A 250,597-nucleotide genomic window follows, 5' to 3' on the forward strand; every position below is an offset into this window, starting at 1 on the left:
TTGTTTGTTTTGCTATGCATAAATATTCTGTTTACTAATAGTTCATAATCTCAGAAGCCAAATGGCAGAGAGAAAATTGCATCCAAAGCACCATCGTCCAAGCAAATAATTTCTCTGGTTTTGCTTAATTTTAGTAATGTGAGTGGGTAGCAGCACGTTTCCCATGCTGTAGCCGTGTCAGCTGTCCTGCATGAGTGTGAGACACTCAAGGCTTCACCCCAGCCTCTTGTCCTGAGGAGTCCCTGTAGCTCCTGCAGCTGTGACACAGTGCCCCAGTCTCCTTCCCTCATCACAGGTGAAGAAGATACAGAGAGCAAAGGAGACCAGGTCCTGTGGTATAGAAAAGGTTGAGCCTCTGCATGAGGAATCCCTCACAGAAGTCACAACAGAAGAATTGTTTAGTCCCCTGCAGCCTCATGCCATCATTCCTGTCACAAACTCAGCAAAGGGAATTGAGATGAGCTGTTGCAGAGGAGCAGGGATACATCCCCCACAGCACCCACCTTGCTGAGTCTCAAGGGCTAGGTTAGAGGAAAAGCAGAGGTCTGAATCAAACTATCCTTGTCTGGCTTATCTCCTAATTCTCTGTTTCATGGCAGATCTGGGTCAGGAGAGGTAAAATGAAAAAACCTCAACCCCTTAATGCATGAGGCTCCAGCCCTGACTGCATAGTGTAATTATGAAAGAAAAAAAGTCCACAGCTTACTTATAGGACTGCAAGTAGTCAATAAAAATGTAAAGTCAAAATATTTTTAACAGAACAACTCTTAGTAGAATTAAACTGTGCAAAGGGCAAGTTTTCTTTGCACAAGGAGTTTTACGGTGTTCCACATTCACCTTAGCAGCAACACTAAATGTTAACAAATGAAGAAATTAGGTACAAGTCTGATATTTTGGTGTTAAGTTCCTCAGCATGAGTAACTTCCTGAAATGGCAGCAGGCATGACACATGTTCATCCTAATGCAGCTGCTGACATGAAATGCTGCTTTGAAATGTTTTGGGGAGCCAGGATGGCAGCAGTGTTTCCATCAGAAGCACCCAGGTCCCATGACATGCCAAACCTAGAGCACTGCAGTTTAGCAGTTCATTAAGCATTTCAATCATGCCTTGCAGTTCTCTGAATTGTGCTCTTTCCAGTACATCAATTTTTTTCTCTAATTATATTGATTTTAGCAAATTGCAGTGTCCTTCTGTTGATTTTCAACTATGTATAGCAAAAACTTGCAATGTGGGAGAAAAAACAAACTCATTGTGCTCTAGCAAGTTATTCTATGTTATTAGACCTTTCATAGAACAAAACAGACATATCACAGCTATGAACATATGAAAATATTGCAGTTAATACAAAAATAAACAGAATCTAAGTTTTTAAATTAATATAGACCTTACATCCATCACCCAGAAAAAAAAAAAAAAGACCACTCAATTGTCTACAGCACCAGCTCTGTAATTACACACCCATTTAGCTTCAGTGTGTGGAGGATTTAATTGCCTGTGCCCAGCTCTATCTTTGGGTCATCACAATGGACCAACCATACCGTGTGCCAGCACCTGCCATTTGCAGGCTGTCCTCCCACACCAGAGACCTGAATTCTAGCCCACACTCCTGATGAAATCATGTTTTTATAAGGCAGAGAACTCCTAAAATCTGCTCAATTAATTAGGGGCTGCCATACAACTGCTAGAAAGCCATCAACACAACCCCTATCTGGTTGCTTCCCCACAAAGACAAGCTATGAATCCCCTCTACGCTTTCATTTTACTAAACAGTTCAGTAATTGTACTGCTGAATCATGCTAGAGGTAGGACTTTTGCACTGGTGGAAGTGCTCTGAAGTCAATGCAGGTAAACAGTATAGCTCCAGTCATTCAGGGGAGAAAGAAAAACTACTTAGGTGTTTAGGAAGTATGTTTCTCTTCCTGTTTCTTTGACCTTTTTACTCATTTTAATGAATGATTTGCTAATAAAAATACATAAGCTTGTTGGGGAGCCAATTACCAAGCCTGGAGTGAGTGTTTTAACAAGCCAGACAGTACCAAGAGTATTTTAAAGAACAGTGGGACCTGGGCCATTCATTCAAGAATTGATATGGTACATACAGCCACCTTCTGCATTTCTTGATGTAGGGCCCATGTGGCTGGCTCATCACAGCAGGTAAATGCCTTATCTTTAGAGGAGGGTGTAACACAAATACACATCTTTCTGCAGAGTTCCCTTCTGGTTAACTCTGCAATACTCCTTGTTCACTGCTTTTCATTTAGGCCTTATCAGAGTAAATCAGTCCTTTGTTGGATTTAGTTCATATATTTTACAGATAGTTTAGAATTTTTTGATGAGTCATGACAATATATATAAGACATATTTATTTTTCTGTTCTTTCTTTTGGGAAAATTATTATGTGTTCACATAACTGGGTTAGTCTAGCATCTAGCAGGCAATTTGTTCCTACATTTTCTGACATTTCTATTAAGTATAAAAAAACCCCAGAAAGATACAGTCTATAGTTAGTTATGTTTAGCTGTTATCCTATGTGTATTTAGTCCGTATCCCAAGAATTTTAGATGCATACCAAGGGCAAAATAATTTACACAACAGAAGCTAGAAATTACATGTTTAGGTTTTAGGGGCATTGCACATGACTTGCACTGCTTTGTGTTTAGAAGTCCTTCTTTCTCTGTAAATCAGGAGACACCTTGGTAGGATCCATTACAGGGACTTACCAGCTTAGTAAAAATGTGTAGCTTCAAAACTCAATTTAAAGTCTGTTCAGGTACTTGTTAACCTCACTAAAAATCAATGGACTAAATCTCATACATCTTATATATAGCACCAGAATGCCACTTAAATCAAATAGTTGCCTTAAGGAAGGAAGGCATTTGTCCAGTAGGGATGTTCATTCAAGTAATCCTGCAGGCTTACGTCTATTCTTGTTATCAGACGCTTAGCAATGTCAAGTTGATTAATTTATTTCCTTTCAAGTGTTTTTACCCCCATCAGTGAAAGAATTCCATGAAATGAGCAAGAAAAAACTACTGCAAATCATTAATACATAAAGATAAGTGTCTTACCTTCTGTTGTGGCCTGCAGTCTGCTGCCAAAGAGACTGAGAAAACAATACCAACTCACATTTGGGGCATACCATGTGGCAGCCTCCAACTACAGTCCTTATTGGAGCTTTAGCATGTCAGGCACAGCAGCATTCAGTGATGGTGTGACTTATATTAAGGCCAGGATAGCCCCTTGTTAATCTCCATTTTCCATTAGACCTTTTCACTGGCCATGTAGGATTGTAAAAGGTGAGCAGGTCTTGCTGGTGACTCCTTGGCTCTCCAGTCAACAAAACAGCTGATGGATGGGGGCCATATTTGGTGAAATATTGCCATCAGTGCACTGTTTTGGTAGCAACTGACGCCTGTTGTTCTTCAGTCTTCAGCAACTCCACAACACAAGAGTCCTCTGAGAGACTGGGCACCTGCCTAATTTCCTCCATCTGCAAGACAGCTATACAGAAAGCCCAACCTTTTGGGTCCTTGAAACACCCTCTTCTGAATGAATTCACAGACTCATTCCCAGTGAGAGTCACTTCAGCCTCCAAATACAATTAGCTGTTGCACACTCCGGTCATTCCAGAAATACAAATGGGTTCTGCTTCTCTGTAGCTTGGTGATATTAAGGTACAATCTGCACCAGTATCCACTAGACCCTTACACTCCTGTTGGCCTGATGTACCAGGCCATTGAAATCACACTGTCCAGTAAACCCAGTAAACTCTGTTGTCCCCTCTCTCCACCTTGCTGGATGGAAGACTGATCCAGTCCTGATCATCATATTGGTTACTCACTTTTTGTATGTACAAAACAGAATTCTCTTTATTAAGATCAGAATAAGATCAGCTCTTCTACTCTGGGAAACTGCCTGCTGGAAACTGGAGCAGGAGTTTTTCTGAAGAATCCCATTTTGTGGTTGTTTTTCCTGCAAATCAGACACCTGTGAGGGTGTCAAGGTAGATTTTCCACTCTACTTTCTCATGTCTTCCCTGTGGTCACTCAGGTGAAGCCGCAGGATGGTCTGTGGTGTGTAATTACTATATCCTCTCTCTTGAGCAGCGCAGCTCTAACTGAGATAATGGTCCATAGAGGTGTGGACTAGGACATATCTGTCTGAATTGCTGGAACTCTTGGAACACTTTCTCCACAGCTGAGACACAGCCCCATTGAGGGAAGAAATAATTTCTCCATGTTGCTGGAACTGAACAATTCATCCACTGTTTTTCTCTCTCCATCTTTCCAGGTCATTACAGTCAATGAGTTGGAATAGAACAGTGGTGAACTCCATACAAACTTCAACTTCCTGGGTGACATACACTTGATTTCATCTAGATCTTTAGCTAATTTCTCATTGCTCATCATAAATCACTTCCAGCATGGCTAATTCCCTCAGGTACTGGATACCTTTCTCAATGGGGATCCATTTGCCTGAATGACACAACACCTTCCTTGCAGGGAGACCTTCCCTTACTGCCTAGTAGAAGTCACATCCACAGTCTGAGGTCTTGTGCCCTTTTTCCAATTACTTTGTAAATTCCTTGTCTAGGAAGGGATCCTAGCTGCTTTTCTAGCTTTTTTCTACCCTCTAGTTGCAGATCACTGGTCCTGCTATCCTAGCATTGGAGCAATCAGGTGACAATGTACTGGTTTGGATGATGCTGAAATCCTTTCACACATCCCACAACTCTCTCAGGGATAGGGATCAGGTGGTGACTGCCTTGTTTATGAGTTTTTTCACTTCTTCCTCTTGTTCTCATGATGGCACTTGGAGAATCCTGCCTTATCTCCTTCCCTTTTTTGTAGGGGTTTCTTCCCTTAAAGCTCACTTTTGCATCCAGTAGTTCTTCTCATGTATGTTGGGGCAACTGTTACCAGTATGGGTTGGTACCCTGGCTCAGCTTTATACTTGCCAGGGTTGGAGCTGCAGTGCCTGTTGCAGGGGGTTGAGCAGCCCCTGTGCCTGTTGTGGTTGCTGCAGTGGATTTTCTGAATTCTGTGCATTTTTAGGGGTGAAGTCCCAAAATACTGGAGGTGTCCACTCACCTAGATTCCTGCCCATACTATCCCACACATCCTGTCACTCATAACTATCCAGCCTTGGATAGATCTCTGGGTGGAATCTTTAAATATTTGTTTAATCCTAAACGAGACCTGAAATTCATTCAAGAGACAGCAGTAGGAACACACTTGTTTGAACATCCCAAGGATTCAAAATTCTCAAGAGCTATCATAAGTAGCCTGGAGGAGAAGGGGAAGGTGAAGTAGCAGGCGAGTGTTCCCTCTTGTCTCCCCCACAGATCATCTCTCTGAGGAGAAAAGGTGGAGTGTAATTGTTAATGTTTTCTGAGAGATGGTTTCCAAAGTACAGAGATGAGTAATGCTCAGTACAAATACCAGATTAGTCTCACAACCACTAATTTTATGATATCATAAACCAGTGCTACACAGTAGCGCAAAATGATAACCTTAATCCAGCCCCCAGGGATGATAAAAAGCACAACAGGGAACACATACAGCAAGTAAGGTCTTACATAACAGAACCCTGAGAACAAGCATAAATTCTCTGAGAGCAGATAAATCAACAGTGTGATCAGCAACTATTAAACTAATATAATGAACTTGTAAAACAAAAATTTTTTAACAAATCTCTGGTCAGATCTGTCATCTCAACCCTTTGAACCTGATTCAGGGTACCAAAAAGAACTGTTGGGGTCTAACCTCAGCCAGCAACGAAACACTACACAGCCATTCTCTCACTCCCCTCCAGCAGGAAGAGGAAGAGAGGGAGAGAAGAGGGAAAGAGGTAAATCTTGTGGGTTGAGATAAGGACAGACACTCTAAAGGGAAAGAAAAATATTATTAATTATAAAGAGAAGATATAAAGCAAGTGGTGAACAATGCAGTTGCCCACCATGCACTGACTGATGCCCAGCACATCCCTGAGCAAGGGGCTGCCCCATCTTGTTAGACAATTGCCCTTAGTTTTATTGCTCAGTAGAGTGCTGATTATGGTATGGAATACACCTTGTGTCTGTTTGGATCAGCTGTCCTGGACATTTACCCTCCCAGCTCCTTGTGCACCCCCCACCCTCTCACTGGCAGGGCAGCATGAGAAGCTGAAAAATCTTTGAGTCAGAGTAAGCCCTGCTCAGTAACAGCTAAAGCATCAGTGTGTTGTCAACATTATTGTCATCCTAAATCCAAAACACACCACTGCATTAGCCACTAGGAACAAAAATACCTATCCCAGCCAAAACTAAGGTACTAGTTCTTTCTCTTCCTCTTTGTTTCCAAGCTGACTGAATCAGCAGGACTATCGAGTGTCTCCAAAGTTTTAGACTGACTTAAACTTGGTTCCCACAAAGGACTTCAGAGGCCAAAGAGTTGAGCACTTAGGGAGATACTGTGGTGAAAAGAAGTAAAGAAAGGCCAGCAGTGGAGGAGTGCAGGGAAGTAATCACAGAAATTAACTTCAGCCCTGGGGATACCTGACCTGCTTCTCCAAGCTTCTTTATAGAGAATGGAGGATAATTATGGAACAGACAAGTCAAAGCAGAAACCTAATTTTAGGCTGTCTGAAACTGCAACCCCAGGGGAACTTCACTCACCATCACAGAGCTCCAGTGTCCACATTTTAAAAAGGGATCTTCTAAAAGTAGTCTGTGAGCAGAGTTGAAACACAAAAATCATTTAAGAACTGGAGAAAATGTCATTCTTCTAGCTTGGTCTGTTTATCTTGTCAGGAAAGAAGACTGGGATGTGACTAGATTAAGGTGTATAAATGCTTTCATGAGTAAAACATACTCATGTACCAAAGGGGACTTTGAACAAGCAGAGGAATACACAACTAGAACCAATTGTCTGGAAGCAGAAGCCAGAAAATTTAAATTAGAAAATAAACATACAGGGAGATTGAGTAGGACCATACTACAGAGAGAAATGCTAGATTCTCACTATATTCTGATTTTCAAGTCAGGACTAGGCTGAAAGAAAAGTTTCACTGAAACTAAGGGTCTCATTGCAACGTCACTGTCTGATTCTTAATGGCCTGTGATATTCAGGAGATTAGATAGTCTCTCTCAACCTAAAACACCATGAAGCTTAATTCTATGAGTCTGTATCAGGCACCAGGGATATAGGTTTTGTATAACAAAATACTCCCCAAATTCAGCTCAAGTGTTTGATAACTTCTGGTATCTTTCAACACCAAACAATCTCTGAAAGATTTCTGGACATAACATCACTTCTGCTGAGAACTGAAGAGTTGAATGTATACTGAATAAAACCATTGCAATAACTGTTTATTAATAATGTTTTCTATTCTTTTATACATAGTTCTTGAAAACAATAAGATGGCTGTAAATTTATGGCATAAGTTACCATATTTATGGTAATACATATGATATTTAGCAGCTGTAATGAAGCTAGAAATGAAGCTACAGAATGGGAAGCAGAGTATGAGTATATTGTTGTGATTTGCAAATATTCATTAATTGCCAATCACTCTAATGCTGTGAAGTGAGTAAATATTATTAGTGAGATTTTAGAGAAATAGACGATAAAAATAATTTTTTTAAAAGACGGTGAGGAAAAGAGTATCAAAACCCATATAGGAAGTCCTGACCCTCTCGATGTAATTTTCAGAGTTGAGGGAAATACCAGCTTCATATCTCAGCTTAAAACTAATTCTATCCTAAACACAGTGAAATGTTTTTCATTCATTTGGTATCTGACCTGAAAATCTGTGCTTAAAGAAGTAAAATGATCACTTCAAATATATTTATTTTCTCCTTCTTCTGCACTATGTCTTATTTGACAATCATGTTGAATTACCAGATAAAAAATTCTTCACTCTCTGCTCACTTTATAGTATTTTCAATATATTTCCCATGAGGGAAAGTGATCCAAATTCTGCTAACAGAGACATTTGAAAATCCATAAGAAAAATGTCCAGGGAGAATGATAATGGGCCTTTATTCTTGGTAAAACAGTTTATTTCAGATGTTACCTTCAGCTAAGTAATCTAATGCTTAGGTTTTCCTTGCACTTAAAAAAAGAAGCCCAACATTAAGGCAAATCTTATGAATTAAAAAGGATTCCTGTTAAATAAGAAGTATGTAAATGACTTGGAGTGAAAAATATAAATTCTGTAACTTGTAACACTCTGATGGAAACTAATATGGGAGGGGCAAAAGGGATGGGCAAAAGGAAAAAGGAAAGAAAAGGGAAAGGAAACAAAATCTTGCACACAGAAAAGACTTACAAACACTCTGGAAAGGAGATATGATCAAAAGAAATGCAATTAAAAAAACAAGAAAGAAAAAAAATGAAAAATTTAGTGACTGAAAGGAAATGGACCTTGATTACATGAGTTGCAGTGCAAAGGACCAAAACATGCCAAAACTAACCTCACAGATGCTGCAAAAACAGGGGAAAAAATCAAGGAGGAAGACAGAACCTTGAGGGGAAGACATGAGTGATATGACAGTGATACTGGAAAAAAATCTTCGCCAAAGTGAAAGTCATCAAAAGGCATGGGATGCCATGAAGTGCAGGGACATGGACCAAACCTTGATCCTCATTGAAATTGCCAGGAATTCTCCAATAAACTGATATACTCTATTAGTTTTGGAGCTCTTTTAAGGGATTTCCAACATAGTAATTTTGACTGGGTTTGACTTGAGCTACTGGGGGAATACAAAAGCCGCTGAATGCAACACTGAGTTTTAATGTCAACTTTTTCTACCATGTGGCTGCACTGCACTCTCAGTGCCCACATGCACTCTTACACTGCCCAAACATAGCATGGCTTTTCCTCACCTTCCTATCCAAGAGGAGAAATGGGCAGAAAGCCATAACAAAACCATGATCTCAACCTCTTCCCTACTCTGGCCCTCAATTTCACACAATTCCTCCCCTTAGCCAGTATCCCACCTTCCCCTCAGACTAAAAACTGCAGTAGCTGAGAGGTTTCATTATTTGAGCAGACAGGCCACAAAGCTTTCCTCCCTCTATCCCTGGTGTCTCCAAGCAGGAATTATTGCCCATCATTTCTAACTGACTTCCTCTGTGCCTTTTCACTCAAGAGCTGTACAGATTTACCAGGGCTCAGCAGTCTGCAGCAGTTTTCCCTTCAGCCACTTGCCAGCCATTTGAAGTTTCTCTTTCCAAGGAAATAGCATTATGCAGAAAAGTGACAAATGTGACATGGGAAGCATTAACCTTGCCTTGATTTCCTGGCAAGGTCATTGCAGTACATATTTGTATTTTTGTAGCACTTTCCTTATGTATAACAGTACTTATTTTGCTAGGCCATCTACTCCCAGTGCTGAGTAATATATTTATTAATTATCTTGGTGAGAGGATCAAAGGCACCCTCAGTCACTTTGCAGATGACACTGAGTTGGGAAAGAGTGTTGATATGCTGAGGGGTAGGAAGGGATAAGGACAGGCTGGATCCTTGGGCCAAGGCCAATTGTCTGAGGCTCAGTAAGGCAAAGTGGTGTGAGCCTTGGGTCACAGCAACCCCATGCAGAGCTACAGGTTGAGGCAAAGTGGATGGAAAGCTGCCTGGTGGAAAAGGAGCTGGGGGTGCTGGTTGATAGCAGCCAAACTGTGTGTGCCTGTGGCAGGACATCTACCCCCTCTCCTCTCTACCACAGGTGCTTTATGCACAGATGGTGAATAGATAGCCCAGGCTGAAAGGGACAGAAAGGGGTCATCTCTGGTGCCAAAAGGGCTCACACCTCAGCTAAGAATCAATATCTTAGTCTGGAGAGCTGATGTTGGAAGAGATTAAAGAAAAATTCTTGACTAAAGACACTGGTTTACAAACTATAAAACACACACCAATTATGACAGAGGCAGAAGCTTTCTACACACACGCACACACCTTGAAAGTGTTCGAGACTTCTCCCCGGAGTCTGTGCACAGGTTCCATGGTTACTTCCCTGGGAATTGAGGGAAAGGATCTCAATGTATGCCACACCAACAAGTGAATGGTAAGGTACATTGAATCCTAAGTTACATTACTTCTTCACTAGCTGTAGCATTAATAGGCACCTTTAACCTTGTGCTGTATATATCTACTAGTAGTTTCCTTTTTGTCCTTATTCCTGTGTAGCATTTACTTTGTTTTTGGTCTTAAGTCTGTTTGTTTTCTGTCTGTTAAATAAATAAATCATTCTATAATAGACCAAATCAGCCATTACTAAAGAACCTGTGAATGAGATGGGGTTTTGGGATGCTGGCTGCTTCAATAAAGCCTGCTGCCAGAGGCCTGGGCAAAAGGCAAGGACTTACCTAAAGCCCCACATCCATTCATAACAGTGCCCAGGTGGCCAGGAAGGGCAGTGGCATCCTGGCCTGTGTCAGCAATAGTGTGGCCAGCAGGAGCAGGGCAGGGATTGTCCCCCTGCACTCAGCACTGCTGGGGCCTCACCTCCAGTGCTGGGTCCAGCTCTGGGCCCCTCACTGTGAGAGAGACACTGAGGGGCTGGAGTGAGTCCAGGGAAGGGCAATGTGCACTCTGCACACGACAGCTTCTGATCACCACACCACTCACCAGTCCTTCTCTGTTCACAAACAGCAGGTTCAGAGGGGCACCTTCCCTTGGCTCACTCACCAGGTGTGTCAGGAAGTTCTCATCCACATATTCCAGAAACCTCCTGGATTGTTTTCTCTCTGTTGTGTTGTATTTCCAGAATAGATCTGGTAAGTTCAAGTCCTCCATAAGAACAAGTGTCAGTGATTGTGAGACTTCTCCCAGCTACTGAAAGAATTTTATAGACTATTTTGTCTGCCAGTATTATAGAATATTTGGTCAGTTGCTTAAGCAAAAACAAAATACTTGAAAAATGTCTCTATTAATGCAAACACACATAGAGGAAATCACATATAATGGATACACATCCACAGTGTCAAACATCTTCACATTGCTCTATTATGAGTCATACTAAAGTGCTGTCCTCAAACCATGTTTTCCTAAATTAAACTTCAGTGTTGGCTTTGTAAGCTGGAGAGCAGACTTACTGATTTCTAGCAGCATGAAACATGTTAGGTTACAGGTCATTTAAACAAATTGCTTTTGACTTTTGAAATGTACAGACTGCCTTTGCTGAAGGACCTGTTGGCATGAGAAGGCATTTTTGGGATGCACTAAACATGCTAGTTATACAAAAGAGCGTGATGTAATTGTTACATTAGTACATGAAGGCACAGAGGTGAATACAAATATCATTCTCCAGATTGATCAGTTAGGATTTTGCATACAAAATTTGACCCAGAACATAAAGATCAACTTATTTTCCATTTCAAAATAGCAAGCTGTGTTCATCTATCAACAATCCAAATATATTATAACTAGCATCCTTAAAAAAACCTGAACTTTTCGTGCGAATCTTACAGGATGAGTTAGAAACGCTAATATTTTAAAATTCCTTTTTCTTTCCACTGTCAAATGGTCTTCTCAAATTACAATAATTAACACATTCAATTTCATCCTGGAGCAATCTGTTTTAGATCTGATGATATAATACCTTTCAATAACTTTCCATCAAACTCTTTTGCGGAGCATTGTTTTCCTGAAACCATCAAGGGAGCCTTGCTGCTTCAGGCCAGTCATGAGACATTAGTGTTGGAAACACAGCTTTGGACTATGTCATTTGATGGGACAGTGACCAAGCCACAATGCAGCTCAAGGAGATCCATGAAGCAGAAGAGGAAGGTCATTAAAACAGCATTTCTCCAGTTAACCATAACTGCATTTTCACTTACCATTCCAGTCAACCTGTGTTCATGCTATCAAAGACAGTGCCTGAAATACAATTTTCAATGCTATGACTTTGTAGACCGTAGTAGCAGAACTAATAACAAACTAGATGCCTCTTCATCACAGACCAGCTCCTTATGCTAAGAGCAATGGGATGTTTCTTCATTCATGCCCATGCTGCATTTCAAATCACTTTATCAAGTTATGTTGATCAGTGCATGGCTATGTTCCCGCAGAAACCGCTTCAATTTGAGCATATTTGCCCTTGTATCTGAATGTCATCAAGGATGTTCTCCAGGAATAAGTCAGCATGGCTATTGCTTCTTCATATTCTCCTTCTACGTTGACTTCTGGTTATTGCCTTAGAGAAGAAACCAGGCAATTACTTGTTGAGGAATACATCTGAAGTTTCCTTAACAAAAGGTTAGGTTATACAATATTACAGCGACCTGAGGAGGTCGCTGGGGTGAGAGAGAGACGGGAATCTTGTTCCTTGATCAGAAGGCTGGATTTATTGATATATGATATATAATACATTATAATACATTATAACTATACTAAATAGAATAAAGAGAGAAGTTGCAGAGGCTTGCTAAGCTAAGCTAAGAATAGAATAGAATCTATAACAAAATTCTGTGTCCAGGGACTCTGTCCCCAGCTTGCTCCTGTGATTGGCTCTTAATTATTATAAACATGGGAACATGAACCAATCACAGGTGCATCCTATTGCATTCCACAGCAGCTGATAATCATTGTTTACATTCTTCTTCTGGGGCCTTTCCTTCCCAGAAGATGAACAAATCTGAAAGAAAGATTTCTATGAAAAAATGTCTGCGACAATACAACAATGAAGAGAAGCAGATGTTATTTGTTTATGAAAACAAATTTCCAGATGCTTCAAGATCACCACATTGTGCAAAGCTTAAACAACTGCTTGCTTTTTTTGTAATTACCCTCCAGTTCCCTTCTGCCATCACCCTCCAGTGTGTGCTATACTTCCTTACTTCAGTTTGTGTTCCAGGGTTTTATGTTATTTGAGACATGAACTCTGTCTGCTAATCAAGTTTCTAGAAACATCTGCAGCAAAAATAGTAAAACAGAAGTTGTAATAATGGATCATAATAAAAACATCCCCATTTCCAGAAATAAACAAGCCCAACCAATCAGGTAGTATAACTAATAGCCTATTAGTTCTGAAATTGCTTAGGAATGAAGAAGCTATGCTTTTAACAAAAAATATGTACTTTCTCATAAATGTCTTACCCCAATGGCAGGAAAATGTCAAGTTAATGCATTGGTCACAGCCTGTTGTTCACACAGCATGCTTCCACACAGCAACAGCTTCTAAGTCCCCAGAAGGAATTTTCTGCCTCCATCTGATAATGAAACACTCTACACACAACACATCATTCTCCCTCACAGAACAGTACAAACCTTACCTATGACCTCAGCAAAATGACAAGTCCTCAGCCCTGAGATGTTTGCCAAGACCAGTTGTGCAGTTATACTCTAACACCTGTCACAGTACAAGTCCCTGACAGACACTGCAGTGTAAAGAAGACCTGCATGTAGTTAGTGTCCATGGAAGATATAAAGCCTCAGCACCTTGGTAAGTGCAGACCCAAAAGAAAACTCTGTGCAGCAGTTTCCCCATCAGATATAAAACACCCATAACTCTATCAGGTTCCCACTGTCCTGAGAAGAGCCTGAACTTGGACATCCCATGTACCTCTGTGACTCTTCTTACATGGAATGCTGGGAATCCCTTAGAAGGCTTGATTTCATCAACAGTGACTGCATAGTTTGATTAACTTAAGGACTGACTCGGCAGATGTTGCTACACTTGATTGCCCCAACCATCTCTGATAAGGTAGTCATTTTCCACAGGATATGCAAGACTTCATAATGCCTATACCTGCATATGACCATGCAACAAGAATTCAAGACTGAATGTGACATGAGTTCATGCTTAAAATGTTCTATTGATCCCCCTAATCCTATCTATTGTGCTATTACAGCTACAGACTGCTCTTCAGAGTAGTGCACTGAAGCATGTTGGATACTATTAACCATGTCTATTGAAAATTCACTCTGGCATTCCTATGCCTTGGTGAGGTATACACTGTAAAAGCACACAACAATGAGTATTGCCAACCCTGCTAACATTTTTACCTGGGTAAAAATTATTCTGAAGATGTTATTATCAGTGATGAAATTTTTAACTTATTATTCAATGTATGATACAGATACAGTTATTGTTTATGCTCCTACTACAGTTTTAAGTGGTGAAAGGAAAGGTTATCATTCAGATGAGCTACTTCTCTGAAACAGTGAGACAGCAACCAATTATAGATGCTTCAGACAGATGGGATTTTGCTCCTACCATGCAGGATCCCAATTATGTCACATACACACTGCCACAAGGAACAAATAAAGAACTGGAAAGAATAAGGACTTTGCTTAACAGATGCATTTGTGTAAGTCATTCTTGGCTTACACCTGAGTAATGGTGGCCTGGTTTTCTACAACAAGCATAAGTCTGCTCATTAGTGGCATTGGAGCACCCCTCAGTGGGAGCAAAATGTTAACTTATCCCCATGTAAGAGGATAGCCTAGAGATATGAAGTGTGTAAAACAGTGACTGTGCTTTCCAGGCAACACACGACCAATTCAGCATATTCATCATTCAGGTCATTGTGAACAGAAATGTGAGAGATTATTAGTAGTACATGCCATCTTTAGCTCTGGAGGATACTACTTCATACAAAGACTTTTAATTTCTTCTTTTCACCCATTATCATAGTTTTGCCTGAAGGTTTAAAAAGAAGCATCAATAAACATGAAGGGTTTCCTTCAGACCTTGTCAAACCAGAGACCAAAATGGGACTCACCTGTCATATGTCAGAGATTCTCAGAATTCCTTAATTTCCTTCCTCTGTGTCCCATTTAGGCCTTTTGGAAAATATACTTGTTAAGAAGTTATGCCCTCCTTTTTGATATATGGGCTTTGTATTTCTACAGAACATTTTGTGTATAAGTGTTTGAGGTAGCTGAATCACTCCCAGCCTACACTGTACATTTTCAAAGGGACCATAACCACGGAGAAAGGAAATTACAACTTTAGCTTTATTGGAAGTGCTGTACCTGGCTCAAGTTAGTTAGCCAAGTGAATAAATGAATGAGTGTACAAACAACTAGAAGAGACATTTCAGTTACTTTTCCTAGCCTGAAAACCATTAATCTTGTAATTAAAGGTTCTGAGATTTGAAATCTTATTAGAGCATTTCTGTCAATTAAATATTTCCAAGTAGCTCTTGGTCTGGAGCTCAGGTAAAAGCCATCTTCATCATTTTCTCTCCAGCCAAAGATTCAAGCTGGGACCAACATACCCCCAGGCACTCATCACAAGTAATTACCCTGCAGAGGGAACACAGCCGGAGAAATGTTACAGCATTACTATTATTACTTTTTTTGGATTAAGTAATAAATATTTTAGAGACTAAAGCTAGCCCACATGAAATGACAAATGAGCATATGCCAAATCCCCACCTACTCAACTGTGCACCTTTAGGCCTCTTCTACCTGAGATAAACAGGAAAAATTATTCCCTTCCCCACCACTGTGAGCTCTTATTTTCCTTAACAAACTAGAATCTCCTTCAGAGCTAAAATCTACTGTGATATTAGTTACTTTTATAAAAGTTTCTAGTCTGGTTGCACAGTAAGGTCAAAACAACTTCAGACAGCACACTAAAAGATGATTTCCTTTGTAGAGCTGAGGGTATTTCTCAATCTTTTTCAGTTCACAGATCCCCAGGCCTGTCTGAGAGAGGTGTAAGTCTTTGCACAACAAAGTTAGCCTTCCTGACCACAGGAGCACATTTTCTATGTGCTTTTCCACACCATTTCAATGTTATTCAGAATCCCAAATATTCATAGACCCTGGAGTAAAGATCAATAAAACTGTTCTTCTTCCATTGCCATGTCATGCTTTGTCTCTCATTTACTAATCACTCAACTGGTAATACTTTCTCATAACCAGTTTTCATTGCCAGAAAATTTGCAAAAATAGATAGTAACAAAATATAATGAACTGTGAGGAGTTTATAAAAATAAAATTTTATAAAAAAGAAATTAATTTTAAATTACCCCATTATTTGATCTTTCACTACATTTTTCCTAAATATAAATAAGCAACTTCAAGTTTAAATCAACAAGTATGGTACAGATTTTGGTAAATATTTAGACTTCTTACAAGTTATTTCTACTCATTTTAATATTTCTCAGTTTTTGATAAACCATCAAAATTCTACAAAAAAGTAAAGCTGATTTTGAAAATTAGCTGTATATAGAGTATATTCTCAATTCCATTTTTACAGACTTTTTTTTAAGTTTATTTGCATGTGGTAATAATAAAAAAGATCTTCAAAATTCCAAAAATTTTTCATAGGTTGATTTGGATCAATACACTATTTTATTAGGAGTTTTAAAAATATTGACAGAATGATTTATCACTTGAGAAAATAACCTAACAAACACAGAAATTCTACATATGTTAAAGGTCTTTTCTATTTGTCTATTTATTATGTAGCATCAGCAATCTACATATGTGGGGTATCTGAACTTCTTTAGGTCATGGACACAGGAATAAAAAAACTGTGTTGTATTGCCAATATTTCTAAAATGCAAAGACCTCAAACAATTCCCTGAAAGCACTTTAGCCCCACCTGAACTATGAAAAATTAGACCCTTTGTGAATCAGAGGTGCAATGCACCATTCCTCCAAATATCTGCTTTTGATTTTGATCTGCTTCTTTAAAAACTTGTCCCATATAATCTCCAACTTTAAACCACAGTCATTCCCTCTTTTTGTCATTCATCTACAACCAAAGAAAATGTTTTATAGACATAAAAAATGAAAACTGAAAATAAGCCACCGATTAAGTGTTTTCTCATCTGTTTACTACTAGCATTGCTTTGGTCTAGAAGATTCTGGAGAAGTTCTTATTTCAAATATGTATTTCTGTAAGGAAACAACACGGCTTTCACATAGACTGAGATCCCTAAATAAACATTATAAGGAAATTCAGGAGCAGCAAATGCAAGAATGCAATCATATAACTTATTTCTAACACAATTTAAAGTGTGACATAGCAAAGGTGCTGGTAAGGACAAGCAGTATAACTATAAATTTCTGTAAAACTAGAGATTTGCCTTACTTTCACTCTAGCCTAGAAATGCAAATGCAAATCTCTTGAGAGATCCGGGTGAAGTCCACAGAGAGAGCCTGAGTGCTTAGAGGCAGATTCTACTCACTTTTTCTAAAAAAGGATATCATAGAAACTCAGTCTCAGAGGCGTTGTTTGAAAGACACATTACACACAGAACTTGGCTACTCCTTGAAAAATACAACCTCACAATATCAGACTAAAAGAGTTTCAGTATAAGAAAATCTCACCTCTAATCTGTTAGAGATGGGCTGGATTCTTGGGGTGTGAGGTTAATACATCAGGTTGTAATGAAAACTAGTAGATTGTTTCTGTCCTTAGAAGAACACCGGGACAATTGATAAGATTCCTTTTTCTTGGAGCAAAACCACTATCTATTTGTGAAATAAAAAACAACATACCAGATGTCACTTATGATATTTCCCAGTTTTAAGCTTCTTACCCAGACACAAAGCTTTGGGATCAGCCTCTTCATCCCTGTGGTGTTATCTGTCTATGTAAGACCAGCAGGTGCTCAACAAGGCTTCCCTTCTCCCATAGCACCTGTTGGGGCCAGTGCTGTCTCCCTGAACCGTCCTCCAAGATGACCATGTTCTCTTCTTGATCTTGTGCTAGGGCTCTCTACAGCTACACGCAGGCAAAAAAAAAAAAAAACAAACCCAAAAAACAAACAAAAAACCCCACCAAAAATAACCAAACAAAAAAAGTAACAAACAGACTTACAGACTTTAGATTTAGAGAGTTTTCAGCTTCTTTTTGTATTTCTGGGTTTTTTGTTTTGGTTTTGGTTTTGGTTTTGATCTTGCTTTCTTCTGATTGTTCAACTTGGAAAATAGAAGACTTCAAGATGAAGTGCTCTATTTGTGGCCTTCCAGTACCTGGAAGGGAGCCTACAAGAAAGATGAGGACAGACTTTTCACACTAATAAGAGGGGATGGCTACAAACTGAAAAAGACTAAATTTAAATTAAATATTAGGAAGAGGTTCTTTACCAGGAGGGTGGTGAGGCACTGGAATGAATGTGTCGTCTGGAGAAGCTGTGGAGGATGCTCCATCCCTGGAGGTGTCCAAGGGCAGACTGGATGGGGCTCTGAGTAACCCGGTCTAGTGAAAGAGGGATTGGGACTAGAAGATCTAAGGGCTCCTTTGAACCGAGGCCACTCTGGGTGTAAAGAATTTAAAAAATGAGAGAATTAAAATTCTCTGATTTTTATTGTCAAGGACTAAGCTTTGTCATAAGAGTGATTAGGCTCAACACAGCTGAGTGCTACAGTGACATAAATATTAGACAATAGTTTGTATCTCCTTTTGCCCACTGCACTGGAACTGGGCCCACACATTTACCTTTTAGAAAAGTTATATAAAATGTATTGCAACTTCAGTTTATATTTATGTAATTCCACCTCTCACATATTATACGGTCTTTAGAACTAAATAAATCTTGAGGTTTTTTCTGTGTTCTTAAACCTAAATTTAGTGTTTGCTGGGAACAGTCTAATAAATTGTTTAGTGTGAATCTGAGAAATTCTGGGAAAAAAATGTATCATTTCAGTCTAGTTCTGTGAAACTTTCCATCAAAACTGACAAAAAACCACCAGAAATAACATTCAAAAGTACATCAAGGAGCTGACACAGTAATTTTCTCCCCAAGAAATCAACACAACTGCTGACATCCCGTGCAATTTTTTACCAAAAAAATAAAGTTTATTCTTATAAACAATAGTTATATCTCTTTAACTATAGCTAGTTAGACAACTAACTTATATCACCTGATGGAAACTTCTTGGTGAGTTATCTTGCAGTGGCTCAGATACTTGTAAATTTATAAATTCAACCAAATCAACAAAATTTTGCCTAATTTGAATGTGTACACTACAGAGCATTTGTACCAAGCCACTCAAAGCACTCACTCATTTCAGACATAAAAGGATATGGCTTTGTGGTGTCTAAGATGTTTAAAATGCATAGAATTTTAGTCAGTACATTGACCCACATCCTCCTAAGAATTAATTTTTGTGTGCTCCATATGCCAGAAGAATTTGCTGCATGATCTCTCTATAATAGAGAAGCCAGAAGGAAAGGCACCCTCCTGGTTTTGTTCTACTGCTCATGGCTTTTTCTTTTACCTCCTTCTCTAGAGAGGCCCTTGACAGTAAGTCTGAACCAGAGTTTAGCATAGTTCTCATCTACAGAACTCAGATCCAAAACTTTATTCAAGTCTTAAGGCATTTTTTCCTTATAACTTCAAATATTTAGGCAATATTAAAGACTTAATAATGAGACTAATAGAAGTTAATAAGACATAGCAAAGAGACTTCAATTCGAGCAGAGAAGAAAGCTTTTTGCTCTGATTGACAAAAGCTGGATGCAGCCTTATTATTGGTGGCATTAACTCTATTGACCAGAATCTAAATCCAGGAACATTAATACATGCAGAAATAAAAAGAACATGAGCTGAAATTCAAATTATTTCTGGCATTCATGAAAAGTCTAGTTGTAATACCTTGTCAGGAAAGGAAGGGTTTGAATTCTGTGGAGTGTCAAAGTAAAATGTATGCCCTTACAGAGGATTTACTTTAAACTATTCTCTTTTATTATTTCAAAATTTTGGGCTATTAGTTAACCTTTAAAGTGCTTTTCTCAATATACTTCTTTGAAATTATATGCTTATAGTTTCAAATTCAGTAAACAAACTGAAAAAACCCCAAAGCATATGTTTGGTTAACATATGTTAAAATATACCTCAGTACATGAAAACTATTTGACATACTTCTATTGCAAAACAAACAAACAAACAACAAAAAAAAAAAAAAAAAAAAAAAAAAAAAAAAAAAGCCAAAAAACACTAGGGGAAAAAATTAGTGTGCCATGGAAAAAAGTATTTTCCTAAATACAAGAACTTTCACTTTAATATGATACCTTGCAAACACTGAGACACTGATCAAATGTTCTGTTTCTCCACTGTTACCATTAATACATGCCCAAAGCATTCTCACTTGAATTCTATATGCATAAAACTAGTAGATATTTTTAGCAACACTTTGTTCAGAGTCCATCCCTGTTTCATCTGCAAAATTTCACAGTCTAATGTTTAATATTCCCACTAAATTTTAGGATAAATGAGATGGAAAGAAGACTGTGGAAACTCCAAATTTTTCGAAAGCACAATCTGTCAAGTCAACTCCCTGTAGCAATCTTGCATTTTTTCCCTTCCCTCTCAAAACACACAGTCCATGAATAGGCAGGACTTTTTCTCAAAAGTCTCTACTTTTCTCAAAGAAAGGTGATAAGGATAAAAAGACTTGGAGACAGGCAGATTTTCACTCTTTCATTTTAATTAATCCCTGAAGTTTCTGTCCAGTGTTACAGAAGCTGGGAGGTCTGACCTTTCTCAAGTGTTCCCAAAGGAGAGGTAGATAAGGGATAGGTTTCAAGAGCTGGAACTGTAGTACTCCTGGGCTTATTTCTCTCTGCTGAAAAGGCCAATTTGGAAGGGGAAGAGGGCAGGGGGTGGCACAAGGTGGGGAGAGAAAACAAAAAAAAAGAATAAAAAGAAAAAAAGAGAGAGAAGAGGAAAAAATCTAAACTAGATACACTTAAAAGCCTATTAAAGCCCAGCTCAGCTAGTCAGTTATGCTGCTCTTTAGTCACTGGAAGGACATGTGATGTCCACTTCCCATGATGATCCTTTCCATTGCAGGAAAATAAACAGAGAGGTGCTTAACACATACAGGATGAATAACCTGGGGACTCGACCATGATGGGCCATCATCTTCCCAAGGGAATCTAGAAAGAATATATATGACACTCAACCCTTTACCCAGCTAATAGAGGAAATGAAGCCTGCTCTTTATCTGATACTCAGTGAATAGCTACATCTTTCACACAGTGATTCCCCCAAGCAACACAAAAATTATTCTCAAATTCAGGAGGCCTCTAAGAAAGAGTCAGTCCTATCCTTCAAGTTTCCAAATGATCTCCCTTGTGCCTGCCCCACACACACAAAAGGACAGGCAGGCAGTGCTGAGGGGCAGTGTGGTGGCCCTGTCTACCAGATATATCCAAAGGGAGCAGATCATAATTCAGGGCACTACAGAAACTTATCTGACTCATGGATACTTTGCAGTTATGAGGCAGCAGGACAGGGTTTCCTTTCTTTTTCTATTTCAAGCTATGCAGCAGCACATAAGAGGCTTGGCATGGACATGAAGGAAATGAGCTTAGGTTGTTACCAGCAGCTCTTCTGCTCCTGTGCCATCTCTGTTTTCCTGCCACCTCTAGCTCTCTGCCCAAGGGCAAAGGCTCATAGTTTGGTTCAACTACTGCCTCTAAGATTCCCAGCTTGATCAGCTGTCATGATAATGAGTAGATGGTGGGAACAATTTACAGAAAGAAATCCAAGTTTCCACCTCTGAGCACTGCTGTTACTACGATCAATTAAAACAATGATTTGGAATCTACTATCTCTGTCCAGCTGAGAGCTCCTGCCTAAAATTTCTGCCAGTTGTGTCCAGCCTGACTTCCTCTGAGTCATATAAGAATTAACATGCTCAGATTAACCTCCATCACTGGATTAAAATTCTTGCATTAGAATATCAAGTGTCTATTCTACCTATTCTGGAATTATGTGGGAGCTTACTGTGCAATGCCCAGTGTGAACACTTACAGAAAGCTCTGAAAAATTTGTAAAAAAAGTCTAGCAGGGCTGAGGAAAGATGATGCAGGCAGAATAAGCACAGGGAAGCAATGAAATATAAGGGGATAGCAAGGCAATGCCATTACAAGAGGCACAGCACAAGCAGACACGGTTTAAAGGGAGGGAGTTTAAAGACCTGCAAATATCTAAGCAGCAGGGATCACCTAAGAAGAGGTGACTGCATTTGGGAAGGGCGTATTTTTATTTGCCTAGGTCTCAGGAAAAGAAAAAACAAAACAAAAGACACATCTCAATTTATAGAATTTTTTCACCTGAGAGAAATTTGCATTTATAATAAAGAAAAAGACGAAAACAGTGGCAAGGAGGGATTAAGTATCACAACAGAGTATAAGTAACACTACAATGAGTAAATGGCCACCCCACTTAGGGTATGGAAAGTCCTAATAGAGACAAATAGCACAGCTACCTGGCATGGTACATGAAAAAATAGCTTCAGCAGTTCACTGAATCATAACAGTTCACCTAATGTAATGACTGCAGAGAAAAGGTATCTGATTTAAAGGAGTGTTTTATCTATGTAGGACATTTTTGTCCTGAAAGCTGTCAGAATCACCATCCACCTGAATCCTGGAGCCTATTCATTTGAGTTGAAGAACAAAGAACCACATCTTGCCTATCCTTTGTGTTCAACATGAAAAAGTGTCTTGACCAAAAAACAAGCCCCAGTCTTGCAAGTCAACCCAAGCTTGACTTAATTTAAGGGCTTTCAGTAAATTTTGGATCAGATGTAAGCTTAACCCCAAACACCTTTCACAAGCACTTTTAGGACAGATGTAATGAATTAACTGCATCCCTTTCACACATATCTAGCTCAGTCCCTGCACTAGGAGGGAAAGAGTAAATCCTCTTCTGGTGTCCAAAGGGCAGAAACATTTCAGCAAAGCAAAAGGAGTCCCTCAGCACAGCTACCACATAGGTCTACCACATCAGTGGTGTGCAAGAACAACTAAGTTTCATGATGGCCCAGTTTTTTGTATCAAGGCAATTCTAGTCATTCACAGCACACAACATGGTGGAAAATAGATTCTTTAAAAAAATTCTTTAAGTGAAATATATAGGGTAATGGCAGATACACCATTTAAAGGGTACTCAGGAGTTTCTCTCGGGTTTTGTGTGTTGGAAAATTAGCCATTAGTCTTTCTCCAATGGATCCAAGCCACTGGTTTTCCTTTAACAGCAGTTCTACAGGTACAGTGAACTGAATCAGTACATAAAGTTACCACTATTCCCCTGAGAAGACAGCTGAAATCACATGCCAATTAAATTTTTTCAATGTGTTCACCTAATAGCTAAATATTACAGAGCACAGTAGTGTTCCATATATAAAAATAGCTTTCCAGAAATAGCAGCTCTGCTGTATTGGAATTTCCCAGAGGACCAGTTACTGTTGTTTTATATGTTAACACACTTGCTGCAGAGTGAAGGTACTGAAACCAAATACATTAAGCAGTAGTTTTCTTATTGCCTACAAATGGCATTTAAGCAACAGTAATACTGCTTTAGACTTAAAAAGCTTGTGTTTTCAAAATTTTGGCAAGTTGTTGGAATAATTCTGTGGTCCATTCCCAGTGCATAAATCTCAACACAGTAGTTATATTCTCAGTCAAATTACTGCAAGGGGAGGAAGCCTTGCAGTTGTCTGAGTGCAATGAGTTTGGCAAGATAGCTCTATTATTGTACTTTTTAATCTGACTTGTTTTTTCTCCACTGCTCAGCAAGAGCAAGTAATCAGAACAGAAAATGATTCCAAAATGTAAATTAGTGTGTCTGATGTAGGGAACCAGTGCATACAAAAAGTCTTGTATCAAAAACATTTCCTTTTCTAGTTCACTGCTGGCAATCCAACCCTTGAAATTAAAGAACTGTTTTTCTAATTCCAGTGTTACATTAGTGTTTCCTTTAACTATGCGGTACGTGGGCGCACACATATCATGTATTTTTGTTTAGAGGCTGCAGTTTCTATTAAATTTAATTACTTCTTTCTGTTTCTAGGGTAGCTTGAAAACAAGGGCAGTTTCTATCAAATACTATAACATTCCACAGAAACATACATGCTAAACGCATCTGGCAAGATGTGGCTATAAAATGAAGTCTTACCAAGGCCCTGCACTATTGCATGCACATACATGGAAGATGACAACAGCTGAGGCATCTCAATGCTAACAGCTTAGACCATTAGCCTAATGAAGCACATATTCAAAACAATTGTAACCACACTGCTTCAATCACTGCATCTTGGAAATGTCATTACAGTTTTTCTAATGACTGTCTTAAGAGTTCAGACCTAAGCTCAGACTTGACTTAGAGGTCAAACCTCTAAGTAATCTTGACAGGCATTGCTGAAATTTTGTTCAGTCATCTTCACTATTTTTTCTGGCATATGAATTTCAGGTTAAGGTATTTAAATAAAATGGAAATAAGAATAGGAGCTAAGCATATACTGTTAAAATTTCAGAATACATTACTTAGAAGATGCCTTCCACTGTTGCTTAATAATTAATTTTTTAGGAAAGAGAGTAGATAACATGTATGTAACATCACTGAGTTATAGAGATACAAAGACTACAAAGAATAAAAGTATTTAACTCAATAAATATGGAAGCGTGGATCAGCAAGTTCACAAAGAGTCACTAAACTCTGTAAAAATTCAAATATGGATCTGATTGCAGAAGTTGAGCTCTAGCTCCTGCTTTGACACAGTGCCATGTGATACAGGGAAAAGGTCTGACCCTGAACCAACATATCATTAAAATCTCTGTATATCAAGGAACATGAACTGCTTCACTGGCTTTGCTGTAGCTATGTCCAGACACTCTTATTATTTATTATTTGCATTATGGTAGCTGCCTTCAACAACCAGGGCTTGAGTGAGCTAGTCATTATAGAGACATTTACAGGGCTCACAGTTTTCATGAGAGGCAGTATATCAAAAGAGACAAGCATGATTGGGAAGGATGACATTACAAAAGAACAAATCGAGCAGGGAAGCCTGCTGAAGTCACACTGTTTCTGTATATAAAATTATAATCATCCTAAAACATATTTCAAAACAACATTCTATATTAGGCAGGAAGGAGACACATCTGCACAATAGAAGACTTTAAGTATTCTTGTTTGAGCAAAGTGCATAAAATTTCTAAGAATTTCTTTACCTTTTTGCACACCTGTCATTCTTCTATGGATGGTTTTTTCTAAACTCATTTCAGATTTTGATATGTGTTTGGGTCATGGACAGAATGAATAAATCACAGTCACCTAAATTAATTTTTCTATGTGGTACTGTCATTTTTTCTTGATTTATTGTTGTTATGCACATAACAATTTTAAAAGGTAAGTAACACTAGATTATTGTAGGAAAGAGATACCAAACACCCTTTATGAAACTGGCTTCTATTCCAGTGTTTGATTTTAATAAGAAAGTATTTGTTGAATAAAAAGGCTTTTAACCTTGAACCAAACAATGCTTCTTGGAAAAGCCAGTCATTATTTTGTTGGATGTGATCTTGAAAGTGAGGCATTTGCCCTGAATATAGGGCAAAGCAAAAAAGATACATTTCAAGTACATCAACAGCATGCTTCTGTAACAAAATTGGCAGCAATAATGATTAGGAGCATGAAAAGAGTGGAGCTCTGCATTTGGCATCATGACAGCATAAGGAAAAATAATTATTTCTGAGAAATTTTATTTGTTAGAACTAGCTATATTCTTTGACAATATTTTCAGCTATGCTTTAAGATCATTTAAGACTTCAGGCTAAATCCCCATATTTAAATTCTCTCAAGTATTAAGTGTATTTGAAAATAAAATTTCAATCGAGAATATAGTTTCTGAAGTTAGCACATTAAATCAATAGAGTAAGCCCATATCTTCAATCCAAGCATACCAGTGTAACTGAATTGAATAGAAGTTTGCAGGTTTTGCCCGAACAGACTCCTATAAAATGTTTCAAATATGATCCTTAGAACTTACTACCATCTTAGCTATGACAACTAAAAATCAAGCTTCAAAAATTATTTAAAATTTGCTGTGTTTACAGCAAGTGTTCATTGTAAAAATGTAGCTAAAGTTATCCAAATCACCAAAAATTCTTTGTTTAGATTATTTTACCTCTGCTTTCAGATGTCATGATTATGCTTCATACAACTTGAAAACTTCAACTATATATTTGCTTTAACTGTCTCCATAGTTAGAGAAATGTTTTCACCCTGCAAATTAATAAGCCCATCAAAGACTTCTGTAGTAGATAGGAAAATAAGCAAGATGAAGAGGGAAAGAAAATCAAACAGTAGTTGGTAATGTTTCTGATTTTACAGTGAAATTCAACTGACAACTGAGCTTTAACCATAATCCCTTGCTTAAGTGAAAATCCTATTTTCTTATTTTCCTTTTAATAAAAATTAGTGCTACCAACTTCCTATTTCTGTACAAATGATTGAAATTATATCCCAAAAAAGATTCAAATCTTGTACATCCTTCGAAATAACTGCAAGTGTTTTCTACAATTCCATTGCTTTAAAGCTATGGCCATTTTGGAGAGAAAAACAAGGCTGCTTTCAGTAGTTTGGTGATATCCCAGTACTTGGGTGTTTGAGTAGGAAGGTCCACTCTGTTCTCTGATAGAGCAAAGGTTCTGCTTTTAGCTTCATTGATATGTAACACTAAAGACAAAATCTACCAGAAATTTACTGATGCATTATGATAAAAAGTTCTAACAAATATCCCTGTTGCAGTATCTGCACCAGAGCTGAGATGTTTTCCAAAAATTACTTATATGTATGAAACTCAGAGCTTCAGCTTCAGCATTGCCTATGTAACTAAAACACCTGTCCTTTCTCCAGACATCATATTAATGATTGTAAGTACACCTGAGTTTTAAGGTCAAAGTCAGAAAGGAGATGCTGAAAGCAAATAACACTGCTTTTCTCACCTAATAACTCAGCAAGGCTCTATCTGTGTTTAGGAGGAAGTTTCTGAGAAAGAAACACACAATACATGAGGGCTCACACAATACACGAGGGAGAACTCCAAAACATCAGCCTTTCTGACACTGATAGTAGTGCTGTTTTTTAAAATAACATAAGCAGCTGCTAATTCAAATGCTGAAGATAAAGGACATCTGATTTGAAAACAATACTTCTTCCTGATTTGGATATTTTCCTTAGAATGGTCTCTGCAGGTAATTGAACCACAATCTGTCTAAGAATCTTCTGGTACAAGGCTAAGCAAATTTGAGGAGAAAGATCAGATTACATGTTTTGCACTCAATAAAACTGCAAATATTTCCATAGTGGACAGTTTTGAAATCTGAAATGCCGCTAAAGGTTGTCTAAGCACTACGCTAAATAAATGGTAAATTTATATTTCTAGAAATTGACACATATCCTGTTATACCAAATGCTCTTAGCACAGTTACATAGAGATTTCAACAGGGAAACATTTCAGTAGCAAATTAAATTAAAAAAAACCTTCCAACTGAGTTTTCAAAAAGAGATCTTGGGTGCTTTTTATTTTTGTAATGGGAACAGACAATCCTTTTGGATATTCTCTCTGAGGCTGAATATCCAATTCAATTACCAAAGAGCTGAATTGGAGAAGTTCTTATGAATAAACAAAAAGCCATTTCTTTTGACTCTTGAGCAAAACATACTAGAGAAGCATTCAGACTTCCTATGTAACCATAGTGACATTGGTTGCTAGCTCATTTCTAAATATTTCTAGGAACAAACACCTATCAGAATTAACCTAAAACTTGAGGGAAGTAGATTAGGATTTTTTGCAATTCTGTGATCACTGTTATACAGGATCTTAGGCAAAGGAAACAACTATTACTTTCTTGGGCATGCTTATGCAGACTTCCCCATGAATTTTTATGGAGAATATCTGACTATTTGCTGAAATGTAACAACCTTGGGATCTTTAACAATATCAAACCAATGCTATTTTTATTACCCTAAAAACTGATATCTAAATCCATTACATATTTGGACAGATTAGAGCAGAATAAGCATCTTCAGCATTGTCTAAATCTCTACTGAATTGTTTTCAGCTGCATTCATCTCTGCTATGATTCAATTGATAGGAATATTTCTACAATAGCACCTAAATTTAAATGCTCACAGTTTAACATTTTGTAGTGCTTTTAATCCAGTACTAGACAAAGAAGGAAATGCCAAGAAGACTTATTCTCAAGTTTGCCAGGTTTTAGCTGGCAAAATTACTGGCTCGTGAAACAAATCTTTTCAAATGTGATGAAGGGTAGAGAGAACTACTGGAAAGTCAGTTTCTAGATTTTAGCAATTGTGGAACTTTGCTGTAAATGGGCAGAACAAGTATTTTTTGACTTATTCCTATTATCATGCACTCCAAATCCCCCAAATACAAATTCTGATGTGAGATCTGAAAAAATAATCAAAAATCAAGTATGAAGTTCCAGTCTAGCTAGTAATTACCAGTTATTTTATCTTTGTGATGATGAGCCATATAGAATCTGTATAGCCTTGTACTGTATCTATGTACATCAGCTCAAAGTATCACAAGAGCATTTCAGCTGCATTTCTGCTTTCCTCTTTTGTGAATTCTTGTCTCCCAGGTCTCACAAGACTGTTAATTACTAAACAACTAACATATAAAAACTATTAATGATAACCTTGCATCGCCTCTGCCCTTGAGAATGTGTATGACCTACCCAGAAACTTTTCCATGGGTTTCATTACTTTTCCCAGCCCTTGTATTGGTTTTAAAAGAGCATTGGAGTCAGTTTAAAAACAAAAGTTTTTAAACAAATATTTTTCTCCAGTTCTTTTCCCCTCTGGGTCTGTTCCCAGACTATTGTATGAATTACTGGGTGTATCCTGCTGTTATTACCCTCCATGGGAGAACTGTCATTTACTTTCCTGCAAGCTGGATCTGACTACTGAAAGTTTCTGCAAGGGGGAGAATATTTTATTGTTAACAAATGAAACTTCCTCACATAGCTCAAAACAAAGCTAGAGAGTAGCAAATAGCAACAAAAATTTAGTTCTTATTATAACCTTTTTTCCTCATCACAAGGTCACCTCTAATAGCCATTTACAGCTGTCTTATAACAAAAAAAGTGTAAAAAATTATTCCCCAGAATTGTTAACTATTTTCCTCTAGGAAATGCCTAGAGGAATGGGTTCCCACTTTACAGGGAACTATATTGCTTTTTGTCTGTAAAATTAATAAATCCTAAATTCTGTCAAGAAAAGAACTAATAACATGACTTGTTTCCCAGTTCCTCTCCATGGCTGTGCTGTTGGGGGGGTTGGCCCAACATCACAGCACTTTGTTGCAGTTTTAAGCCAACCATTTACTCATCCCATGCAGAGTAGGAGCTTACCACCGCCTTCTCCAGTAAAATCTTTTTCTCAGTGGACTTCTGGCAGCAGCAAGGTGGAGATACACTAGTGCTGCAATGGAAAATATTTGGTTCATTTGATAGGAAAAAAAGAGGGAACTGAATTTAAATTAAAATCCTCTTGAAACTTTGAATTGCAATTCTGTTCAGAATTTAAGAAATTTCCTATTTATTAGCATTAATTTGAGATTTTTAAAACTCATGTGATAAATAAAGCATGTTTAAAAAATTACTCTTGATGTCATATTTCATTCACTTGAAATGCATAAAAGAGGATTATGAATTTTTTTCATTTCCCTTTTTTTTACAAATATGTTATAACTGGTGGAAGAACTATTTCAAAGGGAGTTGTGGAAGCAGGTTTTCTAAGGATGGAAGTGAGCTCCAAGAAAATATAAAGAGCAAAAAAACAAAGAGAACATTTAAGTAGTGCTGGATTAAGGCAACTGAGAATGTTTGAAACCAGGAAAAAGTCAAAGATCAGAGTATGAGAAAATTGGACCCTACTGGAATTGCAGAAGAATCTACTAAAGGGATTAAAAAATGAAGGTAATGAGGGACATATAAGACAATTTTTCTTTTAGCAGCATGTCAGGGACTGGATTCTAAAAGGCAATTGCTGTAATGTGGGACCTCAATAAGTCTGTGTAGTGAGGGTAATGAAGATTGCAGGGGTAGTTCAATAAATAATCAAGTACAACACTTCATTCAAAAGCTTTGGCAGAGTTCACTTATACAATCTTCATACATGTTAGGGAACCTTGAATGTTGTATTGCCTTCAGGCAGATATAAAAGCATAAATTTTATTTGTTTTGAATCATAAACACTAAGGTTTTGTTTAGTAATTAAGTTTACTCTTAACCTTTTCATTACTCAGAGAAAAAATACTACTTTTCAGTACTACTTTTTTCATGTTAAAAAATGCCACGACTGAAAGTGATGGGTCGGCAACTGATATATGTTTATGCATGAGAAACTTCCAAGGGCTGCCCTGAAAAGCACTTGAGAATCAAGTAACCATGTAACTGAAGGATTATGAAAGCCAAGCAGAGTGCAAGAAGATAGACTCTGAGTAAACAACCCATAAATAGTCCAAAAGCATTATTAAAAAATATCACAAAAAACATCAATTAATGAGCCAAATCAAAACTCATTGACACAGAAAAATTGGTTTACTGAGTAACTTACACCAGTCTGATGGGTTAGCTGTTTCTACATATTTACATTAATGAATGTATTATTATCTCTACCTTTTCTTCCTCCTTTATGAAAAACAAAATCTTTCTGTAATAGAATTTCTTGAGACTCCAGCAAAAAGAGCAAAAGTCCGAGAGAGAGAGGTGGGAGTCCACAGTGACTCATCACTACAAAGCAGAGAAATAATGAGGAGAATCAAGGGAATACAAAAAGAAGAAAGGTAACAGGACTTGTGGCTGTTAAATAGGCAGTTTCACAGGCAGTGGCAATGTGATATGGGGAGGAGATAAGTAAAGCAGAAGACCCCATAGCAGCATTCTGAGGTCTTGAATATCATCTTCTGTATTGTTTTGTTTTCAAAACAGAAAATATTGTGAAAGATCTACCAGTTTATAACAGAGAACTGCACAACATGCAGAAGGCTGAACACATGGATGAAAGGAATTCTAAATAAACAGCAAAAAATCTGTAGGCAGGAAATGCAGAGAGGATATGGCTTGAGATTTACACAAAGAAAGCAACATTAAATGAAAGCACATTATACATCATTAGGTGTAAGCTGAGGGAAATATAGATTAATTATTTTAAGAAGAAGAGTGAATAAATAATGAATAATACTAATGATGTCAAAAGATTTGCTGCCTTTTTGGTATGAGCCTTTGGACAAAAAGATTAATATCAACCATGCATGTAACACAAATTTAATAATAGAGCAGTTCAGGCGAGCATACAGGTTACAGAATACTTAGAAATATGGGATGTAATCAAGGCTGTAAATGGGATGGATTTCAATCAACAGTTTTCAAGAAAGCATCAAAAGTGATTTGTGAATAATTTGGAATTAGTTACCTAATTTGAAGGGAGAGAAACAGAGGTGTCAGTAAAAACTGGAGGGCTGGAGAACACTAAATAAAAATTTAGTCTTTTTTTCCCTTCAGAATGAGGAAAATGTAGGACTGGACATAATCAACCCAAAAAGATATTGTGGAAAAGTATTGAACAATCTTTCAACTAGCCCCTGAAGGAAATGTGATAGGAAACATCCCAAAAGGAAGCGCAAAAATGTACTCTGTCAAAATAATCTCATCTTACACAGTGTAGAGTCAATACAGAAAGCAAAGGCATTCCACATCTTTATTATGGAAATGCACTGCAGCTAGGATTATCTTACAACAGTGAAAGGACTGGACAATAAAGCCGATTAAAGTCGTGTTCAGCAGTTTCTAGCTGTACCTATCAAATTCTTTTATAGGTTTGTTCTGGGCTTTCACTAATAGTTTGAATGTTAGAGTAGAGAGCACCCACAAATAATTGCATGAAGAGCAAGCTGAGTGAGAGGAAGCACTTCAGGAAAAACAACTACGTTCAGAATTTTTTTTCTCAATTAACAAAACAATATAAAATTAGTAAGGCAAAATAAAGCTAAAGAAGAACAAAAAAAGGCAGAAAATGCTAATGATGGGTTGAAAGTATGATAGGAGGCTGAAAGTAAATCAATATATTTTATAATCTAACATGAACAATTCATGTCCTTGTAAGAGTCTTGTTTATCTCCTGCCACACCTCTTCCCTTTTTGAAGGGAAAACCATTAGTATATCCTAACTGCAAACAGTATCAAAGACACAATGTAGGTGAAAAATAACCTCTTTTGGCAGATTAGTTTTCAGTTCAAAGGTGAGAGATGAGGATGAAGAGAGGAAGGCTGCAAAGGACTGACTTATTACAAGTTTATTCACATTTAAATTGGATTCAAAATGTAACACTTATTCTAAAAAGTTCCAAGAGGAAGACCAGATGTAAACATCAGAGACAGCAAGTCACACGACACCTGCTCTCCAGCCCTCCACTGCAGCTCAGGAGAGCACATCTAAGAAAGGGGTAGGTGTTGTGAAAGGAATCCAGAGGAATGCAGTGCAGATAAGTCTTTGAAAGAACTGAGGAACTCCTACCATTGATGGGGATGGGTTGGAATCAACATTTTACAGTCTTGATATGCTGGAGTCTATTTCAAGTACCTCAGGTTCCTTGTAGGCATGTTTTAATATATTTTTAAATTTATTTTAAACATTTCATAATTCAAACTTTATAATTTTAAAACGCTTTGCATTTTTTGAAAAACACTCCATTTTCTGAATTTACAAAAACTTTATAGCTGTATATCTGCTTTATCATGTCCTGTTATCTCTATTTGATGTAACACATTCCATGTAACACAGCTGTCTATGTAGCTATGAGTTACATTCCAGTAATCTGAACCAAATCTTATATATGTTTCTTCATTTTCTGAGTGTTTTTGTGAATCATTCAAGTTTAGAAAACTTTTTCACTTTAAAATAGAAATTAATGCATTTTCAAATAAGGCTGTTTTCAGTTGTTTTCGACAACAGAGGTGCTGGCAAAATTTCCATAACTAAGACTTCAAAATTACTGCAGAATTACCAGAAATCTTCAGGGAAGATGGTGATATGAAATAGTGCTATAGGCAGATTCTTGTCATTTTGACTTTTACAGCTTCTAAGAGTATATTCAAAAGACTGTCGAAATAATGGTAGAAGAAATCCACTGAAAGGTAGTCTGCCACCAATAAATTTCTTGGGTAAAAAGTCGCAAGCAGATGTCTGAAAAGATATTTCTGTGAAACCTGTGTAATCAAATTTTAGCTTACTAGTCTTAGTCCATTTGTGAGACTCCTGGGAAAGACAAAAAGAAGATGTTCTTTTGACATGGTTGCCCCTCAACACACTTTTCTCTAAATTGAAAAAACAGAGATTTAAGAGACTAACTATTTACTGAAGGAGGAAAATTGGTTGGACAGTCACATGCAGTAGGTGGTGGTCAATAACTCAAAGGCCAGAAGAGCATCAGTGACAAATGGTGTCCATCACAGGTCCATATCAGGGTAAGAGCTGTTTAATATCTTTATCAGTGCCATGGATAGTGGGAAGCAATGCAGCCTCAGCAAGTTTACCAAGCTGAGTGGTGCACTTGACACGTGTGAGGGACCTGATGCCATGCAGAAGCTTCTGGACAAGCTCAAGAGGTGGGCCCATGGGAACCCTGTGAGGTCCAAGGTGCAAGGTTCTGCATTTGTGTCAGGGAAATGCCCAGTATCAGTACAATCTGGAGGATGAACACGTTGAGAACAGCCCTGTGAAGAAGGGCCTGGGGTACTGGTAGGTGAGGCAAGAGCGTGCATTCACAGGCCAGAAGTCAGCAACATCCTCGGCTGCATCAAAAGCAGTGTGACCAGCAGATCAAGGAAGATCATTCTACCCTGCACTTCCCTTGGGAGACTTCAGCTGGAGTATTGTGTGTCCAGCTCCAGAGTTCTCAGCACAACAAAGACATGGAACATGCTGGAATGGTTCCAAAGGAGAATCATGATGATGAGCAGAGGGCTGGAACACCTCCCCTGTGCAGGGAGTCTGAGAGAGATGGAGATGTTCAGTCTGGATACAAGAAGGCTCTGGGAAGACCATATTGTGTGGCAGAGCGTATGCGGCCACTAGGGCGACGTCCGGCTAGCAGAGGGTCAGTGGCCGACACCCAGCTGCATGAACTGCCAGCCCCGCTTGGCGTCTATAGGCCTCGGGCTGGGCTGGCTTGCGGACTGGGCGCGCTGCAGAAAGGACGAGACAAAGGAGTAGCACACTTGCTGGGGGTGAAGGTCGGTTTATTGATGCCACTGCAGCACCAACCACAGAATGGCACCAACCAGCAAATGGTCCCAAGGGGCAGGAGAAGCAGGGTTTTAAAGAAAGGGGGGGTGTACAAGGGAGGGATCCACAGTGAGCCAATGGGGAAAGGTGAAGGGAGGAACTTAACATCACTGACATACAGAGAAACCCAATAAATACAAAGTAGAGGAGGGGCCCCAGGACCACAGCCAACCACAACCCCCAGAGAGGAGAAGATAAAGGTAGGAGGAGTGGGGGGTGATTGACTGGGCCCAGGGAGGGGGAAAAGTTTACTTATAAGGAGATAAGGGGGAGGAGAAATTATATAACTTAGGTAACTGACACAACCAAGGGCAGGGGTAACCATGGTAACATAACTGACAGTAGGGCTATGGCGGGAAAACTGGGGAGGGCAGAACCATTTACATGGAACAGGGGGAAAGAATACATAAAATGGGGGAGTGAAACAAGAAACTTAACAGCACACTACAATATTGCAGCCTTAGAGGGGGATTATAAGAAAGGTGGAGACAGATGTTTTAGCAGAACCTGTTGTAAAAGAACAAACAGTTATAAGGATGGTGAAACACCAGAACAGGTTGTCCACTGGGAGGTGATGGATGTTCCATCCCTGGAAATATTCAAGGCCAGGTTGGATGGAGCTTCAAACAGTGTGATCTAGTTCTGTCCCTGCTCATTGCAGGGGATGTTGGACTAGCTGAACTGTAAATGTCCCTTCTAACCCAAATCATGCTATCATTCTATGATTTGATGAGACTGCTGAAGGGTCCCCAAGGGCTGAGGTGTGGGAGGGAAGCCTGGGAGGTGTAGTTTTCAGTGTTGGGAATAGTCAACCAGTTATCTCCTCATGCAGACTGTGAAAACTGGATTAAATCACATCATATTGTATTGGAATTATTTCTCCACTCATAATTTCAGCATCCCACTTCAGTGTAACATAGTTATGTTAATTTACTGACTCTGATGGCTGAAATTCTGGGAAAGCTGAGCTCTCTTTTGTGAGATGGTAAAAAGGAAAGGACAAAAAAAAAAGGAGAGAAGAAAATGAAGGCTTATGAGCTTCCCTAAGGAAAAGAGGAAAAATAGTTAATCCCATCTCCTGTTTTACTACAAAGTGAAGTCAATAAGTATATATTAAAGGTTCAGTCTCCAGTTTCCATTTCTTTCATTTGAACCACAAAGAACAGGAAAAATAACTTTTGCCAGGCCAAATATAAAGTGTGTGCTCATTCCCGAAAAGTTCAGTGTTTTCTTGGCTGTTGTTCACAACTCTGTGACAAGCTATTCTGTTGGCAATTGTTAGGGCTGGATCAATAATTTTCTTTGTCCTAATATTTTGCTTAGATGGAAGCAGAATGAAGATTTCTTGCATCTAAGGTGAAGAAAACAGTGAAAAAAAATGAAAGGAAAAACCAAAATTTTATTTAGCAGAAATATTTATTAAGCTGCTGATTGCCATAATACCACCAAGCATTATAATAGTATTAAATACTCTGGAGGGTCACTGGGGTTTTGGTGACCTGGATAGGGAGGAGGTTTTCTCTCTCTTCTCCATTTCAAAACCTCTTTCTGCATGGCTGGTCCCACTGGGGGTGCTTGTCACTGAAGGCAGTGGAAGCATGCAGACCCCAGAGATAGCTCCAGTCCCTGCCATGAACACCAACTCCACCATTCCCATGACAGTGTTCCTCATCATCAGGAAAGCTCTACTCTGACAATTTTTGCTGGTGCTTTCTGTCAGCAGGGAAAGTGAAGAGGGCTGGAAAAACAGAAAAGAAAGTGGTGGAAGCACCTAATAACTATTTTCTATGAGAAGAGGCATATCTTGAATCTGTGCAGGTAGCTCGCATGTCCATTCTCCCTTTAGTAAAGGCAGTGTGAGTGATTACTGAGTTAGTAATTCTTCATCTGTCTTTGTGACAGCTTTGGGCTGAGCTGCAAAAACCAAAATGTAGTTTAAATGCTCATAAGCTTGAGCAGTCCAGGATTCTAAATATCCCGGACTGCTTTCCAGAGATCCCCCCTCATCCTGCCCACAGCACATAATCCCTCGCCAGTCCGTCTGTGCCATCAGCCTCTGCCCCAAGATGCCACAGCAGGGTTGGTCTCCAGCTTCCCACAGCCCAGCCCAGCCCAGCCATGGGCTGTGGGCTTGCTAGGATGGGCCCAGCCTCTGCCCAGCCTCATCCCCTGGGAAGTGTTCAATATCTGGGGCCGGTGCTGTCTGCTGTCCCTGGCTGCTCTGCTCCAGCTGGGATGGTGAAACGGGCCTGGCTGCCCATCCCTGCCTCTGCTGATGAGATCTTCAGTGGCTCCCAAGGGAACTCACGCCATTTCCACACTGTATGCAGACACCTGCATTGCAGACAAATAAATGCAGATGTTTTAATCTGAAGCTAACTCTCATTCCTGGAGATCATTTCAAGAAAATGTCTGGTATAAGGTTTCCTGGACAAAAAAATCAGTTTGACTTTGACTAATGTGAAGCTTTTATTGGTGATAAGGAATTTGATATAGCTTAGTACTACTTCATAAAACCCTGCAGTTTTCCTCTGGGTAAAATACCTGGACTTCTGAATCATTCAGCAAGATGAGTAACATGACCCTGTCAATCAGCTCAGTATCTCCTAAAAATCCATAAAAGTTTATTAAACTTTTGAAAGGCAATAGTTGCTCTCTAAATCTATCAGAGGCTTTGTTTCTCTGAAGTGACCAGCAAGAATATTGGAGCAGAAGGACCTCAGAGGTGCAGCTGAAGTAATAAATGGATAATTATGATTTTTGTAAGATGACCCATGTTTTCTGAAAAGTTGTTCTTTAAGACTTAAGGAGCCCTGTATTTCAGGGTTCAATTGTATATTGCTACTGTCTGTATTTCATTGCTTGGAATTATTTTCTAAAATAAAAATCTTATCTGGAAACCACAGTCTGCTCTTAAATGCATTGACTCTTGGGCAGAAACAGACCTAACATGTATTTTAAAATCTGAATGACAAGAGCTTTGCTAGAATTTTATCAAGAATAGGTAAGAGACAGCATTGATAATTTTCAGTCTGACATGTCACCTTTTCCTTGTGTAGAAAAATAGCAAATTGTACCACTATAATCAGCTACTGAAGAGTCATATTCCCTAACAGACACAAACCACATTTTATGCCCATGAATACATGCTGCAGCACCATAATTAAGAGGAGCAAGAGAAATGCCTTTATGGTCTGGTGAGCAGTGACTTGAGCTGATGTATAGCTTTCTGATTTCTTCTGAAGACGGTGGTGCTGCTAGCACTTGAATTGTCTCTGCCTGTGTTTCTTCTTTTTTTCCTCAATTGCCCTCTGCAGAAGGTTAATAATAGGTTTAGAGTGCCAACGTTTTGTAGCCAGTGAATCATCATTTCAGATTTGTCAGTTAGTGATGTGAAACCAGCTGCTATTTTAAGTGGAACACTTACTGTTCCCCCCCACCTCACTCCACAGATGCTCCTCAGTTGTATGAAGAAATTGATCACTTTGTTTCTTCTGCAAGCCTTCAGAATGTCACTAATTTCTTATTTACCACAAATTTTTCATCTTGTGTAAGTAACACTGTAGAAGCATTACAGTTACCCTATATCCTCTGCACTCTTCTCACAGCTGGATAATGAAAGAATGAATGATATCCAGCACAGAATTAAAATTCATAAGTATGGAACTTAGTGTAGACATAAAACTGCATTCTGTCTATAAATATCCTGTAATGATGCTGTGAATTACTATACTTATTTCCAGGTTAAAAATTCATTACTCCTGCTACGAAGAACAATTACAAACAGATTAGTGAAACCAAGCTGATTTTACAATTATTATTTTCTTCTGACAGTCATGCTATTTGCATTTTGTATTTCCCTCGACCTAGACAACTTTTATTAGGAAATGTCAGCCTGAAGCAGCTGCAGAGAGTCAGCAGCTGAGATTTGCATTGATTTCTTTATGTCTTCTGGAGATTTTCTGCTCCCTATTGCACATTATAAATATTAACATGAAGGAGCAAGATGAAGTTTTAGACATTTTGATCAACCTCAGGAGGAGTCACTGTCAACAGGATTTGACCAAAACCCTCTATTTCCAGACCAAAGAGGGAAATGGCTGTCACTACAGAATGGTAGCATTTCTAAGCCTGCTTACTACTCTTTTTTTTCTACCCTATCATTACAATACTACATCATATCTCTCCTCTGATCTCCAGTTTCTCTTTGCTCACAGATCATTCTAATTTCAGCTTTTGATAGGTCATTGCAACAGTGAAGAATATGCACATAGTTCAACAGCTACAGTGTCATTTTTATAAGGAATGGAAACACAACTACTTTAAAATAGCATCTAACTCCACAAAAAATGTATAATTTAATTGATTAGTTAAGGAAAATATGAAAATATCTTCCCCAAATTATAATTTTAAAATTATGGCTTTTAGGTAGCTTCTTTGTTTTTCAGGAAGAACATTATAACAATTACTCAGCTTGAAATAACTCTACATGATATGTGAGGAAAAAAGATCTCATAAGTTGAGAGATTCATGTACTGTGTTGCTAGTGTTGCCAGCTCTTATCTTGTCCTTCAAATTGTATATCAGTTGCAAGTAATTGAAGCCCATCAACTGAGAGGTTTTAATGTATCTTTCAAAATTCAGTCCAGATTTCAAGAGTCCATTGTTGACATCCTTCATTCAATCAAGAGCTAGATAATATACATTACTGTCTTATATCCATCGTCATGGTACCTAAAATCGTGGATAAAATTTGTCATTCAACCTGAAGACATCCTTGCTAATTCTAAATGCTTAAGAATGCCAAATGACAGGAAAATGAACTTCTATCCATTCCACATAAAGCTGCCTCTGATAAAGACTAGTTAAAAAATAATCAGAGGAGTATTAACCACTTTCCACGGTGTAATTATATGCATTTTCAAATTATGACTGACACATCTTTGTGATCAGAATAAAAGTTATTTATACATAATAGCACAGGAATATACATTACCCCAGCAAAAGATCAGTATAGAAATAAATAATAAAGATTGGTATAGAAAGAGTTAAGCTAGTCATTTCATGAAGGTTGAGAATTTCCAAAAATATTCTAAATACTTTTTAAGAGTATTTATGTGACTTTCACATATTTAGAATCACCAGACATCCAAGTATTATTTGAACAAAACAAACAAGTATCTGATTTCTCTTTAAACCTGGCATAGATTAATTCAGTACTTGAATCTTTGTCAGAGGTATTGATGAAGAATAGATATCCAAAAGCCATTGGATTGATTCTCCATTTTAGAATTAGCATTTATACTGTTTTTTCATCATTTCTTAAGCTTTCCAAATGGAATTATTAAGGAAGTATTATTAAAAACATACCTTTGGAGAAATTCTTTACCTGCATGAACTTTTTTCTTTTGCTTTCCTTCCTCAAAGTACTGAGAAAGATTAAATAGCCAAGAATAAACTTTTCTGAACCTTAAGAATGTTTTCTCTGGATTTGATTCAAAGTTAGGATTGATTCTTATTTCATAAAAGTGAGTTAATTCCTCTCAATATACCATGTCTGGCAATGTAATACATATCCTAATGGAGACACATATCTTAAAAATATTGGAGTTCAAATTAGTAATTGCTTTACATAAATAGTTGCTGTGGGGAAGAGGAGGGAATATTACCTGTCAGCTTCCAGAAGCAGCTGAGATACAGTTTGAAGAATGTGTGGCTGATCTGCAATGATTTATTAATACTCTATATTGCCTAGTTGTGACTGTATTACCTTGCCAGAATGCTTCCTATATGCATATGTTGATTTTCTTTTATAAGAGAGTAGTTAGAAAACTGCCAAGAAGGGAAAATAAAGATTCTCAATAAGGATCCTGCTGGTAAACATTTCAAAGGCACTATGAAACAATATCTGAATTATTAAGCTATTCCAGGGAGCAGTCAGGTCATTTCTTTTGCTAACACTAAGAGCAGTAAGATCAGAGGAACAGTAACATAGTAAAGCAGTCATTTTAGAAAAATGATGCTTTATTAGGCAAGATTAAACTTTGAGCTTCTGACAGTGATAAAAAGAGGCAAAATCTATACACAAAAAATTTCTGCTAAGCATTTAACTCCAGTGAGGATGCAACTGACCATAATTAGCTTTTCATGGTTAAATTAACAATGTGAAAGGTGCAGAATCCTGACCTTATTTGGTAAAGACTCTGAAGAAAAAATATCAATTCTAAATTCCCCTTTACAAATCAAAATCTTTAAATGAAGGTCAAACCATCAGTACATTTAGAGAATGGTTTTTGCAAAGCATTTTTTTCCCTAACTTAAGTGATTACTAAGATTGATGACCAGTAAAGCCAAATTGCACTGCAATGTGAAAGGACACATATTTTTACTGGGTTTGCATTGTTGTTTTTTTTTCCCTTCCTGCTGTTTTTTTGTACTCTCCAAAGCTTATAATAGAAAACTGTTTTTTAAATGTTTTTCTGTATTTAAACTTCTCCCTTCATGAAGCAGATTGCCAAACAAAATTACTGCCTTAAACTTTTAATACAATTGGAATGCATTTTATTGAGTTAGCTTTCATAAATTTTCTCTCAAAAGACAGAAGTTCTAAAAAGTTTGTGCCACAGTTAAACTACAGGGATAGGAGCCTCTCAAAATCATGTAATTAGCAGCCACAGGATCTTTGTAAACAGGTAATGTCAAAGGAATCAGAGGCAAGCTAGCATGAAATAGTAAAAACAAGTGGCTTTAGCAGCAAGTAATCAGCATCACAATAGGGAATATTCAGGAAACAAAGAGAATTAATTTTTAAAGCCTTAGTCCTTCAGACTAAAAAAAACCCAATCCCCCCCACACTTCTGCATATCCTTCAATTTACATGTGTGAGTAGAAGCAAGTTGAGTAGAAAGTGCAGAAACTTAAAGAAAACTTGCAAACAATTCCAGTTGCTGCACTGATGTTCCAGTGGCAACAAGATCAAACAAGCATGCAAATTCTAGGAATAAAGCCATGCACAGTTAGCATAGATACAATTCAAATCAGAAAGAGTCTCTGCTAAGTGCATGGGGACAGAAAACCAGGATCAGAACATAGTACAGTCAAAACAAAGGAAATTAAAAGGCCTGATACTCTACAGTGACTTTCTGAAGTGCTGCATGGCAGTCTCAGGAGGTAGGCAAAGCCCTTTTTATAAAAGAAGAACAGAAAGACAAAAAAGTTCTAAACCCAAAGTATTGCTCAGTAAGGAGGCTGTCCTGGCCAGAGAACAGAAAGCAAAGCTCTGTGAAGGCAACCAACAAGAAATTAGCAGATGTGTCATGAGGTGTCAAGATATGTACATTAAATAAACACTTCCTAAGCTTGAGAGAAAACTCAGTACAGAAAATATATATCAAAAATCCTTTGGAATTGCAGAGGAGACTAAGGTATTTTGATCTCTTTCAAAATTAGGGATGCTGATTCCACAAGATTACAAATAGTAGGAAACTCACCCTGATGCTAACTTCATGAGAGTGGAGTCTCAGCCCTGAGAATGCGAAGGACTTTGCAGAAGCAGAACTATTTGAAAGCATATGAGTAAGGTAATTTAAAACTCAAAGGGATATGTGTGATTGAGCAAAGCATACCTAAAAGGTTTAGCTGAGTCTGTCATGCAGTATTTCAGCAGCTTTCTATGCTGCATATTGCACTGACCTGCATTAGCTTTGCTTTTCACTTTTTTCCTGAGTGAATTCTCCCAAGGAAACAAGACACACATACAGAACAAGCAGTTGTTTCTATAGGAAAAAATGAGCAAGGTCACCCCATACTGTGTAGAAAGAGGCATTAATGGCATCTCAGTATCTTCCAAGAACAAATCCATTTATGTATGCCATCACAGTAAATTCTCAGCAATCAGAGCACTACAGCAAAATTTATCAATATGCAATGTATTTCTCTTCAAGCAAAATTTTAGTACTGTTTTTGACAGTACCTTGAGGTATGCTTTGGTAAATGGTAGCTTACTAAAGGTAGCCTAAAACCATAAAAACTGGATAAGCACACTTGTTTAATTTTCTTTTCAAAAGGCTAAACTATGAAATGGAAAAACATATATTGGGTTTTACCTAAGCAACAATGTCCTTTTGTGGTTGACAAAATATATGGAAGAGGTTTCTTAACATCAAGTTGCCTGCAGTCAAATACACATAGAAAATGAATTGTCTGCAACTTTCTCACAAAGGGAATAACTTCCATTAGGTCAGACTAATGTGATGCCCTGTTGACTTACAGGTTATAATTTAAACATGGCTCCTGTTTCCTTAACTGACTTCAGGCTCTTGCACATAGTGAAGGCAAGTGTGAGGACATTGGCTAGAGCACACAGCCCAGGGATAACTCATTTTAATAATACTGAATAGAGTCCATAGAGAATATGTGTTCAGGGTAGATTGAGTACCTGATCCCAATTTTATGGTGCATATAAAAATATATATGGTATATATAAAAATATACATTATATTAACTTTAAACACGATACTAATACTTTTGAAACCAATGGACTTATCAGTGTACCTAATGACTTTACTGTTTGGGACACAGAGTAGCCCATTTTCCCCCAACAGTTGATGTTCCCTTGCTATTTCCTGAAGGCCAAAGGCAGCTTATATAGAGGTACATAAAGTGCTTCTGCCAGAGGATTTACTTCATATTTGGCTTTAGCCTACCTCTGGTATGGGTTGCTCATGCTACAAATTTCTTGAAGCAGGCAGAAGAAATGTTGCACAGTTCAACTTCCTCATGTCCCATCCTCTTTTGTCCTAATGCCCAGAGGAATCTTACTGGTTTTCAATAGGTGCAGATAAGGATGCCTCAGGATATTCTCTTTCTGCCAGGCAGGTCTGTGAAGATTTTTCACGAGCACTGATAAGCAAGAGAAGGAGACTAGATCTTTGCTTCAGTTCACGTCATCCAAGTACAATTTACTCATCTATTCACTGACAATTACTGATTCATGCACTAATAATTACTCTCATGAGTTGTCTGCAGCAATATGCTGTGTTCCCATCTTCGTCTTCCCTATTCCCTACTCCCAGAAGTTTACTTGGATTTTCTCACTGTCTATATGATATCTAGAATTCTTCTCCCAGAGCCCCAAGACACCTGTCTAGTTCTGAGGCACAGGAAATGCAGATGAGCAAGTATCTCTCCCAGTGTCAGGCTGGAGAGTCAGTTGAGAAGACAATGTCATCCACACAGAATGCAGTTTCAAGGATCTTCCCTAGGACTAGGTAAAGAGGCTGTTCTGATTAGGACTCTGCCTTCAGTAATTACTACAAATAATACATAAGGTGACACCACTATCAATTAAAAACAAAAAACCAAACACATAACATCCCACCCCCTGCAAATCTCTTTGTAAGACTAATGTCAGAGATCTATTGACAAGGTACTGTAGTTGAGACCTGAAACAGAGAAAACAACTTGTTTTTTCCTTGAATGCTGAGAAAGGACATGAGTGGGAGCTGTGCTTTAGGGAAGACACCAACGTGTTGGGGAAGGACTTCAGGGGGCTGCCACCAATGGCTCAGCACTCCCTGTGCCCTTACTTGGAGACAGACAGCCTCTGGAGGGCAGGTTCCTTTCAGCAAGCCACAATAGTCTCTGGTTGCCGATGCACTTAGGTCTTTTACTCGATCGATTCTCTAACCCATAGACACTATCATGAAAAATATCCAAAATAGACAAGCAAACAACCTTTCTTTTTTGCACATTAATGGGAAAAAGAGAATTTTTATCTTCCTTAATTGTAAATCTGAAGCAGTAGTTTTTACCCAAACACTTTATAAGTCATGGGCGCTGGACACAGCACATTTAAATACCTCCTGGGGTTTCTTTGCTGATAAGAAGAATTGCCAATACAATCATGACATCCTTCACAATTTGAATTCATTTAACTGTGGGAAAGAAAGGCAGGAAAAGAACATGAATGGAAACAATTACAACAGCAGGCAAACAGCAGACACTGCATGTGGGGATCTGTCAGGCTGCTTCCTCTCCGTTTCTGCACTTTTCTTCCTCCAAGCACTACTGAATTATTATTTAGTCAGCTTCTCTTATTTTGTCAACAAGCTCACTTAGCTCATCAGTGCGTTCGATTCCTTCTTCAGCAAAATAATAAAAGATTGTTACTTAATAAGTTTTCAAGGACTAATAACTTCAGTGCAGGTTTTCTTGTTTAAGCAACATAAACTGCTTAATCTGGTAGGGCAGAAACTAGGTCCCCAGCTAAATTTCAAAATCTGACTAATAAAGAGATAAAGGAATTCATCTCTTTCAAACAAAAGGTTTATTTGACCATGAGGGAATAGGGGGGAAAGTTAAGAATCTAAGCTAAAGGTACATGAAAGGAAAAGAGAAGATGGAATAAAAGAGGAGGGAGGTGAGAGACACAAAACCCTTGCAAAAGTACCAGGTTCTTTCTGAATCCAACACAGTATAAAGCACTGCATGCATTTAGGCCCCATCAATTTGAATAACCCAGCTGTGATCAAAGCAATGGTTCATCAGAATTAAATCAAAACCACACAGAAGTGTTTGGAGCATAAGAATTATTACTGCAACAAGAGCACAGAAAGTACAGAGTCAAGAAAAGCAGGGCTTCAGCATCAGATTGAATTTTTAAAAGGAAAAATGTACTGCAATAACTAGCAGAGAATCAATATTTTCCTAATTGGCTCTTCCTTTTGCAATTTTGAGTCTGTTTTGCTACAAGAATTTTCTTGTAACAGAATAAATGGGGAAAGGCTTCAACTTTAATTTTAATATCAGAGGGTCAAATATTAGTTCAACAAGTAATAATAAACTTGCAGCCAAAATCATCAAGACAAACATTGAGGACTGACAAATTCCATGAGGAAAAATTTGATATCCTTAACTCCTTTAGAGAAAAACTGCACTGGCAAGGTCACTAAAAGGGTCTCCGATTAGCTTAAAAATAAGTCAACATTAACTTTTAAATGTCAAATTAAATTTAAAAAGAAAACACTGAATAATCTAGAGAAAAGCAATTTTTTTAGCAATTTGGAATAACTTAATAAATTGTGAAGTATTTGGACTAAGTATGCTCCTAACATCAGCACAAGCACATTCTTTGAGTAATACAGGATTAACATTGTCAATGACTAAAACATCCTCACTCTGGCAATAGAATATAAATGGTTTCTCTCCAGCAGGATTGTTTAAGTGATAAACCCATCTCTTGTCAGAATATATACATTACTTGGTCTTTATTTTAAAAACATTGATCTAAAAACAAAATTGAAATCTTAAGTGCAGAAAGAACACTGGACTATTAAATTACATGGTAGCAGAGAGGCTGTTTCAATCTTTTGCCGTGAGATAATCAGTTTTACTTCCATCTTGTTCAAATTCACTTTAAAATTAAGGTGTTCAGTTCTGAATTTCTGCCAAACACTGCGACAAAACATAGGCTGCCGCTGAAGTATCAGGAAACAGAGAAAGGGAGCTGGGAGCCATCAGCAAAGCAAAAGAACATTATATTGTGATTGTGAAAAATTGAAGTAGGAGACAGCATATAAAAAGAAGAAAATATAATCGTTGTTCTGCAGAGCCCTGGGATGGAGCCATTCCGTGACAAGCCAAATGCAAAGGAAGAGGAGGGAAGAATTTGGTCAACAATTTAATGATTATCTCAAAGACTTTAACATAGCCTTGATATGTTTGGCACAAAGAGTTGCCAAAGAGGCAGCAAAATATGGTTCAGCAGCACAGAATAGTAATTATGGAACTGAATAGAAGGTGTGGTTTAAAGTAGAGATGCATATGCCATGACAAATAAGTAAATACAATGCGAAAGAAGACCTGCAGGAAAGTATAAACAATGTCTCAACAATTACCCAACAGTTAGGAGAACATTGGTTTTCTTCTTTTATTGGCATGGAAATGATCTCTTCAATTAACAGATATAGAACGAAACATGAAACAAGGAAGACAGACAGCAAATAACAATTCAGAAGCTGGACTAAGGTGGCAGTAGTTAAGGCTTGTTACTGCTCAGTGCCCATTGGTATAACAGCTATGTTGAGACAAAAAAATTCCTAATGGTCACAAGAAAATAGCCTGAACTCAACAGTGTGAATAGACAGGGTCAGAAAATAATAAAGACTAAACAGACAAGTAAAATGAAGAGCTGGATAGGGGCTCTTTACAAGGACATGTACTGCTAGGACAAAGAAAAATGAAACTGAAGGAGGTTTTAAACTGATTATATAATAGGAATAGTTAGATAATAGGAAAAAATTCTTTGCTGTGAGGGTGATAAGGCACTGGCACAGGTTTCCCAGAGAAGCTGTGAATGCCCCATCCCTGGAAGAGTTGAAGGCCAGGTTGGACAGCTTGATCTAGTGGAATATGTCCTTGCCAATGGTAGGGGAGTTGGAACAATGTCATCTTTAAGGTCCCTTCCAACCCGAAACACAAAATGATTCTGTGAACCTGTAACATGGAAAATTGAGCACCTTTTCACTCTTGCAGGCACTATGCCTCAATGGAAAATTCAGGACTTGAACAAAAGCAGTAGGAAGAATTTGTATTCCTGTTGACTGCAGAATTTTCACTTGTGCCTAATGCAGGATGGATGGTTGGACAAGCATCCTTCCAAATACTGCATTTTGCTTTATTTTGCAAATAAATTTTAAAACTCTTGCAAAGCACTTGATAGTAAAATACTAGCAGATACCTGCTACCAAGAAAAGAAATCATCTCATCAGCAAGCAGCCGAAGGATAAGTGCCTCCTCTTGACTAGGAGACGGAGAGCTACGAAGTCCTTGAAAGATATTATATTCAGATGCAACAAAGGACTTGTAGGAAGGCCAGTTAAATATCACACACATCTGTGCTGAGAACAGAACCCAGAGCTAGGGAATGACACACTGACTCAGCCATGCAGCCCACATGGAGCAGGATGCACTTACCAAAAGAGCACTTGGTGGCTCCACCCTTCACACAGTATAACTGCCCTAAGGCTGGAGTGCTCCTCTGGGGAAGGGAACCCTAAATTCAGTGTTTTCCTTATCTGGCTGTCCTACTCTCTTTCAAAATTATTTGTTGCATGTACGTGCTTCTCCAACCTGTGAGAGGAGTCCCATCAGAGGGAAGCCAAAGCAAAACGAGTGTGCACAGTATCACTGTAGGGAATGGTAGGAGGGAGAGAGAGATTCTGTTTCCTAGGGAATGAACTAGAAGATGCAAGCTTTTTCCTTTAACTTAGCAGGTTTTTTTCTGGGTTTTAGTTTGGGCTTTTTGGGGTTGGAGTATTCTGTCAGTGGTGGTTGAGTTTGTTTGGTTTTTTCCCAACAATTTTTTTTCCTAATAAAAATTAGAAAAAATCCTGTCATAAGCATCCGATGATGAAAATGCAATAAGAAAAAGTTCTGCCAGGATGTAAGACATGGATTTAGTGTTATCTGTAAAGCAAGAGAAAATTAATTTTCAAGTTAGTAGGATGGCACACTAACCATAAAGTCACTGCTACCCATGCACCAAGAGTGCATGGTACAAAGGCTTTGCAATTGCCTATCAAACCAGTCCGTCGAGCCTGGTTCTGCCATCTGTTTATCCTGACTCTGGATCCTAATCACTCTTAGTCCTGAGGTAGGTGCTGATCTGCTCACCACAGTGCATGCTGTGCTACACCTGCTCAGATGAGCAGTCAGTGCCTAAAGAATTAAATTACAGGTACAAGAAACAAATCATTAGGACAGAACACATGGAAAACTTAGTGGGGACTATATCTTACAACAAGAACAAACAAATTGAAAATGCTTAATAACACTCCTTGACTTAATCCAGCAAGAAACAAGTCATCAGCCATTCTTTGTTTTCCTATAAATCACCACAAAAACTTTAATATTAGCCCTTCACAAAAGCTAGGCATATACAGAAAATTTTGAGTATGGAGTGAAATTAATAAAATAATCAAGCAAATTATTGTCTTCTGTTAAAAAAACCCTAGAAATAAACATAAATTATATAAATATCTATAAAGAAAGCTGATTGCTGCACAAAGGACTGATACCAAAGAGTGAGACACGTGCTTTCATAAGTCATACATTGCAGGGCTCACAAACTAAGACAGAATTTAGAGGGAATATGTTCTCCAGTTCAGGTGAAGAAACACAACGAAAGCGATTTTCCCTGGGTCAAAAAATGTCTGCACTTTAACATCCAGAGCAACAAGCATCAGAACTCATATGGTGTCAGTTGTCTCTTGAAATAAATTACTTCCATGTTCCTACGGATACAGTTACTATTAGCAAATGGAAGTGTAGGATTTTACAAGCTGCCAAAAGTATATACATACATCTTGTCATCTTGAAGGTCATCTAACCAAACTTTATTCTGTTCTTTTCAGCACATAAAAGTGAGAACAGATTCCAGAAGCAGATCTTTTTCTATGGAATAAAATAAAACATTGAAGTTTTAGCCTAGTCAATGTTTATTTTAAAACACAAATGCTCATATCCCATTAGTATTAATAATAATAAATCAATATTGTTATATTTTTATTATTGTTATCATTTTCAGAAAAGGCACTGGAAAATCTTTTCTCAGAATATATATAATTCTGTCCTAAATAATTGCTTGGAGAAACAGGACTAATACATGCATATGATGGTACCATATGAAGCATGAGTAAAGCACATTCTGCAAGTAGAGTGCTCAATCGGACTCAAAACAGTAATCTTAAATAAAGGATGCTTCAGAGTTAGAGAAGGATTTTTTCAAATGTGAAAATTTCAGTTTATTATATGTAGAGGCATAAGTAAAAATGAAATAAAATTTTAATTGTATTTAAAACGTCTTTTGTATAAAAATGCTAACCATAAACTTTGCAGCTGATCTTTGGGTAGAATTTATCTTTCCTAAGTTCAAGTAGCTACAGTGTGGACATTTACCTCTGAGCTTCTCCCTCTGTCCTTCCCACATAATTGATGTAGAGAAACAGGCACGTCTGGGGAGTCATTCAATTGATCTGTTTCCACTGTGTAGGGTAGGATAACACACATCACACCCTGGGGATGTCTATTTCTTTGCAGTGACTATAAAGGGAGCTTCAGGTGACTAATTCACAAAGGTACTATAGGTATCTAGATTTGTTCAGATGAAACCCACCCTAAACGTGTTCTTGAAGAGAAATGTGATGTATCTTAAGGCAAAGAGAATTATGTAGGATAAAAAGAGCATATTGAAGAAGTAGGTCAGAAAAATAATTTAAATTTCCAGGATCAGTTGCTAAGAAATTACCATAATCAAATCTCCTGTAAGTTCTGAATTAAGTTTCATTATATTACCAAAAATCAACTTTAAAAGGGAGTTTATTAGCTTACACAGCCTCATAAAATGTATGGAGACAACATGGAATGGAAAGATACAATCCATGAGGAGCAGCTGGAATAAGCATTGCCCAACCACATATGAGAAATAAAGATCTATACCAGAGAGGGAAGGGACACTTGCCTCTTGATTTCTATTTGAAAACTGAAGAGAAAGGTTTTTAAGTTGTTAAAGCTATCAAATTCACTCTTTGAATTTCCCTCACTCTGCTAGGCCAGCATAACCAAACCCCAAAACATTCAATACTGTCTGAATTTCACTGAAGTACTCCAGGACAATGTAAATAAATGTTTGCCTTGGTTCAAATGGTGCACACATGCCTGGTAAAAGGCAGGCAGTGCCTGAACTGCTGGCCAGGACCTGTCCCTCTCCTGGGACTGGGACTCTCCATCAGCTGGGAAGGCAGGAGGAGCTTTGAGGACAGCCAAACTGTCAGGGAAATCAAACCAGATGTGCTGCCCTGCTTTTGGGGGTTTTCAAGACCTGATGGGACTAAATGAATTCCCCAGTCACTTCCAACCTACATGATTCTGTGTGCATGTGAGCCTTTCAAATATGCACATATATTAAAAATCAATTATCATTAATGATTGATTTCTATTAAATATTCATTCATATTAATTAGCATAAAATCTGTTTTTCAAGGAACAATGCATAGTACAAATCCTCTAAATGAAATAGGGGCAAATATGTAACACCTATGGATAATTGAATATTAGAACTCTGACATCTTTTTTTTTCCTTCTGCCTAGCACTGAAGGTGTTATTGCCTAAACAAAACTGCAAGAAAATGTATAAACATGCTTTTATTGAACTTCCACACACAAAGTCAAAATATAAGACTTGTTTCAACTACTTACAAGCTGTAAGTAATCAATTTCTGTTCTTTTTGCAGATAGCTAGATGGTCCTCATGAAAACATTTCATTTACAGGTACTTCTATCAGAACTACCAAAGTTTTGTAAAAATTTTCCTGATTAGTTTATTTCTTTTCTTTTCTAATTACTTCTTTTAGGTTATATTAATTTTCAATTTTTTGAGAGGACAGTTCAGAAATATGCAAAGAAAAATCTATATCCAGTTTATATTCTTCTATATAAATGCTACTTACTTTAAAAATAAAATCTTGAGTTTGGGCTAGTTAGTCATGTGAAGTATTTAAAAAAAAGATATAAGCCACAAATCTTAAATTTAATTAATTAATTATTAATTACACTAAAAATCTGCAGTAACTTCATTCTGGTAGAGCAACATCTTTCATAATGGCTATAAATTTTATACACAGACAATCTGTAACACTTGTCCATATTTAATTTAGCAGTTTATGCTTAACAAAACAAAAAATGCTTTTCATAGTTTGAAAACTTGATGCTGTAGCATAAATAATGATATGGATGGACAACAGTGAAATCAAAGTACTTCTTTAAATTCACTTCATGAATTAAGGGGTTTTAAGAGAGTAGTAGTAACAGTATTGAGTTTTGGGGTTTTTTTAAATGTACACAATTTCATGGGCTATTGCTCTGTACTCACAAATAGGAAGTCATAAACTTCTGTAAGCTCAAAGAAAGGAATTTGCATTTTATCATTGCAAGAATTTGCATTTTATCATTGAAGTTGGGAATATTCTCTGTGGGATCTGATTTTGCCTTAATTCTAGCCTCTATCACTGTAGTTGAACTTCAGTGGCATTGCACTTGATATTTTTCAGTGTGATAACAAATTCAGCCCCTAAACAGTTGCATTCATTATGTAATGGTGGCCCATTAATGACATCTGAGAAACAGAATCCACTGATCTTTTATTTCAAAGCTAAAAGTCTTTCTCCAGTTTAACCTCTAAAGATAATTCTGATATTGTGGGTATAATTCATCCCACATTCATTTTCATCTGAAAAGTAATCCAGGTACCTAAATATGGGTATCTGTACCTATTTGAGATTTTCCAGGATGTCTAAGCCACCTACATGGAGTTAGAAGGAATGGCACAGAGCCTATTTAGAAACATGTATTTTTCTTTACAAGAAAGATGGGGATGGGGATTTCTTGAACTCAAGAGGACATTCAACACATAAGTTAGGCAACAGAAGTCTATCTTGGAACATATTTATTAGTACAAATATTAGCGTTAGCTGAGTATTATTTAACTCTGAACTGTTTTATTAATGTCTTTTTATAGGCAACAGGAAGAAGTAAACAAGTAAACACTTCAGAATATATTGCTTATTAATTATTTTGCATCTCTATATCTAGGTCAAATGACATACCAGAGGCAGTCATTTCTTTGCACTGAATATAAAGGAAACCCAGTAATTGCCTGTCCCTCTGTGCTTTCAATCACTTTTATATCTACTGAGTATATAAGTGGACATTATGATATCATATGATTCAAGTAAATTCCTTTCTACTATCTAATCTAAATGGCCTTTCCATTAGTCACTACAGCACTGCATGATGAACACAGAGGAAAAGAGCAGAGAGAGAGCTAAGAAATGTCTGGTTTAGACTGATAGCACACTTGAAGGGAGGGAAGATTCATAACAAGGATGAAGGATGCATTTATTCTGCTTTGCCATGTGTTATGTTATACAGAAGCATAATCACCATGATATTACCAAAAAAAAAAAATGCACCAACAGCTGCACAGTATCTCCAGGTGTAAAGTAAATGTAACAGTGTGATACATGAGGCAACTGATAGTCTCAAGTGTACCTCTCAAAAGGAGTTATTTCAGATATTCTCCTCAGAGCTGAGCAGTTAGTGTTCACATGCTGGTTTGTAAATGGTTTACATTGAAAGATTTGTGTAGATAACCATTCTAAGACAAGACATTTTTTCCACCAAAGACTTTCATTCAAACCTTTGTTTAAATAAATTGTGTTTGATAGGTCACCCTAACCTTCTGTGGCTGCTGATTACAATACATATGCTAAAAAATTGCCACAACTAGCAATCCAACAAGGGAAGTCAAGCTCTGCTGATGAGTCAGGGATGAAGTTCAGTGAGATAAAACGAACAGTACAGACTCAGCTCAGGTTACTGATTTCATTCTGCCATCAGACATACAATTATTGATCTCAGCAGTTTAAAAGAAAAGCATGTATTTGAGGTAGCTGGCAGCAGCCTCCCAGTTAAATTGCTTGTCAGCTGGCAGACTATTCTGTGAGCTTTGTTACAGAGCAGTTCAGTAAATGGATACTGTTTTTGTATTTCTCACTGTACCTAAGACAGTCAGTAATCTGAACAACTATTTAAATATTTTCAGTCACAGCCCTAAAGGGGTGTAAATGCAGCCCATTTCCCTAAACAAGTATAAATGCAGCCTGTGTGCATGGAACCTGCTCCTTGGCAGCTGCTCAGGAAGAATGCACCACACCAATGTAGTGTGTTCAGTTCAAAGGATGTGTAAGAGAACAAATAGAGAAAATCAGTGAGTCCATCACAGGTTTGGGCCTACAGTGCTTGGGAAGAAAGTCTTTGGAAATAACATATTGTTGAGACTTGATAAACTTTGGCTTAGGTGGTTCGTAAATAGATTTACACTGTCAAAGGTGCAGTCTTCCTCCTTTCTTTTTCTCGTGTCTCAAAGAAATTCAGGCTAAGAAAAGGGAGAAGACAGGAACAGAAAAGCTTTTCCTAAAAATGTAGAAAAGTAAAATATTGCCAGAAAGGGATAATGAAAGAGGCAGATCTAAAACTTAAAGCTACATCTCTGCAGGTTTGTACCTGGTCTTTACAAAAGCACTCCTGTATCACGTGTTGTTAATATAGTATCTGTAAAGGAATTAAAACATGGACTTGTATTAATTATCTCATTCTCTAAAAGAAGTCCCAGCTGAGGTCAGAAGAATGAGAGCACAAACAGCTAGTATCTAAGGGATAGCTGAGAGAAGAGAAATACCAGGGCTATGTAGAATAGGTGTTGTCCAAAGAGAGATGGAGAGGGTGAGAAGAGTCAGAAGAAAAGTAGCAGTTAGGAGTAACCTCAGAGAAGGAAAAGCCCAAAAGACAGAAGTAGGTCTTAGAGTGGCAGCCCAGCCAAGTGGAGGGATAACACTTGTACAAACTCTCTAATGGGGTATATATCTGGTGTCAATAAGAGATTTTCTTGCAGGAAGAGCTTAATGAATAGAGAAGGAATACATTGGTGGAGACAAATACAGGTGGTGTCAAACAAATCAATCTCCAGGGCATACCACTACCACCCTTCCAGGAACTCCCCTTGAATTTGTAGGTATATTTATTAACACAGTCTACAGCACAGTGACCATGTTTTATTTTGTGCATCTATAACATCTCACACAGTGGCCTTCATTTCTTGAGAGCCCCTTGATATTAACATGATGCAAGTACTTCCGACAGGTATCAAATGCAGCAAACAACAGAATGGAAGGAGAGAAGGAGGAACTAGATGACCATGCATACTCCCTACCCAAGCATACCCTAAGTTATAAGGACTAAATGTGAGCTGTTTTACTGTCTCCCCTTCCAGCTCCTTCCTGATCCAGGAAAACCACACCTAGATAACAATGAATGTTATTGCTATAGCAGAAGGGTTTTCCCACCTGTTCCACCTATTAGGTAGGGATTAGCACAGTGATATATGTACTTCATGTTTGTAAATGCTCGTAATGTGACTATAAATATAAGTAACTAGCATGATCGTGTCATAAATCACTGTACTTTGCAGAAAGGGAAGCTGAACTTGGATAACTTAGGAGCCAATTTACAAGTATGCTTATCACTGTAAGTACATTGTGACATGTCTTTCAATTGCTCCTCTGCAGAAGACTGAAATCCTTACAAGCAAGGTCTAAAGTTTGGGTTATTCTGAATATAGAATGCCTAAATGTGTCCTGCAGCCACTGCTGTTAAGTGGCTGACAAGATGCATGACCCCACCAGGAAATAATAGCTCAGCATGTTGCAAGAAGCCCACTTGAACTCTTCTGGCAAGAACAAGTGAGTCATTCATTATTCCACAGCTGAATCTATTGAAGCCTTATTAACACTAATTCACAAGAAAGGGGCTTGTTTCATTCCCACTAGGAATGGAAAAGCTGGACTAGACTGTTATTAAAAGGCACCTGATATTAAGGTAGTACCTCACAAAGTAATACAATTTTAAAGTGATATTAGTAAGATTGTGTGAAATATATTTGACCTCTCTATGAATATTATTATTGTATTATTATATATAAATATTACTATTGTTCATTGCCAAAACAAACTATAATATTTAGAATAACCTCTAGAGCTCCAAAAATTATCTGAACTTACTCCAGTTATTCATGGCCAAATGCTAAGTCTGCCTGTTAAAATTTCTTTAGTGCTTATTTTAGGAATTCAGACTGATTTCCATATAAAAATCTATCATTAACTAATCCATAAGGAATTAAAGAGCATTGCAGTTTTTCAAGGTATAATCAAAAACATTAAAAATTACTAACACTTCCAATTTAAACATGGCTGTCGTAGGAAACCAGAAAGTAGAACAGGAAGTAATTATATTGATGAAAATTTTTCTGTCTATGGAAGTCAACAATAAACAAAAGCTCTAGACTGAAACTGGAAACAGAAGCTAGAAATACATTATGGATTCCCTAAGAACTTTAAAAACCCGATAAAACACTTAAGAGATAGGTTTACTTCTGTATTTGCATTTAAAAAGCAGTTTCCATTCTAGTTTCCTCTGTTTCCATCCCCATGAAGGCAATATTTTGGGATAAAGCCACCTTGAAATATTTTCTTAATCAATAAAGGTGAACTGACAAGAATGATAGAGCAATTTGGAAATCTATAGTGGGCTACATTTTCAATTTTTTAAAATTGTCTTTAGATCATTAGTTAAAAATACATTTTAAAATATTTGTTAATAAAACCATCTTAATTTTACTTTTTAAATTATTCATTGTCTAATCAAACTTTAACCTTCTCTGCCATGATTGTTTAGTACAGTCTGATGCCTGCTGGCATCTTTTGAAAAAAGCTGAAATGTCTAATATAGAGAGAAATTAAAGATGCACAATGTGGACAATGCACAATCATGAAACTGCAAACTTCTAAAAAAATTGTCAATGTACCTTGCATTTTAATTAACAGTTTCCCAAATTACTTTTCTGGACATCATCTTTGGATTGCATTCAGTCTTAGGAGCAGCCTGGTGCAACAGTCAAGACTGACAAGGAAGAACTTATTTGCTCATATTCATTAACAAAGAATTCTCAAGGTGTCTTTAAATGTAGTTTAGGCTCAGGGTACCTATCTATATGATGTGCAGGTTGGTTTTTTTCTTTCTCAGAATCTGAGGGAATAAATGGTCCCCAGAAGAGAATGGGACTCAGACTGTTAAACCCTTTTAGTTTCTCATACTTCTTGTGCTCCTTCAGAGCTAGGAGCACTAATCTTGTTGGCCCAGCACTCTGGAGCCCAGCTCTGCCATGCCCAGCCCCTGCCCTGCCCAGCTCAGGGAGCCTGACACGCAGCTCTGGCGCCCGCTTCGGGGAGCAGGCTAAAGGGCTCTTCAGAGCTCACTGACTGAGTTCTTCCCGCTTTCAAATGAGATCATTTGCCTGACATATAAAAAATTTTCCTCATAGGGTGAAAAAAATTTTTAATTTGAGTCACTGGTGTTTTTTATGTGCAGATACAAAAGACTTCCTAAGGATCTTTATCACAGCAAAATGTGACAAACACTGCAGTTGGCACCAGGTTGACATAGTGCTGTATTATGGTATGTGGAGTCAATACCCTGTAACACTCAAAGCACTATTTATGTTGTAGAAGGCCTTCGTTCTTTAAAAGACACTTTAAAAGAATGATCACTTTAAACGTGAATAAATGGTTAGAGAACAACAAAGCTTTTTCTGAGCTGTTAGGAGAGCCTCATAATAAAGCGATTATGTCTGGTTGTCTATTATAATATCTTCCTGTTAGTAAACCACTTTTAATATCTCATACTGAAATTGCACAGTCAGGACCTGCAAGCATTTCCAAAAGTGGCCATGAATTTTCAAACTGATTATAGCAACCTGGCAGAAATATTTTTAAAAGCTTGACCTGGAAAAGTGCTCAGCAGTTTTCTAAAGTTGGACAGCCACAAACCCAATTGTTTTTAGGGAAAGCTGTGGCTACTCACTGAATTTTAGGAATACTCAGCATTTTGCAGGATTTAACTCTGAAGATCCTTATTAAAAGTCAATGAAAGTTAGTTTCCTAAAACTCAGCGTCTCTAAAATATTTCAGTACTTGAAATCAATGTAGTCAGCTCCCTAAATGAATTTGAAACTCAGAGTTTTCTCTTTGCAAAGTGCAGTGCCATGATGCCTGACTCCAGAGTAAATGTTCAGAATAACTGAAGGATATACTGATGGATTTGCATGTCTGCCATCTTCTGCAACATATTTATAACTGCCAAGGAAGCAATAAGGAGAGGAAAAGGCCTTTAGTAATAAGCCCAGACAATTAATTTTTTAATGTGTGCCATTTGTAGCAGAGATATCTCAATTTTGCAGTGTTAAAGGAAAGCAGAATGGAGAAAAGGAAATAAAGTTAACACTAGAAGGTAATAATGTAAACTTTATTTATTAATCTAAGTGTGTTTGTGCTCCTTATAAAAGCAATACAGATGCATTCCAGTTATTTCACATGTAAATAATATGCTACTTCTAAAATTTCAGCATTACTTTGAAAAAATGCATCACTACAGCATTTCTTCATAGGTAATACCAGAACTGGATATTCAGCAGACTCAGAGCATTGCCCCAAAGGAAATAAGCGTGTGAACCTTGCATGCCATTTGGCAGAAGACAAAACTAACCAAAAATATTCTTCTGCTATTTGAAGAGCCTGACAAGGCCTTCACTGATGGTCTCCAATCTAAGGCCTCATCTTCCACGACTTCCCTCTTCAGCACTTTGCAAAGTCAACAGTGGAGAAAAGGAAGAGGCCACATCAGCACAGCAGCCAAGATATGGAGACATTCAAAGTCTCTCCAAAATACAGTCTCTAAGTGTCTGTTTGGCAGGTGGACCCAGCTTTGCTCAGAAGTTTCTCCTCCACCTGCCTCCTCCACACTCCCAGCAGTGTAGGCTCTTCCCCACATCTCTCAAGGAAGGAAAAGGAAAGATCACCATCCAAGTATTGGTAACTCCAGCAGAAGTGCCCTACAGCAAGGTCATTATTACTCAGAATATGTTACCAAATTTTTTGTTAGGATATTATAATAATCCATGTCACACCTGTGCCAAGCCTTAGAGGAGCAATTTGGGTGTTGGTCTGATTGTGTCTAATTAATTGATGTATTGATGCAGCAGCAGGAGCATTGGCCCTGCCCTGGCAGAGCCCTCCTCAGCCACATCCTTGTGCAGACCCTGTGCAAGAACAGGGAGCACAAAGAAAAGACAGCTGATGATATGAGTTTGCACTGTTTTCTCTATATAAAAACAGAGTTTAGCGTTATAGATTTTGATTAATTTGGGATAGGCATTTTGTCATGCAATTAAAATGCAATTAGACTACTGTCCTGCAATATTGACTTGATTTATAATCTGCTGCTTAAGTAAATTGTTTTAATATCTCTCTTGAGTCTTTCTCCAGATACTACTTTTTATTAATACATGCATTTTAGGAGACATTTAGTCTCATTTTAAAGAAAAGGAAAAGAGAAACTGAGTGCAATACATATAAAAGCAGATGTTAACAATTTATGCAGTAAACCCAATCAAGTTACAGCTGGGATGACCTCAGCAATCAAGGGTTTTCTAGATGGTTATGTGTGGTTTGCTTCTGTCCCCCAGATCCTAGCACCTGGACAAAAATGAGCATAGTCTATGCTCTCAGCAAATAAAACCCAGAGCACTCAAAGCCAGCAGAAATGCTTGGACACCCTGAGCAAGGAGTGCAGCTCTGGTTCCACCTGCCCTTCCTCATCAGCTCGTGGAGCATGCTGCTGCCTGTGAAGGGTTGTGGCAGCTGTCACTGCTCTGCTCTTTCCTTCAGGGACATTGCATTTGATTTTGGATAATTCTTCCATCAGCTGCCACAAGAGCTTCTCTTCACACAATGCATAGCAATCTGGAAAAGTTGTGAAGTTACAATTTATCGCTAAGTGAGCTATTTGTATTTGTGAGCTTAGGCTTATTCTGAAGATGATGAGTCAAAGAATGGGTCAGTATTATCCTTAGTAATTCCAGCCTATGATCAGTGATATTTAGGTCTGTTGTAAATGCTTGGGATTCACCACACAAACCTCACCTGCTAAAGCTACACCTCATCTTGCAGCCTCATGGGGTTAGAAAATGGGCAGGAAAGATTTCAAACCTTGAGTCTAATTGTCTGAAATGTAAGCTCAGCTAGGTCCAATTCCCTTTCACTTTTAAAAGCAGGACTAAATATTTTCTAATTTAGAAATACTATTGAGGATTTCCATTCTTTAGTATAAACAATTCATGGTGGAGCACAAAATTCTGTACTGTAGTAATATTTGTAGTATGTCATGTCCACTTCTATTTATCCTTTTCTTGTATGTATGGCTGAAGATATATATATAATTCAAAGACAATTTTAAAGCTCCAACTGCATTAATTTCCAGTTTAACACAGTATAATGTATCTGTTAAATAAGTGTATATGCTTGTGTATATTAGGCATAGCTAAATCTCAAAAGCTTACTGGTTCAGGAAAAAAAAAGTCAGTGTAATTCTTATTGCTTTTTTTTTTAATTATTGGAAGAAAACAGTTCTCTTGTTTGTATGTATTTACCAGCAGTGCACAAAAGTGTGCTTCAGTTTCTTTTCAATACTTTTATTTATTTTAAAATCAATCTTCTCACCATCACATTCATTGCAGAAGACAAATTCTGTACATGTAATAGTGTCATTTTAGAGCAGCTTATCTATATTTTAGAAAAACCCCAGCCATGCTGTATTGTTGCAACCATTTGTGTGTTGTCATGTACATAAAGTATTTTAAGGGTGATTTGAATCACATAGGACCAGCAGGCAGTTCATTGAAATGCCTGTGAAAAGACAGTTAACACACATTGATTTTAACTTCTGCAGTAATAAACACAGTGAGAAACTGGCTTGTTAAAAGCCAAGATACTACAGAAAAAAAGAATAAAATAAAGTTTAAAAACTAGTTATAGATTTTTTTAGGCTAGAGTTCCTTGCTTCTGGCATCAACTGTATTTCACCATCCAAAGAAGTTTCAATCCTCCTTTACCTGTTAGCAAAAATCACATCTAATGGAGTCCACAGTCCTGGGAAACAAATGAAAGCCTATGAATTTCTAAACAAGCACAGCACTTACAAAAAGCAGTAGAGAGTTTTGATATAGCAGTGACTGAGGCAGATGTAGCTGCAGAGAAACGGAAAGGTGAAAAAAGCAGAAATGCAGAAACAGGAGGAAAAATTCAAGGAAATAACAGGTTCATTCACCTGAGAGCGGAAGTTGATGTTAGATTGGAAGGAAAATACCTTCATAAATGCCCTTGATGAATGGATCCCCATGCTCTAAATAAAGCCATAATACATATTATGCTGGGAAATGTGTTGAGGGGGCAGCTGAAATAGCAGTATATTCCCAGGGTTGCTCTTGAGAAATATATTTTCAGAATTGAACACATAAGGCTCAAAATATTATATGTACCCTTTTGTATTGGCAAGTGATATCCAGATTTAGATTTACTGTAAAACTGTATCAAATAATTTCACAATTTTTAGAAAGATTACCTGATTGATAACAAATTTTGCAAGGAGCTAAAAGCACAACACTCCAAAACTAGATCCAATGGAATATATTTATCTCCAGAAAAATATGAGGAGTGTAAGCCAATAATCAGGCCATCAAATTAGATGCCAGGTTTAGAGCTGCTGATTCCTTACTGTCAAAGTTTGCAAATATTGGCCTTTGTCTGCAGTACCACCTAGTGTCAAAAACTTATCTCTGAGCTGAAAAGAACTGGATTGAACTCCATCTATGCTCCTTTATTTCCTCCATTCAAAACCACCAAACCATACAGGAAAGGTGCCCAGAAGGCATTTTTCATTATCTTGAGCCCAAGGAAGACTCTTCCATACATTTGTTTGCTTTATGGAAACAGTATTTTAAGCCAAAATAGAGCTTGGGTTTTTGTGACAGCAGACAAAAATTCCCCAAATATTATGCACAATTTTAAGTATGGGTAATTTTTTTCCACAGTGTGAAGTAGAAGAAATTCTATAGGGCTTCTCTGCACTGTAAGTGAGAAAAAAGCTATGGTGAGCAAGGCTATGATGGTGCACTCTGGGCACTGCTTTGCTTTTGTGGGCAAGCCCCAAAGTGGAATCAGAGAATTCACTGAGTGGCACTGCTTGTGCATCAGAGAGCCAGCAGCTCCAGCAGCAGCCTGAAAATTCATCTTCCTACTCTACACATGTTAATTGGCCCACGTACACTTTTTTTTAAAAACCAAAATATTCTCCCCAAGATCTCGGGTTCCCAGATTGCCTAGGGAGGCGGCCATGGATGGAGCCTGCCTTCTGTCTGTCCATCTGTCAGGGAAGCCTGCAGGGCAGAGGAGCAGGGGAGCGCGGAGCCCTGGAGCCGGCGCACCTGCGTGCCCGCGGGGCAGGGGAGCTGCCAAGGCAGGCACCTGGCAGCTCTCAGGAGCAGGGGCTCCAGGCAGCCTGGGGGAGCAGGGCAGCCCTGAGCTCCTGGAGCCCTAGACCTAAGGAGCACGAAGCAGCAAGAGGGAGAGACTTGATGGCCACCCACTCTGGGGCTTGCCATGGAGCTGGGCAGCTGGGAAGCAGCCAGGCTGGCACGGTGACAGCCTGCGCCTCACTCCGCCTTAACCAGACCTGGCGGGATTTCTCCCCTCCAAACCTTTCTAGTGGAAAGTGGCTTTGCCCCAGAATTTCTTACCCGCTCTGTGACTTTCCAAAAACACACTGTGTAGAAGAAAAGTTCCTGAAGTGTCTGTAAGTGCAGAAAACTCACACACAACATGAATTCAAATTAAGTTTGAACAGATCCAGCAAATGTGAAAGGATACACAGCAGGTACATTTACTAAACCAGAACAGAATGTGTTGACTGTGAATTCCCTGGAGATGCAGCCAGCCTTTGTACAAGGGCCTCATGTTACTAATGAGTAGATGCCATGGCAGCTCAATGTATAGCTTGTAGGTTTAATGATAAATCTAATACAGGAGCAGGCCAGAGAAACAACATAAAGATTAAATATACAACAAAAATTTGCAGCAACATCAGTTAATTGCAAAGCTTAGGCAGGAGGTGTTAATTACAATTATAGATGAGCCATTTAGTAATTCACATTAGTGAGCATAGAGCAATTATCAACCTGCTGGTTTTCTTGCTACTTATAATATCCATGTTTTCCTACTTTTTATGAAACATAATAGCTGTATTGAACAATGTAAAATAACAGTAATGGATATAATGCCTATTTAGGTAACCTACAGCTGTGATGCTCAATATTATCACAAAGACATTCCATTTGGAGTAAGACACTATCCAGAAAGCTTGGTGTTGCTAGAGTTAGGTAGAAAATACATAATGGGCATTTCACAGATGGACAGATACACTTTTTTGTTGCATTAAAATTTAAAAATACAAATTAACCTTGACTGGACCTGAGGCAAAAGTACAGTTTAAATTATACACCAGTAAAAACTGAAGTCCAAGAGTATCAACATCAGTGCATCTGCTCTGGGGAAAAAAAAAAGAACAAACATCAATTGATTGAAGAAAAGTAGTCTCCAAGCCTGACAAATATATAATTCCTACAAGATTCCAACTGACTTGGTTTAACATGGCTTACCCAGGAGAGACCATGCCATCATGGTGTTATCATCTTTATCATATAACATATCATCTATGGGGTGCTAGAACAAAGGAGGTTGAAGACAAGTGACCTTCTCAGGAAAGGTACTTAGTGCTTACAAGTCACAGCCATGTTCTTCACCATGGATTTATTTCAGAGTCAAGGCTCTTGTCACACTGATAGTGCACAGGCTCCCAGAGGAAGATGGAATGCTGGTATAGCCCAAAGGTCCTGGAGATAGAAGACTGGCAAAAGTAACCTTTCTCAGCGTACTGAAACACAAAGCTCTGTTTTACGCTACTAAGACCTTGTGCTTTGTCCTGTGTACACACTGCAATGAAAACCCTTTCCATTCAAAGGGGAGCTATGCATCTGTCACCAGGCTTCCTTGGAATGAACTCTGCACATTCAGACTTACAGGATGCTCATTGGTATATTCCTGACAGTGCCTTACCCTTGATCAATCAAGCCTTAAGAAATTTTATAAAACCACTGCTTGCTTCATACTGAAGCAGAACATGAGCCACATTTTGAAGATGTATCACTGTTGTTTCACATGCTTTTCATATATTTATGGCATTAGTTCAGTAACATTGGAATTCAATACAAGGATATCAAGCAACTACGCAATTTGTCTGAAAAACAGTACATTTTTTGGGCAGATGTTTATCAATTAACAGATATAACTAGGATATTATAACTAATCTACACATTTTCTGCTTATTTAGCAGTAATTGAAGCTGAATTCATTGAGCACAAATGACATCCCTCCTTGGTTAATGTACAAAGCAAAACTTTGCCCTATTAGCAGTATTATTATCTTCTTATTCATCTTTTGAAGCATTTGTAAGCTTCAATGGAAAGAATAATGGTTAGAACTAACAAAAAAATTTTAACTAATTCCATTACTGTTTACTCATACTTTGAAATAAATATGAGTTGCATCTGCACCATTTCTGTGTTTCATTTCTGGATTACATTTATCAAAATCTGCCCAGCTGATTTATGTATTGTATAATTCAACATGGCTGCTATTTTGGGAGCTTAGCAGAAATAGAAAGGAGCATACCCTTCACACCTTCTATGCAGCAGTATATATACCTAGAGATATGATGTATCTATATGTTCTTCTTCCTCCGTTACCAAATAGGCTCTCACTCTGTCTTAATTTGGGTTCTCTGATCAGCTTTTGATCAGATCAGATTTCCAGATGAGACATGACCATTTTCAAACCTTTGAGTCTGAATGTGCTTCAAAGAATGTTTCCATTCTCCCCAGCCAGAAATTCCGAGTATTTCTGTGATAGAGGTTGGACTCATGTGATGCCAGAGCAGAGAGCAACAAACAAATTATGATTTTCATCTTTATTTGCTCCTTCTCTAAAACTCAGTCATCAGAGAGAGAGACATGTGAAAGGCAAGAGTCATGTGTGACTTTTTAAAGAATTTCTGAATCATAGCACATTTTTCCCTTGTGAACATCACACAAAAACTCAGAACATTTTTGCAAGGTTTTTTGGGATTAAGAATACATACATTGTTAAGGATAGGTCAGTGTAATTCTCATGCTGTGATCTCATAGATTACACCAATTTGTGGGACATAGTCATAATTTCTATTTTGTTTGTACAGGCACAGTTGCGTTTGGCTTGGCATGACTAAATGCTATAAAAGGAAGTAATCCAGTTACAGGAATCTGTACCATACAAGATGACTGATGTGAGGTAGCTGAAACACTGAGCACAATCCACTTCCAAACAGGAATTGACTGTGTTGGGGACTAGATGAAGTTTAAGGTTCCTTCTGACCCAAACCATTCTATGAATCTATGATTTTATGATTCTATGTCCTAGTTACAAAAACCAGCAAAGACTTAGCAACCAGACTTTTGGAGTCCTTGGCGTTTGAGGCTGCAAGTGCATCCCTGAGGGGATCTTGCCCTGAACAGCATTGTAACTCAGAGAATTATTGATCCAAACAACATTTAACCTGAGTGGGGGCAGGTGTGTGCTCTGCTATCGTGCCTGCAGAGCCTGGCCTTTGGGCTGTAGTGCTGCACACATCCCGTGGCTGCAGGGTCACCTCATTGTCACAGCAGAGCCTGTGTGCAGCTCCCACACAGCACCAGCATTTATATCACCTCTGTGGCCTTCCCTTTAAAAAGTACAGCAAGATGGTCTCATGTGAACACCCTTTTTTTTTCTGACAATAGAAATTCATACAATTGTTTTCTTTTGAGAACAGTGTGTAAGATCTCAAATGTTCAAAAGGAATGTACTTCCCATGGATAGGATCCACACAGTACATGCTCTGGTTGGAGACCTGTTTGATGCAGTGCATCTAGGGTTTCCCAACATCCGAAGGTGCATAAGATTATCTACACCATCCTCTTTTCCTTTATAGTGTTAATACCCAAAAAAAAGGGATTTTAAATAACAGTTGACAGTCCCTGAGGGCCTTTCATTCTGGGATCATAAGATATCAGCACCTTCTGCTGCAAAACAATACCATGTTTTCTTTCTAAAGCCTGCAATAGGAAAGTATAATTGTTTTTCATTCCTCTAAGTTTATGAGGCTTTATTTTGCTTCATTTTCAAATATCTTAAAATGTATCAGAAGCTAGTTACTGAAATAAATCAGGTATTAAGGAAGGCTGATCATCCATGTTTTATGAACACCCAAACTTCAGTTTTAGCAGCACTAGGAAATAGAAATGTCACTTTGTTGCAGCTCCTTGGCACTTATGATCACAGCATGTCCAATTGCTGGCAGAAAGACAGGCAGCTGAGAAGCCCTGACACACCATAGTGCAGGCATCCATCATTATGTCACCTTTCGCTATTGCCTTTTATTAAAAACTAAATTAGAAGAGAGACTTAAATGTTATCAAACTCGGTCAAAAGCTAACCTCTGGCCACCAACCTTGCATGCAAATTTTGAAGCAGAAAGAGCAATTTCTATGGGTTTCTTAGGATAAAACATGGAAGGTAAGGTTATAATGACAAAGTACTACACCATTTCAGCGACAGTGGTGTGAAGCATTATTAGCAGCTCTATTTATACTATGGAGAAAAAATAGACCTGAAAAAAGAAGATGCAGGAAGTTTCAAATAGAAGATAATAAGAGTTTTGTACCTAGGATAACTCTCTATTTCACTCCATAATTTTTAAAGCTGAAGTTAAAAGTGGCTGCTAAAATAGGCATTCTTTTGATATAAGACAGGGTGAGAGAAAAGATCTAAAGTACAAAATTTTCAGCTTTTCTGGAGCTTACCATGGTATCATTTTTTGCTATTAATACCTATTCAAAGATGCACAGCTCAGACACTGAAACCCTAAGCACTTGACTGAATGTGCAGAAGAACATAAACACTGTGTCTCCAATTGCTTTCTTTCCTTCCCCCTTAGTTCATGGGGAAAAGAAAATTAGATCTGCTCCGGTAGCAGACTCTTAACTCTTGATATACTTGTTTCCCTGTTCTGCAGGACTCTGTGGGCAGAGATAACACTTTGACTTGTAAGACAGAGCCCCTGCCTCTACCACTGATTATAACAGTGACATAAAACTCCAGGACCATTACTGTAAGTCCAATAGTTTGGCCCAGGTAGTTTTATAAAGCAAGTCTGAAAGAAATATTATTTCATTTGTTTTATTTTATGTATTTCTTTATAGAAAACTGATTGTGACATAAGATACTCAGGTCCAGAAACAGTTTCCATCGATCACTGGTGTTTGATGGGGGTGTTTTTCTATTGCTATTTTTAAAAATAAATAGAAATTTTACTATTTAAAAATAATTAAGAGCATTGGAAACCAAAACACTTATGCTCCCAAATCTTTTCTGATGCTCTGTAAAACCAGTGAAAGAGACAGTGATAGAATGAATAGCACCACATCTTCCTTGGCTCTGCAGCATCTAACAAAGGGAAGAACAAAGGTTCTGCAGACTGGTTATTTTCCTTATTCAAGGTGTATTCATATGGTTACATGTGGGGCTAGCTATTACATTTCACTAACACACTGGTTAACCACACTTTTACGTGCAAAGTTATCTGTACTTCAAAGTGGACAACTGGACCACAGCCTAAGGTCCTGTGCCTTAAATTAAAGCAGAGTAGGGATCACATGTGCTCTGGAGATGACAGGTCCCAAGTCCCAAGGATTCACTTTAATGTACTAGCAATAAAAGTTAATAATAAAGAAAAAAAATTTATTTTCAATGATTTTCTCCTTCTGATAATCAATCCACTCTTTTTTTTGGGGGGGGGGAGGGAGGGGGGAAGGGCAGTGGGAGGGAAAAAGACAAAATTCTATCTACAAAAAATAATCAGAATTTAAAGTCACTTAATAGTTTTTCTCAGTCAGTGGAAGCACACAAAGTTTAATGATCAGTGAAACAGTCGAGAGAAAAAGTTGAAAGACGAAACCCATATTGGACTTTGTTATTCCCATCTCTTCAAATGTAATGCACACACTTTGCATAATATAATTAATAGTGATTTCTTTTCCAATGGTCTTAATGACAGCAAGAGAAATGGCATGCTATTGTCAGATCTTATGTTGCTTAAAATAAATGCTTAATCTATAAGTAACTCTAAAAATGGTCTGCTTAAAGGGACTGGTCCCAGAATACTATTTAGTAGCATGTCCTATGTGCAGTGCTATCTGAAGTGCTACAAATCTGATATGAGGCTATAAAATGTAGTTTTTCCTTTCTAAATGGAGCACACAAAGCAACCAAAGTCACAGAAAGCAATCTATATTGTCCTAGTGTTATCACAAAGAGCACTTTCAAAATGACCCACTCAGAAAGCTAATGTTCTCTATGATGCAGGTAAAATATAATTAACTGTAACCCTATAAAACATTCTGATAAATATCTTATTTGTAAGACTACTTCAGCAGGATTGATCTAATCAGAAATCAGGTTACTTTCAGAATTGGCTAAAACTGCCACTACCTGGCCACAAAGCAGTGAGAAACAGAATATGTTCATTTAAGCATGAAGTGTCCACTGGCTTCCCTGCATTTACTAGAAATATGACCTGAGCTTCTGGAAAGATCTTCAGCCATTGTTTCCCTAAAAGAGGGGCAAACTGAAGGACAGCTCTCATATGGCCGCTGATACCACTGAAGGGTCTGTTACATGGCTCGCTGCTTGTCTTGCAATGTGTAATATGAAGTTTCTTTATACAGCTGAAGGGCCTCCACATCACATTTAAGGATGATTGTAGTTTTTTCTTAATGAAGGCTGCTCCATTTCACAAATGCTGTACCGTTAGTTATTCTGGTGCAACAGCACTGGAAACTAATCCCCTTCCAAAGGAGAAAAAAAATTCTGTCCAAATTAGCAAGACTTTAAGACAAATAGAGGGTCAGTAGAATGAAACAGTCAGTGTTAGACAGCAAATATCCATGGCTTTTTTATATATTTAATTTGCTTTAATCTAGTCCCATTGCCCAGATGTTCATTTGCAGGTGGACATCAGCTTCCAGATTTTATTTAATCTAAAATCCAGTTTAGGTATACTAAGGCCAATCCAGAGTGTGAACAGAAGGAAGCAAGTGGGGCATGTCAGGAAATTAATTTCAAACATTCACTCCTGAACACTATGTCCAAATTGTCCATAAATAAAGGAGGAATTTTCCCTCTGGTCTAAATTTACTTCCTCTTTAAATGGCATAAAGTCCATTGCATTATTCTCTGCTCATTCAAGAGATGACATTTTTCATGCTCATGTTCAAAGCCCACTTGCTTGTACTGGAAAAATCTATTTCATAAACCTGGTATACAAATAACATCAAAGGCAAATCAGAACAAAGTATTTCTTCTTAAAACGAGACTGCATGTCCCAAACAAGATTCCTGAATTTGCATCACTCTTGTAAAGTGATAGATATATTCATCATGCCATAGACAAGAGCTGCTGGCACTTAATGCTATTTCTTCATGTTCTGAATTTATTAACATTATGAAAAATGCAGCATCAACCACTCTATGCATAAAATTTGTACTTGTTGGACATTATCAATAGAGAACACAAAGCCTCTATAGGTATATGTATGTACATGATCCTTTAAACTATGGTTCACACAGCAATTGTCATTAATTTTAGAAGTCATCCAGTCATATTCTTAGACAAAGCTTTGAGAGTCCAAGAGTAAACTCACATGTACACAAGAATGATAAATGTTTTCCTCACAATTTATATTCACCAGCACAATCCTCATCATTTTAATGTAATCCATTGTAAAGGCTTCTAAGTAAATAAATACTTTAAAATAAAATAAAGCAGGGAACTTCAGACTTGTAAGGCTTGTTGGAATTTTTCAGTGAAACTTCCATTGTTTGGGAGAGACTATTTATGAAAGGTTTTTGTGGGATTAGCATGAATGACACTTACTAGGAAATGTTTCTGATCTCTAATATGGACATGCTAGACATACAGAAAGCAATGCAGACAACACAAGCACTCACAATCACAGGAGATCTTTCAGTGTACCAGACTTTCAGGAATGCTTCCTTCTCATAATACTTTTCTTATATCTGAAACTATTTATTAATCCAGAGAGACACTAAAACTGTCACACAAGCGCTAGAGGAGTGGTCTCCAGACTGGTTTGGTTGTGCACTCCATCAACTAAGAATTTCTGAACACAGACCCAGTATTTTTTTATTTATATTGTACATTTACTCCAGTACTAATATATTACATGTATTATAAAGCACACATGAAAATAGAAAAAAAGGTGAAATAATCAACTATTTTAAAATTTATTTTATTAACAGTAAAAATCATAGAATCATACAATGATTTGGGTTGGAAAGGACATTAAAGACCATCTAGCCCCAACCTTTCTGCCTTGGGCAGGGATGCCATCCACTAGATCAGGTTGCTCAAGGCCCTGTCCAACCTGGCCTTGAATACTTCCAGAGATAGGGCACCCACAAAGTCTCTGGGCAGCATCAGAAGTGCTTCTCCACCCTTTGAATAAAGAACTTCTTCCTAAAATCTAGCTTAGACATGCCCTCTTTCAGTTTAAAATCTTTTCCTTTTGTTCTGTCACCATCTGCCTATTCTAACAACTCCTCTCTTTTTTAATCAGCCCTCTTTAGGTACTGGATGGCCACAATGAGGTGTCCCTGCTGTCTTCTCTCCTCCAGCCTGACCAAGCCCAGCTCTCTCAGCCTGTTTTTGTAGAAGAGGTGCTCCAGCCCTCTGATCAACTTTCTGGCCTCGTACTGACCTGCTCTAAGAGCTCCATGTGTGTCCTGTGCTGCGACCCCAGAGCTGGACACGGCACTGCAGGTGGGGTCTCACCAGAGCAGAGCAGAGCGGAGCAGAGGGACACAAACCCCTCTCTCACCCTCCTGGCCAGGCTGGTTTTGACACAGCCCAGTCAGCTGGATTTCTGGGTTGCAAGCACACATTGTTAGCTCATGTCTGGATTTTCATTTTTCCCCCAAGGCCTTTTCAGCAGAGTTGCTCTCAATGAATTCATCTCCCAGTCTGTGATCACATATGGGACTGCCCCAACCCAGGTGCAGCATCTTGCAGTTGAACATGTTGAACTGCATGAAGTTCTCAGGGGCCCACTTCTCGAGTTTTTCTTTTTTTCCTACACTCCAATGGATTGCTTTGAGCATCCTGACACATGCCCACATCCTACTTTGGAGGCCACAGAACAAGAGTACTCAACCCAAAGATATGAGCCTGAATCCTTTATCTGAATCTAAATGTGCAAGGACTTGGTTTTTCATAAAAAATTCTTCCAAGTAGTCTTGACATTGCTCTGATAGTTAAGATGGTGTTTTTCTTTCATTTGAACTCTTCTCTCTCACCACTAGCAGGAACATGCATTGTCATTTCAGTTATCATAAGTCTTGATCATGTGAAAGACAGCTCACTAGAATTTCAGTATGTAGTAATGACATCTATATTCAGCAAAACTGCTGTTATCCAATAGAATGCTCAAAAAGTTGTCTGCTAGCCCTTCTATAAGAGCTCTCAAGTTACTCTCAAATTATTCTTACTACCCAGCCACCTTTCATACATACTCAAATAACTCTCAGACACAAATAAACAGTCTTAAAGTTGCACACAAGACTGCTTATTCAGTCTTGTTTAAGCTCTTAACATAATTGCTTAATACCCATTTCTAAGACCCAAATACAAAGTCCCCAAAAGCATACTAGTCTTTCTTTACTGAATACCTGTCTCTGCTTCCCTGATTTCCCAGATGCTCCATTCAAGTCACTAATACATGTGCAGAGCGCCTTTTCCAGAAATATATGAACCCCTCTCTTCCCTAATGGACCGCTGCTAACCAGGTTTAGCATGTGGGAACCAAATCTCTGCCCATGCTGTGGTAAGCCTGAAAAATCTGTTGCAGTCAACAACACAACTAATTTAGTCTGCTGTGATGGTAGGTTGTACACCATTTGTATAATGGCAAGCTCTTAGAGAACTCACATAATGGCTGGAAAATAGAGCTCATCCCAGGAGATGTGGGATTAACCATATGGCTTTCAGTTATTGTGAGGGGCAAGGTATGCCACCTGCCTTCAAAACTGATCTGCTGAAACTAGCAAATAGTCACAAGGTGGGCCAGGCTAGGTCTGGACCCCTAATGAATAGACAAATCAGGGAACTGAGACATTTAAAGCTCTGCTTATGGTCTTGAGCCATGACTAAAAGGTTTCTTTTTTAATAAAAAGTATTCTCACTGACACAAACAGACTTGTCCCTGCTGGGTCTTCATCTGGTCCTGCGATACTTTTCACTGTGTAAGAGTTCAAGATGCAAGAAAAGGCACAAAAAGTTCATTTATTCATATGGGAAAAGAAAATAACATTCTTTTTAGTCAGTAAATTTAAAGTCACCTAATACATGAATATGAAAATCTACTGGTAAGGCCATAACTACAGCTACCTTTTTAATACATTTTTGTGAAATCCCAGACATGATGCACAGTCATAATTCAATCATGGCAATAATAACATTACCTTTAATAATCAATGAACACAATGTGTTTTACATTGCTGATATCAAATCATTAATATGCCTTGTCATTCTAGTGTATCAGCAAGTAGTTCATTTTGCAGCAGAGTCATCCTACTGTACCAGTTAAAAGGAAGCTCACTCCATCCAGGGCTGAATTATTCATACAGAGATCTTTTCTCCCAATGGAGAGACAGGTTCCAATCAGATCCTGAGTGCTCTTCCTCCCTTTTACGTAGGCAAAATTGTAGAATTTTAATTCAAAATGCAGAAAAAATATGCTGTTTAAAAATTAAATTCTGCTTCACAAGGTTCATGTTGTGTTTACAACTCCTTTTTCTGGTCATTTGAGTAATGTCCATACAAATGCTCACAAAAAGCCATTTCTGAATCTATAAAATGTATGTGTTTTAGTTTGGTTCCAAAACAATAATTGTCTTAAGTGGTAGTGGAGACTTGAAGCTTATATGCTTCGGAGTGAATTGAAAACAGTATGATAGGTTTTGCCTGACCAGCCACAACCTGCATATGAGATGGTGTTTATGAATACCTGAAGGAAGAAGGCACTATCCTAGATCTACACAAACTGATCTTAATGCTCTTTGACCATAGCAAAATATTAAGAATCATGTTTCAAACCATTGGCATGTACAATAGACAAGTCATGATTAGGGAAAGTGTGCCCTTCCAATAAGAAATAATCCAGAATTCATTCTCTGCCAGAGAATCTTGTTTAAAATATTATCATGCAGAAAAGACTTTTTCAAAATTCATTTACCTACATTCCTTTCTCAGGGCAGGAACTACATTCTCTTTACAGTCTGTGAAGCTCAAAGAAATCCTTATTGCTGAGAAAACAAAAGTAACTATTGATACAGTCATGTCTGGTTGATTTCTTGGAATTAGGATGATACTTGGTCTCACTGACTGCAGTAGAAGCCTTTACTGAAGAACTGTTACTGAAGAAATCTAAGTGTAACAGAAAAGCCTGGTTTGTCAAAAAGTGAACATGGAGGGAATGGGGAAAAACAATAAGAGCAGGACAGAAGTGTCAGATCATTGCTTTAGCATTCTCCTGAGCACTGAGAGACAGCTTCCCAGTACACCTGAAACCTAGACTTGAAACCATCCATGGGGTCTGTATAGGGTCAGTGCATATAATGCTCACTTTTTTTGAACCTGGTCAGGGATATGTGTCACAATATGGTCTCCTCAAATTTTCAAGGTTAAAAGTCAGAATTTGTTACATGTTCTTTCCGTTTACAATGTCACAGACACATAGCAAACTAAAATGGCATTTTTCTGATTAAAATATTTCTCCAGCAGCAGCTGCAGACCTGCAACAGTACCTAACACTGAGATATTTTTTTATATATCCATTTGCAGAAAATTAAATATGTGGTTTATGTCCACTTTTATGCTTAACATAACAGCAGCTATATCAAAAAGTTGGTATAGATCTGGTCCAAGCTTTCACATATTATTCTGCAGATGACATAATGAAGTCCCATAAAAAAATGTTTTCAAATAAACATAGACATTTATTTAAAGTAGTTACTCCCAGGACAGATACTTTTTCCCAGAAATACTACCTGCAGTCTGTTTCTGGAAACATCTTTGCTTTAAGTGCCTTCTGTAGTGTTTGCAAAGCCTCCAGACATACAAGCCGCTTAGAATACAGCTGAAACTGTGAGTTGTCACACCCTACAGCAGTTTGTAGTGTCTGCAAACAAAAGTAAAAGTCAGACCAACTAAGCCTTGAACACTGAACACTACCTGTGTTACAGTGATAACCAACTAGCCTTTTTCCTTCCTGTGTTTTTGTAATACCTCAAGCATAGGATATGCTTCCCTTTCCAGCACCACCCACTCCTGACCTGAGAGCCCTCATGGAGGTTAGGGAGACTTTCACCTCCATTCCATAACGTCAGACTGACTGTCTATTTACTTCATTTTCTGACAAAATTTTCACCTTGTCCAATGCAAACTCATAGAATACTCCCTAAGCGTTGCAGATGTTCTTTCTCTGCCTTCAAGTCTCTTACTGAAACTTTGACTCATAGCTGAGACCACTGGCAGCCATGCTAGCCATTATCTCAGTGTGCCCTCACGCTCACTCATTTTAAGAAACAATTCTCCTGTCCTGTGCATAGATTGTAAACTGCTTAGGAAGACACAGGCTAGGACCAGCACTCCTATGTGCAAATAGAAAGATAAAATAGGATAAAAACTAGTATTTTTTGTAATGAACATCAATATAAGAAGCATTGGTAAAAGAAGAGCAGTGCTTCACATTGCACCACTGAGGCTTTTGATCAGTATCAACCCAAAAAAAGGAGAATGACATGCACTAAGCTGGTAATAGAGATGAATTACTAAAAGCGTCCTAGAATTGTTTTATGGTAATCATTCAACTTAAGTCAGGTAAACCTATAAGATGCAAGGGAAAGGAAAGTTCAAGACATGACAGAAGAAACAGAGGGGTGGGGGGATTTTTAAGAAAGAATTCTTTTGTTTATCTAAAATACAATTTCCCCATAAGAAGTTCAATTTTTCCACAATGGGTACTCCACCTTTATACCAAATGACTTAGAACATGAAGAGCTCATTTAATACAGGCATTTTTGTTACAGTGTTTAAAAATTCATAAAATTACTGCATAAGCCCACTTGCTGAGATTCATGCTATTCTTCCCTGAAAACAGTGTCATACCTGAATAAAAGAAAGTTGGTCATAAAATGGGGGAAAAAAGGTGAAAAAATTATGTGCAGAACTACTTAGAATATTTGACTGCCTCAATTTACACTGAAGAAAATACAGTAATTAAATAATTATGGAGCTTATCAGAGCAATATATTTTTTAACATTAATTTCCATTAGACATATAGTAGTCCCTAACAAAAAGCAGGACGTGCCACAATGCCTACTTGCCATGAAACCCAGCTTGCATATATGTTATATAGATTTTTCTACAGAAATAAAAAATAGATTGCTTGTTTGGTTGTGGGGTTTTTTCCTAAATGGAACACTCAGAAAATCAAGCATCCTTTACAGAAAACAAAAAGAAACTAATATTTGAGGGCAGCATAAGAGAGGAATAATCCACAAAGAAAACTAAAAGTTTTTTTTTTTTCTTTTATTTATTATGGTAGCATTTTGGGGCCTTACATTTGGATCAGAAAACCAGTGTGTTTCGTACTGTGCAAGAATATTAAAAAAAAACAAAAACAGAGAAGGAAATATTCCTGTTCCTACCACCTGAACTTCATCCTAACTTGATTCTGATTTTATAACACTTAGGTACACTGAGCTTTGTACTCCACTTTGAATGAAAAGCACACACGCCCTTTGCAAACAAGTGCAATTTTTTTACTTTATTCAAGTTATAATAGGAAAGGTCTGTTTAGGTGTACAAGCACTTACAAAAGCTTTAGATAAAAGCATCTCTCTTAGGTAATTCAGAATATTTTTTACATAACAAGATAAAGATGAAAAAAATTTGCTTCCCAAAATTGGGACAGAGTATCATGAAAGCACTTAGATTTGGTTCTATAAGTTATCCAAACAACTTTTCATCATTAAAAGTCATAAAAATCTTGAAAATTTCTGATATGTTCAAAAAAATCAGGGTACATAACCACTTTTTTTGAACATGATAGTACAAGGGTTCCAGCTGTGGTCAACCCTTGGCTTTGTGATGATATAGAAAAACTGTTGAAAAAATAGTGGTGTGGCATCAGCCTCAATGTGTTATTATCTATGGACATCAAACTTGGTAAGCACAATTTACCAAGCCTGGGGTGTGCATGATGGCAGAAATTTTTAGGAAAAGAAGAATGCAAGCACAAGAAGTTAGTCATTGTGTTAGACTGAAAACATCCTCCAAAAGTGTCATCAGGAATTCTGTTTGCTAAGATATCTGCTAAAAGGAGATCTTCTTGGAGCTTGAAACTTTGCCCATTCTGTGCCTGAGTGATTCCAGGAAACCAAGATTCTCTGCTTAACAGTCTCGTAAAGCATGAAAAAAATATTTTAATTACTATTCAATAAATAAATATTCCATTTTGCTGAGCTTTGCTTGCAATACCCTGATGGCAAGTACTGCTCTATGTTAAGTACCAAGTGCCTTCTTTTCCTTGTCTGTATAAATATTATTTTCAGACTGGACACCAGGAGGAACTGACATTAACTTCTGTAAGTACCTTAGCATCAATAAAATAGTTTCTTTTTGGAATTTGGCACAGCAAAACATTGAAACCATACCTCTCTGTAGTGGCCATAACCTGAATCAGAAAATCAAGATATAGATATAAACATCTACCATAAATGTATGTATGATAGGTTTATAATTTTATTCATACACTCAGCATACTAATCCATGCACAGTTATGAAGTTCATCTCTTGTTTGTGATTAGATAAAATTTAAAAAACTGGATTTGTGATATTACACATTATTTTAATGATGATGCTAAAAGTGTTATGAGTAGGACAATATTTAACTCAACAAAATCTGTCCACTTGCCTACTAATTAAGGGAAGACACATAAGTAATTGTGGTGAAGAGTATTAACAATAAAAGGAGAATGCAAGGCTGCCTCAAAATCATAGGAGTTGCAACAGTCACATGTTGTTGCTTCTCAGATAATTTTCCAAAAGCAGCTTTTGCAGTGAATGATGCTGCAATACCTTCTCCTTATGAGCTAGGAGATTAGTAATTATTTTTCTGGTCAATTCAAACTAGCCAAGTTTGCAAAAGTAAGTCTTCCTTTCTTGCTGTTTGTCTCCCTTGTCACCTTATCTTGGCTCATTTCCCTTTCCCTTCCTAGCAAACAATTATTTGCATAACATTCTATTGCAAATGTCAATGAGGGTTGTTTTAAAATTTTTCAGAGGTATTTTTTATCTTTCTTTTGCTGGTCAGACAAATTAATTCGCATTTTGAGCAAGATGAGAGAATGAGTGAAAAAAGAAATCCAGTGTTAAAAGTGTGATTAGCTCTGATTTCAAGATAAGCCAATTTCTTGCTTCCCACTCAGTGGGACTGATTGGCCATACAAAAGATTTAAAAACTAATATAGTTGTTTTGATCAAGACTCTTCCTTGGGAGCTTTAATGATACTCACTGATACATTCCCAGTGACAGGGAATGAATCCAAAGGAATCAGAAAACAGATTGTGGCACATTCTTTACTGGCTACATTCCACTAAAAAATGGGAATCTCTGTCACACACCTTTGTCCCTAATATGAAACCCAAGTGAAGCTGGAGTAGCAGTGCTTCATAGCAGGGTACTTCCCTGGGATCCCAGAAATGGCAATTTTCACCTTACAAACCTGCTGTGGCACAGCCTGAGTTACATGCTGAGCTCTTCGGGTTTAGTTGAGAATGTTTAGTCTCCACTGTTAGTTTATTTTAGTTTAGTTTAGTCTCCACTGTGTATCCACCATTCTCCCATAGGTGCCATAGTCCAAGACAGGAGAAGGAGGTAGATGATGGCACAGCAGATGCCTGTTCACACCCAGAAAACCATCTCCAATGGCTTTCATGGATGAAGACAGGCAAAATGGCACATGGATAAAGAGAGGCAAAATTCTGGATCACTCATAGTTGCACACTTTGACAAAATTATTCAGTCAAAAGCTTTTAAGAAAGCCTTTAAGAACTATGTAGACAACAGTGCAAAAGTAAACCTTTTGGGTGAACCAAAGTTATGCTTTCTTCATATGCTTCTCAGTGAATTCAAGCTGAATGCAACCTGAATACTCTGTGAATACATCAGTTAGTGAACTGATGTTTCACTGCAAATGCATATTTCTCAACTGACCTATTGATATCAAATAATGTGAAAATACTGCTTCCTCTTTTGGATTACTCCTCATGTCTGATTTACATCTTTTGTTGCTTCTCCAAATTTTGTCCTGGTTTAGGGCAAATTTGGGAGAAAGCCTCCAAAGGGGGCCCCTCCAGAAAGCAAACCCACACAGACCCTCCCCCTGACTGGTTCGGGAAGGATTCCTTGGAGAGAAGTAAAAAGAACCTGATTCTCCTTAACTGTCCTTTTGTTGCCTTCAATAGCCCTCTATACTTTTCTAGGAATATGGTTATCCATCATGATTGTGCAAGAATACAGATTTTACAGGCTAGAACCAATCTATAGATAAATAATATACTGGATTCCATGCAGCAAAATTACACATGAAAGTGCATATAGGCCCCAAAGTGAGAAAAACTCATCATTCAACAAGGTATCACCTCATGTTGGTTCCAGGCAAGTTAATTCTTACACTGGGAACCACAGGTTCCTTAGCAACAGGAAAACACAAGATAGTCAAACTGATATATTATATCCAGTGCTTCAGAAAGGCTAACTTTACAAAGCCAGGAAAATCTGAACACAGATAGAGTTATTTAAGAGGATTCCAAGGGAAGGTCTCACCAGTGCAGTGCACAGTGGCTCGAATACTTTGCTTTCTCTACTGAAAATAGTTACCAGATACATCCTTGTGCTAAGTTTCCTTTCCACAGACCTGTCCTATTGCCATACCCTGCTGACCCAGATCATTGTCCTTTGCTGTCATTTCTAACTGATCAGTCCCTAGCTTCTGGAAGAAATTCTTATTATTAGTCCCTAAATGCATTAGCTGGCACTTTTCATTATTAAATATAACACTATTCTATTACTGCAGTCTTTTAGGTTATCCAATTTCTTCTTTGTATTGATAATACTTCCCAAATTTTGTCATATGTGAATTTCATTACCACATTCCTACTACTTCTGCCAAGATTCTTAATTAAACAATTATATGAGAACAACCTTCAAAACCAATCCTCGAGGAAATCTACAGACAATCTATTTTTCATCACACTTATTCTTTCAACAAATCTGCTGTCATATTGACTTTAGCCATTTCTCCTGTATTTTTTTCTCTATTTTGCTGCTCTTCATTTTAACAGGTATCTTCCCAAATAGTGATGTATTGAATGCTCAGATGAAGATCAAGTAGAATGAATGAATTTCCATTACTTTTCATATCATCTGAGACTGATAAAGAGGCTTACAATGACATGTCTCATAGTTAGGTGTCTTAAAATGATTAGTTGACAAAGCTTGTATGATTTACATACATATTAAAAACACTAGGAAGTAGGGAAATTTCAGAATAGATATGTGATCAGCTAAGGAAACATCTTTAAAGAAATAAAAGTTTTCAGCACATGAATAACTAGGTTGTGATCATAACCAAGAAAACTTGTGGAGAAACAAAAACTTAAGACAGGAATACAATTAATGTCAAGAATTTTGCTTTTATAGGAAACAGGCCTTTTCAAATAAAAGTGATTTCATTCTTTCATAAGACTGATGAATGGAATTATATACCCTTAATACATGGCCTTGAAAACTATTTGACGTGCACTGCATTGCACATTGTGATTAATAAATGAGCATCATGTGCTATCAATGAAGCATGTGATGTACAGTTTAAAAGTTACCAAGGACATTATATACTTGGAATCCTAGATTGACTCCTGGAGCCATCTAAAGGATGTGCACTATTCTCCCTCATCTCTATTATATATTGTGCCACCCAGCAAAGCACAGGTTATGGGCTAGCATTTATTGTTTTGGTTTTGTTTTTGTATTTCATGAAGTGGAATCAGAGAGATGAAGAGATATGAAGTCTTGTGAGAAAATTCCAGGAATCATTCTTGTTTGGAAATTTTAATACACAAAGCTTGCCTATGCAAGTGAGCTTGAAATGCCTTTTGAAAATGTATTAACTTATAAAGCAAGCAAAGTCAGATTCATCCTGAAAATTCAAGGCAGTCTCTGAAAAGAGGACAGACCATTCCTGTGATCATACTAAAAGACTGACAGACAAGGAAGGCTAAGAACTTGGATGCAATGTGGTTAAGAGTCAGTATTGGATTCTACCTTACTGGAATGTACCTTGAAGAACTCTTCTCACTGAAGAGTTTTCCATTGACTGGGTGTGTTTTTCAGGCTGCCCCAAAGTCACTGGTTCAAGGCTTGGTTCTGTTCAAAATTTTCATTAGTGAGCCAGTCAAAAATTATTACATGGCTATGCAGTAAGCAGAGTGATAAATAATGATGAGGAAATGGAATCATGCAGAACAGTTTCTCTCACTTGCTAAGTTTGGCTTCTATTTAAACAGCATAGAATATACTAATGCAAGATGCAAAGTTCTATTTGCAGAAACCAAGAGAAGAGGTAAAATCCACAAGCATGGCGGATTGTACCCTGAAAACTAGTGACTATAAAGCATGTAAGAATCATAGTAGAGTACCAAATAATCATAAACAGCTGGTGCACGCTACCACTACCCAAGGAGATTGCATCTAGGTCTAGTCTATTCAACAAATTCAGTAATTGGGGAAAATGTGTCGCTTCATTTGGCTTCTCATGTGCTAATCAATTCCTAATTATCTTCAAACATATTGACCAGCTCTCACTGTTTGTGCCATATAGATTAATGAATGACATTCTAAAGAACACAATATTACACTTGGAGAGCGAGGGATTCATGTATTATTCACTGTCCTGGGGTGACGTTATGACGCTTGTATCCCCATTCATCTGTTCTGTGCCTTTAAAGACCGGCTCTGAAGAGTGGAAGTTTTGTTTGGGTTTCTCTTATCAGGGACACAGAGACGGGCAGCACATAGGGCTGTTTTGGCTTCTTGCTTTTCAGCTTGCTGCTTTGCTTGCTTGCTTTGCTGCTCTTGCTTCTGCTCTCGCTTTTGCTTCTGCTTATTAGCTAGTTTAGCTAAACAGTCCAAATTCCTTCCTGGACTGTTTCTCCTCTCCTGTTCCTGTGGCCATCTCGAGCCTGCTCCGGACTGGGACTGGGAACATCGAGGGTTCGGCTGCAGCAGCTGCCCCAGCGCCGGAGGGACTGAGAGCAGAGCAACCACCCCCAAAAGAGACTTTCTGATTTTGTCATCTTTCTCAGAGCGGTGTCATCGGGTATTGTTCATTTTGTGTGCTGGAGGGTGCTGTGCCTGAAATAAACAGATTCTTTCCACCTCTCCCCAAGGAATTTTTTCCCGAACCGGTTGGGGGAAGGGGCCGTGTGGGTTTTGCTTTCTGGAGAGGCCCTCCTTTGCAGATTCTTTAACAAATTTGCCCTAAACCAGGACATTCACTCTGCATAAATATATACTGTTACCTCTTTTTTGATCTAAGCCAGACTTTGGAATTTGCAGGTTGTTTGTATGAAGAGATGCTGATAATGCAATCTTGTTTATTTACATCAACAATTAAAATTAGGAAACAGAAAACTAAATAAGTCTCTTGGTTTACAACTCTGCCCTGGAATTCTTAAATAAACACTGAATTTGAAGCACATTGGTATATTAAGAATGTATCCAAGTATTTTGTACAATTTAGAAGGTTAATCCTGAACTATACATATTTTCAGAATTTAACACTTTAAAAAGGAAAACGTCCCTTATCAACTATCATCTTACTCCAAACCTTGGACTTTGCCAAGGATAGATACTAGGCTTTATTTGCAGAGATATGAACAGTGATAGTACAGTTTACAAATCCCTCTCCTAAAAAGAGATTGTATTTCTTACTGTGGGTTTCCAGTATTTTATGTATTCCTAGGTACTCTGCATCATACAGTTAAACCCTTTACAAGAATATGTGTATAAAATATTATTTACAGGAAAATATATAACTTTTGCTGCATCAGGGCCCATATGCTTGCTTACTTCATAGGAGCACAAATGTGCTATTTTAATTCTCTCTTTACTGCTTTCATGCAAAGAACATTTTCCCCTTCTGGCCCATGACTAAACACATAACTAGAGTTATTACAATATGAAAAGAAGTAAAAGCTGGGGCAAGAAGAGAATGTGGCCAGAAGAAAACATGAAGGGAAGATCCTTGTACTCTACTGCTGTGGGTATCATGAATGGGGGCCTGTAACAAGTGCTTCTATACAATGAATACAAGTGTGAGAAACAAAAAGAGAAATTACCAGTTCTAGTGTATCAGTAGAGAAATTATATCAGATGGAGAAATGTGGTGGAACAGCTCCCATGATTAAGTGTTGCAATAGCTTTTTGTGCAAGGGTTTTACATCAGAGGACAGATCAACACAGGTGATGTCGTGGTATGTATCTGCTTCATATCACCTGATCAGAAACACCAAGACAAAAGCTTCTTCAACAACAGTTTCGTGTGCCCTGGTAGCATCGGGACTTCAGCCACTCTGCTATCTACTGGGAAAACATACAGCTTGGTGCAAACAATCTGTGAGATTTCTGGGGTTGTTGCTCCTAATGAAGGGGACCAGCGAACTAGGGATATGCTCTGCTGGACCTAGCACTCTCACAGAGCTAAGAACCAGCCAAGGATGTGAAGGTCAAGGGCAGCCTTGGCTGCAGTGACTTTAAGATTGTGCAGTTTAAAATTCAGATAAAAAGTGAGCAAGACAAATAGTAGACTCACAACCCTAGACCTAAGGAAAGTAAATTCCAGCTTGTCATGAATCTGCTTGGCAGGGTCCCATGAGAAACATTTTCAAATAAAAACTGAAAACTTGAGGAAGTACATACTTGTTTTTTGAAATACTTATAAGTTCATTACACTTCTACTGTTTAATGTTCATAGTTTCACTAAAGGAATAATAGTAGAGAGAAGAGTGAGGATCATTAATCACTATATACTCAGCTCTTCAAAAATGTGAGAAGTTAGAAGACTGGGCTAGAGTCTAAATATGAGGACTGAGCAGTGATTAACATTTGTGTAAGATATGCAAAATGGGCATATTATGCATATACTTCTTATAATGAATATCTAATATATGTATGATGAGTTTTATAAAACTGATGTTTCACAATTGGGCCCTAACTGTATATACAAGGTGTATTTCAAGGTGGGAAGTCTATCAAGAAAATATTGCACCTGCAAATGTTCATCAAAATTAATTTGGGGCTTTCAAAATTTTTGGAAGTCTATCCATTGTAAAGTACAGATTTTGAAACATAACCTCAAATTAACAAGTACAGACAGAGAGTATAGAGTAGAATATACAGGAGTACAGGATAGAATATACAGGAGCCAGAAGTCTTTAAACAAGGGAGAACATTTTCTCTAGAAGGCAAATTAAACTAGGCTCCTACTCTGAAGCATTTCATAAATGGATCTCTACTAAATTCTGATGAAGTCTAGTGAAATTAACCTCCTGTGCCTGAAGTTAGTCATTGTAAATACCCCCTAATGTCCTCCTTGATACTATGTCTTTATATAAAAGTAGATCAAATAATTGGATGATCATAAAAATATGGCAAAGGTACTTAGGCAGAAAAAGAAGGTTTCTTTGATGTAAATTTGAATTTTGAACTTCAAGAGATGCATGATGACATTATAATAAACCAGATGGAATCCTTGTGGTTGAGAAGACAAAGATAAAAGTAGAATATAAATTTATTCTACTTCCATTTCTTTCTCTTTGACCATTAGCTGGAATCCTAAACTAATGAATAAAGGAAAAAGCACTAATGCTAATATTAAAATATTAACAGATTTTTTACTTTAAAAGAAGTAGAGTCTTTTTTTCTGACCTTTATTTGCCATTTAATTATTCCATTCTGAAAGAAACATCTAGGATGAACCCATTCTAGGATACTTATGAAGGCAAGAAATGCACATTTAAAATTTCCTCAGGTACAAACCACAGGACCAGATTCTTTCTAAGTCAAAATTTAAAGCAGAAAAAAAATCTGCTGGATACAAGATAAGTTAGCCAAATATCTAATGAAGCTTGTTTACACAGCACTAAAATAAAAATATAGATGTTATGTATGAGCATCCTAAGCACGTCACATCACCAGTCTGAAACATTTTATATCACCTTGAAGGTCCTTTAGACAACAGTTTGAAGACAATTTTTTGCTTATTCTCTTGGGTTTTTTCCTATTTACATTCCTTGAATGTGTACAAGGTTAACTTTGAAAGAGCTGATGCATTCCCTCCGTGCTTTCCATATTGGGAAAAGTATTTTGGATATATATCTGTTTTATCTTTATTTGAAAGGGTTTCACAAACAGATTGTTTTATATTTCTCGTCATGATCAAAAGAGAAAAAGACCTGGATAAGGCATGATCAAAAGAAAGTTAAAAACAATCCCATAATATTTTATTTGAGCATAAATAAATAAATAAATAAATGCAAGTCAGATAAGACTGAAGAAACAGATGGCAAATAAAAATAACATACAAATAACAATTAACTTATGACTCTGCATAAGACCTTTCATGCAGTACAAAGAAGCTACAAAGTCAAAATCAGTAGCAAGTAGTGGGTTTATTCTTTCTACATTAAAAAAAATTCTGGTTAGATCTGAAATGATATTTTAGTAAAGATATCTTGTTTCTTCAATTTTGCATGGGCTTTTGCATATCTATTACAGTTTGATATGAAGAATGGTTTTTATAAAGGTAAAGCCACAGAATAATTAGCATCCATGTAACAGGAATATCCTTGTATTCAAAATAGAAAGGAAAAGAAAAATTTTGAAATGCCAGCCTCATTAGTGCAGTATTTGGTATATTGAAATTAAAATATTAACAATATTTAAGACTAGAAATTGATTCAATATTGAATACTCCTTCAAAAGCTGTACATTTGTCTTTAGGAAGATTTCAAACTTGTAAAGATTTGGGGATACATTTTTAGTGAGCAATGGTACTGATTTCCATGCAATTTACAGGACAGAGAAGTATATTTTGCTTATTACGGATTCTTTAAGGAAATTACAGTGCTTTAAACATTCAGTAATTTATCACTGGGATAAGAAGCAATTAATTAAATCCACAGGGCAAAAAATTCATTGATTACTATTTGAAATAATTCTGAATATTCTGTATTATGATAATCCCCATATGATGGCATGGAATTCACTCAGCATCAGATAGGGGATGACTTATTCATATAAGAGGTGAGTTTAAAAGCTTTGTGAGAAAAACCTCTATGGATTCTTTCTAAAATCAATGGAGAAAATAAAGTTCTTCCATGAAAAAATCAGAACAGTTTAATTAGGGTACAACTCTGAACCATCCATAAAAGAAGCCTTTCAATTAGCTATAACAAAAGCTGAGGGAAACCTGGGAAACATAAGCACTGTCAGTATAAAATTGGAACTGTGGCTGCTGAATGGTTATTACTCCTTAGGGTTCAAAACTTTAAATTAATTATCATTAGGTCTAAAGGAGAGAGGAGAAAAAAATCCCTAAGGTTATATCCAAATGGATTAAAGGAGAATGGAAAATAAATGGTTGCTCATACACCTTCTAGTCCTGAACTTCAAAATAAGGGAATGTATTTCCCATGATGCCCCAAGTTATTTACAGATTTATCATTAATTTCCTATATTCACATTACCACTGAACCCTGTGGCCACCACCAGACTGTCCAAGATAGTGTTTAGAATCTTCACAATTTAAAGACAAGACAGGTGACATTAGGGTGGGAGGTTGAACACTAAAGGATGTATGCTAAATTACTCTTCTACATCAGAAAATTTATTGCTTTTATATAGATAAGAATAGTGAGTCTGCTAATTATTCACTTTGGTTGACATTTTCCTAGTACTCTGCACTTAGCTGCATATAATCTTGCAAAATATTACCAGTCCCAACTGAAACTTTTAAATTCAGAGAATAAATTTGTTGGGAAAGCCTTCATCTAGTTTAATCAGCTTTTCCTGGGGGTAAATTATATTATAAACTCAAGGAAAATGTATTTTGAGGGATATTTGTCCTGTGAAGATCTGGTACTCAAATGCTTTGACTTAAAAAAGAGGCGTCTTATCCAACTTCACACAATATAGCTTCAGCCAGCACAGAGAAACACTTTCTGATCGTTTGGATGGCTGTGGACCATGAGGAGTCCAGGAGCAATTCCCATTCATCTGTACACAGAGCATGAGCACTCTCCTCTGCAATCGCTGAGAACTGAGGAACTGTAGACATTCAAAATGAGAGAAGAAACAAGATGAACGTAAATGGGCATGAGAGAGTGAATTAGGACTAAAAAAACATAGCCCACCTGAGGGAGAGCAGTTCAAAATTGGAACTATTACTGTAGATAATAACAATCACACGATGGTAGAAACTAGAAAGGGAAATCACGACTGGTTTAGAAAACATGGCAAGACAAGGGAAAAAACAAGAGTCAGGGAACAGGATGCAAGTAGAAAGAACTAAAGTGGTTAGTGACCAAAATTAGCTGTGAAGGCACTGGGGCATTGAGATTGGGAAGGGATCTGGAAAGGGCAAGTGGTGAGGCAAAAACTGGGACTAAGCAAAAATTGGTGAAAAGATAGGGTCTGACTGCACCAGAAGATCAGGTGTGGCAGAATTCTGGAGTGAGGCAAGTAGCTGGATAATGCCCTGGGGCATCCTGTCATTATGGAAAAGGCATAAGAAGTGTTTTGCATAAAGCCTGCCTCATCAGTTGGAAAGTCTCCTGATGATTCAATAAATTACTTAATAAAGAAGGAATCAGCAGGTAATACAGTCAAGTGTCCAGAGAATGAATGCCCATTGTTTATGTGCTATTTGCAAAGCTCTAAGCTTCTCAATTTTTAAAAAATTTCTGCATCCAAGTACCAAGAGAGGGGTCTACAAAACTGAAGTTCACCTTATTCTCTACATCTGGCAGTGACAAATGACCAGTATGGCTAGAAAAATTTAATGTACTATTTAATCACATACTACTATAAGCCATTACTCTGGGGTCACTAAGGAAAAGATTATATTAATTTGAGTTTGATTGGTTTATGAACATGATTACTTGACACGGTCATCAGTAAAAACAGGAAACTGCCTCAGTAGCAGCTTGAAAAATTCACCATCTTCTGCTTTTAGTAAAATTATACAGAGCTAACCTTTTCTGTTGGAAAATAACACACTTCTCAAGCACATGCAGTGATACAGTAGCATTTTGTCATTTTCCTTTTTTATATGGGGGATGTATTTATCTTTCAGCATGATAAATAACAAGTTCAACAGAACTGTGCACATTAAATGATGCCAAAGCATAAAAGTGGCTATGCTGCTTCGTATTGCAAGAATATAAGTAGGTAAAATGTACAATAGTTCAAAGTGTTTTCAGGACCTTTACATTTTATTATTGGTATGTAAATAAGTGCTAAAATATTAAGAAGATAAGGCAATTTTCAGTGCTATAAAATTTGTACCAACTAAAATAATTTTTTAGACACGAGGGAGAGATGAGGCAATGCCTCACACATCAAACACATTACCATGACTTTTACATGCCCTAAGATACCTACACTGACATAGTAATTTTCATTCACTTGTTCAAAATATTTCAGCTTTCTAAAAAACAAACCTGAAAACACCTTTGAAAATTTCTCTTTAATACTTCCTTCCAAAATACACTATCCTCTTCTATTATGCAAAAAAGAAATGGGCAGTTGCTCATTACTAAAAAATAACATGAATCTCTGTCCCTTTCTACTGCCTTTCATCAGTCTGTTTTAATATCCTGTCCCATCTGGTTTTCATCTTGACTGTTAATCTTGCCACCAAATATCAGCAAAATCTGAGAAAGTATTCACAACCTCCAAAGTCATAACATGGACTACACATAATACAAAATCAAGAGCACATACTAAATTATCAGAAAACAGAAAAAATCTCTTGTCTCATCTTAGACTGTCCTAGCACTTTAGGAAATACATAATTTTAAATTGCTGTTGTAATTGTGAAGTTAATGGCATCCCTTTGGATGTCATATTTCACTTAAAGATAGTTTAACTTTTGGGCTTCAGATACTCAGATATTGTCATTGTTCTAGGATTTTTTTTCCCTCTTTGTGGCTGTCATTGCAGCTAGGATTGCTTTTAAAAGGTAATAAAACTAATTTGCTAAAAACCCTTAAGAATGAATAATTTAAATTTTCTATTTTATTTTTTAAATGAATGCTATTGTATTATATTTAAAAGAAAGGCTATTGTATATATTCTATGCATTATACTTCTGTTACAAAACATGTATGTGGATAACTACACTTCAAAGCACTTGATTTACTATAAGAAAAGTCTGTAATGTTTTGCAAAGCAATTTTTCCGTCTTAGCTTAATCACAACCTTAATTGTAAGTTAACAAATATTTCTAGGCATCTGTAACAAACATTGTGAACAGGATTATTCTGATTACACAGTTTCTCCTAGAGACCATATCTTCCTGCTCTAAATCACCTGTGTTGCAGCCCTACAAATTCAAAAGCAGATGAGCACCATCTAGTTGTTTCTATATCAAAACTGCTGTCCTTTTATTTAAAAGTATGTACTGGTTTTGATAGTATTCTTTTCATAAACAGTAAGATGTTAAATAATCATAATTGGTTTAGGTGTATTTAAGCACAAACTTCCTTTGTACTGTTTAATATTTGTTGCTAAATGAATGCAAGAAGATATTCTAATAAACCAGAAACTTAGCATACTTGTCTTGCTTGGCTCTATTGTGTGTGTTTGCAGTAGGATTTGTGGCTAGACAGAGGATATTTCAGCATCATGCATCAGCAGGAATGATCTCAGGAATTCCTTTGCACTGTTCTCAGAGATGGGAGTGAGACCTGCTCGTACAGACAGGCTCTGTCAAAGTCCTTAGGAAAGGGGAAAGTAGCAGAACGATGAGATACAGCTTCCTAATGTGGGATACACAACCATGGCTCTTCAGTCTTTCCTAAAGAAAACACAAATCAGTCAGGTGGATTTCACTTTCTCTTTTTCAACTGTAAAATGTTTTAAAATGTTTGGGGAACACAATCAGGATTTTTAGTCCCAATTTCAGCAGCGTTCTCCTTGTTGAATACAGCAGAAATATTTCATGCAGACTGCAAGAAAGTGCAGAATCAGGATCTTTGCTGTTATCAGCTCACTTGCAGACTAATACGGCAGACTATCCACTAAAATTTAAAATGGATAATTTTATGTATGAATTCTTTAGTTTGTCAGCATGCTTTCCTGCAGTATATATACTAGCACCAGAAGAAAAAAGGTATTTGGCAAAAACTTAATACCTAATAAGACCTATATAAGCCTGCCTATAAAAAAGTCTGGCAGGAGATCTAAGAAGGTCATTGTTTCCTTTTTACGGTTTCCCAAATAAAAATTATTTTCATGCTCTAAAACCTCCTAAGGCTGCATATTCAAAGGCACCTGGAGACCTACACTATATTCTAGACATTAATTTAATAAATCTAGAAAGACAGTCACACGCACAGAAGACCCATCCTGAAATATGCCTATGTCTTTCATTTTGGCTGTTAAAAAATCTACAAGCTACAAAGTAAACAAGTTCAATCATTAGACTGGGATGAATAAAATTACCTATTCTTAGAGACAACAGAATAGAAGTAAACCAAAGTTGAATAATTGTGTATAGGTCTATAGACTTAATGAGGGCGTTCCTATGGGACAGCTAGAAAAAACAAAGCACTCTTATATATGTCTTCAGTATTATGGTAGAGTTTATAAAGAATTATTAATTGGTTGAAGAAAAAAGGGACTAAAAAGCTGGACAAACATGATTTAACTCCTTAAAGGTAGAAGTTTCTTTTAACCAGTTATATAATTCACTTTTATTAGTTGGTAGGCTAGGAAACATATAGCTGTTAGAAATTCAATTCTTCAATTGAAAGAAATGTTAGAAGCAGCTTTCCATTACTTTCCATGAGGTCAGATTTAACATGAAATGAGCAAGAGCATGCTAATATTGTAGAAGAACATTCAAAGTTAAAATAATCAAAATTTACTTTCATGAACTAGTGCTAATGGCAGTGCTTCTTTGTCTTTGTTTCTTCAGGAACCAGTAAGCGAGAGAAATTTCAGAGACAGAAATACTTTAAAATACTTTAAATACTTTAAAACTGGGGATAGTACCTCATTTTCTATTTGGATCCTGGAATATTGAACTTTCATAATCTGGATCCTAAAAATTATTCTGATCTGTCAGACAAATACAATTTAAAATAAGTAAACAACAAAATAAAGACAAATATAGAAGAGCTGGTAATTTCACATTTTAAAAAGTTAAAATACCCAACACATTCTATAGACCGATATTAGGACCACTTTGCCAACCAACACCTACTATGCTTTTTAAATCAAAGTGTGGTAATCCTGAATTAGTTTTAAAAAGATAGAAAAATAAAGAGAAGAAACAGTTCAATATCTCTATCAATCTGCTACCCCCACTGGAAGTTTAACAGCGTGTCAGAATACTAAAACAAAGTCACTGGCAAATTTTCAAGATAACAGCTGTAACATACCCAGCAAAGTCATAAATCATAACAAACAATGCCTGCAGGAACAGAGACCATCTAAATAAACCAAAAATGGCTATGTTTCTCAGGAAGATCTATAATCTTAGCCAATACTTAGCTAGGTTGTCAATTATCAACCCAGCCACGGTGCTCCAGATCATTATGTGCTTTCTGCACCCATGCAGCATTTCCTTTGAACATCCAATCTAAACCTACAGAGCTGGGTGTGCTTGTACAAGCAATCTCTTTCACAGATATCTGTAAGATGCCAAAGGCTTTCCTATTGCTTTTTCAACTCCTTTTTGTCTATACCTCACAAATTAGTTGGTTCACTTTACTGTCTCAGATGCTCTTGCCTTTCATCAACCCCACTGATCACATTGTGTCACTATGTGAAAAAAAAGAGGTAATTCGTGACACTGGAGAAAGTTGAGAAATAGTCTGAGCCCCACAAGAGCTCTATCTAGAGAGAAGCAAAATCCAGCCTGGTAATATTTGTTCCACTCCCAGTCTTTATTCACAGTGAAAAATTTGAATTGTCCCATGCATCTCCAATGGCAGGTTCAGTCCACATCTACTGCCAAGATAAGGAATGAATATCAACCTTCTTGCAGACAAGAAAAGACTACAGTATAGACATTTCAAGCACTCAGAAATGTCACAGATAATTAAAAACATTCAAGCCCACTCTGTGAGCAGCAGTTTCACACCATGGCATCAGGGCTATATTTGTTTTGAGGAGGAGAGCTGTCACTCCACATGAAATATGAGAGAACAGAAGGACTCTAGAGCTATGTCTAGAACTACACTTTTCTACCTGAGCTATGGGCACACTTATCACAAGTGTCTCACTTTTGGTTCACATGATGTGGACTCCTGCAAGCTGCAGTCTTCTTCTGGATCCAGAGAAGCAGCCTGGGTAAGAAGAATGAATACTGCAGAACGGACCTGCTCACTCACACACCTTCCTCTTTGAATGCCCCAGTCAGCTGCTGGCCAAGAACCAAGGGGCAAGTATCTGCAGACTGGCATTTCTGCAGCTGTTGTTCCTGGTCCCAAATTAGGCTGGTTTGGTTTTGTTTGGTTTGGGTTTTTTTCCATTTGTTTTAAAGAGAGAAAAGGCAGGACAATGGCAAGGTCAAAAGAGCAGCAAGGCAGGTGTTATGATAGTGTGTCAAAGGAAAGTACACTCAGCATTCTGGCAACAGGGATTAGTCTTCTCTGTTAGGAACTAACACTAAAATTTTTGGTTGATTTCTGAGCTTGGGTGGGGGATTTTTATAGTCTGTACAAATTCCTGTTTACTTATTTACATATGGCTTAGTGCTACAATATTTGTCTAAGGACAGATTCAGTTTAGACCTCAAGTATACATTGCAGTGAGCAGAGACTGACCTGTTTTGAGGTGGGTGAAAGAGGTGGCATTGCTGGCAGGCAGAAAGCATCAAGGATATCATTGTTGGTGCCAGACACCAACAATGCCTGTTGTTAAATAGCACACGCAATTTAACACTTTTCATTTCCAGTACTAATGAAAGTCCTATTTTCTCTTCCTTGTGTAATAGACATTTAGGCCAGGCTGCATGGAGCTCTGAACAACCTGGTCAAGTGAAAGATGACCCTGTGTACTGCAGGGGGTTTGGAACTGCATGATCTGTAAGTTCCCTTCCAATCCAAAACATCTTCTGATTCTATAAGAACTCACAGTCACTAAGCAGTGGTTTTGCTTTGTAAAAGCAGTTGACCAATGCAGTAAGCAAACCACATGGCTGATGATTCTCATAACATTTTTTTTTTTCTCCAAAGATTTTTGTTTCTTATGTTTATGAAGAAGTGTAGTGGCCAACAGTCATTGCCAAAGATCTGCTTCCTTCCTGACAATCTTACCTGGACCTCAGCCATGTTCCTCCCCTGTTAGTCTCTCATTTCTCTGAAACTGTTTTGTTCACTGTGCTTCCTTTTGGTTTCAAATACTGTTAATGAGAGAGAAAAGTTCTGTCTTAAAGAAAATGTAAAAATCTATTATGTTTATTTCATGCTCTGGTCAAAACACCAGAGCTGCATCATTTTATCACAATTAATTACAGCCTTTTGAAAAAATGAAACTTGAGTTGAAATGTTTCTGGTGAGTTTAACAGGACATAAGGGCACCCAGAAAAAAAGTAATGAACAATTGGTAACTAATTAATTCTGATAGCATTCCTTTGCTTCAGGGTAGTAGGAAGGATTAGATCAGACTAAGAAAACAGATGCCTCTCCTGACATGTTGAAAATATATCATTGCTGGTTTCTCACATTAAAAAGTAAAAATGTTTACATGAGGTCCCCTATGCTACTTTGTTGGTACCTGCTCATATTCAGAAACTAAACCCTTTTGTCCTTATCTGTGAATCACTTTGGTTAGCCTTGAGTTTAATAAATAATGTCTGTGTCTCTGTTGATCAGATAGCCTACTTTCAGGTCAGAACAAGAGCAATGTTCCTAGGAGATAAAATAAAACTATTGCAAAAATTGCTAGCTATTTTCCTTTTGGTTTCTAGGTGACTTCTGAAACTCAGGTAAAATTGAAAAGTGATACAAGAATTGTTTTTAAAAATTAAGGAACTGCTTTCCCCACTGCATTTTAAGTTTAATCATGGCTCTGATTTTTTCTTTGTAACCAGAAGCATTGATCAGCCTTGATTCAAGTAAAGATCATCTTCCAGCATGCTTCTTTCTTGTGATGTGATGAATACAGCCTACTTTCCTAAAATCTAATGTGCTTGTTTATTAGCAAAATTTCTTCATTCTTGCTCCACCCCCGCCCCTACCCCCCAAATATGTACATTTTCTAGGTTCAGCAGTCAAATATAACTTTTGCAGCAATACGTGTCAGAGCCTAGCTTCACAGTCAGGGTGTAGTGATCCTGATGTTATGATCACAGACAGGTCTGGGACTTTGACATGATTTTCCTTTTTCTCACTGAGGCCAGATATGAATAAAGTCCTGAATTCATTTCTCATACAAGACAGGGTCACAGTCTGGAAAAAACAAGGATCACCACTGAATAACGCAGAGAGGCCATGCATAACGCCACTGTCAAAAATGAGGCCATAGTTGACAATATGCTGCCTTTAATAATGAAGCACACTTAAGTTCCTCATCCTGAAGAGTTCTGCCCTCCCCCCCTTTCTCCCTTCCCCCTCCAATTTCTTCTCAAACAGCTTAGTGCCACTAAGAGGGGACAGCAAATAATAATGGTATTACCATTGTGTATATGAAAGGGATAATTTCTTAAGCCTATTTCACCTTCAAAGATATTTCATCATGGATATACTGTATGAAAATTGTGTGTCCAACTACTTCAAGTCTCTGCATTTAAAACAAGAGGAAAGAAATGTTATCCTTGGTGTAGTTGTAAAATTCAAAATGCCCTTGACATTTATTACACTAGAATTATGATGAGTCCAATTTGTAGTAGACTTGTCAAACCATTGGAAAGCATACAATATTCCAGTAATATTTTCTCTAGGCTTCTAATAAGACATCCACATTCTAGATCGAAAGTGCCTCCCTTATAGGAAATAGAAAGGATATAGACCTCCCTCAAACAGACACAGACCTCACTCATTCTATTGTTTCTCCCAAGATTTGCTGCTCCTGAAGTTTCTTTCTGTAAGAACACCTTGTCTCTTCCCAGCCCTAAGAAACATTAAAATACTTTTTATAACCCAATATATTGCCAGCAAGAACTCCTTGTTCCAACTGGAAGGCAAAGCAGATGAATTCCACATCACTGAGTATATTCCTAGAGCATGAATACTTTTACAATCCCATTTGAGACTCTATATAGTACTTTTTATTTGAGCAAGTCTAGTGATGCAACTTTTTTCCCAGTAATATATTCACTCCCTTATTGCCTGACACATTTTTGCTGTTATCTGCAAGTCCTACATGAGAGTGCCACAAGCTATTTCTTTGCCCTGATGTTCTGCCATTTTTGAGAATTTTGGTTTTAGGCCTCATTTTTACAAATCCTTTAACAGTTTGAGATGTTCAACCTAAACATGTCTTGTTTCAGAGGAAGGCAGATGATATTTTCTAAGACTATAAGCAACTTATCAAGACAAAAGAAGTTAACATAGGCCACGAACAGGCAACGAATTTGTCATTCAATTGTAACAATTCCTGTACATACATTGCCTTTTGTGAATTTCTTTTTTCAAGAGTCAGTGAGAAAGGGTCATTAATCATTCACTTGTTTCTAGGTAAGAGCAGAGTTTTTGGCAGCTATTGAGCAATCTGCTATGCTACAAATTAACAGATGAATTCCATAGTGACTTCCCTATAGCTCCATATCTCAGTAACAAAAATGCTCTGTATTTGCCACCCTGAAAGGTAGGCAAAATTATCACAAAAAGTCTAGTCATGGCTTCAGTCAAGCCTACTGCTCATACCCAGTGTTTTTATGGCTAGCCATATCTTCACGAGTCTCAGGCCTTAATTTCCGGGCAACAAAAAACAATACAAACATTTCAACTAGATGAACAGAAATTATGTTTGGAAATGTTATTCAGTGCTGCTGGTCTTCATGAAAGGATAGATTTTTAAGTTTTTCAATAGGCATATGAAATGCCTATTGAAAAAGTTAAAAATACATCTCATAGGAAATGTAACATACATGTGGCAAATTAACATAATGCAGCATGGTAATCTCTTCATTCACATGATGTCTTGCTTTGTGTTACACTGTATCAGAACCACATGCGGTGAAAGCATGCAGAAATTTCAGTAGTTAGATAACCACTTCAAAACGATCTCAGACTTTGTAAAACAATCTTTGATCTAAAATTTTGGGATGCCTTATAAAATAACAGTCCTGTTATCTGTCTCTGGGTTTCAGTATCTTTCAGTCTGAGAATCTCTTCAGCTTTTCCAATAGATCTTTTTGTCACCTTAAATTTTCATATCCACTGGGTATTGCGTAACAAATACTGTAATACTGTTCATATTCCAAATCCCTGCTAAGTGATCTATATATCTGTAGCTCATTCTTAACTGCAGAGCACCCTTTTATCTTGTTTTGCTATGTTTTGAACAGTCTGACAAAGTTGCTGACTCTTCTCATAGGGTTCATTGTATTCTGATGATACAAATATATTTTATCTCTGCCTTGACAAAAGAGAAATTAGAATCCAACTTCAAACAACTGAAAAGCAAATGGGTTAATCTTTAGCACTCCCAAGTCTCCCACCTGCCATTTACTTTCTTATAATCCTTTCCCGAATTTTTTTCCATTTAATATTAGTTGGCCCATAACCATTACTAGCTTAACTAGAATTACATAAAAGATTCATTTGGTTCCTCATGACCAAAAACATATGATGAGCAATAGAAACAATCAAAATGGGTTGGCTCTACTTGAACATAAATGGACATTTATCTAACATTTGTCATTTGTTCCTTCGCTTCTTGCCTAAAATCTACTTTCACTGTAGATTGTAGAATGTACTGAGAGTTACACTTTGTTCTGCTGCACTTCATCCACCCATTTACTGTGATAATAGGTTAGCTAAGCAGAGCTGGAAGCATGCAAAACGTTTTTGCAGTTCTTAACCTAGATGGTGTTTAAACATATTTGAAAAGGAGGAGGGAGATGGACAAACAGAATTAAAGCAAAGCAATTTTTAGGACCAATCATTTTATTAGAATGTACAACACAAAAAGGCATTAATTTAAGAGAATTTCAGTTGACTCTCGCAGTACCTTTTATAAATGTTGCACTAAAAACTAAGTGCAATGTACCATTCTGGAGGATAGCATTCCTAGTAATAAACTACTCACAGAATTCTAGAATACACCAAGTTGGAAGAGACCCATAAAAATCACTGTGTTCAACTCCCTGTCCCTCACAGGACTATATAAAATTAACCATATGACTTAGAGCATCAACCAGGCACTCCTTGAACTCTGTCAGGCTTAGTGCTGTGACCACTTCCCTCAGGAACTTGTTCCAATAACCAACCACCTGCTCAGTGAGGACCCTTTTCCTAATTTCAGCCTGAACTTCCTTTGACACAGCTTCATTCCATTTCCTTGTGACATATTGCTGGTCACCAGAGACACATAAGCATTTCCCTCTCTGCTGCCTGCCTTGAGAAAGGTTTAGATTGCCATGAGGTCAACCACTCAGTTTTCTCTTTTCCAGGCTGAATAAGTCAAATGATCTCAGCTGCTTCTCCTAAGTCTTGCCGTTGAGAACTTTCAGCATCGTGGCATCCCTCACCTAGAGACTCTCTAGTACTTGGATGTCCTTCTTACATAGTGATACCCAAAACTGCATACAATCATGGGGAGGCTACAGCAGGGAAGTGCTGAGGACAATCACCTCCCTTGACTGGCTGGCAGTGCTGCTCCTGATGCACCCCAGGACATGGCTGCCAGGACACTGCTGACTCATATTCAATTTGCCATATGTTGCCACAGCCCTCTTCATAGAGAGCAGGCAGGCACAATTTCCCAAGGATATGTCCTGGGAATTGCAGCAAGGAACTTCAGAGAAAGAGAAAACAATTATCTCTACTTGCTGCGCATATCGTTTTGCACATGTGGAATGTGTTAGGAAGATTGTTTACCTGAAGAGATTTGGTAATTGGATTCTGTTGAAGATTGTTTTGTTTCCTTGGCCAATAACTCAAAGCTGTGTCCTGGTTGTCTCAAGACAGTCATGAGTTTTCTTTAGTATGTAATTTAGTATAGTATAGTACAGTATAGCATCTTTTTAATATAGTATAGTATAATGTAATATAATATAGTTTAATAAAGCAATTGTTCAGCATTCTGAATCAATGAAGTCAGATGCCAATCATTTCCTGCAGTGGGGGCACCTTAAATTACAATAGCCATCATCAGTGTTGAAAACAAGCAAAAAAGGCATTAAGTGTCTCTGCTTTGTCTACATCTTTGCTTAGGAGGTGACTGACCCCAACAGCAACCAAATTAATTTACCAATATTACTTCTGATTCTCCTTTTGATATTAACATATTTTTAAAGCCCTTGTTGTTGTCCTTCCCAACTCGAATCAAGCTTTGGAAACAGGAATTTTATCCCTACAGTAATGACCAGCATCTCTGTACTCCTCCCATATTGCCTGTCCTTGTCTCTTATGTCCACATATTTTCCTTCTCTTCCTAAGATCTAGAAGATCCCTGCTCAGCCAGTCTTCTGTGCCACTTGACTTCTGACATTTTGGAATTGCTTGCCTATCTGTCCTGAAAAATCTATAACTGTCCATTGCACAACCCCATCACAGGACTCATCCCATCATTTTTGTCTTATTCCAATGATGTCATCGATATGGGACAGAGCCAAAGCTTCTAGTTCTTATTTTTTATTCCTCATGCTGTGCACATTTTTATAAGGACATTTCAAATGTACTGAGCACATGTAATGAGCACATTGTGGACCTCACTAGCACATGATCCTTCAAAACTTGGCATGCCACCCCCACGCTTATCTCTAGGGAACCTAGTTTTATCCCCTTCCCATTTTAAATCTAGTTTAAAGCTCATTCCATGAGCTCTGCTAACTGCTGTGCAAAGATCCTTTTCCCCTTTGAGACAGGTGTATTCCATCTGCTGCCAGCAGGCTCAGTGTCACGTAGACCAACCCATGATAAAAAAACCCAGAATTCTGCCAGTGACACCAGGCTCACAGCTAGGTACCAATTCTCTGGTTCTTCCAGTGTCTTCCCTCATCACTTCCTGCAACTGGAAGGATAGTGAACACTACTTCTGCTCCTGATCCCTTAACCTATTGTCCCAAGGCCCTGAAGTCTCTCCTGATCGCCCTCAGGCTCCTTGTTGCAACTTCACCATTGCCTACAGGAAAAATCAGTAGTAGATAATAATCTGAGAGCCATACCAGAGTATGAAGTTTTCTCATCATATCTTTAACCCAGGTCCCAGGAAGGCAGAAGGCCTGTTGTTCTCTACAAGATCAGGTTGCAGGTGGTTTTCTGCCAGGTGTTTTGTTTCACATTCAGAACACCGCATCTTTCATCACAGCACAGGGCGACGAAAGATGGCATGGACCAGTTCCACAACACCTTACACTGGTCGAAGTCAGATGAGCTTCCACTCCTCCTTCAATAATATGTTCCCATCCCTGCTTCTCACTGGCACTCTTGCTCAGAAGTCATGCACTGACTTAATTCAAGGAGGTGATCTAGCTGAAAATTCCTAAATTAAAGGATAAATCTGGTTGGAAGGGATTTTGGGAATTTGTCTAGTCAGGTACAAAACTAAACTCAGACAATATTTGCTTGGGTCTTTGTGCACTGTGTTCTTGAGCACTCCCAAGAACAGATATTCCACAACCCCGCTGGGAAACCTGCTCCATTTCTTGGCCCAGTTACCTCAATCTCTCCTCAAAGGACAAATGTTCCTGTCATCCTGATGGCCTTTCACTGAACTTACTGCAATTTCTCCATGTCCTCCTCCTGCGGAAAGAACCCAAATCACACTTCATTATTGCCATAAGTCCTTCCTGTCCAGGTGCAGGATTTTGGACATTTGTTGAATTTAACAATGTTCCAATCAGTCCATTCAGGTCCCTCTGAATGGCAGTCTTAAACTCAGCAGTACAGATATTACCCATCAGTTGGAGTCACAAACGTTCTTACAGCATCAAATCTCTCAAAACTTGAAACTTTAGAAACATAAAAATATGTATTTCAGTCAGAGCTTATCTAACCCAGTAACCTGTCTCAGAGTTTCAACCTATTTATGATTTCAGGATTTCCTGAGCTAGGCATAACTGTGAAATACTTAGTAACCTGTGGCATTCACATTTTCTGAAAAAATCCCTTCACCCAGGATTTTTCTCCTGGGAAGCTGAGAAGCCTCAGAGAAAAAGAAAAACAATAATTATCTGATTTGCTTCTGTGTTTTTGCATTTGTTTGGAATGTGTTTGCAGATTGTTTACCACTTTGGGATTGTTTACCACCTCGTTTACCAAGGTGGTTGTTTCACTGGTTTCTGCTGTGAGTTGTTTTGACTCAATGGCCAGTTGGGGCCAAGCTGTGTCAAGACTCTGGAAAGAGTCACGAGTTTTCATTATTATCTTTTTAGCCTTTCATAAGTATCCTTTCTGTATTCTTTAGCATAGGTTAGTATACCATTCTTTAATACAATACAGTATCATAAAATAACAAATTAGCCTTCTGAGAACATGGAGTCAGATTCATCATTCCTTCCATCATCTGGGGGCAATGCAAATACAATAGAAACCCACCTGAATTCTGTGATGACTTCTGCCAGCCGCAACGCTGAGCTGCTAGGAGTTCTACAGTTCAAGTTCCTCTTGTGTTGTAAAAAAAACCACTTTTTTTTTTTGTTTTGAATATGACTTCTACTGACTTCTTTGAATGCTTGTACTTTATTGGGAAGAGAGAGCAAACAGCCTGTCCCCAGTATCCCTCTGCAGGTCACTCATCAGTCTGTACCTCCCTTTTTACACATCTGCCCTCACTTAGCTGCTTTCCAGAAAATATTGAGGCCCACTAAACCATATGGAGTCTATCACGTACTTCTGCTCACACCAGTCACCCTCCTCTGAGCCTGAACCCTACCATATCCTACTTAATGTGGGAGACAAGCTCTGCTGAGACAATGTAGGCAAACTACAGTTAAAAGTAGAGTAATATTCCTTGTTTTGCTGCCTATTCCCAAAGAGACAGTAACAGAAAGCTCCTTTCCTGTGTACACCATGCCATCCTTTATACAAGCTGGAAATTCTAGTTGGCAAGTAAAGCACTTCAGATGATTTCAAATGAGCTTTGATTATTCATGCCAGGGAGATATAAGGTCACACCATTGGTCTCTTTGCTGTGTCCATTGCTTCTGGATGAGTCAGCTGCAGCAAATGTGAGTCCTGCTTCAGTTCACAGCCTTAACTCCAAATTTACCCTACCATCACTTTTTCTGAGACTCAGGTAAACTGCGGAGCTTACAGTAGGTGATGGAAACCTGAAATTGCTCTCACATGTTCAAGCAAGACCTGCCTGAACACACACAAGAGGACTCTGTTTTTAAACAGTATCTTTTGGGTAGATTTGCCAAGTGAGAGTAGAGTCATGAAGCACTGGAGATATCCATCATTAATGCTGTCTTCCATAGTCCAGAGCTGCATCTCCACAGAGGTGTATGAAAAGCAAGAAGGCTGTGTTCAGTAGTAGAGTTCTACATTGCTTGGAAAAATCACAAACCTTCACAAAGGAATGTTAGTACAGAGGTCAGATAAACTGGCTTTTCGACCCCTTCAGTCTCACCTTGAACTGCAGGCAGTGAAACCTGCTCAGAGGTGAAATGCATAAACCTTCCATGCCACCATGAACGACACAGACACCTGCTTATTAGCATGTTGTTGAGTCATAGTCTCACTTACATGAAAGGCTGTTATTTTTCAGCATGTTGCTAACTTTTTCTTCCACAATAGGTCTCTGGGGTCATGTGGATAACAGACATTGTCTTACTGGGTGAATTAAAATAAGGATAGATCTCTATCCTATTATCACTGTTTCACAAAAGCAAAATAAAGCTGTGCTGTGTCAGCACATTAGCTGTGGATATAAAAACAGTGATTTCTTAACCACAGGGTAGAAAAAGAAAATAAAACTGGTCATTGCCTCAGTGAAAGTAAAAAGTATTAGATGCTTTTTCATTTTTTCATTTCCTGAAAAAGGTCTCATACTTACTTCATGTCATTTTCTTAATCATGAAGTTCACATTAGAAATTAACAAAATCATCTCGTTGATGAGAACATTCAACAATTCAGTAAGACTACGCAATCCATAATTTTACACTTTCCTTATGGCAGGAAATAAATATCCCCCATAATTTTTTACACGTTCCATGAAACACAAATAAGGACTGAGAGTAGCAGTAACATTTTTTTGACAATGATGAATACACATACATCTCACAAGCATATGCAACTTTTTTCCCAGCATTGCTCACAATGGCTATTAAAAAGCTGCTTTTTCTGTTTGTTTTGGGGTTTTTTTTCTTACTAATATCTACTAATAGTCTAAATAATATAAACTAAAATAAACAGGAAAAATATGAGATAGGAATTTCCTCTTGTCTGTTTAGAATGAACTATTCTACAAAACAGAAGTGGAAAGTTAAAACATGCCTTTTTAAGCATCAGCCAAAGGAGGAAAACTGGAGAACAAACAAGCTACTGTTTGCAATCTCAGGAGGCATTCTGCTTGTAGAGAAACAAAGAGACTACAATGCCTCTGAGGCTACTGAGGTGTGACTCCTCTATCTTATCATCCTTGTTTAAAAGACAAGTGTCTGCCAAGGTAGGCATGAGCCTTACTGGAAAGGAAAATGTGACCCCCTTCCTTCCACATTCCTATAACTTTGAAATTACAGGGCTCTCAGGCAAAGATATTGGCAAAGGAATAACAGTTCTTTACTAGAATACATATATAACAAGACAAACACACAACAATAACAGCGGCAACACCAAACAGAACCAGGGACCCAGTCCCAGCCCCCTCTCGGCCGCAGCCTTTCCCCTTCAGTGCAGTTCCGGGCATGGCCAGCAGGGGCGCTGCTGGCTCCGGTGGGCGGGGCAGGTGCGGTGACTCCCCCGCGGCGGCAGGGGGCGCTGTGGCGCCAGCCCGGCGTGGTTAATGGCCGCGCAGCGAAAGGGTTTCCTTCATTAATTGGGAACTAATAACCAAACAGTTACAATCCCAACGCTCATGAGCTGGAAATATTAGTTCATCACAGAATAGTTATGTAGTCCTGAGAAAAGGATCCCATGGTGGAGTATGTAAAGTATATCTGTCAGTCCAGTATTAATGGCACAGAACGTGGCTGCCAAAACACTGCACAGTTTTGTATGCTACTTTAAAAATCAACATTCAAACTGAAACAGACACAGACAAGAACTGTTAGACTTACCTAACAGAGAAAACAAGAACTGTACCTTGTCAGAGTAGAGAACGACAGTTGATGTGGACAATCAGAGCTGATTTCTGGAGCTTCCTCCATGAAGGCAGAATGCAAGTTTGTACCTGCTCCAGTCTCTTCTTCCCACCTCTGCATCTCTGATGGTCAAGTAGCATTGTAGAGATGATAATTCCAGTTTTCATACAAGTGTTCAGGTCTTAAATACACAGATTGAATTACTGGGATTTACTACTTTAGGGAAAACAGCTGTTTATCTGGAACACAACTCACAGTTAGAAATTTAAGATTAAAAAAACAAATACAAAAAGTTAAAGCTGTTGTTTACACAGATTGGAAAGAGGTTCATAAATCTACCCAACCAAATAAACAAACAAACACTACCCAATAATCAATATAGAAAATCAGACATTAGTTAATAAGAGCAAATTTCTTATTTGTTCTAGGAATCTTTCATATGCTTAATGTCAACTCCCAGGGAGGAATACATAGCACACCATCTGAACTCTGTGTCTGAGAACTTGTCTCTGTGATATAGCCTTACAATTACCATCCCAAAGTTTACATCCAATTTACATCAATAAATTAAGGGCTGGCTGAGAAGGAATCTTTTGAATTACCAAAGCAACACTTGAGAATACAGCTCTTTTTTGGTTTTTACCTAAATCTAGAAAATTATTGCATTGATGGATTTTTTTTTTTAGGTTTTTTTTTTTTTTTTTAGTTTTTCAGTACTTTTTGGATAGCTTGGAAACATTTAGGTGTGTATAGGGTTTTTACTTTTTTGAACTATTACTTCTTTTTGATTAGGAGGTCAACTGAAATGTAACTTTCACAGTTCCTTCCTTTCTCAATATAATTAACCTGTACAACTCTTTCTTCCTAGTACAGCATTCTATCACCTGTATGTCCTAGTAAGTACTGACTGTAGAGAAATCATGTCAATATAACAGTTAATGCTATTTTCCTAGCTTTATAGACACCATGACATTACATATCATCAAGCCAAATAACAGGCTTATTTAGAAGGCATTTATGTTTACTTAATGTTAATAAGCCCCATTCATTGTCATTTTCAGAAGTTCATTGTGGCATGAAAGTTAAAACACCCTGATATATTCAAACTGGCAAAATAGCAGCTGTAAAAATACAGTGTTGCATCCTGTAAGTACTAGAGGATGATAAATTCTGAGTAACTGACAGCAAGACAATACTGGCACAAGAACAGACAACTATTAAATACCAGAGGAATTCTGAAGTTTGTCACCATCTGAGAATTAAGTTCCTAAATTAAATCCTAAGGTCAAAACTGCAATTGTTGAAGAAAAACCTGTAAATTTGTGGGACAGTTTCAGTATTCATTTCTGTGATAAAAAGGTGGGCATCCCAAACACAGTGTTCTCATGAGTAGTCCTCGTCTGCTGTGATAATGAATTACATTTTCTTGCAATTACTACTTTTCATTGTTTCTACCTGTCTAGAATCAGAACATGCAGGTGTAATTGCACATTTCAGCACATTTGCCTTTAGCATCTATAAAACCTGCTACTACCTTTCAGCTAAAGGCTCAAACATAGTCTGTGGGTTATTTTACTGAAGATTTTCAATGCATGTTTAAATCTCCCCTACCTCCCCTTCTGGACTTGCCTCCAGATCAATGTTTATAGATGCTGCATTAGACACAACTCTCTTTTCCTTGAGGCACAGTTGAGAACCTTGGTAAAAATATTTTATTATTGCCCAGCAAAGAACTGTGTAACATACTGACAGAAGTACCAAGGACAGGTAAATAAAAACAAGCATAGATTGACTGGTTACTTTATGCACATAGTGAATAAATAAGTGAAAGGAAGACATTCAGCAGAGGGAGTACCCAAGAACTTATATGCTCAACACTTGCCACAGATCTAGTTCATCACCAATGCCCTGGAAATGAAACAAACTGTATCAATGCCAAAATGTTACATACTAGATTAACAGATCTTAAAAAGCATTAGTAAAGCCATCTGCTCGGTAGACTCCTAGGAGTCAAGATCTGAGTCTGTCCACAAAAGTATGAATGTGCATAATGGACCACATCAAAACCGTTTCAGGTCAGCACTGTCTCTCCAGTGCAAAATGACTGAAAAAAAAGAAAAACATGAAGTGTTCTCTGTACCTTCTCAGAGTTCAGCAATATACAGTTCAAGGCTCTACTAAGGAAAAGGTGATTTTGTACATTTTTGATAGTCTTAAACTGGTTTTCATTAATTTGCTGGATTTGCTTCAGAAACCATGTGGTTTGCCAGCACTCTGAACACTTCCACAGCCTCATGAGGCACAATATGGAAATATGTCTTCTGAGAAGAGCCCATCTGGTAGTCTTTTTTGGTCCTAACTAGCTGTTGTTGGGAACATACCTCTCCATGTTCACCTTCTGGACACACTCGTGATTCTAAGGACCTCTAGTATACCCCTCTTCCACCATTTCTTTTCCAAGCGGACAAGTCCTTGTCTGAATAGCTATTTCTCATATGGAAATCACTTAGCATCTTTGTGTTGCATCTCTGTTGTTTTTCCATGTCAGCTATATTATTTTTCAGATTATGAAGTTACCATTAGATATTGAAGATTTCAGAACAGTGTCAATTTGCACAACTATATAGTAACTCCCGATCTCTGTGAGTTGCATAATAAAGCTATGCAGCATCATTTTCCTCTATGTGCTCCTTCTTTCTCACAGCGGATCTCCTTAAACTCACTAATTCCCTTGTTTTATTATACATTTTATCATTTTTCCCTGGGATAAACCATGACTTTTTCTCGAACTTCCCTCTGGTATCACATTTTCTACACTCCAGCCTTCGAGCACCACAGCCAGCTCCTATTAGGGTTCCCTAGCTATAGCTGATGGCACAGTTGCTTGCAAGCAGTTTTACATGCTTTGGTAAATACTGTCTCACAGTGCTCTTTACTAACCCCTATTTTGCTGCCTTTTTCTATTATTTGTTTTCTCACTTCACATGCTGCAGTTTGGGCCACCAGAGAGTTGAGAGACCAGCAGTTCTCTGATGCTGGACTTTCCTACAAACTAAAATTCTTCAGGAATGCCTCTTTAGGACTCCTTATGGCAAACGGTCACACAGAAAATGGATTCAGTGTTTGGCTTTGTCAAAACTTCGTGGCATCCTGGCCTCCGTCAGCAGTAGTGTGGCCAGCAGGACCAGGACCAGAGACTGTCCCCCTGTACTGAGCACAGTGAGGTCACCAAGCTCTGTGCCCAGCTCTGGGCCCCTCAATTCAGAAAGAACTTTGAGGAGCTGGAGCAAGTCCATAGAAGGGCAGCAAAGCTGGTGAAGGCTCTGGAGCACAAGGGCTGTGAGGAGCAGCTGAGGGAGCTGGGGGTGTTTAGCCTGGAGGAAGCACAGGGGGAACCTCATTGCTCTCTACAGCTGCAGAAAGGCAGCTGAAGCCACCTAAGGGTCATTCTTTCGTCCCAGGAACTAGTGACAGGATGAGAGGACATAGTTTTAAGCTGTAGCAGGGGCAGTTTAGGCTGGATATTAGGACGAGTTTTTTAACGGGAAAGGTGATTCGATATTGGAATGGGCTGCCCAGAGAAGTGGTGGAGTCACTGTCCCTGGAGATGTTTACAGAAAGACTGAATGTGGAACTCAGTGTACAGAGTAGTGTTGGGTCATAGGCTGGACTCGATGATCTCAGAAGTATTTTCCAACCTAATTACTTGTGTGACACTGTTTCCAGCAGCATGCGTTGTGCCAAGCCTTCCCCGGGGCCGGAAAGGGCCGGAGCTGGGCCGAGCACACTCCATTTCCGAGCAGGCCCGCGGGCCCGCGGCCGCTCCGCGCCCCGCAGCGGCACGGCCACGGCAGGGCCCTGGTGCGCAGGCGCGGCGGGGCCATGCGCGGGGGCGGGTTTGAACCGTGGCGGGCGCTGCGAGCTGCCGGCTGTGCTGCCAATGGAGCCCGCACTGAAAGGTACCGGCTCGGCCGCCCTGCGGTGGCTCCTCCCGGCGCGGGCTCCGCGCTGCCCCTGCCCCGTTTCTCCTTGCGGCCCTTGGCGCGGCGCTCCCCGGCAGGGCGGGTGGCGGGCGGCTGTGGAGGCCCCGCGGGCGGCTCTGACCCGCCGCTAACCCGCCCGATCCCGGCGGCGGGGCCTGGGGGTCGGCCCGGTGGGAGCGGGCTGTGCCCGGGCGCGGGCCCGGCCGCCTCCCTCCGCTCGGGTGACACTGCAGGGTGCTCCCCGTGGGGCACTGACCCCGACCCCTCTGTCCTTCCTAGTCCGGTCAGTCGTGGCTTTCTTCTGCATATCGAAATATTTGCCTCGCTAAGTTGCCCTCTCATGGCCATTTTCCTCTGCGATCACCTCCTTCTCTGAGAACTTCTAAGGCTGACGTTTACAAGAACCGATCTCTACTCAGAGATCTTTTAGTTCAAAAAAGCGCAAAGCACTTCCTGGTTTTCCTTTTCATCCACTGTACAAAACCTGCAAAAAGCTTTGCCGTTCGCTGGAATATATTCGATTAGCTAAAACTGACTAATTATTATGTATGTAAAATGCTCCTTTGATCCTATTGCAAGGGCATGGAGTTTTGAAGTAGCATCCCTTTAAGTTCCTAGTTAGTTCCAGACCTTTACTGAAATGTTCTGATGTGTTTTTCCAGGACAATTTTAGCTATGAAAGTTCTAAAATATTTGATATAAGAGGAAGTTACTATCTTTTCAAATTCAAGTGCTTTTTTTTCACAACTGAACTATCAAGGAAGAAAGCAACTCTGGCAGAATCTGCCCCAGTCTGGTAGCAGAATCAACACAGTTAAAAGCACATTGGAGTAGACTTGTCTTAAATTCCCATTTATATCTGAATTCATAGTACTGATAATAAGATTTTTCCCAGTGCTTTGCACGAGGAAGTGCTTTGTTTCACATTTCTCTTGTATTTCAAAAATATTTCTAGTAATTGTAAAAATACTTTACTCTTTATAAGAGTACACCTATTGTTAAGAATAATTGGAGCATTATTCTGGTTTTCGTTTAGAAAGAAGACAGATGAGACTACATAATAATTAATCAGAAGGATATGCTTAATTATCTTAGTAGCTAAGATAATTAAGCAATATTCACTAAGGATGACCCTTTCAAAATTAAACTCTTGATTTTATTCCTGAGTTCTTAGACTTGTCTGGCCTTTGTCTGAAGTTGTTTTTGGTGAACTGCCATTTCTCCAATTTTTGGAATTTTCCTTATTTGCCATTCAATATGGGAAAGTGGCATGGCCAGTGGAACTGCAGGTCACTTTGGTGCCTGTCCTATGTAAAATTAATGAAGGGATTGTTATGAGTTTTATTTGTTTATCCCTACTTTTCAGTGCTTCTGTCTTCGGTTGGTTGCTTGAAGATATTCTCAAGCAAGGATGACTTGATTCCTTGAAGAGTTTATTAATCTGCTTAATGAAGCAAGCTAATTAAATCTTAATATCTCAAGTTGCATATGGCAACTGATATGTGATTTTATTAGCCTCTGTTATATGTATGTAATTTTGGGTCTTTCAATATAAATAAAATGGAAATTGAAGTCAATTGGAAATTGTTAAGTAATATTTCTGCAAAATTTCCTGGGAGTTCGGGCAAGGAGTAATTCTATTATGGTTTTCTATTTGTTCTAGAAGTTGTGTTGTATCAACTGGTTTTCAAATTTTTAACTAATCTGAAGATTAAAAGTGATTAAGTAATGGTAAGAGTGAGCAGTCATGTAAAGATAATGTATTGCTTGTTAAGCTGGTAGTGTGTTTTAAATAGATGAAGTAGAAAGTTAGCTAATGTCAGACTTCTAAGTTATTTCCATTACAATTAATTTAGGGGACATAAATACACTAAAAAAAATTTTGCAGCTGAAGTCTGACGCTCAGTTTACTAAAAGCTGTATTTGCAACTGAATGCTGTATGTATAAAATAAACTTTTATTGGAAGGAGGCAATTTAACAAGATTTACCATGGTATATACTTCATTAGTTGTTGTTTTCTGTCTTCTGATCCAGGTGTTTCTGCCTTTGTAGAAGTTTGGTCGTCTAACAGAACAGAAAATTACTCAAAAACCTTCGAACAGCAGCTTCTTGATATGGGAGCAAAAGTAAGAGAACTATTTTAAAATAAATGGAATAGGAAAGATCTTAATTATAAATTAGCTTGCTTGTTCTACTTGTCACATATATTTCTTTTTAGTATGAGTGTTTAAAGGGCAAGAAGGCAGAAAATCAGAGACCTGAGAATAGACCAGTGTGCTGTAATATTCTTGCTGGTGACAGATGGGAAATGCATTTAAAGCCTTTCTACATCTACAGACCTCTTTGCATATTAATGTGATATCATGCTTCTTGTGGGAAGTATTTGGCTTGCCACAGACTGTGTGCAAAGTAAATCTAAGTCTTGAAAACCTGTGGTTTACAAGCATGTATCTTACTTTGTTTTGTTTTCATCAACATGTAATCAGCTGCTCTGTTGTTAGTACAATGTTTCCTAACCCAAGTACCATGACATTTTATTCTTCCATTCACTCTCCCCAAATTTGTATCAGTTCCAGAAAGTGCTGGTAAAAATACATCTTAAAAGTTTCAGTATATGTCTCAATGATTTTTTTCCATACCAGATATAGTTGACTTGTAGGTGCATAAGATGTTTAATTGCCAGCTGTAACATTTCAACCAGATACCAAAGTCAAACTGGCATCTTCCCTTCTAGCACATTGTCATTGGTTAATGGAGATTTTTATTGCCTAGATTTTTTTTATTCTAAAAAAATTCTTGTGTGGACTCCCAGTGCTCTTTAAAATGGGCATGTGTGGATGTATTTTACTGTAATTTAGGAAATCTTGCTGCTCTCCCCAAATCCTCTCTTTCTGTATGAAGTAAGCTGAGTGAGTGTGACAAAACAGAGTAACTGGTTTTGTTACTAAAGCAAACGCAACTCTAAGTAAATAACTCGAGTAAAACAAATATTTCTGTGCTGTACTGTCAGACCTGTGTAATTCTATTCTTATGATGTAAGACTTTTTTTTCCTCACAGAAAATATGGCAGAAGCATAAGGCTTCAAAATTCTTCAAATGTGTCAAAATAACCAAATATGGTGCAGGCAGATGATACAGATGAGCCTTTTTAGTATATCCTTATGACTGAATAGGGATGGTCATGCCCCTTCCTTATTCCAGGCACTTCCCTGTTCTTGGCTGAGCACGTGGTACTTAGCTGGCTTGGTTCACTGCGCCAGGAAATTAAATTCTAAATTAGTTTTTTGCTAGATTGTTGATTCTGACATCTCAAAGTTCAGCTGAGCAGCAGAAGATGCACAGGGTAAGGGGAGGAGGTGGGAAAGGTGAGAGGGAGGTGTAAGATGGTGCTTCTCCATAGTTTGGAGACAAAGCTACATCAAGCATCCTTAGGACATGTGAGCAGATACTGGCAGAAGTGAGTAAGCAATTGCATCTGGAGTAATAATTTATTCTGTAAGAGACTATTGGATCATTTTATACCTAGATACTGAAATATCCTGGGATTTTGTCTTCTAAGTCATAATCAGCTTGTCACCAGCCATGTTTGGAAAAGCTAAATAGTTTTCTTAAAGCTAAATACACACCCAGCATGTTGTAGGCAAAGTATAATGATGCAACTGAGGGCACAAGAGAAAGTTATGGAGCTATTTCTATTTGGCTGGGGAGATGCTGCAGTAAAAACAGAGTTCTATTGATGTAACCACATCAACAATCACAACTGATCAAGCAGTTCTGTGCGGGGTGCTTGGTCTCCACAATAAAAGCCTTGTTTGTGAAAAATGGAGTATCTAGAACTGAAAGCATCACTTGCTAATGGAGGCTGATAATTGAAAATTTGATCATCTGTGCTGACTTTTAATTTTCTGTATTTCCCATTTTTAAAGCATTTCCATATAAGTTTTGTTTGTAAACAGCCTTTCCCTCAAAACTAAAAGTGATTTTTATGGATGAAAATGTAGTTTAAAAAGTGAGGTTAGCTTTTAGTCTGAGTTCTTTTGCCTAAAAGATGTTTTGTTATTTCTTTGGGGACTGGCATCTGCTTTCTACCCTGGTGGTTGCATGAGAAATTATGTTGCACTATATAAGTTAAAATGTTGCAAAATTAGTGATACATCTAGAGTAGGGAGCTGAAAACGGTAACCTAGAGGAGACTGAAAACAAAGGGCTATTCCATCCCTGTAGCCTGCATTAGCTTGCCTAATGAGACTGGAGTTTTGATTGCTTGAGGCTTCTTGTGAAGTTGGGAAAGCTCAAAAGGGTCCTTAACATAATGTTTAGAATAAATTTTTATGATAGTGGTGTATACACTAAAAATGGGCTACACTAGCTGATTTCATTAGCATTTTCCAATTATCAGACTTTAATATCAGCTCTCTGTGTATTTCTGCAGGTTTCAAAAACTTTGAACAAGCACGTCACCCATGTAGTCTTCAAAGATGGACGTTTGACTACATGGAAGAAAGCACAGAACATCGGTGTAAAAATAGTTTCTGTACTCTGGGTGGAAAAGTGAGTACTTGTGGTTATAATGAATGTGGCCTACTTCAGAGATAATATTTTAATAATAATAATTTTCTAGTATTCTTAAATTGAAAAAATTAAATACAGTAACAGTTTTATTAATGTACTTGAAATAAATGTGATAAATCAGTGAGTAAATGAAAACTTTTCTGTGACATTATTCCTATTATAAAGCATGTGACTTACACAAAAAGGTAAAATATAAACTCTTAAAAAATAAATGTGGTGAACTAGTTTCATAGTACATTTGTTAAAAGTTCTATTCCTGTGCTCTCAGGTGGCATGTATAGACAGTGAAGGCCATACTTACATTGAATACAATTCTTCCATTTTCATATGTAAAAGTACATTTCATCAAGGGCATTGTACTGTTTCTGTAGTTAAATCTTGTAAACAGAATAAATCCTAGCAAGAAAGAAAAAGATCCATATGTATTCTGGTTTTTAAGATATTTGGCAAGTTCAGAGCAAAACTTCATGAAAAGTCTCTTCTACCATATGGAAAAAGTTCAATTTGTTTTTTAAAAAATTGAAGAAAAATTTCATCTGTGCAACCAGTCCTTTGGCATTTGCTAAGTGCAAATATTTTGGGCTTGGTGGTTTTTTTTTTTTTTTTTTTGTGGTTTTTTGGTTTTTTTTTTTTGTTTTTTTGTTTTTTTGTTTTTTGGTTTTTTTTTTTTTAAAGGGGAGCACAAATCTATGCCCTACAGACACCTAAATGTATGCCAGTACAGCCTGGAAACTTATGATGCAAGTCCCTAGCCAAAAAATAAATTCATGCAAATCTGCAGACAGAGGGGTTTTCTTTTTTTTTAAAGTATGTCAGATGTAGAAGTTACAGTCACACAATCCAGCCAGCTTTAACACCAAAGAAGAAATACCTCAAGTTCTTGAAAATGAGGGTGATGCAAAATTTTATCTATGTGAAAATGTCTTTCAGGGACCTGGTGCTATTTGAATGTGTGACAGTGATGATGATTTCAATACTGTTGTAAAATTGAATATACTCTTCATGTGGCTAAGTGTATAAATACAGAATTTGAAATCTTAGCCACATGAACTATAAATTATTGGTGATTTGGATGTGCTGTAGTAAAAAGGATCTCATAAAAGTCCAGATGAGTACCACCAGCAATGGAAGAATGAGAGTGCCTTACAGGGGAGAGTCTAGGACATGTCATACAGAAATATTCTCTCTGTGATCGCAGTTCCACCAAAAGATTCTCCTCTGCACTGCTGGAAGGCATTGAGTGGATGAACACTGTAGAAAGCTGAGGCATAGAAACAGCTGGATATGTGATACTGTAGGGGACATCATGGAGTTTTGAAATCCAGGTGTAAAAGCCTCAAGGAACTTTAAGTTTTGCTGGATGACAGCAACAAAGGAAGACAAGAGAAAGCATCTACAGGGAAAACTTAGATTGTTTGGTAGGAAAGTGAAGGCTAGTATCTTCCTGGTATCTTTTAAGTATTCCTGTTATAATTTTCTGACCAAAGCAAGGTCTTGGTACATGACTTAGAAGATGAAGTTTGTTGGAACTTGGGGAGTCATCTAAAATAGATGTATTTTATTTCAGAGGAGGACTCAAGCTGTGAATTATCGTTGAACTTCTCTATAATCTTTTTCTTCTGCTCCTTAGTTTAAAGTAAATGCCAAAGGGTACAGAAGAACATACAGCTTAGATTGGTGTATGCTCTAAGCAGAATTCATGAGAATATCATATCCTTGAGCAAAATGTAGGTCAAGAGCACTGTAACTTGTATAAGAGATAGTAATGAATATTCCTACTGTTCATGGGTTATTCAAATGAGGCACAGACAGTACAAAATTAAAATGAGTCTGTGGTAGTATACATACAAATTTTCAGGTTTTTATAATTAGAGAACCAGAGTGCCTGACTACATTACATGTCTAGTACATCCATGTCCCAGACACTGGTAGGCAGAAGATAGAAGATAGTTTATTGAATCCTGGAACAATGTAAATAGGAAGGACTGAATAATATGTACCCATAAAATTATGGTCCTGTGTGAATGGAAACTTAGTTTAAACCTGATAATTTATGTAGGCAAATCATGCAGAGTTCCTATGAATTGAAGTTCATTGCTAAAAAAGCTGGCTTGATTAACTAGCTGCTTCATTCAGTAACAAGTGGAACATTCTCAAAATGGTCAGAAAAGCTGTGAAATGTTATCTCAACAAGGTAATAGTATGTATCATCTTTCTGGTGTAGACTGGGGGTTGGTGACTCCTGTAGGAGTGCAGTGCAAAACCAAGTATGTTAGTTATTGCTTGGTCTTAATTGGTTTGTGGATTGCTGTTCAAACTGTATCAAAGAACCTTTTCATAAGTATGTCTACAGTATAAGTATTCATACTGGAACACCAAACCCAAGAAATTCTATGGCAATGCTTAAATTTAAAAAGGAGTCTACTTAAAATGGAAAAAAATCTGTTAAGAAGCTAAGACTGAAGGGAATAAAATTCTTGCTGGTGTCAAGAAGGCTGTTTAAAGCAGTCTTCTTAAGCATATCAAAAAGGTGATCATTGCATTTTGATACTTGCAGTAGACATTTTCATAGCATTGTTACCTGAGCAGTAGTCAAAAATCAAATTAAATAGAACATAAAACTTCATATAGTGGAATGACAGCATTTTATCATAGTTATATTTGGAATGTTGCCAGAGGATGGCAATGAGCTTGACTGAAGTTATAAAATAGTTGTCTCTTCAATCACATCTTGTAAGAAAAGAATGCTTCAGTATGGAAGAGGAGTGAGGATGGGAGACTACTGTGAACACAAAAGTTTGTGTAGAGAGGCTGAATGGGAAATGAATCTATTTCCTTTCCAGTAGAAAAGTTGGAAAGCATTACATCAATACATGTGGAGATAGAATCAGAAAAAACAGCAAATTATGAGTTTCAGTAACAGGGTTAGGCTGTAGAACTCCTTGTTGCAAAATCATAGTGAGCAAAGATTTAACGGGGTAAAACAATTACTGAAGCAATTAAACATTTCATTTTATCAAAACCCAAGTATAGTATTGCCTCTTACCATCTGACAACCAGAAATCTGTGGAACTCAGTAAACTGGGAATGTTTGGCTTCATTTTTATGTTCTTACATGGTCTTGGGAATCTTGATATTGGAGGACCCTGCAGGGTGCTGCAGTTTATGATATTTAATCTGGATGCTACTTTTTTGATGTTGGAGCTCTGAAAATACCAGACAAGGAATTTCCTGATTCTTCTTCTTTGTGGGAAATACTCTCACACTTAACAGCTGGCGAACCCCTACTTCCAGCCTGTTAAACCTATACCCACCCCAGTGTTACCTTCCCCTGAGCAGTGCTTGAGCCTCTCAGAGGAATATGCCCAATGAGCTGAAAAGTGCTGTAATACTTGGTTTTCTCCATAAAAGTCTGAAACATTTGAAGGGTTTGTGCAGTATTTAGTGATCATTGCCTTGTTGAATTCTTACTGGATTTCTAATGCTCTTTCCAATGTTTTGCCTCAAACTTTTATTGGAAGCTTCTGCTCTATAATATGAGCATCTATTTGAGCCTAAACTGTATGCAGTTCTACAGTTTAGGAAGTAATTTGAGAAGACAACTCTTTAAGATGAAAATTAAAAATCTGAAAAATTTATAACTGCTGAGTAAAGTTATTTTAAATTTAAAACTATTGTTTGCTTTTGCTTTTTTTTCTTCTAAGAATGATAGATGTGTCTAACTTTAAAAATAGCAAACAAAGGTCATGGACTTGTTGTCATGTAAAAGAATTTAAACTGTAATGCAAATTGGGTGACAGCTTTGGGATCACTGCGAAAAAGTTTTTTATTACTTCTTTAACACAAATACTTAAGTGAGCAGTCTAAAAATAAATCAAAACCCAGGAACAAAACCCCATATAAAATGGAATAGCTACAATCTGCCCAAATTAGGCACACTTAATACTTCCACATCAAATGCGTAATTGTGAAGCTCTACATGTGTTTTCTTAGTAGGATAACTCATCCCACAAATAAGTTATATAAAACATTTGCATTCAGATTTGTCTGCAAAGTAAAAGATTCATGGATTTAATACTAAAATTTTCTTCTGTTTTGTTTCTCTGAATCAATGAAATCTCTGAATTAATGTAATTTTTCATATAATCTACATCTCTGCTGATTATTATCCAGAATTTAATAACAGTCACTGAAGTCCAGCTGGTGAATCTCTCTCTTTGATGCTCCTGAGAACTGTAAATGCAGTGAGTTTGACAAATACCTGCAGTGGTTTGTCTCTCTCGTCCGTTCCAAGGCGAGCAAGGATGAGGCTGTAACTGTGCAGGCTCACACCGTGTAGCGCTTCCATCGCTAGGTGTCACCAGAGCCACGCGAGCGGCTGCTGCCAGCGCAGGCCTGCAGCTTGCAAAGGTGTGGAAAACAACATCCGTGGGCATCTTGCCCTTCCAGAACAGCACTTTGGGGGCGTCATTGGCCCAAAATTTGGATCGCATGTTTGTCAGGGGAAGGGGTAACATTACAGTACTTAACCTAATGTTATACACTTAGAAAGGATTGGTGTTTCATTATTGCATTATTACAGGGCTCAGACAACTCTTCTTGTAATAAAGGTTCTCATTCTTCAAACAAAACCAAGAGAATAAAAACCCACCAAACCTTCTCTAATTTACTGTACAGGTGTCGAGAAACTGGAGCCCATGTTGATGAATCCCTATTTCCTGCAGTAGACACTAATGAAGGATTTCTACTACCAATCAAAAAAGTATGTGTTTTTTTAAATGGGCCTAGAATAAAAAACTTTAAAGTTTGAACTTGACTTTTTGACCTCAAGCATTTGAAATATTTTCAGAACATTCTGTAAACTCTACCTGTCCATCTCAGTAAGAGTTTAAAGACAGTCTATTGCTGTGATCATGTGAAGAAAGTATAAATCAAGTTTTTGTATTGGTAATTAAAAATATTAAGATCTAAATTCAAATTATATCATGCTGACTAAGCAAAAAACCAGAAGTACTATGTGGCTTATGTTTTACAGAGTTGTAACAAATATTTTTTAAAACTACCTCTAAATCTTTAGTGCAAGCAAAAAACAAAGTCTATTACCTTCTTTCTTATTTAATATTAAAGTTTCCTTTGCAAAATGCTAATTTCTGTGATTATCTGTCACTCTCAGGTGATAAGCGGCATAAATACCAATAATAAATACTGTGACAAAGCAGTAGGCAAAATAGGGGGTGTCATTATTTTGGCAGTTTTGTACATATACTTAAGAGTTTTGTCTGTCTTGTAGCACAAATGTATGCAGCCAAAAGACTATGTTGAAAAAACTCCAGAAAATAATAAAAAGCTTCAAAAAAGACTGAACCAAATGGCTAAAGAGTTAGCTCTACAGAAGACTGCAGTTAATACTGGTAAGAATATTTTTTACTAAGATGTGAAATTTTTTTAAAGCACTTGTTGGGGTTTTGGTGTTTGTTGGTTGGGGTTTTTGTGAGCTTTTTGCATCTTACCATGAGAAATTAAGTTGATGTCATTTTTACTGAGTTCTTTGCAGTTCTGTTGTGTTAAGGTATCTGTAATGATCTTGATCTAAGAAAACTTTTTTTTGCCAAGTCTTTTTTTTTTTTTAAGAAAGAAACTTCATCTCAGGCTGTTACAGCATTCAAATATTAATATATAAATACAATTTCTTTGTGCAGATGCAGATGTACCAGTTTTATTATTTGAAGACAATGGTTCACTTATATACAGCCCTGTTAATAAGATAAAAGACCAATGCAATGAAATGGAAAGAAGAATAAAGGATATGAAGGAAAAAAGAGAGAATCTTTCTCCTACTGGTAAGAAGCTGAATTTTACTAAGTTATGAGTATGCACAAATGGCTGCTGGTTTTATTGCTGACTTTTTCATGCACCAGTGCTCTCACCTTTAGAATTTTTTTCTTGATTGCATGTTTGGAACACGTTGATTGCAAAATAATTTTTTAATCACTAGGCTGCTCAGGAGGACTAATGTTTATGCTAGACTTTCTAGCCATGTCAATTGATATTGTCACCTCTTACTTAAACTTGACAGTGAAACTCTAAATATTATTTCCTTATCTCCCATATCAACAGTTTAAAAAGGACTCCAGAACTGATGAGATATCTGTCCAGGTACTGAGGAACAGAGCTTAAAAAGTAAATAAATGTGAATAACCTAATTAAATAAATCTAGTCAATTTTAAAATGGATATTCTAATTAATTATATCTAGATTGTATTTTGCAGATTTTTTTAGTGTTTGCATTGCCTTACTGAGAAAATACTTAGATCTAAGTCAGTAGGTTTTGCCAATTACTATAAAAATGTTGAATGTAGAACATCTTTTGGTGGGGCAGCATCTGTAGTATTTGAAGTTTTAAGATGTGCTTGTCACCTATATTGTCAATTTCTAATTTCAAAAACAATTATGAAAGTAAAGAAGCAATAATTCAAATGGATGAAAAATTAAATCTCAGTTTATTTTAGTGAGGCTTGTATTTATTTTCTCTCCAAATTTTAAGGTAAACCTTCAAACATTAAAAACATTTCTGCTGTATTAAGACAGTGATTGCCAATTGCAAGACTTCACAGATTCTTTAGTAAAATCCCTCAACAGGCTTTAGAAATATCAGTAATAATTTCTAAATAGTTTTACATTATTCTTTAGATTCAGAAAAATGTGCTGCTGAGTTACCTAGAAAAAATGCTTACAAATATCTAATAGTTTTTTTTTACTCCTAGCTTCACAAATGACTCAAACACTTCCAAGTACTTCACCAGGAGACTGCCCACTTTCTACTTGCATCTTAACTAATTCAGAAGATGAGCTGCTACCTGGTAACTAACACTACTTAATATATTTACAGAAATTAAAAATAGTACATGGCCTTTATATCTTACTTTGGAAATATGGTATACTCAAATGAGAACTGCATCCATTTTCTCGATCTTTTATATTAAAAGCTGAATTATCTTAGTTTTTGCTTACTAAAGAAAGCATGTTGTACTAAGAAGTCAAGAAAAATAGAGCATGAGGATACCAATAGGTAAATGCTCTGCCTTACAGCTGTATTGCTTGCCTCACTTCCTTCTCTCTACTCATACCATTCCCTATTAATATCTTTCTGTCCTACATGGTATTAATCTTCTCTGCTCTTAACAGTGATCATATATAGAACACAGAGTGCTGACCAAAGAGTGTGATGTGGGAAGCTTAAAAGAGATCTGAATGAGGATAAGACCTCAAAGAACTGAAATGTCTTCCAACTTTTCAGTTGAAAAGCATGAATTTGAAAGTTAGCTTAATGTGTTTTTCAGATTAAGTGATCAAGTTTGAAGAAATAACACAAGTAAAAATACATCAGCTTTTTTAAGGTTTTATGGTTTAAGATGGATTAAGATAATTTGTTAGTAAGGTAAGAACCTCATAAAATTATTCTCATCAATTAGGAGTTTGTTCCTGTGTTTTGGTGTATTAGCAGGGAGGAGATTGTTATGTCTGTTGAGCTACATCAGTGAATATCTTAATAGTATTGATTAGGTATGCAGTAGGTTTGTGCTTCAGACCTCATGTCATCTCTCAGTCACAGGGGCAAAGAGCTCAAGTCAGATGCTGGCCTTGATCTCAGTAGAAAAGTGAGGAGAAGGGAGTCTTTAGAATTTGTAATAAGGCCCACTAGAGCAGTTTGCCTGCTCTCCATTCTCCCTCAACAGTAAGCTATACCACGTGCTATTTTGAGGTGTTTTATTTTATTGAATGAGCCAGGAGTTCTGTCATGTTGGCTGACCTAAGAACACTGTGGGTGTCTTGCAGCCTATGACAGCTTGTTATGTCTTCATAATTAGCAATATTAGTGAGAAGTGATAGTTGAATACTGGGAGTAGCATAGCTCTGCCAGCAAACTCATTTACTTTAGTAGATTAGTTGTGTGCTGATGAGGTAGAACATTGTGATTTGAGAGCTTTCCTTGCATATGTCCCTTCAGCTTTGCAACTGCACAATGCAATTTTACATTAGGACCACCAATTCCCATGACAGCATTCAGTGTAGCTTCCATCTCCAGTGCTCTGTGACAGTGTCCCCTATGTTTGTGTCTAAGAGATATATGAGATTGGTTAATAAAGGTTTAGAAAGTTCAAGAAGCTCGGTTAATTTGAGGATTGAAGCTGACTTTGTCAGTTATCAGTATGAGATACTGATCATACCATGTGAAATTTGTCTGTGTTTTATTTTTCTTAATACAGTTAGCTACACTATATGTTTAAAAATATTATCTATATCTAGTAAGCAAATAACATCAAGAACTTAAAGAATGAGTATTCTGTGAAGCTTTAGCAAAAGCTTCTATTGCAATCATCTTGTAGAACAACAGGATTTTAAAAAATGTATGTTGAGGTTAATTGTACATTAACTTGTTTTGGAGGAATTTATTGTGAAGAGTTATGAATAGATTCTGTGTAACACCTAACACAAATTAATTTCATAAGACTAGCTACAAGAAATAAGTCTATCCACGTTCTTATTATGTTTAATACATAGTTTTAATGTATGCGACACGATAGTATGGTGTTGTATTTAAATCCATCTTACCTGCAAAATCTTCAAGGTAGTACTAATGCTGTGGTAGAAAAATTATTATTAAGTTTCCACTGTTATTAAAGCTAACTTTGTCAGCATATAATCTTGCTTTCTCTACAAATGCAAGAGGAATAACGAGTTACTCTGTTGCCTTATTTCAAGAAAGCAGAATGGGACTTGTGGGTGCTTAGGACCAGGTTAGGGGATACAATAACTAGAACTGTAGGTTTTTGTCAGCATAGAATGTGCTTTGTTTCTAATCCATTTTCTGTTCAGTTTTTGTTGACTTGCCATATAATATCCAGAGAAGCGGCTGATTATTTTTTTCCAGTTCAGGAATTCCATATATATTTCACTAAGAAATTGATACTCTTTCTGTTTTGTTCAATACATTTATATTGCCACTTTTTTTGTTTTGCAGAAGAACAAATGGAAGACTGCTTGAACTCCAGTTGTGATTATCTTTGGAGAGCTGAGCCGCTAAAGAGACCGAGAACCAAGGCAGCAGAACATGCCTGTTCTTGGACTGATATTCATGTTTCCATGAGCACATCAGTGAACTCTCCATCACATGGCAATGAGGAGAAGAGATTAACACCAAAACAACGTACCAGAAGTTTAACAAAGAACCAGAATATACAGCCTACTTTGGATGACAGATTGGATTTAGGAGAAAAACATTTAAATTTTCCAAAGAAAAATCAAAAGAACAAGAGCAAGACTACTTCAACTGCAAATGAAAGTTCTCTTCTTGAGGGCTTTGGTCATATTACTCCTTCCAAAACAATAGTCCAATTAAGTACTGTTCCTGCTTTGATTGACAGTCTCTCTAATTTGCCTGTGAATAGTGGAGACTTAAATGAATATTCACTGAATAAAAGCTTCCCTGCTGACAGAAATGATTCTGTTCTTGAAGACAAGAAGAGAAAGAAACTACAAACATTACCAAGTTTGAAGCTGGCTACCTCAGAACTGGGTGCATCAGACTCTATGGGGTTCTTGCAAGAAATTACTACTTATAGCAAGTCTTATTGCCCTGAAGAGGCTTCATATGAAGACTACTTTTCATCATGTAATTCAAATGAAAATGAAGTACAGATACAAGTACCAAAGGAATCACAGAATCCTCCTGAAGTTTGTTGCAAAGACTCTTCTACAAGCATGGACCTACATGATGTGAGTTTCTGTGAGCCACATAACACTACTAAGATAAATAGGAAGATGTCTATTTCAGTAAATGATTTTCCAGTAAAGCAAAAAATCAAATCAGCTAAACATCCAGGAAGCATACCATTAAATATATCAGGTGGTGAAAAAGATGACTCTGGAGAAGCTCTAGATGCTGATGATGTGAGCAGGCTGCCACAGCATGAAAAATCCTACAACAGTATAAATGACTGTGCTCACACTGCTGGTAAGTTACTACATAGAGCTGGAAAATCAAAAGACATAATACTGCATTAGATATGCTAATGCAATTAAATTGCAAAATGAACTGCCATTCCAAAAGGAAAAATACTTCAGAAACACACCAAAAGAAGAAAATACTCTCAGTCTCCTAACCTTCTTTTGCTATTCAAAATCTGTTTAAGAAACCATGGTCTCATCATAGGTTCCCTTGTTCAAATTATTTTTATTTCACAAGTGAAAATTGTTACCAAAATTGCAGTTAGGATCATAAAATCTCTAGTGGAAAAAAATATTTGAGTTAGCAATGTGTAACTTGTGCGATAAAATAAGACCTGCAAGAGTTTCAATGTAAGCATCCTTTTCAACCATTACTTTTTTATATGGAACTGATCTTAATTTTTAATTATCATTTTAAGAGCATTTTTCATATTGAAGCATTTTCGAGTTGATTTAGCATAAAGTATTTTTATGTAAATCGTTCTAAAATATTAAATCTCAGGAATTTCTCTGAAAGGTGCTCCTAACTTACATTGGAATAATTTTCAGATTTTGATATTTTTAGCTTTGTCAAACTTTACATGGAGTTGAATATTTGTAACTATAATTGTGTATTTTAGTAATTTATCTTCCCTAAAAAATTCTGTAGTAGTGCATCAATTAGTTATATAAAACTAATTATTAACTTAAAGGGCTCAACAAAATTGCTATCAGACTTATGAAATCCAGTGGGAATGTTGAACCATGACTGTGCCTATACATGTGAGTAATAAGCAGCTGAACTGTGAGCTGCCATTTTGAGTTCATTACACCTGTATTTTAATATATGGAGTGCATAATTTCTGACACAGTTTAAAAAACCAGTGAATGCAGCTACATGTCATACAGGTATAAATGTACAGCCATAAAGGACAACCTTCTGCTCCAAGTGATAGATGAGCCATGAAGTAGAGGTCCCGTGTTGGTCTCCCCAAGAAGGAGGTGCTGGTGAGGAATGTGGAGCACAAGGACAGCCTAGACTGCAGTGACCATGAAATGTTGGAGTTCAAGATCTTGGGGCAGCAAGGAGGGCATACAGCAAGCTTACTACTGACATGCTGGACCTGATGAAATGGATTTCCCTAATTTCACCAAAGTATGTTATTTCCATAGATTTACACAAAGTGCAGGCAAGTAGGACCTCAAGTTTGACTGCTTGAATGAACTCACTTAAAAATGGAAGGAATCAATAATGTAAGAGAAGTTGTGTTTTCCCTAATAATGCAAGTTTCGTGGTACAAAATTAAAATCTTGTATTACACTTACTCCTGTGATTCTCTATGATGAAATAATTGATTTTTATTAATTATGGGTTAAGCATTTCATTTTTAATTAAATGTAAGTTGTTTCTTGTCCCTATTATTAAATAAATTTCAAATTGGGGTTTTTCCTCTGTATCCTGTACATTATTTGAAAGCTGGTAAATCCAGTATATTTTTAAAAACTAATGAATTGTCTTCATCATATATATATGGTTACAAGTAATCAAATAGCCATATAAAATGTTATATCTGTTTTAAATATCTAACATTTTTCTTACTCATTTTTTTGTTGTGATTTTATGTCAGTGGCACTTTTACCCAGTACTTTTAATGACAAGATGATTTGATAGGCTTTCTTTCCATAGGTTATATAGAACATTTCATTTTAAAGTAGAATATGTAGGCTAATCTGAAACCAAATTTTCAAGGGCTAATACTTATGTGGTAGCAAGCTTCGGTTTCCTTTGTAGGGCACGTTCAAGGCTGCCCTGTTCTGCTGAAATAAATTCTGCTACTTATGTTCATCTTACTCATCTACAGGTCATGTGACTCTTCATCTGAAAGCTACAACAATACATAACAATGCACAGGGAATGTGAAAGTATACTCTCTTAAGCTTTCATCATGCTAAAATCATTTAGAAATTTGAACTCAGACCTAGCATTACTTCCAGTCTTAAAAATAAACATAAGGCTTATCTGTGTGAGTTTTATATATTTATGCTAATGTGGAAGGCAAATATCTTAATTGGCAAAAAGACTTAAACTAAGACCCATTGTACTGTAGTTAATGTAGTTCAGTGTTAATTTGGAAAATCTAGAATGTTGTTCTGTTATTTGGTGCAAGAAATTGTGTTTAATTTAGTAGATTATTGAGTTTTACCTGAAGTTCTATGTGTTAAGGGTCGTAATGCTGCTAAAATAATGGTTATGTCTTTAAAAGCACACATGTGAAAACTTCCTTAGATTGGAGGTGCCTTTTGGTTTTTTTCAGCTTTGGAAGAAGATAGGCTCACTAAAAATATTTTGTAATGTCCTCTATTGAGATTCTGTTATGGCCTATTAAAAAACAAATGAGGCATGAAGAAGAAAACGGTTTCTTCCTTGATTCCTTGTTTTATTTATCATCCCAAAAAGTTGAATAATAACTAATTATTAAAACAAAAGAGGACAAGTATTTCTGAGTAGAGGAAGAGGTTGAGAATTATTTTGATGTAGTCAAATTTGCCAAAGCCAGATGGCACTTGTCCTGGAGCAGATAAAAAATTATATACAATTTTTATAAACCATTAACAGGCTCTCTGTGAGGATCTGGGGGGGCACATACGTTTTCAGAAAACTTGAAGAAATTATGTTCTGTAAAATAAAAATTTGTTTGGTAATGCTTCAGTAATATCTATATGCTATAATATAATAACACAAGGTATTAAATATTCTGTGCATGTGTACCTGAAGGATGACAAATTTGGATTTAATTCCTTCATGTTGGGATAAATGCTTCTTTGGATAAGTACAAAACAGTAGATACCACATACCCTCAATGACACTTTGGAACAATACTTTTGAAGTATTGTACAATAGGAAAAGATTTTATTAGATAGACATGGTTTATTTGATTGAGCAGAACTAGCTCATTTTGCCTAATCACTGCTTTTCAATTCAATGGAAATATCAAATGGAATTTTGAAGATAATATTCTGGTTCAAAACTTCTCTTAGGTGTTAAAATTATCATGAATGAGTAGAAGCTTAAATTGCAAAGCAAAATCTCTCTAATTTGTGATAATGCTTCAGAGGGCTCAGTTGTTCATTTTAGTGCCAATCACTGAGCAGTGTTTTGGAAGAGGATTTAGGGGATCTAATGGACTGCAATGGCAGGAGTTACTTGCATATTTGAACTTAGTTTAGGGAGAACTAACACTGGATGCAATTGCTTCAAAAACTTCTGTCAACTTTAAAGTCCTCTAGGAGAAGGTAGTAGAGATGAAAACTCATTTATTTTATGCCTGACTGCTTTAAAAAGTAATCAGGAAAAAACAGAAAATAGTGGAGCTTGAGACCTATAAGATGGAAAAGCTGGAAAGTGCTTGAGAAGTGCTGCTAGACAGGAATAAAATAGCAAAGAATAGGCCTTATTAATGTAATGCCTAAGATCCATGAGCTGATAATCAGAGATAAGGGACATTATCCTCTCTTCTTACTTTCCTGTAAATATGAAGAAGCCACAGGAGTCAACCCGAACTGCAAAGAAGTCCAACTGTACAGGTTTTAAGAATTTAGCCCAAGTGGGACAAGTGCCGTGGAGCATGAGCATTCAGGCTAAGAGTAGTAAAAAGATTATTAGAATATTACACCACTGTTCACTGTTAGCCCCCAACCCAAGCTACCCTTCAAAAAAACCCTGAAATAACCTAATCAAAATTAACAGAGACTACTTTGGTATAGCAGTGGAGTACATGATCTCCTTACATCCTATGTAGTCATGTAATTAGTTTGGATCTTTTTTCAAGATTTGAAATGCATGTTTAAAAGTTCTGGTTTTTATGGAAAAAGATTTTTTTTCTTTATTGTGTGGCAAGATGTTTTCTCCTCTTCTGCTTGCCATCAGTCTTCCTCAGATTGAAAACAGTTGTCTCAGTACAATACTAAACAAAATTAACGTAGCTATTAGTTATTTCTTTATTACATGACACTATATACCTAAATATTGATTTTAAATCAGCAATTGTACCTGAAAACCAGGTTTACATTTATTATACAAAAATTACCACAATAAATTTTGACTAGTTTAAAGATTATAATTTTAAAGAGAGTAATCATAATGAATTGTAATCTGATGTTTTGTCACCTCAAGGATTAAGTGTTTAAGTAGCTGTCAGAGAAAAACAAATGATTCGTAGTTATATATGCATACTAATAGGGATAGTACCCCTCAGTATTTTCCAAAACTAATCAAAAAACTTAGTTGGCAGGAGCTAAATTTAGGCCACTTTAATCACTAATTAAACTTTCTTTAACTGATCTCATCCATTTTTTTGAAATGAAAAGTGAACAAATATTCTAAATTAGACTTTATTGAGTGACATTTGGGAAAAATGCTCTCTAAATTTAGAGTAATTAAAGCTTAATTGTTTAAAAGATAGATCAATTTTTTTCATCTTAGGCAGGCAAGCTATTTTCTCAAATGATTGAGAAGTTTATTATTTAGTTCTTAGGAAAGTCATCCTAACAGAGTTGAAGAATTCATAAAATACATAATGAAAAATACTGGGTTTTGACGTATTCTTGCATTTTGCATTCTTATGGATTGTTCCTTTTCATATATAATAGGTTTGACGTGCCTTTATGTGCACAGAATCCTTGCTGCCAACAGTTTGCTAGATTTGCATGCAAAGTGTGAAAACAAGTTTCAGACCTTCATGTCGTTTTAGATGAACAAAATGTGTACCAAAAGTATTGCGTCAATAAGAAAAAGAAAATCTAGCCACTGAAGCTTCATACCCAAATATCTCTATGCAGGGAAATTGCATATTTTATAATAAATAGCAATTTAGCAGATTCTCTACTTGTAGTTAATATATTGTTTTCAAAATATAGGAAATTGGGAGCTTTACAACTGGTTTATTTATAAGAACAGGTACTCAAATATGAAATCAGATGCTTGAGTGTCATTCCTTTTCCCTAACTGAAATCCAGTGAAAAAAAACTGGCACAAATTAATAAGTGTCTTAAGGGTACATAGTGCTGTGCTATGATAAAATAATTGGTTGCCGTCTCATTTAATAAGATTGCATTTTTCATTTTAAGTTTCTAAATCTGGTTTCTAGGTGGTGAAGATGAAGTTTTGGAGTGTCACGTTACTGATACCTCTTGCAAAATGTTTAATGAGCAGAAGAATAAGCACACTGGGAGCTTAAAAAAAACTGGAAGACTGCAAAAGGTCAGTTTAACTGACATTTGCTTTGTTAGGCTCTTTCATGGAGCATCATTGAGTGTCTTTGTATGTACAAAAATTAAAATAAATTCTCTTTGCAGTATCAATTTTAAAACTTCCCTGAATCTCACTTTTCTTGAAATATTATGCTAATGCTTGTGGTCTATAATCATAAAACTGAGCTCTCTGATAACTTGTAGTGGCTGAGTTCGTGCTAAGCTGACATCATAAATGAGATTGGTAAGCCAGTTCAAACTGAAAAAAGCTGAAAAGCCACTAAAGTTATCTGAAAAGATGCCTGTCCCTTTTGGAGGAATTACTAAATGCAGGAGGTTTTTAAAATTTATTTTATACTGCATCATTACCAGTGGATGTTTCTGCAGAATGAAGATTTACGCAAGATTTTCTTTCAGGTTCTAGTAAAATTTCTTAATTTAGTATTTGAGCTCAGTTTGGCTATAAAAAAGGGAGAAAGGATTGAGTCAGTACTGATTTTTTTTTTTTTTAGTGTTTTTCCTTTGTAAAATCTTTTAAGTAAATATAAAACTGATCAGGAAAATAAATATTAGTTCTTTTAATCAGTTAGTAGCAAGTGACATTTGAAGTGAGTGCTGAGTTCTTTTGAAAATGGAAAGTCCTAAAGCACTTAGGATGTCTGCTGTTGTTAACTATACAAAATTAGTTGTTTCATTGCTAGATACTGGTGGAATTTCAAAGAGACTGATACAGATTTTGAAACATTTTTATGCAAAGGTTTTGTGCAGGTGCAATTGCTATGTTGTTCAATATGTTTAACATCCTGAAGATTGGATATTAATTTCCACGGACCAGTGATCTCTGGATTTAAAAATTATTTGACTTTTCTGCACCTTACTCCTTTTTACTTTTCTAATATTTATTCCATTTATTTTCCTAAATGTATGATGTGTAAAATTAATAACTAGAAGGTATAAATCACTCTAGATGCATGTCCTGTAGAAGCATTTAAGATAGTGTACTCTTTAGGCTAAAGTATCTCTCCAGAGTAGTTTAATTTCCTGGCACAGAAAACTGACTAAAGCTGCTATATGTAAATCCACAAACCACACTCAACGGCTCTTTCTAAGACTATTTGCAGAAAGTGTGCCTGGACATTTGTCAGGTTTGTTGGTATTGATTCCTTCTCTAGTGAAATTACTCAACCAGAGCATTGTACATCAGTGCTAGTTCTGACTCATTTGCCTTAAGATCCCAACATAACGATTATGTACTGAGGAGAAACAAAATGCTATTTGAAATTCTCTTTTATTCTTCCCCTTTTTCAGATCTTACATTTCAGTCAGAGGTATCTTTAAATGATTCTACATGGTGTCTGCTTGCAAAGCATGCTCTGTGAGGTGTTTAACAGTAGCAAAGCTAAGTGAATGCTAGAGAAAATTTCTATTCAGTGTTTTGGCTGAAAGTGCCAATGGTGCCAAAAGTTCTTTTATCCACCCATTTCAGCTTAGTGATAATACCATTTCACCCAAATGGTATTATCAATATTATCAAATATCAATTAAAATGATATAATTTGGTAATATTAAAAATATTATCAAATATCAATAAAATAGCAGTACACAGTTTCATTCATATCGTGAATGCTTTTTAAAACTTATTTTAAAGGTTTTCATTGTCATCTTGACTATGCAGGTTCATATGGAGACAATTTTGGGGAAGGACAGGGATTTGACTGGAAAGGGAAAAAAAAAAGAACTTCACAAAAAGGTGCTATGTGATTAACCAGGTGCTATGTCTGGAAATGAGACTGTTGCACTGAAAAGTTTAAATTTTAAGAGAATATTTTTCTAAGCAAAACCAGACTATGTACATTTTTGTAAATAATTATATTGCAAAGCCTCTCTCGTACCAATCAAAATATGTTCTTGGAGCTTCATGAAAGCAACCAAACTTTATACACCATTTTTATTTAATACTTTTTTCCAGTGGCTATGGCTTAAACATTGCAACTTTTTTGCTGACTTTTGGCAATGTAAAAGTTAAGTTAGAAAATCTAAGTTAATTTCCTTTGCCTAAAGAAAAAATGAGAGAGAAATGGTGCAAATATTTTTTAAAGTAATATTTTATTGAATCACACTATTATAAAGAATTTCCTAACACTTATTTAAATCTTAAAAGAAATTCTATGCTAAAAATACAACTGTAAAAGAAATGCCATTTCCTAGATAGTTACATGTACAAACATTCCCACCAATGTGGCTATGTGACTCTTCAGACAGACCATATTGCTGGGAATCTGTTATAAGTGTGATCTGTTAAATTCATTACTTTGCTTCCCAAAATAAGAGACAGCTATGTAAATTGCAGCTATCTTTTTTAATAGAAAAAGGGGTTGAAATCTAATGCCTCTAAAAATATTTGAGATGCTTGCTGAATGTAGTTCCCAGATAATTAGTGTACTTTAGTTACAACTCATTCCCTGTGGTGTATGCTTCAATGAACACTACCATTCTAATTCATTCAGTACAGTGAATGCACATCAGTGGGTCTTTGGAGTTCACTATGTAATGGTAAATATTAAAAAATATGTAATGGTAAATATTAAAAAAGCCAAGGAAAAATATCTTTTAGGAAACAAAAATATTTAGGTCTAGGTGTTAACATTATTTACTGCTATGGTTCTTTCAATTTTTTATTTGTAGTTTCTTAAATAGAAATCAAGCTATGAGTTTTTTGTTCTCTGCTGTGCTATTGTGGTAGGGTTTTGTTTTCTTTAAAACCTCATGCTGGTTGAGTTTCTTGTATTTTGTTTTAGCTGAAGTCAAAACTAAGAATCCCTTTGTTCAGATAATTGTATATCACAATTTTAGGTTAAAGTACTAATAGTTTCTTTATTTATACTCTTTATATAGGCATGCTTATTGTACTGTTAATGTGGGAGATGTCAAATCAAATATATGTAAAATTGTACTGTCAACAAACAAAAGCCATGGAGACAGAACAGTTTATAATGGCAGCTGCATGCATGTTTGGGGAAGATAAGATTTTCAGGAACCTTTAATAGCTTCAGGAAAAAGATTTTTGATTTGTAAACGCATCACCACTACCCCAAAACCAGGACTTTTGGTGTGTTCAAAGTCAGTGCATGCAGACGAATTTATAAAATTCACTCTTAGTTTTGAGACAGAGTTGGTAAGGATAAACACTGTCAATTAATGCTTGTGAATGTCAGCAGGTGGCTTCCCTGGTCTAGAAATCTAAATTGATGATAGTGGATTGCAGGGAGAAAATAAACCCTTTATGCATTGTGATGTGTTTCTCAATTATTCCATGAAATTGGATACATAGTTCTTTGTTGCTTTGCATAGGGAGGACAAAATGAAATAACTAAAATTCATCTTAAAGCCAAAGATGTATTCAAACACATTGTTTGCAGTAGTGGTGAACTGTTGAGGGCTCATTTCACAGATTATTGTCACAAAAAAGTTTATATTTATCACAACACCTGTTGCATGTCACAAATTAAATATTTTGTCTTTTAAAAAGATCAGAGACTAATATTAACCAATTAACTGCCATTTCATTCAAATAAAAATTTGTTTTATATTTTTAGAGGGATATGAGAGGTGCTGGATATCTTTTAAGGCATCTAAGAGTCTCACATCAAAAGTCTCAAATCACTAGAAATGCAATTGGAATAAATTGTAAAGTAAAAAACCTTCAAAGTACTGTTTTCTGAATGAAAAGAAGAAACTCTTTAACCATGTGAAAAAACCAGTTAAGCGTCATGAGGCATGATTAAAAACATATTTTTACAAAGAAGACAGTATGGACTTAACTGAAATTCCTTTGTTTTGTTTTTAAAGAGATTCATCTTGGCTCGTATTTCTGTAGCTCTTGGATTTGGGTGAAGGTACATCAACACTGAATTTTAAAAGATTTTTTGAGAGAAGATTTTTACAAGCAATCTAAGCTCATGCTGTGGAACAAATAGCATGAAGCAGGCCATTGTTAGATCCTGTTATCACAATCCTTTTAAAAATTACTTTATTCATGGTAAAACAAATGTTAATTTCTGGAAAAATCTGTAACTATAAAACATGAAGCATCTTGCCAGACATTCAGGAAAGTGACTTTATGACCATATTTTATATGGGCTTTCATAGACGTGTCTTAGATTGTATTGGTTTCAGGAACAACATTGTTTTATGTTTTCCTTCCAGTTTTGACTTGCAGTTGCTTTGAATAGGTACATATTTTAAATACTGATGCTTGAAATGTTACTGACTTGAGACACAAATGAATAGACAGTGAATTAGACCAGGTGGAAGCATGCAAGCTCCATTACAATTAACAAAGAAAAAACTGGAACTACCTACCTTTATCGTTTGGGGAAAATGCTTACTGTTATGGGGGTGGTCAGAGAATAGGACCATGAAGGATGCCTATGAATCCCATGGTTAGGGACAATCTTAAAAATCCTTCTATATGATTAATCCCATTTTCACTCAAACTCCACAATGCAATTCTGATTCTGGACTTTCTCTAGCTAGTGAATTTTTCCCCCACACTTCTCCCACATCAAGTGGAGGGCTTCCAGGACAGAAGCCATACCATACCCTTGACATCTGCTGCTGTACCTTACATTGCAAGCTTTGGGCCATATCCTAATGTCAACAGCTTTGTTAGCACCCCTTAGGGGTGCTACCTTTCCTGACAGGATTATCTCCTGTAGATGAACCTAATGGGTTGATTTATGACCTTGGGTCCCTAGAAATCATTCCCTTTATGACAGGTTTCATATTAGCTTTTTGGGACCACCTACTGAAGTACTGTGGTCTATTGCTTAATTTTGAAACTGTCTTTTAAAATCAGTTCCTTTCTAGGGCAAAAGTCACATGCTCCTTTCAGCTCAAGCTGTTTCCTGTTGTTCCAGGGACACTTGCAGCTGGTGTTCACACTCTTGTATGTGTTGTTGTTTGGAACACTGGAAATGTGCTGTGACAGTGAAACCTGAGGTGGTTGACTGTAGCTTGTCATCTTAGAAGGCAGGATAGGAAAGATCCAGGAACTGAATTTCCCCAATTTTTTATATAAAATTGTCACTAAATTGTGGTTTGCTCAACAAATTGACATATTGGTTATTTTTAGAACCTTCTTCTAAAAGTCATAGAGGCTTAAGTCAGTGGAGAGTTTTGAAATTTTTTGTCTTCATAAAATTAAGGAAAAAAGCCCATTTCACTGTTTCTGGTAGGCTTGGTGAGTTTTAATTAAGAGACTGTTTATGCAGCTTCACGTTAATTCAGAACATCTTTTTGTTACTAATTTTAGGCAAGTAGGAAATTGATCAAGATCTGTCTATAGTGAATGGTAGATAAGGATAAGCACCAAGAGTAACATCCTGGAATCTCAAGTTTGAAGTACATTTATGTCATCTCCATCCTTTTAAATAAAAGTCTGTGGCACTCTTGGATTTAATGGTGGATGGAAGGCTTAGGTGCAAAAAGCAAATGCGGCTTTCTGGCTCAGAGCATGAGGGGAAACACTACAGAAGTGTTGTGCGAGAAATCAGACCACAGAGTCCATGCTTGAAGCATTCCTTGTTGCTGAAGGTATGTATCTATGCTGTTCTTTTCTGATTTTGATATGTACTGTGTTCACAACCATCATGCCAGAAAACCACATAATCCACTGGACTGCAGCTGGTTTGGCAGAGAATAACTGTAAAACTGAAACTGTTTTCCCTCTTGGAATCAGCAACTATCACGAGGAAAAGCAACTGCTGCTTATATCCTTTTTTTTTTTTTTTTTTTTAATTTAACTTTTGGAAAAATGAGCAGCCTATATAAACCTATTGGTATCTGGCATAACTCTACTGGAAATCCTTTTGTTAATGGGTCTCCTTTCTAAATTATGGTCTTGCAGATCTTGAAAATTGTTGAAAATCAATCTGAACAAAAGACTTCCTAAACTCCTTTTTGTCAGCATTTGATGTTTCCTCATTAAGTTTTTTTTTAATAATTTGACAAATTTCCACCCTTTCTCTGGAAATTTCCATTTCCATTCTCCATCCTTTTCTTCATTGAAATTAAACTTTTGATAGATTATTGGTGTGATCTTTTTGGAATTGAATTATGACAAACAAATCTGTGTGGAACAGAAATATAAATATGCAATCAGTCAAACAGGAAAAAATCTTGCAACACATTACATATGCACTACAAAAATCTTTTGTGTTTCACATATTTCCTTCCTTCAAGATACTAAAAAAAGTCTCTGTGGGCTTCTAAAAAATTATTATTATACCCTTCCTGATATTGCTGTTGCACTTAAAAGCATGAAGTAAATTTTGTCCACTTGTTTACCATATGGTCTAGAAGGCTGTAAAGCTTTAAGTCAGGTTGTTGATTACCATCAAGTGGGTTACAGTCTTGTCAGCAAAGTATTTACTGAAGTTTAAAATCTTTTATCTTAACACAAAATTACCATCAATCCTGGATTGAGTCTTTTGGCCTGCAAACATCTTCACCTCGAATCCCACTCATTGTTGAATAGTTGGCAATCTCCAGAGGACTTCAACTATCCAAATTAACCTTACACTGCTAACAATTGTGCAAACGCACCGTGTAACAGTTGGGGTGATGCCAAATGGTTCCTTCCCTCTTAAAATGGTTCCATGCTTACACTCTGCACAAGGGAAATGTATCTTTATGCCTAAGTTCTTCTGCCCAATGACTCACAATGGTGAGTCAAAATATCAGTATCAAAGGACTGATAAGAGAAAGGCCAGCCAGAAACTAAATTACAGCTTTGAATAATTGCTGTTTGAAAATACTGAATAGTTATCATTCATTACAATTACCAGTTATTTTCAGCTATGAGCCACAATTACTTGAATAAATTAATGTAGTATTACTTATAAATTGATTCTATAAACAGCCTTTAAGTTTTGGGTCCTCATTGCAATCTTCTTAAATACAAGCAGAGTGAAATTGACCTGATTTTTAAATATTCCTATGCTACCTATACCTCTGTCTTTTGGTTCATATACTAATAAGACTGAAGATTAATACTTCTGAAATGCAGTTGTAGAGAACAAAATTGAGTATAAGGGTAGTAAAGCAATTTCAAAACCATCTGATAGACCTACAATAGGCAGAGAAAAAAAGTGATTTGAAGACTATAAAATAGTATAATATACTCTTCTTTAAACTGTCTTTGCTCACAAATGTACTGTTTTCTTCCTGCCTGCCTCCAAAAGTTCTTTATCCCTTGAATATTGGCCAAACCACTTAGGGTATCTTGTTGAGTCCTGAAGATCTTTTTTTTCACTCCACTAAAACATGTATCTGAGTTTGAGACTACTCCAATGCTTATTTCTTTCAGAACTTCAGTCAACCCTAAGGCACAAGAGAAGAACTTGGACTAAATAATAGACAATTTAAAAGTCCTGTAGTTGAAATAATTTATTGAAAAATATTTGAGACCTGGGTTCTTGATACAAAGATAAAATAAGATCTAATGTACATAGGCTGGAATTTAACCAGTAACAAATTAAACCTATTCTTGTCAAATCAATTCTTTGCATGAATACACTTTATTCTTGAGAGCTAGTCTGGGAAAACATTTTATGGTCTAATTTTTATTCATTTGTCACTTATGAAGAAGAACTCACGACATGCTTTACAAAGCAAAGTTTGAGTTCACCTTCTAGAAAAGCAGGTTGTACAAAACAGGACTTTTTCATCTTGTCCTTCAGCTCCAAGAAACACCAGCTCAAATTTAGAAGACAGAAGGAATACATTTTGATGTTGGATACCTCTTTTGTGGTGTAGGTCAGTTAACAAATAGGAATTATCACTTTTAAGTACTGGGGAAATTTACAAGTACTGTTTCCTTCTAGCTACTGAAATGAATGTTCTATATTTCAGATGACTTAGAAAAATCTTGTTGTTGGCAGACTCTAAAGAAGTACTTAATGCAACAGTGCTTCTAAAGAAATATGTAAAGGAAAGCTGAAGCTGTCATTTATAATGAAGTCTGAATTCCAGACCTCAAAAATAATTCAGAAAGAAGCGTGTGCTCTGATTCAGTGTATGGATATGCAACTCTTCAGGATTCAGAGATTAATGATAAATAAAAGGACCAGTTAACTTAATACCACCTTTTTCAGTGTTTTATTAATAATAATCCTGCTACAAACATGCATTAGAACTCATAATGATGCTCACCAGATGTCTTTTTGCTGGTCAGAAAAGTAAATGCTAACTCTTTTTTTCAAATAAAAGCAACATGTAAAATAAAACAGACACAAAAAGCACAGAAGAAAAATTGCATAGTAAGGGGTGGAGGAGAAAGCAATTAACTTGAAAAATGTAGAACTGAAAATTAGAACATAGTTTGGCTAAGTTTTCTACTTGGTAACTGTAATTAAAGAGTACTGCTTGTCTTATTGAAGCAATAAAACAAAATATTGTCTGCTTAGCAAATGACCTTTAACTTGCAAAAATATGCAATGAAATAGTAGTTTGGAAGAAATTAAATTTATTTCCAATTTCTACATTTTGTGTACACCCTTCTGCATTCTTGAGTCTTTGAACTACTTCGAAGTGCACTGACAAGACATTTGTTCAGAATTCTCACTGCATCATCTTTTACACAATGTGTTGTAACATAAAAGCTACAATTCAAAAGCTGACCTTGCAGGGTAAGGTCAGGACAGGCTGTAGATTTCCTGATTTGTGTGGATCCACTATTTTTACTTACCTATAGACATGGTATTAAGGAACTCCTAACAAACATTTCTGCTCTGAAGTTGAAGAAGCAGCTGTAGGATCTCAAGCTGCACTGGCCTTAGTTTATAGTATTGCTTCTTTTTAAGCCAAGTTTGGCAAAAATAGAGGTGTGATTAGTAATACTTTCATAGCATTTATAAAAAATTGCAAGGAAGGATATTTTTTTGCGCATTCTGAACTGACACATCAAGATCTACTTTAGAGCTAATACTAGACAAACACTCTCAAGAACCTAGTGCAACTGCTGTGCGTGGATTTAACTCCAGACTTTTAGGCAAGAAACTTGATTGTGATAGCAATGAGGCTGGCTTCAGGTAATAGAGGAGAATGTCATGACCATGCTGAAACATACACATTTGATGTAGATGAGTTTTTCCACCCAAAAACACTGGACAGAGCCAAGCAAAAGCTTGTTTTTAAGCCCTGTCTTTGCCTTCCCAGACTCTTACATCCCAGAGTCCTTTAATGCTCATGAGTGTATGGAAATCCTACAATGTGTATTAAGACAGTATGAGGCATATACTCATAATAATGTGACCTCACATCTGATTTTAATCATCTGACTTAACCTGTTCAGTAATGTGGGGCCCTTTTGCCACAAGAGCCCTCAATGTGTTATTAGATATCTTTTTTGAGTGTTTATTGTCAAATTTTGAGTGCATATAACTTAATACTAATATATTCATGTTATGATAGATATATTTGACATATATTGTTGCATTGTCATTACTTTTGCTCAGATTCTTTGCATATAAAAGTCCAGTGTAGAATTGAGTTGGAACTTTCAAGAGCAATTAAATCTGACTGCTTGTTTGGAGTTGGAAGTAATGCAGTAGAAATTCTTTTCGCTAAGAATAGAACCAAATTTGATCAAGATAAGGGCATATTCTTTTTAGCTATCTGACTAGCAGTAGACTGAGACATCATCAGTAAGTATTGCTGGCAACAAGTTAGAATTTGGACACGTGTATTTCCAAAAATACTGCATAGAATTTCTTTCCAATATTTCAATGCAAAAGTTTTTTCCTTTTTTCTTTTGAATTTTTCTTTTGTTCTATTGTTATTTGGATTTATATTTTCACATTGTATACATAGTCAGTTTGAAGTATTGTAGCACTCACATAGTGTGGTCTGAGTGCACGTTTATTATTAATCTTAAAAATTATTGAATATGCTGCATTATGTTACTTCTGAAGACTTAAATAGTGTCTGGATTTTGTGGTTTTTAAATGTACACAACCACAATGAAATTGCCACGTGTATGTTGAAATGACTACTACTTGTGTTATCTTTAACCTACATTCTCAAGGGTACATGTTCTATTTATGCAAAAGTGTTCATATAATGAATAGTCATGGTGCACATTATTAGTTAGTCTAATTGTCTACATGGGTATTTCCAGCTCTTTTCTTAAATGTGAGAGGTTACTTGGTTGTTCAATAGAGAACTCTTCTGTACTGATAACAGAGGTCAGATAGAATTGCAGCAGATTTCTCTCTTCTGTTCTTTGATTCATTACTAGGTAAAATGAGTTGCCCTGAATTTTTTTTTTTTTTTGCCTTTGCTCCCAATTAGAAATATTTTTATACTCTTACCTCAGTGCATTGCCCAAAAGAAACTGTATTTTAGTGGATACTTTGGGAGCTTGCCACTTGTGGTCATGGTAATATACTGGGGGACAGAACTGGGAGTTAGTATTTCATATGGAGCAGTAGCTATATGGAGAAGTAATTTAAATTCATATACTGATTTTGAAAATTAGAAGACATTTTTTGAAATCATTGTATAAAATTCAGTCTCCTTTTCCTACAAAATCAAAGTGATTGTATACATATATATATATAATATATATATATATTTGTGCATGTTTATGTAGCTATGAGTAATTCTTAGCTAAGATGATCAAAACCTCTTCTTACATATGTTTTTTAATGACCATGTTCTATGTAGTTATGTATTTCTCTGATGCTGCTAAAATTGATGTTCTGTCCTGCCTTTGTGCATACTGGAGGCTTTCATGGTCAGTGGTGATGAACTTCCTCCTCTTCTGACCTCTGTAATAATAATTCTTCCCAAGCTTATTTTAAGTCCGTATGGGGCAAGCATTCCTGCTTCTCACAAAAGCTATGGGGAGTATTGCAGGAGAAGGGAGGACTGCTGTTTAAGGTGTCTCAGAATTGCTGATTTGAAGATTGCTGTATTCTTTGAGTATGTCCTGTTTGTGATAATACTTGGACAACTTTTATTCACTAGAAAATACCGAAGAGTTGAAAGAATATTTATTTAACCTTGACATAAAATACTGAAGTTGTGCCAAAACCCCCCAAAAATACAGTATCAAAATAAAAACAAAACCATTAAAATTATATCTCTGGTTTCTGAAGCAGTTTCTACCTTTCTTTTGGAAGAAACTGGAATTATAAATTGCCAGTTTTCTTTGTTGTGGGTAAGCTTCCTTTTCCTTTCCATCTGATGAAAACTAAGGAGACCAATACTGTCCTTATTTCTGTGGCATCCTAGGCTGGAAATCCTTTGCATTTTCTTTTACATTCCTGTCTTTTGCTATACTGTATGCTTTGACATAAAACATGATTGAAGGGTTTTCCTTCCTTCCATATCCTCAAAGTTTAATATTTCTGGTATAAGTGTTAATTAAGTACAGACCTTTCCCCAGGTGATAGTATAGTTATAAAGTAGTTTGCACCTTTTGAACATAACATTTTCTAATTTAAGGGGGTTTTTTCAGAGATTTTTTTTTTCAGATTTTTTATGTTTTCTTGTTTCTTTCATGTCTCTAGCCAACAAGGACGCTAGTTATGACAAGTATGTCTTCTGAGTAAGTATGAGGCATTTTGATTCTTTATTCACCCTACCATTTAAATTTGAATATTGATAATTTTTTATGCTTATAGATAATGAAATTTATCTTTGGGCTATGCACTTTATTTCATTTTGAATTCTTGCTAGAAACTTGTTTGTGCATATGTATTTTGTTGTTATTTGCACTGTATATACAAGATTTTGTTTATCTGGTGGAGACTGAAGTAGTTCCATAGGTGAGATCAACAAAGGTTCAGAGCAATAACACTAAAATCTTAAGCAAGTTTTGAACTTATCTGAAGGAAATGTACATAGTAGTTGTATGTAGTAAATGGTTCAGCCCTACACAGCCTTTTCAGCATACATTTTAATTATTTCTAATTAAAAAGTCGTAATCTGAAACATCAGTTTAAAATATTTTATTTCATATGAATAGTTGCAGAATAAATATCAGTTGTAGGCTTTCTACTGACTTCGTTTCAGAACATTAGAAGCAGCTGCCACTGCATATTTTGGGAGAGAGTTAATAATTTTCTGGCATGCTCTTATCATTCTCTTAAAAGTCTTAAAGCATAAGGAACATCCAACAAAAACACGATTCCATATTTTATACTACACTTGCTTACAGTTTTTGAATTCTTTTTCAAAACTCAAGATATTTATACTACCCAAAAATCTGTTTCAGGTTTGCTGTAACTAAATGTTGACAGTTACATAGAAATAAATACTCAGAAACAGCACTTAGTGGCTATGCTTTCAGAAGTTTTTTGTAGAAGGTTATCAATAGCTATTAACAAGTGTACTTATATATGTCAGAAACATAAAAGAGAATTAATATTTTTCTTCTATTTAATGTGACTGGATGCTAGTAACACCAGGACTATAAAATGAACCTCACAAGTCATGCAATGCAGAGTCACTGTGGATCATCACTACAGTGCAAATAATAGTAGCTACAGCCTCAAAAGTGATTCATTAGAATTTGCATTTTAAGATGCATGAGTTCAGTAGTTTCATGGCATTGGGTTTTGAGATTATAATAAATGCTGCTCACTGATTCACAACCATACAGCTATCTAATTTTCTGATTTAAAAATTCACTGAAATTTTGCTGTAAATTTTCATCCACCAGTTTTTGCAGCTGTCTCAAGTATAAACTGGTGAGTTTTCTCTGCAGTTTGTAAGACATCTTCGATTCAAGACTTGTACAACAAAAAACTTTCTTCTCCTTGTGAGGAATTTTGCGTAGACACAGGAAGAATTTAGAAAAGGTTCAGGTAAAGCATGGAGCATGCAGTCTGGGCAGGGCCAGCCCCTATGACTTGCAATGTTGCAAAAACATTCACTTGTAGGCTGTATCAAGCTAAAGCTCACAAAATGAAAAGGGAGTGCTAAGAATTCTAGTAACAATCAAAGCTATAAAACCAAGGCCAGAATTCATACCAGGGAGAGGGTTAGCCATAGGTTTTTTTATAGTATGTCAACATACAATATCACCTTTTGATTTGTGACATTAATTTGCTGCAATGTTTTCACTATTCATTTTCTTGTTTTAAATTTCTTGAAAAATGATTGCTCCGATTTTTGTGAAGAATTTTTTTTCAGTTTTGTTGGGATTCTGTTAAGTAGTGTTTGATTTAGCTGGGGTATTTTGGGAGTTCTACCAGACTTCCTTTCTGTGGAGTTAAATGCAGTGAGAATGAAGCAACCCCAAAGGCTTCTGGAGGTGCTCTGAGTGCACTTGCATTGTGTTTGTGATTACCTCAGAAGTTTTGCCTTAAAGGATCACCACTGTGATAGTGTGGCTGTGTTCAAGGTTGTGACTAGCTGCTTTCTCTTGTGTTCCATGGACATTTCCAAGTTAGTTTGGGGAGTAGGGAGGCCACCAGAATTTTGCTTTATTTTACAGATCTTTAAGGATCATTCATAATTGTAAAAATAATCATTAATAAAAGCAGTAAATTGTTGTCATGCAACAGCTTTTCTCTTGTGATACCAAGGTCTTCCTGTTTTCATAATTATTTATTTATGTGCTCCTGCATAACTATGTGGATAGCTCAAATTAGAATTCCAGTTATAGATGGCCATTCTGGAATGTAGATCTAATTTTATGTATTTCATTATAATTGTATTTAAGGATAAGTGAATTTTTAATTGAAACATTGGCATAGATGTGTAGGTTGCAAGCCAGATAGAACTTTGGGACTTTTCTAAATTTAGACACAGCATTATTCAGATGCTGAATATCTGGGTCTTCTTAATGAAAACCTGTTAAATGTGCTGTGTCTGCATGTTTACATTCCTTGGTAATATTTTTTATAGTACTATAAAAGAAACAAAGAATTAGGCTCTGTTGTGTTGGGCATTGTACACAAACAACATAATGGATAATTCTGCACTCAAAAGCTTTTATTTAAACAGACAAGATAGATGAGGGGGGCAAAAGGGCTTTGATGTGCAAGTAGATGTGATTGTGTGATAGTGGAAAAGGGTCTGTTAGGACTCTGGAGAGGCTAATGAATTTAGGGCTAGTAAATAGGTAGAGGCTTAGTGAGAAAAGGATAAAAAATGTTTAGTGGGAAAAGAAATGAGGTGAATTTGAATTAATTTGTGGTGTATGTATATGCTTTTATAATTCTGCCTTCCTCCATTCAATGTTGCATGGGCTTTTTTATCTTTTCTTCTTTTTTAGGAAGCAAAATACAGTAATTCAGGTTGTGAAGAAACTTGGAGACTTTTTGTTCTCAAATGAAGTGTGTGAAACGACAAGTCATGTAGTTACTGGGAGTCCTCGTCGTACCTTGAATGTTATGCTGGGAATTGCTCGTGGGTGTTGGATTGTTTCTTATGAATGGGTAAGAAATGTTTCTGACTTTACTACACAAGAAATTAAATTTAGTTTGTATAGCTGAAATATCAACTATGTTTGTGTCCATGCAACCTGCAGTGATGCCAATGTTCAGTTATTCAGGCTTACTTAGAGTTAGTTCAATTAGATGAAATTTGTCTGTGTGAAAATCTGTTAGTTACTTACAGTTTTTCAGTGCTTAATTTAACCAAAATATTCCTGTGTTGTACCTCATTATCTAGCTTAGAAAGAGGACTTATCTCATGGATGAAAAACTCATGTCCCATGCATTATTTTTGGACAGATTAATTTCTGCTCAACAGTAGCCAACTCACATTATTGAACTTTCTATGTCCTGATATATTTCTGTTATGTTCTGGAACATATATTGTGTTCAGCATTAGAAAAAATAAAGGGAAATTCTTGGGTATTTCACTGCAAATGGGAAAAAAATCTATAATAGGAATAGTGGTAAGTGGGTGGGGAACTTATTTGTCAGCCCAGCTTAATCCATCTGAATTGCTCACTGTAATAATAGAGATTAACCACTCAGTCTGACATTGCAGATGACAGTTGCTCAGCTTTCCTCATTTTCCAGAGCTATAAAACATAGATGGTGAAATTTATACGGAAATAGCTCTTCATCTTATACAGAAAAGGGTTGTTGAATAACTAAATTTCGTGGTTTCCTTTTTCTTATAAATGCCTTAAAATTTACTTTTTGGGTGGAAAATAAACTGCTGCCTTTTTGTTTTCAATATGTCTGGCACTTTCCAGTATGAAGCTTGTCCTGTGTGATATATATGCAGTTCTCTGAAGTTCTTGTGGCATACTTCAGGTTTTTCAGGTCTTGGTGATTAATTTCCTTGGAATAGAGGGTTTGCATCTTTGGCCACCTTAAGGATCCAGTAATGTTCCTTTGTGGCAAAAGAAAACTAATAGCATCCTTGGCTGCATTAAGAGGAGCATATTTGAGCAGAGGTTTTGGAGAAGAACATCTCAACAGACTCATTCCAGTCTACTATATGATTCTTTGCATCTATTAATTAAATACACTGAATTATCTGTCCCACACTTGGCTTTGTATGGAGCATTAAACAAGTTACAAAGTAATTGTCACAAGTTACTTTTTCATACGGGGTGCCCAAACATGAAAGCCACCTTTTTCCTTGAGAAAAAGCTTCAAATAACTACAAAGATAGCTAGAGATAAGTACTACAAAATAGTTTCCTGTCTTTGTACATAAAGCAGTATGGATAATCAGTATTCCAAGTGCTGTCCTAGAATTTCATTGCCCATTTTATGCCCTGCATTTCTGTGAACAAATACATGGTGAAAATATGTACCTATGCTCTTCATAGAGCAGTTTTGGTTGGAAATGTTGCCCTCCTGTCTTATGGTCTACCTTGTAGACTCATCCTGGGAGCACCTATATCCCTCTTATAATGCCAATAAGTTGAATGAAATTGTTTCAAGGATTAGTTTGTCCCTGTAGATGTTATTGGATCAAATGCTGATGCTGTTTTCACTCATTTTATTGAGCTGCTATTTAGACAAAGATCTGAAGTTACTAGGAGAGATGCATGAGAAAGAACTAGAGATGAACTTCGGATCTCCAAATCAGGTTTGATCTTATAGTATCTGCTTATCTGGAAGATTGCTATTTTTAATATTTTTAGAACTGTGCTTACCTCTTTCACAGAGACTAGGTGCAACTTTGCCCATAAATGTATTTTCCCTCAATTTATTTATTTGTTTATTTATTTATTTGACTGAATTAAAACAGTGCTTTGAACCTTTTAAAAAAATATATCTTCATCTGTTTAAATCATTGAATCATATGATGTAAGTGCTTCATTTTCTTATTTCATATTGTGTCAATGGCCATTTGGCCAGATGACCGAGTACTTTTGCCATTTTTTACCCAAATTGGTTAACTAGAGATGAGAAAACTGAAGGCTTACCTAGCCAGAATTGAGGAATTCAGTAGAAAATTAGTCAGTAAATATATTTACCTCTGCCTTTTGACTTGTGGACATAATTTAAGGTAAAGTGGTTTTTTTCTCCTGAGAAAAACTTAAAATGTTTTTTTTAGAGATAGATATTGGAGAAATACCAAATTTACCATCAGACATTTAACCTTCATAGCACTCCATTTACATTTTCAAGATGAATTATTCAAATATAAATACCATAAGATCATGCATTGTACTAGCTAGATAGGTGAGAGACCTTAAATAATAACTAACCAAATAGTGTGTTTTCAGACCCTTTGAGCTAATTCTTTTATAACTGCACATTTAAAAACTTCGAGATAGCTCTTTTTTCTCAATAGAAACACACATTCTGAAGTATTCAGCTAAGAATAACATTGCAAATCATAGCTTCTTTTTGAATTACATGAATCTGAAGAATTTTTTGATGTTGCTAAGAAAATATAACTGGTTGAAAATTTGCCAAAGTCAGAAACAAACTTTCAGTGACTTGGAATGGAAAGCTCTTGTCTTTGTTTTCATGAAAACTGAATGTTTTAGTGAGTGGTGACCTAATTATTTACTGCAGGACCTGTTCATGAACTCAGTATCCAATTTTCTTTTTATCTAGGAGAGTAGATACGATGGCTTTGTACTCAATTCCAGAACCATGATAGACAAGCATTAATCCATCTTTTGTTAAGACAAACAAATTTCATTTCTAAACAAAATTCTGTAAATACTACAAGGGTTGATAAAGGTCATTGCTGTAGAATTGGCCTGGAAAATGAAATAGGATTACTTAATCATAACTAATCTTTTGGGTTTATATTTTAATCTATTTAGGTTGTTTTCCAGCTACTTTTGATACAAACATAGTTTTGGTACTATAAGGACGTGATGTATATGTCATACAGCACAGTACATCTGTTCCTGCTCAAGTTTATTTATGAAGAATTTTTTTAATGTAATATGCCTATTTATATCGTGATTAAAAGAGAAAATACATTTACAAGTTTCTTTTATATTCAATAAATATATACAGCTATAAATATAAAGCCAAGAGGCTTTGATATTCTTATTGTAAATTGTTAAAAGTAATTATAAAAAATATACACAGGTACCACCCTAAAATTCATAACTTAAAATCCTAAGTTGCAGTCTTAAATGTATTTTTTAAGAAGTTACAATACTTTTTTTAGCTGAACATTGCAATGCATTATTAGGTTTTGAATATTTTTAAAGGTCATTGATTTCTTAATGTGCTTAACTCTTATTTTTATGTTTGGTATGATATAATGGCTGTAGAAATTATTTTCTCTTTTTGCATAGCTGTTGCATTTTCAAATATTTGATTGTGCTTTTTCTAAAAGTAAATATAGTATTCTTTGAATGTTTTGTAATCAAGTTTATCAGTAAGTCTAAGGATATGCTGCTTTCTTTTGTCAGCAAAAAAAAATCTTTTCCAATAGCCTGCAAAATTGGACACCTCTCCTCACAAGTCAGGCATCACTTGTCACATCAAACAAGGAAACAGCTTTTGTAGAAGTTCACATTTGAGGTTGTTGGTTTCCCTGGAAGTCATCAGGCATAAGATACTTTGGACTAAAAACTGTAGAATTTATTTAGAAAATAATTTTGTAATGAAAACTGAATTTGCAATTTACTGCTTTGTAGCAATAGATTTGGGGCAAAAGAGCCCTTTACTACAGACACTTATTTTCTTACAAGCAGTTGGGCCATTTTATAAGGTTTATATTGCTAGTTTATGATCAATTTGTTCAGCGTAGAATTTTCCATTAGTGAGCTGTAACATTGTAAAGGATAACTTTACCATGCTCAATATATATAATGCCAGTTTTTATCTACAGGGAATATTTCATAGATTCGTTCACAAATTTTAATTGGGAACAATTTATAATTTAAATTTAAACTAATAATATATGCATTTGTATGGCAGAGTATTTCAGTCATTGTGAATCAAGCATGGGAATAATTTCAGACACTGATGAAATTGAGCTTGTTCTAAGATGAATAATGACAACTGTTTAATAGTGCATGGCTGTGCTAATGACTTAATCTATTTGAAATGGCCAGAGAGCTATTTAGGGAATATATGAGAGAGGCTTAATTATCCTAAAACAGGGATTTGCTTTCTGATAAATTCCATATATCCTGTTTAGGGGGTATATGTCTGCTTCTTGTTCAGCTAGCTTCACTTGCTCTAGGAGCAACAGAATGTCTCACTGGTAGGTAACAGGGCTTTTTTTGAACTTAAGGGGTGCCAGATGGCAACTACAGAAGAGACACTGTGAAGCTCAAACACCTGTAAATGGGAAAAGTTGTTTAATTGAGTGACAGTGGGCAAACTTGGCAAAGAAGATACCAGTGTTTTACCTCTGTGAGAAGCTTCATGGCTCAACACTTGTAAAATCAATGAAAAAAGAATTTTATCTTCCATTAGAATGGCCTTCAGAATTTAGGCTGCCTACAAATTAGGAGTAGAATGTCCTGTAATATGACTCAAGGGCACAGGAACTTTCTCTTTTTCCATCTGCCCATTAAGACAATGCTTTTACCAATTGAGGGATAGAATTTGAATACTCTTCATGGAGCTTTTAATATTATAGTCTACCAATTGCAAGTTATGATAAATTGTTCTGAAGAATGTTTAGAAAATCAATCCATAAAAAATGCTGCATGCAGTAGTTCAGGGAAAGTTTTACCAAAAAAAAAATTTAAAATATCAGAAATTGGAAATACAACCATTTAAAGTAGTTTTTTCCTTTTAAACATTTGATGCTGATCCTGATGGGAACAGAATTCTGTGCACAGTGGCACACAGTTTTAAGGATTACTAGTCTCCAAAGATCATACTGGTCCAGTGTTTCAGAGCTCACAAATGATGGACACAAATGATTATGTGTTTTCTGGAGTGTCAGTGTTCTGCAGTCTTCTTTGATGCAAGAAACTAAGTTTTTCTTCTTTGCAGGATGATTTATATATGTGATGTGGATTCTTTGCAATAGTTGCATAATCCTTGTAGTAGTAGGGGTCCAGTATTGTTTGACATCTTCATTTATGGTCTGGATGATGGGGAAGAATGCACCCTCAGCAAGTTTGCAGATGTTGGGAAACTGTGAGAAGTGTTTGATACACCAGATGGATGTTCCTGTTCAGATGGACTTTGACAAGCTGGAGAAATGAGCCAACAGGAACCTCATGAAATTCAATGATTACTGAACTGAGAGAACAGAACTGATATATTATGACTTCCCTTTTCAATTTTTTTGCTCTATGTATTGTGATTAAAAAATAGTTGACTTTTTGAATATCCTCACAATGTTTTAAAATGTAATGTAGCTGTGCATAGAAGTATGACTGATATTTCAATGGTTTGTTTTAGTTGTAAAAATTGTTTCTTTCTTATTTATTGATTTTTCACCCAATGATTTGGTTTGGGTAAATGAAATAGAAAACGAGGTATTGTAAGAGCACTGTCACCTCTAATTACACATTCAAAAAGGTGATTTTAGAAATTTTAAGATTCTACTTACCACTTATTTTATTTTAGGTTCTGTGGTCTTTGGAATTAGGCCATTGGATCTCAGAGGAACCATATGAGCTTTCATCCAGCTTCCCTGCAGCTCCTGTAAGTTTAATGGTCTTTTAAGCTTGTGAACCTTCTTTTGTTTATCTGGAAAATGATTTTCCCTCTAAATAGGTTTAGCGAATAAGGAAGCCTACTAGAAAAATATTTTTTTTAAAGCAGATACTGTAAGGAGTTATTTTCGTCTTCATCCAATACTTTTTGAAGTGTGTGCAAAAACTTTGGTACATGTGGAAAATGCAAAATGTTGATTCACCAATTAACACCTGAATAAACCAGCATCTTACTGAAATATAAATGTACTTTAATTTTATTTCTATTTGTACCTGTGTGCAAACTGGAGAGGCATCTTATTGCCAAATGGAAAGATTTGCAGGTCAGGGACTCAGGTTTTTTGGCCCAGAAATTACTTGGGCAATGGAAAATTACTGTGGTCTTCTAGAACTGCTAAGTAGGAAAAAATGAAGCATTTTTCCTGCCTCTAATAATCATTCTCAAGTACTGAATTGGGAACTAGTGCATAAATGGGTATGTGGGGGCATGATGTATCTGTGTAGACCTCAGTGGACTTCATGTGTTGTAATTGATGGAACAGGAATTTTATTTTGGTTTGAAAACAAGTAGAAGTCTAGCTGGTTACTAGTCAATCATTCCAATAATTATCCCTCCACTAAATTAGTGTCTGCAATTTGTTTCTCAAAGTTTCATACCAGCTTTGAAGAAAGTGCAGTTAATGGGGTATGAAAATTATTTTTACTGTAATTTTATTAACTGTTAATAACTTCTATTTAGCATTCTTTCTAAATCTATAACTTATGTAAATTTATATATCCAACATTAATATATATTATTTATTATATGTATTGTTTATTTCATGATTGTAAGGTGTATGTTCTCAAAGTTTAGGGAAACTGTAGCAGTTCATCTCAAATAACCCTTAAAGAAATTAATTATCCATTATAAGTTCATATTTTTTATAAAAAGGGGAAGTAGATTTTTTATATAGCAAATACAGTAAGAATGGTAAACCTTAATGTGAAAAATAAATAAGAAGCATGTTCTCTTTTTTCCCCTTTTCTGTATTTCAATGAAAAAATCTATACTGAATTTCATATTAGGTTGCTTTGAGTTTTCTGTTTCTTTTCAGACTACCTTGATTAACAACGAAGTATGCTATCAGTAACAATGTACATAGCATTCTTCAGAGGTGATTCCTCCTGAGGTTTTTTTTGAGATTCCCTTTAGAGATTTTATTCCTGAAGCTGAAGTAAGGAGAATTTGAGGGATGATGAGAATGTAAAATTAAGGGAGGTTAGGGTTGTGCTAAGAACCTGAATCACTTCTTTTTGCAATGTGCTGTTCTTGCAAAGGATCAAAGTTGAAGTCCAAGGCAATATTTCCACTACCATTCCTTGTTTAGTCACTCTAATTTCTTACGGTAACAGATACCTTAATTTTTTTGCAGCTGCAATTATTTTTTGAGCATAAATTTATTCATGTGGTTTTATTTGTCTTTTTTTTTTTCTTGTTTCTTTCCTGCTTCCTACAAAGTGCTTAGAGAAAATGGAAATACATTCTAGTTTTGCATACTGTTTATTTGATTACAGGAAGGAATTAAAAGTAGGGGTTACCTTGCTGTTATGTTTTTACTTGTTTGTACCAAGTCAAAAGTAGTTTTTGCAGCCTTCTGCTTCCTATTATTGCCTTCCTTCTGACATGTCCTCCTGTTGCTTCACTTTGGTCTTTGGTGCTCAAGCCATGCAGTCTTCTTTAGATGAAATGTCATTTGAAGACACATTCCCCTAACATTTTAGAACAGTCATCAGCCTCAAATTCTATAACTTTTTTTCAACAAATAAATAACCATGCAATATTAAATTATTTTAGTCATACAGGGTTTTCCTTACTAAAATAAAGAAAGTTATTGTCAACCAGAAGTTAGCACTGCTTTTCTTTGCTAGACTGAGCATTCAGATGCTATCATGGTTTTTAAGAACATTTTGGAGGATTTTTGTTTGTTTGTTTTGTTGGCTTTTTATCTCTTTCCTTGTATTATTGGTGTGGATATGCTTACTGTCTCAAATATTGGGAGTATTTTCTGTGGTTGTCTGATTAAATGTACCAACACAGGAAATGCAGTAAGTAGACTCAGCATTTCTATTAAATTTCATAGAATCATAAAGTATTTTAGATTAGCAGGGACTTCTGAAGGTTGTCTAATTCAACACTGTGCTCCAAGGGACTTGTCCAATCCACCCTTCTGCTAATAAATGAATAAATGAAAAGGAAAATTCACTTTCCCCAATTCCAAATTGTATTTACTGCCAGTTGTCCCTGTCTCTTGTCTCATAGCAGAAAACCTCCAAGGAGGGTCTGGCTTTGTCCTCCCTATACCCTCAGTCAGACACCATTAAGATCTCCCCTTCCTTTTCTCCGCTCCAGGCTGAAAAACAACAGCTCTTGAGGCTTCTCTTGGTATGCTAGGTGCTTGTTGGTGTGTGTGGCCCCTCTACTAGTGTAATCACTCTTCCAGACTTCTGTCTAAGACATTTCTTGAAAATTTGTAAAAGCAATTTTGGGAAGTTTTTTTTTTAGTCTGGGATGTGTATATCCTTACAAGTTTTTATTATGAAAAATAATAAAATACTAAACAGTAATTTCAAATACATAGAGATTATTTTATGGAACTCTTCAGACAGTGACTAATAATTTACATTCTTTAGGTTTATATAAAATCAGATCATGAAGTAATATTAGAAATGTTTTTTTTGTCTCTGCTACACTTAGCAATGATGACACATTTTCAGTGAAGAAGAATGGTGGTCGTGTGAGTGGTGGGGTACTCTGATAGCAGCTTTAATGATTGTCAGTCTAAAATGGAGAGATTTCTTCAATCTTTCTCAAAACCACTTACTATTTTCAAGATAGAAACATAGAATCATCAGGTTGGCAGAGACCTACAGGATCATCCAGTCCAACTGTCCACCCAGCACTTCCACTGTAACCTGTAAACAGCATCACCCAGATCCAGATGCCTCTTGAACACCTCTAGGGATAGTGACTCCACAACCTGTCCGGGCAACCTGTTCCAGTGCCTGACCACTGTAACACTGAAATTTTTTTTCTGATATCTAATCTGAATCTGCCCTGACTCATCTTAAGGCCGTTTCTTCTGGGCCTGCCACTGGCAGCGGAGTACAAGAGAGATCAGACCCCACCTCACTACAAGCTCCTTACAGTGATTGTAGGGAATGATGAGATCCCCCCTTAGCCTCCTCTTCTCCATCTAAACAACCCCAGATACCTCACCCCTCCTTGTACAATATTTTTTCTAGACCTTTCACAACCCTTGTTGCCATTACAACACCTTTTGTTAAGTTAGCTTCTGGAAATATGTCTGGAGGTTTTTTTGTTTTGGGTTAAGTTCTTGCAGTGTAACTAATTCAGTCTTCTGCTGAAATCAAAGTTTTACAAAAATATTAGGAAAAGAATAAGCATGAGAATTAAAAACTAAACTTAATTTGGAGAAAAACCTCCACTAAATTATTGTGATGTATGAAGAAATATCTTCTCAATCTGATTTGCAATTTTAAAGCATATAGTAATAACATGAAGGAGAGAAAAAAGAAAAAAAAGGAAAGATCACCCAGTAGAGTAATTTATTCACATTGTGGTGTACATTGAGGGCCTACCTACAGAGAATTTTTAGGGAGAAGTCCTAACCTTACTGAAAAAAACCTATAGTGTGACCTTAGATAATTTTCAGATTATTTTTCTTCCTGTTCTTAAAATGTAGTAATTTGTATCTTCAGTCATAAGCATAAATTTAATTGTATCAAAGAACATGCATATGTTTTTCAGTCAGGTTATTTTTACAAAACATATAGTTATATTACATCACCAGGTGATACATGATTGTCACAGACAACCGGACATCTGGTGTTAATGCCGTTGTCTCGGTTTACAAAATACTGGACAGTTATTTTACAGGTAAATGACAAGGGAAGGAAAAAAAGTGCAATCTTCATAAAAATGTATAGGAATACATGCTGTATTGTAATTCATAGGGCTTTTCTATAATTTAAAGACAGTGACTGAAACAGACTGAAAAAATTATGACTTTTGTAAATGGTATTTCCCAAGAATAAATGCACACTACTTAAATGCTATTTGTCCTCTGTTAAACATAGTCATACAGGCTACTGGAAAAAATCCTCAAATAAGAGTAAAAAGTTGTTTAGGAGACTATGGGGGAAAAGAATGTATTCCCTAACTATAGTATTGAGCTAATTACAGAAAAGATTTTTTTTTTTATGTACATATAGGGCACAGATGACACAGAAGGATAAATAGTTCTAGATCTAGCTAGAACTAAGCTAGAACTAGCTAAGTGTTTTATATTAATGTTTAAAGTTCAGTGGTGAGGCAAAATGCATATTCCTAAAACTATTTTAGGGTTTTTTTCACAGTTCCAGTTATTTACTAACACATACATAACATAAATGATCAGTAAAACAGAGTCCTTGAAGTTGTCTGACGGTTTCTTGGATGTTCTTTTTATTGAGTCATTTGGCCAAATCACTGTTATACCAGGTCGATGCTTTAGACATAGTGTCTGGTTGAATAATATGAGCTTTAGCTGATCAAGACAATTGCAATTCAGGAACTGTACTGTACTGACCCCTTCAGAACACTAGTGCATGTTTCTGGGCTTGAAAAAATGAGACAAGTTGCTTGGTAAAATAAGTCTTTGAAGACTATACAAAACATAATTCACACAATGACAAAGCATTTAGAAATCTGCTGGTCGAATCATCATCGTCGTAGCTTTGAGAGAGTATCCCGAGCCCTTCCAGTAGTACCACTTGATCCCATTAAACTTGTTGTTGTTCTGTCGTAATGGATAATACATTCCATTGAGGTTAGAAGGACCACATGCGTCAAACCACCATCCTGCAAGACAGAAGACAAACATCAGCAGAAGTAATTGTCAAAATAGTATTTAAAGTCACTTTTTGTCTGGAAATGAGAAAGGAATTGAAACCCAGTTTATTTGTTCTTATGATTTGGAAGTGTTGATGTAAAATACTTGCCCCAAACTTGAGGAAAGAAATGTATTTGTGTATCAACTCCATATTCTTGAATCTTAAGCAGTACATTGTATTTGAAAATTGAGAAGAGAAAGTGTTCAACCAATTTATTATTCACATAAACATTTCTGACAGTCTGAGGGCAAAACACATTGAATTATGATACTGAGTTGCCTTTGGTTTTATCTACTCTTTGGTAGACTCCTGTTTTTCACAGATTTAATGAGTGAAATTCTTAATTCTTTCTAGAGGAATTATTCAGTTCTCTGGGCTGTTTGGTTCAAAACCTCCTGAAACATCATAAGAAGGAAAAGGAGAAAAAACAGCCCAAATGTACTTTGTATCCGTATAGTCCTGACTTCTTAATGGGTCATAAGAAAAAAATTATTTGTACTAATAAAATAATATTTTTATATTTCTGTTATGGTGGCGATAGTGTGTGTGTTCTGTTTTGCAGGGCAGTATTCCAATTATCCTTTTCGATAAACTGAAGCTGTCTTTTTTTCTTGGAGCTTGTGCTATAGGGAAATGAACAATTGCTTAAGAGATAACATGAAGAGAAGCCAAATTTACAAAGCACTTGTTTACATTTCAGAATGTGGAATTCTAGATGAACACATTATATGGAATTACTTGTGTAGCTGAAGATAAAAATACCACCTAGAGCTCAAATATAACTAGTGAATAATCATTAGAAAAATGTAGCTATATCTGTGGTGTATCTTTACCACTTCATGACTACATTGAAATAAGGAATTGAATTCTTGTACCTTTCTGTGGCACTTGCAGCATGCAGCAGCTCTTGGGGGTTTTACATTTTGGGTAGTTAGGGAAAGGGCTTATGCCTAAAAAATCAGACCATTTCACTGACAGCTGAATCTCTGAAAGAGGTTTTTTGCAGAGAGTTGTATTTTGATCTCTGAATGTACCTCATTCCTTGGAAGAGGAATCTGCTGTGTCTCTGATTAGTTCCACAATTAAAGACTTTCTTGTACCCAAACTTCAGGGACTTATTTTCCCTCCAGTTAAAATGAAACTCTAACTTTCCTCAAATGGTAAAATACTTCATCTAGAGTCACCATACTAGTATTTCTATCTGTGAGTTTTTAACTTTTTTAATAATCAAAATTTACTAAGTCAAAATTATTTATCTGATAGACAATTTCAGTGCCAATAAAAATAGGAAGACTGAGAAACATAAAAACATTCGTACCTCCTGTTAGCATTTGTGAACATTTGCAAATACATTTGTCATTGTCTGCATCCTTTGTGCTAAAATCATTTCCTGGTTGGCTTATACTACTTATTTTGCCCGCTGTCCCAGTAAGTCCTTTAAGGTAAATCCTGTAGAAGTGAAAAATGGAAAAACAATTATTACGTGGAAGTTGATGGAAGATGTCTGCAAAATAATGATGGAATAATTTGCAATAAATATCCTGTTCAAATTGTTTCATTCTCTTCTGGCCAATGTGCTGCTGTAAGCTGTTTTTCAGTACAATGTTTTCAAATCAACAGAAACGGTCAGCACAATATTCTAATGAACATGTGTTTGTTCATGTCATATTAGAAGAAAAGGAGAGCAAGTAGGTAGTAACTTCAAGAATTTTTCATGCAGCTCATGTATTAATTAATACTGAAAGTGCTTCCATTTTTGTACTTCAATGCAACAGTACATACAATAATTTTTATTACAAAATTTTATTACAGTTTAAATCAAAACTTTTTTGATTCCTATTTTGCTGTTAGTAGAACACAGCAATTTAGCATTACAACCCCGTATATATGAGATGACAGCCTTACAAGGAGTATTAATTCTGAGCTAGTAAATGATATTTTAGAAGTTTCTCAATATTTCCCTTTCCATTGTCCTAGTTACTTATCCTTTTCACATCATTCATAATTTTTAGCATTAGTTCTTCACAGGTATTTCAGTTTGCTTCAATTCCCTGGCAAGGTAAGCTTTCTGTGAGGCTGCTGCTGTTGGGTTCTGCTTGCATGGGTGCCAATGCACTCTCAGTGAGGAGAGACCCAGGACACTGAACTGGGCAGGACAATTACACAGCTATTCCTGTGTTACCTTGAATTGGAAGACTTGAACCCTCTGCTCCCACAATATCTTTTGGGTGATTGCATTTCTGTATCAAATAGCTCATGCTTCTCAGAGGTATTCTGTTTGTTTAAAGAGGAAATCTTATTGTCTGAGGAGAATTAACTTGTCCCCCAATCAGTCTTCATCTTGCATATAATTCTCTGCTTATGACAGAAATTGTCTTTGGTAGTTGAACATAGTATTTTAACCAATTTTATATTCCCTATTTTAAAATATAATTAATTAATTTTTATTCATTTAGGTTTCAAAAGACCAGTTCATTACAGATTTTCTTTAAAATATCTTTTAAAAATTACTGTTTTTTCTTAAGATGAGTTCAAAATTATGTAAGCCAATTTCTAACATAAATTATATTAAAGGTTACAAGTATAAGGCGTGAGCCTAGTCTGGGTCTTCAAATATCGTCTGAAGTCTATTGTAAGCATAGTATTATTTATTTGTGATTAACAATAAATTGTTAAAGGTACAGTTTAGTATAACAGAATATGAGAGTCAATGGATGGAAATTGGAATGAGATGTTCTGACTGCATATCAGGAAATCTTTCTACCATGAGGAAAGACAAGTAGGTTGTAACCTTGGGAGGTTATCAAGACCAAATGAAAAATTCTGAGCAACCTGGTTTGACTTCATAGCTTTGAGATCAAGAAGTCTGATTCAAACAAAGTCCATTCTGATCTCAGTTTAATATGTCATAATCTTTCCAGCATTCAGAATGTATTAATCTTTTTATGTAATGGATCACAGAATCAAGAAATCATTTGAGTTGGAAAGGACTTTAAAGATTATCTAGATCCAACCCCTTTGCCATGGGCAGGGACACCTTCCACTGGATCAGGTTGCTCAAAGCCCCATTCAGCCTGGCCTTGAACATTGCCAGGAATGGGGCACGGAAGATGTTCTTAACTGAATACTTTCTTTGCATTTTTTTCTTTTTCATAATGTTAAATACATTCTTTGAAACACTCAATTTTATGATGAATTCCTTGATTTGTTGCATATTGTAATAAAATTGTTTTAACCATCTTGCTTTTCAGTAATTATCTTTTAATACTGTAAATGGACAAGGGTAATCACCCCTTTTGACAAAAGTTGCCTTTCTAAGTATTTTAAAGCATTACTTTAAAACAATCTCTGCTGTAGATTCTGACTGTTTCCAGATGAAAAAATATTTACTTTGGAGTTGAGACAACTAAATACTACCAAGGCATTAAGATCTAACATTTTGTGGGGGGCAGATGCTGATAGTTTTGAATTGCTTTGTTTACATATAAGACCTGTATTGAAATAACAACATCAGGTATCTCAGGTGTCAGGTTGACTTTATTTACAACAAATAGTTGCTAGAGATCTTGGAGGAAATCATCTAAATGTAGACAATTTTTATGTCCAGTCACCCAAAACTCCATGAATCTGCAAGATTCTTACAAAGAAACGTTTCAGGGACCATGTAGTAGGAAAGCATCTGTTATACTGTGAAGGGTTTAGTTTCTTCTATAATAAATCAAACTATTTATTGCATTTACAGAGAGCCTGGTGAATGAACTATGAAATGCCCATATATTTCTGCTGTGGCTAGTACTGTTTCAAAATGTGTGTTACTATGATACTATTTAAAGTACATAACACTATGATAATATTTATCTCAAATATTTATTTTTAATTTTTTTCTTTATGTGAACCTTTACATTTTACAGGATTAGAGCATAAATAAGAGGTCCATTAAAATTTGGTCTTTAAATTGACAAGTTGGTGATGAGTGAAATGTACATTTGCTCCATTTTCACAGGTAGGAGAGTTATTGAGAATTTTAGCCAGTGGCTCAAGGAAGGATAAGGCCACCTCACTTCAGTGCGCTCTTTATGACAACAGAACAGTTCCTAGAAGCCACTGACGAGGAAAATCCTTGCAGTATAATTCATCTTAGTGATCCACCTTCCAGAAATGTATTTAGTTCAGGGAATCAGGACTTGATAGCAACTGCAGACAGATTCCTAGTATCCTAATGACTGTGCACTGTCACCCACTATACTGGCACATGTATCCTGTATTGTTCCATACTATCTCCTCATCTTTGTCTTTTGTGTGTTATACTCACTCAGGATGCACTAGCAAAATACACATTTTCTCCTCTGGAAAAATAAATTATTTCTTTAGGCAAGAGATGAAAAATGAAGAAAACATTACTTTCTGAGTGAGCTGGAAAATAGTCATGATTTGTATGAAATAAGGCCATGCATCTACACAGTTTAGAAAGATTACTATCAGAACATTTTTTTAATTAGATCTGATTTTTCTGCTTACCTGTATTTTTGTTCTTCACTTGCTAGAGAGAAGTGGTCATACAATGAATATGCCTCATTTCCTTCCCAGTCTTTCAGTTGTATTTTAAGAACATAACGCTTCTGATTAGTCAGTTGAGAAACAAATTCATTTCCCAGCCAGTACTCCCCAGCAGGATCACCAAATCCCTGTAATTCAAGTTGTATATTTAAATAGTTTTGTTTGGATGGGTTTTTTTCATTTCAGTTTGAAAAGATCGCTTTATCAATTTTTAAGTTTAGAATTTTTCAGCCTGTCAACTAAGAATTTTACTGTGTCCACGGGGATTATTGATCTGTAATGTTTCAAAAAGTTGATTTCAGCAAAGGCAAACTCAAGAATCTGAAATACTGAATCAATATTACTTAGTAGATTTGGAGCAGTTCCTACTGTTGCCACTAGAAACACAAATATAAACAACTCGAAAAATGTAGACATACAATGGAACAGTTGATTAAAAAAAAGTAAGGTTTCTCTTTAAAAACAAACATCACACTTGCAAGTCTGCTTAGGCAAACAACTTACACTATTCTGACATTTTCAAAATGAGCATCTGAGGACAAAGAGAACTTTTTAAGGTTGCTTACATTCTAGGGATGCTATTAATATAAATTTAGCATATTAGATTTCAGATAATAATAACAGCTGATATTAAGGCTTCAGAGAACACTGTTTACCATCTTATACTCCTTCCATGTCCGGTGGAAGTCCACACTGCCATCTTCTCGTTTCTGAATAACTGTCCAACCTCCTCCACCAGTTTCCATGTCACAGTAGGCCTACCAAAGTAAGCATATAACTAAGTGCATGCAGTCACAGCAAAACAAAACCAGAAATCATCTCATTTGCATCATTCTATATAGTGGCAAGTCATGTGCAAAATATGAGTTAACCTAAAAATGCAAGTTTTCACAGCTTTCATACAAATCAGTTGTGGTCGTCCACAAATAAATGGGATTCCTCAGTATATATCACACTTAACAGAATACCTTAACAAATGGCACCTTTCATTTCTCCATCTTTTTTGTGAGAGATCCATTCAATTTTCCCATGACTTCTCAGAGCACAGTTCAGGCCATGAACATACTGCTAAGTTCAGGCCATGAACAAACTGAAATATATTTTTATTATCACAGTTGTTCAGTGCCTTTGCAAATAGTCTGACCACAAAGTTAAATCTAAGTGTATTATCTGAAAGTTGTATCTTAAAGCCATGTTATTATACAGACTACAATGAACATCTATGCTTGAACAAAAAGTAACAACTATAAAATATTCCCAAATATTCATAAATCACCTTTGAATTTTTGCTAAAAATTTGAAAAGACTGACATGTAATAAGCAGTTCACTGAACTCAGTTTTCAAATACCCAATAAGTGCATCCCTGCAGAGATGCTGATGGGAAAAAAGTATTTTGAAAATTAATTGGAATTTTGGAGTGGGAGAAGTAGGGGATAAATTAATAATAAAATTTTGTGAATGTGAGAGTATCTAGTACAATTTTTCCTGAGAAAGGATTTCAAATTGTTGCATCTAATTTTGCTTTTCCAAAACTAACAGAACTTAAAACTAGATGTGTGAAGTCAGTGGAGCTAAGCTGGTGTAAGACAGTACAATGAAAGTCAAACTGAAGTCAGTATCTCTTTAAATTGCATGTTAGTACTAATACTATCTTTAAGAAATATATTGAATTTCTTGTACAAGAATTCCTGTTTGGAGAGTTCTCAGTTAATGTTTTCTCATTTGGAAGTTTAATTTTTTTTTTACCACTTTCTGCCAAGATACTGAAGTTCAGAGCCTTCTCCAGAATCACTTCACATCTTTGAAAATTTTTGAATTCTAGTTTGAGTATTGAATTACATTAACTTCTTATCTGTATGCTAGAGCTTTCATCCAGTACGTGAAGTTGTGTCTTCCCATTTATAGTAGTACAGGCAAGACCTGACTTCTCCCACTTTGATATTTCATCTGTAATTAAATAAATACTTTTAAAAGAAACTAGGCAAGTATTTCATTATTAATTTAGATGTTTCCTTCATTGTTTAACAGTTCCCTCAGTAGTCTTACTTCTTGCCTAACTGCTGGTTATCACAATATGCCTATAATTGCCCCAAATCATGACTGGGTGGCACTAAAGCTCTAATGTCTTTTTCATCCTCTTCTATAGGAGACTGTCTTATCAGTGTTAGCAGTTAGGAGATTTGACCTCTTTGAACTGTTAGATATCCTGGAAATTCATTGAAAAAGTATGACTGCAGTGAAGCCAGTTTCCTTCTGTGCTGTGGTAGGGTTGTGTGTGTCATTTGGGGAAGTAAAGTGTGCTGCTTACTAAGTTTTCAATTTCATTCACTCTTATAGGATATGTATATTGTATGTATGTTATACACTCACATCTATATATTTATATAGATCAGAATATTTACAGTTCAAGCAGTGTCATATATACTGTTGAAAGGCATCAGACCTTTGAAAGGAAAAAAATTGTAACAGCTGAAATATCAAATATATTAGTGTTTCAACAGGCTGTTGCACATTGGAAATCCAAAGCAGATATTGTGCTTTAGGCTTGCAGTAGACTCTGCTCAACATCAGAAAATCACAAGACATTCAATTGGAGATTTTTAGGGAAGATAAAATAAGGAAAAAAGTAGGATAAGTTGGATAAAAATTGGATATCTTTTAAAGTATGTATTGTGAATGGAATTTAATTGAAACCTCAATTTGTACTGATGCATGCAATTCCTTACACCTCAAAGTCTGTTTTTTGTTTGGCTTTACTAACATCTGTATTTAATGACTGGTAAAAATGTGATGATAAAAATGTGCTGATAAATTAATTTAGTTAAAATAAAAATTCCCTTCAAAGGAAAGGCTGAAGATAAGGTACTGTAAGAGAAGATAAATCTGTTATAGAAGGCTAACTCATGATGTGTAATGTATATGTGAAAACTAATTTCTGCAGAGGGCTATGAAGAGGGATACTAAGAATGGGCCAAAGCAGATGCAAATACTTATTTTAAGCATCAATACAAGTTAAAAAGCTGATTTAACAATGATCAAATATCACTGGTTGTAGATAGAGTTGTTGACTCTGAAGCTTCACCCCACTTAAAAGAACAGTATAAGCAGCCAGATGGACAATAGAACTGTTTCACCTTTCTCTGAAATATGTGGTTTCTAACTATGTGCAGTGGGAGGCCATGTATTAATTTATTTGAGCTGTGGGTTCAGTCTGATATTGCTATTGTAGTTGTTAATTGATGTTTCTGAATGTTATGTGTAACTTCCTTTATGCCTGTTGACCGAACTTCAATTTAGTTGGAATTCATACTTTGAAAAAATAAATACCTTTAAATAGCACTTTATTTTGTTCTAATGAGATTAAAACATAAATAGTGAATGACTGTGAATGTCTATCATAATATATTTCTGTTACAGATAGTATCCACTTTTTAAGTGAGTGGTAGGACAACTAGCTTTAATAGACACTTTAGATTCTTTGAGATAAATGCTGGGGTACTGCAAATTAGTTCCCAAAGCAACTCACTAGGAACTGAAAAACATAATGAGAAATTGAAGAGATGACCATAAAAACCTCATGTAGATTTTTCTTATCAGTAACAATTTTTAGAAGTTTACATAAATTTGGGAGTATAATTTTTCCACACCAAAAAAATTCACGTCAATCAAGTCTAAGTCTTTCTTTTAACACCACTACTAGAAGAGAACTCTTCTGACCTTTCAACCTATTCTAGGTTTTATATTCAAAAGAAAGATATGTAACATTTCATAAAACTAATAAAAATAGATACCAAGATTAGGCAGGCAGCAGAAGTCTTCAAACAGATGCCAAAAAGAATAAAGAGATTAGCCTCTCAAGTTACAAAAAATTGGAACAGGGAGTATTTTATGTATCTTGTGAAGTGCTTCAGTACTTACAATTCTAGCAGCTGTAGCACTGTAAGAGGGCATTTGGGGTATAAGTGTTTTCAGACCTACTTTGGGAATGGTAAGGCTCAGGCTGAGTTATCAGGATGAAGAGCCAGAGCAGTTTTTATAGCAAAGCAAGTGCAATTTCCACATCTTTGCAGTGACCCTTTGCAACACTTTCAGCTGTTGTCCGAACACTTTGGAGTCATTATGTCCAATGATTTTTGTATTCTGCTATCTCTATCTCCTAAAGATGTGACTAGATAAGAACTACAGTCTAATTGGTTCATGAGGTTGCTGTAAGCATAAAACTATTGCCTTTTCATAGTTTTGCCTCTGCCCTTTTTCCTCGTGTCAGCAGTCTTTTGCTGTTTTCCTCAGTGTTTTTAAAAGGAATTATCTTTTGTCTGGTTGCAGAACAGGGAAGTTTTAAAATATTAATGGAATTAAATAATTGTTTTCCTCTCAGTAGTCATATGCAATTCCTTAGTTTGGAATATGATGGGAGACAAATTAGTAATGTGGGATCGGTTACAGATTACACAGAAGTTGTTTATAAGCCTCTTGGGTCAGAAGGTGTTACAAGAGGAAAAGACAAAAACATAAACAGCAGTGCAGCACTTTTGGCAAATAAAAAAGGTCACTCTGTTTCCTGGTCTGAGTAGCTATCCACATCATAAACAGTTGAAAATGGTGTAACATGTTGATTGTCCCTAACCTTCACTTCCCTTGACAACTCCTCTTATGCATTTATATTTGTATAAAAAATCAGCATCAGGTTAAAACTTTTGAGTCTCTTATTTTCAATGTCATGCGGTAAGTAAAACCTTCCCTGTCTTTTTCTATCTGAAATGGACAGAATAAGATTTTATTTCTTTAATATTATTAAATGACTGATTTAATACTAAGTGAAATTTTTATGTTGTAACTACTTTTTTTTTAACTTAGAAAATTACCAAAATGGATGTTTGCTTTAAGCATTTAAAGCCTCCATATTCAAATGTAAGGCATTTAATGTTTTATAGTCTAGGAAATTTGTACTTTTGAAAATACAAAGTGTTTAAGTTTATGACAAATTTTTATTCTGTAATATGCCATGCACTTGTGTCTGCTTTTAGAAAATATGCATGCCCTGTATACTATATTTGACAGTAAAATTAAAACCAAAGATTAAAGCTTGCGATAAGTCATAGTAAGAGATCCAAGGAATGTAATTCCTGAGTTGCTATCAGACTGCTTCATTTCATTACTTTGGAGATGCAATAGCTTTCATCTCCTTTAGTTTTTAAAATTGTGATTCTAGATATCTATGCTATTTAAATGCCATTCAGCTTCATGTACAATAAAACATTTCATTGCATCTTATGTAACTCATTTTCCTGTGAAATTGATGGTTTTAGACTAGATTATTCTGAAGGAAAGACAGCTGTTTTTTTTTGTTGCTTTTTTTTTTCCCAGAGAAGCAGATTGCAAATAATTTCTCTGGATTATATCTACAAAAAATTATAGGTTTTATCTATTGTATTTTATGGACCTTATCCAAATAAATTGCTTATTTCCTTTAGCTGAGAGCTTTGTAAGTGTAAAGATCACAGTCTGGCTTGGGCAAAATGAAGTTCTGGCACTTCAAAGTCTAGTCACCAGTGAACTTCATTTCTAAACCTTCGCTTGGGAAAAAAAATGCTTTCTCTGTCAGAGCTTTACCAATTCCTTTTCCGCATTGCACCTCTTTTTCCACTGCTTTTTTACATTCTCTGTTAGTTTTTCTAATGCAATAGAGTAGAACCTTAGGAATTCTGTAAAATATTTCAATTTTTGTCTAAAGAAAATATCTACAGTAGAAATTAGAAAATAAAAACATAATAAAATTATTTCATATTTTTCTAAGAAATATATTAAGCATTTTTAATATTCATATGTCCCTTAGCCTCCTCAGCCTGCCATGCCTTTATCATGGGAGCCCCACTCCTCTGAATGCTTGCTCCAGGTTTTTGGTGCTTTATACTCACAATCAACTTGGGACTTTTTTCCCTTTCAGATCCTACTGATTGTTTCAACTAAATTATACTCTCCAACGCTTTATCATTTTATTTACTTCTATAGATGGAGCATCTCTGTCAGGCATCCAATGTATCATCCGATGAGTGCCATTTTTTAGCTCAAGGTCTTTTCTACAGAGGTATGGCATGCTGCTTCAACTTAAATTGACATTGAAGTTCATTTCAGTTGAATACATAGGGGAAAAAATCCATAGAGGAATTTAAACTGATCTAGTGAACCCTTGCAAACTCACCTTTTATATGAATCAGTAGTAGTATTTTCCAGGGCAGTATTTCCCAGAAAAGTCTAACAATTAGACACTGTCTAATAGAGAAATCTACTTGTTACACAAATGTCCTTAAAACTCTGTGATACAAGAACTGAAACCCATACATGAGTCCAGTACTATTAGATTGCTTCCATGAGTATAAATCCATGAGATTTCCATGCCCCTGACTTTACCTCCTTTTGCCACCTAAAGACCCCCTTGGGCATATGAAGGAACTAAGAAATTAAAGGAGACAGGAGTCTGCTGATCATGCAGAGCAACTCTGTTGGAGTTACAGATTTTATAATGAAATTACACTATTTTATTGATTTAATTACTTTAATTATGTGGAGAAAAGAATTAAGTTCTGACATGATGAAGCACACAACAAAATTTCATTTCATTTCAACTGAGACAAGATTTCACCTGAAGGACTTTTTTCTTCCTGTAAGATACTCAGATCTAGGAGTGATTAAAAGCTTATAAAAAAACTTGGTAAGTAGTAAACTTCACTAATAGCTAGCCTTTAAAATAGCATATTTGCCAGATTAAATAACCTTTAACATGCAGTATGGCTAGGTAACTCTTTATGGTCATCCTACCTTCTTCTCTTGTGCAGTATTTGAAACTGTTAAAGTGTAGATTCCACTTGTTGTCAGTCCAGATTTGAAAGCTTCAGCACAGTCTTTGAAGCTGATTTGCTCTTCTTTGGCTATGAATTTGCTCTTAGCTATTAAAAATACAATAGAAATTGAAGGCATTAAGAGGAGATGAATGAAAGTTACAAAGAATCAATTTATGTTGTAATTGGCTTAAAGCAGTTCCAAAAAATATGTCTGGTCCTGAAAGAAGTGACAGATCAAGGTACTTATTGTGTGTGATATTACTTTGCGTCATTTGAAGACATTATTCTGATAGGACTGTGGTTATTTGACAGGCTGAAAAGTGCTGACACTTACTAATATGTTGAATGAGAAAACTCGGGATATTGCATCTCATTCAGTTGAACAGTTTCTGCTTCCACTCATTGCCCTTGCTGGACTCCTACATGCATTACAACCTAGGCATGCATTAACTACTATTTATATACATACCTAAATAGCAAGTGATTAGGTTAATAATGACTTTTGGCCAGTACTCTTACATTGTGAATGAGTTATAATGCAACAGACTGGTGGAACTACCCTTAAGATATTTTAAGCTCCTTTTTTTGCCCCTCTGCTGAACAGGAACGATTTTGTATGTACCCAGCTGAAGCTTGGTAGGTCAGCCCAACTCACTAAGCATACATACCTTCTGGAATTCATTTGTGCAAAAAATACATTTTCATATATCTAAGCCTTCTTATTCAACAGAACAATCTAAGGTTCATCTTTTTGTTCAGTTCTTTATTAACTATGGAGGTTGGAATTTCCTGGCATTTCGCCTGCTGACTGATATTTCATATTTGACCCTTCTGGGGTTGGTTCTGTGTATTTTCCCTTTTAATTTAATCTAACAATCACAGTCAGTTACTACAAAGGTTTAGGTTCCATATAAATATGTGCTTATATTACAGTTACTTATTATGTTCTTTTTTGCTTGCTTATTCATTATTTATCTGTTTAAGTGCTTTGCCTTAAATAGAAAAATAACACATTCAGTGTTTTAATTGCTTTTCCACACTCTATTGTTTGCATACTGTCTTAGAAGCTTTCCCTGCTAATTTTGTCTTTTTGGCAAACACTCATTATTTTTTCCACTCTGGGTTTAATGGTGCTGTAGCCAACATGACTTTGACTTGTTTACTTATTTGTGCACTAGCATAGCAGATAACATTAACAGGAACATGTACAGCCTTGGTATTTAAGGGAATAGCGTCAGTTATGAAGACAAAAAAACTTGGAATTTACTTTGTTTAGAAAAACCTACAACCTATGTTATGATAATAACATATAGGCCAAGACCAAAAGTGAGGAGGAGTTCCAAACACCCTTTTCCTTGTCTGTGATCCACCTTACAGTAATATATCATAGACCACCTATACTGTCTTTTAAATTCTAATGACAACTTCAAATATTTTTTCCAGTATTTAATTTTAAATTCTTTCTTTAGGGGTTCTGTATATTTCTGTATTTTCAGCCCTGAGAACTTTACACGCAACTGTGCCAGATTCTATAGTCTTTTAGAACAGCTTCTTAATCTGTCCAAGTTCCATATCAGACACGAAATTCAAGGCAGGGAATGTTTAAATCCTCTGTAGCCATAACTTTTAGTTTGTGGTTTGTGTGGGGTTTTTATGGCACACAAGAATCTGCATAAATCTGAAAGCTATGCTTGGTGTCTATGATCTGTTGCAGAGTTGTCAGGCATTTAAGGGTGAGATTATTGCCTGTAAGGTTTGCTAGGCTGAGGGATTTTTAGGATGAACAAGGATACCTTGGTGAAGAACTTGTGGGAGTACCTGCTGCCCAGACCTGGTGCTTTCTGGTTTAGGGGGCTAAAAACTATGCCTGTGCTTATTTCTTTGCCTTTGGTAACCACTATAATTCATCCTTTCCTTGATAAACTCTGTGTTATAAAGCAATGAGAGGTGGCAGAAACAATCTCTGTGAGCCAGGAAGAAAAGTTGCAGACCTACAATATGCAGTCTCACCTAGATATATGGTCAAGCAAGTGTACACTGCCACACATGTGAATGCCATGTGAGATGAATAATTCTTGGCTTCTCTGTATTTTGTTGAGCCACTAGAGAATTGGTTAAGAAAATAAATAAACAGAGAAGATAAATAAAATATTGAAAAGAAATCACATAAATGCGGCTGTTTCTCCCACCCCCTAAAAAGTAGGTTAACTAATTCGGACGCAAAATTTAAGGCAAAAAATACAGACTTTTGAGAAGCAGAAGTTTGTCAGAACTAGTTGTAAGACTGTAGGTACCAGTGTACACAAATTAGGAAATAGCACGGAAATGATAAAAGCATGTCTGCTTTGACTTACAGTTTGGTGTCGATATCATAGTAAGCAAGCTATGAACCGTCTCCATCAGATCATGTTGCTGTTTTTGCAGAACTGAGTTGTTTACTGTAGCTGTAACTAGCTGTTTTTCTAGTTCTTCTATAATAGAATTCTGTCTGGTTACTAGGACTTGAAGCTGATCTTTTTCATCTTTTATTGACTTCAGCTGAAGCATGTGCTTGTCTTCCATCTCAAGAACTCTTTTTTCTAAAAAGCTAAATAAAAGATTACAATTTTGAGCTGATGACAAGAGAATCGAGCATATTGTATAAGTTTCTTTCTTCATGAACACTCAACTTCATTCTCTAATGCTATGCAAGCAGTAGACAACTAAATGAAAGTTTAGTTTGATACATATGCTTTCATTTATTATGTAAGTGCACTAATAAACAACATTATCTACTACAGTGTGTATTGCAGACTTTAAAAATGTAATAATTGGGTGTTTGATAATTCAACATTATTAAAGGAAAGGTAAAGTGACTAAGCTATCATGGGTTTACCCTATTAAAAGATAGAACTTATTTAAAGATGTAACTATGAACATTTCAAATATCCTATAATAAATGTTATGGCATTAAGACAGGGAAACATGCAAATAGTTACTTGAAGATGGGCTACCTTTCTCCAATTTTAGAGCTGGTATTTTAGAGCTGTAGCTCTAAATTTTAGAGCTGGTAGCTGGCTGGGAACATTGGGTAACTGGCTGGGAACAACTGCTAATTGTTCTGATACACACTCTGAGAAAGCTGATCTTAAAAGGTGCATAGCCAGAAGAGAGAAATTCACCTAAAATCTATTGCTGTTACTGAAAAAAAAAATCCTGAACCTTATATATAATTATGTTTCAAGCAGATTAGTTCAATGCAGATTGTACTTTGTTAAGTGAGAAACAATGCTTTTGTGTTTTATGTGCATGTTACAAGGGTAGTCTAAAGTCTGCTGAGTTCAACACCAAAAAACATGACCTTTTGAAAATCAGTGTTTCCTTTGCTTTCCATTTGATAAGGATGCTTGTTTTTCTTAAGTTGGTAGATAAAACCTTTAGGGAACATACATAAATGTAGTAGAGTAGTGAACAAAAATGTCAAAACATGTCTCCTGGGTTTCTTAAGCTAATTCTTTCAAAGAAAATCACTTTGCACATATGGTTCTCATTGAAAGACATTGCTTTGAAGGAGAAAACTTACTGTTATTGCTGCTTTTAGATTCCTCTGTAAACTATTTATTGCCAAAAGTAAAAAAAGACCGTGGTGATATGGAAACGAAGCTAGCTGAAAAAAGGTATGAGCCTTTGGACCACAGCCGAGTACAGAAGAGAATAGGAGTAATGGTTGGATTTTGGTCAATTTCAAAACATGGACTCTTGAGGAACGTTGAATATGATCAGTGCTTTACTTTTCTTGCTACATTAGGTTAAAAAATTGTAGCAATGACCTGGTTAATCATTAGGATAGCTATGTACTACATGGAAATAAAATTTTGGAGATGTGGTTACACTCAATTAGTTTGAATCAAGGTTACATCAAATTCATATGGAAAAGTCTAAAGAAGATTATAAATTGGGTACAACAGAAGTACTGCTTCAGTTTTAACCTTAAGTTCCTCATATAAAGGAGAACTTTAGATAGTGAAGAACAATATATAAACAGAATACAAGAATAAACCTACATGAAAATCCTAGGCTTTAAGTAATATATGACCTTTGTAATGAGTGTGGGTAACATTTTGTAATCAGTTTGGAGAGCTTGTGCATGTATGAACCCTTATTTTCCTACTTGAGTAGATTTGTTTCTAAAACTATTAGAAGGGTACTTCATGGAATAGCATTTCATTGGGCTGTACAAACTTACCTGTTTTTTTCTTGTAATTTAGTTATCTCATTGGTCTGATCTGAAATCTGTCTTTCTAGTTTGTTTGTTGAAAGAGAGTGTTCCAAAAGCTGAAGTTCAAGTCGGGTTGTCTGGTTTAATACCTAAAAAAATTTTACAAAAAAAGAAATTTCTTTTAAAAGATATGTCTTTTAAATAAATTGTGATTTTGTTATGTTGCGAAATCATGTCAATCTCTATGTACACCTATGATTAAAAATATTTTTCAATACTTAAAAACACTTAATTTTGGTACAAATGTTCATTGAATCAGAATGAAGAAGAATACACAGAGTTGAACTAATTTTGTTATTACACTATATCATTGGGAATATTTCAGTAGTACGCTATGTTTCTGATGAGAGTTTCTGTGTACTTCAACTTTGTTGTTATACCTTCCCCTCTGTTATGATAATTCTTATTTCATTACTGGAACTGTGACAGTTGTTGCTCAAAGAATGAGTTGAGTTGTTTTCCCCATCTGGCGCTGCAAGTAAGTCTCTAGCTGAAATCTTGGCACAGTTGTGAAATCACTTGATAGTTCTCTCCTATTCAATCCCAAATTATATTTTGAAGCATTTGTCATGTGAAACACATGACTAATATTTCATGAAACACATGAAGCAAATCAACTAAAGTGACCACCCTTTAGTCAATTCATTCTTTGCATTTTAATATTACCTTTTTTCTATGCATAGTTTACAATTTATTTACATCTTTAAATGAAGAAATGGGAAACATGATACTCTATGGTTTGTATTGCATTGCTTTAAGGCAAGTTTTCTAGAAATATTTTCTCATTGTTTTAGAATAGCTTTTTTTAATTCAACAGAATTTGGCTTTCCTTGACAGGAAGAATTGATTACTCATGTCCTTCATGTTAAACAGTCATTCAGGACATGATTTCACACTTAAGTGTAATTGAAAATTATTGCCAAAAGTAAGTGTCCTTGAGAGAGCAATTGTTTGGTTAATTTCCTTATGTTGCTAATTAAGCCCTTAACCGAGTCACCAGTAATTTCAAGCAGAGAAGGAAAGTTACAGTGATGATTTTCTTCCTCTAAGCAGAAAACAACTGAGTAATTTCCATAAAGACATTACTGTGAATTAATAAATACATTCTCTCAATATGTGCAAAATATTAGTCTCCTGAATAATACAATAAAAGTTCAGCTCAGTATGCCTATAAGCTATGAATTTTCAGTTTATCAAAGAGTTCACAAAGCCTTGATTTAGGTTAAAAAGTTCAATTTGATTCATTGGATGAATTCTAGAGATATTAAAACATCTAACATGGATTTTAGGCTTTGCATACTTTTTATATTATACAAAATATTATGTGCTGCATGATATACCCATTATTGTTTTAGCAATTAAAGATCTGCATCTTCCTACCATATCTGCGAAACTACAAATACATACCACTCTACACGGATTGGACTTATCCTTCTGCTAATATCTGCATTCTGTTTAACAGAATGTTTTATTGTACTTAATGCTTTTCAATTAAAACACATTTGGTTTTGCTTGAAGGTAGCAAATGTACAGCAGACAAGTTTACTTCTGTGTGAATATACTTTTCTAGCAGTCTCCTAATTTCTTTTTTCTTTATTAATCTCAGATTTATGTGTCCCTTTGTTTACCATAATGCAGTGCATTGTGCTGGAAGTGAACTGTTACCCATTTAGAGTTATCTGTGAAAACATTAATTAAAAAGACATAGTTCTTTTGATAAGTTAAAATAAAAAAGGAAATATTTCATTTAAAAAAGCAATTAGGCTGGTAAATGGAGTAAAGACAGTTTGAAGAGACTCATTTAGCTAAGATTAGTAATGAGAGTAATGTGAGTATAAAGCACACTAGGACCCAACTGATGCCTGGATATAGTATAGTAGTTTTAAATACATTCTATTTAAAGATTAATTTAGCAGTTGTCTTTCTAGACTTACTTAAAATGCTACTGTAATGAAAATCACTCCAGTGAAAGCACTGGGCTTGAGATGGAACTATGTATTACCAAATACTAGTATTTTCTTAAGTTGGGTAGAACCGTTGGTCACAACGATTCTAATTGTTGAACAGAAGCACTTAACCCTCAACAGTGTTAAATGTATGGCTGTAGTATTTGGGAAGCAGAAGCATTTTGAGGTTGAAATTCATTACTTACTTGTGCTTCAACATCTGTTAATTTGCGGGTCTGTTCAGCTGTTTGATTTAGCAAGTTTGTGCCTATTTCAATCATTACTGCAGTCTGGTTCTGCACTGCAGTTTGCTGGATCTCTACCATTTCTTTCTTCATACTGTCTTGGATGTAATTCTCAAGCTACATGGGAAAGGAAAGAGAGAAGATAGTTGCATTCTTTAAATGTTGGAAAGGGTGTAGTACAGTAAGCCTGCTGGCAGCCTAGCTGAACAAATTTGGTCCTTGTCCTTGTCTGCTATGTATTTATATTAAGTTTCCCAACATTAAGCTCTGTGAGAGGAAAACCAAATGTGACAAGGAATGTGTGGCCATTCATTTTCTAAAGGCAGGAACAGAGATTTGCAGGGGGTAGGTAGTAGGTACAGTGATGAAAGTGCTTGTGGGCACTTGGAAGGCTTTCTCCCCTAGTGCTCCCACCATTGTAACCATCAGAGGAGCTTCACCAGCTTTGGCAGTGATGGGAATTTTTTAGAAGATAAAAGTTTAGGAGTTTAGTCATCTTCCTGTATTTACACTTAACTATTTTAAAAGCTATTATTCATTACATGACTAGTATTCAAAGAGGTCAGATGTCATTTAACACTGTTATGTGTGCATTTTTATCAGAGACAATGTCAAATAAAGACACAAAATAGTAGAAAAACCTATAAATACTTTAAATGCTTAATATTAAGGAATGCACAAGTTGTTTAAAATACTTGACTCTGAAATAATTTCTGTCTAAACTAATATGGCTTTTTTAGTAGATATTTCATAATAAAGTAGCCTGCTTTCGAGGAAAGTAAGGAACAAGAAGTAGCAAGGAGAAAATTAAAGTAGCCTTTTGCATAAATCTTTCTTTCTACCTGCCTGGACTATGAAAAAGCAGTCTGGTTTTTCTTCACATTTCTTTATTTCTTGTCAGAAATTGCAAATATCTCACAGTTCTTTGATGTGTCATTGCATATGTTTGAATTCATGAAAGTCCAGGCCACAAGACTTCATTTTTTCCATTGACTGAGGAAATTTCTAGAACCAAATTTCTACTTCACTCCAACACATTTCTATCAAGAGAACCATAATAAATTTTGAGCTTCATGCTCTACCTACAAAGAGGATACTAGCTAATAAAAAATAGCTAGTGTCATCAAGCACAAATGGTAATACATCACCAGTTCCTAATCTGAGTAAAACAGGTTGATAACTTGATTTTTAAAAAAATAATATTTTAATAGTTTTATCTTTATATGAATGGTGGCTTGTAGTAATGAGACACTTTGAACTTTGTTTTATGGCTATTTTCTATATCAGTGGGCAAAAATTATCTTGTGATTTAATATTCTGTAAACCACTGTTCAGCTATAACCATTCCACTTCCAACCAGCTAAAGAACGATGGGCAGATCTATCAGCTTTGAATATTTAAGCTTTTCCCCTTAAATATTACTTAAGCAAGGACTGGGTTAATTTTTCTTACTTCAGATCTGTTTTTTAAAAGTGGCAAATGGAGAAAACAGGGTATATTAAGAAATCAAAACCTCTAAAACTGGTCGTATATTCTTACATTTGAAGTGACCACTATTCCTTGATGCCCAGTGTGACCAAACTGGCAAAGCAGCATTTGTTTGTTTACTCCAGTCTCCCCATGCTGGTGAACTGCAATGCACAACAGGGAGATTTCTGACCCGGCATAAACTTTGACCCACATCTACTGTTCTGCTCCATAAACATACTTCTCTTTCTACCACAAAGATGTAAAGCCAGTCTTTAGGAAGCCTTTACATGCTCTTTGCATAATGATCTTTTTGAATACTAGAATTAAGCCTACAGTCAACTGGATTTTGGCATAATAATTGTACATGGGTATTTTCAATTGCCATCATACTATGATAATTAGAGTTATTCACTATTCATAGGGTTGATTCTTAAGTGTTACCTTTTGCTCCATGCTATTCCTCATTTTCAAAAGCTTCTCCACCCATAGACAAATCTTATTTGACCAAAAATGTTGGAATTTTTTTAATTCTTTGGTGACATCTTTTAGGTCAGCTTCTTCTTTTATGTTGGACAACAATCAGTGCCTTTTAATTGAGTAGTAGTAGTAAGGTATCTTTAGTCCTTGATCATTACACTGTGAGATGTCAGAATACAGTGATAATTTATTTTAAAAAGCAATGCAAATTGGTATTTGGTGCGCCATAGTCAAAGGACATTTGCAAAATTCTGCAGACTTTTACATAGATAAAAATAAGTAATTTTTCACTGAAGTGAGATGGCCAAGAATAACAGCTAATATGTATCCCTCTGAAAAGGCTAGATATCTGGGAATTAAATTATTTTTAAATTTAAATTTAAATTTTAAATTTAAATTATTATTATGAGTCAAATTAACTTTAGCAACTGAATCTGGAAGACTGGACATCATTATAGATAACATTGAAAAAAACTTTGCACAAATGCAGCTCTGTTAAAAGACTATGAAGTGAAATCTCCAGAATGCATTTCATTTGCCTCAGTATACAGTTAAATAAGGAAACACCTTTATCAAGATCAAGGATATGGCTTCACCTGTCAGTGCATTGAAAATATTGCAACATCTTTAATTTAGAAAAAAAAGCTCAAAATTAAAAGGAAGACAGTAATAAATAGATCAACAAAGAAAGATTGTTCATGAGCTTTGATTCTTTCATGAAATAGTTGTGGGTATTTAAACTCATTCTTCAAGGTTCTTTGTTCACCAAAGGGAGAGCAGAATGAGAATCTGAGCAAAGTCATCTCTGCATATAGGATTGCAGACCTGCAGGACTTCTTTGAAATTGTTATCACTGAGTTATTCCAAAACACACTACTAGAAAAGGAGTTAATTCTGGGCTTAAATGTAAGGTAAACATTTTATGGTGGGCTTAGGCAATTGCCCAGTTCAAACACACAGATGTAAGGTTGCTCTGAATACAGTATGCAAAACCCATGATTACAATTTAAGGCATCTGGTGGTTCTGGTTGCCAGATTTTTATACCCCTTGTCACTGTACTTGTAACCTTGGAAAGCAGTTTTGTTTGGACGCACAGATCTGTATTTTCATAATTTGTCTTATTTGAATATCTGTAAGTATAAGCATATCTCCAAGTATCTGATCTCTTTCAAATAATTTCTTATTTATGTGGGGATTTCCAAATCACTGAAGTATTCTCTTGACTCCAGTTTGAAGTTTGTCTTCACATCTGTTTTTTAACTTAAAAAATATTAAATATGTAATTTAGGGAATATGATATCTGTTCTTACTTGAAAGCATGAAATGTGAATACCAAAAGGGATTTCATATTTAAAGCCAGTTTTATTATCTGACTCATTTATTCTAATTTGGAGCAACATGAAGCATCAAAATTATAATGACCTATTTAGTGGCTTTGGAGCTTCTTGTGTTTTTTTCCCTAAAAATCCTATAAAGCATGATTACATAAAACACTTCTGGTTTTTTCTTCATATTCACTAATCCTCTCCCACTTTTGTACCTTCTCTGCATGTACACATCATAAAATCTTTTTCCGACCTGAACCAAGATAATGCACTGATCCCTCTCTGCTTATTTCCCCTCTCTCTTCATCATACAATGCAAACTGTAGTAAGTAGCACTTTTTACAGCTACACCCCTACAACTTTTTCTTAGTGGCAGGCGCTTACTTTCATCCTTCTTCAAAAAGTAAAAGAATGACTTTCATCCAAAATGCCTCACCATCCTGCACTGACCTTAGTGACAGCAGAACTTGTTCCCACTCATACCCCTGGCAAGCAAAGCCCTTGGGTTTCACTGACAGGGTGGTGGAAGAACTTTTTTAACAGGACTCCAGTTCCCACAGCCACAACTGAGCTACACTGACAACACTGAGGATTAGCAGCCATTTTTGCAGAACTGCTGGTCTTTGTGGCACATTTCTTTGTAGAAACTATTCATCAGCTCCTGCCAAGGAGCCTCCTTTCTTTGTAAGCAGTAGCACACTCAGTTTCTGAAGGGGGAAGAATAGCTTGGGTAAAAAAGAGGTTTGAAAGAGGGAAGGACATGGGAATGAATGCCTCATTCCCCAGCCATCAGTCAGGAGGCTTGGTAGTTTGAACAGCATGTCTGTCTTCTTCAATATTTTGCTCAAATCTGGAAGGTGAAACAGGGATTATTTGCCAGATTTCTATCTTGCCACAGCACTAGCTATGGTTTAATCTCTTTTTGATTCAGATCATATATGAATGTTATGAGAACTGTGTTAACCATGATTACATTGTGGTTATTGAATAAAATAAATGTTAAAACCTAGTAGCTGACTATTAGTGATGCATTTTCAGAAATTTTGCTTTTGAGGCAGTAAGTTGATCAATGACTATCTTAAAGATAATACAAGGGAGAGGGAATGTTTGAAAGAAGGACTATTTAACTGATAGCATTTCAGTGATTCTTCTTGGAATTTTTTATTAAATATTCTATCTTTTGTCTAGGAATTTGGCTGGCATGTATTCTTGAACAAAGTATAAAAATGAAAGCACAGATGGGAAAAAACATGTCTCAAAATATGCTTAAATTGCAAAAACAGCTGGGAAAATTGAAATACTTTTACAGTTAAGATTTGTTACAAAGTTATAGTGATGGATTTTTAGAGAGAAAAAATTCTCTAAGGTCACCACTTTGGGACTGCATCATGTTTTATTACTTCAAATCACATAAAATCATAAAATTTGGCGAAAATACTCCAGCTAAGTTGCCAAAAAAACAAGGACAGGTCAATAATATTGCAGCACATTCCAACACATTGCTTTTATAGCCAAGGCTTTATTTTCAAACAAGTTTTAAATGGGCAAGAAAGGGAAGACATCATGTAGAGTATGCACTAAAAGAAGTGTATTTTCTAACCATTGGTAGAGATACTAATAATCCATTGTGAAGAGTTATCAATACTCAGTCAAATGAAACACCTTCCTGATTGTATATTTTGTGTCCATACTAAAGAATTTTTCAAAGAATCAGCAACTTATTTGTGCATTTTATAGACAATTGAATTACCTTTTTTTTCCATTTTATGTTATGAATGATGTCTTGCATTTGTTCTTTGCTGCCAAATGTTTAATCTATACTAATTAAACAGTCATGTTCCTGGCAGCATTTAAGCTCCATACATACATCCCTCCTTTGCCCAACGCTACCCCATATTAATAGTACAAGCAGTGCTGGGTGCTTGTTCTATTTTATAGAATTTGTCAGTTATTGGAGCAGGCTTTCCAAATAAAGTTTGGTGATTTTATTAATGTTTATAGTCTGATTCTGTCAAGTCTAACATTTATTTTCAGCAAGAGGTAATGTTAATAATGAGTTTCTATACAGTGCTGTGTCCTGTGTGAACAGGTTGTGTTACAACACATATTGCATGCTTAGTCATCTAATGTAGATACAGAGAAAACTGCAGGGCTAATGACACATATATAGTGATTTTCCTCTAACTTTTGTTTTGGATTTTAAAAAGTGGAGTAGATCCAATAGAAAACCTAGCAACAAAAGATATATTTACAGCTAGGCACCTTTTAAATATCCATGGAAGCTACAGAGTTTGGTATATTGTAGATGCCTGGGCAGTAAGGAGCTAATGTGTTGTTCTGCCTCAAATGCTAATGGCTATTCAAGTGGGCAAGTAAGAACAGGATGTGGCTAGAAAGAGGGGCTGTCAGAAAGTAGGGCAGCAGCTTTCTGGAACCCACTTCCTACTTCTGGTCTGTGGTGACCACATCAGCATAATCAGGGTCAAGAATTAGGCATGAACTGTCGGCTCAGGGTCAATCCAGTAGAGGGGGATCAAGACCATCAAAAGACCCTCAAAGACCCTCAACCCATTTCCAGAAAAGTCCAGAAGAATAGACTGCACCTGCTCACTTATTTACACAAAGAGTGAGAAACCTAAGTCCCAGGAGAGGGAAATTTACCTATAAAACGGTGCCACCCCTACAAAGCTTGGGTGGCACCACCAGGACCTTGGACAACCTATTGGCTGGATCAGTGCTGGACCCAGAACTGGTGATCCCCTTTCCTCTCCTATCTCACTTCTCTTTATAGGGGCAAACATATTTCCATGCCAAGTGTGTAGTCTGTTGATAAAACTTTGTGAGCGGTTTTCTTTTGGACCCCTTTGGGTTTTGCCACTCTTCTTTGACCAAAGGCATTGAGAAATTTTGAGTACTCCCTTCCACAAAGGAGTGACATGTTACACATATATTAAGCTGTCAAAAACTTTGAGTTATAGTTCTCACATCCCTGATAAAAATATCATGAGCTTTATTTAGAACTTATCTTTGCAAATTTAAACCACTTGCTTTAAAAGCTCTTCCAATGCCTGTGGTCATCATCCAGGTGCTTTTTTCACCAAGACGTTCATTATACACACAAAAGCAAGCAAGATGGAAATTTTACTTAAACATCCATAGGCAGATTTGCTTAGTTTTAGTAACTGGTCAAAATAAGAAAAGCTGAGTCTCATTAGTTCCTTTGGGAATACTTTTTCAGAGTATAGATGCGACCTTCCTGCTTCTCATACTCCAGATATCTTGAGGTATCTTTAACCTAGTAATGCTTGGTCTTAGTTGCCCTGCCCTTTTTTCAGAGTGGCAGTGTTCTTTGGATTGTGGCCACATCTGATTTCTTCATGAGTCATCTGAAGTAGAATTTATCCCATAATTTGGACTGGGGGTTTTTTTTGATGCTGTGTCAATGTGCAGTTTTCTGATTGTAAAAGGTTATCCTTATATGCCACAGAATCCTTAAATTTCTCATTCACAGATACATTTTTTAATATAAAGACAAAAATGTAGGTTTTTTCACAGACTATTTTAACAAACTTAATTTTCAGTTAAAATACTAAATATTTAAATTGTTTATTTGTAGTATAATTGAAGTTTGTACATTAGGAGGGTTTTCTTGGTATCAGCCAACTTGGATCCTACTGGATATGAATAACAGTGAAATGTTATCCAGTAATGTACTTTTTAAAAAAGAAGGAAACATTGCCTCAATTTCATTACAGCTGTTCAGGTAGGCAGTATTTTACCAACATATAATGCTACACATGCTCCTTAATGTGCGTGTGTAACCATATTGACAGGCACTCCATGTGTGCTTGTATTTTTATTTCCACATCACATGAATACATCGGTGTTATGAAGGCAAAATATTGTCAAGATTTCAATTTTGCAGACAGTTTTGTTCTCTTTAAAATAGCTTTCATACTTATTTTCAGTCTGTTCCTGTTCCTACTGCTTCAAGTCAGGATGGAAATAGAAGAATCACTACCCTTTCCAAGAACCATTTATCTTGACAGACCTAAGGGAACACATTTTTAAGGGCATTGCATCAATCTCCATCAATCAGACCTTAAGCTATTTTAAAGTAACTTTTAATAAAATAATTTATTTCTTCATGTTTTCTGGAACTAAGTTATCAATTTTAGGAGTCTGTAACTTTTGGAAAAAATTAGTACGCTGCAGAAATAAGAGCGTCTGAAAAAGAGACATTTAAAATTTTCTTTTTTTTCCTTTTCCCTAGAGCAGCAAGTCCCAATGGTCTATGAGTTATTTCTCAAGGGAGGGAAAAAAATCTTTTGGGAATGTATATGGGAATGCTTGAGATGTCTCTATGCCCCATCAAACATGTCTGCCTGTCCAGACCTCCAGCTAAGATTTTTCTCTTATCTCATTTTCCTGTCAGCAAACAAAAGGTGAAAGTAACATCATAAATGAATACTATCTGGAAGTGAGCTGTGATTTACTGGAAAATGTTGAAGCTAAAATTGTGTAATAAAATACTAAAGGTTTAAATGCTAACTCTTAAAATAGTAAACACAGACTTTGAAGTAAATGATATGCAGATGGTTGTGGTAGGGACATTTGTGCACTAAATGAAAGGTTACCAGCCTATTCTCCTGTCTGATTACACTACATTTAGAGGAAACTGTTACACTTTTATAATTTACACTTGCTAGCAGAAGAAAAATATTCCTCCCCTCCTTTACTGTCAAAACTCCACTTAAATAAAAACTAAATTTTCATTAATGTAACATGAAATAAAATGTATGAAATGTCTTAATTTTCTATACAAGTTTATATTTGTAAAGAATTACTTTCAATCTGTGTTCCTGAATGGAAGTATTCTGTATATAATTCTAAAAGTTATTACAGGATGATTGAACTTTCTACTGTATGTTCTGAACTAACTATGAAAGTTACAATCCAAGTGATGATGTTGAAAAGGCAAAGGAGCACTTAGGAAAAGGGAAGAGACTTTGACAGCTGAAACACTCCCAAAAGCTGTGGTATAGTTGAGTGAGTATAGACATTCCAGACGCTGAGTTTATTTTGTCCATGTAACACTACACTACTGCTTTCTTACCTACACATGTGTGTTGTCATTTGGAGGATGACATGGGTTCTTTGTACTGTAAATGATACATGTACTTTCTATGGTGCATTTCTGCATTAAATTGCAAATGAAAAATATTCTTTGCAAAAAAGCACTGCCAACGGAAACTAAACAGTCAACTTGACAAACCGCTTAACAGTGTCAATTTCTATGTAGGTAGGTAAAAAATTTTATAAAAACCAAATTTAACAAGAGTATCTTCAAAATTAAAATCAATTATTTGGTGATTACCCTTACTCAATAAGAGTTAAGGCTATTCATTAAGGCAATAATTTAAGATTCTGAATCACCATTTTTATGGACCATAGCTGCTATGGTATTTCTCTTAAAAACCAGGGAAGGAATTCATAAAGTTCCCATTAGTCTAAAAATAAAGAATAAATAAATAAATAGTGTGAGTCATGAATGGCATTTTGCCGAAGTTCAGTAGCACTGAAGCCAGGAAGACAAGAAGCCAGTGATGCTTCAGCCATTCACTGAAATGCATAAAATATTTTCATTATATGCAACAAGCCACCAATACTCAAAATTAGGATTCCATATTTATTAACAGTGTAGGAAAGACTGCTAATCAATATTTAAATTTTAAAAACTAGGTTATGGCATTGGACTATAATTTCCCAAATTGAATATTCAAACCTTTTGGAGACAAGTCTATATGTTTTCAATCAGATTTTGGACTTTACCAGACCAGTGTAAGGATGAGATTGTGCCCTATAAGATGACATCTGAATAAACGCTTGCTGTCCCAGATCTTATTTCTCATAATCCTTTCTCATTTGTGTATTTTTTCCATTCCACTGAGCAACTGAAATAAACTTACTATCAGATATGCTGGTGACATTTTTCATGAAAAACATTGTCTGTGTAGCCTTATAAACGTTACAAAATATTTAGCAAATGTATCAGTCACACTTAAAGCCATTTATCTTTTTTATCTCAAACAATATCAAGTGTTTTTTTATGAACTAATCTTTCAATGGGCAAGTCTATTTTAGAGAATAGCTCATGATGTGGTGAAGCAAATCAGAGATCAAGTTTTTGACGAATATGAAGCAAATTCCACTTTTCAAAACATGTTACTGGGGAAGTGAAAAAGAGATAGGCATTTACAGTTCATTTTCAGCATTGCTTTCTAGGGAAGCAGTCATCTTGCATTCCATTTCCAACCAGAAGGAAGAATGATTTGGAGTTCAAGGATCAAACTAGTTAGGAAGCTATGGTACACAATTAGTCCCGTTTGTGAGCTATAAAACTGGGTGTCTCCAGTTTCAAAGCTGTGTTCACAGAGCATCTTTCAGCATGACAAAAATTAGATTCTTTTTAAAGTTCACAGGTTAAGGAAACTGAAAGCATTTTTAGTAGTTCTTAAGCTTTGCAACATACTGGCATCTAATCATAGTTTATTGAGTTTTTATGAGCTCTTTTTCTTGTAGAAGAAGCCTCAATGATGCTACCAAGTGACAACCAGTCATTTTTGCTGAAGGCCTGACAAATGTTGAATGCTCAAGACTTTAGGGAAGCACATGTCAGCTGCTGATTTCAGTTTTGAGGGACTGAATTTCTTTACTAAGAACCTATTCACTGATTTTGGAGGGGAGAAGAGAAAGTAATTCATGCTCAAGTACTGTAGCTCTTTTTTTAAGATGTGCTGCATCTTTCTCACTGCTGTTTCAATTGATAATATTCTAGATGGACTGCGGAAGTGGAGTGCCTGGAGAACTGCTACATTTACATCACCAGCTTGAAAATTCCTCACTTGCTGGACCAAACCTGTCAGAGAACTTCCCAAACTTTCCAAAACACTGGGCAGGGGAAGCAGGACCCAAAAACCAACTAGCCTTAAATATGGCTACAGAAAAAATTAAAGGCTGCCTTGAAAAAGAGAAGCTCAGAGGGTCACCTCTGCTTAGTTAAAAAAATTAGGGTCCTTATATGTTCTTGTCAAATGCCACTTATTTATTTCTCTTTACTGTTCCATTAGCCCAGCTAAGAGTCTTTAGTGCAAAAGTTTCTGAGGAATTCCATGCTTGAAAGTTAAACCAGGAAGCTACTGTGTTAAAAGTGGACAAACACAAATATTTGGAAGCAAGATCAGAACATATAAGCAGCCTATTGCAGAAACAAAACATAGTGTGTGATGCAGAAAAAGAATTAAATTATGTAATCCTGATTTAAAAATACTTCTTTTTTTTTTTTTTTTTGGTCTCAATAGCTGGAATAATCCATCTAAAAGCAGACAGTTTAGGTTTTCAGAACAGAAACATGAAGACAGGTCTTTTCATCCATTGCTTTCAAAATTTCCTCTTTGTCTCTGGTACCTCCTGAGCACTCAGGTGGTGATGCAAAGTCACCTCTTGAGTTGAGCTCCAGTCAGTGCTCCTGAAAGCTTCACACCAGGCAGCTGCCAGTATGTGCCCTTTTAGAAAAACCAGAAGCCAAATCCTCTCAAAACAAATGATGCTATTGGCATTAACCATAAGAGAAGAGGAGAAAGTGTCAGGAAAAATGTCTGAGAACCAAAGCTGTACTCATTATAGGATGGATATTTTATGAGAGGACACTGTTCCCTGTCTGTCAAGATCTGACAAGGGCCACTGAAGAGGGAGACTTTTAAATATGTTTTCCAGAGACTCTTGGATATAAAACTCTGCTGTCAAGATGAGTAAGCACATTAGCAGTGGAGAAAGTACATCAACACTATATGCACCTAGCCAGAAAAGAAAGCTATCTATCTTACATTTGAGAGGTGGGCCCGTGCAAATATCGTACATTTCCATAAGGCCAAATGCAAGGTCCTAAACCTGGATCCAGGAAATCCCAAACATAAGCACAGGCTGAGCAGTGGAGGGATTGATGGCAGCCCTGACAAGGAGGACTTGGAGGAGGTGGATGAGAGGCTGAGCATGCCCTGGCAGTGTGTGCTCACAGCCCAGAAAGCCAGTTGTATCCTGGGCTGTACCAAAGCAGTGCGGGCAGCAGGGCAAGGGAGGGGATTCTGCCCCTCTGCTCGGGTAGGACCCCAGCTGGACCTGTGCTGCATCCAGCTCTGGGTCCCACAGCATTAGAAGGGATTTGAATGGAGGAAGGCCACAAATATGATCCCATAGTTGAAGCACTTCTATGAAAACAGGTTGAGAGAGTTGGAATTTTTCAGTCTAGCGAAGGTTTTTAGTGACCACAGAGCAGATTTCCAGTACCTAAAGGGGGCTTACGAGAAAGCTGGAGAGGGACTTTTCACACAAGCATGTAGTGACTGGACAAGAGGGAAAGTAAACTGGAGGAGGATAGGTTTAAGTAGAAGGAATGTAGAGGAAAGGGACAGCCAGGAAGCTGCATAAGTTTAATAGAAGGAAAGAAATAAAGAAAATGAATCTGTGTGAGCAGAATTTTAAAAGTGCATGTGGATAGGAATAGGGATAGGAATTCTTAATGACAGTAAGCTGCAAAGGGGGACTGGAAGGCTGATCTTAAAGCCAGCTGAGGAAATGAATTCTCTGTTTTGTTTGAAGTTTAAGAAACATTATCAAGTTGGACGAAAATTCACTGAGGGAAATGGTGAGTGCAAAGGACTTGACTGGATGAGACTCTTGGGAGATGTTGCTCCCACATGGACTAGAGAGGGACAAGAGAAAGAAACTGTTTATTTCCTTGTGATGAAAATTATTACTCTTTTTTCTATTCCAGTAGGATCCTTAGTTAGTTAGAGGTAGTCCACATAAATTAGGCCTTAAAGCACATATCTGATTTACTGGTCTACTCCATTATCAACTTCAAATACTTTTTCAATATTGTTTTATTAATACTTAGTTATTGAAATGAAGTATTTTTCGTTTCACTAAGAAGTCAGTGGGAATTTTTCTACTTGTTTGGAGCAGAGCTAGGATTTTGTATGCTGTCCTCAGACCCTTTTTAAAATAATAAAGTTTACCATAACAAAGAAGCTGAACTCAAGACATGGCTGAGTTTTTTCTAGATTCAAGTCAAATAAACTTACATGTCAGGGGAAAAAATTATGGTATTTTTAACTATATATTTAAACTTTCTTGCCTAGCTGGTAAACTGTAGTTGACAGAATCCTTGCTTGTATGTGCTAAGATTTCAACAGGGTCAGATTGTTTATATTTGTTGTAGTTTATACTCTTTCTAAGGGCTAGGTTATTGGTCTAGGGGCTTACTTTCTAGTTATTTGAACTTTGTTTCATCATGTCAGAGTAGTTTTCAGAAAACATTCCCAGTAAGGCTCCAGTAGCAGTTACAATAGGGTTTTTTAATTTACTATTACTTTATAGGCAAACATTATATCTGACAGAAAATCTGACATCAGGATGACAGTTTAACATAAGTGAAAACACAGGGATAGTTAATACGGTCAAAGTTCAGGCCTCACGCAAGGGAGCTTAGGAGGTTTTTTAAGTCGATTCCTTAGAAGCAGTAAAACACAAGATTTTGTATTTTTTACTTATTCATTTAAGCTGTCTTTTGCCTACTTTATCTGTTTTTTTAAGTTGTGCTAAGAAACTGGAAACTAATGTTTCATTTGAATAGTTGAATTACCCTGTTTGTAAAAAATCCTTCTGAAAAGAAAAGCAAAAATAATACAATTTTTTCATTAGGTCTTCACCGGGGAATTTTCTTGAGTAAGAAAACTGTCTGACTGGATAGGGTATCTGTTAATGCAAACTGAAGTATGGCAAGTGTGTTTTCCATTACTACATGTATTTCAGTCTTGATATGCAGCTTTTTCGTGTTTGAATGTTAAGACTTTGCACAGCTGAGATTGTCAGTTGACAGCTGATACCCTGGAAAAATGAGGCTATTGCTTCTTGACTGAATGGCATATTCTCCTTAAGGTGCTGGTTTATATTTCATTCTGAAACTGTGGGTTGGAACTAGTATCTTGCAGGTAGTTACACCTTGTAAATGGAAAATAAGGAAATTGTTGCATAGAACATAATGTAGTACATGGGGAAAGACCTAAAGCAAATATATAAAGTGTCATAACATGATGTCTACAAGTTCTGTCAAGGAAGACAAAACTGAAATGATTTTTAGGTACCAGGGATCAAAATTAAACCTCTCAGCTTACTCAGGTACCTCCGTGTACATCTGTCCATCAGGTCACATGATGAGCAGAGCCCTGCGGTGCACAGATGTCACATCACGTGTGGGGAGCTGTATGGGGGCTATGGCTATTGCCCAGGAAATGTCCTTTCCACTTAGCTGGGAGTCTCCCCATTCCCACACCCTGACAGAATGGAACAAAGAGGCTTTTTCCTTCCAGGATCACACACATCAGGTGCAGGCCTGAACCAAAAAGCAAGCACAGCGATGAAGCTGATACGGTGAGTGCAGGAGGTGAATGACTCTTAGTGCCTGCAGCGTGAGAATGAACAGGTCTGCAGAGCTGTTGTTTGGACAGGGCTTAAGACACTGCTCAGTCATTTTTATACTAGAGATTTTCAGAAGATCCTACTATTTTTAAATGGATACAATTATTTTCTCCAAAGACGAGAACTTTTAGGTTTTCTCCCTGTCAAAAAGTTCTTTTCAATGGAGTGATAAAGATCAAACATTTGCTGAGTGTGTTTTCCTGTGATTTTTATAAACAGTTTATTCAAAAAACATGCTAAAACTTTGCTTCTCAAGTACACAAATTATGGCAGCTGTGTGATTATGCTGTACCACACTAGAATGCTCTAATAGGATAGTTTTGATTTTATTCTGAATTCATCAATGCTTTAGTACAGATTTTGAAGTGCACACAGCTAGTTTCAATCTCTTGTTATTTATATTACTAAAAGGTATTACACAGTCTAACACTTCAATGCCTAATAGAAGAATTTTAGTAGATAATATTGAGAGAGCAGTAATGAAGGCTTTTCCCCCCTTTCTGGAAACAATAAGCTCTCGCTTGTGTCACCACAACACAGTGATTTTAATACCTGAGCAAAATCAATGCTACAAATTTGATATGTTGTTCCCTAGAGGGTAAAGGAACTTTGTATAGTTGTGGGTTTTATTTTAAAACTCTATCATGATGCTTGAGACCTGAATACAAGTACAAAAACTAAAAGATAATTTTTTCCCTACATTATTAAAAGGAGTTTGAGCAAAGCTATGACATTTCATGCTGCGTGGTTTTAACAAGAGATCTCCAGAGACAGCTGAATTGGAAAAAACATTGCTGTCATCTAAGAATTCTGAAGTATTTGCTTGTCTAGAGAGGAAAATGTTTCCTAACAGCTTCTGTGAATAGTGAATTCTGTGAAGAATACAAGATTCCCATGCATACTTTTATTAGCAGAGAGGGGTTAGCAGAAAGATGGTTGCATATTCTATCAGCCTTCTCTTTTTGGTAGTAAGACCTTTTTCTGACCTTAGTAGACTCCTGGAAGATTATTAGCTAAACTGATAAAGCTTCATATGGGCAGTATAAAGACAGCAGAAAAGTTCCTGTAGCTTCCTGCTCTCTCTGCAGACCAAGCCATAATGTGCTGGAAGTTGGAAAGAGAATAGATAGATATCATTTCATCATACAAATTGCAGGATACGTTTGCTGAGCTTTATAAACAACATCTTAATTTTAGGGTTAACCTGTTCCACAAAGAGATAAAATCTAACAGGATTTTCAGTAATTACTTGGAACACAATAAGAATTTCTTTTAAAGAATCTTTTAAGGATTTTTCTAGGCAGCTGAAGAACTCAGTGAGTGTTTGCAGAACTATCTAGGTGTGGGATTCTTTTTTTTATACAAAACATAGATCTGGATTTTACAACCTAAAGCATTCTTTAACATCTCCTCTGGGCCTGGTTTACTTGGAATAGACATCAGGTTCACCAAAAAATATTTCTCTTTATTCTCTCTAGAGAATAAATAAGATTTCTTTTTCCTCTGCCCCATTGCCTAGAAATATGTCTGGTCAAGGAAATGAAATTATCGCAGTATTTTTAACTTACTGTGTGCATCAGGTTATTTGGTTTAATGCTGTGTAATGTGCCATATCTTTAAAGCATTTCCAGGTGTTTAATTATTGTGCTATGCTTTTTTCTCCCCAAATGCTTTGCCTTTTTTTGGTTATCTGATGTTCATATTATTTTCCCCCCTCTAGTTTATATTTGGCTAGGCTGAGAAGTTCAAATAATTAAAAGACAGATAAAAATGTCAGTGCATATTTCTGAAACTTCTTATTCAGTGCCATAGAAACTCTCCTTTTCTTGAAGGATCTAGTGATACTTATGGTCCACTGACACATTGTTTTCACTGTTATTACCAGTGAGATATTTCTTAGGGTGCATTTGGACTACCCAAATATTTCCTGTGCATGACATCCTTGTTTCAGGTACATGCTTTTGGTTTTTTTCCCCCAAGAGCCATCTCTTCCCATTTTCCCTTATGCAGTCTGTACAAGTATCCTTAATGCTCCCATTAGTATCCTAATATGCTAACTAGATGCAAGAACCATTTCTCTCTGAAGTACAACTTGCATCTCCAGTTCCAGGAACTTTGGGTTTTGTGTTTTGGTTGGTTGGTTTTGTTGTGGTTTTTCTGTTTAGTTTTGGTCTGTGTTTTGGGGTTTTTTTTTTAAAGTAAGAGCTGTGACACACTGCAGCAGGCTACCTTGAGAAGTTGTGGATGCCCCATCCCTGGAAGCATTCAAGGTTTGGCTGGATAGGTCTTTAAGCAACTTGATCTGGAAGATAGCCTTGCCCACAGCGGAGGGGTTGGAACTAGATGATCTCTGAAGATCCCTTCCAAACCAAACAGTCTGTAATTCTGTGATTATCTCAGGATGTGGCAAGAGAAGACACCAAAATCTTATGGAAAAGCCATCAATCCTGATTTGACTCATACTCAAGCTGCTTTCTAACAAGTGGGAAGTATAACGTTAATGTATATATTCATTTAAGATTTGCAGTCGAGTCCACAGTTGAACCTTCTACCTATTGTCTCTGAATTTTCAGGCCTACAAACTCCAGTGCTAAAGTAGTATGTTAGGATGAGAGCCATGCAGCATGCTGGATTTTGTAAGTTTTTCAGCAATGCTGAAAAATCTGCCTCATCAAGGGGGATTTCTTTTTATGTTTTCCATTCCTCCATTTGTCTCCTTGAGGCTGAAGAGGCTGATTGAACTTACTCTAGGAGGCTAATTAATATAGACTGAGGCACCTGATGAAACTCTGGGTTTGCAAAGTTCCAAAGATCCAAGAGTGGCCCCTCTCTGTTGTAGGCACTAATGCAAGATGTAAGACTGTCTTCCAAACCAGTTGGCAACATTTTGCCTGTCTAGACCTATAACAATAGTAACAGTGGGGAAAACCATCTTACTTTGCCCTTTAGTCAAAGCTGTGTAGAAGGCCATGAAATAACAGGTGCAGCAGGAGGTTCTTGCACCAAAGTATGTAAAAAATTATTAAAGAGATAATCATTAACTAAGCTGCTTAATATTGTAAATCAAAGAATATGGTACATTTTCAAAAGCAAATAATGTAGTATGTAAAGGACAGTATTAAGCAGTTACTAAAGGTACTAGTTGTCATATTTTGAAGGTTAGAAGTGGGTCCAACCCATTTCTGTGGGCTTCAGAATAACTTCCATTCTAAGCAATACATACATATTAGCTTAGGAATCAAGCACATTTTGCTGTTTCACTCTGTAAATTTGAGGTGAGATACAAGTTGTTGCATTTTTTCATAATTAACAAGAAAAAAGGAGCAGTAACAAAAATTGTCTGTCAAAGAAACACCATCCTCAACTTCAGTCTCTCTGACAAAGTATCAAAGATGTGTTAAAGGTAATGCTGTTAAATTTTATATATTCAGTGGATATGCAAATAAAAAGAACTGGAAACTGGCAAGTCAGGAATCTTCAAGCTCATTTCCTATAAGTACATTGAAAAAAGTAAGAAAGAGAAGAAAACAAAAAAAGAAAAGAAAGAAAGAAAGAAAGAAAGAAAGAAAGAAAGAAAAAAAGGAAATTAAACCCTTGCTGTTGATAATTGATGAAGAAAATCTCCCATTTTGCTGTTTGGACCAGTCAAAGATGACAAGTTTATTGTCATGTTAATAACAAACAAAACACAGAAAAATATATCTTGAATGCTAGCAAGAGACTGATTCTGTAATCCTCTTTTTATCCCATTTTTTATTGATAACATCTTGGAAGTGAATTCTCTATTTCAATTTTGTCTTGCACAAAATCAACAAAGAAAATGAGATTTTCTTTTACAAATTTACAATTTCAGACCTGCAGCACCCATTTGGTATTGGCAGAATGATGCAGATATGGTTCCTATAAGTTTTTAAACACATTCAATAGCGTCATTTCAAATTCTTTCACTGAAATTTACCTACAGGAAGTACAACAATAAATTGCATAATTATATCATCCAGAGTAGTGTGGAAACTTTATCTGGTAACATACTAGTCTGAAAGTAAGAAAGTGTTTTCTTTTGTGTCCTACCAGTTTTCTTTTGCTTAGCAAGTAATCATTGATAGACAGAACCAAACACTTCTCACAATAAGTAAAAACAGATGCATTACTTAAGAAAGGAATGTAGGATTCAGGGTCAGAATCATTTCTTGAGTACTTCAAAGCCCAACTCTGTTCAACATATTTGTCCTTATTCATTGTGTGCAGATAGTTTTGAATGGCAGCATGTCAAAGTATCTTTTTGTATTTGACAAATGACATTCGGTACAGAAATAATTATAACCTTCCAGGGTATCAAGACAAGGGAAAATGAATCTCAGTTAAGTGTATCCAAAGAGACTGCATTTCTATCAGCAGTGCATCCCCTTCCTGGTCTGCTGGGATGATTCAGGATGAAGCTCTGTTAATGGGTTTTAGTGTTGACTCCTGAACCTGATTTTTATTTGCTAGTCTTTTGATCTGCTGATAAACTACAAATAAATTACCTGCATTCCAGATGCTATCATCAATTTGATCATACGTTGTTTTCAGCTGTTTCTAACAGGAAAGACTAAGAAAGACTGTTTCTTTTACACTATTGCTGTGGACAGTCATATCTCCTGAGTCATAGGATTCAATCAATATTAAGAAGCAAATTCAAGTCAGCATTCAGTTATTTCAGTGTCTTAATATCTGAAAAAGTGCAGTTCCTTGAGTACAAGTGCTGTGATCCAAGTGGTAAAGCTGCCATTTACTCACATAGAAATAGTTAAATTGTTGAACCTAAGGGATTGCCTGTCTTTTAGGAATATCTGAAAACCTGGTGTTGTATATTGAAAGTTCCAAAGTATAATAGCCAACATTTATGTTTATATTTAAAGTTTCCAGTCTTGTATCTCACTTGCATACCAGCCTGCTATCATCTCTAGTTAATTAAAAATTTTATTATTGAGAGCGTTACGCTCCCTGCTCATACACACATTAGAAAAAGATCTTACACTTCAGTATATAAATTGATCCCAAGATAGGAAAAGTCAAAGAGGAAAGTTCATTTTAGGTATATTGCAGCACAGCTGATCTAGCATTTTGGCCTTTGCTTCAAAGTATCACTTACTGGTTTACTGCTAAAGCATGGATTAGGTGGAATAAGGGTTTGTCCTAGCTTGTCATCTGAATGCTTAAACATAATCTGCTTTTTAAAAGACATTCTCCACTTTTATGTATGGCACATACAGATGTGGCATAATGCATTATTAAAGTTCAGATTGAAAAAAGATGTGTTTTCATGAAGAAGCAATTTGTACTAACTGTAGGAAAAAAAAAAAAAATCTTTTGCTTCCTATGCAGGAGCAGATCAGAAAAGAACCTGGACATATCAAACTCATTTTCTTCCCATTGTGTTTGTCCATTAAGCAGATGAAGCACACACTTCCCATGCTGCTCCATTCATACAGCCCAGTGTTCATTCAGAAACAGAACATTTCCTTTAGTTGATGGATTAAAGGCAGGAGAGGGGGAGGTGTGTAAAAATGTTTGGGGATGTGCAATATTTCAGGAACAACATTTAAAGGTTAATTCACACTAGAAGTCTGATGTATATTTCACACAACTTCAAAACAAGACCGGTTCTGCCTCTTAAATGAACAAAAATAACTTTTAAAGAGAAAGACCCAGTGAAGGTTTTTGTGCAATTGCTGAGAAGCTAAATGTCAGGTTATTTTTAAAAGCAATCTTGTATTACACTTTCAATACACTAAAAAAATAAGCAAATACAATTTTTTCTCCCCATCTTGACTGACCTTGCACTACATTTTGGGAGGTTGAAATATGAACCTAAGAATGTGTATTAGTGACCTTAAAAAAAAAAAAAAACAGTAAATAAACTCTGTAAGCAACTTTAAAGGTTATTGTTTGCTTTTTATCTTCACTTGCAGACCAGGTGTCTCTAGCAAAGTAAATCTGAGGAAAAGCTACTTTTTGTTGGAGGCTCTTTGTGAACAAAACAGATGACATAGAGAGCAGGTGTTAAAATAGTGAAAAAGGCAAACAGTAGATATTTTACAGGATGTTTAGCTGTGGAAGAGCTAGGAAAAAAAACAACAGGCTGTTCTAAAGCATCTTATTTAGAAGCCTTTGCTCAAATACAAGAAACATTTCTCTGTCTTGTAAATCAGAATCTATCTTTTGATCCCCCAAAGAATGGGTTAGAGATACTTATCCTATTCCTCTTGGCACTGAGTTCCCAGGGGCTGACAGGAAAAAACATAGTTTTTACTGAATAAGGATGCTTACTGGTTTCTGTTTACCTAATGCCACTTAGGATACTGTGTTTGTCTACTCAAGTGGCATTTAAGACTGAAGTGTTGTGTGATTTACTATTTATGTTAGGAAATTGCTTAGCAGCTGGGTAACTTAGACTGTTCTACTTTGTGTGGTTTTCATCCTACATTGCACATCTGTTAATTGTGGTATTAGCATTACAACAATGAGCATTGTAAATTAATAAGTAGAAAGGTAAGTATGTGGAGGAAAGAAAGTTTGCCTGTTTAAAAAAAAAAAAATCAAAAAACTACTGAACTGACATTATTTGTGTCTCTAAATTAAGCATCCTAAACCTATAAAGAGAGATTTAGAATTCCACACTGGAGCCTTCAAGTGTATGCATTTTGGATTTAATCTTCAAGGCTCATTTCCAGGTTGATGAAAACCCTCCGCTGTTTGTTTTGGAATGGGAAGTTTAACACTAACAAATTCTCCAGCAGGTTTCACTGGTTGTATCACAGGAGTTCTGTAACTTTGTAACTGATGAGAGGAGTGAGTCCTAGTGCAAAATTATTTTGTAACTATGTATGAAATGGCTATCCGCTGTAAAAAAATTGAATTTTCTCTATTTGCAACACAGATTTTTTCGTTATGAAGAAACCATTATGGCATCACTGGAACACATTTGTAAATACAGTGCCAAGTCTTTAAAATATTTATTGCTTGGAAGACAGGCATGTTGGTACAAAACATAAAGGCTCATAAATTTACTATGCAATTAGACTATACTATAACATCTTTCCAGGTAGTAGTGAAATAAAGGTTTTTAAAATCTAAATCTGTTGAACTGCATAGCATCTTGAATCAAATTAATTTCTGTAAAAATGTGAAATAGTGATCAGGTTTGTTCTCCACTAATAATAAAAATACATGCTGCAATTTTTTTGCCCTGCTCTTTCAGGTACAAATGTTGCCATTTTGGCAAAAAACATGTCAATTTTCCCTTAGTTCCAATGGTATTGCATTAAGGGAAGCTCTGTGGTATCTGTAACACTTTTTCCAGACTATTTTCCCTTGAATCTTGTACATTTCACTGAAAATGTTACAGGATGCAAAGGATAACCACTAAAGAATTTTCTTGAAATTCTATCTCTTCACAAGGCTGATTTCACTGCAAGTCTGACTTGCAGCCTTTGCTGGAGCTACAGTTCTTTATCAGTGCGATTTAATAGGTTAATTTCTTCATTCAAGTTTTGAAATCACATTTCAGATAACATTTTTCAGGCATGCCTCAGATAAAGGTACATTCTATATTCTTTAAATAGATCTAAAATAGCCCTTGCCATTATAAATTAGTAGCTGCTTCTTTCATGTCAGAAACTTCAGACATGCCCACAGTCCATCTGTGTATGTAATTTGTCCAAGCAACTCAAATGTAATGACAAATTTTAAGGCAGAGTCTCTGCACAACTGTGCAGTTCACTCTTCCTTGCCCGTTAATATTATGTTCTCAGACTTCAAAACAACTTTCTGATTGAAAGGTAATTCAGAAATTTAGCTTAGACAGTGCACTCTGTGAATTTAGGTACAGTTCAAGAAAAAATAAATCACACTGGAAGAGATAACAGGATGTTAGGTTTTGGGGATAGAAATTATATGACCTTACCTTCATTAGCCACTGCGTGTTGTTTTCCATGATGTTCTCAAGTAGCTGCAGTCTTTGAACTGAATCATCATAGTCCAGAGGTGCATCCCTTTGCACCGCGTTGGACACGTACGGGGTGGAGGAGCGGCAGTTGTCCGCCTCGGGCAGGAGGAAGGTGTAGCTGCACGACCCGTGCTGAACCTGGTACTGCTTCTTGCCTATCGTCTCCATGCTCTTACTGAAGGAGTTGTATCCTGAAGCTAAGATTATGCCGCAGCCCAGAAAGAAGTAGGCGGCCAGCTGCATTTTAATCCCTGCGGTAACTCGGCGGACCTAGAGAGCCTGGATGCGCTGGCCGGAGCCCGGCCCTAGCTAACCTGCGGCGCGGCCGAGCGCTCCGCTGCCATGTGCCGTGAGGCGAGGGCTGGCCCTGCCTGCCTGCCCCGGGCGGGCCGGGGAGGTGCGGCCGCTCCCGCCGTGCCCGCAGCTGTCAGGCGCGGGAAGCAGCTGCGGCCGCCCCGCCTGGCCCGCTGCCTTCCTGCGCCGCTCCCCGCCGAGCCCCGCGCCTCGCCAGCCCCGGCACTCGCTCCCCTGCCCTTATAGCGGGAGTGGGTAAGAGCCGGCGCACGTGTGGAGCGGAGCCGCTCCTCCCTCCCGGGCTCGCCGGGGCCGGGGGCAGCGCACAGCGGCTGGCGGGAGCGGGGCGGCGAGAGGAAACCCCAGGGAGGAGCCGGCAGCGGCAGGACCCCTGCGAATTCCTGCAGCACGGCTCTAATTAAGAGTTTCCTAGACAGAGCAATCAGTTCCGATAGCCTCCAACTATGCTAGTAAATGATTTGCGATGGTAATAATTTTTTAGTTCTTTACCCTCGACCACCCCCACTAAGCACACACACACACACACACACACATATGCATATATATACATACATATGTCCCTGGGCTTGTTTGTTCTTAATTTGTTTTCTTTAAAATGTGCTGAACCAAGATGTAATTTAGATGGTGTATAATACATTGTGGAATTATGGAGAAAGACGCTGTCCCATGCATACAAAAGCAGGCTTGGGTACATCCTTGCAAAGAGAACACGAGGGGCAGTAATTAGAGGTTTTCAGTTGAACACAGAATTTGTATTTTGCTGAATCTCTGAGATGAACACTCATTTTTTAGGCACGTCTTTCAAGAGTTAAGGGTTTACAAGCTTTCTATTTATTATTTTAAAGGCACTTTTTTTTCTTTATGTCATGGCTAATTTTGGAAGTGCTAATGTTAATAAAAGAGTTAGAAATCACAAGCTAGCTGGGACTGGAAGAGGAAAAACCATCCAGAGGCAGTGGCAGTAAGGGATAGCTCAGGAAGTGGCATGACTGAATAGGAATTACCCTGTTAGCTCTCCCTAACCCAATTCTGTGCCCTTGGGAGTGGGAAATACCCATAAAGGGGGAGGGAAATTCTAATACAGTCTTTGAAATTTATATGTAAGAGTAAAAAGGACTACTTCCCAACTCCCATGGTCTCTGCAATGATCGGTCATTTTGAAAAAGTGGAAAATTACTAGCGTTACCAGACCCTGGGAAAGAGTCCATTCCACTGAAATTCTGGAAAAGTTTACCTCTCTGTAAGGAGAAATTGTCTTCTTGAGACCAGCATGATAGGATACTGACTCCTGAAGACAAACTGCCTGAGATTTTGGCTCGGTCTGGATCTGGAAACTATAGATTTTTCTTAATTAAAACAAATAAAGGGAATGCCGTGCTAGTCAAACTAACATGAATCACTGACCAAAGTTTCTCATATTCAAGGAAAATCCCAGCATGTCTCGGGATCTCTTAAGACAGACTCTTACATAACTTGCTTTATCTTTATTATATATAGTGAATTAATGTGGCTTTACTTATTTATATCATGGAAGTTGTGTTCCGGGGTTGTCAAAAGGAGTTGTAGCAGCTAAAATTCATGTCTTAGATTGTTGAAAACTGCTGATACTTCTTTACATAGTTACCTCTGGAAAGGAAAATCTCTAGAATTTAATTCTTGTGAATTCCAGAAAGATTCTGATTATATTTGGACTGTGATGAGTGAAACCAATTTGTTGGATTTTTTCCTGTGGAGTATTCATATGCCACTGTTCATCCTTCTAACCAGAGGAAACAAAGGGATATGTTTGGAACAGTCAAGATTATTTGCATCAAAATTTATGTATTTGGAGGGTTTGGTATATGAAATATGCATTCTCCATCCCTTCAATTTTGTCTTGCAATACCCAAGCAGATAATGTTACAGCTACTTGCATTGATAACAAAGTTTCAAACTTGTTGTATACTGATTTCTAATTTTCAATTAATTGAAGTGTTTGAAAGAATGTTTAATTCCATGTGAATAACAGTCTTTGCAAGATACTTGACCAACCTACTATTATCCAAAAGACAGAAAATAGGATTGGATTAACGCACTACACTGTGTGAAGCATTTCTATCTAAGCAGATATTCCAATTCAGTATTTTCTGTTATTTGGGTACTTTAATTAATTTGCTAATTTAAATGAGAATTTCCTATTGCAACTTGTCCTTAAGTTGGTCTGTTCCTTGTTTTCCTTGCACAGCTAGCCCAAAAAAATTAGAGGCCATATCATACTAGTCATCCTTCCTTTCACCACCTTCTGTGTATAGTTAATAGAGTAGTGCTAAAAATTCGATTGCTCCAGCCCTGGAAATACCTGTTTCTTAATGAGGAAGAATTGGAGGATAATCTTTATTTTTCTGATTATATTTTCATGGATTTTTTAAATTCTTTAGTTGCATATTAAATGAAAATATGAGACTGAGCAGTGTAGTATTTTAGGAGTGTGCTTTTTAATTATTAGAAGTCTACTCAAGGCACTGAACACATATAAAAGACAAGATGTAAGGGAGAATCTGCTGGGATTTCATTGGACAGGATCTCCATGAGAGCCTTGATTAAATCAGTAGATTTTGAATGGCTATAAAGCTTGCCATCTGTGTGCCACCCTAATGAGTCACAGCACCGTTGTAATCTGGCAGCTCAGTTTTGCCGAGTTTTGGAGGAGAGATGAGTGTCTAGTGTCTCTAAAGGTTTGAACTGGAGTCTGTTTTCCTTTATGAAAAGCCAAAGCATGACCCTGGGAGGCCCTTGTGCTGTAATGAGGCCAGGAGCCAAACTGAATTTGGAGACTGCCTAGGAAGCCTTGCTGTATCTTGGGCCTCCACTAGGGAGAACTGTGGTTGTAGGAATACTGGAAAGAGAAACAAGTTCACCTTTTACTGTGTTTTAAGCTGGGCTTGGTTTTTGTGTCTTGGTTTTTTTGTTGTTGTGAATGAATGCATGAGTAAATGGCCAGTTGCTATGGCAGCTGTCTGCAGTTTGGGGAAAAGATAAGGAAAGCACAGGTATTATTCTGAGAAGTGACAACATACTCCTAATGGAAGACTCTCACCAGTACAGCAGGCACCACCACTTAGCTTCTACTCACTGTGCTTCTCATCTAGGTCTTGGAGTAACACCCTGAGGTGCACCATGGTAAAGTTTTCCCCAAGCTTCCATTGATAATCCCGGGCTGTATGGGCAGTAACTGAAATACACTGCCCCAAACACACATAACCAAGAGAGAGTTTTGCTGTTTCCCCATCTGGCTCCAATGGACTCATATTGCTTTAATGCGGTGCTCTCTCCCACTGTCCAGGAAAGTTAGTGATCGTTCACTTTGCCAACGAAATAAATACACATCCCTTTAACCCTTCGCTGCAGCTTAGTGCCGTATTTGGTGCATCTTTTGGAGCAGTAGATTGTGATCCTTCACCCTTTCTATCCTTTTGGGAGCAGCTTTCCCAGCTGTGAAGGAGGAAGTGGTCTTCTCTGCCTCTCCAGAGAGTCAAAGCCAGTCAGAGTTCAGGGGAAAAGAAAGTAGTAACAGCTAAATTTAGAAAACTGGTGTGAAAAGTAAGGCAAGTTAAATCCATTCTTGTCCTTGAAATCTGAGGAAGAGGAAGGAAGATGCCTGCATACAGCCTTTATACTGAGCCTTAGAGGCATTTTAACAAGTCTGCTTGAAAGGGAGGCTTATTCTGAAAACTGAATGGCTGAGAAGATCTGTCCCCTGCCAGTTATGAGAACGACCATTTCTTTGTTGGACATGTTGAAGTAGAGAGGAATTTAAATAATTTGGCATGGAGTCTTATAAATGTCAGAAACTGAGTAAAAAGTTATAATTCAGGCTAGTCACATCCTCTCAGTATTTCTTTCATGTTTGTTGTTCTCTTCATCTTTCATTTCTGCTATCGATATGGAGTGTTGTATTTACATTCATGATACATTTTTCCTGTAAACTAAAACACAGCTTTCAGCCTGTGAGTTCCTGCTTGCTTTAGAGCTGAGTGTATACAATATGTGCCATAAAATACCAAATAGTGGATTGACATATTTAAAGTACAAATTAGATTTTTCCCTTTTTAGAAAGAAGGTACCCACTCTACAGAACTCACCTTATAAGCAGAGCTGAAATGTGTATTTTGTCAAAACTAAACATTTAGAACATTTTGCCAGATGCGAGCAGGCAATTTCCTTTCCTGGGAAACAGTAAATTCCCTTACTCAGCCAGTCGTGGGTTTCTTCCATGCAGCAGATGAGTAGGCTGCTCTGAGAGAGATGCCTGAATTCTGCTAACATTATCTTTCCAACTACCATTTTCCTTACAGCTGCACAGCTTCTGTTTGACAGGCAGATACAGAGATCTTGTGAGATCTCTGATAGAAAAGGAAGCGTATAAACTTAAGAAATATAAGAAATGTTGACTTAGCTTTAGTCTGCTATCTGCAAACTTTGCCACTGTAAAACTTTCAAGATGTTGATTTGGTAGATAAGTTTTCATTTCAGCAGTTTACTCATTTTAGGAAGGGAAAGCTACATCAAAATATATTGTGCAAACTAAAGGCAAAATCATGTAAACAAGTAGGTTTTCATGCTTCATTTTTACAGGGTTATTTAATCTACATGTATAAATGCAAATGCTGCAATGTAATTTCAAAATCAAATCTGAGATTAAAAATAATCTGAAACATGGAATAAATCAATAAAATATTTTATATATTCCTGGTATTTACATTCCTCACATTTTGACACTCAATGTTAAGTTCCCACCTTTGGGTCCTGGTACTTTAATATTAGTTTATGATAGTTCCATTTGCTGTCTTCAAAATATTTTCCTTCACTGTAAGTAGTTTAGCATTTTTCTCAGGAACAAATGTCAACAAGGACAAGACTCATGAACTTCTAACTTATAAAACAGGGAGCAGGATCTAGGACCCTATTGGATTTTTAGGCTGCTGAAAATCTTGTCTGTTTTTAGATCTTGCACTCTTTTTCAAAGAGTGATAGATTAAGTTTTCCTATAAGCCAAACAATTTCTTTTCATCCAGACCCATAGTTCAGATTTTTAGCACTTTAAAATTAATGATAATATCTTAACAATTATTCCTACTTTCCCCACCATTTGCTCATTTTTATTCCATCTGAGCTTCTCCACCAGTCTCTCATGACTTCTTGAACAAAGTCTCAGGATTCCACTCACTTTCTCAGCTGCAGTTTATTTCTAACCACTCAGAACATCTGGTGTAACATCTTGTGAATTCATAATCAACTTTATGTTCCGTCTCTGACGTTCCATCACGTCTCCTTTGAGTGCCCTTCCTTACAAGGGAGGGCATTTGCCCAGTAGTTCTCATATTGTACTTCTGCAGAAGGGACAAGAGGTCAATAATCTGATCCACTGAAAATTTCAGTTACCACTCTGGCTTGGTGACTCAGTCTGTTTTTTCCCATCTTGCCTTGTGACATCCAATCCATCATTTCAGTACACAGTATTTTTCCTAGATGTCACAGCACCAGTGGAAGCATAATGCAGCCAAAACCAGACTTTGCGTATTCCCTTGGAAATTCTTTTTCTCTTTAACAATTGACACTGCCACCATCCTTCAATGCATTTAAATCTATAATCTGCCCGTTATGTTTCCTTTATCTCTCTGATATTTTATTCTCTCCCTTTCTTGATGCTATGCTTTCATTAATGTGTTTAAAACCCCTATCTTGGTCCTTATCATCAACATACTGAATTTTGTAGCATAAACTCTCTGGCTCCTCCATAGTATTTGAAACGTAACTTGCTTATGAAGCTTATTATGTTAGTTCTGCCTCAGTAAATCATATTCAGCTTTGCTGTCATAAGGATAGATGGTTAGACATCCATCAGAGCTTCACACAAGTAGATTATATATTTAATCGCTTTGAATTTGGAATATCTAAATCTAGCACCTCTCCTACCAATATGACAACTTTGTTGCTTTCTTTCTAGCCACTGGCTAGATCGGCTTTCCTGGACTGTCTTGGGTTAAACTAATCAGCCTATCAGATATTTAATTTGATCATATTTCCAAATTATAGACTAATTTTGGTGTCCCACTCTTTTTATAGTAACACTGTATTAACATTAAAAAGCATTATCTATATAAGCATAATTGTATCTGTATATATGTATGTTCTTAGTATGTTGTTGATGCCACTGTACCTAAAATATAATTGGTCATTTTAATTTAGCTTGGGACTTCATGATATCACATCCTGAGTAATAACAATAACATGAATTAATGGGGTTTTTTTAATTCCTGTCATTATCACTTCCACACATCTTATTAAATACAAAATGCTTCTTAATTTCTGCTGCTTCATTACTTTTATAGTGATTTCCTTTTTCAGTCCAAATTTTTAAGTGATATCTAAAGTGGAATTCACAAGTATCTACCAAACTCTAGTCTACACAAATAATGTAGGCACATATCTAAGAAGACTCTTACTATGCATTAATGAAGTTCCTGTTTGTAGGACAGATGTTAGTGTCTTTCCCTGTGAGCATTTTCTAATAATGAATGTTATTTTAATCTTTGAAAGATGAGTCATCACATACAGAAGTAGGAAGTGAGTCCCAGGATTATGAAGAATAGTTGCTACATGTCCTTCCTCCTTAATATTTTTATATAGTTTGACTGTAGTGCACAAAGGCTGTGCTTATTCTCTTCAGAGTTATGTGATGACAACAAACTTCAGCTGGTAACAAGTGTAATTACATCTTAAACTCAAATAGCATGGGTTCAAAACTAACACGGAAATTGCAGCTAATGTTAAGGATCTTACAATTGCACTGCTGAATATCTGACAGTGTTAAGTGCTGTGCCATATCTCTCATATTGAGAAAAGTAAAATAAAGCACTTGTTTAAAGAGGTTATCATTGGTCGAAACGGAATGAAATAACTTGTGTGCTAATGTGTAGTAAAGCCTTTAAAACCTGTTTTGAAAAATTGTTCCCATAGCAGTTGTGTATTTACTCTTTACTGTTGAATTATAAGTTAAAAATTTAACAGATGTCCTTACTCTCCATGCTTATATACTGTTTCTATGCTTTGAAAAATGTCTTTTAAATTAGTTTTGTGCATTTGGACAATTTAAACCTAAAATCTTTATGTAAGGTTTTGACTTTTGTTATATTATGTGAATGCTGTATTATATTGATGTGAAAAGGCAGCAGACTCTGAAAGAATCCAGAAGGCTTTTGGAAAATGAGAAGTCTGTCTTACTGACATCCTAAAGAAAAATGCATATGCTGTTTGTCTAAAGGAATGTATTTTTAAAAGTCTAAGCAGCTGACAGTAAGATAGCCTTACAAATCACCCCAGTGCCTGTGATTTAAATCCTTCCTCTTGTAAGCAGTCAGTCAGGTTAGCAGAAGGTTCTCTCGTCTGGTAATAGCACACTTATTTCATAATAACAGCATGTCACACTTCCCAAGAGCATGTTCAAGTTAAGATCTGAATTCAAAGATAAACTGGTGTCAAAGAGGGAATGAAAAGGAAGTGAAAAACTGTGTAAGAGGAATAAACAACACTTTCAGAGAGGGAGAGGACATTTACGGCAACAGTAAGGTACCTAGTTCCTGACATCTGTTTCCCTCAAGAAAAAAATACAGTACATGCACTAACCTTTTTATGGAGAGTGCAAGAAAAATATTTGCAGCGTGTTTTCATATATTCATATTTGTTGAACTGTATTATGGATGTATAATTTGAAGTGGACAGAGCAACTGCAAACTATTTTTGCACTCCATAAAGATAAATATTTTCTTTTTTTCAGTACTAATAAACATAGTTCAGCTCTCAAAAACATTGCCCACCCTCTTGCTGATTCTGCCACAAAAACTGGGCATTCTTTTTGTTGTTGGTTTTACTGCTGTACAAGCCAAGGAAGAAATTAAAGTGGATTTTTTTCTCCCTGGTTAGGGAGGCATCAGAAGCCATGATGGGACAGCACAAAGATTAGCTGCATACAGATACCAAGACTGGGGCCTCTGTGAGTTTGGGCTCCTTCCTTCTGTACAACTTATTGCTCTGTAAATATTAATGTAAGTACCTCACTGGCTGAGAAATATTCTGTTCTTTATCTCTCCAAATAAATCCTTTGCTCGAAAGATAATCCTCCATCTCCAGTAGAATATGTAGACAAGACCAAATCTCTTATAATTATCCTATCATTAAAGTGGTATATTTTCTTCCCAACACAAACCAATGAGAAAGTCCTTTTACTGGACTTTTATCTAAAGCTGAATTATTACTTGAGTAATTTCCCTACACAGAAAATTCAAATCTTTAAAAATCTTTAATCTGTCTCACTAGAAATATATGTACAGGAAATTTGGAGATGACATTGGTGATGTCTATATGTCTATATTGTTTGAATATGCATCCACATTCAGGCTAACTGCAGCCAAAGTAACTTTTATTTAAAATCGAATAGTTCAATCTTAGCTTATTAGCTGGAGGCTAAGCTTGATTATAGAACATCTTGCTTGTATTTTTATGCTCTTACATGATTTTTATGTCAATATTTTTGATCAAATCTGTGATCAAATTCTATTATAAATAACTAATAAAGTTTCATCTTTGGTTTTAAATTATACATTCTGATTTCAGAGAAATTTCTCTCTGTTGATCACAAGGAGACTTGGGTAACAAGTTCAGATGACAGCACTAGAAGTTAGGTGAAATGAATGTCATGAAACTTGTGGAAATAAATGATGGTTATTCAAGATTTCATACGTGTTTCATTGTCTCATCTTAAATGCTGTTGTCAGTATATTATCAGCATTTTTCATTTTATTACAGTTATCAGACTATTGTACCCAAATTGTGTTGTTTTGCTGCTCTTCTCTTTCAGTAATGGATTCACTTGGACTGTGAATTGATTAAAAAAAAACAAGTCAGTAAGAAATTGGCTCTAAATAGATTGATCACCCTGGAAACATAATTCTTTTACACTGTAGGTGCATTTTGCAAGGCTAAGACCACTATACCTTTGGTAAATGTCTGTTGAAATGTTTAAGCAGGGACTGTTCTGGACCCCCAGTGCAGCCCATGGTGAGGAAGGATGGACTAGCAATGGATTGAGTTTTCAGCCAGCTGGGAAGTATTCCAGGCAGGACTACAGCAGGCAGGGAAACTGTAGGGAGTCATGGCCTAAAATTTGTTTTAATTTCATGCAGAGTTTAAAGATATATCTTCTGAAGGTAAGATCTATGAGACTAGAAAAGCCTCTCATGAGAAGCAATGGAATCCCTGTTGTATGAGTAATAGAGATGGCAAAACACTGAAAAATGTAAAGGAAAATCCCATGCTGGCAGCAGTATGAATTAAGTGATTTAATAAGCTTTTTCATCTCTTCATTTCTCTCATCAAACCTCATCACTTTGATGAAAGAAAGAAAAATGTTTATCTTGGACCTCCATGTGAAAAGTGCTTTTAGGAAAAAATATCCCTCTTCAGATGATAAAACTATAATTAATATAGTTGATATAATTCTTGCATTTTCTCACAGACATTAAATTAAACCTATCAAGCACAAGCTAATATTAATGCCTGCAAACTGTTAAGCACAATTATTCCAATATAAGGCAGCAGTGGGTTTAATATTGGAAATTGTTATGGTTTCAGATTTCTTTACAATATTGGGACAACTTAATTTTGTATTATTAATTCCATCAATGACATGCAAAAGAACACAGTTATTCCAATTGCTAAAAGCATGAAAGTGAGACAGAGATTCATAGACTGTTATTGCCCACACAAAACCCTTCTTGGCTGAGAAGTTTGCAACCAGACCAATTATTCTCAATTATCAATGGCTTGATTGCTGCTTTTGCTTTCAGAAATTTTTTTAAAAAGGCAACTTATTTTAACACAATATCTACAGTGAATATTTTTTTAAAAATGCATTTTATGGACATCATTAACTGAAAAAGCCACAAATTATACATCAAAATCAGATTGCTCTTCATTAACTTGTGATAGCTGAATTTCTCTACTTTCAAAACCTCCATTTTTGAACATTTATTTGATGTGAAGTGGGCTCCTTTGTATTCATATTTGTTTTTTACTTTGCTGGTTTTGCAATGGGGGCAGAAAATCTGTGCTCACTTAGCTCTGACCTAACTCTGCTGGCCCACAGTTTTAGGCTACAGTACACCCAATAAAGAAAAATAACACATGCTTTTAAGATAGCTATTTCAATAAACTGATAGCCTCAAGGACTAAAAAAATAGTAATGCTTTAAAGGCAAACTGGGGGCTTCTCATTTAGAAGATTTTTCTAGTATCAGTCAGAACCTTTTTGTGATACATCTGTCATGGAAAATGATCAGAAGCTGTTGAAGTAAACAAAATGTGGGTCTGTTCTGCATTATTGTAATTTGCAGATGCCCTGTGCCTGTTTGCAGAGGATGGCCCGAGGCTTTTAAAACTGTTAATGACATGAACAGAAGCCAAGAACTGTCTATATTTGAAATACAAGTGTATTTTTAAAATAAACCAGAATGTGTGAATCCTCACACAGTTGCCCTTTGCATTAGATTTACACTGTGAGAATTTTTTTTAAAGATGCAGATTTCTCACCAAACATTCTGTGGACTAGTTAAACAATTGGAAGCATTTTCCAGAGTGTTACCACTAGTTCAAATGTTGGCTTTCATGGCTGGTCCAAATCAGGCTTTACAGTAAATGAAACTTGGCTCCCTTTCATTGATTTCTCAATGTTCATTAATTCATTAAATGTTCATTCATCAAGTTTCATCTCTTTTCTGGGTCTTCCATGTCAGAAGGAGGCACCTGTTTCCAAAAAAAAATTAACTGGCAGATGGCTTAGTAAGTATTGCACCATATCACAGCTGGTAGAATGAAGTAATTTTAATGAACAGAAAACAAAAATTAAAGTATTCAGAATTGGAAATAAGGAAGAGAGAATTTCATATCTTGTCCTTTTCTTTTTCTTCTTTTTTTTCTTTTTTTTTTCTAGTTAATATTCTTCTGTAAAGGTAGAGTTGTGAATCCTAAATACTAATTGTTGAAATTCAGGACAGTTTGGACTGTGTAACAGCTCTGTCCATGGATATCAAATACACTGTAGCTGGTAGTGCATCTGCTGTAAATGAAGGTTTTATCCACTTATACATTGTGTCATTTTTCCAGTTTACCAGGCGTCTGAAAATCAGCCTGGTTTCAATGAAAATATGTAGAAAGCCATACTCCATGTGCTTTTCATCTGAGACATAAGACTTGACTGTGTAATACTGGACATCCCCCATTCTGTGGGACATTTGCCAAGCTCAACAGAAATAAAAGTTACAGGCAGGAGAATAAAACCAGAGGAATAAGTGATTACTAAATCCTTATTCTGTTTTTAATTTTTATATTCTTCTCCAGTCTCAGCTGTTAGAGTCAACTTTTAACAATGTCTCTGAACTGGAATAGCCATGTATTCTCTACTTTAAAATGCTTTGTGGTTAAAACTTTAAAATGTTTAATGTTCATAAATGAATGACAGATTTTCAGAGGTTCTCAGTGTAGACTTAGACACTTTCAAAAATCCCAGTATGTCTTCCTTTGCATCTTTAGGTAAGAATGTATCTCTGATCTACGAGCTCGGAAAAGCCTAAGAGCCTTTTAGTATGTTCTGTGCCTGAGTAGTTTAGGTTGTATTTGAAATGTAACTGGAGCTGTTACAAATTTTCTCAAGAGTTTTGGGATAAAATCTTGCCTTGTTTTTGGGTGTTGCCAGTGATTATGTTACTCTGTCCTTTTGGTCTGTTATGTCCTAGATTATGAACTAATTAGATTAAGAAATAAATGAAAGCTTAGATTTAGGGGAAATAATTCTATTCCTCATGGTTGCAGAAGCATGAAAATGTTTCTCTGCAAAATGGCAGTAGAAGGCAACAAGTAAATAAAAAACATATTTTTTAGCATGATTTTGAAAGCCAGAATCCTGGTTTCTGAATAGTTCAGTTAGAAGTCCCAGTAATGTAAATTCTAAAGTCCTATTGTAAGACCTTCCTTTTACATTTCCAGAATATGAAAGTAAATACTGATAACATCTGCCTATTTGGCATCACTTTCAAGATGTTGTTTGCTTGTATCTATTTATAAATCTAATACTGTTCAACTCCTTTTTATTGGCATGTATGTGTTTATTGTACCTCTCAATACCTTGGATGCTGTAGAAAACTTCAAAGTAAATTAGAATTGAGTTCCTGTCTGCAATACAATGCACAGTCACATACAGGTTTCACTTGCTAAAAGTTACTGTGGTTGCAGGTAGAATTTTTATAATGTTCAGGTTAATGCATGTGGAGGATTTTTTAAGCACTTCAACTGCCAGTCTAATGGAAAGAACCCTGAGATATTTATCTTCATTTTATCATGCTTTCATGATAAAGTTTCATGAAGTTAGTATTAAATATGTTACAAGAGAAGGCATAAATCATCTACTTGGCATCTCACTTTTAATCCCAGGTTAAAAAGGTACTACCAGGCTATTACTTTCTGCAAGTTACATGCTGCTTTTGTAGTATTCTAGTCCTTCACTGCTGTTTCTTTGTCTGCGTTAAATCTGTGAAACTCAAAATAATCCCTGTATTCAATACATTGCTAACAGTCAAGAAAGGAAATTTTACATATTCAGGATGCATATGTAAATTACTATTTTTATTTAATAAAGATAGATTGTTGAGCCTGGCACTAATTTTATCCTTTATTACCAGTGAAGACATGAGAACTTGAAGTACATCCTGCTTCCATACCAGGGAAATTGGCTCAAAGTGGAAGGAGGAAGACATAGCATAATTTTTTGTGGAATACGTCCTTTAAATATTAGTTCAAAAAGACCTGCTGAGTCAAAAGGCCAATTTTATCTAAATTTGTTTTTAAAAATGTACTATACTTAGATATACATAGCATACATGACAAAATAGCCAAGATAAAACAGTTCTAGAAGCCTGTTGGACTTTATGGATGCATCTGATTGTTGCTCAGCAGCCCATCCTACTTCTGTGCCTTCTGTGGCTAATGTGCCTAATCTATGCACATGACTATAATCTAGGAGCACATGATTATGTTCTGCAATGACTTACAAATAACTTTAACACCCCAATTATCTTCTAAAAAGAGCTCTGTTTTATCTACATAGCTAATTTTCCAGAATAAAAATCAGTTCTGTAATTCCTTTTCACCACTCTGTGGTCCTTGCTTATAGTACAATGACCTCATATATCTGACTAATAGAATCTTGCTGCCTTGGTACACTTTGGTCACAAAAACTTTTCACTGCTGATTTTGCCTGTAGTTGTGATGTATTCTCTAGTTTCCTCTCTGCATTTGACTAGCTTGGACCAACATGGAGTGAATGTAAAGTTTTTGCTAAACAAAAGTGGTTGACAGCTTGTTCCAGTCCAGAATTTTCTCAGCACATAAACATAGACTACGTTTCATAAAACAAAGCTGCAGTTTTGTTTGTTTGCTTTGGGGTTGTTTTCTGAGTTTCTTGAAAAGATCTGATTCTTAAATGAAAAGAAACACTGGGATGTGTTTAGAAGGGGATAACAAAGTACCAGAAGAGCAAGCAAAGACTGCAGGAAAGAAGCTGAAACTAGTTTACAGGTAATAAGAGCAGACCCAGGCCAATATTAATTGTGAGGAAGAACAGATGTTTCTATTGCTCTATTGATGTAGATTTGGTAAATTTTCATTTTGCTGCAATAGTAGCACATTATGCATGCATTACACATGCTTTTACATTATCATCTGAACTGTAATCTTGCACTTCTAGAAAATCAACACTTGGGGAAATTGTTATCATGTAAAAACACAATCAAAGTTTTACTTTGATCTTTTTTCCACGGTAGAAAAAAACATAGTCAAGTTTATGTGCCTTTGTCTTTCTCTTCTGGTGATGTTGCACTGTGATTGTGTTTGTCTGTATGATTCATTGCAAGCTCACTGGCAGATGGTCACGTACACTTTGCAAAAGTGCTTGATGCTAATAATCAGCTTTTAGCTTTAATATTCTTTTCCTACTGTAAGTAATGTATATTATCATAATGCCTAGAAATATCATGGTTGTTTTAGTCACTGCCATCTAAATACCTTTATCCTTCAGTAAAAAATGTTTCTCTGTACATGTTCAGTATTTTATGAGTGAAACCTACTGCCTGTATGGATGGTAGTGATAGAACAATTGGAGTTCTGTCTTCCATATATGAACAAAATGGAAGAATGAGAGTTTCATAAGACCAGGGTGTGCTGAAAAACCTCCTGGCTCCTGCATGTAATGATTTTTTGTTGGTTAAGCCATTGGAGCCCCACAGGGGTTATACAGCTAAAGCTTCAGAAATCCTGCTTTGTCTTACTTGATCCTCACACTTGTTATGGTAGAAGGAAAGTGTTTATGTGTATTTTATTTGTTTATGTGTATTTTATTGCATAACAGTAAATCAGGCTTATATGCAGTGTTTATCTGTAATAGTTAAAATGCTATCAGTCCAAAATACATTCCACTTATTTAAAAGGTGAACTTGTAAAGAACTATTTCTACATAGCACAGAAGAATGTGTATATCAAGAACTGTTGTTTCATAAGAGGAAAACTGTGTTGCATTATGGGCTCTTATTATTATATTATCATTTATTTAACAGTAGTTCTAGATGAAATAGCTGAAGAAGCAAAAATATAGTGGAACTTTGTGGAGACCCTTTATAGCTATGTTGGGATGGGAACGTTTCTGGTCTGGCTGTTTTAGTGGAGCTGTTGAGATGCTCTTGTTGGCTTTTTTTTATTATAGTTTTAGTACACTATATCCAGGTAATAAAATTAGTTACAAATCTGACTCCCTCAAAGCACAGTGTCATGCAATGGTTCCAGCAAAAGTGAATCTTATTTATTTAATTAAAATTCTCTTATTTTTAGTAAATTCCTTGCTGTTTCTTCATTTAGTAATAAGCAAAAAGTTGTACTGCAACTCTGTTCATGTTCCTGGAAAAGAATATGACACGAAAGTCCATGACTGTCTCTACAGGGTAGGATCACAGCCTACAGACCTGATATTTTTCTGAATGTATTTCTCCATTACACCTGAGAGCTTTAGAATGTACATTTTAGCTGATATAGCTTGTCTTCTCAGGCACTTTCATAAGTGTGTCTAAGGTACAGTCTTAACTGCAGAATTCTGTCCTCCAAAATGGAGGCTGAAGTAATTCACAGCTAATATGAAGAAAATAATCCATGAATATGTGCCAGATTTTGTCCTGCTAATCTTAGTTTCCCTGATATAAGCATTTTAATAGTCTCCTTTGATTTCTAACTCCCATACCTTTGCTCCAACCACACAAACACCAAAAAAAAGTCAATTTTAAAATGTCAAAATTCTATCATCAGCAGATTTACTTTGAAATTATGATTTTTACTTACTGTGCTTGTGAGTATATGTTTTTATATATTAATATGCTTCTCTACCTGTTCTTACTCTTTTGTGTTTTATTATGTGTTGATGACACAAGGTCTTCTCTTGTAGACCTTGGAGGTTTTTTCAAAGACAAGAAGTTCCACTGTCATGTTTTTCTTACAATGATTTATGTCCTGTGTATTGAAGTTATTCATCACAAGTATTTAAAAGATGGTCTAAATTAATAATTTTTTTTTAAATATTTTTTTTATATTTGCCTGAAGTTGGTCACAGAAGCTGCAATCAAAAAAGAGCCTTGCTTTGCTAGTCAATATATTAGTATTACAAAGGTAATATTTCTTCATTATTTTCCACTAAACATGAAAGCAGACTTGGTATTTCATTACATTGTACAAATCCAAAACAAAGGATAGTGTCTGCACCAGGGACCTTTTGATCTTCAGAGTAATATTTCTGTCCCTTTTTTTCCCCAATCTGACTGAAAGGTCACATTTTACCCATATTTCATTCTACCAGATTTATTTGTGGCCTGGAGGCTTTATCAAATGCATTTCAAGCAGGAAATTCTGGCAGTGATTCACATGAGAGGCTTTTACCTGTGGAGATGAGGCAGCCTGATTCTGCTCACCTTCAATAGTCTTTGCTGCATGTCATGCCTACTTTTAAATCTATGAGAGAGAAGTCTAGCAAACCAGTATGTTTGCCTGAGGGACAGGAATTTTATGGGTAGTCTGAATTGGGTGGAATTTTGTTGGTTCTTTTAATAGTAACTAGTATCATTAGTATCTATATTTTAAACTAATATGTTTTGAACATATGAGGAATTTTTATACTTTTTCCAGGGAAAAAGTATAAAAATTCTGTTTAGTACTAACTTTCTAAAATCAAAGAAAATATACATGTAAGAATTAGCTTTAAGGTGTCCTCACTATCATGTTAAAACTGAAAAACTTGTCCCAAAACTTTAGTGATCTACCAGAAGTTTTGCCTAGCCTCAGAGATTCATGCCTGAATCATGGTACATTTTAAGTGCCTTGAAACAGCTGCGGTTTCAATACAAAGCAAGGTCAAACTCTACAGATTTTATTGAGTACTATTACTGAAGTTCTGGGTTTAGTCTAACATGAAGGAGGTAGATAACTATGATATTAATTAAGTTTTGCCCAAAACTTTACTATGTGGAACTATATAGTTGAGTTGATCTTGGCTTAGAAGAGAAACTGTAAAATAGGAATGGCATAAATAATTGAAAGATCTGTTCATCCCATCCCACTGGGTTTTTGGTTTGGCTAAGCTCACACTTATGAAACTAAAGATGTGCTTCTTGAAGCAGTACCATAGTGTGATCCCAAAATTATTATTATTCTCTGTGATGTGGATTGGGCTGTTTGCTGCTTACTCATGTAGAAGATGCTGAAGGACACGTAGTGGTTCATCCGATATTAAAAGTAGACAGTATTTTTTCTTGGGTTTTTTGCTTTAGGTTTGTTGGTTGGTTTTGGGGTTTTGTTTGCGATTTATTTGTTTGTGGGATTTTTTTCTGGAGGTTCATAGAATCATAAAATGGTTTGATTGGAAGAGGCCTTAAAGATCATCAAGCTGCAACCCCCTCCACCATGGACAGAGACACCTTCCACTAGACCAGGCTGCTCAAAGTCCCATCCAGTCTGGCCTTGGACACTTCTAGGGATCCATCCACAGCTTTGGGCAACCTGTCCCAGTGCCTGACCACCTCACAGAAAAGAATTTCTTCCTAATATCTAATCTAAGCCTACTCTCCTTCATCTTAAGGCCATTCTGCTTGTCCTGTCACTACATACCCTTGTAAAAATTCTCTCTCCAGCCCTCTCATAGCCCCTTTAAAGTACTGGAACCCTGTTCTAGGGTCTCCCAGGAGCTTTCTCTTCTTCCAAGCTGAACAATCCCAACTTTCTCAGGCTGTGTTCATAGAAGAGGCACTCCAGCCCTCTGGTCACCTTTGTGATCTCCTCTGGACTTGCTCCAAGACTTCCATGCCCTTCTTATGCTGAGAACCCCAGAGCTGGCTGCAGCCCTCCAGGTGGGGTCTCAAGAGGGCAGAGCAGAGGGGAAGAATCCCCTGCCTTGGCCTCCTGGTCACACTGCTTCTGATGCAGCCCAGGATATGTTTGTCTCTCTGGGCTGTGGGTGCACACTGCCATCCAATCTCCTGTTGTGTGCTTTCCCCAAGAGCATCTCACCACTGCTGTAGGGCTGCTGGCTTCTTCTCAGCAGCACTGCCAAGTCATTCTCCTTTTTGATGAGATCATTCCTCAAACATAGGGTTTTTCCAGGATTAACTGCACTATTTCTATTTTCATGCTGCCCTCAGAGGGTGTTGCAGACGTTGTAGTGGTTATTTCTTTCATCAGGAGTTTTCGGCATCCTCCACTGGCTTTAGCCATTTACAGTGGATGTTTTTTCTACTTCTACTGACAAATTCCAGATTTGTCTAGAACACAACCCCAAACATCTGACTGGGGTTTTAGCTTCATTTGCTGGAAGCCTTTGGTTTATAAGACAAAGAGGTAGTGCTCTCCACAAAGATACAATGTGCACATGGACTTATCCAAAATTACATTTGTTTGATTAATTATAACTCCTATTATAGTATCCTTTTAAGTTTGAGCTTTTGCCTGCGTGAATCAGCACTTCCAATTCTGTGGTTAAATAAATTTAGAAAAGAAACCACATATGTTGTAATATATAGGCTTTATTGTACTTAAGCAGACAGTTGCATTATGCTGTGTTTGCAGGTCTGGTATTTACCTTTTCATGGGAATTTGTCTTTCTCATGGTTAATTGCAAATGAAGTAGACTGAGGTCAAAATGTGAATAATATGGAAAGATAACATTGGAAAGGATTCTTATTGTTCTTATCTTATAGATCATGCTGATGACAACAAAGGAACATTTCCACTTTAAAAAAGTTCAAATGTCAAATATGTTAAAGAATAGTATATTTAAAATATTATGGTGTTCTAAAAATATTTTTAATTAGTTTACACAGGTGGTATTACATTTGTATGGCATTAGAGGAATTAGTACCTTTAATAGCTTTCACAAGACACTATTAGTGGAAACTCTGCTACCCATGTTTTATCTCAGAGAACTGCATGCCATAATTAAGTGCACTTAAAAAGCCAAATTGAACTGAATGAACAAGTAACCAGTAAGGATGTTCTCTCGAGCATTCATTCTTACTATGATGAATGATGCTTGTTTTTCTCCTCTCTTTAATTAGAATGTTTCTACATTTGCCAAAGAAAATGTTGGAATGAGGACAAAAACTGAAATTATAGGAACAGGGTTTGATGTAATAGCTTATTTGTAAAGGAAACACAACTTGTTTGGTATTTTATTGAAACAGGAAGTTCAGAACCTCAGTACACACAAGCACAACAAATTCTCAGGTGCTAGTTGAGTCATCTGTTGTTGGAAGTAGCCTCATAGAAGGCTTCCCCTTGATTTAGTTTTAATCTTCAATTAACAAAGGGAAGGAAATTACATACAGATTTAGTTTTAGATTATGTGCAAAGCTCTCTGTTGCTTTTTAGCTGTCACCCTGATGTGCATGCTTTGTGACTGTATCATGCTGGCACTACCAAAGTGTGTCCCAGTGAATATATTCAGCTTTTAATGAACATAAAAAACCTGGTGTATTCCTTTTATTTATAAAATAATATAAAACTTGGTTAGTCAAAGTATTTTGATTTTTCCTTCTCTAGCCAACTCATACCTGATTTCAGCTTTATTTCAAACTGGAGATGATAAAGTTCTAATTGATAAAACTACTGTTTTAAGTTTAGTATGGAATTACTTAATTTTTAACTGTCATATTTGTTTGTAATATATAACAGAGAATGTTATATAACATTCTCTGTTCTATAGCAGAGAAGAGCATGACAATGCCATGTAGTTTTGTTTAGCTGTGAATTCATTAAAAACCACTTTGGAGTTTCAGGAGAAGACTTAGCTTCCCCCTCCCTTCTAAGTCTGTAGGACACTGGCCTCTCTTTAATAAGAAGGATTAATTGAATTCCCTCCAAATCACATCATTACTATTTCTCTGTTTAACCCCAGGAGTATTGCAGTGTTGTGCAGTGAGTTCTTGCCTCCATTAACAGTCTGAGCAATGATGGCTTTATGGCTCTCCCAGTGTCAGCCCACAGCATAAGGACAAATGCATTACACCTTAATCAGTAATGCCATTTTAAAAAGTATTCCATGGGTAGCATTAGAACTACCATGCTAGCTCCTCAATTTTAAATTTAATAGAATTTTAAAATAAAAATACACACATGATCCAGTGAGTGTGCAGGACATTTTTAAACTTTTTCCCTTATGCAGGACTAGCTAGATTGTATTCTTTTTCTTCATTCTCTTAGTGTATATACTTTAGTATAGTATGTGTGCAAGCAGTTACCTTCATGAGAGTTTGCATTTATTATAGGACTAAAGCTGTATTCCCGATAAACCCACCTTATTCCCATGGATTTTAATGGGAATTATGGATTGGGGCAGAGCCAGATATGATAAATATTTGTTTACATACATTTACTAGAAAACTAGTATGCAGGAGAGAAGCATTGAGCATTTGCATTTTATCAAAGCATTGAGCATTATTGAGCATTTGTATTTTATCTAAGATATCCAGATTTGTGACTAGAAAATAACTGCTGCTTTTGCTTGAAGACTGTGACTGTTTGTGCTTCAGGACATTTATCTTGCATTTAAGCACAAATCCCAGTTGCTCACATTTTATGGACATTACTTGCTGAGTATTCTTTGGTTTTCAAGTTGCAACTGCTTGCCTATGCAATGACAGCCTCTCAAAAAGGCTTTTTGCTTTCACTAAAGCAAGAGCACTTCAGGTAAAATCCAGATAGGCTAGAAGGTGGTAGACCCTCAATCCTGCACCATTCTTAGACAAAGAATAGCAGGAATATAGGAGAGGAACTCAGAAAGGAGGACAGGGTCAGGAGTTTGACCCTACAAACTTTGCCCAGCTAGCATGAGAAGTCACTGAAAGTCCACTACCATAATAAGTCTGCCTAGTTCTCCGTGTTTAACTGCGTCATAACTGCAAGCTCAAATTTAAAACAAACCCAAATTCCATATGGAATCTACAAGAATATTTCTTTTTTTTTTTTTTTTTTTAAGGTTTTTAGAACATCACCATTAGATTTTCAGTAAACTTGTGGACTTTCTTGTGAATTGATTTGAGATTGCCACTTCAGATTAGCACTTCAATAGCTTCACCTTTAGTGTTTTGCTTTTATTTTATCTTCATTAAGACAGTTCCTGCAAGAGAAAATGCAAATATCAGATAAGTCAAATTAATATTGTTCCATTATCTTTGTCACTGAAAAAAAGTTAAATCAGAAATAAGTAATAAAAAAAGGAAAAAAAGCAGAAATGTTATTACATGTCAAAATCCCAAATGCATCTGAAATCCTAATCAGGAATAAGATTGTATTCCAAATAAGGTTTATGTTTCAAGCTTCTTATTTGCAGCAACAAGATGTTAGACTTCTTTTCCTCCAGGATTTGATCAGGTTACTGAGACAGTGTCTGCTCTGCCTCCTGTAGACTCTTGAGAAGAAAACAGTGGGGTGATGTGCTGCAAATGTGTTTGGTGTATTAGCTCACAAGTTCACAAGTGCCAATTCCTTAAACAGGTACTGGAATTGGTTACCTTAAACAGGTACTGCATTTGTTACCATGCACAGCTTACAACTGTGGTTTGTGAATTCATTTTTTTCATTTTATTAAAACAAATCCTTTTAAAATGCTTATCCTTAACTTGAGAAATAAGAGCAAAGACAATAAATTTAGTGTCAGGTACTCAGCCATTACCCTACCAACTATCATAGCTTTAAACTTACTCTGTATTCACAACATAAATATTTCTCCCTCAATTATACAGAAGATAGTCCCAGCTTCCTGTCACAATATAGTCACAGTTCTTACATTATTGTCATGCTAAAAAGTACAACAATTCATTAAAATAATCTTCAAATAGAAATTGTTTGTCATGTTTTTGTTTAGCACCTATGAAGAAAGTGGTCCTCTCCAAAAAACATTTCTTGAGTAATGATAATTTTAAAACATAATTGATAAAAACCACCTGGTCAAATATTTGAACATGTAGGGTTTTTTTTTGCTCTGTGTGTGCTGGCAACTCCACTTGCTACTTTTAGTGCTGGAGGATTAAATGTCTCTGCTTTCCATTCTTCCTATGGGATCTTCCAATTTGTGACATAGATTAAGTGAAGAGGAGATGTTATTACACATAAAGAAGTATTCCTGCCAAGGACTACTACTTAGGGAAGTTATAGAGGTAATCATGATAGCAGTTCTTTTGGGAGTTTCTGAAAGCAGCCCAAATCAGGTCAAGTTTTGCAGTGGGCAGCATTCCACAGCAGTTGCACCATGTGTGATGCCAGGTAATCTCTTTGAGTGGGCTCATTTTTGTGATTCTCAGACAATTTTAAAGGTTTTTGCTGTTGAATTTTGATGTAATTTCAACTGACCCTTTAGTTCATATTTTAAAAACCAAGAATTCCCTGCTAATTATCGTTGCAGTGCATGTGTTTCCATGTAAGTAGAGAGTTTGCATGGGACTTCTGAATGCAGCTCTCCAGGTTTCTGTTGTGCTTAGTCATGATGATGCATCTTTTTTATACAATTTAAGAAAAAATATCTTTTAATTATACATCACATTTTTGTTAATATTTTGTTTGGTATGTTGTAATATATTGTGTGCTAGACAGAAACGTTTTGTGGTTGTTTTGATGAGGGAATACTTTAGGCTGCCCTACTTAGTTTTTCCTCTGTTGATACACAAAAAATTAAAATAAGAAAGCAACTTTAAAAAAATCTAATTTGCTGATGGCTAAGTTTTTTAAGCCAAGTCCTTTTTTATTTGTTTCTCTGCAGCATATCAAAACAGATTGAGAAGTCAATCCTCAGAAATATGAAGGAAAACTAACTCACTGTGTTCAAGCTTTGACATATTTCATAAAGCTGTTGAAAACCTAAACATGAAAGCCAGACTTATGAGCTTTTTTAAAGTTATTTGTAGATTCCCAAGACGACTGTGTTCCCATCACTTACTGTAGCCTCTAAAACTCAAATGACGCTTAAAAACATTCATGTTTGGCACACACTGAGTTACTGCTGGGCGTTGCAATGGCATTCAGCTAAAACTGAAGAGTAGAGAGAAGAATGTCTTCTTGTAAAACAATTCAGTCTGCTGAGACACAGCAAAAGGACTCACATTTTCATATTTTAAAGATAAAACTAAAACTCAAATAACGCTTAAAAATATTCATGTTTGGCACACACTGAGTTACTGCTGGGCGTTGCAATGGCATTCAGCTAAAATTGAAGAGTAGAGAGAAGAATGTGTTCTGTCTTCTTGTAAAACAATTCAGTCTGCTGAGACACAGCAAAAGGACTCACATTTTCATATTTTAAAGATAAAACTAGCAATTATTTTAAATGTTGAGATTGCATTTATTATGGGTTCATACAACTGTTTGGGGAATGAGCCATTTGGGAACATCTGTGTAACCCTTCACATTTGCCAGGCTTCTCCTTTCAACAAGATTGCTCACTTTGTTATTACTGGAATAGAAAACTCTTTTATTTATCAAAGCATTATTCATCTGCACATTGCCAGGTATAGCAAATCTGTTGACAGCACTGGATTTATCATTTACTGTTAAAGGCAAATGGAAGGATTCCCCACTTCCCTAAGCCAGCAAAACAAATGTCATTCTTGAAACTCACTGCACAATATCCTGTGCTGATTAAAAAAAAAAAAAATTAGACTGTCCAAAATGATCCAATGTCTGAAAAGCCTAAGGTAGTTGTAATGAGCTTATAATTTTGAATTTTTTTCTTTAATGCAAATACTGGACTTCCACACTTCCATGCCTTGTGTCTTCATCATTTGTAGTATTTAACCATGGGGAGTATCAAGTTGCTCTCCATTAAGTGCAGCATGTTATTAGCTCATGGAATTTCTGTTTCAGTGTGGTCTTTCATCACTGAAATATAGTTATCTGGAAATGTATTCTTTCAGTCTGTGAAAATGCGAGTGTTTACTCTCATATGATTAAACATTGCTATTTACTTCATTAATACTTCATTCCTTAAGCTACTCTGCTGAAATTAATAACATACTAGTCTCATGCACTGGTTTTCTTGAAACAAAAACCCAACAAACAATTTGCCTTATGTGGGCTGGGAGATTTCAGTAAGCCTTGAGGAGACTTTATATGAAATATGGGTAAATGGTTGCAATACGAGGGAATAAATGCCAAAGTGCAACTAATCTTCCGCCTTCTGTTGCTATATAAGAATGAACTATGAGATACCAATATGGGCAAGTTGCAGCTGTTAAAAGACAGCCTACATTTAGCTTAGGTCATTATTTTTGTGCAGTTAATAAATCCATTTGAAAGAAGCATCCTATTCCTATATCACTACGCCATTACCTCTGCCAGAAGTGACTCCATGCTCTCTGGTGCCTGTGTCTAGGAGTCAGTGATCCAGGCAACTGGAAAGGGATCTGCAAAGTGTGTGAGGAGTGAGTGATGAGAGCACCATGCACACCACACATACTTCGGGCTCTGGCTCATTCCAGCCTGCCCCCTGAACTGAGCCCATCTTCTGAGTGTATTCCATCCAAATGGAGTACAGTGTACCACAATGGCTGCTCCGCAGTGGGAATTAAAAGTACACTCCATGGGAATGACTAACAGATTCATTTCAAATTTGCATTAAACTAGACCAGTAAAAATGTAAGTATCTGTTCACCAAGGGTCCTGTGAGGATAGATCCTTCAAGAATAGATCTTTGTCAGCTGTGAGGAAAAACAAGTCCATCTATATAATACATAACTTTTAAAGTTATGGCTGGTTGTCTAAATCAAGTTATTTGGAGGTTAAGATTTTCTTGGTTTTCATATGGTCTCAACTGCCTTTGTTCAACTGTCAGTTGAATTAAGGGAACAAACTTTCTGTTCTTATTTTGCTTGCTTTGTGTTTTTGAGACAAATGGACTTGTATGCATCTACAAACTGTGTTAGGTGGAGAGTCCTACCAATCATACCAGATATAAAATGGTAGATTCAACATTGCTTAATTAGATCTCCTGCACAGAAGATCCATAAATGATCACATGACCTCTTTGTCATAAACATAATGAAGTCACCATACCAGCATATGTGGGAACCATTGTCATAAATTGTACAACTGCTCCATCCATATACTGTATTTGTTATCTAGGCTTTTACTAAGCTACCAGGCTATAAAGTCTGATTAATCATGACCTAAAGTTAGTAGAACAGGAGATTCACTCTGTTAGTTCTTTAATTACTAAACTGTCTTCATCTCACCTCATGAGTTTTCTCACTTTCACCCTTGTGAATTTCCTCCCTGCCACCATCCTGTAGAACGGGAAACAAGTGGCTCTGTGGTGCTTAGCTGCCACCAGGGCTAAGCTACAACAGCCTGGAATTAACCTTGAGAGATAGAAGAAATGGTCAGAAGTAAGTATGATGGAGTTCAGTAAAGACAACTGCAAAGGCAGAGAAATACACACCTGCAGAGTGACAATGCAATAGTTCTGCCCAAAGAGCAACTCAACATTTTAGAGGATCTGAACCAATACATGTAACCTCTGTCGTACTCTGATAAAAGAAGCAGGCATTCAAGGATGTGTTAACAGGAATGCTAAGCATAAAACACATGAATTGTTTGCTGTGTGCAGAGAGCAGTGGTTGGGCCTGAGCTGGAATACCATGTCTAGTTTTGGGCACTGCACTTCAGGAAAGATGTGGGATCCATTGGCAAAAATCCAGGGCAGAGTAACAAAATTATCAGAGGTCTACAAAATATGACCCCAGTGCAAAGACTGAAAGAACTGTGTTTGTTTAGTCTAGAGACAACCAAGTGGAGACATGATAACTGCCTTCAAATATTTAAAGGTTGTTGCACAGAGGAAAAGAAGAAATTGTTCTCCATGTCCCTTGGCACTAGGACAAGAAATAATGGGCTGAAAATGCATCAGAGGCAATTTAGGTTGTATAATTAAGGAAAGCTTCCTAACTGTGAGAGAAGATAAGCATTGGACTAGATTGTGTATGGAGGTGGAAGATTTCTGTCTTTAAATTTTACAGGGATTCTTGAGGACTTGTCACAAGTAGTTCATGTAACCCTCATGGTATGCCAGTGGTGCATGGCTCAGAGGTGTGTGTGCCACACTCATACACCATTTTGGCATGGGGCATGAAACAGGGCTGCTTTATTGATAATCTGGTGAGGAAAACCCTTCCCAATTATAATTTGCAGAATTTTGATTTAAATTTGCAATTGCAATTTGCATTCTTACCACTGCCTGGTAGTCACTTGAGTTCTCTTGAAATAAGATGAAATGGAAGAAGGACAAGTTTTGAGGTATTTCAGAAGAAAAGTTTAAATTTCTAGTCCTGAAAAATAATTTCTTAGTTAGCCAATTTGTAATTAAAGGACTTTTTAATTTTAAAAATACTTAGTTTGTGTTGAAACCAAATGCAAATTTATTCCAGAATATTTTGAAGTTCTAAGCAAGTAGTTAAAGTGATCCTATCTTACAATCTTATCAGAGTGTTTTTAAATTATATATATATTGATAATACAGCTCCTTGATTTGCAAGTCATAGTTATTCTCAAAAGGGAAAAGACAATGTTTTACCCTGATTTGTTTTTTACTAATCTATAGTTGATTACATTGAATTATGTAGTTTTTAAAAATAGTTCTATCTCTGGAAAACAAGGAAATTAAACTAAAAATAAGTTATTTTTTCTTTTCCTGCAAAAATTTGCTATGCCGGAAAAAAATGGTTCAGACATCTTCCAGTATAATTTTGAATATCCGCCAAACAGTAGATTTATTTGCCAAACATTTTCATACAGTATTCCCACTGGGACTCAGTCTTTCAGAGTATAAATTGGTGAAATTAACTTTTCTTATCAGTCTGTGGGATTTGAGAGAAGCACAGTTGTCTGCCAAAACACAGTAGAAAGAAACAATATCAGCTGAATTGTCTAGATGAAGTGTTCTTGCTTTTGCCCTTGCCTTGGCCAGGAAACTCTTATGTGAAGAAGTCTCAGAGGAGGGGAAGAAACTGTTTTGAATAACTTTTCAGATAATACAGCTTTAACTGTATGCCATTTCTCCTTTTATTTTCTTTTATATTTTCCAAGACCAGACATTGAAACTTTCTTTTTTGTAGACCAAATTTTCTACTCTATCCTCTTCCACCTCTGGCTCCTGGCTCAGAGCACTGGGTTTTCTACTGCAGAAACATGTGGCCTGTACTCAATCTCCGTGTGTGTGTGTGCTGGGGGCTGGGGGCTGATGTAGCCTTATCAACCATTCAAAATATTCTCACTTCTGACTGTCTGAAGCCTTGAGAGACAGGGAGCTTCTGTTTCAGCCAAAGGATATCAATAACCAACGAGAAAGCATTGTTTCAATAAACAGTAAGAGATAAATATTCCATATTTGTAATTAATTTCTATTGCATGAATGTTGCAAGTTGAGTTTTGTTCTGAGGATGAAAAACATCACTAGCAATGTCATGCCCAAGGGTGGACTGAGGTTCTGGGTGCTGATGAGATGAAAGGATGGCAGTACATCCAGAACCAGCTGGGGTCCTGCATCAGTGTTGTGTTCTGTTAACTGACACATCCTTGAAAGCTGAGGATCTATTTTTTTGTGAAACTGCTTGCTGAAGGAAGTTGTTTCCAGGTCCTAACATGCTTTTTTCATGCCAGACATCACTAATTTATTTATCTAGTGCAGCATTTCAATATAATTTTTAAAGCTTTTAGAGAATAATATTTGAATTTTAGTATTCCCAACATGTTAAAAAAACTCAGCCAAGTGCTAAAATAATTTTAAAAACCCAACAAACTAAAACGATAGGCTTTTAATTTCAGTTTAAAATGTATGGCACATGTTTTTCCTACAAAAATAGAGCTGCTATTTGATTAGTTGCTTCTATCCTATTAAACCTGATATTAAGAAAGATGAAAAAGAAAGCATTTCTTCTTTGTCTTGCAGCTGTACTGCATTGTTAATACGAATCACTCCTTGATCCCTGTAGGGTCCTGCAGATTCTGCAAATTCCTCACTGCAGGATAACTGTACTTTCAGAAGTCTGCACGCTGCAATATTCTCCTTTTCATCAGAAGCAGGCTGATGGTTCACTTGTGTGGATGTAAGCCCTTGATCTCTATATACATGGGGCTCCACATATGTGTTTTTCTTTTAAATTTTTACTAAATGACAGTCTGAACATGCATATCACCATGCAAGTTTAATGATTCCTAACAGGAACATAATTTTGATTTTGTTCCTCACAAGGGCTTCATAAATAATTATAGCAACCAAAATGTAAACATTACTTAGACAGTATATTGATCCATATTGAAATAATGTGAATATTAAAATCTTAGAACTTAATGTTTCCTCAGCAACATCAGTAAACTATATTAAATTAATATGCTATTTTATTTGTCTTTTATTGCTAAATTTGTACATTATCAAAGCATAAATCTTGTGCTGCATTTGGTATTGTTTGGTATTCATCCATTTTGTAGGGGTTTTGTCATTTAATATTTGCAGAATAGTGAACTAATCCTTAACACTTCAACAGTCAGTTCTCTTTTTACTGAGAATGAGCAATAAATAAATTTTGATCATCAATTTCAAATGAAATAATACTTAGTCTTTGGATAGATATAAACCATAAAATATACAGTCTTCTCTTTAAAAACTTGTGTCTGCAATTTTATGTTTTGCTGTTTGTATTTAGTAGAATATATTAATTATTTTTGCAAGTAACAATAACCAAGACATTACAGCTTTCCATGTTCTCATAAATACTATATTAATTGCTTGAATATTAATTATAAAATAAATCATAAGGGTTTTTTTAGATTTATTAGTGTTTAGTCAATAACTGAAATCAAGAATGAAGATTAATAATGCATACATTGATCGTACAGTGCATGCACAAATTTTCAGACGTGTGTAATCATTAAAGATGGCTAAATTATGTATATTTTTTAAGTATACAGTACTCCATATTATAAATTCTAGGCTATAAATACAATTTTTGTTGATTTTAATAAATCATAACCATACTCTATTTCATTTTTTGTGAAATATTATTCTAATAGCAATTCAGACTGCACATTTCTTCATGCACTATTGTCTGAAAAGTAGACACTGAAAATTGAGTGCTATATATAGTAAATTATCAGTTTCATTGCTTAAAAATTTCAGTGTGCATTCAAAATATTTATTTTCTTACATATTACATGAATTCAGCTATTATTCAGAGATAATACCTTTGTAGCACTTGATAGCTGTCTCCTATGGAGTTTGTGGAGTTTTGTGTTGATTCTGGCAGCTTGCCCAGCAGGAGGTATTCTCATACAGTCCTAGACAAAACTACAAAGTTTAGGAGATTTTATATTATATGCTCTTTTGGCTTGGGGGAATTGAAAATGAGTCACAGGTGGGACAATAGTTGGTGACTTTTTTTTGTGATTTTTTTACTTTATAGCAAAGAAAGACTTTATTTTTTTGTAATACATTCTCCTTAAGTTTTACTTCTGTCAGCAGTATTTTTTTCCCATTGAAAACTTAGGTTCAAACAAACAACTACATTAATGGTACAACTATGAGAAAAGTATGCATGTAAAAGGTGTCTTCCTGCCATTCATCCAGCTATGAAAGGATGAGGTTCATGGTTAGAGTCTTTACCAGAAAGATTAAATAGATGGGTCAATAACACTTTGTTTTAGTGTTCATCTGCTAAAGAATATTATTGGAAATGAAAATCAGCGCTGTCTCATAGGCATTAACACAACTGCAACCATAACTACTGACTAATAGATCCACAATTTGTGGAAATAGTTGCTTTTGGGACCCGATATTTTCCCAGGCTTGGTCTCTGCTAAGGAATTATTTATTTATTTGTAAAAGTTTGCATGAAATGGGTATGGTTTCAAAGGACTGGGAGCACCCCTGGAGTGCCACAAAGGCTTTGATGTTGCAAAGGCAGCTGAGTCAATTCAGGGCTAAGAGCTTGATTGTGCCCTCTGGTGCCCCTGCCAAAGCCTGTGTGGTCAGCTGGCTGCCCTTCAGCAGTTGGCCAGCAGTGCAGCCTCCAGGCCAGGGGCCAGCAGGCAAAGTCAACCTTCCAACCTTCCAGATTCCTCTCTGAGCTCTGAATGTAAACGCTGGGAGTTTTGCCTCGCTGTGGCCTGTGAGGGGATCCAGTGTGCTTGAGCAAATCCAGGCACAGCTGATTGGGAATGTGGTGGTGCTGCTCCAGACAAAGGGAATGCAGAGGTGACAGTCCATGTTGAACCCTTCCTTTGATGCTGCCACTGGGATGGGCTGTGTTCTTAGCCTGTCCTCCTCTCAAATGCGCTGGCAGTGAACCCAGATGGAATTGTAAGTGCAGTTTAAGAAAACCCACTCTACAGCTCAGCAGCATTTCCCTCCTCTGGGTGCTCCTACTATGTACTGAATGCATAAGTAAAGCATGCTAATTGTGCACGTGAGCTGAGGTGAAAGCTGTTAGATACTTAAAGTTTGGGTTTCCCAATTTTATGATTAGCTATGTACACATTGGCTTTAATATTAATTTCATCCAACATCTGTTTCTATTGGAAGATGCATCATATAAATAAGTTTTCATTACAATGGCAGCAAATAAATCCTTTCAGGGGAAATTTTTTAGGAAGTAGGAATACAATTAGTCCTTTTAAATAATATTCCCTAAAATATGCAGAAAATAGCAGATTGCAACAATTTATATTTGGTGTATTCTATCTAACACAAGTCTTACTGCCTTCTTTAGATAAAAACTTATCGATTCTAATAATTTTTATCTTTAAAATCTTAGAGTTTCAGGTTGACAAAACCAGTGTGACTTTTGTCTTTTTTAGTTTAATCTAGTCTATTGTAGATAAACTAGCACTATATCCTCTTTGGAATTGTATTTTTTCTATCAGTTGCATCTGATTTTTGCCAATATTCCAAAGAGCTCTGTGTCAAATGAACTAAGGTGGCATTGCATTTGTCATGAGGCTGTTATGAGGTTGATACAAAGAGATTGGTGTTTGTCACTATAGTGCATACTTTAATTTGTTGAAAGTTCTTACAGCAAGCACTTTCATAGTTTCACGATAACACAGTTTTTAAATGAAGATTAATGATTGCAATCCTGGTAATACCAAAATCACACTGCTCTGTACATCACAGATTGCAAAGTGGCTTTTGTTCCTGACCTAGTCTCCTAGGTCAGGACAGAGATCATGGCCTCTAAGCCTCACAAGACCCATCACAAACAGTACTCTTAGAGAATCCCAAATACCATGTATTAAAACAGTACAATTATTAATTTTCTGGTTTTGTTGACACCAAGATGCCCAGCAGACAGGCACTCCTAGAAGAGTGTTCTGCTCAGATGGAGGTAGGCAATACTTCACTGAGTCCAAATCCAGAGTGCAAGGCACCAGGTGCAGGAAGGGCCATCGGATATATTAAATAAGTTTGGGTCCTCTAAAGTTTGCAATACAACTGCAATGATACTGTGATCAACAAAATTACTTAGCAGCTATGAGACAGGATTAGGTGTGTTATGCCATTCCTAAACCTAAGTTTACAAAGGAATAGAAAATATAGGGCATTTCTTATCTTGTGATTGAGTCTTTTTGGCCTGGTTCATCCATAGCAATCACTGTCCTTATACCTTAATGAATTCAGAAAGCAAAGACTCAACCTAATTTTATTCTCAGGAAAGCAACCAAGGAATTAGCAATCTGAGAAAGCTGAATTATTTATTGATGGAGGAGATCTCAAAATTCAGGTTGGCATGGATTGACATGCCCCAGAACAGCAGAGGCCAGTGACACAGAGCCACTGAGCTGAAGCCTTATGTTACCATGGGTTTCAGGCTTTGCAGAATCTTCCTCCAGCTCATTGATCAGAAGTGCTAAGGCAATTCACTTGGACTTTTATCTGTGAACATGCCATGGAACCATTTGGATTTATAAACCCCTGCAAATCAGGCAGAGATTCTTACATTGGCTGCACATCTGCAAAGCACATACATTATCACATTAGATTCTTAAGTGCCTATAGTTTCCCAGCATGTTTGTATGTTGAGTGGAAGGAATCCACTCAACAGCTAATTTTTTCCACTGTTCCAGTTCACACCTTCTCACATGCTACAGTCTCCTATTCAGATGTCTCATAAACCAAATATATGAAAAATGACCTTGCCTCCATGCTCATGTTGTCATCTGTATAAAAAATTCCAAGCACCACATAATATAAAACATTTCTTTTTATTCTCATCTTGCAATTAACTCCAGTCTCATTGTAAATTTTCTAAACTTTGACAAGCAATACAAATTCAGAGCTGTAACCTACATTGCTCTGGCAGGTCAGTGGCAACCTCACACTAAGAAATACAATCTTTTTTTTTAAATTTTGGTATGAAAACTTAATTTTGCATACCATGCTGTGTACACTTGCTGTATGCACTACTTTTGTGCATATTACAGCTAAAAGAAATGGCTTTAATTGCTGCAACACTGTTCTGCCAGGTATATGCTGAGAATAAAATTTGTCTTATATAAATCATGCAAGTTTTTGCTATAATGATCAAATTTTCAAGCATTCACAGAGAACTTCTCATGGTTTTGTGGACACAAAAGGGTTTACAGTAAATGTTTCACTATGAGTGCTGGTACTTTTGTGTTACTGCATACATCCGAGAAAAATATAGTTTTTTTCTGTGGAGCACAGAAGGGAAAAAGAGGTCCTAAAGTAGTTTAAACTCAGAGTTAGATATGCTTCTAAACTCCTCAATGCAAACCGAGAAGCGTTGTATATTATAAAGGCTATCATAGTTTGTGCTGCAAGACTATAATAATTTATAATATCCTTTAAGATTTCTGTGTCATGGCAAGTGTTATAAATGTAAGAATGTAAGACTATGGTGAAAAATAATATTGTCAAGTGCTTTAAGAAGTTTCATATGTAAATTGTCATATAAATAGGAAATAAAATATTTTCAAATAAAACAATCTCAAAATCTGGTTTGGGAAATGTATTGATCAAGCAGAGCAAATTCTTCAAATATTTTACCCAAGAATTTCTGATACACCTGAAAAAATAAAGTTCATACTAATATATTTCTCTTTTTTTCTGAATTATGAAAAACAAGGATTAGTTTTACTTTGAGTGGAAATGTAACACATTGGTTAATTAATTTTCTTGTTTCCTCAAATACAGATCTGCAGGCTTCAGCGTCATCTCTCAATAGGAAAATACCAGCAGAATCTCTTTTCAAACCAGCCTGTCATGTTTGTATCTCCTACCAGTCAGCCCCCCTGCAAAAAGCTGATTGAACTTATACAGCTGGCAGGAGGGAAAATATGTAAAGCCTTACGTCAGGCAAAAATCTGTATAGGCAGAAAACCAGGAAAGAAGTACCAGGAAATAATATCTTTATCAGAAAAATGGATATTAGGTAAGACACCAAATTTCAACTTATATAAAATATTGCAGAATATGTATTTAAGAAGTTATCAAATGTATCAAATATCAAATGAACTGAGGTTATGAAAGTATGAAAATGGAAACAGCTGCTACAGCTGGGTTTTCAGAAAAGTTGTCTCTATGGTAAGATCTTTCTCTTACATCTAAGAGGGCTTTATGATGGTCCTGGTACTCACCATTTTAATTTTTCTTAGAACAAATATCATCCAAATATCTTCAAATGTATCTTTTGTGTGATGGTTTCACTTAGAACAAATTAAATTATGGGAAAATGCTTACATGAGAATTGCTTTCTAAAACAGCATGTATTTCAACTTTAGATGCAGTTTTAACTGGTATAAATTGGCATAGTAATACTGAAATATAGGAACTGGCACCCTCTGATAAATTTTCCTGAATGCTGTGTTGTATGAAAGACAATTTTTGCAGTCTCCATTTTACTTGCAAAAAGTTTCTTTTTAACACCTGCTGTTAAGTTTCTGAGTTCTTGGTCTATCATTTTTCCAACTCATTTGCCACCCATTCTGACAGACTCTTATTTTCAGCAAGAGTATTTCCCAAAAAGAGATCTTGTTTAGAAAAAAAAAGCTTTAATTTATGTCATATGCTCTGTCAAACTTCTCCAGAAAATGTCTCACTCATACCCTAACAATAAATGTTCTACAGGAGTTGATGTTACTTGGGAATAGCCAAGCAAATCCTAATCTCTTGACCTCAAATACTGTCAGATCATAATGACTTAAAACCTGAATGAAAATACCATTAAAGAAGAAAGGAAAAGTGAGCCATAAGGGAAAAATTATCATCTGAATGCACATTTTATGTCATACTTACTTAAAATATAAGATTAAATTGTGAAGATTGATAAGGGAGACTTAAGAAGGTGGCATTGTTTATTGTACTTTTCTCCAGTTTCCAGGAAGACTTAGAGAGCAAGTGCGCAAAAGAAAAGTGAGCAGGTAATGAAACCAGAGGTTTGTGCAGGACAAAACACAGAAGTTTGCAATAGCAGTGCTCCAGATGGACAAATGCAGTGATCTGAAGCAGTGTGTGATTCGTGTGTCCCACTCCCAGATCTCATGAGCTCCCTGCAGCTGCACAGGCCACCTTCAGCCCATCAGTGGACTGAAGGAACTGCATATCCAGCTGCTAACAAAAGACTAAATTTTTTGTGCCATTTACAGATTTCTCAGTTCATTTTTGCAGTCTGGTTTCTAATCACTACATCCTGCTCACGAGGCATGGTCACACTCCATTTAATGGGTTTTAATTCATTTTGATGAATCATCCAATCTCAGAAAAAAGTATTTCTATATGATGCTTTGAAGGAATTATACAGAGTTTTGAAGCTCTGCCCCTTTCTCAGCAACTGTGTGCATAATAGTATGAACAGTGTCACCTATAAATTGCTGTCTCGAATAAATAAATCAGATCTGAAGGTGTTTCTAACCCTTCACACTCAATTGTTGCAATCCAGTTTGAAACAGTTTCTGCTTTCTGCTATTATTCCCAGTTCCAATTAATTCACTCAAGGTTGACCAGAACAAAAAGCACATAGTTCAATAATGCAGCACCCTTTTAAAACTCAAGTAAATGGTAAGTGCTTGCACTATTATCATTTGACTGTTCACATTTATTTTCTCTCTGTGGGTTCTCAGCTCCACCAAAGTGCTTTATGCCAGAAACTGCTCTGAAGTACATTGTTGCTTTATCATCGGTTTCTTTTGCATTTTATTTTTAATAATTCTGGGTTTTTTTTTTTTTTTTTTTTAGATTCAATCACTCAGTATACAATATGTCCTATGGAAAACTACATTTTTCAGATGTGAGCTAACTCAAGAGTTTCCATATGGTTGTAAGGAAGCACGCCTAACTTGGATTCAACAAAAAAATAAGCTGTGAAGCAAATTCCAAAGAAAATGCAAGTCACAGACTTATAAATACAGAGGAACAATTTCTATATTTTTAATATTTGTGCAAGTGTTCATATTGTGAAATGTTTAGGTTTTGAAATAAAGTATTTCCCTAATAAAAGTCATCTTCCTTTTGGTTTTTTTTGTTGAAGACCTTTGGAACCAAAAACTGGAGGGATCACTATTCACTGGGAAGGAGTGGAATTTTGTAGTCTTTAAGCAAGGTTGGTCATGTTGCAGTGCAGTTAAAAGACGTGCACTGAGTGTGGGTGAGTGTGCCTGAGCTGGGTCTGCTGCAGTCAGCAGGAGCTGTGATCTCAGGGCAGATACAGGAATCCTGTTGGCTTTCCTCTTTAATCTCTAGATGTGTTTTTTGCAGGCACAAAGTGAGGTTTATATGTAAAGTATGTTGCATAGCACCTGTTGATCTATAAATGTACAAGCTCCTTTAAAGAGTTCCAAGTACCAAGTAAGTACCATACATCAAAATGATGTAGCATGACAGAGAGTAACGTTATCAAATAATTTAAAGGCAGCTCATAACTCACACCTTCCAAACTCAGTGTTGCCATCAGAGTTCCCTCAGCATAAGACAAAACAAACTCTGTATAAAAAAATATTTGAGTTAATATTACGAAAAATCAAAATATAATTGATTTTTATGTTATTTTAACATTGCCATTCTATTGCATTGTTCTAATTCTTGGGTTTTTGAAGAGATTTGAATATAAAAGTTCTGTAAACAAGGATTATACAATCTTTTTCTTCAAAACAAGTTCAGCAGTATCTGTGGGTGACAGGCTGTTTCAGGTAAAAATTGCATTTTTAAAGTTGCTCTGTAAAATGTTAAATATGCTTATAATGGAAAAGCTTCACATTATGATTCTTCTATGGAAAATTAAACTGATTTTATTTTCTGAAATGTTAAGCACCTGTAACTCAAAAGGTTAAGACCTTGTTTTCAAGTGTTACATAGCTGGATTTGGTATGTAAACTATAAAATCTAATTTGCTGAGGTCTTGTCCTTGCTTAGTTTTCTGAAATGCAAATTTTTAACAGTGGAAATGGAAAAGTAGGAAAAGTATGTTTGATATAAAAACTAGGAAAAGTAGGAAAAGTATGTTTGATATAAAAACTGTTATGCTTGATACGAAACTTGATAATCATGTCTGTCTACAAATTGTACAGTTTATCATCAAAACTATTTACCGATTCAGTTCAGAGCACTGGTAACATATTATCACTCTTCAGCCTTGACCTTATGAGCCCCCTTATTAAGAAGGCAGTTGCCAAGTATTATATAGTAAAATAAAAATTCTTATATAGGTTGTGGCATGTGAACATATGGTTGCCAGTAAATAACAGAATCATTTGTTTGAATTATACTGTTTAACTTTGATTTTAACAACCTCCTGGTTTTATTTTTTAGTAATTTCCTAAGTGTACTACCCATAAAAATCTGTCACTATTAATTTATAGAATATAGCACTCCAAATCAGCTTTCTCATAAATCTTCTTAAGATTAGTCTCAGCTATTTAAGTTGTAAATTCTTGGATCATCTTGTTGGTCTTTATTAGTCACACATGTAAAGACTTGACAGTGAGAAGTCTAATATCTTTTTTTCTAAACTAAAATGTTTCCAACAAAACAATCTGCCAATTTAGATAATTCCACCTTAAATTATATGGTTGATAGAAATCCCTGTCTACTGGCTCTTTTTGCAGAATTTCTATTAGACAGGCAGATACAGCCAGCAGGAAATTGAATTCCAAATTCTAGTCTCACATTCTGGGCAATAGGACTGCTGTCCACCCTGACTGACTGCTTTCTAAGAGTACACCCAGCACCAAGAAGCATCAGTGATTCATGAGTAGCTTTGAGTTCTGAGATCTTTCCAACCTGCAGAGGTCAGTGAACATTCTGCCCCAGCACAGCCGTGGGCTCTCTCCTCTGCAGGCAGGTACAGGATCTCCTTATTGGGAAGATCTACTTAACTTTTATTAATTTCCTTTATTGCTTGTTTTTTCTTTTCTTTTTTCTTTTCTTTTTTTTTTTTTCAGGAGAAGTTGTCTTAACCTTACCTTTTTCATCCTGCAAGAATACTTTGCCATTCATTTGTGAAAATGACTCAGCATAACACCTGCATCTCCTGAGAGAGCTTCTGCTGCCCTTCTAAAGGCTCTCTAGCTCAATCCCGTTAGTACAATTACAGGTCTTTCTAAGATAGCTAACTTTAATTGGGAACATGTTTAAACCAAAATACATTGGAAAGTCAAAATAAGCATTATTCCTCTGTGAGATTCATGTTAGCTGAGCTAATTTGTAAATGTAGGTAAACTGGCACATTTTAACTCATTTTACTTTCATTGGTGCTATAGGGGGTACCAATTGGGTGCACAGACCACCAATATCCCTCCCATCTTTCCTCTTCCAGAGATAAGAAGAGCTTTTACCACACTTTGCATAATGTAGTGGGGACTCACATTGGCAAATACACAAACACTGAGGACAAACACGGGCATGGCCTTGAAGAATGTGTTGCTTAAGCTGTGTCAGAACAGCAGCAAAATTGGTGTCCTCTCCAAACCATATATCCATAAAAAATAGCTTAGGATCTAAAAAACTTTCTTAGTTTCAGTGACTAACAATGTGAGATTGGCTAAGGATGTGTTTGAAGGAAGAATGCCAGTGAGGTAGGTGGATCTTAAGTATTTTCCCCTTTCTCTGTTTTTGTAATCAGTTTTAGATTGTAACTGCATTTGTGGTAAGTATATCAATACAGTAAAAAATCTCAAAATATTCACAGTGAACCCAGTATATGAACCATCTGGTATTGACTTACTAAACTACAGATTTTTTGAGCTTGTTTTATGTTTCTGGATATCTTCTTGACTCAACTATAGTCAGCTTTTTGGAGATTGTTCTTTTTTAAATAAAAATAAGTCATAAAAACTATTGCATCACTTGATCATCTGTTTATAGTTCCACTAAAATAAACTTGTGTTATATTAATTGATCTGTATAGAATGTAATTTAGGACTCAACTGCATTATGTGCTAAAGTGTTAGCAGCACATTCAGTGCTAGGAAGCTGCCAGCACACACACACTTTTTTTTTTTTGGTGAAACCTTAGGGACTGTGAGGCAAAGGTGCTCTAAATTAGTCTTTCTGGGCCAGAACTAAGGCTGTGTGGAGCAGTGTTTCTAACACTTACTAAGTTTAAAGTTGAGGTATATCAGTAAGAATATCTAGAAAACTGATTAAATTAATTATTTTTTCCTCCAAAAAAAACCCACAACAACAAAAAAAACTTAAATATTTGCTCACACTGAAAACTGAAAAGTATTAACAAGCCTCTGTCTGTGCCAGCAGTCATCTTTAATGACAGCTCTCATAAAATAAAACCAAATGTCTGTGGTCCTGTTGTAATAAACAGGGTCTTATTTCTGATCTCTTTTTATTGCTTTATTTCAAAATTAGCTCTTTGCATGACAGGCTCTGGAAGAGTATCACCTGTACTAAGCTGATAACAGGGTGGCTAAAAACTGCCAGTGGTAAAAAAATAACCACTGTTATCAGCACAGGTGTCTGCTGAGAGCTTTTGCTGGGACCTCACAAAGCAGAGTTTTCCTTCTGTTGATACAGATGTGAACCAACCTCTGATCACGCAGGAGTGGCTCAGGCTGCTGTGCACACTGAGGTGTTAAGCAGCAGCCAGGTGTGATGCAGGGCTGCACGTTCAGAGAGTGATTTGTGGCACTGCCCTCCCAGGCTGCCAGCACGTCCTCACCTTCCTCGCTCTGAGAACCTCGGGCTCACACTGCCTGAACCTCCCCGCGACCTCTTCCGTGCCGCCTTGTGTTGTTTGCCTTGTGGCTTCTGCTGTCTGGAAGGCACCTGAGCTGTGACAAGAGACAAAACTGCCACGGGATGTTTATTTTCCAAGGGGATTTATCAGGGCCCACAATGTCATTCACATTGTTTTAGAGATTTATTTAAAGGAAAAAAAAAAAGGTGTGGCTACATGTGAGTTCGTGAAAGATTGGTACCACCAGTCCAGGCAGGTTTAGGCTTTGCTTGGGATTTGTTTTTCTCTCTTCATCACAGATTTTATGGAACTATACACTCAGGGCTTTTAAGAGAGAAAACCAGGTCTTTAGGAGGGAGTGTGTGAAGGCAGGCGGTTTCACAATATTATTGATGTGACATGTGCATGTGACAGTCATGGCAGCTGAAGCTGAAACTTGGAAACTCTTCTGCAAGTGGTTACTTTTTGCAGTACATAGATCTCTCTCTGTCTTAAGACCCAGCTTTTTCAAAACTTCAATAATTAAAGAAATACATTTTAAAAATCAGAGGAGGAGATAGCTTCATGACTGAGAACTGTTAAGGAGATGATCTCATCTCTAAATTACATTTTTACTTCTTGGATACAAGTTAGACTTGGATACAAGTATGGGGAGAAGTAAAGAAGAAACATTTTCCAGATTTTCTGCTCTGGACTGAAGCATTCCAGCTCATTCACTCAAGCTGAAATTTGTCCAGGGGAAGTTTTACTAAGTAAGTAGTCCCATGGATCTAGAAATAAGCCTAAATCCAAGATGATTTTTATGCATGCAGTATGGAAATTGCCATAACTTTAAATGTTCTATGAAACATTGTGGATAAATGTAAACCAACATTCAAAATTCTGCATTATACTTTTTAAAGATTAAGTTGAGCAAACTCAAGATTTTTGATCTTAACATTTGTGGGGAGGGCACAGGTTTTAGCTCAAGAAATCAACAAATATGGACCTGCTCTGATTACAGCCTAATGTGTCAATTCATATGAAAATCAAGACACTTGGGAACCCTGCTAAAAGCTTGCAGATACTTGACCTCTGTGAAGAGCCTGGCTGGTCCCTTTGCCGCTTTTAATGTACACTTAAAGAAATCTGGTGCTCCTCCTCCTCCCCACCGATGACTGAATATTTCTGAGTAACTTGAAATTCACACCCACTTGAAATGCTGACTTGGGAATTCACTTTTTTGGACACATGTTTCATCATATTTCAGCTGTACACAAAGATAAGCATTTTAGAAGTTGGAGGAAGAGCATTTCCTCCTACAGAAGAGGATTTATATTTTCCCTGACATTGCCCAGGCAACACAGGCTTGAATAAAAAATTGACGCTAAAAGCAGAGTTCTCTAGTCTGGGAATCGACACTGTTATTTTATTCCCAGCTACACTCAGTATCCTACTTGATGAAGAGAAGAATGTCCTTAAGTGCAGGGATGCTGAACATATTTTGATGACCCATATAGAAGCTATTAAAGGCCATAGCTGCAAATAAAAGAATTTGAAGTCTAGAACTTGAGATTCACTTTGCCCTGATTTTATCCAGCCTTTTCTCCTTCTGTGCTTTCTTGTCTTCTTTTTCCTTGATGTCAGTGATATTTCATATATATTACATTTTAAGAGTGTTGTATGAGAGACAGAAACCCACAGTCTCTAAGCAAAGCTCTCTTGCACAGTATCACAGCCCCTCTCTTACAGAAACAGATCTCCTCTTTTGCCTCCCCATTTGGAATCTTTTGCATACCTACACCAAAGGCAGTGAGACACACACAAACTATGAAGCTACAGCACCCATGGGAGATCTGAGCCTGGATCTGCCCAGGCTCACAAGGGCCTTTTACCCAGGTCTTCAGTTCTCTGTATCCTTTATAAGGGTTACTCATACCACTAAATTTGCTATCTCTGCAACATAGAGCATCTGAGTTAAAAGTGTAGGCAGACACAATGACAGCAGGAGCACAAAGACTCCTAATATAGATTGTCTGAATATCCAACTGAAGTTTTACAGAAGATTATATCATTAATGAAGAGAGGTGTTTATCTCAGGAAGCTTTGTCTCATGTCCAAATTAGAGAGCTAAAGGTCTAAGTAATCCAAAAGGGGATTTCCCATTGAATTCAAGAAAGGTTCTTTACTTCCTGCCAGCTGGCAGCATCTTCCTTTGCATTTCCAAGCACACAGGTACTCAGTTCTGTTCTCCCTTGTGTCTAAACAGAGACAGGATATTTTGGGAAGGTTCAGAGAAGGGCAGCAAAGTCAAACCTACAAAGTGTCCTCTGTACAAGAAATGATTGCATAAAGTGGGAAATCCCCTGCCTTCCAAAGAGATGGCTGAGAGGGCAGCGTTACTCTTCACACCACATAGAATCAAGCTGTGGAACCTAGTGGATCTTAAAAATTTATATGGATTTTAAAACAACATAGGTAGGAATTGTTGGAGGCTGGACAGTCTTGCTGAACGGCATGGTGACTCCCTCAGTCTTGATGGCACTGATTCCAGGTGCTTCCTGGCCTTTTTGCTGCCAGGCAGTAATATAAGACACTCTGCACCTTCCAAAAATAGCTGCAAGTGATGGGTATGATAATCTACAGTGGTCTGCAATACTGCAGAGACAACATCTGACAATGACCCACGACATCAGTCGGGGCAGCAGAGAAGATGTGTGTTGCATCTGTGGCTGCGGCAGTTCAAGGAAACTAATGGCACCAAAGTCTGCTCTAGCTCCAGTGGTGACTGTCATAGTCACAGCCTGAAACACTGTAGGTTGAATCTTAATCTTACTCATCCTAATTAACCATCATTTTTCCAACCCTGGAGGTGGAAGTCTGCATCCAAAAAATCTTAGCAATCCAACTTTGTGGCCCCACCACTGCACCAAATAAGGGGTGTCTTCTTTGTATGGTCTCCCTACACTGCTGAGAGACTATGCTTCCAGTGTGAGTAGCACAAACCTGTCTCTTTTCATGGAATAGACTATGAAATGGGTACATAACCCTAGGAAATGAGTAGCAAAGTGCTCAGCTCTGCCCACTTTCCTGGCACAGATGCCATTTCTTTGTGGCATGCAGTAAGTGGGAGAGCTTGCTCACTTACAAGGACTCCCAGTACAGTTGCCAACCCTCTGTGTCGTGTATTCCACTACTGTTTGTATCTAAAATAATATCAGAATTCTTTCCAACGAATTAAAGAATAGTTTTAGAGTGTGAACTTATCAATAAATACCCAAAGGAATACTTAATTTCAATTTGGTAACTTTTTGCTTTTGTATTTCTGACAGAACTAACTTCAGTTACTGAGGTAAGAAAATCTTTGTTTTTTTCAAAGTAGGAACAAGTGCTCTGTTGTGTTGTAACTAATACAATTTACTCATATCAGTGGTCTAATCTTCCTTTCATTTCTATCTTAGTAGCTAGGCCCTGTATAACCAGCAATTCATTAAGAAAATTGCTACTTTACTCCCTAGTAAGACAAAATATTCTTAAGATAGACTTCCAGCTCCCAACACAGAGAAAAAATGGTGTACAAATGTCCAATCCCAAGTTATACAAGGAAAGTACAAATACAGGGGTCTCTCAGGAAAACTGGATGTTGCAAATCGAGTGTGGGAAAATGCTGAGAGCTTCAGGTCATGGCTGACATTTAAACTCAACACCTCTGCTTCTGCATTGCTATTTCTGGTAGTCAGTGACGTAAAACTCTGCTTTGCTGTGGGTTTGATATCGAGATAATCTGTACAATGAGCCACTGAATCCAGCCATATTTACAGACTTAATAATCTCTTTCTGCAGAATATCAATATGGGTACCTGGTACTTAATTTGCAGAGCTGTGCTCTTTTTCATGACCTGCACAAGGAAAGTATTCATATCTGCCTCTTCACAAGGGATTTCTGTGCCAACATCATTGCCCATAATTCAGCTAATTGAATACCTGAAAACTGATAGCTACATTTTACAAGTCAGAAAATTCAGAGAGAAGTTTTATTTCCATACTTCATTTCTGCTGTACCACAGAGGGTCAGAGGTTCTTCATCACTGCCCTGTGGTCTCCCTAATAAGGGGAAAGGGCTACATTAGAAACGAATCAGCACAGGCCCTGTCTATCCACTGCTCCTACAGAACAGTCTGGTGGTTTATGGACAAATGATGCTATTTATTTTACATCCTGTTTTGGTTTGGGTTTTTAAAATATTTTGCTGTAAAACATTTTTCTGTCTTTTAGGGAAAGAAAATTACCTCAGCTCTTGATGAATTTGTGATTTCAAAGAAGGGAGGCACTCTGCAATAAGATGAATAAATTTGACAATACCCTTTAGAAACATCCAGGATTGTCATAGAAAACTCTTGAGTAATGTACATGTGGCTGCTAACAAGGCTGTAAATGGCTGTACTACTGCCAATAAAGGATGCCATCTGGTAAGTCTGTCTGTTAAAACAGAAGTTTGTTTGCAACCTTTGAAGTCTGGAGGTTTGGCTTGGGGTGGGTTTCTTTTTTTCTTTGTTTTTTTTCTTGTGGGATGTTGCTGAACCATTGAGAAAATCATGGCAGTGTTAATGAAATGATTTATGGAGTTATCAAAATGCCAATTGTGACCAATTAGATCCTCAACTCTCTCCTAAATTGGAGTTTGGCTTTGTCAAACCAACTTTACCTCAGGTTTGGTCATCAGCCCTTCATACCACGAAGGGTAGTAAAGGCAGGAGTGCACGAAGTCGAGCTCTAGAGCTTTCTTCTTTCAGCAGGGAAGGCTGTGGTGTGACCTGGGTGTTATTCTGGTGATCATCAGCATGTAATTGCACTGTCAAATACAAAACCTGTTACACCTGAAGAGGGAGGAGTGAGGAGAAAAGGATACCTTACTTCCAAGGATATTTTTACTCCAAGAAACCTTTTTGTATGATCTATTGTGGGTGACTACAGAAATCTAGCCAAGCTGGGGAAAGCGGGGTAAGATAACAGAAGAACAAGCAGGTAGTTTGTACATGTTTGTTTGTACATCCCATGCTTCTATTCAGAGACTGCAGGCAGAACGTAGGGCAATCTAGACAGCCACACATGCTTGTCCAAAAGGCTGGAAGGACCAACAAAAGCACTAGCAAACAAAAATCCACATTAAGTAAGAACTCACTGCCTACCTCATTAGTGGCATCACCACACAGCAGCTCTTTGGTGACCCTAAAATCATGGCAAATAGCAAACATACAAGTTTTAAAGACACTGGCACAAATTTCAGCATTAGGCAGGGCCAAAGAGAAGCATGGCTTAGAGCAAAAATAATAGAACCCTCTTCTTTGAGAGGGTTAAATACACTATTCAAAGAAAAATTAGTTTTTCCTGAAGATAATAAAATGCTTCTTTCAATACTTGAAATAATCAATTTTTCAGTGATACTATTTGAAAGATACTCTAGTCAGGCAGAGCAAAAACTGTTGGATGATATCAGAATTTTTTAAATAATAATAGTAATGCTTTGTGATGTTTGGTTTTGGGAGTTTCAAAACCAAGTGTTGGTTTTGCACGCTTCATCAGAGAAGCACAGCAGTGGGGAGCAAACATCATTGGGATTTCATATCTGACATTATGCTGGTTACAGCAAGAAAAGCTTCCCCTTAAATTAGTAACATTAACAGTATTGATATGATATTTCTGTTTTAATAGCTTCATTTCAGCATTTTTCTCATGTTATACAGGACATTTTTGGTCAGTTTGCATCTGCTAGTTTTGTTCAACTGTAAGTAAGGAGATATTTCTACGGAGTTCTTTAATTGCTTGTAGAAAATTCGGGCTTGGTCCAGACAATTCTGACAAAAACAGGAAAAGCTTTAGAGGTGGTTTATTTTTTAAATGTTGTCAGTCACCAAGGTGCTGTGAGTCTGGGCAGCCCCAGCCAGCCCAAGGAACCATCCCTGCAGCCCAGCGCACACCATCTGCATGGAGGCAATCCCAGCTGCTGGAGCTGCAGAGGCAGCATGGCCAGAACGTACAAAATAATGCCCCTGATGGAACCTGCTGCCTCCCAATGCCTGAGTGAGCTCACTGAAGAAATGGCTCATGCACAGACTCCAAGGATTTAAAGCATAAAGAGACTGGACACACCAAAGCAGGCAGAGACAGCAACTCTAACAAGCAGGAATTCCCCGAACAGGCAGGATGGGGACGCCTGTGGCAATGGAAGACTCTACCTGGCTGACAGCAGCCACAGCTAAAGAGTGAACCTGCATGTCCCTGCCACCTGGGCTGAGTCCAGAGGTGCCCCAGGGCCCTTCCTGTTTCCACAACATGGGCTGTGTGTTCCTCTGCATTGGTGTTTCCACCTCATCTTTGATTCCTCCCAGTTTTCATCAATCTCAGCCAGCCCCATCCCGCGCTCAGAATTCTCATTTAATCTAACTGATGGATAAGAAGCATATGCAACTTTTTCAATAAGATTTCTGACTTCACCCTTTTAACCCAGAGAAGAACTATAAATAGTTTATAATGTCTGGGATTTCCACAGCCTAAGTGCAGCTATAAATAGTTCTAAACATTTTCCCACTTCATGCTTTTGAAAAGAACATTCTCCACTTCCTTTCTTGGAGAACCCCTGGGAATAATGCTAGATCACAGCTCAGAAAATATGTATATTAGGAGAGTTTAGCAAGACGGAGCTACGGCAGCTCTCGGGCTAATTTCGCGTCAGGGTCAGGCGCGCTTTGCCAGGAGCTCATGTCCGTGATGCCCGGGGCCCGAAGGCGGTCGGTCCGTGCCCGCTCAGCCCCCGGGCCGCGGGGCTCGGCCGCGCTGACGTGCGGGACGTGCGGGCTCGGCGGGCGCTGCTTCAAAGCCCGGGGCGGGACACGGCCCTTCGCCCCGCATCGCGCACGGGCTACAGCGGGCCCCGCTCGGAGCCGCCCGTCCCGGGGCCGGGATGGGCCGGGAACGGGCCGGGATGGGCCGGGAACGGGCCGGGAACGGGCCGGGATGGGCCGGGAGTGGCGCCCCCTGGCGCCCGCCCGCGGCGGCGGCAGAGAACGGAATTCCCGCTCCGGCCCGGAGCTCGCTCGCTCTGAAACGAGTTCGGTACCGGAAAGCTGATGACAAGAACGGGGGGAAAGACTGGCCTAAATTATGTTCTGCCATTCAGTCCTGTCCTTCATTTCCTCTATCTTGCCTTTTTTATTTCACCTTAAACCACCACGCAGCTTTCACTTTAAAAGCTCTAAAATATCCAATATCTATTTTACCCAAGATGTGAAGATATTTGAAGCTGATGATCAGAAAAGACTGGAATTCATCACTACAGAAGATTATAAATTATTTGCTTAGGTACACTAGATCAGGTACCTCCTAATGAACAGGCATTTGCAAGACACAGCTACAGGGAATGGCTTCACACAGAAATTTAGGAAGCGCAGGGAGTAGGACAGCTCAGCTCAGTTGACAGACCCAGACCATTTATTCTACATAGCCCAGAAAAATGTTCACGTGAAAAATATAAAAACAGAAAATTACTTTATGCCATTATATCTTTTAAAAGTACAGAAAAGTTTGATGAGATGATTTTATTCATGGCTTCATGTCTATAGAAAAGTAGATGAGCCATAAAAAAAGACCAGTTTCAAAACAAACATTTTTAAATTCAGCCCAGGAACTGGCAGGGATGTTGAGTTCCTAATATTAGATGGCAATGACATTCTGTAAACAAGGAGCATGAGAAGAGAAAGTCCTAACCCCATAGTACTCCAGGAACTCAGAGAACCTCCATAGTATAAGGTGTATAGTGTGTGATTCCTGATACTAAGGGCACACTGAAATGCTTAACACACATGAAAGCAAACTGAGATGCTTGCAAGAATTCCTATTTACTTTCTTTTGACGCTCTAAATCAAAATACCTTTAAATTTGTATCCATGCAGTAGCAAATTTGTATACAAAATGAATGCAAATTTTCTGTGATATATGCAATACCAAAATGCTGATTCCTTAAAAAAAAGTTTCCACAAGATTACTATCACAGCCTGTTCCCAGATTTGTTACATGGTATGCAAACTCTGCACCCACTTATACGCTTGTACACTGAATGAAGTATGGCTCACTTCAAAAATACCTCCTTTTTACATTGACTCAATTTTAGTTGGTCCAGATAAAGAAGCTGTTGAGATAATGGAAAATTCCTCATTACAGAGAAGATCTGACTGTGCACAGGAAAAGAGAGCTCTCTGCACAGCCACCTCTCTCTACATCTTCCAAGACTTTGGTAGTTTCACATTGCGGAGGGGACTGGAGATTTCTTTTTCTCAAACCCGTTGTAGACAGAATGTGGGAATATAACAAACCTTTGTATCACAGCTGATCAACCAAAAAAACCCAAAGTCATACAATCAGTCAGTGCTCTATAGTCTACTTAGAAATGCTCTACACATCACAGATTACCTCTATATAAAGACAAGCCTCACCTCTCTATGTAGTGGCCAGCATGTATCCTCATTCAGGGTATTTTTGAATGAGAATTGAGATGCCTATACCAGCAGACCAGTAAAATTATTCTGCTGTTATGACAGTAGGACCATAAGCCCAAACAAAGGTAAAGAAATAAAGTACAGTGCACTTGAAGTTATGCAGGATAATCTCAGGAGTTTCTGTGAAGTCAAAAGAAAAAAAAAAATTATAGCTTCTATCTTATTGTCACAAAGTATTCTGTAAGCACTCATGCTCCTTGGCCCAGTTTCTTCTCTTTCCAATCTTGTTTTTCAAGTGGAGCTCCTTTACTAGTAAGCATTCATTTGAATAGTCATAGTATGAGGCACAGCCTCTGAGCTGGCAATTTCATTCCTCTCCCTTCTGTGCAGCATTTTTCCTCTGCAGGTCCCTATCTCTGTCGGATATAATACAAATCACTCTAATGGATTAAACTCAAAATGCTGCTCCCATTTGGCACAGAGTGAGCTCTTACAGAACCCCAAAGCCAAATGCATGTTTTCCAAACAGAAGCAATATGCTACAAGGGCTTGGTTCAAGGTTCAAGCCTTAACACTATCCTAGGTAAGATCTACTACATAGCTGAATGTGGCAGTAAGCTGAGGTAGGAAAAAGTTAAATTATCAAGCTGAAATGTTATTTAAATATCATGAATTAAAAGCTCCAGCCTAGCTGCAAAGAATTTAAAAGGGCACAAGCTTGGCAATGCTCCTAAGGCAGGAAAAGCAATGTTTAGAGAGAAAGAAATCTTTGTTTGAATGCAAAAAGGAAACTAATACTGGAAAAAGGGAGCAAAGAAAATGTATCTGGGTGACTGCAAACTGAAAGAATACAAACCTCCCTCAATACAAGGAGAATTTCCATGAATTTCAGCAGGGCCACTGTAAAAAATCTCATCATCTAATACAGTCAAGGTGAAATCCCAGAAATTTCATAGGCTACTTTTAAAACTGAGTTTAATTTGTAGTTGGTTCTGTCACATCTCATTCTTTTCTGTTTCAGACTTCAAGGGACAAAGGTCAGTTTCTTCTTCCATACCCATCTTTGTTGTAAGAAATGCTGAGAACTCAAATCCTCTCCTGTTGGCAGCAACGGGGCTCCTGCTGATAATTTCGGTAAAATGGGAACATGGACACCAGCCTCTGTGGAAAATCCTCAGCAAGTGGGAAGGAACCTGAACTTCTTGCCTCTTCAAAGGAAGCCATCATCCAGAGAGGTGAGATCACACCCAGTCGGTGTGATGGCTGACTGCTGCCAAAAAAGGGAGGGCCCACCACCCCCTCTGCAGGGACCCAATCCAGTATGGGCACATGGAGCTAGATCAGCTTGCTGACTGGGGAGAAGGATTAGCCTTTGCTTCTTGTTTCAACGGGTTAATCTTCTGTGGAATCATCTGCTTGATCGACTTGTGGTCACATCTAAATCCCAGCTCAGGGAAGCAGCCTGTGAGCACAGGGCTGTGGGGAAAGGGCCTGCTCCATACCCAGCTTACATTGTGAAATTGCCCCATAAGAAAAGCATGATCAGAGTCCTCAGCATTAGACTGTGAAGGACAAAGATGAGAGTCTCTACACATTGCAATTAATGAGATGAATGAGTACCCATTTTCCTAAATGGCAAGCCTGCCATTGAAAATTAGGTGCGGAAAATCAATACAATTTCTTGGAGGTTTATATTGCTTCAGAGTGCATTAATCCTCACCCTGGCAGTGAGAAAGTCTCCATGAAAGATTGTGTAGGAGGGATGTGTGCTGCCCTGGAGCTGCAAAGTCCTTTGAACCTGCTGGATGGGGTAGACAGGGCAGGGAGGTGAGGTAAGCCCTGAGGGGAGCAGGCAGCTGACATGGTGATCTCTCAACTCCACAAAGCCCCTGGAAGGGTTGCTGTGACCATAGTTCTTCAGTGGGTTTGCTCTGGCCACCATATCATTGCCAGCCAACTCACAGTGTCCCTGGCAGGGTAGAACTAATAATAATTGAACTACAGCAAATGTCATCACTTCCCACAGCCCCTTCCCTACTGAGCCAGGCACTCACAGCTTCAGCCCAACAGGGGAAAAGGGACATTCCTCACCCAGTGTGAATACAATCAAAACATGTCACAGTACTTCTAATTAAATCCTACTTAAAATTATTGCCTCTGTAGAATTGCCTGCAAGGAAAAAGCCCCAGAATAACTCAGTTACCATGTAGTTCAATTCACCATTGTTGTCTGTGACCAATGCCAAACACATCCGAGAAAACACCATCACTGACATAAATTCCTGCAATCGTATGAACAAGCAGAAATGTCTTCCTGACTGCACCTGGGATTTGGCCAATGATACGTTAACCACCATTATAATTTTCTTGTAGGTAGTTTAACCACACAGGCTTTCTGTATTGAAATAATTAGGACTTTGGAGATTCCCTAAACAAGTTCCCATGAGAAAAGATTTTCTGGGTAAGGTTTCTGGTAAATTGCTCAGGCCAGAATTTGATTACAATATCTCTTGCAGTGACAGAAAGTTAAAAATCACAATGTAATATTGGAAATGTATCCCTTCAGCTGCAAATGGGATATATTATGTGATCTGCTGATACTTGTTTCTTTATATTTACAAAGCCAAATTATATGAACGTTATGAATCTTCTGTGCTGGCACTGACTGATGAAACATTTTGGAAATTATCTGCTCATACACCTATATGCTTAGTACAACAGAAAGATGGAAATTTAACTGTATTCATTACTTTCATTGACTTTTTTTTTCCCTTATGAATCTAACTTTAGTTTTACAGGACTGGATTCTGTGAAACTAAGGAGTACACTTGTGCTGCTGCATGGGAAATGCCTTGTTTTTAATGAGTTGCCAACTTAATGACCTGTGGGATTTCAAAGTTCCTTTTTTGTTTTAAAGGAAATGATTAATATATATTCTGTCTTTAATTATAGTGCTAAAATTGTGTGAAAGGAATTCCATTCATTCTTTTCTTCATTTAAATGTGTTACATTTGTGAATGTTAGGCAACATATTCTCCTAAAAGTTCTGTCTGCAAAACAGAGATATAATATTAATCACTTTCAAATATGAGAGTAATGGGGGTACTGTTATTCCTCAGTTTAGGGCAGAATATTTTGATTGTTACTTTAAAAGGATAGACAAGTTATTTAAATAATTGCTTGACTAAAATAAAATGAATTTATATGGAAATAAATACATGGCTTCAAGTACCTATTAATGTAACACTGCTCCTTATTTTTTTACCAGAAGAGTGCTGCAAAACAGGAAATGTTATGTGTATATTTTTGTTGATTCTGTAAATGGTTACTATAGCCCACTAGCAAATGTCCTAGGATAAATTTAGATAATTGGTAATTACACTTTAGAAGACAAATCTTAATCCCACTGCTCTGTCTGTATAATCTAAGGACTTTCTACTAGTCATGAAAATTATTCATGACTTCAGTCTCCTGTTTTTGCCCCGTGTAATTGGGAGATCAGGTTTTACGGTTTTCAGGAGCTTTTGTATGTGCTGCGTACAAATCCCATCCCTGTGACTCAGACATTTTGATCCTTTGATTATCAGCCAGATATTTTTCAACAACCTGTAAATCTCTAGAAATAAACACTTCTGATTTTTTCCTTACACATAAGGGGAGTCTGATTTTGCAAAATTGTGATTTAGAAAAACCTTTTAGGGTGCACACCACCACTCCACACAGATGCAAAACACCCTTCTCCCACTGCCCACTCAGCTTTCGTGCTCCATGCCAGACACCACTCCAGGTGCTCTGACCAGGTATCCCTAAATTGGTTTCCCAGATGGTCTGGCCTAGGATCAAGATCCATTCCTTAGTATGGATCACGAGGATGAGACAGACTTATAGACTTTTCTTTCACATATGTCTGAAAACTTTATTTCTTTGGGGTTTTAAGTAGTCCCCAGACCTTTTAAAAACCATGTGAAACCTGGTTCATAGCTCCTTATATGCACTTCTCCATCCTACCAGAGACAACTGGCTCTTCTCCCAGCAGCACCACCACCAAAAAGGGAACACAGTCTAGGATAGAACTATCTGGATCATCAAATCCCAGCCCTCTGCTACCTCAGGACTATGTCATAATCTATTTATAAAGTTAGCAAGCACCATCTTAAAACTACTTAGGCTTTGTTGCCTCCCTGCACCTGTTAGGAAGACCTCATTCACAAGTGATAAGCTTCTGCTATCTAACAGAATTACCTAGTATTACTCTTCTAGTGCATTGACTTGCATTTTGCACAATTACATTTTATCCCGCTTCCATTTCTCCAGTTCTCATCTACCCTGCTAACCTTTAGGGTTTTGCCTTTACAGAGCTGCCTTGGGAAGGATGTCATTTTAAGACATTCATTTGATACACAAGAACTGCATTATCCTTCTGCCGATAAACAGAAAAGGCTCTACTTTCCTAGCAAGGTTAGAGGTCACTTCCTAGAGTGATCTTTCTTGTAGCTCAGAAGGAAAAACATGTACACATTCCATAAAGGAGAGTGCTAGTGCGTTCTGCTAGAAGTGAAGTGCAATGTTAAATCACAATAATACCTCACCACAGGATTATGAAAGTAGCATTGAGGGTAATTTTCACAAATGTTACTGTGTAGCCAAAAAGAATTCCAGTATATTAACAAAAAATTATAACTTAGTATATTAATGTAAGAATCAGTATGGTTAGGAAATACTTAGAAAAAGAACTGGTGAAGCAGACAAAATGATAAAAACATAAGTAAAGGTAATTTTCTGCAAATTTCCCCCAGCTGTGTTTCTGAAAACTCTGCCTCCAGCTGTCAGCCATGTCAAAATGAGCAAGGCAAGCAACTGAACAGGAATGATGACTTTATTTCTCTATAAGTAAGCATAGAGCTTTGATAATAATTTCACTGTGTCTAGACATGAACCAGCACACCCCAGGCACTAGTCTGATGGGCCCTTACTGTCAGCTGCTTTTACTTCCTCTGTCCTCATCAGCTACCTACCTTCGTGCCACTGAGGAAGAACAATAGCATACTTCTACTTTTTTTGCAAAGTCATTAAAGAAACCATTTAAGAGTATCAGGCTCAAGACCAGTCTTTTAGGAACTCTGAATTCACACTAGTTCTCTTTCCTCTTTGGCCAGTTCCTCACCTTGCCTACAGTTCTAATACTGATCTTCAGGTTCCCCACCTAATTATTAATTTTCCATTTGGCATTGTAGAGCATCTTCTAGAGAAGATCGTAACTTTTATTGCAATTTTTCAGTTATCTTACTAAAGAATATGAAAATGAAATTTGCATTTTATCCCCTTTTACAACAATTTTAGTCTCTTTAGTAATTTTTTCCAACAAAAATATATTCTTTAAGTCCTGTGAAGTCAGATTGAAAGACTATCTAGAATACTCTGCCTAAATATAGCATGTATTGATATATTGAAACCTTGCAAGCTGCAGAATCAATGTAATCTGTTTTCTTCATGTACACAGCACATTTTGCCTATTCTCAGTAGACCATGAAAGCACTCTTGGTAGATGAGCAGTAATTTACAAAGTCAATAAATTCCTCCATTCAGGCATTTCAAGTAGGTTAATGTGAAATGAATACATTTTATATTGCCCAAGGTAGAACTGGATAATTTGCATTTACTCTGGATTATATTAGCAATCCCTCTTGTACCAGTGTGACATCTCCCTGCAGACCCCTTTGGAGTAAGAACATCATTTCTGCAGCCTTTGATGTTTCTAACTTCTCCTCTCCAGAACTCTGAACAGAATGATTACATCTGAGGGGAGGAGCTAGATGTATCTCACAAAGAATAAATCTACAGCATATTATGTTCTCACTTTTACAGTCCTCAAGGTATATGGGAGATTGTCCTTCCTCAGGATGCAGCCCCCTTTGAAACAATATTGCTCTTTCTTTTATTATTTTTTACCTACTATTCCTTTGGAAAAGTCTACTCAGGTAAAATACTAGTGGTGCTGGGTTTATTGCTTTGATCCAGTGGTTTTTGGGTGTTCACACCTGGTTTATAATTTTCATTCTCCCTTTGTGGCTACTTGGTTCTTATTTATCTAAGCAAAAAACATTTGTAAAACATGAAATAACTATTCTGTTCTGCTCTGCTTAGGGAAGGTTTTCAAACTTGAGCTTTAACATGAAGCTTACAGAACAGGGAGAGTCAAGAAAAAAGTTATATGAGAAGAGATTTAGAAATTGTGGCATAGAAATAAGAGATTTATGAAATTTTAAATTTACTTGCTCCTGGAAAAAGAAGACTGAAGAGACTTCAGGGTAGAAGTCTCATAATAAACTTCATGCAGGATGTAGCTAGGTGTGAGTCATAGAATATCTTGAGTTCTAAAGGCTCTTCAAGTCCAGCTCTGGGCCCTGCACAGCACCATCCCCAAGAGTCACACCATGTGCCTAAGGGCATTGTCCAAACACTTTCTGAACTCTGTCAGCCTGTGCTGTGTCCACTGCCCTGGGGAGCTGTTCCAGTGCCCAACCACCCTCTGGGTGAAGAAGATTTTTCTGATATCCAACCTACACCTCCTTTGGCACAGCTTCAGGCCATTCCCTTGGATTCTGTCACTGTCACCACAGAGCAGAGATCAGTGCCTGCCCCTCCCTCCCCTCACAAGGAGCTGTGACTGCAGTGAGGTCTCCCCTCAGTCTCCTCCAGGCTGAACAGACCCAATGACCTCAGCTGCTCCTCACAAGGCTTCCCCTCAAGGCCCTTCACCATCTTTGCAGCCCTCCTTTGGATGCTCTCAAATAGCTTAATACCCTCTCATATTGTGATCCTCAAAAGCACACATAGGACTCAGATGCAAGGCCACACCAGTGCAGAGTGGGACAATCATGTCCCTCAACCTGATTTCTGATGCATACCAGATATTTGAGCTTTTCTTAATGCAAGGGGCTTGAAGCTGATAATCTTTTGAAAGGTATCATTTTGCATTTCTATGCTTTTGTCTCAAGACAGAAAGTTTTTGCCAAAGTCACCAACAGGCATTTTAGGCCTGGTAATTTCACCATCAGTGTCTTTGGGCATCGAGATGGTAGTTTCATGAAAATATCTCCATATTTTATTTTTATTTCCCCTAGCAGTTCTTTGCAAGATACAGGGATAAAATCGGCCTATAGCCAAGGGGTGGGAAACCCTCTATCCTGCTACATCTACTCATCCACAAATTAAAGGTGAACATAACATAGAATTGTGACTTTGATGGGTGTATCTTTTATGACACTGAGTAAGGGTATCACCTACTCCTTACAGGAAAAAGGAGTAGGTAGAGTGAAGATCAGCCAACTACTTCTACCCATGATCTTACACAGATGTCTCATCTGTAGGCAAATGGCTTGAGCACTGTCTCCGGGGTTCTGAGACCGGAAACTGTGAAAAAATTATTGTGGAAGGCAGCAAAAGGACTAACTAACTGCTGTGTCTCTCTTCATAGTTCTCTCTTTCTACACAGTTTATTGCTTTTTAAGCAGAGGGCTGAACTTCTCTTTGTCTTGTGCAATGCACCAGCATTAAAACAAAACAGTCTTGCTCTGAAAAGCTCAATAGAGAAGGATAACTTTGTTTTGTAAAAGATTTCTGTTACTTCATAATACAACGTCCTTCTGTTGGGAACAATACCCTATTTTAAAAAAAAGGTGTGAAAGTGCAGCTCCAGGGAACGGGAGGTGTTGTGCCCCAGAGCTGTGAGCAATGGGAGTCCCCGCACGGCGGGCTGTCCCGCAGCTGCGGACACTGAGAGCTCCAGCTACCAGGGAAGAATGAGCCTGGAAGCCCTGAGAGCCACAACTCCCAGCACTTCCCAGATCTCTGCCAAGGATCCAGGTCAGCAAGCTGTCAGGAAGCTGAGGACAGTTCTCATTGAAACACTAGATTTTGATGAGTCAGCAAAAGCTCAATTAGAAACATGTCAAAATTTTTCCAACTGGCTCTACTGACAATCTAAACAAATAAAGGGTGTGAGGAGGAAATATTATCCTTGTTTTACACCAAGGGGACTGGGGCACAGACATATAATGTCAGGTCTGCAGTCCAGAGGCAAACTTAGATTTCATGTCATCCCTTGATCACAGGAGTTTCTTTGCTCTAAACTTAATTTGCCATTACAATGACCTTGTGAGATAAGCATTACTTTAATTTTATAAATAGGAAAACAAAATAACCTGTGCAACAGCAGATGGGAATCCTGTATCTTGAACCCAGTGTTCCTAAAGCTGCAGAACTTCAGTAGCAAGCCTGCCTGTTTCTTTTGCGGACAAGATACACAGATAAGACACAGTCAGACTCAGACAACCTTGCAGCAATGGTATAAATTCCTACAGCAATGTACTCCCATGCCACAGTCTTGTTATTCTGATGCCATACTGTTCATGCAAAAATGTTGGTTTACTATGACTAAAAGCCTTGTAGGTGGTTGTGGGTAGTATAGAACTAAAACTTTAGATAGAAGGAGGTAACTAATTCTTCCCTAAACACTCATAAATACAGTTCAACTGGTATTCCTAGTTCTGCTAAACACAAACAGCTATATCTGTGTCTAGGCACACCACATTAATTCTCTTCCCAGGTCTTTCATGATCCCAGGTTTCTCATGCTTCTCTATAGAAATATTAACTCATCCTTCAGCTGGGTTTACACTGTGAACACAGCCCTAATTGCAGGTAAGAACTGTAGCATTGTCTGGTATCAAAGTCGGTTTTTATTAATAGATTTTTAATTTCAAATTTCGAAGAGCTTGTCTTTGTTGTATTGTCCCTGCTTATTTTAAAATTGAGGGTTGAAATTTCCTAAACTGCATTGTTTTAGGGAATATAGCTATAGAAAATCTGCAATTCTGCTATGCCACTTGAAATCCTTTTAATTTTTACTACCTTTGGCCTTAGAGCAGAGATTTGTTTGATAAGGTCATGACTAGCATTTGAGCTATGGGCACAACTCTTCCTCCCACTGTGAAAATTGGCTCAAATTTGGCAAAGCCACAAACCTCTGATAAATCTGTTTGTAACTGCTTAATGCAGAACCCAAGTTTACCAGCTAAAATGCACAAATCCTGGCTCACAGAACAGGCTCTATGGATGCTGTCCTTCCTGAGACACAGCATGCTTTGGCCCTTTCAGGCCATCCAAGGACCAGAGTGGGGGCCACAGTACCTTATTTTGGCATTGTCTCAGTGCTGTCCCTGCCACAGGGGCAGAGGCCACACAAGTTACACAGAAAGGGACTGAGAGCTTGACCAAATGAGGGGGAAAAGGCCAAGCCAGAACTGCTGGTCTAGGATGAAGTTGTGGCTGAGAATTGTTGAGGAAAGACTGGACTGTGACCAAGTAGGCAGGAAGTAAAAATTAGAATTGCTCTGGCAAAGAGAATTTGACATAAAGAAGAGTGGATAACAGGATTAGGAGCTCTCAGGGGAAATTAAGAGCAAACCAGGATTCACTAGGAAAAAAAAGAGATGGACATTGTGTGAGAAATGTGAATGGGATGCACAGAGTCATGGGAGTAGAATTAGCTAGGCTTGCCTGGGAAGAAGATTGGAAAAAAATATGTAGAGAAGAACTGAGAAGCAGAGGATGTATTTCAGAAGGGAGACTGAGAGTTTGATGGGTGAAGACTGGAAACAGAGGCTTGGAGGCAGATGAAAGATGATAGTGATGCAGCTTGATGCAAAAGAGTGTGCACTCCTTAAAACTCTGTTTCCTCCACAATCTGCAGAGTCTTGAAAGTCACCATATCTCTGGTGTCAGCTGATGTGTTTTATAACCATTGGAAAAAATGTGCTTCTCCTCATTTACTAGTTTGGTTTATTAAATGGTGACATATTATACTAGACACATATCAGAGATTCTGCAAGTAATTTTGATGGATAAATCTTATGAGTGAACATAATATCTCTCATGAAGAAAACAGATCACCTAAAGGGGGTGTTACACAGGTCTTTAAAAATCATGAGTGGAATCATCTCTTTGAAAAGAGAGTGGAAAGGGGGTTTCTGTGTCTTTCAATATAAGCTCTAAGGTACATACAATGAAATTATGATGAGGCAGTGTTATGGTTTTGGCCTGGCAAAGCCAGAGCCCCCATGAGTACACCTTCTCCCCGGTGTCTGCTGTGAGATGTGACCAGGAATAAACAAAGCAGGCTCCAGCTTAAACATAAAGAAAAGTTTATTAACCCAACTACACACAAACAATTACTAAACTACACATAAAAGAAAAAATAGAAAACACGAGGAAAATGAAAACCTCACAAAAAACACTCACCCCCTCCTCCCCCCTAAATTCCCAATACAATACATCCTCCAAAATCACCAGTTCTGGGTCCAACACCACCCTTTAGAATGCTCAACCTTTCAGTTCCTCAAGAGGAGAGGGAGTCCTTCCGTGTGTCGTGGTGGCCTTTTCCGTCCTTGTTCCGGTGCTCTCACCACCAAACAGGGATCAGGACTGCTTCCAGGGTTGTCTTTTTAAGGATGCTTTGTCCAGTTCCAGAAAAGCACAGTATCTCACCTTCTCACCTTTGGGACATCTGTCCCCCCCATATTTTATATACCCCCTGGGGCCGAGGGGTACCCACACTGAATCTTCTTTGGCACTGGGACATTTCTCCCCCTGGACTCAGTCTCTGTATCACACGGAAACATGGCTCTGTCCATGGCTACACAAAAGAGTCCAGCATAAAATGCCACTCCATCTTCTCCATTCTTTCAACATCTCTCACTCTCTCTCTCTCTCTGGTCCAGACGTCCATCACTCGTTCATTTCCTTCGTCCTCCTCCACTCTTATCACTCATCTCCCATCTCTGTCCAGGCCCAGGCCTACCACATGGCTGCCCCTCCCCTGCCCAGCAGCAGTGGCTGGACGGGGGAAAGGAGATCCGACCTCCGTCCCTCGAAGTCCCAAGAGAGCCTCGCAGTGCCGAAGCTCTGGTTTTAACCCGTGTGTTCTCGGAGGTGTGTCCAAAATCCCACTGGCTACACCAGGTGCCAATATCAAAATCCAAGCACCCATTGGTTTGACCAGAACATCCCAGAATTCCCACTTCTTCCTGGTGAAACCACCACAGGCAGGTTCAAAACAAAAGGAGATTCTAGTGCTTGTCACACAGATTGCAGTGTGGCTAAAAGCAAATACAGGTAAAGGGAAAAATGGGTAGACATACGTAAAATAAATCTGTTCGTGAATTAGACCTGGCTCCAGACCCTGAACCACAAAAGGGGATTTGGAGAAGGCTGGGAGAGCTTGGAAGAAGATTGCCACATCCTTACTTTGTCTGTATCTGCCATTTTTACTATTTGTAGAGGCAAAAAGTATAACCAAATCCACAAGAAGGAATCTCCTGGAAGACAGGAAGAGCTGAAACCTGCCTCAATCAGGGTAAAGCTGAACTTGTTCCCCTACCACTGCAAGCGTAAGACTGTGTAAATCCCACCATAAACACATCCCTGCCCAGCACCACCCAGAAAACATCCTCAAGAACTAGCTCAGAATACTAGTTGGTCCAGTGTGATTCCTCCTTTTCTGGTGGTAAGAGACGTCCCTTCTGGGCAGGACCTGAAGGTAAAGAATGGAGCAAGTGGAACACAGGCATGTAGACACGTTGTTGAGGAGGACCAGTCAGATATTGTGTCAGATTATGTTCTGTGTGAAGGGAGCCAGAGCGTCCAGTGGGGCAGAGGAACCAGAAGGAGCCCTGCAAGGACAGAGTCAGGGATGGAGAGGAACTACTACATTTCTCACCTGAGGTTGGAGAGGACTGCAGGATTCAAGGAAGCCTTCATTTCCATGAGCAAATGCAGACAGATGCAGAAGGTTGTGGCCATTGTTAGAAAAAGGCACGCATCTAGAGGACCTGTAATCTAAACAGGTCTACTTGTCTAAACTAGTCTAATTGTAACCTAGGATAATTATTTTTTATGTTACATTAAGCAATCACTACAAAAATGCACCTTCAACATGAGAGATGTTCATCACTCTGACCCTGCAGGGCACCCACCTCACTGATGTGAGGTGTGAGTTTGATACCCTCAACAAACTGAACCCACGTCTAATCCAGTCCCTTGAAGTCTATTTGTATCTTCTCTAGCCACATTTTAAAAAGTGTGTTACCAAACTTTGTAAAACGTTGTGTGTCTCAAGTGGACACATGTGCTTCTGAAACACAGAATGAGAACTTGTAAGACCATACTCAGGCCACTGTGCTCACTGTTTGGGTTTACCTGACCCTACACAAACACATATTGAGTCTGCTAACCGCAATCAGCTTTCTGCACAGACTGATGATGGCCGTGGATCGTATTATGCACTGCTTAGCTCCCCACATGACATGCACTTCATAGCAAGCCCAAGCTCCCAGCCAAAGTCCCTGACTCTAGGAATTCAGGAATTATTTGGATCTAGATCTTTGGCCTTAATATCTGTGTCTCTTTTATCAACATTATCTCATTTAACAACAGAACTGATACCAGTACATCATCTTCCAGGATATTGAAGATAAGACCATCTGTAAAGGTTTAAATTTTAAAGCTCAAGGGAGACTGATTTGTATCTGATGTATCTGATGTTATCTGGCTTTGCTTAGTCTGTTGACAATTGCAGTGAGTAGGTGATGGAATTGTGAAACATGGGTTTGTGAGTAGCAAAAGGGGAAACTCCCTTAACGTTCAGAGCTGGCACTTATCGACGCAGTTTGTGGTTCCTTCTAGAGGCAGTTACAGATATTTTTCACTATCAGATTAACGTCTGGTTTTTTTCCCAGAGCTTGGTGAGCTTGGCCACTTTAGGTGTGGCAACCGCCAGCAGAACAACCTGACACTAGAATAATCAGGTTCATACCAAATAATTATGTTCACAAAAAAATAGACTGA

General features: G+C 36.9%; 2 protein-coding genes across 5 annotated transcripts; one reads left to right on the forward strand and one right to left on the reverse strand.

The window, feature by feature from the left end:
• The first annotated feature begins 105,501 nt into the window (after positions 1-105,501).
• On the forward strand, positions 105,502-225,538 carry MCPH1 (microcephalin 1). 3 transcript variants are annotated; one of them, XM_059468692.1, is made up of 14 exons: positions 105,502-105,557; positions 107,617-107,708; positions 110,015-110,133; positions 114,832-114,916; positions 115,445-115,565; positions 115,854-115,994; positions 116,919-117,014; positions 119,177-120,169; positions 125,289-125,401; positions 136,968-137,005; positions 139,682-139,844; positions 145,385-145,462; positions 223,234-223,471; positions 225,274-225,538. In XM_059468692.1, exons 1-14 carry the CDS (start codon positions 105,539-105,541, stop codon positions 225,327-225,329), a joined length of 2,352 nt encoding a protein of 783 aa, XP_059324675.1. In that variant the 5' UTR covers positions 105,502-105,538; the 3' UTR covers positions 225,330-225,538. The 3 variants fall into 3 exon arrangements, with proteins under 3 accessions (XP_059324675.1, XP_059324677.1, XP_059324676.1); XM_059468694.1 differs by lacking the exon at positions 225,274-225,538 and adding an exon at positions 198,334-198,455 and having other exon boundaries at positions 223,234-223,442; XM_059468693.1 differs by lacking the exon at positions 105,502-105,557 and adding an exon at positions 105,740-105,864.
• Positions 149,950-190,547, reverse strand: ANGPT2 (angiopoietin 2). Of its 2 annotated transcripts, XM_059468145.1 has the most exons (9): positions 190,015-190,547; positions 168,216-168,371; positions 166,031-166,152; positions 164,160-164,392; positions 161,783-161,910; positions 155,619-155,720; positions 154,924-155,090; positions 151,724-151,854; positions 149,950-150,373 (listed from the first exon to the last, which is right to left on the reverse strand). In XM_059468145.1, exons 1-9 carry the CDS (start codon positions 190,297-190,299, stop codon positions 150,213-150,215), a joined length of 1,485 nt encoding a protein of 494 aa, XP_059324128.1. In that variant the 5' UTR covers positions 190,300-190,547; the 3' UTR covers positions 149,950-150,212. The 2 variants fall into 2 exon arrangements, with proteins under 2 accessions (XP_059324128.1, XP_059324129.1); XM_059468146.1 differs by lacking the exon at positions 168,216-168,371.
• Positions 225,539-250,597: the final 25,059 nt, after the last annotated feature.

Source organism: Ammospiza nelsoni, chromosome 3, assembly GCF_027579445.1.
Source record: "Ammospiza nelsoni isolate bAmmNel1 chromosome 3, bAmmNel1.pri, whole genome shotgun sequence".
Classification (NCBI taxonomy): Eukaryota; Metazoa; Chordata; class Aves; order Passeriformes; family Passerellidae; genus Ammospiza; species Ammospiza nelsoni.

Bases quoted from the DNA above. Each gene is read 5' to 3' on its own strand.
- MCPH1 (XM_059468692.1), top strand. The intron at 114,917-115,444 runs GTATGTGTTTTT...TCTGTCTTGTAG, and splicing joins TTCTACTACCAATCAAAAAA to CACAAATGTATGCAGCCAAA. The intron at 223,472-225,273 runs GTAAGACACCAA...TTTTTTTTTTAG, and splicing joins ATCAGAAAAATGGATATTAG to ATTCAATCACTCAGTATACA.
- ANGPT2 (XM_059468145.1), bottom strand. From the start codon at position 190,299: ATGCAGCTGGCCGCCTACTTCTTTCTGGGCTGCGGCATAATCTTAGCT. The intron at 155,091-155,618 runs GTAAACAGTGTT...CTTGAATTACAG, and splicing joins CATGGAAGGAGTATAAGATG to GGATTTGGTGATCCTGCTGG. The intron at 150,374-151,723 runs GTACGAATGTTT...TCTGTCTTGCAG, and splicing joins TTCACAAATGCTAACAGGAG to GATGGTGGTTTGACGCATGT.